We start from the raw sequence: 282,969 nt of genomic DNA on the forward strand, positions 1-282,969 counted from the left end.
CCTTCCGCCTATGGACAACAGAAGTAGTAGAGTTCATCCACCCCAGATGACAAAGGAAAGTGGCATCCTGCCGTGTTCCCGGAGCATGTATGGATCTCCCCTGGGCGGCCTCTTCTCCAGAACCAGCGTCTATGTACACCAAGGGCTCCATTTTTGCTTGTCTGTCTCCACACTGTTTCTCAGAGGAGGTAATGAAACAAGTAAATACCAGTTCCGACTGCATAGTGTGAGAACATATGTTGATGGGCCGGCACAGTAGCATAGCATGTTAATCCTCTGCCCTGTAGCACTGGCATCCCATATAAGTGCGTTTCATGTCCTAGCTGCTTTACTTCTGATCCAGCTCCCTGCGTATAGCCTGAAAAAGTGGAGGATGACCCAAGTCGTTGGGACCTTGCACACACATGGGATATCCAGAAGAAGTTCTTGGTTTTGGATCAATGTAGCCCTGGCCGTATAGCCATTTAGAGAATGAACCAGCAAATGGAAGAACTTCTCTCTGTCTCTCCCTCTCTCTCCATCAAATGTGTCTTTCCAATGACAAATAAATCTTAAAAAAAAAAAAAAAAAAAGCCGCGACACGGTAGTCTAGTGGCTCAAGTCCTCGCCTTGCACCAGGATCCCATATGGCCTTCAGTTTGTGTCCCCGCTGCTCCACTTCCCATCCAGCTCCCTGCTTGTGTCCTGGGAAAGCAGTCGAGAACAGCCCAAAGCCTAGGGACCTGCACCTGTGTGGGAGACCCTGAAAAAGCTCCTGGCTCCTGGCTTTGGATTGGCTCAGCTCTGGCTATTGCAGCCACTTTGAAAGTGAACCAGAGGATGGAGGAGCTTCCTCTCTGTCTCTCCTGTTCTCTGTAAATCTGACTTATCAATTAAAAAAAAAAAGATAACTTGTCTCAATTCTTCCCAGATATGTGTATCTGTGCACTTAATGAACTTAAGCCTTCAGATGGTCTTGATGAGTTGACTCAGGTAAGGCTGTATGGATGGTCGGTCAAGGTTTGCGTCAGGTAGAAAACTACTTTCTGAGTAGAGATAAGTGAGTATTTTCTTGACTTGAAGCATGACTAATCATCTGTATCATACCCACAATCATTGCACCTTATGTGCGTGGTTATGAGGCATCATCCTAAGCACATTGTGGGGACTGACTCACTTAATGTTCACCATAACCTTCCAAGGGAGGAATGATTACCACGGGTACCAACTTTACCGAAGAAAAAGGGGTTTAGCAACTTGACTGAAGTAACTCAGCTAGTTCTCGAACTTATTGAGAATTTTTAAATAAAAAGATTTACTTTTTATTGCAAAGTTGGATATACAGAGAGGAATCTCCCGTCCAATGATTCACTCCCCAAGTGATTGCAATGGCTGGTGCTGTGCCGATCCGAAGCCAGGAGCCAGGAACCTCCTCCAGATCTCCCATGCAGGTGCAGGGTCCCAAGGCAGGGCCGTCCTCAACTGTTTTCCCAGGCCACAGTCAGGGAGCTGGGTGGGAAGTGGAGATGCCGGGATTAGAACCAGCGCCCATATGGGATCCTCAGCATATTGAAGGCGAGGACTTCAGGCCCCTCATTGAGATTTTGTAATAGAATCTTATGATGGCATTTGTGAGTGATGCAAAAACACTTGATATGTACTGAAAATGCCAAGAGAGTAAATTGCAAAAAGAGATCCTGCTAAGTTTCTAGTTCCTTTCTCGGGGCTCCGCTGGCCTCCGGTCTCTTAACACCGTTGCATCATCCTTCAACAATGTCCTCTCCTTTCCAAGCCCTAGTCTCCTCCCTTTTCCAGGCCTCTACTCCGTCTCTCTCAGATGTTTCTAGGGCTCCATAACTAATTGCTTGGCCTTGCGTCACTTCCTTACTCCGATCCAGTAATCCCATCACTGGCAGACTAAGTGAACACAGGACAGCTCTGCCTTAGCCCTGGCCAGTTCAGTGCCCACCAGCATCCATGTGCTAGGTCTTCTCTGGCGGACCACAGTCAGCTTTTGCATTATTCTTTGTTCTTTGATCCTCTCTTTGTTCTTTGTACCTCTCTTGAGCCTATGAACTATTAGTAGGTGATGGAAACTCAAAAGAGAGAAGCCTTGTTCTCACATTGTTTATAAATATGAAACATAAACAGAGGCAAAACAGGAAGCTCATGGTTGCAATGTAGAGCAGACAAGTATAGCCAAAGAAGAATCTGTCTGTCCAAAGGCCTCTGAAGGCATCACATAGCAAGGGAGCCAGTCCCAGGCAGCGCACACAAAGCACAAGAACAAGGGAGAGTGGCATGCATTCATGGAAGAGCAAGTGGCCAAGTCCAGTTGGAGGGTAGCATTGGATTGGACGTATAGGAAATTGAGAAAACAGCATCCAGATAAAGACCCAGCATGAGCTGATTTTTAGGACCCTATACCCATGTAGAAGACCCAGAAGAAGCTCCTGGGTTTGGATCAGCTCAGTTCTGACTAATGTGGCCATTTTAAGAGTGAACAAACAGATGGAAGACCCATTATTCCTTCTCTCTGTAACTGCCTTTTTCAATAAAAATAAACAACTCTTTTTTAAAAAGTTTTTTTAAGATTAATTTTTATTGGAAATGCAGATATACAGAAAGGAAAAGAGACAGAGAGGAAGATCTTCCATCCAATGGTTCACTCCCCAAGTGGCTGCAAAGGCTGGAGCTGAGTCAATCCGAAGCCAGGAGCTCTTCCAGGTCTCCGTACAGGTACAGGGTCCCAAAGCTTTGGGCCATCTTGGACTGCCTTCCCAGGCCACAAGCAAGAAGCTGGATGGGAAGCAGGGCCGTCAGGATTAGAACCAGCACCCATATGGGATCCTGGTGCGTGCAAGGTGAGGACTTTAACCACTACACTATAGCGGTAGGCCCAAGTTTTTTTTTTTTCTTTAGCTTTTTATTACTTTAGTCATTTGAGAAGCAGAACCCAAATACTCCCAGGGGCTGGTCCAGGCCAGACCCAGAACCAGGTATTCAATCCAGGTGTCACACCTGTGATGGAGTTCTAATCACCGGGGCCATCACCCTCTGCCTTGCCCAGGAACAGGAAGCCAGAATTGAGAGTAAAACTGGGGCTGCAACCCAGGCTCTCTGATATGGATGCAGGTGTCCCCAGCCAGATCTGGACCACTACACCCAACACCTACCCTGCCAGTCAATATTTTAAAGATCTTGGTCTCGCCACTAATCACAGAGTTGTGATCAGAGCAGTCATGACACAATTCCTTGGGCTGGTGGGCACTTGGCACTGTAGTGAAGAAGTTGCCCAAGATGCTTGCATGCTGTATCAGAGTGCTTGGATGCCTGAAGGCCTGGCTGCACTCCTAATTCTAGCCTCCTACTGCTGCACATCCTGAAAAGCATCAGGTGCTGCCGCTTGGGTCCCTGTGCATGTGGGAGATCAGGATTGAGTTCCAGGTTCCCAGGGAGTGAGCTAGCCAATAGAGCTCTTCCACTGTCTCTCCTTTCATATAAATAAATATCTGGTAAATGAGACACTGCTTGTGAGGAGTGTGTGTGTGTGTGTGTGTGTGTGTAGGTGTTTTCCTGCATTGTCTGGGCAAGCATAGATCCATGCAAATGTTCTTTAAAGTCATTTAGCAATAAAGAACAAGTTACACATTCTCAGGTCCAATTTATGCTTATTTTTCATGAGGACTCACAAGTGGAAGCTCCTGGATTTAAACTCTAATGACTGCCATCGAGGTCCCATCCCCTCAGTTTATTTGGTGGCTTTCTCTGTGTCCCTAGAATGCAAGAGACTTCTAATCCTTGGCCCTCCCTGAACCCTCGCCAGACTACGTGCCTAGCACGTTGCGGGTAGCATCTCCTTGGATTATTTCCACTGCCTGTGAAACTAGACACTTGCTCTACCCCCCCCACCCCACCCCCGCATTGGTAGTTCTGAGTCCAGAGGAGTCTGGCGCTCTCATCCCGCAGCCGGCAAAGTTTGGGTTTGCAGCCAGGTCTGTGTTCCTAAACCGCATGCCTGTTGCTGGCAAGGATTGTAGGGTCACCAGTAGCACTGAGCGGCACCCCCTCCACACCTTAGGGCCTGAGAGCCTGTGGGTAGTAAGACCCACCCTAAACACAGAAACCGCAGCTCTGGGCCCTGCCAGTTAGTAAGAGCAGTAACCTCAGCAGAGCCACCACGGACCCAGCCATGGCTTTGCTGCTCCCTTCCTGGGACCTGAAGCAAAGCCAGTCAATGCCCGAGCACAGAGCGAGGAATCACATTGTGTGTCAGGGCTGAGACAGGGTAGAGCTCTCAAAAAAGGAATCTGGAGAATTGAGTGTCGGTAGACTTTTCCATCTGCTCCTCAGCAAAGACCTGCCAAGTGATGAGAGAATGGTGTGTGTGTGTGTGTGTGTGTGTGTGTGTGTGTGTGTGTGTGTGTGTGTGAGATCAGCCTCATTGGGGCTTATCAGTCTGCCGCCCACCAGCCCCAGGGCAGGTCCTCCCAGCCCAGGGCGGTGGGGGTAAGCACCCTGAGGGAGGCCAACCTCAGAGGCTGCCAGCTTCCTCCTGCAGCATAGCTAAAGCCTGAGATAGTCTGTGTGCACAGAGGGAGAGGGGCTGGGCCGGAAAGGCCAACAGCATTTGGTCTCCATCAGGGCTTTGAAAGTTTCTTGGGTCAACGTGCCATTAGTAACAGCAGTAAGAGCCATGATAGCTAGGACCCTTTTTCTTCAGGAGCTGGACTTGCCTACAGGAACAGGGCAAGGGCAGGAGAACCTAGGAGAAGGGCACCCACTGGACAGGGAGGGCCGGGGAGGGGCTGCCTTGGGTGGGATGTGTAGAAGAGAACTCAGAGAGCAATTTGCATTTGCACGATTACAAACCTTCCCCTTGGCTCGTGGACGGGAATATTGGGCTGTGGTTTTGTTTTCTAAAGCCATGGGAAGGTAGCTGTGTGGATTTGGACAGTCACATCTGCTTTTTGTTGAATTTCAGTTGCACGATTGGCAGAGAAGGGAGCGAAAAGGCCTGAAGGGTATTCTGGGATAAGGCCAGGGTTACTCCTACTTGCTCCCATATGGGAGTCCCTGGGATGCTTGTTAAAGAGAGAGACAGAGAGAATTACCCATGGACTAGTATATTGGCAAAGCAGGCTAATCCTCTGCCTGAAGTACCAGCATCCCATATGGGTGCTGGTTTGAGTTTTGGCTGTTCCACTTCTGATCTAGCTCCCAGCAAGTGGCCTGGGAAAACAGCTGAGGATGACCCAAAGTTTTTATGCCCCTGTACCCATATGGAAGGCCTGGAAGAAGCTCCTCTTCCCCAGCTTCAGACCAACCCTGTTTGGTTATTACAGTCTGTTGGGGAATGAGCCAATGGATAGCATATCTCCTTCTCCATCTTTCATCTGTCTCTATAACTTTGACTTTCAACTAAAATAAAAGAAATCTTGGCCTGGTGAGGTGGCTGCATGTGCTGGAATTCCATATTGGCATTGGTTCATGTCCCCACTACTCCACTTCCCTTCCAACTCCCTGCTTGTGGCCTGGGAAAGCAGTTGAGGACAGCTCAAAGCCTTAGGACCCTGCACCTGCGTGGGAGACCCAGAAGAAGCTCTTGGCTCCTTGCTTCGGATTGGCTCAGCTCCACCCATTTCAGCCATTTGGGGAGTGAACCATTGGACTATTCACTCTGTCTCTCCTTCTCTGTGTAAATCTGCCTTTCCAAGAAAAATAAATATTTTAAAAATTTTAAAGACCTATATTTAAAAAATAAATCTTTAAAAAAAAATTTTCCCATGGCTACTTAAAATGAATTGCCCAGAGATGGACTGTATATTTTAATCCCGCACTCCATCAGGAAAAGGCAGAAATTGCTGCGAGGTGACAGGACACCTCTCTATTGCCCCTACACTTTTTTTGGATCGGACGGAAGATCTTCCTCTCTGTCTCTCCTCTCTGTATATCCGCCTTTCCAATGAAAAAATAATAAAAATAAATCTTTAAAAAAAAAAAAGAAAGAAAGAAAGAAAGAGGGGAGACTGGGGCTGGGAGCACTGTCCTTAGGAAATTTGAGATTTCTGAGTCCTTCTGTTTCCTCTGGGCTTTTGTTCTGTCTAGGCAACTTAATAGTTCCAGGCCTCTGAGGGTCTTTTGGGGAGCTTGGAGGGGCCCCCAGTGAGCAACAGCAGCGGTGTATGCTTTGGCTGGGGGAGGAGAAACACGGGGTTCAGCCTTGCTTCTACCACTGATCTTGGCAGAGCCACTTTGCAGTGTCTGCTATGAGGGTCCAGTTTCTCTGAGCACCCCCAGCTGCTTCCTCTGTGACAACGAATCAGTTCAGGAGTGGTCCCATCAACAAAGGTTCTTGAGGTCTGACTGTGAGGGGCTGTCTCGGAGTACTTAGGGGAAGTAGCGGCCAAGTGCGAGGAGAAATGTGGTAAGCCACAGGAAGCTCTTTATCTGCGCTTCCCAAGGGGTACCCCTTGTAGAGTGTTCTACAGCAATGAGAAGAACTCTGCATCCAGTGGAGGAAAGGATTGCTTCAGTTGGATGAACCAGTCTTTGCTATAAAACTTCTCTGTTCAGGTGGGTGGGTGTGGAGGTGGGGGTGGGGTCTGTAGAGCAGGCCTCCCCCTGACCCAGGCTTATTCGGTGTAGCTGTTGATTGATGGACCACCTGTTTTCTTGCCGCCTATGTTTTAAATGATGGTAAAATACATAGGACGTGAGTTGGCCATGGAGTAGCATTAAGTCCCTCACCTTGTTAGCCCAACATCACCACCATCTAACTGTAGGACTTTTTCATCCTCCCAAACTTCATTCTGCACCTATTAAGAAACAACTCCCCAAGTTTCTGGCAACCACCACTCTCCCTTTTGTCTCTATGAACCTGTAGCTAGAGCAGACATGATTGATTCTCTTTGGGGGATCAGCTGCTTTCACTTTGCATGCTGTCCCCAAGGTCAACTCTTGCGGCACATGTCAGTATTTTTTTCCTATGATGGCTGAACCTTGTTAAGGCTAAATGCATATGCCACATTGTGTTTGCTGATGAACATTTTTAAACATTTATTTTTATTGAAAAGGCAATTTTACAGAGAGGAGAAACTTGCTGGTTCACTCCCCAAATGGTCCAAAAACAGGAGCCAGGAGCTTCTGAGTCTCCCACATGAGTGCAAGGGCCTAAGCATTTGGACCATTTTCCAATGCTTTCCCAGGCACATTCTCAGGGAGCTGGATGGGAAACGGAGCAGCTAGGACTCGAACCAGCATCCATATGAAATGCCAGTGCCGCAAGAGGAGGTTTAACTGAATACGCCACGGTGCCAGCACCCTGAACAGACGTGGTGGAGGTAGTGGTGGGGAGTGCCGCTGTGAACAGAGGTGAGCATCTGTCTGATCCAGACCCGGCTCTCCATTCCAGAGGTGAAAACGCAGAAGGGCTCTTGGAACACCCTTTGGAAACTGGCTGTGTGTCCCTCTTAGGGAGCATTAGTAAAGTGAGAACATTCCTGATTTTTCCAGGGATCTTCCTGTCCTGGATGATGCAATGAGAAAACATCCCAGGTTAAGAGTTCAGACTCACATTCCTCTCGGGGCCCTTACTGGGTACAGCAGTTACACAAGCGCAATAAACTGAGCGCTCTTTTGAAATCCTAGAGGCTATGGCCCAGTGTGGTCCTCTCCCCACAGAAACCAGGAGGAGGGGCGGGGATGATAGGAGGAGGAGTCTGGGAGGGGTTAACAACGTGCAACAAGAGTAATTGAAGCCTCTCTGGAGCCTCACATTTTCATCATTTATCCTACTTTTTCTTTCCTTAGGGCAAACAGTATGTATCTCTTTCTCCCCTTTATGTTTCAGGATGCAAGCATTTCTTGGGTAATTCTCTCTCATGGTTGTTGCAGATTGCAAAGCTTATACAACAACATCAAGAAGTTCTTGGGAAAAATGTAATTAAAAGTTAGGTTTTCCAGGCAGGCTTCCCATGTGGCTGTTAAAACCACTAATAGGGAAGCCCACATCCCATCTCAGAAGGCCTGGGTGAGAGGCCCTGCCCTGTTACTCACACCCTGGGAAGCCACAGGTGATGGCTCAAGGAGCTTGACTCCCTGCCGCTCACATGAGGAAACCTGAGTTGAATTTCTCTGGGCCAGACCCAGACACTGGCGGCAGGTGGGAGGAGCTTCTTCGTATCTGTCAGTCTGTCTGCCTCTCAAATGTTAGATACATATCAATATATATATAAACATAAGTGCATTGCATATGTGTATATACATGTCTATTTTGGTACATATATAATATTTGTGTATATGAAAGAAAATAGAAGGCCCTGCATGATTTTGTCATGGTTTGCATGTTCCATGAACTTTCTAGAGATGGCTTGTAATTATAGGCCTCCTCTGCTCTCTGCCCCACAAACCCCCCCAACGAGAGTTAGCGGGGGTGGGGCGGGATGGGGCAGAGAGCAGGCCTTGGGCTTGTTTCTTTCTTTCCTTTTTTCTTTTTTATTAAGATTATAATTTTTTTAAAAAATACTTTATTCGTTTATTTAAAGATTTATTTTATTTTTTATTGGAAAGTCAGATATACAGAGAGGAGGAGAGACAGAGATTAAGGTCTTCCATGCAATGATTCACTCCCCAAGCGGCCGCAATGACCAGAGCTGAGCCAGGAGACAGGGGTCTCCCTTCCAGCACCACAAGCAAAAAGCTGAACGGGAAGCATGGCAGCCGGGATTAGAACTGGTGTCCATATGGGATCCTGGCACATGCAAGGTGAGGACTTTAGCTGCTAGGCTACCAGGCTGGGCCCAAAAGATTTTATTTATTTTATTGCAAAGACAGATATGCAGAGAGGAGGAGAGACAGAGAGGAAGATTTTCCATCTGATGGTTCACTCCCCAAGTGGCTGCAACGGCTGGAGCTGAGCCAATCCGAAGCCAGGAGCCAGGAGCTTCTTCCAGGTCTCCCACGCAGGTCCCAATGCTTTGGGCTGTCCTCGACTTCTTTCCCAGGCCGCAAGCAGGGAGCTAGATGAGAAGCAGAGCTTCCAGGACACGAACCAGCGCCCATATGTGATTCTAAGTGCATGTAAGGTGAGGACTTTAGCTGCTAGGCTACTGCGCCAGGCCCTGGTCTTCTGCTTCTGCTTTTCCCTTTCTCCACCTTCCACCTTCAGGAAAACAAAACAAAGAGTAGTCCTCTGTACTTGTGTCTGGGCCACTCAGGATGAACTTCAGGAGTCCCCTTTCCAATGGGAGGCGAGTCCCTCTCCACTTTCCTCTTCAAAGACAGGTGCCCCCCTCTTCCTAGGGGAACCCTCTTGTTGCTCCTTGCATTTTAACTATAATAACCAGGTTTATACATTAAGCTGGCTTTGCCAGGTTCCCTTAGCAACAACTCAAATGTGGAAAGCTTGCCATAGCTCATTGGAAAAGGACTTCTAAGGTTCAGTATTGCTAATACCCTCATGATCCAGGAGAGAAGGCAGCAGAACCTTCGAGAGTGAGGCAAATCTACAAGGAAGCGCTTTGGAGCTCCCAGTACAACCCCTGCAGAACCCTTCAGTACAGTCGTGAGCTTTAGTTGCAAACAGATGCCATGATGCTAATTATTGTGATCTTACTTTTTTTTGTTGTTGTTGCTTTGTTTTAAATGCATGTCCTCAATGGAGACTGAAAAAATGGGGCGGGGGTGCTGGAGACAGAACTGTTCCTGGCAGTGTCAAGCCATCTGGTACCCTGAGGACCAAGAAGGCATGGGAACTAAGAAAAGCAGGCTGGAGTACTGCACGCTGACAATTTTGACACATCCCAGTCAGAAGTGATAAACAGTGTTGATTTTCACAGGGATGGGCTTCAGTTAGCTAGAAAGCTCATTTGATTTTGAAGAATTGGCTGCCTGCCATGCTGAATAATTGAAACATCTTTAAGTTTTGAGCCAGAACATCTAGCGAGGCATTTGAACATTCCAAATTTAGAAATTGAATAAAATCATGCCTTCCCCCCATTCCCGCCACCTCCCTTTGCGGTAAGTAGGGGCTAGGAGAGCAGGTAAGACTGGCTAAGATTGAAGTCTTAGTTTTCTTTTCTTTTTTCTTAAGGATGTATTTATTTACTTGGAAGAGTTAGAGAAAGGGAAAGAGACAGAAAGAGAGATCTTCCATCTGCTGGTCTACTCCCCAAGCAGCCTCAACAATAAAAGCTGAGCCAGACTAAGGCAGGAGCCAGGAGTCTCATCTGGCTTTCCACCTGGGTTCAAGGGCCAATGGTTGGGCCATCTTCTGGTGTTTTCCCAGGTGGATTAGTAGGGAGCTGGATCAGAAATGGCACAGCCAGGTTTCAAGCTGGTGCCCACATGGGATGCTGACAATGTAACAGCATCCTTACCTGCTATATCACATTGCTAGCCCCTGAAGCCTTTGGTTTTAAGAAGGTTTGATGATTCTGTGGAGGAAAAACCAATAGTTTAAATGTGTAAGCAGGGGCTGGAGTTATGGCACAGTATCGTATTTACAATCCCAGCATCCCATGTGTCAAAGGAAAAAACAAAGGAAGAAAGGGAAGGAAAATGGAAGGAAGAAATCAAGTATGTTTGTTCATTTGTTCATTTACTTGAAAGGTGGAGGAACAGAGAGCAGGAAAGGGAGAGACAGAGTTCTCATCCACTGCTTCATTTCCCAAATGGCTAAAACAGCCAAGTCTGAGCTAAGCCAAAGCCATCGAAAACCTCCACACAGATGGCAGGAGTCTAAGCACTTGGGACAGCATCTGGTGCTTTCCCAGGTGCATTAGTAGGGAGCTGGATGGGAAGTGGACCAGCTGGGACTCAAACCGGCACCCATATGGAATACTGGCATTGTAGGCAATGGCTTATTCACGTGTTGCACAACTCTGGCTGCACAGCCCTGCTGTAAGTGCTCCAGGCTGGGGTTCTTCGGGACAGCTGGCAGGAGATGGGGGGTGGTGGGGAAGGTATCCCTCACACAGGTTTGGCAGGAACGGCCATCTCTATGGCCATTAGGGACAACTAAAGGTTCCTTAAAGCCCTGGCAATCTAATCAGCATAGGACCCAGTCAGGCCGGCCCAGCATGTCTGTCCTGAAGATGTGGGTCTGCTTGTTACAGGGATACCTACATTCCGTGGCTGCAGCATCCCTCTGCGGAATAGCCTAGTTGTGGGATCAACCTGGCTGTCCAGCACATGAATGGACATGGCCAACGTGGTTCCCATAAACATGAGCTATGAGTCTACTTTAAAGAAGGTGGCAGCTCTGTTGTTTCAGCCCCACGTGAATGGAGCGGGAGAACAGTATGCTATGTGAAACTGTACAGGCTGAAGACAAACACCACATGTTCTCACTGACGTGTGGAATCTAAAAGAATCCTAGAAGCACACAGTGGAATGGGAGCTTACAGAGGCCTGGGGGTTGGGGAGGAAAGGGAAGGGAGGGAGGGTCCAGGGCATCAAGTCTCAAGAAGAATGCATTTTCTCAGCTCTGTTGCCTAGCGTGCAGAGGTGCAGCAGCAACAAGGTATTGTACGTTTTGGAACTGCTAGCAGAGTATCTTTCAAGTCTGTCTCTACCCAAAAATGATGATGAGGCAATGGCCATGATCATTTATTTCACTTCATTGATCCGTGCTGTATGCATTAGCTGTACAATCCCCTTGTATCCCATACATAGATGCAATTGTAAATGATCCCTGTAGAATCAATGTCCAAATATTTTCCAAGAACCACCTGGCTAGGTAGATCTTGCTGCTTTTCTTCTGCTCCTGTCAGTGTGTGTGTGTGTGTGTGTGTGTGTGTGTGTGTGTGTGTGTGTGTGTGTGTGTGTGTGTGTGTGTTGGGGAGGAGCACAGAGCATGTTCTTGGGAGTGGGGGAGGCAGCTAGTTTCTAAGAAAAATAGGTGTTTCATGATGGGTTTTGCTGGTGCCAGAGGAGACGGGGAGGAGAATTGGATCCTGGAGGGGCAATCTGCTTCCTATTGTTAACACCTTTGGGAATGGAAAGCCTGGGCTGAAGTGAGAGAGGTTTTCTCTAGAAGGCTTTAAAGTTGGATTCTGCCATGGGAGACATACATCAAGAGTCACCGAGAGATACCATGCTGGACTCCCAGTGAAATCCGACTCTCACAAAAACCACAAATAATTGTAAATAGCCTAAGTATGTCCCAGAGAGTGCATGCTTCTGAATATTGCATGGGACACACTTACAGTAATAATAATAATAATAATAATAATAATAATAATCACTAGTGTCTTAATCTGGAATTCAAATTTTATTGAACGTCCCATATATTTTATTTGCTAAATCTGACCACTCTGCAAAGGGGACCTCTCTGAAGACCCTCCATACTGTCTTCTCTCCCCCCAAACATGAGAGTCTGCCTCAGCCTTGGGTAAGGGGGCATAGGTTTGTGCTCATGTTTGGGTTGAAGGGCGGAGCACAACGGGCTATAGAGGGAGGAAGGTTGACAAGGTGGGGCAGAGTGGGCTGGTAGGTCTAGTGAGCATGGCTACTGGAGTCCTAGGAAATCTGGGGCAGAGACCCCCCCCTAAAACTGTGTGAACAAGGAGGGTTGTGGCCCTGGACTACTAGGTTGTAAACATGAAAGGACAGCAGAACCTCCTAAGGTGCTGAAGTTAGGACCCTTGGGCTGCAAGTGCGAGTGGAGGTTAGGGTCGGTCTAAGTGGGCTCCTCCTTCAGTCTCTAAGTGGTTGCAGCGAAGTCTTAGCAAACAATGCTTACTGTTGTCTGCTTCAGCGCAGACCCCCAAGCTGGAAACCTGACATGTGAGGTGACCAGGTACTCCACCAGCCAGGCAGAACTCACTAAAGAGGGACCCAAAAGGAGTGAGCCAGCAGATGAGAGACTTCTCTCTCTGTTTCTGTTACTTGCTTTGCAAATAAATAAGACGAGTGACCCCCAAAAGGGCTCTCAGAGCATCAACAACAAGGAAAGCTGAGGCTTCCCTGGGAGATTGGAAAGGGAAGGCTACCCCAAGTTACGTTGTAAGGTAAACCCCCTTACACAAGGGGACAGAAGGAATTCCTTTTCTGTGCTCAAGCCAAGTGGGTCTGCAGGTGCTTCTAGAGCCCACCTGTGTGGCCTGGGGTAGCCTCTGCTGGAGCCTGCCACACCCAGGGAAATAAAAAGAGCAGTGACTTGGAAACTGGCTGAACTTGCATTGTGCGGCGGGTCACAGATGACTTGCCATGGAAGGTTGCTGGGCCGAAGTGATCATGAAAAATGACTCTATGATTAATCTAAACAGAATGATGTAGAGTGAAAAAAAAAAAAGTCAGAAACCACCCACCTCGACACAGTACCTACCTGATGATGATGCCACCATGTCTGTAAAGTCCAAACCAATTGGTAGCATCAGAGGGCATGTGTGTTGTGCGATGATGGAGCTGGACTGGAGGGACGGGAGGGAGGGGTCGTGGTGGTTAGTCAGACACATTGGCTGAGCCGACAAGTGGTACCACGGCATGTGGCCCACGAGAAACTATGGAAAATCTGCACACCTACCTTACCCAGTGGACACTGAAGGCGAGGCTGAATGTCCTGTTCCCATCCCCCCATTCCAACCCAACCTCCCTCTTTGCAAGAGCTTGAGGCTGTCTAGAGAGTGCAGGAAGTTGGCCGTGACACCCTGCCAGATCTCCAGATCTTTCAAGTGGCTGAGAGACTGGAGTTTGATATTAGACTTAATCGCAGGTTTTCTGTCTCTAATGATGAATAGTTTGTAATTCCTGCAACACTGCGGAGTGGAACATGATGCAGTTGTTTCCTGCTTAGCATACCAATGAAGCCAGCTCCTGTCGGCACTGGGGAGGCTGTTTAGCTAAGTCTGTCCAGCTGGTCTACTCCATCTATTAAGGAGCAAATGAACTGACCAGTTGTCTTCATTAGCCCCATGGGAAATGAAGAGAAACAGCATCCGTGAGGATATTGCTGGCTAAAGGAGTTCTGAAGAACATCAACAAAGATGCTCCCTGAGGCATTGCCATGATAAGGGGGAAGCATATGCATACTGGGGAGCAGGTGTTTGACACATCAATTAAGATGTCATGGGAGGGATGGGTGATGTCAGTGTTGTGGCACAGCACGTTAAGCCACCAGTGTGACACTAGCAGCCCGTATGAAAACATGGGTCCCAGTCCCCACTCTGCTTTGAATCCAACTCCCTGCTAATGTGCCTTGGAAGGCAGCAGAAAATGGGCCAGGTACTTGGAAGCCCCTGCATGCTTTGGCAGACTTGCATGGACTTCCAGCCTTCTGGCTCCGAGCTGGACCCAGCCCTGGCCATTACAGCTATTTGGGAAGTGAATCAGCAGGTGGAACATCAACCTCTCTCTCTCTCTCTTTCTTCGACTCATTCACCTGGCCTGTTAAATAAATAAATAACTTGTTAAATTCAAAAACATACTGCCACTGGGGACTCCTATATTGGAGTGCTGGGTTCAATTCCCAGCGCCCCTGCTTCTGAGCCATCATCCTAGGAGGCAGAGACGATGGCTCAAGTGTCTGAGTCTTTGACACTCACACAAGAAACTCAAATTAAATTCCAGGCTTCTGCCTTGGGCATCGTCCAGCTCCGGCTGTTGCAGGCATTTGGGAAGTGAACAAGTGAATGGATATTTCCTCTCTCTATTGGAAATAAAATGAAAATAGATACATTGTAAAGGTTATTTGAAATATTACTGTTTTTTTTTTTTTAATGCACACGAGAGTATGCCTTCTGGGTTGGAACCCTGGGTCTGCCATTCCTGATTGTATGACCCTGGAACAAATTGCACAATCCCTGGAGACCATGTTCTCTCATTTGAGAAACAGGGATGATGACATTAAGCCAGACCAGGCCAAGTCATTCTGCAATAGCAAACAACTCCACCAACCCCACAGCTTGACAGCTACAAAGGTTTATTACTTGCTTCTTGCACATGGGTATCTCAGGCTGGCTTCAAGTATGTCTTCTGACTACATGGAAGGAGCAGCCCTTATCTGGAACATTTCTGCGGTTGGTCGGGGCAGCAGGGAGCTAGTGGGTGGTGGCAGATCCATGCAATGTCTCTTCAGCCCTCTTGAGCTGACGCATCACGGCTGTTCACATTTCTTTGGCCAAAGCTGGTTACTCAACTGAGCTTGATGTCAACATAAAAGGGACATAGAATTCTCCTGCTGCTGTGATTTAGATGTGTTTTCACACACACACACACGCACGCACGTGCGCGTGCCACCACCACCACCAAGATTCATAGACTGGAAGCAAGGTTTCCAGTATAGGGGTGCTGGTAGGTAGGGACTGGTGGAAGATGGTTAGGTCATAACCAGCTGGGAAGGATTGATGCAGCTCTCCTTGGACCCCACTTAGTTCCCACCATGGTAGGTTGGTATTTTGTTTTTATTTTAAAGGCAGATTTGTACAGAGAGAGGAGAGATGGGGGGGGGCGGTGCTTTCCATCTGCTGATTTATTCCCCAGATGACCACAACAGCCAGAGCTGAGCTGATTTGAAGCCGGGAGCCTAGAACTTCTTCCCAGTCTCCCATGGGTGCAGGATCCCAAGGATATAAGCCATTTTCCGCTACTTTCCCAGGCCCTAAGTAGAGAGCTGGATCTGAAGTACAGCAGCCAGGACTCACCCCTGTGCCCATCTGGGATATTGGCCCCACAGGCAAATGATTAGCTTGGTCCAACATGGTATCCGTCCCATAAACTCTTTTTCTTTTTACATCATTCAGCTTTTGGCATTTTGTCATAGCAAAAGGGGTGTGGAGACCATTTGAAACATGCAGGCTACACAGTGGATACTTGTGCAAAATGTTTCCAATCATACCCGATAAAACCATAGAAATGCAACATAGGGTTAGTCCTAAAGCTTCATATTTTTTTCCCTTCTTGAATTTATTTGGGAGCTTTCCTGGGGAGGCCAGCTGCTCTCAGACTGATTTAGAAACAGTTCCTACAGCAGATTCTGCCCAACTTGGCAAGAACCATCACAACCCTCAGCCAACATGTGGCTGGAACCTGGACCCCCAAAGTCTGATTCAGGGTCCCACTGAAACAGTGTGATGAATGATGCTGTTTTCCTGGCCCAGACACCGGAAGTCTCTCCCTGAAAGACAGGCATCAAGGGAACCGGGCGATTGTGTCTAAGCTATTTCAGGCTGACACGCCTGGGTGAGGCTTGGCCCTGCAGAGTTATTCCTGACTTGCTTGTCTCCAGCACAGACAGCAGTAGCTCCACACAGTTAAGTGCTGAGACTAGAGACAGTGAGCCTGGGCTTGAGGCCAGCCATCCTGACGCCGCCTCTTAGTGCAGGGGACTCAGCAACTTTTCTGCCAAACTTGTTGCAGACCCACATGACCCAATCATGGATGGAATCTGATTCTAAAGGCCTGCCTGCAGGGGGCTTGGTTTGGGGTTTTCAGCCTGGGCAATTGGAGCCTAGGGTAGGAAGGCTGTCCTTCCATAAAGGGAGGGAATTTTCACCAATATTCTGTAGCTAAAGTGTAGATGAGCTGGGACGCTCCCATCCCTGCCAAGTAATACTGTTTCTTTAACCATCAGCTTGGTACGCTCACCTTCCCCAAGATCCACTTGTTGCATCTGTGACTGGAGTGCATGCTCAGAACCCACCCTAATGCATACCTGATGGGGTGCCATTCCTTTCTTAACAAGAAGAGGTGGGAGTCAGGAGAGGGCCTCTCTCTTCCAACCTGTGCCCAGCTGGAAGGTGCTATTCAGAGTGTGCTCAGACATACCACTCTAGATTTCTGGCTTTCTTCGTCTCAGACAAGGCCTCATTCAGAGACATTATTTGAATTTTTTTTCCTTCTCCTTTATTTCTTGGTCACTCTTTGGTCTGCTCATGTTGGGTATTTCTCTGTGTAGACTAACCCACACTCAAGCATGAATGTGTTTAGTCCCTCATAGTAAAAAAAAAAAAAAAAAGATTCTGTTCCTATTTGCACACAATACTAAGCACCACTCAATTTGTCTTTAAAATATTCATTTGTTGGGCCTGATGCTATAGTCTAGTGGCTGAAGTCCTCAACTTACATGTGCTGGGATCCCATATGGACACTAGTTCATGTCCCAGCTGCCCCACTTCCCATCCAGCTTCCTGCTTGTAGCCTGCAAAAGCAGTCAAAGAAGACCCAAGGCCTTGGGACCCTGCCCCCATGTGGGAGACCTGGAAGAAGGTCCTGGAACCTGGCTTCGGATGGCTCAGCTCCGGTAGTTGGGGAGTGAACCAGCGGATGGAAGATCTTTCTCTTTGTCTCTCCTTTCTGTAAATCCGATCTTACAGTAAAAATGAATAAAAGGGAGAATTAGAGAAGTCTTCCACCAACTGATTCACTCCCCAAATGACTCCAACAGCCAATTGCTGTACCAGGCAGAAGCCAAGAGCTTTACCCTAGGCTGCCACATGGGTGGCAGGGTCCGAGCACTTGGGCTATCTTCTACTGCTTTCGCAGGTACATTAGCAGGGAAGTTCTGGAAGCTCCTGAGATCTCTGCACAGCTCCCCACCCTCTGTGCACCTGTAAGACTGAGCCATCAGGAGACTCTGCCTCTTTGGCCCATGTGCCTGTCTCAAGGAGAGGCCTTTCTAAGGGACCAGGATGCTGTCATCCCTAGACTTTGCTCCAAAACCATCTGGGAAGGGAGGCTCCCTGCTTGGCTCGGCCGTTCGGACGGAAGCGTGAGGCTGCCAGGGACCATCTGTGCCACCACATGGGAGATGCTGCTTCAAAAGGAAGGAAACCAGGACAGTAGGCAGAGTGGAGCTGAGGAAGGCAGAAAAAGAACCCGAGGTTGGGCACACACCTTGTGCAAACGAGTCTGGCCAGGCCCCAATGGGGTCTTCCCCCAGGCATTTCCCAGAATTCCTGTGGTCCAGTGGGTTCCCTTCTCAGCCTTGGCAGGCTCAGGAAGGGTGCCCTTCACCTTAGCCAGAGCCCAGATTGCACAGGGCTCTGCTTCCATGTACCCCAGCCTGTGGCTGGGATGGACCTGCAGCATCGTGAGGTGGTCCTGATGTTTCTAACAGACAGTAGCAGTCACAAGTCTCTCTGAGATCCTGGACCCTCATGTACACTCTTTTTGATTCATTGAGTCACAGAGCCCACCCAGCTTCAAGGGGGAGGACATGTGCTCTGTTTCCAGGGGGAACATTGCCAAAGGTTCATGGTCATGTTCATCTACCACAGGAAGGGTAGGCAGGGTGACAGGTAGTGGGAGATGTCACCAGACTCGGCACCTGTTGGAGTCATTCATTGGTGATGTGGAGCATCTGCTATGTGTCAGGCACTGTTGCAGACACTAAGGACGTAGCAGTGAATTACACAGATTTAAAAAATAAAATCGACCCACCTAGACCTCCTGTGCAAATGAGCAGGAAAGCAGGAGATGGGCTTAAGAGTCTCGGTGTCTGTCCCTGGCAACACAGCGGCACCATCAACAGGTGCAGGGGAACCCGGGAAGCCTTGAATCTAGGCTTGATGCTGTAAGCAAGAAACAGCTTTGAGTCCCCCTTGCACTTGGGACTTGAAAGTTGTAACTGACTTGGAGCTATGCAAGAAATCTAGGATGTTGCTTCCAGCCACAGGCAGGGGCTGTAAGACTCCAGAAATAGACAGGCATTTTCTCAGCCTCCTGGATTTCCTTCTTTCTTGGGTAGGCAGTGCATGTGGAGTCCCGTGAACGCACAGCTCTGTTGGGGACTCTCAGTAGTGAAAAGGGTTCTGACGCTGGAATGCATGCATTGCACGGTCAGCTTAGTCCCAATTACAGAGTAATATGTATCGTGAAGATTTGTGGAAAAAATATTGCATGGATCATTGTGTTTATACATGCATAGCAGGAGGTAGGGAAGAAAACTTTATCAGTCATGACTGGGAAGATCATGTCCAATGAACAAGCAATTTAAAATCTCGGTGATGGGGGGGGGGGCGGCCTGTGCAGTAGCCTAGTGGCTCAAGTCCTTGCTTTGCCTTGTGCCAGGATTCCATATGGGCACTGGTTGTGTCCTGACTGTTCCACTTCCCATCCAGCTCCCTGCTTGTGGCCTGGGAAAGCAGTAGAGGCTGGTCCAAAGCTCTGGGACCCTGCACCCATGTGGGAGACCTGGAGGAAGCTCCTGGCTCCTGGCTTTGGATTGGCTTAGCTCCAGCTGTTGTGGCCACTTGGGGAGTGGATCAGCAGACAGAAGAGCTTTCTTTCTGTTTCTCTCCTGCTCTTTGTAAATCTGACTTTCCAATAAAAGTAAATCTTCAAAAAATCTCAGTGATGGGGGCCAGTACTGTGGCAGAGCAGGCTATAAGAGTGCCGGTTTGAGTTTGGCAACTCCGTTTCTGATCCAGCTCCCTGCTTATGGCCTGGGAAAGCAATAAAGGATGACCCAAATTCTTGAGCCCCTACACCCATGAGGGAGACCTGGAAGAAACCCTTGGCTCCTGGCTTCAGATGGGCTCATCTTTGGCCTTTGTGGCCATTTGAGAAGTGAACCAGTGCATACATGGTAGATTGCTCACCATTCTCTCTCTCTCTCCTTCTCTCTTCTCTCTCTGTCTTCCGCCCTCTCTCTCTCTTTAACTCTTACTTTCAAGTTAATTGGCTAAAACCCCAGCCGAAGGAATTTGGGGAGTAAACTAGTGGATGCGTGGTAGATTGCTCTCCCATCTCTCTTTCAATAACAAAGATAAAATAAATAAAACAACAAGAACTTTGCCATCTGCCACAATAAAGGTTCACTTACTCAAAGTACTTGTGTCCATCGTGTGCTGACTGCATTCTGGGACCCAACTGCTTCATGACAAGAGAGAAGAGACAGCTGGGCAAAAGGAAGCCACACAGGGGACCCCCAGTAACTTCTGTCAGTTTATTGGTTAAATGTAATCAGAGACTGAAGTCAGAGACTCACGTGCTTGAGCCAAGGCCTGCTGCCTCCCCACATTGGGTCGCTTCTTAATTCACAGTCTAATTTCTTGGATTGTGTTTCTACCAGAAAACCTAGGTCATGTTGATTTCCTTTTTGTTTCATTAGCATCCAGTGATGATTTCTGTGTAGCTCTCGGATTTTCAGGGTTCACAGGACAGTAATATCCTAATTTTATCATTCTCTTGATGTCTACTAATTATAATATGTCTTTTTAAAGATTGTTAATTTTTATTGGAAAGGTAGATCAGATTTATGGAGAGAAGGAGACCGACAGAAAAATTTTCTGTCTGCTGGTTAGCTCCCAAGCAGCCTTAACAAGCAAGGTTGAGCCAGACCAAAACCAGGAGCCAGGAGCTTCCTTTTGGTCTCCTACACGGATGTAGGGGCCCAAGCCTTTGGCCCGTCCTCTACTGCTCTCCCAGGTCTCAAGCAGGGAGTTGGATGGGAAGTGAAGCAGTCAGGACATTTGTTTTTAATTTTTCGTGTGTTTATTTGGGAAGCAGAGAGATAGGCAGAGTTTTCATCTTCTGATTCAATCCTCAAATGCCCTCAGCATCCAACGCTGGGCTTGGCCAAAGACAATCTGTTAGGATTCAATCCTAGAGTCCCACCATGCTGGTGGGAGCAAACCATTACCTGCTGTTCCGGGATGTGCATTCCCCCAGGAAGCTGGAATCAGGTACTTTGGGAAGTTCTCTCCTATATATACCAACTTTTTCCTTCATTGAAGATTCTTGACAATGTAACAGAATTACTCATTTGCTTTATCCCACAGCCTCAGAATAGCACTACCAGTAGGATTACTGAAAATGGGTCAAGATTTCTGTCTTTCTTTTTGGATTGTTCTATTTATTCTTAAAATATAATCCACTAGGAAGAAATACTCAAGTTTCTAGATTTAAAAGTCCTTTGGAATAATTGCGCTTTGTGTGATTATGCTTCAAGTTGAACAAGATGTTAAGTTCATTTTTTAATTGCTTTGAGCTTTCCTGATGACCTTTTAAAAAATGGAATTGTGTTATGCAGACTACATGGCTCTGAAGTCATACTTAGAACAAAGTAAACTGAGAGAAGTTGAACTTATTTTATTTACTTAGAGAGGCAGGCACAAAGGGCTTCACTTCCCAAATGACTACAAAGCCTGGGACCTGGCTGGGTCCAATGCCAGGGACTGAGAATTCCATCCATATTGTCCTACATGAGTGTTGGGTACCCATTCCTTGAGTCATCACCACTGCTTCTCAGGGTCTGGCTGAGCCAGAAGCTCAAGTCATAGAGCTGGACATGGAACTCAGACACTCCAGCATGGGACACAGGTGTGCCAGCAGCTGAGTAGAGGTTGGTCACCAGCTTCTATGGTTGACTCTCCACACTCCTCCCACTCTTTCCATGTGGACAACTCCCCCCGCCCCGCCCGCCCACCCCCCTCTCTTTTTTTAAAGATTATAGCTTACAGGCTGGCATGGTAACCTAGCACCTAAAGTCCTCACTTTGAATGTACTGGGATCCCAAATGGGAGCCAGTTCGTATCCTGGTGCCCCACTTCCCATCCAGCTCCCTGCTAGTGGCCTGGGAAAACAATAGAGAATGGTCCAAGGCCTTGGGACCCTGAATCTGGGGAGACCCAGGAGAAGTTCCTGGCTCTTGGCTTCAGATCAGTTCAGCTCTGGCCATTGTGGCTTCTTTCTCTCTGTCTCTCCTTCTCTCTGTACACCTGACTTTCCAATAAAAATAAATGAATCGGGCCCGGCGCGGTGGCGCAAGTGGTTAAAGGTCCTCGCCTTGCACGCCCGGGATCCCATATGGGCGCCGGTTCTAATCCCGGCAGCCCCGCTTCCCTTCCAGCTCCCTGCCTGTGGCCTGGGAGGGCAGTCGAGGACGGCCCAAAGCTTTGGGACCCTGCACCCACGTGGGAGACCCGGAAGAGGCTCCTGGCTTCGGATCGGCATAGTATCGGCCCGTTGCGCTCACTTGGGGAGTGAATCATCGGACGGAAGATCTTCCTCTCTGTCTCTCCTCTCTGTATATCCACCTTTCCAATGAAAAAATAATAAAAATAAATCTTTAAAAAAAAAATAAATGAATCATTTTAAAAAATATTACAGTTTACTTTTGGTGTAGACACATATGCATTGCACATTCACGAAGTCTCCTTTTCAATTTTGCAAACATTCTCTTTCTACATTGCTCTTTTCATGAGAGATGATTCCTTTTCATGGTATTGGGTAATTGAGGTTCCTGCCTTGGGTCCCCGCTCTGCACCCTCAGACTTCAGAGTGTCCCATAGAGCAGGAACAGCACACTCATTAAACAGATCATTGAACCCTGAGACACTAACCCAGCAGCCCTCAGCACTGGCACGACGAGATGCAGGGTCCTAAACAGCTGCTCCCCAAACCAACCCTATTCAGGCTCCTGGGTAAATATTTCTCAACTGTTGCCATGTGGCTTTGAAACATGGTGACCGTAGCTAGTGCCACCATTGCAGATGGTCATAGCTTTGACACTTGGGGAGGAGTTGAGTGAGGAAAGTGCGCAAGGAAGAGCAAAATGATTCCCACAGATGTGCTGATTCATGGGTGACAAGATGCAGTCTTCCCTGTCCGTGTCCTGTGCACCTGTTCCCCACAGCCTTGCCCGGAATCTGTTGTCAGCATTTGTTTGGTTCAACATAATATCTGTGTAGTTTATGTTTTTATTGTTCTTAGTTTGAGTGAGATTGAGCATTTGTGTGGGTGTGATTAAGATCATTTGCATGTCTTTTTTCTGTGATTTATCTATTTATATGAAGAAGGTTAAAAAAGTCATAGAAATCTGTACTATAAAAAAAAAAACCTACACGTGATACCAAAATAAGCTTGTCTTTTAATTATATTTCCCACAGCCTTTTTTTTTCTCTAGTCCATTTTTTGTGGTGTTATTGGCTTTTTGGGGTTTTTTTTTTTTCTATTTTTAGAAGCTCCTTATAAACAAACTTATAAACTTTTTGTCTGTAAACACCTAGATGTTTCTTGGACTAAATTCTGAATCAGGACATTTGCTGAATTCAATCAAATATAAGGCATTGCTAAGTTCCCAAAGAGTTTTAAAAATTAAAATACAGGGCTCAGCATGGTGGCCTAGAGGCCAAAATTCTTGCCTTACATGCACCAGGATCTCATATGGGCACCAGTTAGTGTCCTGGGAGCTCCACTTCCCTTCCAGCTACCTGCTTGGGGTCTGGGAAAGAAATAAAGGATGACCTAGGACCTTGGGACCCTGAACCCACGTGGGAGACCCAGAAGAGGATCCTTGCTGTGGATTGGCTTAGCTCTAGCCATTGCAGCCACCTGGGGTGTGAACTAGCAGATGGAACATCTTTCTGTTTCTCTCCTTCTCTCTGTAAATCTGACTTTCCAATAAAAATAAATAAATCTTTAAAAAATTAAAATATACTAAGGGAGATAAGCAGCTTCATGAATCAATAAGAAAATAAAGATCTCAAAACAGTATGCAACTAATTGCCAGATATTTCCATAGAAGCTCAGAGAAGTTTTTTTTAAAGAAATTTATTTATTTTTTCAATATTTACCTATTTGAAAAGCAGAATTACAGGGTCCGGCGGCATGGTCTAGCGGCTAAAGTCCTCGCCTTGAATGCACCAGGATCCCATATGGGCGCTGATTCTAATCCTGGCAGCCCCACTTCCCATCCAGCTCCCTGCTTGTGGCCTGGGAAAGCAGTCGAGGATGGCCCAAAGCTTTGGGACTCTGCACCTGCGTGGGAGACCCGGAAGAGGTTCCTGGTTCTGGCTTTGGATCGGCGCAGCACCGGCTGTTGTGCTCACTTGGGGAGTGAATCATCGGATCGAAGATCTTCCTCTCTGTCTCTCCTCCTCTCTGTATATCTGACTTTGTACTAAAAATAAAATAAATCTTAAAAAAAAAAAGCAGAATTACAGAGAGAGGGGGCCAGGGAGCTTACCCATCCATCTGCTGGTTCATTGCTCAAATAGCCACAACGAGCAAAACTGGGCCAGACAGAAACCAGGAGCTTCTTCCATGTCTCTCACATGAGTGCAGGGACCCAAGCACTTGGGCCATCTTCTGCTGCTTTCCCAGGCAGATTAGCAGGGAACTGGATTGGAACTGGGATGCTGGCGCTTAAACCAGTGCCCATATGGATTGCCAGCACTGAAGACACAGACTTCACTTGCCTTTCCACAGCACCAGCCCCAATTCAGAGAAACTGAGTGATTAAGGTGTGGCACCTCAGAGGTCAGAGGACACCACACCAGTGACTCCTCTGCCGTAGGATGGAGTGAGCAACATGCCCTTCAGCTCCGAGCGAGACAACAAGAGAGGAGCAGATACCAAGAGCTTGAATGTGTTTCTCTGCTTGCCTCTCTCCTCTTTCCTTCCATCCTTCAAAAGGCAGAGCAGGAGGAAAAAAAAGGGACACACACACATACGCATTCCATCCATTGATTTACTCCCCAAATGGCCACAACATCAGGGCTGGGTCAGGTCAGATCCAGGAACCGGGAATTCCATCCAGGTCTCCCATGGGGACGAAGGGTTCGAAGCATTTAAGCTATCCTCCTTCCTTCCCAGACTTATTAGTGAAGCTGGATAGGAAGTGGAGCAGTGGTACAGACCTTACAAGTGGCAGCTTAACTCACTGTGCCACACCATGGGTTTCAGAATGGGTGTATTTCTTAAGAAAAATGAACATTTCCTAAAAGGATGATGTATATGGTTATATCTCACAAAGATTCCAATTGAATTAGCCGTTTAGCTTATCCCATGCCTTCACCTGTCAGTGGAGAGATGGGGGACAGGCACAGAAGGCCAGATGAGCCACAGTACGTGTAAAGTAACACGTTCATACTTCACACATCTCAGTTTCATTTTAAAATTTTTGACCCTCAAGCCAGTGTTGTGGTGCAGTGGGTTAATCCAGTGCTTGTGACACCAGAATCCCACACAGACATCAGTTTGAGTCTCAGATGCTCTACTTCCAATCTAGTTCCCTACTCATGCACCTAGGAAAGAAAGCAGTAGAGGATGGCCCAAGTGCTTGCCATCCCCATGGCACGCCTGGATGGAGTTCCGGGCTGTAAATGTTAACCAAGCCTAGTCCCAGGCATTGTAGCCATGTGGGGAGTGAAGCAGGAGATAAAAGATCTCTCTTTCTCTTTCACTCTCAAAGTTGCAAATAAGAGTTTTGAGCCTATTCTCATGGTAGCAGTTGACCATCCCAAGTTTGAAATGTTCCAGAATCAGATTTGTCCAGAACCAACCAACCTGACGGCACTGCAGGCCTGAACCACGTCACAGTCACAAGCCTGCACGGGGGCACTCGAAATATTGTAGAGAATTCTCTTCAGGCTATGTCTATAAGGAGCCTATGAGACCTAAATGAATTTTGAGTTCAGACTTGGGTCCCATGCCTAAGATATCTCATTATGTTTATACAAACACTGTAAAATCTGGGAGAAAAAAATCCCAAAATGTGAAACACTTCTGGTGCCAAGTATTTCAGATAAGGGATACCTGACACTGTCCTGCTAAGGGCACAGTTGTGCTTTCTCCTCCTCTCACATCCCCCTGCTGAATTCCCAACTCCTGAAGTGATAGTGTTTTGGAGGTGTTGCCTTGAGAGGTGATTAACCTTGTCAGTGGGATTTGTGTCCTTATAAAAGGAACCCCAGAGATCTCTGTCCACTTCTTTCTGCCATGCAAGGATATGAAGAGAAGGGGTCAGTCTGTATCCCAGAAGACGGCCCTCCCCAGAAACCCATTTAGCTGTCAATAGACCTCCAGCCTTTGAAACAAGAGATTAATGTCAATGGCATTCTGTTACAGCAGGCCCGGTGGACTAGGACTACCACGTGTCTCGCAGGGCCATTGGAAAGATGACATGAGACCAGCCAAAGAGGGTGCTCAGCACACTGCCCAGCATGAAAGTACTAAGGCAGAGTGAGCTGGGACTATTAGCTGGCCAACAAATGTTTGCCGCGGGAATGTGTGAATCAGCAGACCAAAGTACAAATGCCTGAGTGATGGGCAATGGTCCTTGGCTAATCAGGAGAAGAGCTGTGAGGCCCACCCAAGCCCAGCCCCCACGCTGTCCTGCCGAGAACTGTGACCATCCTCTGCCTGGGCCCAATCTTGTCCCACAGGAGCCAGGACTGTGGTCTGGCACACAGATGCCTTGGCCATGTTCCTCTGGCAATTACAACTGAGGAATTCGGCTTATTTTGGGTGAAATCCCTGGAAGTCAAGTTCAGATCTCAGTCTGGGCGCTGCAGCCACATTTTCCGATGAGTAACTCCCTCCGCTAGGACTCCTGGCCAACGATGCTATCGGTGGCTTGAGAGAAGGCACTGTCAGACATGGGAAATAGCAGGCCCGCCGCTCAGGGTTGGGCCTGTCTGTCAGAGAGGGGGTATTTTGAAACCTTGACTTCATTTGCAAACATGTGTTTGCACATACCTTTTGTCGGATGTCACTTTTCCGGTCCTGATTTAGCTTCGGCAGCTTCCCCAACCGCCCCCCCTCCTGTAATGAAAAGCCATGTCTCCAAAGAGAAGACAGACACTTTTAATAGGTTCTGACTCCAGGTATGTTCCAAGGAAGCACCGCTGTCCTGGAGCCAAAGTCTTATTGAGTCAGAAACCAGCAGCAGAGAGATGGAGCAGGAAAGTACCAGAAAGATAACAGTCATCTCTATTTCTGCGGGGTGAGCTGAGTGCCAGGCACCACGCGTAACCCTTTTATGGTATGCTAGGATAGCAGCTCCCTCGATCTGGTCCATGGCCCTGGCACACTGGGGAGGCAGATCCCAAGACTGACTTGGAGTAAGGACAGGGATGCCCAGTGTCTGTTGAAGCACAGCAGTGCAGTGGCACCCAGAAAAGCCTGAATCAGGCTTTTTTCTTGGGCACTGTCGGGCACAGCAGGTAGCTGTTGGTCTCCATGGTTTGTCAACAGACGGCCCTTGGGGGAAGACTGGGCAGCATCTCCCTGTTTGAAGCTGCCCCCAGACCCCTATGTCTGACTCCCCACAATCTCGACACCCCCTGTGTGTCCTCCTCTCCACATGCTTGTGAAATAACCACAAGCCTCAGGCCCTCGAGTTCTTTCTTGCCGCACCCCAGCATCTTCTGACTTCAGGGTCCTTCCTGGAGGAGAGTCTCTGCCTGCTAATGCAGACCCTTGGGAGGCAAGCAGGTGATGGATCAAATTATTAGGTGCCTGTTCCCCCCACGAGAGACCTGTGGGTGTCTCATGCCTGTCACCCACATGTGAGAGATGGAATGAGTACTCAGCTCCTCTTTGCTGCCGTAGTGGATGTGTGGATATTTCCAGGGTGAACCATGGAGTGAAAGTTCTTTCAAAAAAAAAAAAAGTCTAACAACTTCCACACCTACCTCTGTCTCACCAATATCAAGATTCTCTGAGGAGCCTGGCACAGTGGCCTAGCAGCTAAAGTCCTCGCCTTGCATGCACTGGGATCCCATATGGTCACCAGTTCTAATCCCAGAAGCTCCACTTCCCATCCAGCTCCCTGCTTGTGGCCTGGGAAAGCAGTCGAGGACGGCCCAAAGCCTTGGGACTCTGCACCCACATGGGAGACCCGGAGGATGTTCCTGGCTCCTGACTTTGGATCAGTGTAGCATCAGCCGTTGTGATCACTTGGGGAGTGAATCATCAGACGGAATATCTTCCTCTCTGTCTCTCCTCCTCTCTGTATATCTGACTTTCCAATAAAAATAAATAAATCTTTAAAAAACAAACAAAAAAAGATTCTCTGAAACCGCCTCGAGTTTGTTCCCTCATAGGAAAGGCTAAACATGTTAGCAAAGCTAATATGAGCCAGGAACAGGTTCTTGAGAGCAAGTGGTTGGTTAACTTTACAATTATGAAACATGAAATTCTTTTTTTTTTTTGACAACTTTTTTTATTATATGTTTGACAATCTTTACATAGTTAATTGGGGTAAAAAGGTTCAAGGGCTATAGGAAAGTGGGTAAGAGTACTATTTCCATATTGAAACATGAGATTCTAACAGTTGCCCTACCTGTTGAAATTGGCTGTGTAACAGATGCTGTCCCACAACCTACACTGGCTGTACCATGATGCTAAGTGCCATAGGGAAGAGTGTTAAGTAAACCAGGCGTTTCTCCTTCAGATGATTATGGTCCAAGAAAGAAAAAGTCTCATGGATGAATGAATATAAGAGAAATTAGAAATAGTGTTGTAAGGGATCAGGGCACATTTTCCATCTGGATCAATGAACCGGATCCTACAGTGTAAGTGAAGAACCTCAGTGCTTTCTACTTTTGTGGTTTCTGCCTTGTGTGGCTGAGGGCTGTGTGAACTCCGGGCCTGACAGTCTACGCAACACTTGGCAGGTCACGTCAGCAGAGCACTCCTCAGGAAGGAGGCCCTGGTGTGCTTTTTATTTATTTGTTTGTTTATTTGATTCATTTATTTATTTATTTTCATTTATTTTTATTGGAAAGGCAGATATACAGAGAAGAGGAGAGGCAGAGGGGAAGATCTTCCGTCCGATGATTCACTCCCCAAGCAGCCACAATAGCTGAAGCTGAACCAATCCGAAGCCAGGAGCCAGGAGCTTCTTCCAGGTTTCCCACCCGGGCGCAGGGTCTCAAGGCTTTGGCCCATCTTCCACTGCTTTCCCAGGCCCCAGGGAGGGAGCTGTATAGGAAGCAGGGCTGATGGATTAGAATTGATACCCATATGGGATCCCTGCACATTCAAGGCGAGGACTTTAACCACTACACTATTGCGCCAGGCCCCATGGTGTGCTTTTTAGATAAGACTTGTTCACTACCCTATAGCCCACCAGTTTGTACGATTTGAAAGTTGCTTGCTTCAAACCCACCAATGAAGCCTGCCAACTTGCTCTTTTTAAAAGTTAACAGTTAAACTGACCAATCATGACTGAAATTCTGTGGAACTGGCCTAAAATGTATAAAAACCCTGTGCCGTCCAACCTTGGCTCTTCTGCTTCTTTTGCTCCTTCTTCTTCTGCTTCTGCTGCAGCTTCTGCTGCTTCTGTTCCCCCAGTCCTGCTGAGCTGGCGTGATGGCTGGGAGCCTAGGTTGGCCTGAATAAACTGTCCTTACATGTTTACATCAACCTCAGACGCCTGATGATTTTCTGGGGATCTCAAAATCTGGGTACAACATAAATATTGGAATAGACTGTACACGCAAGATGGGGAAGGAGGAGGGGATAGTCTCAATGGACAGTGAATTTACCATCATCCCCAAAACATACTATTTCAGAAATTAAAAACTGCAAAACAGTTTTTTTTTTTTGGTAGGGCTACAGGTGGGATGGGCAGAAATCAAGAAAGGGTTTCAGGTGGAAGAAGACTTTTGGGTGGCCAAGCTTCCATGCATGTGTAGGGTTTGAACAGGTGGAGCTGCAAGAAGACCCTGGTGAAGAAAGGATCATGACCAAAATCTGAATGATGGGAAAGCCTGGGTGGGCCACGCTCAGAGGACTGGAGTTCATCCGGGACAGGGATGAGGCGAGGCAGCCAAAAGGCAGATCTGGGATCACAAGGCGAACTGATATTTGCTCAGGGTTAAATATTTGTTCAGTGCCTGTTCTGTGCCCTGTCTTCTGGGCAGGTTGATCCCTGTCCTGATGAAGCATATATTTAAATTTAGAAGACAAAATAGGAGAAGGCAGGAGATGGACTAGCTGGGAGTACAACAGGAATTCACATGCTAATCTGAAGGCAAACTCTGAATCCAGTCACAACAGGTGGAGAAGCGTGGCTCGGGAAATGGTAAAGGAGAGATGATTGCTAGAAAGAGTCCAAAAGGGTAAGACCAGGAAGGGATGAGTCTGCCGCAAGACATGGCTGAGCTGAGGGCTGGAGGCACGGATTCTACGTGGCAGGAGATGCAAATTCTTCCGATTCTGGAAGCTTGTGGAAATCAAGCTGAAAAATTCCTGATTTGCTCCAGAAGCTCCTTAGAATTCAGCCCTCCCAGAAGAAGTCATAACAAGGACAGTTATTTTTAAACTTTCTGTTATGGAGAATTTCCAAGTATTTGCAAAGTAGAACGAGTTGGGGGGGACCACCCATCACCTGACTGTGTCAATTCATGGCCAAACTCTTTTCTATGTCCTCCTTGAGGCAGGAATAATGTTCATCTTAATGTGAAGGTATTATTAGTATGCATCACTGGAATACAATGCAAAAACACCACAATCTTTTGCTAAGATGCCAAGCCTTTCTAAAGGGGAATAAGCATGATAGACAATAATGGTGAACACTTACTGAATGCTTATTTGTGCTAAGACCTGTACCAATGGCATGGTGCAAAGATACTCTCAATTGCGGTCTCACTGTATTTCATTTTTTTAAAAAAAGATTTATTTATTTTTATTACAAAGTCAGATATACAGAGAGGAGGATAGAGAGGAAGATCTTCCATCTGATGATTCACTTCCTAAGTGAGTGCAACAGCCAATGCTGTGCCAATCTGAAGCCAGAAGCCGGGAACTTCCTCCAGGTCTCCCACGTGGGTGCAGGGTCCCAAGGCTTTGGGCCGTCCTCAACTGCTTTCCCAGGCCACAAGCAGGGAGCTGGATGGGAAGTGGGGCTGCCGGGATTAGAACCAATGCCTATATGGGATCCCAGTGCATGCAAAGTGAGGTCTTTAGCTGCTAGGCTACTGCACCAGGCCTGACTGATTTGGATTTTTGCAGCAGCCTCCAATGAGAGGCCCACACATTTAAAAAAATTTTTTTTTTTTTTTGCCTGAAGACTCATATCTATTCCGTATATCTATTTTCAGTAAATCCAGGGCAATTTCTTGATTTTTTTTTTCTGACACATAGTACATTATGTCTAATGCAGAGCAAAGCAAACCAGCTCTGCCCTTGAAAAAGAGACAGCAGCGATGCAGTTGGAGTGCGTGGGACAACATTATTGGTGTCACAATTGGGCCCTCTCCGTCAACATGTGGCTCCTGGGCATTCCATTCCAATCTGCCCAGGTAACAGCAGACTCAGAACAATCCTGTTCTTATTGCTAACTGTCAACATACTGAGCAGATTCTTGACTTCTCAGTTATCTGCCCGGAGCCCTGTCTCTGACCTGCTACTCTTTCTGCCAGCTGCCATCACCAGGATGGCGACAAACTGGCTCCTCACATGAACTTGCCGGGCGTTAGTGATTTGGCAAAGCTGGAGCCAATCACTGCTACCACCTTGCTAACACTTTTTTTGTTTTTCATCAGTTAGTCTTTTGTGCTACCTGTTCCACTCACTTCCCTGTGTGGTTCTCAAATATGGACCAAAGGAGGCTACTCTGCAGTAGTCCCTGATGAACACCGGCTTTGATGTCAGCTTCCAGGAGCCTTCCATACCACATCGCTTCTTTTGTGCATTTATTTTATGTGTTGGCCAAACTCTACTACTTCTCGTTAACTCCTGGTATTGTTTTTTCCTCCCTTGATCCCTTGCACCCTTGCTCTTACAGCTCATCGCCCTTAGCTGTCACCATTCAATTCGCTTTCAGATTTAGTGAACATGATCCCTTCCCTCCAAGACCGGAAAGGATCCCCTCCTCTCCCATCTGTCCACCCACCCATCCTGACATATTTTTAGCTAACACATACTTTGTGAGCCTCTATTTGCCAAGCCTTGACTGGCTCCTAGGGAAATACAGGCTGGTCCTGCCTGCTAGGAGTTTGCAGTGCAATGCGAGGCCACCTGCTACAAGGGTAGAGTTCTTCTCTCAGCTGAGTTGAGTCACATGGTTCCGGTCTAAGAACCAGAAGTCCTTTTCATGTCCTCATGTCATTGGGCGTCAGGGAAAATGTTACCAGAAAAGCTCAGTGGGTTCTTTCCTCGGCTTCATTAAGAAAGAAAAAGCCACAAATCAGTTGCAGACAGAAGTTCTATTTGTGAAGTAATCAGGTGAATGTGGAAGGAAGACAGAAAGACAGAGCAGTTCCTGGGAGAGGGCTGGGTGATGGGGTGCCTCTTGAAAGGAGAGAGGGAGAGAGACCATATGTTTTTAGTTTTTAAATGTGGTTACTAGAACATTTTAAATCATATAGGTGGCTGGGGCTGGCACGATGGTTCAACTAGCTAATCCTCCAACTCCAAGCGTGGCATCCTATATAGGCACTGGTTTGTGCCCTGGCTTCCATTCCCTGGCAGCTCCCTATTTGTGACCTGGGAAAGCAGTTGATGATGACCCACGTCCTTGGGACCCTGCAGCCATATGGAAGGCTAGGAGGAGGCTTCTGGTTTCTGACTTTGAATCAGCTCAGCTCTCACCATTTTGGCGATTTGGGGAGTGAATCAATAGATGAAAGATCTCTCTGTCTCTCCTTCTCTCTCCAAATCTGACTTTCCAATAAAAGTCAATAAATCTTTGAGCCCAGTGCTATAGCCTAGCAGCTAAAGCCCTTGCCTTGCACACGCCAGGATCCCAGCGACCCTACTTCCCAACCAGCTCCCAGTGTGTGGCCCCATCCCAGTCAAGGATGGGCCAAAGTCTTGGGACCCTGTACCCATATGGGAGACCCAGAAAAGGCTCTGAGCTCCTGGCTTCGGATTGACTCATCTCCAGCCATTGAAGCTGTTTGGGGAGTGAATCAGCAGATAGAAAATCTTCCTCTCTGTCTCTCCTCTTCTTTGTATGTCTGACTTTCCAATAAAAACAAATAAATCCTTAAAAAATGAAGACATTTTAAAAAATTGAATTATGTGGCTTGCATTGCTGGATGATGTTCCATTTTTTGTTGGACAGCAGCTGGAGGAGGCAGAGAAAGAAAAGGATATTTTTTCCTCAGATGTTTTTGTGAAGGTGTGTGAGGGGTGGGGTATAGGTTGGGATTGTTTGCTTGCTTTTTTTTATATTGTTTTGCTTTCTTTTTCATACAAGAGGTTGCAAAAAAGAACGAGGGAATCAATATATAATGTTTTGGTCATCGTGCTAGGAACTGTGCACAATGGTCGGCACTTGAACCATCGCACCGCATCCTTGCGTGGTCATTACCATCAGTCCACATCTTTCCCGGCCGCCTCGTCTGAGTCACCATGTTGTCTCTCAGTTGAACTGTTGGCTGTCGTAGTCTGCTAACGGGGAGCCCCATCACCCCCTTCAGTCCACCTGCCACCGCATGGCCAGAAGGAGCCTTCTAATATAAAAGCCTGATCTTGTCACTCCACGCTGCGGAGCTCAGAAAAAGGGAGTTTGCAACTAACTTTGCACGCCATTTCCAAGGTTTCCTCGAATCCCTCAGGTCCTTGAGTGTTCTGTGGATTCCAGATGCAGAGCCTCTACAGTGTTACAATACTATTTTCCACTAGACTACGCACCTGGAGGGTAGGAACCATGTCTGTGTTCCTACAAGCCTTTTCTCAGCACCTGGCATGGTCCCTAGACACAGAAGACACTCAGCAAGCATGTGTCAGGGCAGAGCCTCTCTCTCTTTCCCTCTTGTGTCATTCTGCCTTTCAAATAAATGAAGATATAAATAGATCTATAAGAAGACCAAAGATGTGTCACAGGTATGGTTTGCTCTGACGTACTGGAGTGCAAGGACATCATACCTCCATCTTTCCAAATCCAGTTCAATCTTCCGTGGTTGATGAGAAATGTTCAATCTATAATGTGGGAGAATCTTTGCTCATTTTTTAAAAAGATTGATTTATTTTTATTGTAAAGTCAGATGTACAGAGAGGAGGAGAGACAGAGAAGAAGATCTTCCATCTGTTGATTTACTCACCAAGTGATTGCCACAGCCGGAGCTGAGCAGATCTGAAGCCAGGAGACAGGAACTTTTTCCAAGCTTCCCACACAGGTGCAGGGTCCCAAGGCTTTGGGCCATCCTCGACTGCTTTCCCAGGCCACAGGCAGAGAGCTGGATGGGAAGTGGAGCTGCCTGGATTAGAACTGGCGCCCATATGGGATCCTGGTGTGTTCAAGGCAAGGACTTTAGCTGCTAGGCTACAGCGCTGGGCCTGCTTTTTTTTTTTTAAGCTCCCAAGCTTAAGTGTCTAAAAAAATGCTGGAAGATTCCTCTTTTTCTCAGCTCACTGGAATCTCTTTTTAGCATTTGTTCTTCTGTCTCAAGACATCACAGCTGAGCACGGATTTATCTTGTTGGTCAGGTTGCCCTGGGTGATCTGTAGGATGCCTGAAACAGGGATCCCATCACCTGCAGGGATCATGTTCCAAGGGGCCCCCTGTCTCACAGACACCCCAATCCTCCCACTACTTTGCCACTGTCTGAGATGCAGCTTCTCAACTCAAAACTACTACCCTTTTCCTCATCACTTGGATGGGGGGGGAGGGGTCGATCTTAGACCTCAACAGGTACGGCGGGCATTGACGATTCAAACACCTGTCTTAGAAGCCCAAGGAAGGTAATGACTTCCTTGAGCCAGTCAGGATAGCTTTGAGACACAGTAGGGAGTGGTGGTGACTGGTGGTGACTGGGGCTGCCTGAAGAGCCTTTGAAAATGAGCAGTGGCTAAGGTGTCAAGTGGCTGCCGAATTTCCAGATCTTCCAGCTTTTCAAGAGAAAATGTATCTGCATTTTCTTGTAATCAGTTTTTTTTCCCCCTTTATTTTTTTTAAAATAACTATGGCAGTATAGTTTGCATCTTATATAATTCACAGTGTACGGTTCGGTGATAATTTTAGTTCACGCACCAAGTTGTTCAGTCATCATCATATCAGTTTTAGAACATTCTCATCCATCCCATCCATCCCTTTAAACCCCCATGTTGCTCTTCTCCTGGCCATCCCAGGCCTCACCCCAGGAGACTACCTTTCCTGTACTTTCTGTCTCTGCTGCTTTGGCCTCCATTGGTGCTTCCCATGAAGGGGATGATACAGTCCGTGGTCTCTTGGATTTGCCTTCTCTCACTGAGCACGATGCTGCCAAAGTTGGCATTTGTGTGCGAGTTGGTTCCTTTTTCTTGCCTTTTGGTGTTCCCTTGCATGATGTAACACTTCTGTGCACCCACTTGCTGTGTGTCCATCCACGTTTTTCTTTTCTTTCTTCTTCTTCTTCTTCTTCTTTTTTTTTTTTTTTGGTAGATATCTGAGGGTAATTGAATGCTTTCATGGTGGTCAGGAAACACACAGTGTTTTAAGCTTTTTATGGAACTGCTCAATTGTTTTTTCAAAGCTGCTGCTCCATTTTGCACTCGAGTCAGCAATGACGGAGGGTTCCTGTGTCTCTGCACAAGTTTGCAGCAACATGTCTTACTGTCCCTTTTTTTCTGGCTGTGGACATGCGAGTGGGTGTCAAGTGGGAGTCCCTCATAGTTTTGATTTACATTTCCCTAATGCCTAAAGGCTATTGGAGAGCTGTTGATTTTTTTACATGTTGGAATTCACTCAAATTTTGAAAAAAAGTAGCTGCCTATCAGTCCTCTCCAGATGGAACAAAACAAGTTCATGGGCTGGCACCAGCCCCGAGGGAACCCATTTGGATTTCTGACCTAGACCTTGCAAAACAATGGCCTGTGAACTTCTTTTGCGGGTAAAAACAGCCTAGATTGCCAGCAAAATATGACGGTGAAGAGAAGGATTTCTTACACTGGTTCTGCACTCTAGAATAAAAGACAAGCATCCATCTATTTATGCACATTTCCCCCAGTCAATCACCATGGGACTTGTTCCTCAAGTGAGCCCTTGAATTATATATTACTATCTTCCTTTTTTTTTTTCTTTTGAGATGAGGTTAAGTAATTTGTTTCAAAGGTCAAATACCTAGGAAATGACAGGCTTGGAATCAAAGCCATGTCTATCTGATTGTAAATCTTGGTGTTTTTCTCTTCAAAATGGAAGCACATGCTGGGCTGGAGCCACTCAGGGGATGGGAACAGAGTCCCAGGAGCCTGCCAGGGCAGGAGGATGGAGAGGCCCCGAGGGCGGGGGGCAGGTGAGGAAGGCTGCGGAGAGATTTGTTTCAAGGCCGGTGAGGCTAGCAGATGAAAGGAAGCTGGTGAGGGAGTGCTAGGTGGGATGTAGAGTCAGGAAAGAAGCAGACTTGGCAGATTTCCCTTCCACGGCTAGATGCCCAAGCGCTGGAAGAACTCCAGGTCTAGAAAGCCACTGCGGGACATTCTGTTTTTTTTTTTTAAGATTTGTAAGAAAGGCAGATTTAACATAGAGAAAGATCTTTCGCTTGCTGGTTCACTCTCCACATGGCTGTGATGGCCAGAGGTGAGGTAATCTGAAGCCAGGAGCTTCTTCTGGGTCTCCCATGTGGGTACAGGATCTTAAGGCTTTGGGCTTTCCTCCAGTGCTTTCCCAGGCCACAAGCAGGGGGCTGAAAGGGAAATGGAGCAGCTGGGACGTGAACCGGCGCCCATATGATATCCTGACATTTGCAAATGGAGGGTTGAGCTAGCTCATGGGGCCTAGGACAGTCTAAAGACTGATTTCTCATTAAGACACACGTTTATGTTACATTTAATTCTGGTGAGCTTCTTGGCCTCTTCTCCTGATGGTCCACTGCATTTGTTTTAAAATTATGGGAAACCACCTGCTTCGGGAACCCTCAGGGCTGTTCACGAGTGGGTGCCATCAGTATGGGCTATGTCATAAGAGATAGTGTCGGAGCCCAACAAACCTGAGACTCAGGCCTCCAACACAGAGGCTTTGACCTTCTCTTAAATATATTTAAAAAAATTGAGAGGTACAGGTGACCGCCTGCGATGCCAGTATCCCATGTGGGCACCAGTTAGAATCCTGGCTGTTCCACTTCCACTCCAGCTCCCAATAAGGAGCCTGGGAAAACATCCGAGGATGGCCTCCTGCACCCACATGGAGGACCCAGATGAAGTTCCTGGCTCCTGGCTGCAGCCTGGCCCAGCCCTGGTCTTTGTGGCCATTTGGGCAGTGAACCAGTAAATGGAAGATGCCTTTCTGTCTTGTCTCTCCCTCTCTGTAACTCTGCGCTTCAAATCAATAAAGCTTAAAAAAAATCAGAAGACAAATATCACCTACCTATCTTGAGCCCAGTTAGCTTGCACTCCAGTTGCTGACTGCATAAAGAAAGACATACTGGGACGTGGTGCGGTGGCCTAGCGGCTAAAGTCCTCACCTTGAACACACCAGGATCCCATATGGTCGCCAGTTCTAATCCCAGTGTCCCCACTTCCTATCCAGCTCCTTTTTTGTGGCCTGGGAATGCAGTCGAAGACGGCCCAAAGCCATGGGACCATGCACACATGGGGAAGACCCGGAAGAGCTCCTGTCTCCTGGCTTTGGATTAGCGTAGTACCGGCCAATTGGGGAGTGAATCATTGGACGGAAGATTTTTCTGTCTCTCCTCTCTGTACATCTGACTTTGCAATAAAAATAAATAAATCTTTAAAAAAGAAAGACATAGCCTCTGGTGGAACCAAGTCCTTAGTCACCTGGCTTTGGGGTAGGTACCCAGGTCGGTGTGGGTGGGGGGCCACATGCACCAGGACAAAGGACACGTGAGGCCTTACGCTCAGGGCTTCCTCAGGACTCTGCACTGGCTATCTGCCTTGGGCTGTCCATGAATTCCAACCATTTTTCCTTATCACTCCCTTTTTTCCCTTAAATTCCTTTTTTTTTTTTTTTTTAACCAGATTAGAAGCTTCCTAGGCTTAGGCACTTAGACATCTGAAAGGCTCCCCTGTCTAATACGCAGGAACCTCATCTTGCTGTCAATGCTCCAAACAGATGCTGAGCACTTCCAGCTTCCTAAGAACAAACCCACTGTGTTGTGACCTAGACGCTATCCTATTTATTCAGATGCGATGATGTCAGAGTTGGGTTGCAGTTGGCTTCACTTGCAGACATTTCATTAAATATTAATGAACTTCGATCCACCCTTTCCCCCCAGTTTCCTTCCTTTATTTTTCAGCTATTTCTCCTTTTTCTAGGTCTCAGACGTTTCAGAAGGCCCCAGGAATCCAGGGAATCCCAAACGGTCCCTCTCACGTGGGGAGCTCCGATGGATGGATGAATGAATGAATGAATGAATGAAGCATGATGGCGTCTCTATCCCCCACCCCCCCTTCAAGTCCTATTTCCCTCCAACGCCGGTCCGCTTTTCTTCTTCGGGAATCTTAACCCAGTCGGGAGACTAGGCTCCTAGGAGAGTGCGTCCGCTCGCTAACACCAACACTGCGGCAGCAAGCTCTCTCCTCCGGTGACCCGGCGTCCGACAGTGGCCGGAGCGCTTGAGTGCAGCCCCGGGGTGTCGCTAGCAGCAGCACCCCAGCAGCCTCAGCCGCAGTCCTAACAGCTCCAGCCCTAGCAGCCCCTGCAGCAGCCCCAGCCCTGGAAGCCCCAGCAGCCCCAGCAGCAGCAGAGCCAGGGCGCAGGGGGCGGAGCTGCACCCCTCCCCCACTGCAGGTGAGGCGCAGAGCCGCCCCCACCCCCCGCCCCGCACCCGAGGGTGACGTCAGGCCTCTGGCCCGCGCTCCCGCCCCGCTCCTGCAGGCTGCGCCCCCCGGGCCCGCGACTCCCGCGGTGGAAGCCGGTCCCCACGGCGAGGACACGCCGGCTGCGGCAACCCGGAGGGCGGCCGGGCGCTCGGAACCGGCGGCAGCTGCGGCCCCCACGCTAGGGCGAGGCGCTCCCGGCGGAGCTCGGGCCCCGGCCTCAGCTACACCTGGACCCCTCGCTCCTCCCCGAGCATCCGCAACACCTGGGCCAGGGGCCGCCGGCCGCGGCAGGTTCCGCACCCACAGCCTCGCGGGATCGCGGAGCGCCCTAAGTTAGCCTCAGCTGTCCATCTCCGCCCGAGTCAGCCAATCGCCTGCCGTCGTGCCGGCCGCACCTCCCGGAATCTAGGATGGGCAGGAGGGCCAGCCTATGAGATTGGGACTCGGGTGGCCTGGACGGGGAGCGGGAGCCAATGAGCGCCATCCCAGGTGGGTGGAGGGCGAGGACTCGGGAAGGTAGCTTCGTGCGGGTTGCTAACGTCTTCCCTTGGAGATGGGCGCGCAAACCGACCAGTGGGTCTGGGGGCGGCAGTGATGGGCGTGGGGTTGGCCCAATGAGGGTGGGAGTGGGTGGGGCAGCCCCGAGCAGCAGTGCTAAAGGAGCCCGGCGGAGGCAGCGGTGGGTTTGGGACTGAGGCGCCGGATCTGTGGTCGCGGCTGGGGACGTGCGCCCGCGCCACCATCTTCGGCCGAAGGTGAGGGAGGTGCGGCGGCGGCTCGGGTCCGAGCGCGGCGGCCGCTTTGGGAAGGAGACCGAGCTTGGTGTGTGGGGGCGGGGGGACACGGGCCCGGGTAGCCTCGGTAGGGCAGGGCGAAGCGGGCGCCGAGGGCGCACGGCTGAGAGGGGCTCTCCGGGCTGGAGGATTTGTGCTGCGGAACCCCCAGGTTCGTGGGAGCAGGGACCTGGACTTGGTGTGGGGGGGAAATGGGGGTGGAGATAACGGGACCCCGTTGGGTGGAGACGGGGAGACCCCACCCCCCGGAGGGGCGAGGGATGAGGAGCTTGATTGGAAACCCCTGCGGAGACTAGGGGCCGGGTGGGCGGCTGGGCGACCCCTGAGGGGGTGGGGGTGGGGATGCGGGGACCCAGGGTTCGGCGTGTGGTATCCTTGGCAGCGTGGAGTTGGAGCGAGGAGTGGGGTGATCCTGGGGTGCCCCGCGGTGCTGCGCCTGCCTCCTAGGAAGGGAGGGGTCCTGGGGTACGACCTCGGGTGTGTGGAGCGGGAAGAGGGGGTTGCGTCGGACTGGAAGGGCTACGGGGTGGTGGTGGGTTAGGCCCGGCCGGGTCTCCCCGCCACCCACCCCATGCCGCACACACCCGGGGCGTGGGGAAAGGGCTTCTCCGAGGGCTGGGACGACGGGAGGCGGACCTGTGGGGGGCAGTGGAGGGCAGAGGCTCTGCGCGGCCGGCCGCGGAGCGCGCGCGGCGGGCTCGGGGCTCGGGAGCGGCCGCGGGCGTGGAGGGCAGGGTCGGACTCTGCCGGGCCCTTGGGGCCGGAGAAGGGGAGTCGGGGGGCTGGGGAGGGCCCCTTCGGGGTGTCCCGGGGGGCGCCGGCGAGGCCCGCGCGGCTCCGCGGCGGTGGGGGTGGGGGGCGAGGCGGGAAATGTGGCGGGGGCGCGCTGCAGCCGGGGGTGGGGGGGAGGGCCGGCCGTGGCCTCGGGAGCCCTTCATTGTGTCAGGGAAGCCGGGGAGGGCTCGCCGCAGTCCCTTCCTCCGCCCCGTGCAGTCGGGGGAGTGTGTGTGGGTGTCCGGGAGGTGGGGCGGGGGTCACACCCCAAGCCCCCTTCCAAGCCAAGGAGGATTATCAGGTCGGAGAGGAAGTTGACGCCGCGGAGCCCAGGCTTTGCTGGGGGGCTTTGTGGGCCTGAGTGGGCGGATGCGGCCCTGAGGGGAGCCCGGGACACCCCCTCCCCTTCTCTGCCCAGTCCTGGGCCTGCTTGGGAACCGTTCTGGGCCTTAGGAAGGAGGTTGTCTGCCCGGCGGTGCTGGGGCGGTGGCTTGCTACCGTTATCTCAGTTTCTTGGGGGGCCTCTAACAGCTCGCTCTAAAGCTGCAGTGGCGGTGGCGGCTGGAAGGGGGTGGGCCGGGCCGGGGTGGGGTAGGGGAAGGCAGGCGGGGTAGATCCCGGCTGCGGATGAGACAAAGAACGCAGTTTTCGCCCAATAATATCATACTAAATGTAATAGTCTGGCTTGGCTGAGATTTTTTTTAGGACATTGGACACTGAGGGTTCTTTGAGTCGGGCTTCATGATTCTCCATAGCATCTCGCTCTGGAAAACTTTATCATCTAATTTATGGTTTGATCTGCTCCATTCATCTGTCCTTATTAATGCGGCTGCCGGCTCAGGGCTTTTGATGTGTTAAGAATGCCCTTGTGTCTGTCTGCAAAAGTGGCCATTTTAGGCATCTCTCTCCTTTTGCATCTTAACTTCAGCTCTTTCCCCAGCCTTATCTGCCGAAGGCATATGGTGTAAAAGGCTGGCCAAGGGATGTGACCTTGAGAGCCCCAGGGCTTTTTATTTTTGCTCCTTGGGGGAAACTGTGACAATGGAGACAGTGCAAGTGGAAGGTGAGATGGAGGAAATTTTGAAGGGCACTTTGCAGGCTGGAAGGCTGCCTGCTTGAGTGGGTTAACTACTTGGTTATCACCTAATGGAGAATTCAGTATCTTAGCCCTTGGCTAAGAGGGGTTTTTTTGGGTGGGGGAGGGGGATATATAACACAAGATAGAGATTAATGGGGGGTGATGGTGGCCTCTTGTGTTTGGTTTGTATTGGGGATCATCTGGTTAAGTGAAATCTTGGTGAATTAGCAGAGGCCCCAGCGCCTCTGTGTTACGTTGGTGACTTCACGGGTGGTATTACAGCCACGGGAGGACCCTGTTCTAGTTCATCTGTTTCGGAGGATGCTTTATGGTCATCCCCTCTGCCTACAGATGATGTGATCAAATGTGACACATCGAATTCTGTGTGTCTGGAAGGCGCTCACTGGCAGGTGACAAGTCTGCTGGGTGGTGTTTCCTTAGAAGTGGAAAATAACCCTAGGGGACAGAGCCCCAGGGGTGCGCATACTTCAGACCAAACAAGGAGAGCAGCTAGCTGATTCATACAGTGAGAAATGACATGGTTGTAATTAGAGAATTATTTCAGATGACACTGAGATAAACTCCAGGACTGTGTGTCTTGTTCCCTATTTCTCCCCAACTGGAGGCATCCTTCTCCGTTTTAAGTACAAAGCCTCTGCCAGATTGTGCCAGTGTGTGCACTGGCTCTGCTGTGTGCTGCCTGAGCCGCGCTGGCCAGGGTGTTTGTTCTGGAGGGAGGTGCTGTGTAATGTGCTCTGTGCCCTTCAGAGTTTCCTCCCTGCAGTCCTCTATCGCTGTAGCAGGCGTGCTGGACCTGAACTCTGAGCTGGACCCCCGTTGTGCTGAACTTGCCGTGACCTTGGGCCTGTGATTGGCTTTCTCTACACTTCAGATTCTTCATCTGTACAATGGCGATATTAATAGTACCTACCTCATGCATGATGCTGTTGGAAGGACTGAGAGTTGATCCGTGTAAATAGCTTAGAATAGTGCCCAGTCATAGTCATATATGACAGTTGTATTTGCTGTCTTAAAAATGATGGTCGGAGCTTCTGAGCAGGCAGTGCATTTGGGGAGTGGTGTCCTATGAAATAACCGGTATAGCCAGGTTGGGCACCACATGAGACCACAAACAAAGAGTTTTAAAATAAACAGAGCATCCCCCCATCCCAGCCCTGTGGACTCCCTGATTAAACTGCAGCACGGGTCTCTGCTGTCGGAGAAACCCTGTGGTGCACACGAGGTAGGCCGAGCAGAGTGCCCGGTGAGCAGGGTGAAGTGTGAGGAGGAGGAGGATTAAGTTGCCAGATTGACCTGAAAAGAACTTGAGCAAGGGTGGCATTTGGGTCAGGAGTTGATCCCTGAGCAGATTTTTGGTAGTGGGGAAGTTGCAGTTCACCCCAGGGGTAGGGACGGGTGGGCCTGTGGTGGTCATCCCGAGCCGCAAGAACCTGCAGCTGACTGGACAAGGTTTAGATGCAGAAAAATCTGAAAACATAAAACTGATTTTGTCAGGGTTTTTTTTTTTTTTTTGAATGTGTGTTTGAGGGTACTTAAAAAAATTCGTGGGAAAATAGAGTGAAGGGGTAATTTGCATTTTCCACGGATTTTCTGATGTAGCCTTATGTAGATCTTTTTTCCCCACAAAACTAGGAGTGTGTTGTGATTACACTGTTGTCATCTTGGGGTTTTTATTTATTTATTTATTTTCTAACTTTTATTAATGTATTTGAAAGGCAGAGTTACAGAGAGAGTGAGGGAGGGAGAAGTTTTTCATCTGCTGGTTCTCTCGCCAGCACAGCCAGCACCAAACCAAGTCAAAACCAGGAGCTTCTTTTCTGTCTCAACCTTGGTTGGCAGGGAGCTGGATGGGGAGTGGAGCAGGCTGCTGGTTGGTCAGCTGTGCTATATTTGCCCACTGTGCCACAAAGCTGGTCCATGTGTTTCTTCTTCTTTAAGTTATAAGCATTTCCCCACCTAAAAAAGTACTGACCTGTTGTACATGTCCCAATTTGATAAAAAAGGAGATGATGTTTTAGACATTTATTTTTAGACCTGACCCAGGAATGGCATGGTGACTTATTCTAGTGTGTAGCTCGCCAGTGCATCCAAATGTGCAGGTAGCTGCCCACGGTGAATGGAAGGAATGTGTGCATGCCTGTGGCGGCAGGAGAGCTTCGCAGGTGCTGGGCAGCGTGGACAGCTCACACCTGCTGAGCATAGTCAGTGTAGCCCTCGGTATTTTTGCTATAGTCGGGCATTTTCTTTGCATAGATTCTCCCCTCCTGAAAAGGAGAGAGAGAGAGAGAGAGAGAAGAGAGAGAGAGAGAGAGAGAGAGAGAGTGTGTGTGTGTGTGTGTGTCCCATTGTTGATACTCAGATTCACCTGGGACGATTCCTCTTCAGAACCTGTCTGCAGCACCTCCTAACTTGGAAAGACATGAGACTTGTTAATGAGCTTGTTAGGCCAGTCCCTAGAGTTTTTGAAACCCCTCTTCAGAACTACAGGAGCACTTTGAAAGTTTGTGAAGACATGGGATTTACAAGATGCGCTTATTTGGATGCAACAAAATTTTGCCATCCTCATGTAGTTTTTTTTTGGGGGGGGGGGATTGTTTTAAATGTTTATTTGAAAGGCAGAGTTAGGAGAGACAGATCTTGCTTCTGCTGGTTCAATCCCCAGATGACTGCAGTGCCTGGAACTGGGTGGGTTCAAAGCCAAGAGCTTCTTCTGGGTCTCCTGCTGAGGACTTGGACCATCTTCCTCTGCTTTTCCAGGGACATTAGAAGGGAGCTGGATCAAAAGTGGAGAAGCTGGGACATTATTAACTGGTATCCATATGGGATGCTGGCACTGTAGGCAAAGGCTTAGTTTACTGCACTATGGCACAGACCCCTCCACCTCTCGTTACTCACAGCGTAGCTAGTGTTAACAGTGGCTCACATGGCAGCCAGAGAAATAGGGGGCAGCGGCTGTCAAGTGTGGTCCAGGACCAGCAGCAGTATCATTTAGGTGCTTATAGGAAATGCAGGTTCCTAGGCCCACTTGAGACCTGCTCAATGACAAGCTCTGGGGATGGGCCCTAGCAACCTGTATTTTAATAAGAGAATGCTGTCTAATATATGCCAAAAATTGAGAATTACAAGCATGGATTTGTTGGATTTTGTTCTGAATGCTTGTTGATTTATTTTTATTTGAGAGGCATAGTGTGACAGAGATGAAAAGACACCGGGGAAGTGGGGGTTCACTTCCCAAATGTCTGTAGCTGCTGGAACTGGGCCAGGCTGGAGCCATGAGCTTAGACCTTCATGTGGGTCTCTCACATGGCAGGGACCCAAGCGCTCGAGTCGTCACCTGCTGCGCCCCAGGATGCATTGGGAGAAACGTGGGTGGGAAGCAGAGTAGCTGGGACCTGGACCATTCATATCAGCATTCTGATATGAAATGCAGGTATCCTGAGAGGTGGCTTAACTTGCTGTGCCACAGTAGAAGCCCCCAGAATCTGAGTGTCTGCAATGCAATACTTTGTAATGTAATTTCTGAAGTCTCTTAGCTATTTGATTCTAGTAAATTATTCTTAGGAGTTAAAGGACTATGATCCATACCCACTGTCAGTGATTAAGATTATCATTTATTGGAGAATCTACACAGTGTGGCTCTTCTCCTGCGATTAGCACACCTTTACATGCTGAATGTACAACATTTGAATACCGTTTCAATGGCCTCAGTTTGAAGTTCATCTGTGGAATGAAGGTTAAGGCCCTTTTCTTTGCCTCATATTCTGATTTCCCTCACAACCCACATGTGTTGCTTTGTGCTGACCCCTGGCTAGGGAGAATTCTGAGCCTTTCTGGTATGAGGGGGATTTGATGGAGCAAGAGCAGACATCCAATGGGCTTCTTGAATTGGTCTAGATGAAGTCATAGAAACAAACCAACCTGGCTCTGTGATTTGTCATAACCTGGACTTTGGGGTAATGGCTAAAACGTTTGAGATGTTGGGATTCTGTCAGATTCTTGCAGTGCCGTGCAAAGAATGAGTGGTTGCATCCAAGACTGGGTGGTGACTATCTCACTCTGCCTTGCGATCCAAAGGGCCAGTTGTACTAGGGTAGGAGGGGGCATGGCTTGGTAGCAGGTGTGTGCAGCTTTGGCCAGGATAGTGTTCAATGAGTGCTACATAAATGGATTAGATGTTAAGATCCATTAATAGCAGAAGTCTCAGAACCACCACTTTACTTGGCGTGGTTAAGGGTTCTGTTTGCTTCTGGGTCGCACTCAATGGAAGGTTGAGCACGCTGGAGTTTGTTTAAAGGTTGGAGATTGCAGAAGGAGCCTACTGATTGAAGGTGTACTGAAGAGGAGCTGGGCTGCAGGGCAGACCCATGTAACTATTCTCCTGTAGCCGCAGAAGGATTCTGTTAGCTTATCTTGTGTGGCTCCATGTAGTCCATCAAGCCCACAGGCTACAGGAGAACTGATGTGCTGTGTTTATAAGGAGAGACCTGGAGTCTGTTGTCTGAAGGTGGACTGTGAGCTCCTTAGCCCTCTCTGGACATCATCTGTTTCTGTGGCTGTAGCCTTGTGTTTGCTAATTCTGGTAGCACTCATGGACTATTTGTTAAGCATCTTTTTCTTTTTGATCTGTTACTTCCTTTTCCTTCAAGACTTATTTATTTGACTGGCAGAGTGAGAGAGAGAGAGACAGAATTTTCCATTTGCGGGTTCGTTCCCCAAATGGCTGGAACAGTTGGGGCTGGCCCAGGCCAAAGTCAGGAAGCCGAAACTCCATCTGGGTCTATCCACGTGACACAAGCCTTCCTCTGTTAACCTCCCTGGGTGCATGAGCAGGGAGATGGATTGAAATAGAGCAACCAGAACTTTGACATGGTCTGTGTCGTAAGACCTGTCGGCTCAACTGGCCAACTCACATCAATGGCCCGCTGCTGTTTTCTTCCCCTCTTAGCTCTCTGTTGAATTTGTGGTGAGGGTGAAAGAGGAGAAGGAAGAAAAAGATCACCCTGGTACTTAGCTTTTTTTCCTTCTGCCTGTTCGTCAGCCCTTGGAAGCTGAGGGCAAATCTTGAGTAGTCGTCAGACAACTGGAGTCATAATTAGTGGTCAGCCCTGAGATTCACCTTGTAAACTTGGTTAGTACAGCCGTGCAGAGGAGGAACCAGCGCGTCCGCTCAGGGTTGGTGCCTTCTGTCTGTCCAAGGTTTTGTTTGAAGTTTGTTAGAAGAGTGGAGCTTGCAAATTGCTTGCCCGCCTCACTGTGCCCCTCCTTTTTCCTCTTCCTCCAGAGGCAGTTGCCCAGGGATCCCTCCGTTTACAATGGCTCAGAGAACTGGACTGGAGGATCCAGAGCGGTATCTCTTCGTGGACAGGGCTGTCATCTACAACCCGGCCACCCAAGCTGACTGGACAGCCAAGAAGCTCGTGTGGATTCCCTCCGAACGCCATGGTTTCGAGGCAGCTAGCATCAAAGAGGAGCGGGGGGACGAAGTGGTGGTGGAGCTGGCGGAGAACGGCAAGAAGGCGATGGTCAACAAAGATGACATCCAGAAGATGAACCCGCCCAAGTTCTCCAAGGTGGAGGACATGGCAGAGCTGACATGCTTGAACGAGGCCTCTGTTTTACACAATCTGAAGGATCGTTACTATTCCGGGCTTATCTATGTAAGTACCCACCCCCAAGCCACATCACCCTGGCAAATGGGGACTGAGAATTTGTGCACACTACCTGTCCTATCACAGAAGAATGTGGAACATCCCCACCCCCTGTGATGATGGTAGAAAGATTGGCTCTCTCATCCCCAAGTCTCGCCACCTTTTTGTCTTCAAACTCTGAACTCCAGTGGTGCAGGGGATGGTGATGGTGCCCCAGAGCATGAGGGGCGTCGGGGGCATATGACAGGAAGCCAGGGAAGTTAATCAAGTGAAGGGAGTCATGTTGCTGGGAGAATGCAGGCAGCGCACCGGTTGGCAAGCAAGCACGTGTTGAGGAGGATAGAGCTGAGGAGCTGGGAGCTTCGAGGCTTCAGGGGGCACCAGGGAGTTGGGAGGATGAGCTGCTGAGGTTTCTCAGAGGAAGTAGTTGAGGGTGAAACTGGGGTTGAGTTTGACCTGTGGTTAGCAGCTGACACATAACTGTGGTTGCTGCCCTTGTGGCTGACCCTAGAGAAGCGGCTGGAAATAAGGGATTGGGCAGAAAGAGCAAAGACACAAGCCATAGGCTGAACATGAATCTAGAGCAACAGATAGATGGAAGAGGTACCAGTGACTGGAGGAATGTACAGTAGACGTGGCGTACACGTCTTAGAACGAGGAGTGAAAGAGCTGGCAGAAGAGTAGCCTGAGATTGGGAATCTGTTGAATTGTATGCAAGAAATGTGCTACTGAAGCTGCTGAGTACCTCAAAATTGAAAGCGAAACATGTCTTCCAAAGGGATTCGTTTATCTAGGCACTAGTTACTGAGCACCCTCTGTGTTGTAGGTGCTGGGGACGGTGTGGTGTACTCAACAGGCCAGTCCCTTTGTGATGTGGGGCTGAGGGGGGGGGAGCAGGGAGAATGGCATTTTGCAGCAGGAAGGGGTAAGGGGGTGTCGTTTGAGCTGGAATCCAGCCGATGGGAGAGAGCCAGCCCCCATGGGGAGAGTTGAGAAGTGGACAGCTGACTCCTGACCTTGGCCAGAGTAGTCGTCAGCTCCCTGGTGTTTCTCTGTGAGACAGGCTGCATGGTGCGGGCAGGAGGCTACAGGGTTGGGAAGGTGGTCTGGCCAGTCAGGAGAGCAGCAGCAAGGGGCTGACAGAGACCCAGTCCCAGCCGCATTGGATTTTGCCAGGCCGCGAGGGCCGGAAGCTCAGTGGCTTCATGGCTGGCACGGCCCAATGGGGCAAGCCCAGTGCCTCTTCCTGGAGTCCAGTCTCTGTAGGCAAGGATTCTGGGCAGGAGTGGCACACAGGTCAGGGCTGCAGCTTTGGTGTGTTTTTTTTTTTTTTAAATTAAAAAAATTTTTTTAAAGATTTATTTTTTATTGGAAAGTCAGATACACAGAGAGGAAGATCTTCCGTCCAATGATTCACTCACCAAGTGACCTCAATAGCTGGAGCTAAGCCAATCCAAAGCCAGGAGCCTCCTCAGGGTCTCCCACGTGGGTGCAGGGTCCCAAGGCTTTGGGCCATCCTGGACTGCTTTCCCAGGCCGCCACAAGCAGGGAGCTGGATGGGAAGCGGAGCCACTGGGTTAGAACCGGTGTCTGTATCGGATCCCGGTGCATGCAAGGTGTGCAAGCCACTAGACTACCATGCCAGACCTAGGGTTTTGTTTTTAATCAACATGTTGAAATCATGTATTTATGGGATATAGTATGACATTTTTTAATAGATGTATTCAGTATATAATGATCAGATGAGGACAATTGCCATAGCCATCACCTTTAATGTTTCTTTGTGGACAACAACAAAAGTCCTGTTCTGTCTCCCAGCTTTTTTGAAATCCAGTTTCTCCAGCCAGTGTTCTCTGGTATGTTTCTGTCCAGCTGTGCCCTTGCACCTGTTCACATCTTCTTGCCCTCTGCCATCCCCAAGATGCTGGGAAAGGACTACAGATGATGATGAAGAATGTGTGTTGAATGAGAGCGAGAGAATAATAGGAAAAGGCAGAGAGCGGCAGACTGATGTAGACATGCACAGTGGGAGTGGCAGCTGCATCCGCTTTGGGGGGCAGCGCTGTGCAGTGAAGGATGGTGCATAGCTCCAGGGGTGCTGGGATGAGAGTAAGGCACGAAGGCCATCGTCCTCAGGTCTCCACATGGACTGGGTGGAGGGCCGAAGCCAGAGGCGGAAGGGGGTAAGCAGGAAAGGGAAGAGGGATGGTGGCTGTGAGGGGCAGGAAATGACAGGAAGGACAGTATTTGTAACTACTGATCATTGATTTCACAGTTCTGAGATTTTTCCAGTTTAGATTTCTTTTTCCATCTTAATTCAGTGACAACTTGGAAGCGTTTCCGAGTAGAGTAGCTCCCTCCAAGGTGGGGCCTGGGGAGGACCGGGTCTTCTAGGCACATGGAGGAGAGATGCCAGCCTGATTCTAGCTGGAAGACTTCTGGAGGAGTCTTGGGGAGAATGAGGCTGTGGACAGTACCACCTATGACCATTGGGATACACTGGGATGGGGCTTTGGAGTTGAGATTAATTCTGTTGAAAACTGATTGACGTGCCCTGATACACACAGTAAAATAGTTTGGGTGGGTCCTGTCTGGCCACATTGCTGTAGGTTCATTTTAAATGACAGGTTGCTAACAGCTTTAGATATATTCTTTCTGCATATTTTATTTGCATTTATTCTTCTTGACCTCCAAATTCTGAAGTCATTAATTTTCCTTTTTTTCCTAACACGACTATTTAAGAAAGTTATGTACATCTCCTCTAATACTGTTTCAGATCACCTTACTGAGTTTCACTAGGTGGTTTGTATTACTCAGTTCCAAATATTTTCTCATTTCCATGATGCTTTCGTCTTTAGCTCACAAACCATTCAAAAGTGTACTTTTAAGAATTTCAGATATGACTTTTTTGTTTTTATTTTAAAATAATTGCATTTTAGTGTCATTCATGTATTCATCCTCATTTTGTTGAGGCTTTGTTCGGATAGCATTGCCAGTTTAAAAAAAAAAAAGATTTATTTTTATTGGAAAACAGATTTTACAAAGAGAAAGATCTTCCATTTGCTGGTTCACTCTCAAGTGGCCCCAGTGGCCGGAACTGAGCCAGTTCACCTCCAGGAGCCAGGAGCTTCCTCCGGGTCTCCCACATGGGTGCCGAGTTCCAAGGTATCGGACCGTCCTCAGCTGCTTTCCCAGGTGATGGACATGGAGCAGGACCGGAAGTAAAGTAGCTGGGACACTGGGTACTCATATGGGATCCAGGTAGTTTCAAGGAGAGGATTTAGCTAGTAGGCCATTGTGCTGGGTCCCAAGAATTTATTTTTATTATAAAGGAAGACTTACAGAGAAAAGAAGAGACAGAGAAGAAAGATCTTCTGTTTGCTGGTTTACTGCCCAAGTAGCTACAATGGCTGGAGCTGAGCCCATCTGAAGCCAGGAACCAGGAGGTTTTTATGGGTCTCTCATGTGAATGCAGGATCCCAAGGCTTTGGACCATCGTTTACTGTTTTCACAGAGAGCTGGAAGAGAACTGGAGCAATTAGGACCTAAACTGGCATCCATGTGGGATTCCAGCACATGCAAGGCAAGGATTTAGTTACTAAGCCATCATGCCAGACCCTATTTTTTATTTTTTTAAGATGCATTTATTTGGGCCCGGCAGCACAGTCTCGCGGCTAAAGTGCACACCTTGAACGTGTTGGGATCCCATATGGGTGTGGGTTCTAATCCAGGCAGCTCCACTTCCCATCTAGCTCCCTGCTTGTGGCCTGGGAAAGCAGTCGAGGATGGCCCAAAGCCTTGGGACCCTGCACCTGCGTGGGAGACCTGGAAGAAGTTCCTGGTTCCCGGCTTTGGATCGGCGCAGCATCGGCCGTTGCGGCTCACTTGGGGAGTGAATCATCGGACAGAAGATCTTCCTCTCTCTCTCTCTCTTCCTCTCTGTATATCTGACTTTCCAATAAAAATAAATCTTAAAAAAAATGCATTTATTTCTGTGTTGGGAAGAAAGAGTATCATTCTGTCTGCTGGTTCACTCCCCAAATGGCTTCAATGGGTGTGCCAGGTCCAGCTCCAAGTCAGAGGCCTGGAATGCTATGTGGATGCCCAAGTAGGCCATCTTCCACTGCCTGCCTAGAAACATGAGCAGGGAGCTGCATGGATGCAGATTAGCTAGTGCTGGAACTGGTACCAAATGAGATGCTCACACTGCAGACTGCAGCTTTGCTTATTGGGCCACACCACTAGCTCCTACATTGTTTTTATGAGTGTTTGTAAAGATTGTATATTTTGTTACTGTTGGGCTTAGGGTTTGATAATGTGTCCGTTAGAGTGAGCTCTTTTATTGTGTTGTTTAAATCTTCTACATGGCCTTACTAATTTTTATGTCTGATGTGTCGGTTACTGTTTTAAGTTCCATGTTATTGACGTTCTAAGATGTTGTCTGTGGATCCCTAGGGTTTCCCCAGGACTTTGTTGGTTTTGGAAAATGCAATTTTTCCTTAGTAATGTATGTTATTTTGAAATTAATAACACATTAAAAAAACGCAAATAAAGATTTATTTTATTGGAAAGGCAGATATACAGAGAGGAGGAGAGACAGAGGGGAAGATCTTCTGTCCGATGGTTCACTCTCCAAGCAGCCGCAAAGCCCGGAGCCAGGAACCTCTTCCAGATCTCCCACGCGGGTGCTGGGCCATCCTTGACTGCTTTCTCAGGCCACAGGCAGAAAGCTGTATAGGAAACGGGGCTGCTGGGATTAGAACCAGTGACCATATGGGAGCCCGGCAGGTTCAAGGCGAGAACTTTAACTGCTACACTATCACACTGGGCTCAGGATTCTTAACATTTTGAGTGTAAAAATGGCCCTGAAATGAAGAAAGATTTTAGTTCTTTCCGTTGATTGTAGTATTCTATTGCAAAATCTCTGATCCAGTGTGTTTATCTGCACAGCCGTCTTGGTTGGTTTGGGTTTTTTCTCCATTTTTGTGCTCGTATGAACAGTCCTATTGCTGGTGCAGTTGAGCATGCCTTTCTGTGGGGTGTCCAGAGGGGAGTGGCCTTCGCCTGTCCCTGTGAGTCAGGACTATGCCTGATGTGGCCAGAGTGCCAGCCCCAGAGAGAAGGCTGGCAGTGAGGTGCGTGGGGTTTAGCACAGGCAAGGTTTTAAACCTGTGGATTAAAAGAGCGGACAGGGAATAGTAAGCATTTGCAGCATAACCCTTGCCACCCCTGGTGTCTAAAGGAATGCTAGGCAGGAGGGACGCAGATCCGAAGCCGGCTGTGCGGGGACAGCGGCCTGCCGGACGCTCTGGGTCCTCTAGACAGGCGGAGCCTGGAGGGTAAATGTCCTGATCTTCTCTCCTCAGTCCTTTGTTGCGCCTCAGTGCCAGCCTCGTACTGCATCGGGTGTTCGACTCCCGGTGTGTGTCATGGGTCTGTGGGTGAATAGTATATTGTCTTGACTCTTATGACTTGATACTGTCTTGCTATCCTGTGGGAAGTCCTCATTTTTTAAAAAATAAGATTTATTTATTTATTTTTAAGTAAATAAATAAAAATAAACACAAGTTAAAAATACATATTTTCTTACTGGAAAGGCAGATTTACAGAGGAGAGACAGAGAGAGAGGTCTTCATCTGTTGGTTTATTCCCCAAATGGCCACAGTGGCTGAAGCTCTGAAGCTGAGCTGATGTGAAGCCAGGAACCAGGAGCTGCTTCTGTGTCTCCCACATGGGCGCCTTGGTTCATTTTCCTCTGCTTTCCCAGGCCACTGCCAGGAAGCTAAAGGAAGGTGGAGCAGCCGGGACTCGAACTGGTGCCCACATTGGATCCTGGTGCTTACAGCAAATTAGCCAGTTGTGTCATTGTGCCGGGCCCAGTCCTCTCACTTTTTGTTCTCTAGGATTATTTTGGCCGTCTGTCCTTTGCATTTTTCAGTATAATTTTAGAATCCACTTGACAATTTCTCCTTGCATGCATACATTATCTTGTTGGAATTTTGATGAGATTTTTATTGATGTTGAGGGAGAAATGAAATCTTTGCAGTATTCAGTTTTAAGTCCTGGATTTACCCGTTTATTTAATTCTGACCTTTTTTTTTTTTAACCAATATTTTACATTTTTCTTGGTGGAGGTTGTGTATTTACATCTTTGCTTAGGCTTATTTGGGGGTATTTGAGTTTTTTCAGATGGTGTTTATATACATTTTTTTCCAGATTTATCTTCTTTTTATTAGGAAGGCAAACTTACAAAGAGGAGAGCTAGAAAGATCTTTCATCTGGTGGTTCATTCCCCAAATGGGCCGCAACAGCTGGAGCTGTGCTGATCCGAAGCCAAGAGCCAGAAGCCTCTTCTGGGTCTCCCATGTGGGTGCAGGGTCACAAGGGTTTGGGCCATCCTCTTCTGCTTTCCGAGGGGCCTGGATCAGAATTGGGTCAGCCGGGACTTAGACCAGCACCCGTTCGGGGTGCTGGTGCTTAAAGGTAGAAGATTAGCTTGTGGAGCCATGGCGGCAGCCCCTTAAATAGTGTTTTAAGTTTTACCATTGGATTACATATAAAATAGACAATTTATTTACAGTTGTTGCCATTATATACAAAAAACATGGATTTTTTTGAGAATAATTTCTGTGTGTTGACTTTGGTCTGTGTTTACTTGTTGGCTCTAATAATTTACCTGGAGATTCTTGCAGACTTCCTGTGCACACAGTTGGGTGCTTGGAGTAATGCATTTATCTTTTTCCCTCCCAAGTCTTACTTATCTCTTACACTTGACTCGCTGCACTGACTGCGACCTGCAGCACGGTGCCCGAGTCACAGTGGTGCTCAGGTATGCTCATGTCATCCCTGATCTCAGAGGGGACGCTGCCAGTGTTTGTCTTTTCCCGTGGTACTTGTAGGGCAGGTGTTGGTGCAGCGGTTGACATGTGCTTGGGATGCCAGCATTCCAACTTGGAGGTCCGGTTCCACTCCTGACTCCAGCTTCCTGCTAAATGGGCACCTTGGGGTCACAAGATGATGCCCCAGTGCTTGGGTGTCTGTTACCCACGGTGGGAAAGCCAGACAGTTCTGGGCTTTGGCCTGGCCCAGCCTCAGGTGTGGCAGGCATTTGAGGAGTGAAACAGTGGACAGAAGATCTTGCCTTTCTTTTTTGTCTCTCACCCTGTCACTCTGCTTTTCAAAGAAATAAAAGTAAGTACAAGTTAAAAATACATTTGCGATTTTTTTTTTTTTAAATAGTTTTATCAGGTTAGGGTCATTACTCTCTCACTCTTTTTTTTTTTTAAGATTTATGTATTTATGGCGCAGCAGCGTAGTGGCTCAAGTCCTCACATGCACCGGGATCCCATATGAGCGCTGGTTCTAATCCCGGCAGCTCCACATCCCATCCAGCTCCCTGCCTGTGGCCTGGGAAAGCAGTCCAGGATGGCCCAAAGCCTTGGGACCCTGCACTTGCGTGGGATACCTGGGGGAAGTTCCTGGATCCTGGCTTCAGATCGGCATAGCATTGGCCGTTGTGGTCACTTGGGGAGTGAATCATGGGACGGAAGATCTTCCTCTCTGTCTCTTCTCGTCTCTGTATATCTGACTTTCCAATAAATAAATAAATATACCTTTTGAAAAACCAGATTTATGTATTTATTTTGAAAGGTAGGTGAATAGAGATTAAATAAGAGAGAGGGGAAAGGGAGATCCCATCTTCCGTGTGCTGGTTCATCCCCCATACTTGTGGCTGCATCGCCAGGCCTGGCCCAGGCCAGAGTCTGAAACCCAGAGGCTGAACCACCTGTTCTGTTACATGGGTGGGAGGCACCAAGTACTTTGGCCATCCTGCACTACTTTCTTACGCTCATTAGTACGGCTCTGATGGGAAATGGAACAGCTGTCCACAGACCAGGAATGCTAAGTAGCTGGGTAAAGCTTCCCTTCATATATTCACTGTACAGCCTGTTGAACCTGTGGCTGGATGCCTTTCTTTTCAGTTTTGGAGGTGTCTGAGCTAGCATCTCTCCAGATCTTGGTGCTCCTCCTTTCTCCCTTGTCTCTCCTTGGGCTCAGGGGCCTGGGATGTCAACTCTGTGGCCAGGGACTCTCACGTCTCATCCTTGTTTTCTCTCATGCTTCCCTGATCCAGCTGTTTGCTTCTGTTTAGAATGCCAGGTAGCTAATCTACCTTAAACACATCCATTGAGATTTATGTTTTATTTCAATTACCAGAGTTTCTTTTTTTTCTTTTCTATTTTAGACTTTTTCATTTGGATTTTCTTTTTATAGCTTTCAGTTCTCTGCCAGAATTCGCAATTGTGTCTTTTAATTACTTGAACATGCAGTTGTCCACCATAATAATACCCATCCATGAAAATGGAGTCCGGGGAGCCCAGGATTGTCTTTCATTTCAGCCCCAGCTCTTTGCCTGGCATGCCTTGTTAGAGTAGACAGGGAATTGTGGAGAGAATATGGGGCTCCAGATGGTATTCAGGCTTTTTCTAGAGTTTTGCTGTGAGCAGGCAGCTGTCCTCAGGGGAGCGAGGATGTGGCATTCTCCCTCGCTGTGTTTCAGACTATGTGTGGTCTGGAGGTATAGGCCTAAGTCTTGGGGTGCAGCCATCAATGTCTTACCTGGCTGCCTTGGAAGGCTTTGCCTCCGCCTCCCACCTGCTCTGTTGAACTTGTCTTGCCTCCGACTTGTGTGCTGTGGAACTCTCTGCTGAGCTTCCCACTGTTCATCAACACTGTAGAGGATCTGTGACTATAACCCATCTAGAACAGAAGCAGTGATCGTTCTCTCACCACACACCCAGTCACGTTTCAGCTTTTCTTTATGTCTCACGTCTCATACGGGATTGTTCTCATCAAGCTAGGATCCGAACAAGCCCACTCTGTTGTAACTGGCCGTATGTCTGTTTTAACCTAGATGTTCTCCCTCCCACTATGTTTTATTTGAAGACATGCCATCAGTAATATCAGGGAATTTACCTTGTTCTGGGCCATGCTGATGGTGTCTGTGAGGTGTGCTTCCCATAAACCAGTATTGAGATCCGGCAGCCTTTGCCAAGTTTTTTCACTGTGGTGCTGGGACGGACCAGGGATTCGGTGGAGAGTCTAGGTTTGGCCAGTCACTAAGAGTTGTAGCTGCTGCTGGTGAAGGATGTCCATACCCATTGTCTCCCTGGAGGCTGCCGAATGCTGAGTGTCAGATGGGTTCACTCCTTCTGCGTTTGTGAGCTTGCTGAAGCCGTCAAGTTCATTACAGTTTCAGCCTTTTCCCCTTCCAAGGGAGCAGTAACATTTTTTTTCCTTTGTAAGGCAGAGAATGAGCACTCTGCTGGTTTACCCTTTAGGATGAATGCCCACAACACCCAGGTCTCCCACGATGGGGGCAGGAGTCCAGTTACTGCCTCCCACAGTCTGCCTTAGCAGGAAGCCCACCCTGGCACTGGGCTGTGGAACACAGCATCTTAACCAGCAGACTGAACGTCCACCCCTAATCAGTATTTGAGATGTCCTTCTGTTTACCTTCCCTATTCACTTGCCTAATACAGACTGTTTTGCTATGAGTTTCACCATTGTAACTTGTTTAATTATCTTACTTGGGTCTGACTTTTCTCTGAAGAAAGCTCACCTTCCAGAATAATTGCATCTATTCTTACCACTTAATTTCCTCATGTATCCATTCTGCCCTTTGTTTTCTCCGGTGTAGGTTTCTGTTTTGTTTAGGTGCTGCCTCAAAGTCTTTCCTTGCCTGAGTCACCTTTTCCCTTTCTGCATTTCTGTCACGCTGTGTGGAGTCCAGGTTATACACGGCATCTATTTCCCAGCGCTCTGTTTACTGTAGCTGATTGATTTTTTTTTTTTCCCCTGTATGAATTCTCTATGTGATTTTTTTTTTTTTCCTGATTAGAAAGTTTTCCTTTTCTGTAAATACACATGTGAATTTCTTGGTGCTGTGGTCCTGGCGGTGGTTCCACCTTCCTGCCCTTTCCCTCCTTCCGGATGCTAGCCAGCTGGCTCCCCAAAGCTGTCACAGGCTGCAGGGTCACATGTTCTGGCCCTAGTAGGGGACAGTTGCAGGTCTATTCTGTCACACAGGCACCTGTATCTACACATGCCTGGTTGGCAGATCTCTTGAACACATGAAACTGTTCATCAATGAATGGACTTCTACAAGTGTGTGTGGGAAATGGCATTAAAAGTTTATTGTAGTGCAAAAATATTTGAAAAAGATGTTCAGAAAGTTCATAAAAGCACTGTTTTATATAGCAGTTAAGACATCACTTGGGCTGCCTGCACCTGGTGTTGGAAGGTCTGGGTTGTGAATATCAACTCTACTTTTTAAAAAATTAATTTGTTTTTACTGCAAAGTCAGATATACAGAGAGAAGGAGAGACAGAGAAGATCTTCCATCTGTTGATTCATTCCCCAAGTGACTGCCACAGCTGGAAGGAACTACATCAGCCCAAAGCTAGGAACTTCTCTAGGTCTCCCACGTGGGTGCAGGGTCCCAAGGCTTTAGGCCGTCCTCAACTGCTTTCCCGGGCTGCCAGCATTAGAACTGGCACCCATATCGGATCCTGGTGCGTTCAAGGTGAGGGCTTGAGCCACTAGGCCACCTTGCCAGGCCCCCAACTCCACTTCTGATCACAGCTCTCCTGTACTGTGTACCCTGGAAGCAGCAGTGGTAGCCCAAGTACTTACTTAGGTCCCTGCCACCCATCTGGAAGATTTGGGTTGAGTTCTAGGCTCCTGGTTGACCTGGCTCTAGGATCTGTGGGCATCTGGGGGAGTGAACTAGCAGATGGAAGGAAGATCTCTCTCTCTCTGTTTCAGCATCTCTCTCTACCTTTCAAACAAATAAAAACTAAGGGAAATAAAAGTTCATGAAAAATCTGTATTAAAAAAAACCCACTAATTTTATTTTTCCATGAACTTTTTGAAGATCTCTTGAATCCCTCTGCTTCCTGAAACCAAAGCCTGACGTGTCACAGGGTGAGGTTAGCAGGAGATGGGTGTTCCATAAGCAGAGAAAGGTCAGGCCTGGAAGGTGGCGCGTGCTTGTGGGAGTGCCAGTGTTGTATCCGTCTCTCCTAGGTGAAGTGCATTGTGGTGTTGCTACACACACTTGTCCCTGCAGCCTTTGCTGTTGTCTTCAGAATTGTCCCCAGGCTCTGATATCCCACAAGGCTCACACACATTTTCACATTCTCAGTGTGTAAAAAAGGAATTCATTATCTTTCCCCAGAAGTCACATAACCTTTTTGCTTCTGTCGATACTTTTCCAGTCTTAAGATGCAGAGCCCTGCATTGTGGCATACTGGATAAAACCTGTGATGTCGGAATTCCATCTGGGTGCCAACCTAGCTCCCTGGGCAAAGCATTGCAAGGTGGCCCCATTGTTTGGGCCCATGCCACCCACCTGGGAGACCTGGACAAGGCTCCTGGCTTTGGGCTGGTCAATTGCCGACCATCTGGGGAGTGAACCAGCAGATGCGAGATTGTTTTTATCCCTGTCTGTTCCTCTTTCTTAGTAACTCTTTCAAAATAAATAAGTCTTTAAAGAAGATCGAGATCAGGATCTCCCTCTTATGAATTTTCACCACTAACCCAATGCTCCAGACTCCAACAAGTCACACGGGAGGTCTTTATTCCAGTGGGAGAGGCGGCCTTGGGGGAGAGAAAGCAGGGCAGAAGATGGTCATGGGGAGGGAACTAAGGCAGAGAGAGAGAAAGGACTCCTTTCTTCAATGATAGGAGGGGGCTTGAAGGGAGGCAGGGGAGAGACTGGGAACCACCCACTCCACATAGCAAGGGGTGAGTATTGGGAACAGAGTGGGGTACTGGGAACGTGGGACCCCGAGGGATTGGTGCATCGGTCCATCAGGCACTATGCCATGAAGGCTCTAGCAGACTGGATTGGTGGAGAACAAAATTGAGCAGGAGTTACAGAAATGAAATGGAAACTTTAGGGGAACCGAAGTGAAATCAGTGCCAACTCTATAAACTGACAGGAGTCTCAGCCTCTTCGGGGCCAATATTCAAGTCACTCTTCACACTCCCACTTGCTGGTTAGCTCCCCAAATGCCTGTGATCACCAGGAGACTGAAGCTGGGAGCTGGAAACTCAGTCCAGCCACAGTGGGTGACAAGGACCCCAGCGTCTGCCCTGGCAGGAAGCTAGTGTCAGGAACTAGAGCTCCTAACCTGTGGCCTATCCACGAGGCCTAAAGCCTAATGCCCTTGGCTAGACTTCAAACTGTGGTGTCCTCAGCTTGGGTTCTTGTGTGTCCAGGGTTCGAGTGTGTCTGTCTCCCCATAACCCCCTCCCGGCCTCATCCCTCTCTGCGCTGCTCCATGGCTGCCAAGGCTACGGCAGCCTCTGCTGGTCCTCCTGCCCTTGCCTCTTGCTCTTTCTGTATGTTTTCCGTAGTTACCTGACCTGTGCCGGTTCTGAGATGTTTCTCTTCTTCACGCTGCCTTTCCCTCCGGACCGATTCCTCATCTCCCACAGGGCAAAGAGTTGTTAGGATTGACCTTCTGTGCCCTTTTCCTCTCACATTCCACACCACAAAGGGTGTTCAGCTGGACTGGCCTCTGCCGCTTTGAGTCTCTCCCGCCAGCAGGAGAGCTTCGTGCTATCTGTTTTCCTGGGTTCCCTTACCCCGTCTTTTGACCTAACAGTCTTTACCGAGACCTTGAAGTCCGCCTGGATCTGAGTGGTGTGTGTAGCTTTACCCTGCGCCAGGATGGTGGAGACCTCCCAGGGACTGTGTTAGTTCTGCCCCGGGGTACTCCCTGCTATTTAGGAAACCTGTTCACCCTGGCTGAGGTGGTTTTGGCGCCTTCTGTTGCAGCTTGTTTGTTTGGAGTGTATCTGTTGTGCCTTCAAAGGCGCTCTCTGTCTCCTGTGTACATTCAAATGCTTAATGAAGGCTAATTTGGACTTTATCTGTAGAGAAAGTATTGTAACAACATGTTGTCCTCCTACATATGCCTGGGAAGAGGATGGGGAGGAGAGACGAAAGTATCAGGGCAGTGGCCAGTTTAGGCAGGAGACCAATGTCTGAGCTAATTTTCTAGCTAGTTGGAAGTTAGCTCTTGGGCCCGACGTGATAGCCTAGCAACAAAAGTGCTCTCCTTGCAAGCACCTGGATCCCATATGGGCACTGGTTCTAGTCCCAGCGGCCCCACTCCCCACTTCCCATCCAGTTCCCTGCTTGTGGCCTGAGAAAGCAGTCGACGGCCCAAAGCCTTGGGACCCAGCACCCATGTGGGAGACCCGGAAGAGGCTCCTGGCTCCTGGCTTCGGATTGACGCAGCTCCAGCCATTGCAGCCACGTGGGGAGTGAATCATCACCGGATGGAAGATCTTCCTCTCTGTCTCTCCTCTCTCTATACATCTGACTTTGCAATAAAAATGAATAAATCTTTCAAAAAAATGTTAGCTCTTAAAGCACATGAGGAATATTTCCACCTAAGCATTTGTTATTACAGTTAGAATGGGAAAGTGATGACTTAAACCTTTTCCTTCCCTTTTTTTTTTTTTTTTTTTTGATGACTTACTCATGTTTGTGAGACTTACTCATCTCTGTAATCCTTGTCCTTGGAAAAGGGCCCGACACTTGGTAGACACATGTTAGAAATGTTTCTGATGAAACATGTTGCCATGTCATATACGCTATGTGGGATATTAAGCTGAATAACTGAATATGCGTGCTTTAACTTTCTTTGAGGTTTTTTTTTAAATTTTTTAAATATTTTTTTGCGGGGGGGGGGGAGGAGATGGTGGTACATCCAAGTTGCAATCCCTTCCCTTTTATAAGAAGTGTAGTATAGGATTTGTTTTGTCATGATGGAGACCGTAATCTGGTTTCTGAATAACAAAGTGAGATTGTATGTTTTTAAAAAGTATCTACATACGTGATTTTTAAACTCAATTCAAAGTTGGCTTTTCTGCCTACCTTTGGCAAAGTCCTTTTATCTTCTCTCATGGCCTTTGCCATAGGTCTGGCAGAGTGACCTCCCTGTCCTGGCCAGCCTGGGTCAGCCTAGCCTGGGTCATCTGAGGTGTGTCCTGAGTGGTTGCCAGGGCCAGGGGCCTGGAGACTTGGGAGGAACGGTGCCCAGCTCAGCCTTGGACAGGCAGGCAGCGGAAGCCCCTCAGGGCTGCCCCAGTGCAGAGCATCTCCAGCTGGCGGACTGGGCACCAGTGCCCTCAGCCCTGTGCCCTCTCCTGAACTTGTAGTCCAGAGACCTGTGACCCTGCATTCTAGAATTAGGAGGAACACCAGGAGAGCAGCCTGAGAGGTGGATTCTGGGTCTTGGAGTCACCGTGTTCAACAGAGTGGTCTGTGGGGGACTGGCCGGTGTGCTCGCCCGTGTGCTCGCCCAGGGCGTCAGTCCTTGGGAACACAGCTGTTTGTGTTCTCCTGGGAAGTGGGCCGCACAGCTGCCCCTTGCCAGGCCTCCAGCCTTTGCCAGGGCTTTTAGGTATCCCCAAGTCACCTCAAATGAAAGGTCTGTTTCCCAACACTCAGAGTCCCCTGGAAGGCTGGGGTATCTGGCAGCCTCCCTAATGGCTCTTGTTTTCCCATAGTTCCCAGGGTCTGTTTTGTAGAATCTCCTTGGAAATCATTCTATGTGAATTTTATTTATTTTTTTTTTTTGAAGAGTAATTTTGTCTTTGTGAATTGTTTATTTGAAATGCAGAGAGACAGACAAAGAGAGACTTTTCATCCCCTGGTTAACTGCCCAAATGCTGCAACAGCTGGGCCCTAGGCAGGCCAAAGCTAAGAGCCTGGAGCTCGTTCCAGGTCACCCACGTGGGTGGCAAGTGGGGTTGAGACTCAAACCCGATGGGCATTCCGAATGGCATCTGACCCGCTGTGCCACACCCATCCTCTGCACTGGCTGCATGGAAAAGCTATCAAGAAGCCCCAAGAGCTTCTGTTTTGTGTGCATTACAGAGATTGATATTTGTTGTGCTATAGGAATTAAAATTGAAAATATTTATTTTGTTTAAAAATAACCACACACTGATTGCAAGTTAACCTAAATAAAATGAGAATTTTAGTAAATAGTCATATTTTGGGCCTGGCGCCATGGCCTAGTAGCTAAGTCCTCACCTTGAGCATGCTGGGATCCCGTATGGGTGCTGGTTCTAATCCCGGCAACCCCGCTTCCCATCCAGCTCCCTGCTTGTGGCTTGGGAAAGCAGTCAAGGACAGCCCAAAGCCATCCTTATGCAGAGACTTAATTGAAGACTTAATTGAAAAAGGAGGAATATTTTAAATAGCTTTGTCAGGAAGCTATGAAAATATATGTATATATTTTGGTATTATGCTGAAACTCAGCTTTTCTTTCTTTCGTTTTTTTTTTTTTTTAATTAATTGGAATCTGAAACTGCATTAATAGCCTTTTCATGCCTTGTGCTCAGGAGGAATAGATGTGAAAAGTGTCGTTTGAAGCTCCGGAGTAGCCCTGCAAAGATGGGAGCAAGGCATCTTCCCAGATGCCTGCAGGAGCCACGAGGGGTGGGCTGGATTTAATTTGGGGGTGGGGAGGACAGAGAGAGAATCATCTAAGCTAGGATGGCTTGTTTAAGTCCATCCCCCTCCCGTTTGCTAACACTGTGTTGTGTTGCTGTCTTAGACATACTCTGGACTCTTCTGTGTAGTCATCAACCCTTACAAGAACCTCCCGATTTACTCTGAGAACATCATCGAAATGTACAGAGGGAAGAAACGCCACGAGATGCCCCCGCACATCTATGCCATATCCGAGTCCGCCTACCGCTGCATGCTGCAAGGTAACTGGAGGGGCTGGAGTGCCACGTACTGAGGGTTCCTCAGTGCCCTTCAGCTGTTGAAGGTCTCCATCTGTCCTACAACACCTTCTGATTCTCTTTTTTTCAAGAAAAAAAAGATTGTAAAGAGCAACATTCCTTGTAGAGAACTTGTGAGATCGTTAAGATTAGAATGGACGGTGTGGCCATTTTCTATATGATCTGTAGGAAACTGGGAAGTGTGCTTTATAACAGTATATATAACAGAATTTTAGGCTACACACCATCTTTTTTCTTTCTTTCTTTTTTTTTTTTTTTTAAATATTTATGCATTTGTTAAAAAGAGTGAAAGAGAGGGAGGTAAGAAAAAGCAGAGTGAGATTTTCCATTTGCTGGTACACTCCCCAAATAGTCACAGCGACCAGGATTGTGCGAAGCTGAAGCCGGAAACCTGGAAAGACATCTGGGCCTCCCGTGTGGATGCAGGAGCCATTCCTTTAGGCCGTCTTCCACTGCCTTCCTAGGTCCGTCAGCAGGGAGCTGGATTCAAAGTGGAACAGGTAGAACTCAAGCTGGGATTCTTATGAGATGCCAGCATTGTAGGAGGCAGCTTAACTTGCTGTGCCACAACGCCAGTACAGAAAGCATCTGGTTACACACATGTGATTCCCCACTGTATGCCAGTGTGGTTAGCGCTCCATTCTTTTAGGTTTTATTTATTTATTTATTTTTAAGATTTATTTCTTTGTTTTTATTGGAAAGTCAGATATATAAAGAGGAAGATCTTTGTCTGTTGGTTCACTCCCCAAGCAGCTGCAACGGCCAGAGCTGAGCCTATCTAAAGCCAGGAGCCTTTTCCAGGTGTCCCAGTGTGGGTGCAGGGTCCCAAGGCTTTGGGCTATCCCTACTGCCTTCCCAGCTCACAAGCAGGGTACTGGAAGGGAAGCAGAGCATCTGGGATACAAACCAGCACCTGTATATGAGATTCTGGCACCTATATATGGGATCCTGGCCTATGCAAGATGAGTATTCAGCCACTAGGTCACCACACTGGACCCTCTTTTAGATTTTATTTATTTATTTATTATTTTTTTAAAAGATTTATGTATTTATTATAAAGTCAGATATACAGAGAGGAGGAGAGACAGAGAGGAAGATCTTCCGTCCGATGATTCACTCCCCAAGTGAGCGCAATGGCCGATGCTATGCCGATCCGAAGCCGGGATCCAGGAACTTCTTCCGGGTATCCCACATGGGTGCAGGGTCCCAAAGCTTTGGGTCATCCTTGACTGCTTTCCCAGGCCACAAGCAGGGAGCTAGATGGGAAGTGGAGCTGCTGGGATTAGAACCGGTGCCCATATGGGAACCTAGTGTGTTCAAGGTGAGGATTTTAGCCGCTAGGCCTCACCGCCGGGCCCCCTCTCTTCGATTTTAAAACCAACAGGAAGAATGGTATGGAAGGTGAATGCCTCTTTATAAAGATTATAAAATATTGGTAGAACCTTAAATACATGAAGGGGAAATAAAAGGTAAAAAAAAAAAAAGCCAACTCATTTTCTGGCTCATTGATTTAGACCATGGCTTCAGATGCCATGTTTTACAGAGGAACGCTTTTTGAAAGTGTTTGTATTATGGGATGCTCTGTGTGGAATGAGAAGTGTTACAGCCTAGCCCTCTTTTCTAATTGAGTCCAGGGTTTCTCCTATACACAACCCCGTTCTCACAACTGTGATTGTCGCCACTGGGATCCCTGAAGTCTTGTATAAATGGAGTTTCTAGAATGCTAGGGGGACCGACTCACACAGATCATTGTAATTTTTAGAAGGTGGAGTAAAGTCTCTAGGCCACTGAGATCCATGTACGTGTCAGACATTCTAGAATCTGTAGGTAGGAGGCAGGTCTGAGACCACCACAAATGCACCTGCTGTAGGCTTAGGAACAGAGGGAAATACAGCATGAATAGAGTTCTGCTGTCTGCAGGGCTCTGGCCTGGTGGGTCACCCTGCAGGGGCGGAGGGATGATGGATGTTGGCTAGGTTTGTCAGGATGTTTCCCCAGGGGCGTGCCTGTAGCATTCTTGCTGGTGTGCTTGAAGGTGTGGGCTGCATGCCCATACAGTTTGCGGATGATGTGAAACTGGAAGGAATAATAAATGTATTTGATGAACAGAAACAGAACTTGTAAATGTCTTGACAGTTTGAATGGGGAGTCAAATCATAGAACATAATAGTTAAGAGGGATAAGTGCTATATCCCATTACCAGGTTCCCAAACCAGCTGTATGGGTACAGACTGTGGAGACTGTGAGGAAGATGTGGCTTATCAGCATATCACGGTATTAAATGCTAGAATGAATACTTACTGAAAATTACTATGAGCCAGGCACTGGGCCAAATGCTTTATGTGTTGTATCGTGTAATGCTTGATAATCTTGCAAACAGAATGACTTGTCCCTGTTGTACTGAGGCACAAAGAAGTAACTTAACAAAAATGCCAAAAAAAAGAAAAGGAAAAAAAATATATATATGAGCTGGGATCCAGCAGGGTAATATGTTAGGATGCACTCGTTTATAATGAAGCCCTCCCATGTGAGAGCTAAAAGGAGTTTGTTGATTAAGATCATTTTAGGGATTAGATAAAATAGAAGCAGGAACTCACGCTAAGCTGTTGCCTTTGTGTTGCATTCTCTCAGTAGCACTTTGTGGGTGCAGACCTGGCACCGCTGGGCAGGACACTTGCTGCAGCCATATGACCGTACCAGGAGTACCTGCCAGTAAAGCTGGTACTGGCACCCTAGCTCATCGGTCTGTCTCTTATTACACATGCAAGTGGGTATCCCGTGAGGAGGGCCAGGCTGTAGCTCCAAGAGGGGACTGTGTGGAGGATTCAGCACATGTGACCCCGCTCAGCTGTCCATTCTTTCCAGATTTTTTTAAAATGATTTATTTATTTTACTTGGAAAGTCAGAGTTGGAGGGAGGGAGAGAAAGGGAAATCTTCCATCTGGTTCATTGCCCAGATGGTAGTAATGGCCAGAGTTCGACCAGTCTGAAACTGGGAACCAGGAGCTTCTTTCTGATCTCCCACATGAGTGCAGGGGCCCAAGGCTTTGGACCATTTTTCACTAGTTTCCCAGATCACAAGCAGAGAATTGGATCACAAGTGGAGCAGCCAGGGCTCGAACTGGTGGCCAAATAGGATGTTAGTGCCAGCAGGTGGAGGAGTAGCCTGTTACACCATCATGCCTGCCCCATACATTTTTGTTTCTTTTCATCAGAAGTGTGTATTCTGATCCCCTAGTTTCATGTTATGCACAAGTTTTATAGGCGCACAACCGACATCTTTAAGTCTATTGGAAACATATGCTGAAAAGTTTGTTTTTCATAAAGAAAATCTAATGAACCGCTTTCCCCTCCCTTAAGTTAGGATTGTAGGGAGTGCTGCCTCAGTTAAGATGCAGTGTATGGCTGGAACCTCGTAGCTGCTTAATGCAAGTTTGCTGGGACCAGCACTGTGGCTCAGCCGGTTAAGCTGCCACTTGTAATGACTACTCTGCTTCCAACCCAGTTTCCTTTGCACCTTAGAAAGCAACCAGGTGATGGCCCAGTACTTGCAAGGTGGGAGTTCCTGGTTCTTGGCCATGACCTGGCCCAGGCTTGGCTGTTGGCAGCAGTTGGCATGTGGAAGATCTGTCTTTTCCTGTCTCCTTTCTGTCATATTGCTTTTTAAATAAATGTTTTGAACTTATTTTATAAAAAAATTTATTTGGGTTAGATGAATGAAAACAGAGGTTTTAGACATAAACTTGACTACAAAAAAATCACATACTCAGTAAAAGTATAGGATGGCAGAATCACTACAATTGGAAACTAAAGCAGTGAGACAAGGCTAGAATACTAAAAAAAAATGAAGTAATTTAGGAGAGTAGGGAACATGGGACACGTAGAGGTACGGCCTCCGATGTCACTGAAGAAGTGTTAGTTATGAGCATGTTTATTTGCAAGGCAGAGAGACTGACAAGACCTCCATCTGCTGGTTCTCTCCCTAAATGCCCATAATAGCTGGGACTGGGCCAGACCAAAGCTTTTACCTTACTTGAAAGTCAAGTTACAGAGAAGGAGTGAAAGTCAATGATCTTCCATCTGCTGGTTCTCTCTCCAAATGGCTGTGATGCCCAGAGCTGAGCCCATTTGAAGCTGAGAGCCTGGAGCTTCCTTCAAGTCTCCCATATAGGTGCTGGGGCCCAACGCCTTGGACCGTTTGCGGTCTTTTTCCCAGACCATCAGCAGGGAGTCAGAACAAGAGTGGAACAGCTGGGACTAGGACCAGTGCCCATATTGGATGCTGGTACTGCAGGCGGAGGGTTAGTCTAATATGCCACAACATAGTGCTCCCTCTCCCTCCCCGACCAAAGCTTAATCCAGGTCTCCTGTGGGTGACAGGGACCCAGCTGCTTGCCAACTTGTCAACTGCTGCTTTCCAGGGAACACCTTGGCAGAAAGCTGGAATTGGATGGTGAGCAGGCCACGCGGTGCTGTGGCATGCAGGTGTCCAAACAGTGCCTTGACCTCCATGCCAAGTGACTGCTCTGTCATATTATTTAAATGTTCACCTGAGCGACTGAAAGATTCAGATCTGCAGATTGGACAGATCCAGGCAAGAATATTTAAAAGGGGAAGACCTGGTGCTGTAGCACGTTAAGTCAGCATCTCCTGTGCCTGAATTCCGTATGGGCACCAGTCTGAGTCACAGCTTTTCTGCTTCCAATCCAGCTCCCTGCCAGTGTGCCTGGGAAAAACAGTGGAACATGATCCAAGTGCTTGGGCCCTTGCACCTGCATGGGATACCCCAGTGGGTTCCCAGCTGCTAGCTTCTGCCTGGCGCAGCTCCGGCTGCTGTGGCCACTTGGGGAGTGAGCCAGCTGATGGACTATCTGGCTGTTCATTTTTCTCTATCTTCCTGTTTCTGTAACTCTGTTGTGTTACATATCTTAGTAGATGGATCAAGATTAGATTATCTTCATTTGGGTACTACCTATTAGAAGCAGAATATGATGACCTTGGGACCCCTACCCCATACATAACCATCCTCAGAAGCCTACAGTCATCCAAGACTGCCTCCAGTCCAGGCTCACCCCTGTGTGACACCTCTGCCCTTGATCCTGAGGCCTTGCTACAGCCTTGCACCCCAGCGAGCTTCAAGTCCGGGTCAGACAACCAGCACTGCTGCCAGTCCCAGTAGGCAGACCTAGATGGAATGGGAAGCTTGGCTGCAACCATCATTGCAAGAACAACCCTTTCTGGCCACCTTGAGTTCCAAAGACCTGCCATCTTCCTGGAGCCTCAGAATGAAACCCCCCACATTCCCATTGCTGCTTTCGGATTTGTTTCCCAGTGGTCTTTTCCATTCCCTTAGGCAACTCCCTTCCTTTCTTATGTAAATTTTTTTTTAATTATCTTGAGCATCTTCATTCCCTCTGGGGCTTTACCTGCTGCTTGCCCTTCTGTAGCAGGTGGGCCTGTGCCCTGGGGGATGGGGCTGGGGGTGCTGTTCCAGGTCTGCTAATTCTCTGCTCCTGATCCCCTGGGAAAATCTGCTCCTGCCCCCCCTCCCTTCATCATCATCACTATTAGTCACTTTGTTCTTAGTTGGTCTTGACACGTCATTTTAACTCTGCCCCAAGGTCTGCTCTAACTAGGGAAAAGATTTCCAAGTGGGTTAGTGGAAGTGTGCCTAATGAGTTCTTGCTGTTTCAGCTATTAATCTCATCTGTATGGCTTTCTGGTGAAAGGGAAGATCAAAACATTTATTATAGGTTCTTCAGAAGTTAACCACAACAGAATATCACATATGAAAAATACATGAGTTGTGGCAAAACCACTTTAAGAATTCATAGCTGTAATATTTTTATTAGTAAACAACAATTTGTAGAGGAGTTAAGCCTTTTACTTAGAAGACCAGAAGACTACTTTATAATTTATTGAGCTGTACATTGCCTTGTGAACTTTGATGTGTGTTATTTCCCAGTGAGGGTGCTTTAGAACTACAACAGTGAAATGAATCCAAAAAAAAGAAAAAATGTATAAAGAGATCAACATGTAGGAACAAAGCAGATGCTCTGTTATAGTGTGGTCAACGGAATGGGCAGCAAATGTGACTGGGAAGAGAACCACCAGAAGCAATGAAAGCTGTGTAAAACCTGGAACGGAGACAGACAAAACGGACTTGAAGTAAAGTGGGAAACCCAACCAGAACAGGACCCATGGGGGAAAGCGAAGAGATAATAGAAGGTCCACATGGGAATCCTGAGATGGGCTGTTAGCATAGAGCATCACTGACTGCCACATCCCAGTCCACAGAAAAGCAATGGCTGGGGGCCTGTCTGGCAGGGCTAGGTACCAGTACCAGATAGGGGATGGGTCACACGTGGCAGGGTCAGGACACTAACCAACACGTTGAGAGAACCAGATCCGGGGGTAGATTCTCTGGGGGAAGTGTGGGCCCAACCCTGTGGAAATACAAGTCCCACTGGTTAGCTCGCAAGTTGGGGTGGTGATGGCCTGAGCTAGGTGTGACCATAGACCCTGCCATCACTTACAGGTAAAGGAACCGACAATAGTCTGGACAGATCAAACAGCAGCACCTGAATGTGCATCCTAAAACAGGATGTAGGGTGCGCCAAGCTGCAACTGGAAGGGGGAGGACCGGGCCGGACTAAGCAAACCTTAACTCACCAGGAAAAATAGAAATCAGGATGGAGCACAGATCATCCCAAGCTAGGCTCTTAAACTGACCGGTCTGCAGGAGCCAATGATACTAGGACACAGCAACGAAGGCAAAGGCCAAGACATGTGAGGGGCTATGCCAAGCTGGGTCAGAGCAACCACTGGCATGCACACGATCTATGGTCGGGAACAGGTCCAATTGGGGAGCTAATAAGACACCCTAACTGGGTGGGGTTCCCACTGGTGAGTGCAGGGGCTGGAATGGGGGCTGCGTTCTGGTCTGGACATGGCTGCAGTGTCCCTTGGCACAAGTGTGGACTGGGACTGGATGCACCAAGACAAGCTAGACTCCAACACCATCTGGTGTTCTGGAGGACCAGAGTAGATGTGGGATGGACAAGGCTAGGTCTCAGCCTCCTACTGAGCCATGTGTGAGCCGTGTCTGGGTGTGGACGAGCCATGGCTGGGCTGAAACATCCAACGGTAAAACCGGAATGGGTTGAAGGCAAGTCAGGAAAGTCCACTGTTCCTGCTAGGACAGGAGGTGAACTGTGTAGGGCTGGCTCATGAACCCACCGGAATGCGCGACATCTGGTATTGGGAGAGGTTCTGGTGGCGGTGCCTGGGCAGCTCCTCTGGCAGGACACAGTTCCTGCAGGTGAGCGCAAGAACCACGATAGGGAACACAGCAGACCAGGCCAGGGAAAGGCACCTACCAGCATACAGTTGGCATAGGTCAGGGGCAGACCAAGCTGAATCAGTTCACATCAGCCGCTGGAGAATCCGAGCACCAGAACAAAGTGTGGGTTGGGCAACACATACCAGTGCACATTACAGCTGGAATTGGATGCCTGCCTGGCTAGGCTATAACCCTCACCAGCATCAGCTGGAATTGGGGGTGGGCTGGGCCAGGCTACAACACCCACTGGCAAATGCCAAGGTGAGGTGGGCCATACCAGACTGGGCCACAGCACCCAACCAGCACACGTGAGAACCAGGGAGGGGAGGGGGCAGAGCTGGTAGGGGGAATGTGGAGGGCTCCCACTGGACAGCCATTCCCACTGGAGAGCATTAGCTGGGATTAGGGCAGACCAGACCAGGCAGGGCTACAACACCTTTGGGCCTCATGTGAGCTAGATCAGGAAAAAGCCAGGCTGGGCTGATTGTTCCTACTGGTGTGCACATAAATTAAAGTGGGTGAGGGGTTGATTGGGCTTTGTTGCAGCATCAGCTGGCAGAGACTGGCATGAAGGCTAATTCTGTCAAGTTAAACCACAGAACCACCTGGAGAATGCATAATCTGGGATTGGGAGTGACCTAGGAGGGAAATAGTGGGCACACTCCCACTGGAGAGCATAAAAACCAGGAGTGGAGCAGTGGTGGCTAGACAGAACAGCATTCGCCAGTATATGTGTGGGCTGGATAGTGGAGCTGGTTAGATGGAACTAAGCTCAGTGCCCATTGACATGGAGGAGAGCTGAATGGGTTGTGGGACAAACTGAGTAAGTCTGCAGTACATAACTGGCAAGCATGAGAACCAGGATAGGGAGCAGCCCTGCTGGGAGTTATGGGGAGTCATCCCGGCTAGTCTGCAGCTCGCACTGGTTTGCAGGAGGGCTGAGTTTGAAGTGGGCAGGATTAGGCTGGACTGCAACACCCATTGGTCGTGGAAGACAGGGCTGGAAACAGAACTGACCCAGCAGTTGCAACCACCAGCATATGCATAAGCTGACTGGGTGACAGACTGCCGGACCCTGTATTGGCAAACACACACAAGAATCAGGTCTGGGATCACCTCAGACAACGTTTCTCTGGGGATCCCTCCAACTGAACTGCTGGTCTCAGATCCCCAACCATGAAGAGACTATGTCAGCCAGTGGATTCTGAGGAGATTGCATCGCGCTTAGAGTGGCGAGATTGGTAGCGATTCAGAACTGTTAAACTATCAAAATTGTATGAGCAGGACCCTCAGAGCGTGCCCTACATTGGTTACCGGGCATGGGCTGGAGGCTGGGTGGGGCTTTTTCCTTAATCTTTCCCTTACCCCAGATACAGAAAAAATAATATTAATGTGGAAACAATGGGCTTCCCCACTTTCCTGTAACCCTAATTAAAAATGTAAAGATTACCAAAATAAAAGAATTAAAGTGGAACAGCCAGCCAGGATTGTGAACTTGCACTCATGTGGAATGCCGACACTTCCAGGCAGTTGCTTAACTTGCCGCATCATAACACCAGTCCCTGAGACGTCAGATGTCAATCACTCAAGGGGACATTACTGCGGTTTGCTGTCACACACAGCTGCTTCTACTGAAAGGAAGCAAATCTGAAGTCATATCAACCTAAAGGAAACTTCAGAGCAATAACAGGAACAGAATAACATGTCAGGGACAGGGGCATTTGATGAATAATAGTTGGGTTGAGTCTTATCAATACTGACTCACATGTGAAGCTGTAAGATACAGCAGGGCCCCTCTAGCAGCTCTGGTCCTCTCACTGGGGAGACAGAAAATGTGTGGCTGCCCTGGAGGGAACTGTAGGATAAAGGTGCACAGAATGGGGCCTGCATTGGTGGAGTAGGTGAAGCCTCCACCAATGTCACCTGCATCTCTTATGGGCAACCCATTCAAGTCCCAGCTGCTCCACTTTTGATCCAGCTCTGTGCTAATGTGCCTGGGAAAGATGATGAGCCAAGCACTTGGGTCCCTGCATACACGTGGGATACCCAGAAGATGCTACAGGTCTCTGGTTTCAGACTGGCCCGGCTCTGGGCGTTGCAGCCATTTGGGGAATGAACTAGTTGATGGAAGATCTGTATCTGGAAATTTGTCTTTCAAATAAAAATATATTGCCGGAGTCCAGCTCCAGCTGAGTTCGGAACTCGCAAAGGGTGCATGGATGAGGCGTAAAGAGGAAAGAAAGAGATGGACCACTAGGATTTCATGATCATAATGGACAACACAAAAAAGCTGTCCGCTTTATTTATACAAAATCAGTCAAACTCTGGCCCAGACTTTTTATGTCATGGTCAAGTGGGTGTTTCCAAAGATAACTGCCATAGTATTACCTAGAAGTTCCTGCTGCCAGTACCTAGAAGTTCCTGCTACAATTCTTATCCTACAATTCAATCTTACATCACAAAGAAAAGGAGAACTTACAGATCAAGGAAAGAATGAAAGCCTAAATACAGGTCCCTTGATTAGCATAGGTTCAATGGGGACAGCCAAGACAGTAGGAATGATAAAGGGCCCTTTTTTTGCAAGATATTGACCTCCAAGCTCAGGCTGAGCAAAAGCTTAACCTCGCAGTAGCAAATGCCAGGATGGATTAGAATTCTTCCGCAGGGTGGTCCAGTGTCCATGCAAAAGAAGGTGGAGCTGCACTCAGGTGGTTGTAGAGACATCCGCTGGGCGGGCCATGCCAAACAGCGGGAAATTCCTTGCGGCCCTGCCTGCAATGGAACACTCTTCACCCCCTCATGTCCCCCACATCTACTGCAAGGACCCCAACAATATATCTTAACAAAAAATTTTTTAAAAGGCAGGGGTGCGGGGACAGATTTGAAGATTTAGAGTGGGCCACAGTGCACAAAAATGGCTAGGACTCAACTTCATAGTTTCCCCTTTCCAAGCATGTAAAATTGTCATATGCAGTCCAGTTGTTTGGTTGTGGCTGATTTGCAAAGTGCATTTGAGATTTGGTCCCCAGTGGTGCACTTCTTTATAGAGTGAGTAGTGCTCCATCGTATGCATGGCTCTGCAGTTTATTCATTCTGAATACCATCTCAGGGTCATTCCCTTCAGTTTGGGGCAGTCAGGCCATGATGTCCATTAGTAGTACAGTCTTCATTTCACCTGCGTCAGGCCAATGCCAAAGAATAGGATTGTTCTACATACATATGGTAGATGAATGTTTATAAGCGTTTGCCAACCTGTTTTCCAAAATGCCTGTACCATTTTGCATCATATCAGCAACGGATGACTTCCAGGTCCTTGTCAGCACCTAGTATAGTCAGGTGCTGTTTAGTGGTTCCCTTCTCTAGTTAAGTAGGTGTGTTGTGGTGTCTGATTGGACTTTGTAAATTGCTTTGTTCTGATGCATATTTGGCTATGCTAATTTGGCACCTCTGATATCTTTGATGACATTGGGTGGTTTATTCTCTGTTGAATTTTGACAGTTCTTTGTTTTATAGAATTTTTATCTATTTTGGATAGTTTTTTCCCCTCCGTGTCTGGTATCCATTTTGAGTTTTTGTTTATGACACACAGGGTTAGAGTTGAGGTTCACCTTTTGCCTGTAGATATGCAATTGTTCTAGCATTATTTGTTAAGAGGCACTTGTTTATTTCTCCAGTGAATTTCCTTTGCACCTGTGTTAAAAATCAACAAAGTTTTATTCCAGGGCTCTCCTTTGATCTGTCTGTACTAGTACCGGTATCATGCTGGCTTCATCAACAGCTTCATAGTCAGTCTTCAGAGTGGGCCCTGTGAGTCCTCAGCCACTTTTTAAGTGTTCTGTTGAGGAAGCATACCTCAGGATGTCACATTCCCATTTGGGAGGGTCAGTCTGAGCCCCAGCGCCTTTGCTTCCCCTCTAGCTCCCTGCTAATGCATCCTGGGACTCACCAGCTGGTGGATGGAGTGCTGGACTCTTGGCTCCATCCTGGCCCAGTCCTAGGTTTTACAGGCACCTGGGGAATGATCCAATAGGCAGATGAACTGTCTGACTTTTTTGTTTGTCTTTCAATGCATCAAAACAAACTTTTTAAAAGAAATATTTTGTCTATTCTAGTTACTTCGACTTTCCTCATAGGTCAAGTTTAGAACTTAGCCTGTTCATCTACAAAATAATCCTGCCCCATTTTCAGTTGGCGGCGTTACATCTGCATATCAGTTGGGGGCTGTACAATGGTGTCCTTCAATCCGTGAACACTATTTGTCGGTTTCAAATCTGCTTATTTCTTTTATCAGTATTTCATAGTTTTCAGGCACAGATCTTCCACTCTGTTTGATTTACAGCTAAGTATTAACCAAGTGTTCTTTTTATTTTTTTTTTTAGCTTTTAAGACTTCTGAAATATCAATGTCCAGTTTTCCACTGTAGATATTCAGAAGTAGAATTTATAAAATATATAGGTTGGCATTTTTTGTGACCTTGCTAAAATCCAATATTCTGGAAAGTCTTTGTCTTCCCTTTTTGGGTACGTCCTTTGGGGTATTCCTTCCAGTGGTGTCTTTCACAGGTAGAGATGTTTCCTCCTTTACTGCCTTTTTTGTCCCCTTGCATTGAGACATTGACTTATGAGTGTCAGAATAGGGCGCAGCATGGTAGCCTAGCAGCAAAAATCCTCGCCTTGCATGCGTTGGGATCCCATATGGGCGCAGGCTCAAGTCCTGGCAGCTCCACTTCCCATCCAGCTCCCTGCTTGTGGCCCGGGAAAGCAGTTGAGGATGGCGCAAGGTCTTCGGATCCTGCACCCCATGTGGGAGACCTAGAAGAAGCTCTGGGTTTCAGGTCAGCTCAGCTTCAGCCATTGCGGTCGCTTGGGGAGTGAATCAGCGAATGGAAGGTCTTCCATTCTATTCTGTCTCCTCCTCTCTGTCTATCTGACTTTCCAACAAAAATGAATAGATCTTTAAAAAAAAAAACTGTGTGAGAATAGATCCACTTGTTGCTGAGGTTGGAGGCATAGCATCCAGATTTCACCGTTAAAAGTGACAGTAGTGGTTAAGATTTTTTTTTTTTTTGTAGATACCTTTATCTGGTTGAAGTTCTCTTGTATCTCTTGGTGGATTTTTTTTTTTTTTTAAAGCATTGATTTGAAAGGCTGTTCGACTGGGAGAGGAAGAGGCAGAGAGAGAGAGAGACAGACAAAGGAAGAAAAGAGACCTTCTATCTACTGATTCGCTCCCCAGATGGCTGCAATAGCTGGAGCTGGCCCAGTCTGAAGCCAGGAGCTTCCTGTAGGTTTCCCATGTTGGTGGCAGGAGCCCAAGCACTTGTTCCAGTCCCCTGCTACTTTTCTAGACACGTCATAAGTGGAACAGCCAGGCCTCCGGCCAGCACCCATATGGGGTTTTGGCACTGCAGACAGAAGCCTGATGTGCTGTGCCTCAGCACTGACCCCAGTGAATTTTGTTTTGAATGAATGGATATGGAGTTTTGTCAGATGGTTTTTCTATGTCTCTTCAATGATGTGGTTTCTTTGGTTTATTGAATTAAATCTTTTGCCTTTTGGATGTAAGTTAGCCTTCAGTTCCCAGAATAAACAGCACTTGGTTGTTTGTATCGTTCTTTCTGTGTGTGTATCACTGGATTTCGCTTGCCCAACTATTAAGACTTAAATTGAGTCCTTGAGTCACACATGGAGTGCGCAGGCCTGATGCTGGCTTCCTGCGGATGCACACCCTGAAACACAGCAGTGATGGCTCAGGTAGCTGGGTTCCTGCCACTCACATGGAAAATCTGGATAAAGTTGCTGGGTCCAGCGCTAGCCTAGCAGCTAAAGTCCTCACCTTGTACATGTTGGGATCCCATATGGGCACTAGTTCTAATCCCAGCAGCCTCACTTACATCCTAATTCCCTGCTTGTGGCCTGGGAAACCAGTAGAGGATGGCTCAAGTCCTTGGGCCCCTATACCTGTGTAGGAGACCCAGAAGAATCTCCGGGCTCCTGACTTTGGATCTGCTCAGCTCTGCAAGATCTTCCATCCAATGATTCACCCCCAGGTGACTTCAACAGCTGGAGCTGAGCCAATCCGAAGCCAGGAGCCCTGAGCCTCTTCCGGATCTCCAACCTGGGTGCAGGGTCCCAAGGCTTTGGGCCGTCCTCAACTGCTTTCCCAGGCCACAAGCAGGGAGCTGGATTGGAAGTGGAGCTGCCAGGACTAGAACTAGCGCCTCTAAGGGATCTCAGTGTGTGCAACACGAGGACTTCAGCTGCTAGGCTACCATGTGGGCCTCAAAGCAAACATTTTTTAAAAAGTAAAAAGCAGACTTATTTATTTGAAAGGTAGAGTTAACAGAGAGGGATCTTCGATTCATTGATTCACTTTCCCAGAGAGCCACGATGGCTGGGGCTAGGAAGGACTGAAGTCAGGAGCCAGGAGCTTCGTGTTGGTCTCCTAGCAGGCTCGGGCGCAAGCACTTGGGCCATCTTGTGCTGCTTTTCCAGGCTCCTTTGTAGGGAGCTGGATTGGAAGTGGAGCAGCCGGGTCTTGAGCATTCCTGTGTGGGATGTGGCATCCAGTGTGGTTGCTTAACCTATGCCACAGTGCCAGTCCTGAGTCACCACCGTTTAGAAGGCCAGTTGAATTGTTGAAAGTGATGTGTGTCACTCCTTAAAGGTCACCATAAGGCTGTGTCCAATTACATGTGCATGTATTTGGAGTGCAAACATCGCAGTGAACTGTTGTCCTGCCTCTGTGGCCTTGAAGGGTGGAGAGGGTGTGGGGAAGTGGGAGGAGGGGCTGTGGCACAGAGCTGGGGAGAGTCTTGCAGGATGTCAGGCCTGTGCCCGTTCTGCACCAATAAAGAGACAAAGGCCTGTCCTCAGTGCAGTATCAGACAGATAACACGAGCTGGAGTGTGGCTAGAAGAGCTGTAATTATCCGCAGTGGTGGTAAGGGGATGACGGGGTGCATAGGGTAATGAAGTCCAGAGCAGACTGGAAGACTAATCATGGTGTAGGTCTCCAATTCCAGACAGTGATAATAGAGTGTATAGATGTAGGAAGAAAGCAGTTCTGAATTAATTAGGGGGCAATTTAATTTGGCTTAATTTCATGTGTTTTGATTTCTTTAATGTGCAAACCAGTTCAGAAAAGCCATAAAAAGTTACTGTATCGGAGTTCTATGCAGTTGCTTCAGACCAGTAAAGTTCAGGACTCTGAAGGTTTACATTAAAGTAAGTAAGCAAAGACTTTGTGAAATCATAGTGGTTTCTGGGTTTTAAAAATTGTTTACTTTTGGGACCAGTGCTTTGGCAGGCATAGTGAGTAAAGCTGATGCCTGCAGTGCACGCATCCTATGTGGGCACCAGTTGGAGTACCAGCTGTTTCCTTCCCAATATGGCTTCCTACTAATGGCCTGAGAAAGCAGTAGAGCATGGAGTGAGTGCTTGGGCCGCAACAGTCCTGTGGGAGACCCAGAGCCAACTCCTGGCTCCCAGCTCTATACCGGCCTGACTCTGAGCATTGTTGCTATTTGGGAACTAAACCAGCAGGTGGAGGATCTCTATCTCTCCTTCTGTCTGTAACTGCCTTTCAAATAAATATATATGCATTTTACAGACTTACTTATACAAATTTTAAAAGATTTGTTTTTATTGAAAAGGCAGATTTTCAGAGAGTAGGTGAGGAGAGAGAAAGATATTCCATCTACTGGTTCACTCCCTAAGTGGCCGCAATGGCCGGAGCTGAGCTGACCTGAAACTAGAGGCCAGGAGCTTCTTCTGGGTCTCCCACGTTGGTGCAGGGTCCTGGAGACTTGGACCATCCTTTACTTCCTTCCCAGGCTATAAGCAGGGAGCTGGATAGGAAGCAGACAGAGCAGCCAGCATCTGTTTGTAATGCTAACCTCCCTGCAGGTGGAGCATTAGCCTCCTAAGCTATACCATTAGCCCCGTAACTTATTTATTTGAAAGGTTGAATGACTGAGATCTTCATACTCAGTATAGGATGCCAGCGTCCTAAGCAGTGGCCTACCTCACTGCCCCTTAGCATCTGCCCAGTGTGCATGTTTATTTATGCAAGGAAGAGAGAGACAAAGTGAGCAAGCTAGATGCAGCTGGTTCATTCTACAAATGCCGTTCGTGGCTGGATAAGCATGAAGAGCCAGGAACTCATATATGTGTGTGTGTATATATTTGAAATATATGTACATATATATTTGAAATGTATATATTTGAATATGTATATGAAATATATATATATTTAAAAGGTTTATTTCTTTTGAAAGACAGAACTGTAGAGAAAGAGTGAGATTATCTGCTGGCTTACTATCCAGATGGCCCCAGTGGCTGGGCCTGGTCCGTTCCAAAGCCATGTGCGTGCAGGGGTCTAAGCAGTTGTTGCAGCTTTCACTGCTTTCCCAGTCCATTAGCAGGGAACTGGATTATAAGTGGAGTTGCTGGGACTCAAACCGGCACCCATGTGGAATGCTGACAGCATAGGTAGCAGTTTTAACGGGCTGTGCCATAGCACCAGTACCCACAGTTTATGGTTTTGTAGGTGAGGAGACAGCAAGGAATAAATGACCCGTTTATATATGCATAGTGTGTGGCAGAGCTGGAACTGGCTGGAGCAAGCAATTCTGGTTGCCACCATCTGGCCAGGACCTAGGCTGTTGTACCCAGCCCTGAATTTCTCTCATAAGGACTTTATTACAGGTTAGCTATGGCTGAGACTGGGAATAAAGAAATAAGAGTCTTGGCTCTCCAGCGGTACATCCTAGCAGGCAGTCAGTTAATTGCAGTTTTGTTTAATTGAAAGAAGGAAGCCTGATGAAACCTGAGAGAGTGGGTTTCCGGGAAGGTGTCCTAGCAGAACCCAGCTGCACAGGGTGTGAAGGCGTGGGCAGGAGATGTGGTCACAGTCCTGGACCAAGGAGAGCCTGTCTGAAGAAGGCCAGCTTGGGGCTTCTGGGAAAGTGAAGGGGTAAAGGAGGCTGAAGTCACCTTGCCCACCCAAGGAGTGACAGCACTGTTAAAACATGGATTGGCCTCAGGCAGTCCTAGGCTCCTTGTCCAGCTCGGCTGGTGCATAGCTGTGTGGATGTGTTTGTTTCAGTGATGCTGCAGAAGAGGGTTACTGAAGGAACACGATGTTCTTGTGTTTCTCCTTCCTGAGAATGTTTATGCTTGAGCTGCTGTGAGGCTTTTACTGGGAGTGTTGGTGTCCCCCAGACGGGGAGCAGGCATAGCACAGCTGGCCCAGGAAAGCTCCCGCGGGCCCTGTGACCACTTGACAGCCGAGTTCGTGGGGTGGATCGCTGAGGGTCTCTGGGCACATTGTTTCCTCTGCGAGTGGGGACAGTCATGCTCAGGAGTGTGTACCCTGATTATCATGTCCAGGTTGGGAACTGGGTTCCGGACTCTCCCGGATCATTGAAGTCACTTTAAAACACTTATAAACCATTCCACTGTGTGTGCTCTCATCTCTGATATTCTGACTTGAAACAAGAGTGAAGCTTTAGGTAGATTCACTTGGCGTTTTGGGTGCTTTTTTTTTCCTCCTCTAAGATCACGCTAATAGCGATTCCCTTCTGGGTGTGGGTACTTTTGGAGCCATTCTGAAAGGAGTGTTCCCTAAGCTGGCCAGGTGTCACTGTCACCCAGGGACCTTATTTGCAGGGGACTTATCAAGCCTTGTCCTCCTGAGGGTGGTGTGGCCAGGGCAGGGCACCAGGCAGCAGGAAGCTGCCCAGTGATGTGTGGACCCAGCCTGGGCTGTATCTTGCCCCTGGAATCCAGCCCTAAAGGAGCTCTTGAGCGAACCAGGTTAGGTTACGGTGACATGATAGCTTTGGAGGCTTAGTAATGTTTTATAGACTTTCTGCAATGTAATGATGTCAGATGTTTTACTACCAGGCAAATTGTCACTCTCTTTCTTTGTCTTGTTCTGTTTTGTAGATCGTGAGGACCAGTCAATTCTTTGCACGTAAGTAAATGCGGATTGTTCAGATTTCTTGTCGATTTTATTGGAAAATTGAAAATTACTCTTTTTGTATGGGGAAGGGGAAGCAGTGTAATAATTAAAAAAAAAAAAAGATTTTTTTTTTTATTTGAAAGGGAGGTGGGGAAGAAGAAAGAGAAGAGTCTTCTGTCTGCTGGTTCATTTCCCAAATGGCTGCAATGGCCAGGGCTTGGCCAGGCCGAAACCAGAAGCCGAGAGCTTCTTCCAGGTCTCCCATTTGGGTGCAGGGGCCCAAGCACTTGAGCCATCTTCTGTTGCTGTCCCAGGTGTATTAGCAGGGAGCTTGCTCAGAAGTGGATTAGCTGGGACTCAAACTGCTGACTGTATTGGATGCTGAAGTTGCAGACGATAGCTTAATCTAATACTACACTGCACTGGCCCCAAGCAATCATTTTGTAAGAGTCTGATATTATAAGACTAAGATGACATATGTTCTATTTGATGTTACTGCTTAGTTGTTGAACTGGGATTTTTGCACATTCTGTTATTTCAGCCTTTGAGGTTTACACATTGACTTTGAATGTCCAAGTGTAAACTTTCCTGGACCTTTCATTCTTTCTACTCAACATGTGCTAGGCACTGGAGAGCCACTGCTAAAGAAAACAGTATTCATGGTTAGACAGCATTGAGATTTGCACTATAGGAAGGTCACCATGGCTACTGGGTGAAGAACAGGCAGGGTGGAGAGTTGAAGCAGGAAGAGCAGGCAGGCGGCAGGGCTTGTGTTGGTGACTGCAAGTTGGGAAGTGGTCATTGTGAATTTGGGGGACAGGGCATGGATGTAGATGGTGTTCACTTTAAGAGACAGGTGTAGCAGGACTTGATGATTTCCCTGCCAAAGCGAAAGGAACCCAAGGGATTGTTGATGACGTCGGGACTCTCCTAAGTTGGGAATGTGGGTGGAGGAACAGATTTGAGTGGGGGATGAAGAGTTCAGTTTAGAATGTGCTGTGTGGGCGGTACCTGTGGCTCATCTAACTGGAGCTGTCTGCTTGCCTCTTGGATATGTGCATGTGGAGCCCAGGAGAAGCAGATCTATGCTAGGAGTACAGGCCCTTGGTGTGAGCCACATGGCTGTAACGGAGGCCAAGCTGGTGAGCAACTTTGCATCAGGGAATGTGGCGAGAGAAAGCGTGTTGTGGGATCCCCAGCAAAAGCCACCTTCAGGTTCAGGAAGAGGAAGGAGAGCTGTGAGGAAGGGTCACACAAGGAACAGGTCAGGGGGGTGGGGGGCAAAAGGGTGTGGTAATACAGCAGAGTGGGGTTGGGGAGAACTTTCCAAAAACAGCATGTCAGTTGCCACTGAGATGGAGAAAGGTTCAGAGATGGGTGTTGGAAGTGGAAGCTGGTGGCCTGAGGACATGTGGAGGTGGGGCAGGCCAGGTAGAAGCCGAGGGATGAGGGGGTGGGGAAGGCAAAGATGAGTAATAGACCTGTGACTTTCAAAGAATCTGAAAAAGTCAAAAGAATAACTTGTTGAGTAGTGGTTAAGACATCAACAGGGTTTTTTAAAAATGGTTATTATTTTATGATATAGTTCCATAGGAGCTAGGATTTCCTTTACCCTCCTCCCCAAGTCCCCTCCCCCCCCATTGAATTCCCCTATATTATTACTACAGTTGAGTTCTTGCACAGTCGTATGTCCATCATTGAGAGCGTGGACAATGGCAGAGTCCAGCATCCTATTGTCAAGATTTAACAGTTTCACTGGGAGTCCAGCCTTGATCTGGAAGTACAGATGCATACTGCATTGTATGCTCGCATCTGGATATGATAGTCTCCATTACACAGTTACTATACATCCCCTTAAATGAAAAGCCACAATACAAAATCAACAATAGGAAGAGAAATAGAAATTTACAACACCATGAAGTTAAATAACATGGTACTGAATGACTAATGTGTCACTGAAAATGAGAATCAAGAACTTTCTTGAAGAAAATGATGCTACTCTATGATCTATGAGTTAGTGAAGAATTTAATGAGAAAGTGTTTTAAAGAAATGAAACTAAAAAAGAAAATCAAAATCCGTGAGATACAGTTTCTGCAATCTTTGTTGGTGAAATATATCTCCTGTAGGCAACAAATAGATGGGTTTTGTTTTTTTAATCCAGTGTACTAACCTATGACATTTGATTGATGAGTTTAAGCCATGTACATTCAGGGTTAATATGAATGGGTGGTAATTTGGTTCTGTCATTTTAGCAATGGGTTGTTCATTGATTTAGTCTTCTGTTATTTTACTGGGATGTTCTTCACATTTGCCTTTGGTTTTCGTAGGTGCTATTCCTCTTCTCTGTCAAGAGAACATCTTTACGCATCATTTGTAGGGCAGGTTTGGAAGAGGCCTATTCTTTAAATTTTCTTTACTGTGGAAGAATCTTATTTCATTTTTGAAGATAAGGACAAAGGAAAGCTTTGCTGGATATGTTATCCTGGGCTGACAGTTTTTTTTCTTTCAGAATCTGGAATATGTCACTCCATTCTCTTCTGACCTGTAGTTTCCTGTGAGAGGTCTCCTGTGAGTTTAACTGGCATTCCTTTTATTTCAGTTGATTTTTTTTTTTAACATGCACATTTAAGGATCTTTTCCTTATGTTCAATTGAAGAGAACTTGATTATTTATGTGTCATGGTGAAGATCACTTTTGGTCAACCCTGTTGGAAGTTCTGTGCCCCTGCTGAATGATGTTTCCCAATTCTTTCTCTAGATTAGGGAAATTTTCCCTTATTATTTTATTAAATAAATTTTTAAACTCAGCTTCTCTTTCTGCAACTTCTGGGACTCCCATAACTCTTCTTATTAGGCCTTTTAATAGTGTCTTTCAGTTCTTGAATACTTTTTTTTTTTTTAGCTTAACTCAGCTCTGCTTCCAGCTTTTTGTTTGTTTTCCCCTGGTGACAGGAAATACCTTCCAATTCTGAGATTCTTTCTTCTGCCTGCTTCATTCTGTTTTGGAGACTCTTCACTGTGTTTCTAATTTGCTGCACAGTATTCTTAATTTCTGGTATATCAGCTTTTGTTTGATTCATTTCCTGAGTGATATATTCCTTAAATTCCTTGAATGCCTGCATTACATGCTTCTCATTGTTGATAAGAAGCTTTATAACAAGTGTTTTGAATTCTGTTACCCCAATTTTCTTGATGTCTTCCTCAGTGAACTCTGAGGTTGACAAAGTCTTTTGTTCTTTGCAGGAGAATCTTTAGTAATATTCATTGTGCCTTTGTCTGTTTTGCTCTTGGTCATTGTACTTCTGGTTAGCAGAGTCTTCTTGGGGCAGGTTTCTAAGCTGTGTCACCCACAGGTACACAGCAAATTCCAGGTCTGGGTTCTTATGTTAAACTTCCACCGTGGTATCCATAGTCCCAGCTTCTGGCTCACCACTCTCCACCTCCTGTGATGTCTGCTGAGGCTGCACCTTTGAACAACCATTCTCCCTCTTCTGGTTGGAGCAGGTCCCAGGATTAAGGAGATACCAGGTGTCATATATAACTAGGTTGTTAGTGGTGCTGATCTTGCCAGAACCTGTTGGCCGTTAGGTCTGAGGGCCACACATACCTATTTTGACCTGTATGATGCTGTAGTCGGTATTATTTTCGCTGTGGAACCAGTGCAATTCACTGAGCTCAGTGAGTTCACTTCCAGCTCAGCGCATACTCAGCTCAGTTATCTCTGCTGGCTTAAATCCTTTGCCACAGTGTACAAAATGGTGCTTGATGTGCTACTACTAGAGTTTTTGATATGCTGGCCGTCATGTCTGAGGACTACCCAGACCTATCTTGGGTAGAACCTGTAGGATGCCATGCTGTTGCAGTTCACTGAGCCAGAAATGAGTTCATTCCCGGCTCCTTGCATGCGCAGTTCTGTCCCATAGCCTTTGTCTCCCTATACAATATGGCACCGGATTCGACTCTAGGGGGCAGATGGGCTGTGAAATCCACTCTGTTCCTGCACTGTGTGTCTGGGACCTGCCACTCTGTGTCTGCTCCTGGTCAAATCAAACAGAGCAGCAGGATGGGCAGTTGTTTGTCTGGGTTCACCTCCTGAGCTCCCAGTGAACACCCCTTCCCACTTTGTTGTTGGGGAAGTTCTGGCTGCTGGTGCAGTTCAGATCACCGCTAGCTGAATGCTGCTGGGGTATTGGTCATTGCAATACCACACCATTGTGTCTGCTGCTTTCCCATGTCTGTCAGTCTCCAGGTACCCCCCTGCTGTCATTCTGTCCTCTCCTGTTTCCTGGAATGTGCCCTTTCTGCTTCACACTGGCTAAGTTTCTCCGTCTGTTTAAACGTGTCCTTACCCTATACTGCGATTTTGTGGAACCGCTTTTGGTGCTGTTTTTAATGTGAACAAGATGAGGTGCTGATGAGAAAAAGACCGATAGACCGACAGTAGCCTGGGAGCTCACAGGGAGGAAGGACTGGGAGGGAGGAGGCCCATGAGGCCCAGAGTATAGTGAGCGAATGGATAGGATGTCCGAGCCTGAGAGTGGACGAGCGCCACTGCAGGTACAAGGGGGTGAGAGTTGGGTGCTGCGGAAGCGGGTGGGTTCAGTTACACACATAGGTATGAGCCACTCTGTACAGAGAACTACCTCAGAGAAGAGAGTAAGGGAGGAGGATCACCAACCACAGAGCCCATAAGCCAGAGGCAATAGTGCTGCTGCCACATCCCACAGCCCCCTTCCCAGAGGGGGGCTGTCCCCGATTGAATTTGCAGGCAAGGTGGAGCTTGGGCAGTGTTACTAAACGCAAGGCTTCCTGGGAGTTTAAGGCTCCAACTTGCCTGTGGCCCTCATGGTACCTCCTCCTTCCTGGTCTTCGGTGAGACTCAGGCATGTCAAGGCACTAGGCACATGTGGAGTCACATATACAGTGCAGGACTAGAGGTGGAAGCTGTGGGAAAATCTCCCACTCATCTCCCCAACTTATCCTCCTGCCCGTTAGCCCCATGTGTGAATTTCCTTCGGATGTTTTTAGCCTTGAGGAGTTACATACATTAGCCCTTGCTAAGCAGCACGCCACCCTGAAACTTCGAGCTTCACAAGAGCCTGATTCTGCAGTTTCCCAGCAGTTGGGTTGGTCTCAGCCAAGTAGTTGTATTGTTCTGGGCTGAGCTCAGCTCTCTCACTTGGTACTTGCTACTGCCCCCGCAGTTGACTGAGTGTTGGCTGAGATGCCCTGCAGACTGGACCTGGCTTTTAATGGGGAGGCAGGGTTCTAAGACCTTTGCAAAAGCCACCTCTAGCATGTAAGCATTGCTTGTGTTTCCTGTGTCGCATTTGCTGCTGTCTCGTTCCAAAGCCAGTCACATGGCCAGGGCCAGAGCTGTTGTTGGAGGTCCTGTTAAGTGACGTATAAGACGGGGTAGGGGAAGGGGAAGGGGTAGGGGACAACGTTACTGTAATTGATCCACCATGATGCTGTTTGGCTGCTTTAACTGGAATACCTGACTGGAGTAACTTAGGAGAGGTAAAGATTTACTTGGGTTTATGTTTTAGAGATTCCACAGTCCCAAGACTGGGCATCCCTGTTAATCTGGCATCTGGTGGAGGCTGGCAGTGGTGCAGCAGGTGCAAGGGAGAAGGTAGCTGGAGAGCTCCCGGGTTCTTCTTTGATGAGATGTCTGGGAATGTTTAGAAACCTTGAGGGAGGGGAGGTGATGGCTGCTTTGCCAGGCAAAAGGTGAGTAAGCTCTGATTTTCTGCTCTTACCAAAGTGGACCAGTGGACACAAGCACCTGTAATAAGGTAGTCAATATCACTTCCTTAATTAGCCTGAAGTTTGTCATCAACTAACAGACCCGGCATTAGGAGGTAAGTCTTCTAGCCCGTAGATTGTCTCTTCTTGGGCACCAAGTGTCATCCAGCACCTGTTTTTCTTCCCTTCTACCTTTCATCCTAGTTCCATCCTATTACATACACAGTGCAGAGTCAAAAGGGTTTTATGGTGAGTCTTCACTTGGATCCTACTCCTGCTGTTGCCAGGTTTTCTGTCAGACATCTCTCCTGTCCATTGGTTCGTCTTGTCCAACATGAGTGCCACAGCTGAGAATCTGCTTATTCCTGGACAGTGCACACGTGAACAGAGGAAAAGCTCTAGTTATTTCCACATGATAGTCGGTGTTGAGGAACAGGCGAAATGACCAGGAAGAGAAGGTCTTTAGATGAAACTCAGGGGATTGAGGGCTTCAGTGGGCTTGCTGCTAGATGGCTCTCTGGCACCTCTGCTGCCCAGGGTTGAGGCTCAGTCTCGTTCTCTCAGGCAGCCCCCGGCGAGGGCCAGGGCAGTGTGTAGAGAGGCTCTGCTTCGGGTTAGGTTAGGACAGACTGCTGTTAGGTTCTCTGGCTGCTGATGGTTGAGTTTTATTCTATTTAGTTTGTTACTTCCCCTGTCCCAGTGAATACCCCAGCGGCACACTCTCACTTATTAATTTTTCAAGGCCTTGAGTTGTGATGTTTAGTATCAGCCTTTCACATTCATACTGGTTACAGCGTTTCATTGTGACCTGACAGATAGGAACACTTGAAACAGTGTGTGTGCTGAGGGTGCCTCAGGTTGCACCTAGGGAAGTCCTTCATGAGTGAGTAGCTGGGTCTCCTTCAGCTTGTTCCAGTGCCAAGCTTATCAGGTAAGTATCCATGTTTATATAGTATCATGGAGAGCAGAAGCAATTTCAAAAAAGGTATATAGTTTGGGCTTTTTGTGTTTTACTTTGTAGTCAGGTTCCTCTGAGACTTGTCCTCCATTAGGGTGAATCTCAAGTCTGTGTGTTGGCGTCCTCTGCTACAACTCCCCTGCAGGCCTCGGTCCTGCCCACACAGGCAAGGTGTGTGAGCTCCTTATGCTGAGTCCCCTGCATAGTTATGTTGTCCCTCCTCTCCCATGCTCAGTACTCCTCTCCCATGCTCACTGCCCTCCTCTCCCATGCTCCATGGTCCCTGGTGACTCTTGGACTGCCTTTCATACCTGTGCTCATAGTATCAACTACATCTGTCATGTGGGTGCAGGAACCCAGGTACTTAGGGCATCCTCTGTTGTCTTCCAAGGCACATTAGCAAAAAACTGAATCAGAAACCAAGCAGCTGGCACATGAACCATCACTCCAGAATAGCTTGCAAGCAGCAGCTGAACTTGCTCCACTGCATCCCACTCACATAAGTTTTTTTTTTACATGATTTATTTTTATTTGAAATGCAAATTTACAGAGAAGGAGAGACAGAGATCTTGAATCCGCAGTTCACTCTTCAGATGGCTACAATGGGCAGAGCTGGGCCGGGCTGAGCCAGAAGACTGAAGCTTCTTTTGGGTCTCCCACATGGGTGCAGGGACCCAAGGTCCTAAACCATCCTCTGCCACATCTGGAACTATAACTGGTGCCCATATGGGATGTCAGCACCACCGGCCTCCTCTCAGCCCTGGATATCACATGTGTTAGTGGGTACAGTGGCTGTGCTTGGCATGGTCTGCCTTCAGTGCCAGCCCTGGCATGTGCTGGTGAGTGCTGCAGTCTGGTCCACCCCAGCTTCTACCTAGCCCCAGCTCCCGTGAGTGTCAGGTGGGTTCCTATAAGATGAGTTCTGTGGTTCAGCCTGACTCAGCCCATCACCATCCTTAGCTTTCCGTGCAAACCTGCAGGTGCTACAGTCCCACAGAAGCAAGCGCACAAGTCCCCTACAGAATCTGCCCCCAGATCTGGTTCTCTTTCTGTTGGGTGCTGCAACCCAGCCTGACTTGGTCCACCCCCTGCTCTGACACTGATGGGTTGGTACTACTGCCTAGCCCAGCCAGGCATGCCCCCCGACCCCAGCTTTTGCGTGTGCCAGTGGGCATCAAGCGATGCCAGTAGCCCAGCCCAGGTCTTCCATGTGGGCAAGTGCCTTGGCCTGACCCAGACATGATCTCCGGTTTTCTGTGTCTAAACCACTCCATCTCAGCTCCCTTTCCTACCTGCTAGTGCAGTGGCCTGCTCCATGGAAGACCCTGGAAAGCATTCCTTCCCTGTCAGACATACCCTCAGCTGCTCCTAATCCAACATGTCTTAGACCTCCTTCCCTGGGTAATTTGGAGGCCAGGGTGATGTGTCCTGGCTTTGGAATTCCTGCCTTCCTCACTTATCTTTAATGAAAAGGAGGAAGAAAAAAAAAGCAACTGTGCTGAAATACTAGTACAGTTAACAAAAATTTAATATTAACTAGGCCCAGAATGTCCTCCAGCTACTGGTTGCTTTTCTCCCAGCAGTATAACACTTGCCTAGGTACAGGGCAACCTAGGCAGTTGCCTACAGCTGATGGCAAATGATTTCTTTTTTTTTTTTAAGATGTATTTTTTTTTATTACAAACTCAGATATACAGAGAGGAGGCAAGAGGAAGATCTTCCATCCGATGATTCACTCCCTAAGTGCTTCCATCCGATGATTCACTCCCTAAGTGAGCGCACTGGCTGGTGCTGTGCTGATCTGGAGCGCCGGGATTAGAACCGGCGCCGATATGGGATCCCAGCACTTTCAAGGCAAGGACTATTTAGCCACTAGGCCACCACGCCAGGCCCAAATGATTTCTTGAGTCCAGTGATTGGAACCATGTAGGGCCAGCTGTATTGCTCCATGAATTCAGTGAATGCCTTTTGATAATGTCCAGTCCTCAAGGACGGACAAGGGCACCTGGGCCCAAGGCAGGCAGACCAGAAGCTGGGTCCTACCTATGCATTACACAGGGTTAGGTGTTCCTGTGGCAGCAATACAGTGTAGCTCAATAGCTGCTGTGCATTGGGTCCGGAAGGTAATACTTTAGCAACTACTGGCTGGGTTGTTATAGTGTCTCTTACTTTGAATGAAAAACAGTATTATGGGAGGGAAAGAAATCTGCCAGTTTGTAAATAGAAGTTCTGGGTAAGATACACAAAGGGAACCAGTGTCTTTGCAAGGGTTGTCTCTGTCAATTATTGCAGCATCCCAGTTGTCCCTGTTTATATAATGCATTATCCCAGAACTGATACCTGCTGGTGTGGATGTGGAACTGGGAGACGGGCACGGAGCCCATCTGGATCACACAGTTGCTTGTCTCCCCAGTGAGCTGGTTTCTAAAGGAATGGCTCTGGAACTAGGAAATCATCAAGTGTGTGTGTATACTTTACCTGCGTACCATCACGCGGAGTAGAATACATAATGGTTACGAAAGGGCATTAATGAGGGAACAATATATAAAAAGAACCTAAGGATCATGGCTGCGCTGTTATTGTAACAGGCTAATCCTCTGCCTGCAGTGCCAGCATCCTATATGAGTACAGGTTTGAGTTCTGGCTGCTCCATTTCTGATCCAGCTCCCTGCTAAAGACCTGGGAAAGTCATTGGGCCCCTGCACCCAGATGGGAGACCAGGAAGAAGCTCCTGGATCCTGGCTTCGGATCTGCTCAGCTGCAACTGTGATGGCCATTTGGGGAGTGAAACTAGCAGATGAAAGATCTATGTCTATCTCTATAACTGGTTCAAGTTAAACAAATGTTTTTGTTTTCTTTTAATAAAGAACCTAGGGATCAAGTGGAAAAAGTGTGGGATCTATATTTAATGTTTGTTTAGTAGTGAATATCAAGCAGGTACTATGATTTCAAGGGTACGATAAGATTGTGCTTGAAAAATAAATATTGGGCCCAATGCAATAGCCTAGGGGCTAATTCCTTGTTTTGCATACCCAGGATCCCATTGGGTGCCTGTTCTTGTCCTGGCTGCTCCATTTCCTATCCAGTTCCCTGCTTGTGGCCTGGGAAAGCAGCAGAGGACCCTGCACCCACATGGGAGACCCAGAGGAAGCTCCTGGCTTCGGATTGGCCCAGTTTTAGCCATCACAGCCACAGGGAATGAATCCACAGACGGAAGATCTTCCTTTCTGTCTTTCCTCTTCTCTGTATATCTGACTTTCCAATGGAAATAAATATTTAAAAAATAAAACACAATGAATTTCATGCCCTCCTACAAATGCTCGTGTTTCTTACTTTTATTAATCTTTGTTCCAGTTGATTCCATTGTTGTGACTGTCCGTGCTTCCCTGAAAGCTTTGTGTTACCGTTTCCTTCAGGGGCGAGTCCGGCGCTGGCAAGACGGAGAACACCAAGAAGGTCATTCAGTACCTTGCCCACGTTGCCTCTTCACATAAGGGAAGGAAGGACCATAACATTCCTGTAAGTTCTCGCTCCAGGTGGATAGGTCATTCTCGGTTTCTGTTCTTTATTTTGGAAACAGCAAATACCAGAAGGCAGGTCTGCTCCTGGCCCTGTCCTGACACCTGTCTTGTCCCCACCACATCTCTCCTTGCACTGAAGGAGCTAGGATAATGAAGAAACTGCTTCTGAGTAAGCTTCTTAGCTGGAATTGTGGCTGAGACCCAAAGCTTAATTTTAATTTCTTGCAAAGATTTGGTGTGAGCTGTGAAGCCTGATGGGTAGTGTTTGCCAGGGCTTACTACTGGGCGCCCAGAAGCAGAGAAGATCCTCAGATACCACCAGCGGTTTCTGGTAAACATGCTGGTGCGCCTTGCCGCTGCCCCCCGACCTGCAGCAGGAGGGGAGGGGAGAGGTGGCAGACCTGATGGGAGAACGAGGCTAGGGCTAGCAGTGGCAGGTGCCTGGCCGGACAGAGAAGCCCAGGCGTACCTAAGAAGCCTGTGAGTGTCAGCCAGGCCAGCTCCCGCAGTTCCAGACTGCATGGCGGCCCGGTGCTTTGGATGTGGCTTAGAGCTGGGCAGACCCAGACTTGCTAACATTTGCGTTTATCTGTTTGCAATGAGCAGCAGGAATCGCCCAAACCCGTGAAACACCAGGCAAGTGCTTTTCTTTGTGCTTCTTAGTCGTGTTTGCGCTCATTTCTGTCTTGAGATCAAATCTCTGCTAGAAACAAGTATTAGTAATTCCACGTGAACTCTGTTATTAAAATAAAAATTAATATAGAAAAACTGCTTAGAGCCTTATTCTTTTACAAGAAGCAGCATGCCGCTTTGCTTTTTATCTTTTTTTTCTTGCTTTTATTTTATCGTGGCATTGAATTGCATGTTTATGAAACCTGTAAGCTTACAGTTTCATCTCTCAAATACCAGGTGGAATCATTTTCCTAGTTCTTAAAAAGCAAGGTGACACTTAGCCTCATGTCATACATTAAATATTGAATTTGGGACTGCAACTTTGGGAGTTGTATTCTGAGTTAGCAAAATTCCAATCGGTTTGAAATTTTACAGCATTACTCAGTTCATACCTTCATGTGTTTTATGCTAAAAACTTCTTGATGTTTAATAGAGTTTTCTTCACATTGGGCAGGTAGAAGAAGAGTGTTATTCCTCATAATTATCGTGTGGCTGCCACTTAGGCCCACATGACAGGGTGGTGAAGAGACCAGCAGTAAACCCCATTTCCTGTTGCCTGAGCGGAGAGGAAGGCCAGGGCTGAGGCCGATTCCTTAGACAGAGCGTGGTGTCTGTGGCCCTCATTCTTCCCCTAGCATCAGGAAGGATTTGGTTGGGTTTCTGCAAATGTAATGGAGTAAGGCTAGTAATGCAGCAAGAATGAGCTGTGACATGACATGTTGATGTAGAGAAACAATCCTAAGTGTCTAAAACAATTGTCATAGCTACTGAGATTTTCAAAATATTTTTAAATTCTTAAGAAATTGGCAAACCCCCAAGCTGTACCATCCCTTTGAAAGACCCGTGAAGGTTTTTTGTCTGCTAAATGCAGTCAGACCAGTGATGAGGTCATTTTTATCATATCTGTAGGATATTTCAAGGTAAAAAAGAAGGAATGTCTGTGCTGGAAGCTAGCCTTAGAAACAAATGTGGAGTGACCTTTTCATCTGTATTTGGCTCACAAGTAGAATTGTGCTAAAGCCATGTACAGATTTAGGTTTCCACAGAGGCCGTTGTCTTGTGTCCCTCTAAACCACACAGTTTAGCGTGGCTGCCCCTTGGCACGGCTTGGGCCCCTCAGGTTCTCCCAGAGAAGGCAGCCACCTGTTTGGTCGGTGCTTTGCTGTGCTTGCTGGTTTGCATGTCACTGCATGTGTTTCTCACCGCGCAGACCTGTCACCGCCACCTTCCCCACGGTGCTGATGATAGTTGTCGCATCAAGCAAAGTAGCTCTGCTGACATTTCCGGAAACACTAGCAATCTCAGGTTTTCTTTTCAAGCAGGAGAAAGGGATGTGAGACACTCTGGCATGGTAGTAGGGAGTGGGCACAGGCTGGGCAGTGTCCTGGTAGCAAACCGCATCTCCCTGTGCAGAGGTGTCCCCATCTGTGACTTCTTCCCCCTGAAAGCAATAGTTGCAGTGTGGGCAGTGTGTCTAAGCCACCCTTCTGTGCCTCATATGTGGATGCTCAAGTCGCTTCCAGTAAAGCAGCATAGTACCTGCATGCCCCCGTAGTCAGCTCTGGGTCACGTTACCCAGTGCAGTGTAAATAGTCATTACCCTGGGTTTTTTAAGGTAGCGGCAAGGGGCAAAGTTTGTACAGGCACAGATTGAACCTACAGTGGACTCCATAGATAAGGGGGAACAACAGCATGTTACAAAGTCACTCTGATTAGTTTCACAAAGCTGGTTTGCAAGTTTGCTGTTGAGCTTCACAGGCAAAGAATTCTCAGGCTCCCAGGAACCAGGTGTCATGTCTGCATTTTCCTGTTGGACAGCAGCAAGACTGACAAAAGCATAGAAGAGACACTTCCAGGCTCTTGATTCTGTCAATCAATTTATTGTTTAAAAAAACAGCCTTATGGAAATATTCACATACTATGTAATTTACTCACTTGAGTAGAAAAGTCAGCATGTTTTGAAAGTATTTTCACAGTTAACACAGTTCACTTGTCCTCACAATGACTTGTGGGATATTTTCATCACCACAGAAGAAACTGCATACCGATTAGCAGTCACTCTGAATTTCCCCTCCAGCTCCTGGCCACGACTATCTACCTTCTGTCTATATTTGTCTGTTCTAAACATTTTAGACGATTGCAAATGTAATCATGTAACGTCATCCTTTCTGACTGTCCTTCCACTTAGCATGATGTTTTCAGGGTTTCTCCACATAGGAGCATGTGCAAGCACCCCACTCCTGTTTACGGCCAAACAGTATTCCAGGAGATGAAGTGCTCCCATTTCACTCACTTGTTCATCAGCAGAGAATGTGAGGCTGTGGTTTGCTCTTCCTAGCAGTCACGGTTAATGCTGCCTTGGCTTCTGTGTGGGCCAGTGCTTTCAGCCCTGGTAGGTGTAGACCTGGAGGTGGGATTACAGGGCCACAGGGTAACCCTGTTTGGCACTCGGAGGGCTGCCGCCCTGGCTTCTAGAGAGCTGGCACTGTTTGGTGTTCCAGCCAGCAGCATTTGGGGGTTCTAGTTTTCACACCTCCTTGTCAGCACTTGGTCTTATCTGCCTGTTCATTGTAGGTGCCCCAGAGGTGTGGAATGTGGTCCCTTTTAAAACTTAATATTCATTTTGAAAATATGAGTAAGTAGTAAAGTCAGTTTTAAAATTAAGATTACAACCCAAAAGACATATACCTTAAATGTATTTGCCTGTAACCTTTTTGTGTTAAATTACAGCAAACATCTTGTGTGGCTTTAGCTGCCTAGCCATCTGCAAGTACGGTTTCCGTGCTGTTTGTGCGTGATGGGTCACCTGTGACTTTTAGCCAACACCAACACTGGACAATAGAGTCATACACACGTGCACACAAGAGGAAAGAAAAGAACCGATGATTAACTATGTAAAGATTGCCAAAATATAATTTAAAAAAATGTAAAGTAAAAAAACAAAAACAATGAAAAGTGGACCCAAAGAATCCTTATGGGCATGTCCAGGGAATATTAAAATAATGATTGGCATTGCTTGCTCTACCTGCAAGCTAGAAAAACAATCTAAACCAAGACTGTGGAGGCCAATTTATTATGATTTCCCAGACATCGAGAAGTTTTGAAGAGTGTTAAGGAGAATGCGTTCTGATACCTTGCTCTAACATAGGTGTTCATGTGGAGGTGTGGCCCAGCTTCTCACAAGTGTCTGTGGGTTTCTGACACAGTCTCAACCAAGGCATTTAGAAAGCTGATCTGACGTGAATGGTCGGCTCACTGGCAGCCGTGCTGGTGACCCCAGAGGCAGGGCACTCTAGGCCACCCCGGGGCAGAGCTGACAGTGTTCCGTGAGGACGCTTGGGACGAGTTCAGGATGTCATGTTTGAGAATGCCAACAGTGTGTAATGTTCTAGAAAGACTGACACCACAGATAGCCTTGAAGTTGGTGAAGGGGAACATTGCCCAAGGAGGGAACGCTCTAACACCAGCAAAGCAGAGTGGTCCTGTGTAGCAGAAGTCAGGTCAGGGTTCTCCACAGGACCGGTCCCCGGCTGCCCCTGTTGAGCACAATTTCATTTCAGTGTTGTTTTTAACGACTTTTTGTTTGAAAGACAGAGAGAGGGAGAGAAAGGTCCCATCAACTGGTTTGCTAAGTGCCATACCAGCCAGGCTGGGCCAGGTAAAAGTCAGGAGCCAGAAGCCCAGCCTGAGTCTCCCACGTGGGTGGCAGGGACCCACAGTACTTGAGCCATCCCCTGCTATCTCCTGTGGTGTGCATTATCAGGGATCAGGAGAGGAATCGAGCCACACACCCAGACACCCTGATTTGGGGTATAGGTGTCCTGGTGGTGGCTCAAGTACTAAGACAGGTACCCACTAATAAACATGATTTTAGGTTGCAGGTAAGCCCTGTGGAAGTCTGGGCTACCCAGACATGTGCTGTGAAGCCCATCCCCTGATGTGTGACATGCCCAGCCTCTCAGAGGAGCAGTGGGACCCAGGGCAGGGCACAACGCTGCACGGGATGCATGTTTGGCCTTTGTGTGGAGATGTGGTGGTGGTCAAATGCATCACATGGCAAATGGCTGCCTTTAACATTCTTCTGTGGCGTTCTTCATAGTCATCTTTGTTTAGCTTAGAGAATCCCATTTACTAAAGAATCATCTTATTCTGCTTGGGGAATCAGATTTGTTCTTGTTTTCTTTAGGTCTAGAGTACTGTGGGTCTTTTAAAATATAGGGGTAGGATTTGGGTTTGGAAAAAGATTTATTTGAGTCATAAAATGTAGTTCTGAAATTACATTCCAGAAACAGTACCCGTTTCTAGGGCTTTCTGTGGCCAGAAAAGGCATTAGGCATGCTCCTGCAACTTTGTTACTACTCTAGGATTAAAGCACATCTGAGTCGACTCCTGCTGCTGAGCTCCGTTTTATAGCCTTAATTGTGGAAGAATAAAGACGCCACCTCTGCTGCTAGCACACACCACAGCAGGTGCTCTCCACTTAGCCTTCTGACCCCAAGCCCATCAGCAGCCTTACCATCTTCCTTGTCCTCTGAAAGAGGAGGTGGTGGTGCTCCCCTATCTGCCTCTCTGAGATTTATGCGAAAACCCCTTGGGAACATAGAACATCCTCTGCAAATAGAGTGGTCATTTATTTATTTATTTTTCTTTCTTTCTTATTTTTTTATTGATTACATTGCATTCTGTGACACTGTCTCATAGGCTCTGGGATTCCCCCAGCTCCTCCCCATACCCTTCCCCCCATGCTGGATTCCTCCACCTTGTTGCACTATTACAGTTCCAGTTAAGATTCTTGCACTGCAAGTATAGAGTCCAGCATCTTATTATCCAGATAAATTCAACGGTTTCTTGGGGAGACCATAGAGTGGTCATTTAAAGGCTAGCTGCTGTCAGTCTTCCAAACACAGGAGAAAAAATGTCCCCAGTATATTAGTATTATTTTGATTTATTATTTTTTATTGGAAAAGCAGAATTAGAGAAGGAGAGACAGGGGAAGATCTTCCATCCATTGGTTCACTCCTGAAGTAACCACAGTGTCTAGAGCTGAGCCAATCCAAAGCCAGGAGCCTGGAGCCTGTTCTGGGTCTCCCATGTGGGTGCAGAGTCCCAAAGCTTTGGGCCAACCTCTACTGCTCCCCAAGACGACAAGCAGGGGGCTGGATGACAAGTAGAGCAGCCAGAACATAAACTGGCGCCCATATGGAATCCCAGCGCTTGTAAAGCAAGGATTTAGCCACTGAGCCATCATGCTGGGCCTAGTATGTTCCTAACTGAAGTTGTTCAGTTGAATTTCATTTCATAAAACCCAGTTTATTTTATTTTCAAAGTTCTCTGCCTAATTTATTTCTTTAAAAATTTAAAAAATGTTTTCATTTTTATTTGGAAGGCAGAGAGGCAGAGATCTTTCTTCCATGCTCTGGTCCACTCTCCAGATATTCCCAGTAGCCAAGCCAAACATGCACCACAGCCGACATCTCCCACCTGAGTGGCTTGTTCCCAAGGACTTGCCCCATCATCTGTGAATTAGCAGGAAACTGGATTAGAAATAAACTTGCCAGACCAGGCACCCTGAAGTGGGATGCTAACACCCCGTCGTAACCACTCCACCATGCAACTGCCTTAAACTCTGCCCACATCTAGTGCCCTTTGCCTAAGTTTATCTTCTCTGCTCAATATGACCTTTTCTGTTCCTTGTGATCCCTTTAGAGATGGAAATTTTTTCTTTAGCAGAGCTTACGTTCATAGCCAAGAGTAAGAAGCCAGCACAGGTTGCTGGGTGACAAAGCAGCAGAGTTTTAAAAAAAAAAAAAACTATCAAGAAAGGTGGGTGGTCATTTGGGTTTTTCTGTTTTGTTTGTTTTTGTTTTTTTCTCCCTTTGGACTAGAATGAAGACATTGGATTAACATGTATCTGTCTTTGTGTGTGTGTGTATGTGTTTAATTTTTTTTTCCAGGGAGAACTTGAACGGCAGCTTTTGCAAGCAAATCCAATTCTGGAATCATTTGGAAATGCGAAGACTGTGAAAAATGATAACTCATCTCGTTTTGTAAGTTGGAAACATCGGAACCTTTTAATTTCTCAAATTTCTAGTTAAATGTCTACTATGATGAAGCAAATCAAGTACTTTTCTCCTTAGATTTAAAAATAGTATTGTGCTGTGGAAATATGATTATATCACATGTAATTTGAAGTTTTCTAGTAGCTACATGTTTGGGGGGAAAAAAAAACATGCAGAAGTATTTTTAATGATGTTTTGTTGTTTAGACCTGTGTGGATGTGTATATAATATGTGTATACATGATGACATAACCTCACTGAGCCTGCCTCTTTAACTTTGGGGGTGTTGGTGTGGTGTGGGGGTTAGATGCCATGTATGCCGGGTACTTAGCACAGCACTGGGAGTGGAACATGTTCGTCAAGCAGCGTTGTTCTGAGCTGTGAGAACTGTTACTGTGTGTCTCGTGATGTCACTGGACCGGAGACTCATTTGTCATCACCACCGCATACATTCCTGGCAGCTCCCCTCTCAACCCATGTTCCCCAATAGTCATTGCTTCATTAGGCCTCACCCGGCCTTGTAGCCACGAGGTCCTGTAATACTTTCTGGCATCAGGTTTCCTGTCATTTCAGTCTGATGATTCCCCTGTGGGCAACATTCAGGGCACTGCTGCCCTTTCAGCGTTCCTTTTGAAACTGGGATCAGGAAATACAGGCAGGGTCTATGTGTGAGCTCTCTGTGGTGACAGGCAGAGGAGGGAGCAAGGTCAGCCTACCATGGGGCTCACACAGCAGCTGTCCAGTCTCCAGCCTTCTTTGAAGCTTGAAAAGAGCCAGAATTGGGGCAGGGCTGGTTCCTCGGCATCCCTTTTCCCTCGCTGGTAACGGGTGGCTGCCTGCACCTCCTGTCTATCCATGGTCTTCCCTCTGTGCTTGTCTGTCTCAGGTTCTTTGTCCTAAAGACACCATTCATAGGGGTTGAGGCTGCCATGAGGATGCCCCACTGAAAGCTTCTCCAACTATGGCCCCGTGCTGACGTCCCCAGCGAGAGTGGGACATGGTATGCAGTTGGCCCTGTCACCTGCTCAGAGCAGAGTCCTCCAACGGCACCCGAGAACCAGGGGTCTGTGTGTGTGGCAACCAAGTGAGATGGAACTGAAGGCTCACATGAGCCATGATTTAGTGACCGAGTTGAGCTATTTGTGTGCAAGGTGCAGTTGATGACCGGCATCCCTGTCAGGAGGAAGTGTGCCCATGATGCTTGGGTTCATAAAGGCTGGGGCAGACTGAGGCCTCCCTCCACACATGCCTCAGCAGACTTTTGGTCTGTTTCACTGGCCCACGCCCCGGTACAACCTTGTGTCCTGCCACTAAACAGCCCTGTGTTGAGTGGCTGTGTGTTGGCCAGGAGGCAGCAGTGTGCCCAGCTTTGGTGTGTGATTCCCCATGGAGATGCCCAAGGATGTCTTTGCGGAAAATCCTTTCTCCTACCGCATGAATTATGCTGTCAGCTTGTTCTGCTCCTCCCTACCCTTCACCCAGACCATACTTCAGAATTCAGGAGAGCCACTGTCAAGCCTCTTGTCTGAAGTTTGCCCAGACAAGAGGAGTCACTGCTGAAGCTGTTGCTGTGTTCTTTGGTGAATGGTGGAATGATTCTGTTACTCCCTACTAGGGCTTTATCTGCCTGCCAATGTGTTTTCACTTGTTATTCTATGTGTCAGGGCTGTTGAAGTTCTGGAATAGTTGTCTATTGCCAGGTAACCAATGACCCTGAAGTCTAGTGCTTGAAACCTTTATTTAGTCGCCTTTTCTGCACAGCAGGAATTGAGTAGCTGCCCAGCTCAGAGTGTCTGGCTTGGGGTCTCTCTGAGCCTGCCATTGGGCTGCTGGCCGGAGCTGCAGGCTGGTGGGGGCTGGAGGGCTTCCTCCAAGCATACTCAGAGACTTCCTGGGAAAGACCCGTTCTCTTGGCTATTCTTCCCAACTGCTTGGGTTGTTTGAGTAGCCTTGTGACAGACATGGCAGCCGCCTTTCCCCAGAGTGAGTGACCCAAGCATGAAGCCACACAGTCTGTGACTCTGCCCTGGAAGTCACTTGCCATCTCCCTTTTGTGTTCTGTTGCAAGTTGGCCTCTGTGAATCTTCCAAGGGACCTCAGGTCATCATTAGCCACGGTGGAGTTTTAATCCACCATTGCTCTTGATTAATTGGGTCTAGATGTTGGGAACTGCCTATAGGATGTTGAAGTATCAGGAGACATTTTTGTTTGTAAGCTTGGGAGCTGGGTGGGGGATGCTGTGTGAGCTCTGAAGGACTGAGGCCAGGGGTGCTGGTGAAGGTCCTGACACACGTAGGAGACTCCCCACGACAGTCATCCCATCCAGAATGCCAGTTAGGCCAGGGAATCACTTTCTGAAATTTACTGACAAAGTAATATATGAATTTCCACAGTGCTTGTCATGGACAACTCCTCTTCCCTAAGTCAAAATCAATAATTCTGGCAGGATCCTGTTTTGCATTCTGCTGGTAGGAAGAGTGTCTTAGAATGTTTCCTAGCCACCTGGAAGCATCTCAGGAAAGTTGCAAGAGGCAGCTGTCAAATCTGACCCAGTTTCAGCAGATACCACCTTCCACAGCGCTTATAGTACTAGGTAGCAACCTCTAAGAGGGCTCAGGTTACTGTCAACTGATCTTTTTGTATAGGAAAGAGCTTTAAAAATATTATATTACGTTATGTTATATTATATTATATTATATTATATTATATTATATTATATTATATTATATTATATTATATTGTATTATTTGCAAAGCAGATTTAGAGAGAGATCTTCCATCCACCGGTTTATTCCCCATCAGTGACATCAACCAGGGCTGGGCCAAGCCAGAAGCTGGGAGCCTGGAATTCCATGTAGGTTTTCCACATGGGTGGCAGGGATCTAAGCACTTGGGCCATATCCTGCTGCTTTCCCAGGTACATTACCAGGGAGCTGGATCAGAAGTGGAGTAACCGGGACTCAAACTGGCACCAGTATGTGATGTCGGCGCCCTCTTCTTAGCCAAGCTCCTGGCCCTGCAAGGCTCTGCTTGGCTTTATCTTCCTCTGTTATCAAGGCTGAAGCATGAGGTACAAATGAACTCTGAGAAAGGATTGCATGAGCAGTTGTAGGAATAGGAGTGCTGGGTAAGAGGGACAAGGAGGTGGCTGCAGGAAAGGCCAGGCCTTGGGCTGAGATTGGTGTCAGATGCTCAGAGTAAGATGGAGAAGTGATCTGTGTGTACGGTGAACTTTTTCATAGTCATTATTTACAGACCACAGGTTTGCAGGGCAAATATTTGAAGCTCTAAACTCCATCAGCTTTAGAGTCCATTTGGTTCCAGTGCTTTGATCTGATGGAGACGACTAATTTCCTGGAGAGTATTGTTTCTTTCAAAGATCCTAGCATGTGGTTTAAATCAAAAGGGATTCTTTAGGAGAGCATTACCCTTATGAAAATAATCGTTCACAGTTCGTCCAGTTCTGTTTATGGAGAAGAAAAATGCATTCCAGATGGAGGCGATTTATGTAAAATGGATCTCATAATGAAACTTTGAAAGCAGGGACTTCAGTTACAAAAGTGATCTTCTCAATCAGCAGATACCTCTTCCTTCTAGTTTCCGTAAGAATTGCCTTTTGGATTTGCAGAGATCCTCTTTTTCATCTTCTCAAAGGGACCTAAGCTCATTTCGTGCTCTGCATCTGTAGGGTATGTTCTAGAAGCTACATCACAGCTAGGAAAGGCTCTGGTTCAGCCTCCTTGCAAACTAGCTACCTGTTTGCATTGAAAGACGTTGGAAGCCTGCACCCTCATGCCTGCTTGTTAGCAGGCGAACACTAAAGAAACTGTAATGTCACTTAAAAGCAACCCGTCCCTGTTGGTTGAAGTGCTCTGACCACAGTCTTCCCTGACGATGGAGCCAAGATTGGTGGTGTCACACAGAACACACGCTGCCCCGCCTGCTCCAGCCATGCAACCCTGCAGCGTCGGGTCTCTGGCAGCATTCCCATGCGTCCAGCCCTGGGGCTCCCTGGAGTCCAATTGTTCATCTCAAGGCATTCAGGGCCTGTGGATTTCTAATCGACCCACATCTTTTTAATACCATTTATGGCAACTCCAGTAATTTCCACTATGCATCATTCTAAGTAACCAGGCCATTTAGCTCACATGAAAACTCATTTTACTAATAAGGGAGCTTCTGGTGTCATTTGGAGATTAAGAGAGCTGAAGCATTTACAATAGCCATCTGGCCTTTGGATTAAATGCTAGCTAATTACTCCAAGGCTGGGTTTTCTCATTCTGGGCAAATGACTGTCTCCAGGGTGGAGATTAAAGCAGGCTAACGTGCACACTGTCTGTCTCTGTCAGGGCTAAGGTGTGTGAAGGTAAACCAAAGCTTCTTTAACATATTAGGAAGAGGGAAGAGATTCACAGAACATGAAACAAGCCCATTTCGCCCCGTGTTGATTTGCTGATGACAGTCTAGGTTTGATGACTGTAGATGTAACCGCCCCAGATCAAGTTCAGAAAATTATACTGTTTCAGAAAAATGAAATCTTAGAGCCCAAGTAAGATGATTTTCATCTTGTTTTGAGAGAGCATGCAAAAGCAAGCAAGAGCATAAAAAGGGGGAGAGAGTGAGATCTTCCGCTGGTTCATTCCCCAAATGGCCACAAGAGCTAGGTCTAGGCCAGTCTGAATCCAGGAACTCCATGTGGCTCTCCTAAGTTGATGGCAAGCACGCAGACACTCAGGCCATCTTTCACTGCCTTCCCAAGTGCGTTGACAGGGAGCTGGGTGGCACTCCAAAGTAGGGTATTGATGTTGCAAGCATCAGCTTAACCTGCTGCCCTATAATATGCCCCCTCCCATTTCCTTCATGCTGTCAAAATATCAAATATCTAAGGTGTGCTCTTATACCTATTGGGTGAAATTCCTCACTATATCATAAGAATTATCATTGCCTATGCGATACTTCTGATTTGTAATCTCAATTCTCGGATTGATGCACAGCAAGTATGTGACCTCAAACTGTTAACCACATTTGATATACAGTGTCCTTGTCATAATTTTAGTTGTTTCCCGTTTTCATGTTTGTGAGTGACATTGTGGTTGAATAGTACCAGTGCCATAGTCTGATGTTTCTGGAAATCAAATACGGAGTGGGCATTTTCAGCCCCACATTTTTCACATATGTTCAAAAGCTAGAGGACAATACACCTTCTTGTTGTTTTCCAGTGTTTTCTAGATTCGTATCTCTGAAAGAATATCTTTCTAGATTCGTATCTCTGCATGTATTACCCTCTGTATTTTCCATCCTGCCCTCCCTGCAGTCATCTGTGCTCATGGGGCGACTGTCCAGCACTGGGCTGTGGCATGTAGCCTGCCGTGCACTCCTGCCAGCACGTCCCACAGTAAACCCCAGTGTTTAAACCCCAGGACACTGAGTAAAGTATCTCCCCTGGGCATGACATGTCAACATGTTGTCCAAGTGCTTAGCTTTATCTTGTGAAATATCTGGGCACAGAAGAAGCCACTTTCAAGGGTTCATAGTTTTCAAATTCATGAGGTTTTGGTTTCATTCAAATATTTTCCAAACAATCCATTCTAGAACTTTGGCCCATAACCAAGGTTATCAGTTAAACAGGCTATTGTTAGAGATGCTGGTCTCCAGTGGAATGTGAAGAGAGGAAGTGGGGGGATGTCAGCCTGGACATGCTTTCCCTCCTCCCACCCTATTCCCCCTTGTAGCCGTGCCCTTTTCTCAGGGTGTCCTGCTTGCTGACTCTCTTCCTGGCCTCTTTCATGTAACCAAGAGATGGCTGTGGCTCCAGTGGCTAGAACAAGGATGAACCCCAGCTGCGCAAGGGACAGCTGGCTGGAAACCCACCAGGGAGGCAGAATGTGTGTGTGTTGGTGACTCGGATTATTTATTCCCGTAAGTGACCCCATGTCTACAACATTTGGGGATGTTAGTGAACCGTTGGTTTGTACAGAAGACCAGAACCTTCCTTTGATTCTGTTTCACCTTTGACTCTTGACTTCTTTATCATTGTGATCTCCCATAAAAGTGGGAGGGAAGGGAGGGTTACTAAACAAGAAAGGTTTAACTCTCCACATTGCTGGAATTCTAAGTTTTCTGTACATTAACTTTATCTTCCTGCTCACATGAAGGGAATTTTTTATTTGATAATTTTAAACTTCTAATTTAACTGAAGTGGGAAAGAAAAAGGAATAGGAACAGGGAGTTGAAGCTGAAAGACCCTGTTGATATGTACATCGTAAAGACTTAGTAGACATGTTGATGAAAGCTCCAGGTTTTTATTACTGGATATAGCAGGTTTTTAAAAGTGAAATATTTTCTTAAGCAAGAATTAGGTGATCCCATATGATTTTGATCAACCTTTTTTGTAGTGTTTAAGTGAGACTTTTGAGAAAGCATTTGTTCCAGCAATTATGTTGGCAGTATATCCTTGCAGCTGTGGAGTAATAATGTTGCCTTTTGACTACTGTCTCTTAAAATAGCAATTTTTAATTAATTCAATGAGGTATTGTCTATATAGTACAGCTGTTTAAAATTTATTAAGAATTTTACCCCTCAGTGTAACATCGGGACTCAATTTTAGTGCTGAGTTTCTTTTTTAAATAGTTCTGGTTATCAGAACTATTATATCTTCATTCTTTCTTAGGTTCTCCCAAGGAACAAAGACAAAATATGCTTAGTTTAAAAATAGAATAAAAGTAATTCCCTTTTGGGATTAGAAGATGAACCCAAAATGTGTTTTGGAGTATTCCTGATTTTACTTTTAATCTTAAAACATTTTACTATCGCATCGTTGTAGGAATTAGGTCATCATTACTCAGCACTTATTCCCAATTATGTTTTTAAAAAACACTAGAAGAATACCAATGTAATTGCCCAGGTGCCTGCTACAATAACTTTTTTTTTTCTTTTTTACAATAACTCTTGCATCATCCTTTAGTTTGCTTATTACATCACCTAAAATAATATTAAAAGGAATGCAAAAAAGTCCTGTTAGATTTCAGTGAATATAAAGAACCGAAAGTTTTTGCTTTGTCCAGAAGAAGTCAGACAGAATTGACCATTGCACAGATGAGAAGACAAATTCAGAGGCAAAGAAGGTCGTGAGCTCAACAGACAAGGGCAGAGTTCATTCTCTAAGCAGAGTCTCAGGTGGATTGCCTGAATCGGCCAATAGCCAGATTCAGGAGTAACACACATTCCTAGGGATGGACAGGAAACGCATTAATATCCAGTTAGTCACTCGGTGGGATGAGCTTCCTTGTTCAGTGTGTTGTATGAGGATTTAGATCATCTGTTTGGCCACGAGGACATAGTGTGACAGTATTTCTTCATTTTGTGTGATGTTTCTGGACCAAAATGTTATCTGGCACATTTCATAAGTGAACAGATGCTGAAGGCAGGTGGGGATGCAGAAGTTACTAGGAGGAAACAAGCTCTGTAACTAGGTAGATACAGATTGGCCATCCTAACTGGTGATTATAAATAAGAATGCTTTACAGCCACGAAGTAAAGTTTTCCTTTCTTCCTCAAACTTGTGAGCTGTCTCACATGGGCAACAAATGAGGGTGTGCTGATAGGAAAGATGGAGGTACCTACAGATGTGTGCGGAGGACTGGCTCTTTATCTGCCCATCTGCCTGTCCATCTGAAAGGCAGAGTGACAGAGACCAAGATGGAGTTTGTCCCCCAGTGCACCCAGGCCACCGTGTGTCCCGCTGACCTCAGGACTGCTGGAGAGCCTCAGAGTGAATCACCAGCCCTCCCTCTGGATTACCATTCAGCTCGGAGCAGCTGGGCTCCAGGGTCAGCTCTGAGGCACTTGGTTCTAGTGGCCCCATTTGCCTGAGCCTTCTCATCCTCCCCTTGCACTCCCTGCTGCCTCTGGACCACGCATGCATGCTCGCATCCCATGTGCTCCACTGGTGGAGCCAGTACAGCCTCAGAGCTCGAAGACTGGGAGGAGGAGTGTGAGGTCATCATCTCTTGATGCCTTCATTATGTTGGGGGCATCAGCATACTAAAATAAGGAGCTAGAATGAGGAACAGAGCCGAGACTCAAACCCAGGCACTGTGATACAGGGTGTGGTAGTCCCAAGTGGCCACTTAACTCCCGTACCAGTTGCCTGCTCTGAATAACGTATCCTGTATGGAGAGTTGCTAGAACGCTCCCCTTGGACACCCGTCCCCGGAAGGCGCCGTTGACTGCAGGCGCCGGCGGAGTGCAGATCATTCTCAGTGAGTTGAGTGGCCTGGGAACCGCCTCCAGGCTGGAAGACATTGCAGGTGCCAAGACTTACGTCATCCGGCCTAATACCGCACGGAGGTCCCAGATGTTCTGTCATCCCCACGTTCAGCCATGTGTCAGACCCAAGTCCAGAATATGTCTGGTTCCTTGCGGTAGGATAATTGCTTCTGTGTGTGGCTATGTAAGAGATGATCGGGTCATCTGCTGCAAAATGCCTTTGCAGCTTCTTGCAGTGGTGCCACCCCCGGTGGGGTGCAGTGGCCCCACAGCAACACCTCCGTGGAACTCGCTTTGGTTACTACTGAAGTCCATGTGTTTCCTGGAATGCAGAGAGGTCTTCGCAAAAGGAAGCAAAAGGTGGATGTCTTGTTGGAGGCGAAGGCAGGCACTTTGCAGTGGTGAGGGAGACCCAAGAGGCAGAGGAGTTCCTGGACATGCTGGAGCATGGGAGCTGGAGCTTGTCGCGGAAACCAGCCCCAGCAGCTAGTCAGTACACACAGGGGCTTTCCCAGGTTCCCCACATATGTTCTCTCCTTACCTTGCCTGAGTTTTTTTTTTTTTTCTTAAGATTTATTTACTTTTTATTAGAAAATAGGATATGCTTAGAGGAGGAGAGACAAAGAGGAAGATCTTCTGTCCATTGATTCACTCCCGAAGTGGCCACAATGGCCGGAGCTAAGCCAATCCGAAGCCAGGAGCTTCTTCTGGGTCTCCCATGCGTGTGCAGGGTCCCAAGGCTTTGGGCCATCCTTTCTGCTTTCCCAGGCCACAAGAAGGGAGCTGGATGGGAAGCAGGACCGCTGGGATTAGAACTGGTGCCCATATGGGATCCCGGCACATGCAAGGCAAGGATTTTAGCTGCTAGGCTACCACGCTGGGCCCCTGAGTTGTGTTTTTAACAATGGGAAATCCAGGCGAATTCTTAATGCTTATGATACTAAGTGAAAGTATTGATGGATTGTTGACTTTAGTAAAATAGTCCCGTTTCCTTTTTCTCCTTTTTAAAAAATCAGTTATGGGGCCCGGCGCGGTGGCGCAAGTGGTTAAAGGTCCTCGCCTTGCACGCCCGGGATCCCATATGGGCGCCGGTTCTAATCCCGCCAGCCCCGCTTCCCTTCCAGCTCCCTGCCTGTGGCCTGGGGAAGCAGTTGAGGACGGCCCAAAGCTTTGGGAACCTGCGCCCGCGTGGGAGACCCGGAAGAGGCTCCTGACTTCGGATCGGCATAGTATCGGCCCGTTGCGCTCACTTGGGGAGTGAATCATCGGACGGAAGATCTTCCTCTCTGTCTCTCCTCTCTGTATATCCGCCTTTCCAATGAAAAAATAATAAAAATAAATCTTTAAAAAAAAATCAGTTATGGAAGTATAATTTACATACAATAAAAAGTAATTTATGAGTTTTGGTAGTGTCGTCCCCAAACAGGCTACTGTGTTCCACTTATGTGCTTATACCCTGAAGAAAGCAGCACGCTGGGAAGGGGAGAAGGGTCCTCAGTAGTGGGTGCCAGAGTGGCAGGCTGACCCGGGAAGGAGCATGTTCGGCTTAATGTTCCTGGACACTTTATGTAGACCAGTTCTCTCCTGCTGTGCCTTACTCTAGACCACAGATGAGTGTTCCTTTTTAAATTCTTTGTATTTTAGTTTTATTTAGTTCAAAAACAAAAGACACAGAAATCTCCCAACTGCTGTTTCCTTCTCAAGTGCCTGTGGCAGCCAGAGGTGGGCCCGGAGCTTAACCCTGGTCTCCCCTGTGGTCTCCCCTGTGGGGAGCAGGAGTCTAAGCCATTACCTGCTGCTTCCCAAGGTGCACATTAGAGGGGAGCTAGGATTTGAACCCAAGGACTCCACTGTGCAGGCATCCCACGCAGCAGCTTAACTGCTGTGCCAAACTCCTGCCCTGATCTGTTTTCTGTTGCTCTGAGTTCCTTTTCTGTGGTGTTTCTGGTAAATGGGTCCAACTCTGTGTGATGGTTTATAGCCAGCTTCTTTGATATAGCACAGCACTTTTCCCTCCCGTGCGTGTATTCCAGTGCATTACTAGTTCCTCCTTCCCTCTCTTCCTATTTGAGAGACACCAACAGAGTTCCCCTCTGCTGATTGACTCCTCAAATGCCCAGAATGAGCAGAGCTGGGCCGAGGCTAGAACCAGGGGCCAGGAACGCCAGCCAGGTCTCCCATAGCCATGGCAGGAACACAAGGACTTGAGCCATCATTGCTGCCTCTTGGGGTCTGCGTTAGTGGGAAGCTGGGAGCAGGAGCCAGGACTTGGGGCTTGCACCCAAGCATTCCAGTGTGGGACTCAGCCATCTTAACCCCCTAAGCTAAGCACTCACTTCTGTTCCCTTTTGTTGTCCAGGAGTATTCCATTGTATGACTAGACCCATGATTTCTAGGTTCATTCAGTATTTGTGGACTTCCAGATTGTTTCCAGTTTGGGGCTAATTGTAAAAAGTGGTTATGTATATTTATATGCTCATCTATGTGGACATAAACTCCTGGGCGGTTTTGTAGAAGTGGGATTGCCGAGTCATCCGGTAACTATTTATGTCTAAGAAACTGGCAAGAAGCTTTAAGGTACCGTGAGGTTTTCCATTCTCAGGCTGTGTGACTTCCAGTTGTTCTGTATCCTCACTGTTCACTCTTAAAATTGTAGACACTCCAGATTCCAGCACCATGGCTCTGTGGTTAAATCCTTGCCTTGCACACACTGGGATCCCATATGGGCGTCGGTTTATATCCCGGCTGCTCCACTTCTCTTCAAATCGCTGCTTGTGACCTGGGAAAGCAGTGAAGGATGACCAAGTCCTTGGGACTCTGCACTCGCTTGGGAGACTTGGTATATGTTCCTAGTTCCTGGCTTTGGATTGGCTAAGCTCTGGCCATTGCAACCATCTTAGAAGAACTTGGAAGAACTTTCCTTGCTGGCTCTTCTCTTTGTACATCTGCCTTTCTAATTTAAAAATTTATATATATACATATATAATTATTTTTTTTTAAAGCTGTAAACACTCTAGTGAAGAAACAGTGGTGTCCAGCTATGGTCATCTTAGTATGAATTAACTGACAATGTTTAAGCATCTTTTCCTCTTGGTATTGACCATACTTAACGAACTATCTAGGGGTCAATGTAATGGCCTAACTGGCTAATCTTCCACCTTCAAGTGCCAGCATCCCATATGGGTACTAGTTCGTATCCCAGCTGATTCACTTCCACCCAGCTCCCTGCTTATGGCCTGGGAAACAGCAAATGATGACCCAAGTCCTTGGGCCCCAGTATGTGTGTGGGGAGATCCATAAGAACCTCCTGGCTCCTGGGTTCAGGCTTCAGATCAGCTCAGCTCCAGCTGTTGGGGCCATTTGGGGAGTGAATCAGCAGAGGGATGATCTTTCTCTGTGTCTCTTTCTGTAAATCTGCCTTTCCAATAAAGATTGGTTTCCAATAAAGGCAGAAACCGGGAGCTTCTTCTGGGTCTCCCACTCAGGTACAGGGTCCCAAGGCAAAGAGCTATCTGTTCAAGACTTTTATCTGTTTTTTAAATTATTTGTCTTAATATGGAACTATACATTTTCTATATGTAGTCATCCACCACATCATGTGTTTTACAACTATTCAAGCCACAAGCTGTGACTTTTCATTTTCTTCATGATGTCTTTTGAAAAACAGAAGCTGAAGTTTTTGATGAAATCCAGTTTAGCAGGCCTGGCGCAATGGCTCAATTGGCTGATCCTCCTCCTGCAAGCACCAGGATCCCATATGGCTGCCAATTTGTGTCCAGGCTGCTCCATTTCTCATCAGGCTCCCTTCTTGTGGCCTGGGAAAGCAGTGGAGTGTGACCCAAAGTCCTACACCCACATGAGAGACCTTGCAGAAGCTCCTGGCTACTGGCTTCAGAGCAGTGTGGCTGCAGCCAATGCAGCCTTTTGGGGAAAGATGAAGGATCTTTCAGTATTTCCTTCTCAGTAAATATGCCTTTCTAATTAAAAAGAAAATCTTTTTCAAAAATTCCATCTTATCATTTTTAATTTTATGGTTCATGCTGTTTTAACTCTACCTAAGATATCTTTATCTAACTTCTGAAAGATTTTCTCCTGTTTGAGAAGTTTTGTGTTCTCAACCCAGCCATTTGGATCTGTAATCTACTTGGAGTTAATTTTTATATATGGTGTGAAACCAGGATATAGAGTCACTTTTTAAAATTCTCCCGTCCCTATTAAGTTACTGTGGCACCTTTGTGGAGATTCAGTTGACCATGTGTGTGCTCTATTTCTAAATTCTGTTGTGTCCAGTTGATTTGTACCTGTATCCTTACGTCTGCAACACAGTTTTCCTGTTAGAGACACAGCTTTCTGAAGCCGAATGGTGTGAGTTGTTCCAGCTCTAGATTCCTCTTGGTGTTACCCTGGCTAGTTGAGTGTTGACCATTTCCCAGTAAATCTGAGAACCAACCTGTGGGTGTCCTCCAAGGCCGCCTGTGGCTCCTGACTCTTCATGTGGTGAATGATGGGGGTGTTCCACTCGGCTCAGGCCTCGAGGACAGCATTCCTGACCAGCACTGATGGCTTCGTTTCACAGAATCTTGACTTTGGTCTCTTAATGTCTCTTAGTAAGAAAGGTGAACTGTGTTTGCCTCAACTTCCTTTCCCTTTCCGTGCTGCCAGCTGAGTGCTCAGTGTGGTGACAACTAGCAGATGGTCAATGTTTTCTCCTTCTCTAAAACAGTTATAGGAGCTAGCTCCTAGACATGCATAAAACTGTTTCATAAGATCACATCATTTTATTTCATTATTTTGAATGTTATTGCCATGCTCAGGTTTCCTTTGACTTGAGTGAATTTCTCATTTCCTGCTAAATTGTTCATATTTTCAAATCTTCTCACTAGAGCTGGATGTAGTAAAGTTTCTGGTCACATTCCGAACAGTCGGGGGGCGTGGTGGGTCTCAGTAATTTTATGAATAGTTTTTCGTTTTATCATGTTGTAGTCCAGGAAGGTAGACTGTCCAATTTGTTCTTTTTAAGTTTATTGATGCTTGTCTTTTTCTTTTTTTTAAATGGAGGCAAAGTGTAAGATCAACTTTTATGGCCAATTCACGGATACTTAACAGGGCATGTTGTCTTAATATTGTATTACACAGTGTTCATACCATCCATATCCTAACTTAGTTTTTTTACCTATTTTCAGGGAAAGTTCATTCGCATCAACTTCGACGTAACTGGCTATATCGTTGGGGCCAACATTGAAACCTGTATCCATTTCCACAGTCCCGTAACCCAAGGAGAAGAACGGTTTCCTCTTCCCCAGCCACTGAGCAGCTCCCTGTGGCGTCACCTCTGTTGTCCTGACGGACGGCAGAGCCCAAGCCCAGAGATAACCGTGACATTCACTGAACCAAAATGGTGCTGTTTGTTGCTGGTCCCATGCTGTTCCCATGCCTAGGGAGGTGGAGGGCCCCACCAGTGTTCATGTGTATGGAACCAGGACATTTAGATAGCATAGTGGGCAGCTGCTCATGAGCCATTGTAACATGTATTTGTTTTCTGGCCATCTCCTTGTGATGTGAACAACCTGAGCATGAACTCAGCGATGCAAGCCGTACGAAGCCATTTCTGCTGTGGGCTAGACGTGACGGGTGTCCTCCTGGCTACAGCACGTATAGCTAGTGGGGCATGAAAGAAGTGATTCTGGCCCATGGCATACCAATCAGAGAGGGATGCCAATAGCAGTTCTGAGTTGTTAGAATAGTCTCCAGTGATCAAAGTGCACTGATTCCCTCCCTTGGTGAGGAGGTAAAGCAGTGTTTCCTGTCAATGATGAACACTGGTGGGGTTTTTTTTTTTGTAATCAGCCAACAGTCAGAAATTTCACAAATGTGTACTTCTGATGAACACCCTTTGATGTCTCAGAGCCATTAAAAGGGAGACTAACAGAGAATGACTCTCAGGTTTAACTGTCTTCCCAGTCATCTGTTCTGGCATTCTTAGTCTGAATGTGAATGTCACTCATCACGCAGGGGATGTCAGGGATGGTTGTAAGCAGATTCAGTAGCCGTTCCAGGAGTCCTGGGGCCTGTCCAAAGCCACCTCAGCCCCAGGCACCCCGAAGGGTGTGCAGTTGTTGGGGTGCTCGGCTTGCCTGCCTGGTCCTAGGGAACGTGCTCACAGCAAGTTCTGGGTGCTGGCCATAGCCTTGGGGAAGCCAGTGGTGACTGATGGCAACTGTCACCTCACCACAGCTGATGGCAAGGCATTTGGTAGTTGCCTACCCATCCACAGTGAACACAACAGAGCCACCCCAGCATCCAAGGACTTGGAACCAAGTGGATTCTCTAGGGAGCAGAGTGGCCAGGTTTGGGCTCCTGACTCCACCGGCTGATTGTTCTCTAGGCTGGCTTTGTGTGCCATGGTCTCTCTGTGTGTAACCCTGTGGCTAGGGCTCTGGTATGATAGAGCTTCTCTCGTCTGAGACAACTATTGCACTCACTCCTCTCAGTTCTCTGCAGGGTGCTGTGCTCTTTAAATCTGATGCAAGGTAAGGGGGAGGGAAGTCCCCTGGCAGACCAGTGATTCCAGAAGGCTAATGGGAAAGATTTTACGTATATTATCTCACATACAAAATGGTCTCATTTAGAATAGATCATTGCAGGATATTTAATATATGTCAACGAAAGGAAATGTTTTACCAGTGAAATTGGTGCAGACAGTGAAGGATGGCCTCCTTTTAAATGATTTAATCCTTAACCATCTTTGCCCAGACCTTCTAGAAAAGTCTCGTGCTGTTCGTCAGGCAAAAGACGAGCGGACTTTCCATATCTTCTATCAGCTGTTATCCGGAGCAGGAGAGCACCTCAAGTGTACGTTACAAAGGTTTTCGCTGTTTTGTATTTGTTGCTGTTTGTTTCGGTGTGAGTGTGTGTGTGTGTGTGTGTGTGTGTGTGTGTGTGAGAGAGAGAGAGAGAGAGAGAGAGAGAGAGAGAGAGAGAGCAAGCAGTTTTGGGAAACAGTAGTTTGAAATATGCACACCAAATTTCTTGCTGGTTAAAACAAAATTGAACTTCCAGAGAGATAAGTGCTTTCTCCCAAGTGGCAGGCACATGGATGTCATTGTAGTATCTTTTGAAGTTTTCTTTTTCTTTTTTTTGCATTTTAAAGCATTTGTTTATTTTTGTTTGTTTGCAGCTTGTGTCTAGGTTTTTGCTGCTTTTTTCTTTTTTTTTTAATTTATTTATTTTTATTGCAAAGTCAGATATACAGAGAGGAGGAGAGACAGAGAGAATTATCTTCCATCCAGTGATTCACTCCCCAAGCTGCCGCAATGGCCGGAGCTGTGCCAATCCGAAGCAAGGAGCCAGGAGCCTCTTCCAGGTCTCCCACACGGGTACAGGGTCCCAAGGCTTTGGGCCGTCCTCTACTGCTTTCCCAGGCCACAAGCAGGGAGCTGGATGGGAAGTGGATTAGAACCGGCACCCATATCGGATCCTGGTGCGTTCACGGCAGGGACTTAAGCTGCTAGGCCATGGCGCTGGGCCCTGAAGGTTTTTTCTCTCTCTCTCTTTTTATGGTAATTAGATGACCTGGGATACATTCTTATGTAATTGTTTCAGCATTTTTATAAGCTGCAAAATTGAAGAAACAACAACAGCAGAAAAACTTATATAGTCAAATAACTAGAATATGTGTTTTTATTCCTAGATTTACAACAAGGTCTGTATTTACTTTGCTTGCACTAGCAGTAAAAAGAGCCTTTAGTGGATTTTATTTATTTATTTTTCATGAATCATAAATTCTGGAAGCTCAGGGCTGGGCAGGATCAAAGGGAGGTTTCTGGCCCGGTCAGAATTCTGCAGTCAGGAGTCTGGGGCAGCAGAGAGGAGGCACATTCTTCTGAGCCTCAGGATGGTTGGCGTTTCTGTGCATTATTGTGTTTGTCACCCAGACGTCACAGTAGACACATTTACGGTAAGATTTCCCATGTGGACTCTCAGCTTTGGCTGATCATAGGCATCTCTGAAAGTACTAGGCGCAGAACCAATTAGGGGGGGAAAAAAGAGAAAAAGCCCGTAAGGGGAAAAATGAGCCCTGGGCCCGGCAGTTGAAGGTTGTACAGGGTGCAGGGGGCCTGTGCAGGCTTTCAGGCCCCACCGGCTCTGCAGCGTGCTCAGCATGATGGAGGGAGTAAGAACCTCCTGGGAGCTAACTGATGTCTGCTCAAGGGCACTCTCCCCAGAAGGACACATTCTCATCCCTTCATCTGCCCCTTCAGTCCATGCGCTGCGCGGGAGTGTCCCCTGTGACACTCTGTTAGTATACTGCATCTTGCTGTGACACCCGAGAAAGGGCAACCCCTAAGCAGACAACCTTGGAGGAAACACTTCAGGGCCTTTGTAGCGCCCAGGAGCTGCATGGTCCTTCTCCCGCACCTCCCATTATGCATCTGCCTCACACATCAGCTACTGCTACATTAGGAATACAGAAAATGACTTTTTAAAGGCTTGCTTCAGTAGCTGGTTGAAGCATTTCAATCTGAAAACACAGTTTGAGTCTCTGGAGAACTGACATCATTTCCCAGCTATCCTGTTCCAAATAGAATATATATAAGCCATTCTCCTCAAAACCCCCATGGAAGTTTTACATTTGTCCCCTCGTCATTTTCCATATTTGGTGTAGGCGTGTGTGTGTCTGTCTGTCTGTGTACACATGGACGTCCTGAGAGAGAAAGCAGGGACTGGTGAGATGAGTGGCGAGCCCTTTTCCCTGGGATGTTATCCGTTTTGGGGGGCTGCAGGGTGTATCTCGATATGCATGTGGTAATGTGTTCCCTTATGTCTCCTTTTAGCGGACTTGCTCCTGGAAGGGTTTAATAACTACAGATTTCTCTCCAATGGCTACATTCCCATCCCGGGCCAGCAGGACAAAGATAACTTCCAGGAGACCATGGAAGCGATGCACATCATGGGCTTCTCTCACGAAGAGATTCTGTGTAAGTGACCCCCTCTCCTGTCATGAGACTCAGAGAAAGTCGGGGTAAACAGTCGAAAAGGGTCAGGAAGCCAATCAGAACTGCTTGTGGGGTTATGAAGCCCTGAGATGTTGCCCAACTGGGAGATTTTGCAGAGCTCATCTTTACCACCAAGTTAATTGGAGCATATCTCTGCTGTGCTTTGATAAGCACTTGTATTGACTTTGTTTTTTTCTTTTGGTCACTCCAAAGCAATGCTCAAAGTAGTGTCCTCAGTGCTGCAGTTTGGAAATATTTCTTTCAAAAAGGAGAGAAATACTGATCAAGCTTCCATGCCGGAGAATACAGGTAAACTGAGACACACGGGTTTCGTTTCCCATTTCAGTGGCTTGTTGTGTTATGTGTGGGTGCAAAAGTCCCTCTGCATGTTTTCTAAGAGCCTCAGTAGTGTGGCAGCACCACAGGCTTGCCCAGGGCCTCCCGGGCTCTTGGAGTGGGGTTGGGGAAGGTGGGGCACAGGGAGGAAGTGGTGGCTCTGCTGCCTTCTCCTGCTGGGGGTGGGAATTGGGGAGTAGGGAATTGAACCCCAGGAGGTCTCATGGCCACCTACCTGCAAGGGTGCTGTAGGTGCTGAATTTTTGCCTTACCAGAAATACGGACCTAGCATTTATATATGAGTACAATTGTTTTTCTCAAGGATTGAAATCTAGACTGATTCTCTTGTTATTTTATATTGATTTTCATTTTGTCAGACAGAAAGATAGAGGGAGGCAGAAGTGTCTCTCCAAATGCCTGCTGTGGCTGAGGCTAAGCCCGGGCTGCACACAGGAACCTTGAGCACAATTTGGGTCTCCCCTGGGGGGTGGCAGGGACCCAGGCTGCTCCTCTTCCCCCCCACATCCTGCCCTGGGTGCACCTGAGCAGGAGGCTGGATCCGAAAGGGAAGAGTTGAGAATTCCTCAGGCTCTCAGGGTGCGGCTGTCCCAAGCTGCTGCTGCTTGCTTCATCAAAAGTCCATTACTTCTGGTATTCATGTGTTGCAAATATAATAGATTTGTAAGCCTTTGAACTGTCAGTTTGCAATTGAAGGCTTGGAAACAGTTCAGGAACCTCCATCACAGCCTGGTATGCTGTGTTGTCCCAGCCAGAGGCTGGCATACCCCACTATGGCCAGAAATGGCTGGCATAATATCCGGCCAGCTGCCTTTCTGCCCTTGAAGTCGTGGCTCTGTTGTGTAAGTAGTTTGAGGCTTGTTAACAGTTCAGCACTGGATGACTTTGGGACCTCCTCCTGTGGTCATCCCCAGAGCAAGTCGTGGCACCTCAGGTCACACAGTCACAGTAGACTGGCTGGCACACGTGCTCACACTCTCCATAGCTTTGCCATCACTAAGACCTCAGGTTCAGGTGGGTGTAAGAATCAGAGTAGGGCTTGGATTAGTTAACTCGGCTTCAAAATCTTAACATGTTCCATAGGCAAGATGGAGCCTATCTCATCAGGTCTTGGTGGGTCACTGTGGACTAACAGAGACTGTGCTATATCTTTGAAAGGATGCAAGGTACTCTTCAGCAGACTTAAAGCTTGACTGGATTTAAGATCCACTTAGTTTGCTTCTTAGTGGAATAATGGTCCCCGGAGTCTTTTAGGTGTTGGGTGACTCTGTTCTGATTAGCTCGTGGGTGGAACCATGATTATGACGGGGCTTTCCCTGGTCCAGTTGCACAGAAACTCTGCCATCTGCTGGGGATGAACGTGATGGAGTTCACTCGGGCCATCCTTACCCCCCGGATCAAGGTCGGCCGGGACTACGTGCAGAAAGCCCAGACCAAAGAGCAGGTAAGTCTGAAGGCCAGCTTGTGTCAAACCACAGGCATGTGGCTTTCTGATTAGCCTGTCTTGGCTAAACCAGGACAAATATTAGCATTGATTCAGTATTTTTCACTCTCTATTATATTGACTCTTTCAAACCATTTTAAATAGTGATTTATGCTAAAGTACATCTGGAACGTCATAGGCCTTCTCCCTGGGAGACTTGTCAGTAGACAGATGTGGGTGCCCTTCAGGGGCCATGATTGCAGAGGGCCACTGCCTCCTTGTCCCTGTGCTGGGGCTAGAGCAACCAGAATACAGGAATTCCATGACCCGCTCTACGGAAGTTTGCAAAAAACAGCGTCAGTAACAGGTAGCCAGGAAGTGAAAGGTGATTCTGTGCCCCCAGCAGGCTGCCTGGGCAAGTGGGGTGCTCAGAACCCTGGGGCCCTGGGCAGCAGTTGTCTTCCATGGGTATCTTCACCACCCTGTAAATTGATCCTCCTAGTTTTATTGTGCTATTGATACCCACTGTTGATGTATAAAATGGAGACATGGCTAACCCCCAAACACCATGGGACTGCTATATAACCATTAAATTCCACTGACTAATGGCCCTCCGAACTTGCTGAGACTGTCTCCAGAATGAAATGCTGATGTTGTCTGATTCCAGGCAGACTTTGCGGTGGAGGCTTTGGCAAAGGCTACCTACGAGCGACTCTTCCGCTGGCTTGTTCACCGCATCAACAAAGCTCTGGATCGGACCAAACGCCAGGGAGCATCTTTCATTGGGATCCTGGATATTGCTGGATTTGAAATTTTTGAGGTATCCTTCCCTGCCTCCCTCCAACTCTCCCTTATTTGTGTTAGTTCTTTTGACAAATAGTAAGGCTTACTATACACACACACACACACACACACACACACACACGCGCGCGCGCGCGCACCAGGTCCATGCACCATGAATATAATGGAAAGCTAAGCCACTGCCATTGTCATAGAGCCTCTTAACAGTGAAAGTCAGGCAGTCCCCAAACTCACAGACATGAATGATGCTGTGATGTGTCGGGAACCAAGGCCATCCTGGTCATCTGGGATGTGAACCAGCCAGTGGAAGGTAGATCTGTTTCTCTTGCTCTCACTCTCTCTCTGGCTTTCAAATAAATAAATGAATCAAAAAAAAAAAAAATCACCTGGAAAGGAGGGGAAACTATAGACTGGTGCTCGCTGGACAGGGTCTCTGCAGCAGGTTGCTCAGCATACTGAAAGAATGATTTTTCTGCGAAGGAATGAGAGACAGTCCTGGAGACCTGCACGGGAGAGAATTTTCCCCGTGTAAGAAGCTGACCCAAGAGAGGGGCGTTGGAGATGTGGTCTGTACTGTGGGCCCAAAGCAGATGTAGAGACTGTGAGGGAGACTGCCATGATGGTAGACCAAGGCAGGAGGGTGGTGGCTTGGCAGGGGAGTCAGGACATGGTAGTGTGTGTGGGGACGGAGAGGGGGCACCATGGGAAGGTAACATCTGCTCACAGGGTTTGATACCCAATGTGGACCCAACTGAATTTGTCCAAACACTGATTTAACCGCAGCATCAGAAAGGTTTTTCAGGGAAATAGATAAATTTGAGGCTCCTTAAAGCTTGTATTTTTTTTTTTAAGATTGATTTATTTATTTGGAAGAATTACAGAGAAAGAGAAATAGAGACAAAGGTTTTCTAGCCCGCTGGTTCACTCCCCAGATGATTACAGTAGCTCTGTGGATGGCAGGAGCCCAAGCACTCGGGCCATATGTGACCAACCGACTTCCCAGGCACATTCATAGGAAGCTGGGTTGGAAGTGGAGCAGCCAGGGCTTGAACCCATGTTCACATGGGATTGCAGGCCACACAAACCTGCTGCCTCATAGTGACAGCCCCCCGAATTTGTATCTTTAAAATTTATTGGAGCATTCATCATGATGGCTCAGTGGCTAAATCCTTGCCTTGCAAGTGCTGGGATCCCATTAGGTGCCAATTCGTGTATCTGCTGCTGCACTTCCCATCCAGCTCCCTGCTTGTGGCCTGGAAAAGTAGTAGAGGACAGCACAAAGCCTTGGGACCCTGTACCCTTGTGGGAGACCCGGAAGAGGCTCCTGGCTCCTGGCTTCAGATCTATCTGCTCAGCTCTGGCCACTGGAGGAGTGAATCAGCAGGTTGAAGATCTGTCTCTCCTTCTCTCTGTAAATCTGATCAGCCTTTCCAATTAAAAGAAAAGATTAATAACAAGAAAAAAATCTTGTTCACTGATTAAATCATTGCCAAGATGCCAGCTGGGCTGAGCCACAGCCAGGAACTCCATCTGAATCCTACATGGGTGGCAGGGGCCTGAGCATTGGAACTGTCAGTACTGCCTCCTAGGGTGTGCAATATGAGGAGACTGAGATGGACAGTAGAGCTGGGACTCGAACCCAGGCCCTCTGATAGGAAATTCATGGCATCCCAGGAGGTGTTTTAACTTCTGGGCCAAACACCTGCCTCTGGATCAACATCATCATACCTGTAGCTGTGAACTATCTCTCTAAACGTAGTTTATCTTGCCTGGTAGACCATAAAGTAAGGGCCAAATACTAAATACTACCTACAGTCAGCATGTTATATTAGCTGCTTTTGGACATTAAATTGTCTTGTTTTAAAATGAACTCTTAAAATTACAAGTCAAGGGCCCAGTGCGGTAACCTGCCGGCTGAAGTCCTCACCTTGAACGCACCAGGATCTGATATGGGCGCCGGTTCTAATCCCAGTGGCCCCACTTCCCATCCAGCTCCTTGGTTGTGACCTGGGAAAGCAGTCAAGGACAGCCCAAGGCCTTGGGAACCTACTACCATGTGGGAGACCCGGAGGAGGCTCCTGGCTTCAGATTTTGTAGCTCCAGCCATTGCAGCCACTTGGGGAGTGAGTTAGTGGTTGGAAGATCTTCCTCTCTGTCTCTCCTCCTCTCTCTCTAGCTGACTTTCTGGACTGTGGTGTAGCAGGTAGAGCCACTGCCTGTGATGTGGGCTTCCTATCTATAGGTCCCAGTTCCAGCTGCACCAGAAATAGACTGAATTACCTAAAAGTAAATGTAAGAAAAGAAGGAAAAGAAGCGCATGATTTAGATGAAGACAACCTTGTTCCTCTTGCACGAGAAGCAGGAGACTGAGCAGAAAGGAATAGACATACCGTGCTGTTGATGGGAAAGTTTAACCCCGTAAAGGTAGAAGCCTTCCCCAAATTTATCTGTAAATTGAAATTTTTGTTTAACAACCTATCAACAGGAGTTTTTTTCTCAAAAAATATTTTTATTTTTCTCCAGTTATAAAGGAGTTATGACTTTTGAATCCACTTACTAATAGGAATATTAAAGGAAAGAGAACTAAGCAGTCTTCTAGAACAAATTTAGGAAATACTTAAAAAAAAAAAAACCCATAAGGTTCTGGAAAAGAAGTAAGAGTAGTGTTAACATATGTAAAGCATCAAGTTGGTTTTTAGCTTCTGCGTGTGGAAACAGAGAGGGGTGTGTAGCTGCTGAAGATCTAGAGTTGTTGATGTAGTAGTGTCCCCCATTGGTGGCCTCGTGCTGCGCGCCCATTATAAAGAGTGGACAGGCCATGGCTTGTGCGGTGTGCTTGTTACTAGAAGGAAGGTCGGTGCTGAGCCAGGCGCTGCCCCAGCTCTCCCAGCACGACCTGATTATGAGATAGCAACTCGGGATGTGGGAGACGCAAAATAGCGAGTAGCCTTTTCAGGCTGTAAATCTATTCCTCAGAGAGTGCTTGAATCCTCTCTAATTGAAAATCACTTGTTATAATGAGAAGGTTATTTATGGGCACATGCTAGTCCTGGGAACCATGTGGAAGCAGAGAAAAGATTGAGCACGTCTGCTATGTAGGATGCCTATTTAAGAAAATGGACCCAGTTGTAATTCATCTGTCTAACCACTTAGTCATTCGCACAATAGAAAAAGTAGGCGGGGTTCACGGTGCAGGAACAGCAGTGGGGGTGACGCGGAAGATACCCAGGCCTCTGTGAGTGCCACACAGTCATGAGCAGAGGTTGAATGTTGGGTAAGAGAAGGGGAAGCCCAGTGCCCCCCACGCCTGGGTGCTGTCACGTGTCTGCAGTGCTGGGCTCCCAGAAGTAGCACCTCCAGCTGGGTCTCGGGTCCTGCTTTCCCCACTTATCCCCTTTAGCAGGGAGCTGGGACAGAAACCCCTAGACCTCTCCCACTGCACTTACACCCAAGCCTCTACCTCCCCATGTCTCCTTGGTTTTCTTGTTTTTCTCTGTGTCTCCAGGTATGTTGCTAAAACACTCACTAATAAGACCTGAGTTGCTTTCTTTGAAGATTCATCAGTTAGCATACTAAGCTGTTTATTTCCTCATTTCAGCAGTTCAGCAGTGGCATCCCTAATGGTGTGCTTCCCCACTCTCTGCCCAAAAGACTGTGTCTGTGTGTGTGTGTGAGAGAGAGAGAGAGAGAGAGACACCGAGACCTGAGACCCTGTGAGGTTTAGTCATTGTCCTTGAATGTAATCAGCACTGCTGTTGATGATATCTAACCAATCATTTAGTGACGTTCTTGGCTCCCCAGACAGCTAATCATCCCTGTCTCCCCTCCCCTCTTCCCTGCCTTCTTCCATTGGCAGCTGAACTCCTTTGAGCAGCTGTGCATCAACTACACCAATGAGAAGCTGCAGCAGCTCTTCAACCACACCATGTTCATCCTGGAGCAGGAGGAGTACCAGCGCGAGGGCATCGAGTGGAACTTCATCGACTTCGGCCTCGACCTGCAGCCCTGCATCGACCTCATCGAGAGACCGGTGAGGGCACCAGCTGGCTGGCCAGCCGTCAGCTCCTGGCGGCTTCCACAGCCCTTCCCTCCACACCATGGCCTTTTCTAGATGGCGTAATCCAAGGCAGAAATTGTCCAGTCTCAGTAATCTAATCTCAATCTCCAAAACTAAAATTTAAAAAACATACTTGGGCAAATACATATAAATCAGGAATTGGAACAGTCCGCACCAGGACTTGGCATGATTATCCACCGCGGCATCCGGGCTCCTTGTGCCCACGTGTTTGTGGTGTGCTGGGTGTGCTGCCCTTCCAGGGTGGGTGACTGTGTTGTTGCAGTGCTGACGAGGAGGGAGGAGAGCTCGCAGCAGGCTCGAGGTGGGCCTGTGTAGGAGTAGTCAGAGTGCAGCACTTCCAGACAGAAAGTGACTCCCCCCAGTGCTTTCTTGGGGCCTTTAAGGCAAACAGCTGTGTGGCCCATCAGTGACCCTTCTGAATATTCATTTTCCTTGGAAAAGGGCTCAGCATTTCAACCTAAATGCTTAACTCACAGCAAAAATAGCTGAGGGACCACAGAAGGGGTCTGAGGCATACCTTTTCAGTTATTTTCCACATATTAAGCACAAATACTCTTCAGTTAGAATAAAATAAAAAAGCAAAAAGGTATGAACTCCCTGACTGTTCAGTGCTGGTCTGGAAATGTAGATGGGTTTGCAGTGTGGTCCTAGTCCCCAGGGACCCGAGAGCAGAGTGAGTCCCAGCCCAGGGTTCAGGGAAGGCCAAGGCCATGGTCAGCTCAGGTTGATGCTTTAACAGTTAACTGTGTGACAGTGTAGAGGATGCAGCGCTCACAGGTGTCAGTTACCTGTGACTCCCTTTCCTGTCCCTCCCCACTTGGCATCTCCCTCCGTCCTTGTCCCTTCCTAGCCCTGACACTCCTGGGCTGTTTCCCTGGCACTGGAGTCCCCAGCCTGAGGAGTCGTCACTTGAGGACAGGCAGAGAGGGAGGAAGAGGAGGAATTCAAGATTTAATACGGACTCATCGTTTACTTAACTTTAAGATTAGTCCACCTGGTCATACAAGTATAAAATCTGATGTGAAATATAAAAACAAGCTGTTTAAACCCCTGTGTAAGAATGTGTGGTGGGCGGGAATTTACCTACAGCATAAGGAATGATGCGAGATAATAATTCCATGGATGTTTCTTGCAAAATAGAATGGAGATATTTCTTTTTTCAAAATTTGGTTATTTCACATGAAGGTGTTAGAGATCTTCTGTCCACTGGCATTCCCCCCACTTTGACGGCCAATAATGGCTGTCATTATCAGGCTGTCCCTGCGCCTTGCGGAGAAACTTACACTGGGGTCCTGTATCAGACTTTAGGAATAGTTTTATTTAAAGAGATTAGAAATGTGAAAGTCCTGGTTAAAAAGATGGCCATCTCAATTACCTTAACATTAACACAGAACTTCATTTCCCTGAGCTGCCAGAGGATTGGCATGCATTGCCTGGCCCTCCTCTCTGCACCTTTGCTTGTCTAAGTCTCGTGACTAAAACCTTGTTGTAGCTATTGTTAAGGCCCAAAATAGTGGAAGATTCTTTGATATAGAGGGAGCCGTGGGGGCACGGTGTCGGTTTCAAAGGGGTTTTTTCTACCTGCTGACATTCCAACCAACCAACCATCACTTCTGACCATATTATCCCATTACTTCCTTTTTAATCTAACTTGATAGCCAGTTCTTCCCTATGACAGTGCGTACATGAGAGCCAGCCCTGGAGTTCACCTCCTAAGGCTCAGTGCATGGGCTGCCCTAGAGCTGGAGTGAATTCCTTCTTGTACACACGTTGGCCATGTTCTCAGCGTGGCCGTGTCGAAGCTCCCAGAAGCACTGCAAAGCAGACCCTCCCCATCTGCAGCACTCACCTGGCTTTCACCTCACATTGACCCCCAGGAAGGATGGCCCTGTGAGCACCCGGCCTTCCCCATTCTCATGCCATGAGTCCACTGTTTAAAGTCCAAGTTCAGTGTTTGTATGGTATCCCACAGAGCTCTTCAAACATCACTGCTATCCACCTCTGTGGCTTTCCACTGCTCCAACCCAAGACACCTGGCAGTCTCTTCCACCAGTCAACCTACTTTCTGTCTGTCCAGATCCATCTGGGCCTGTTTTCAATTACCTGACAACTGGGTAGCATAAAGTAGGTTTTAAAATATTTGTTAAAACAAATATTTAAAGCAACTGATGAGATATTTTGTCACTTTTTGAAAAAACTATACCAGACTAGTCTTAAATACTTCAGGTGTGAAGAATGATAGCTTTTACTTAGTTTTCACTAAGAACAGAAGCTTAACTTAAGTAAGGTACTAACTGTATTTTCTTTTTTTAAATCTGGGCCCAGCATGGTAGCCTAACAACTTAAGTCCTCACCTTCCTGCGCCGGGATCCCATATTGGTACCAGTTTGTGTCCCAACAGCCCCAATTCCCATCCAGCTCCCTGCTTGTGGCCTGGGAAAGCAGTGGAAGATGGCCAAAAGCCTTGGGACCCTGCACCCACGTGGGAGACCTGGAGGAAGTACCCGGCTCCTGGCTTCTGTTTGGCTCTACTCCGGCCATTGCGGGCACTTGGGGAGTGAGCCATCAGACGGAAGGTCTTCCTCTCTGTCTCTCTTCCTCTCTGTATATCTCATTTTCTAATAAAAATAAATGCATCTTTAAAAAACAAAAAACCTGTGGAATATTCCACTGATATGAGTTTTATAACAATTGCTCTAGCCAGTTACTGAAGACAAACAATTCCATTTCATTTCTCCACTCCCTTGCCAACTATCTCTGATTCTTCATCTGCTGCTTTAATGGAGCCATGTGCTTGGAATTATTTTACCTACAGTTTGCCTTGTTATACACTTAAGAAATAACTCAGTCACTACTCCATTTTCCTGCTGGTTGTTTGCATGGTGGCAGAGATCCCAGTGGTCTGGGTCTTTGTAGATCTTCATAAACCTTCGCCCCTTAGTTTGGGAGGTAAGGATGCCAAGAACAGTAGGGCTTTTGGATGGGACATGCCAGTCTTATCAGTTGTCACTATTTGTGTTGTCAGGCTAACCCTCCAGGGGTGCTGGCCCTTCTGGATGAAGAGTGCTGGTTCCCCAAAGCCACAGATAAAACCTTTGTGGAGAAGCTGGTCCAAGAACAGGGTTCACACTCCAAGTTCCAGAAGCCTCGGCAGCTGAAAGACAAAGCCGACTTCTGCATCATCCACTACGCAGGGAAGGTGAGTAGCATGTGGAGCAGCTTCCAGTTAGCAAGGGCGCTGACGGGCATCATGTACATGGGTCCTTCAGAAACTTAGAGGAGATGGGAATGAAGAAATGGTGCAAAAAAGATGTTGGGAACCCATGCGTGGTTTTTTCATAAACCATGCTTCCAGCACCTCATGAATTTCTTACAAGTGCATTATTGCCTTTGAGATAGGCCTTTAATTGCCCCCTTTTCCCCCTGATTGTTCAGTGAAAGTTTTTGGTTCAGACTTAAACCAGCTTTTGATTTTGTGTGCTCCGTTCCCCCACATCCGGCTGTGTGGACAGGTGGACTACAAGGCAGACGAGTGGCTGATGAAGAACATGGACCCACTGAACGACAACGTGGCCACCCTCCTGCACCAGTCATCAGACCGATTCGTGGCAGAGCTCTGGAAAGACGGTAAGCTTGTGCTGCCTGTGTTGGTGTCTGGAGCCGAGCTTGCCCAGGAGCTCACGGTCAAGATCATGTGATTCCTGTGCCTGTGAAAAACATCAGAAAGTTCATGGGCAAAAAAAAAAAAAGAAGAAACAATCAAAACGTATTTATTATGGTGCAGAAATTTTGAAATCTGCACATAAGTTTTTCAGTGTACATTCTCCATGAACTTTCTGAAGACTCCACAAATATAAACACAAGCATGTATATATATATTTTAAAAACTTTTTTTTTTAACTTAAAAATCTCTAGAGCAGGGCTGCCATTATGTCAAAATGCATTTATTTCGAGGAAACTTGGGTTGAGAAATGAACAAGACATCTGCCATGGTGGTCAGATGCTATGGGGGGACTATGCAGCCGTTCTGGTCCCAGCACCACGAAGAGCCACATGGATGCCTCAGGCCTCCCCAGCCCCAAGTCAGTCAGAATCCGAGGCCTCGGCAGCTGTTCACATGCCATCTTTCAGTGTCGTGGGCAAGCCTGCCAAGTGCCCCCACACCAGCACAGACACACATGTGTGCACTCACGCACAGCCATGGCTGGTTACCGAACTCTGGAATTCCCTACAAGGAGGCCAGTTGCTTTTATGTTCATCAATCTTCATAAATTTTTTTGTTTAGAGGAAGTTCAGATGAAGATTTGGGGTGTTTTTTCTGTGCTAGTGTAGAGGGCTTGGCTTGTCTGAGCAGAATAAAATATCTGTGTTTTCACATATAGGAAGAGGTTCCTTCTCACCGAGCTCAACTCTCGCTGCTCAGTATCACACCGGTTCTGTTCCACTGCTTGGCTTGCCTGCAGACCATGGAGGACCTCAGCCTTGACCCTGAGTCCAGGCCTCTTGGGAATCCCCTCCTTTTCTGTAGCATCTTACCTGTCTTTGCAGAGGTAGAGGGAGAAAGACACAGGAAGCAGAAAGTAAAGAGTTAGAGCAGCTTGGGCGACAGGAAGGAGCAGGTGAGCAAGGGAAAGCAGGTGACAGAGAGGACAGTGTCCTCCAGGACGGGTGTATGCCTCAGCTCCCAAGGAGCCTGGCGCTGCAGAGCAGGTACCTGCATGCCTGCCTGCGTGCCATGTCCAGCAAGAGCCTGGGCCCGGGACTGTGACGGGAACCTTTGCAGCGAGCCAGGTGGAAGCTGTTTGCCTTTGCCCTTTAGAGACAAGTTTTTCTTGGCTGCCAAGTGTCACTCGCAGCAGTACAGTCTGTTGAGTGGTGCTGCCTGTGTACCAGGTGGAAGAGGCAGGGCTTCTGTTTGAGTTTATTGCCTTCACATTACTGCGAGATATCACATCAGGACCAGGCCATGAGACCCTGGAGTTAGACTGGCAAGAAAGGCAGGTTGGTGCCCACAATGGTAAGACTGATGCTGGGGAGCTGGCAGTGCGGGTGGACATTGCTCCAGACATGGCAGAGTGCTGTCAGTCACAGGCGTTTGCCCTCCCCTGGCACCATGCTGGGCACCACATAGGTCATGGGGTTGCTGTCCTCCTCAGTCCCTCCTGCCACGCCTCCCAGCTCTGTGATAGGAGAGGCCCTAAGGAGCTCCTTAGGGGTGTGCAGAGGATGGGACCTCCTGTCTCCCAGGCGCCAAAGCAAAATGTCACGGAGGAGGAGGCAGTTCTTCCTGTCCTCACTAGTCGTAACTTGTAGATGAGGCAAGGTTGTTAGTCCTGAGCGCCCACCAGGTGCGTTCGAGTCCTGATGCCACGTCGGACATCAGCAAATAGGAATCTTAGTAGGTGCCGGCTCCTCCAGGGCTGAGGGTCTAGGACACCTTCATAGACGACAAGAGGGCATGGGGAAAAAAGAGTGATCCCAAGACAGAAGGGGACAGAGTGACAGAAGGGCTGAAAGTGAAGAGTTGTGTTCCCCTGCTAAGAGGGCAGGCACAAAGCATGGACGGGCAGTGAGATGGCGGGTTAGGTCAAGGCCACGCTGGTGCAGTTGGGCTTTGGACTCGAGGTACAAAGCACAAGAGCACACTCCATCCCTAGAGAAGCAGAATGGGCAAGTGCGCCTGGCCAGTCGTGCCAGGGCTGAGAACGTAGATGTGGGGAGAGCACTGAGCACATGCCGAGGGACAAGGAAGCCTGAGACCTGCTTTGCTCAGTTTGGACAGAGGCAGATAGCTAGGGAAGTGGAGTCCTGGGTTTGCATCCTCACTGTAACATGACAAATCCCTTTTTGAATCTTTTCATAATATCCATTCCCCAAAACCCTGTCCCTCACCATGTGCTTCCCAGAAACACCTGTGAACAGATGGGAAGTGGCTACTGTGGCTGGCGAAGATGAGGGCTAAAGGTCACTACTAGTTGCAGATCACAGAGGGGGTATTAAGAGACACGTCAGAGCCCCTTACCTGCACCAGGTTTCCCGGTTAGCTGTGATGGGAAAGTTGCTTATTTGCCGATAAAGCACTTAGGCCCGTTTGCGTAATCTGAGCCCTGGCCCCACAGCCCATGCACAAACCTCGTCTGTGTAAGGATTCACAGCTTTGGTGTGCTTTGGTCCCTCGTGTTGGACTAGGCTAAGGGCACTCTTACCCAGCCCTCATTTGATGCGACTTGGCTCACCCCTTCCCTGCTAGAATCTTCTGCTTGTGTGACTGTTGGCAGCTAATCTGACCCAGTGGCACTCAGCAGTCACTCCCCATGGTGGGGTTGGTGCAGGCAGGCAGTCAGTCCTGTGTTTGTCTTATGGTAATGACCATGTTGTACACACAGAAGCTGTCAAGAGGGCTCTAGGATGACAATTCCCTCCGTTCACGCTGGATGTGGAGGACTCTTGGCATGAGGGGATCTTTTCCTTAGGAAAAGAAAGTCCTGCAAAAACATGTTATCATATTTCACTCAAATACCAAAGGAGAAACCCCCGAGTTGGCCAGGAATGGATAGCTGGATAGCTGGATAGCAGGAGACAATATTTGCCTAGGAAGGTGCCAGCACCTTGAGTCCAGGATGCTTAGCGTTGGTACCAGTTTGCCATTAGGGTCTTCCTGAGTTCCTCCAGGCCAAGCCAGGGGACTCCGACATAGCGGTGGCAGCCCTGCCCTAGAGGTTCCCATTGCCCTCCTTCCCACTAAAAGATGTCGTTTTGGGATCTCCACCAGCTGGCCACTTCCTAAGGCCTATGTACAGAAACAAACTGCAGAATGCATTTGCCATGTCTCCTGGGGTGTTTTCCCGAGTGACGGTATGATCACCAAGCATCATCCTTCTTACAGCTGGTAGTTATTTTAACCTTGGCTACAGCAGAATTTGAATTTTGTTTTCCTTAATGGCACTTACCTGTCTTGGTAATATGTGTTTGAAGTAAATGGTCTCCAGAATCTGTGTCCGAGGTAAAATTGCACAGCAGTGTGCATTTGGGACCATAAGAGCCGCCAGTGCTTCTTTACCCGAGTACTGTAATATCCTAATCACAAGACATTGCCAAGCCACCCAACTCCACTAGCGCCTTGTTGCCCTTCCACAGCACCCTGCGTTTATGTGAAGTGCCCCACTCAACACGGATGTGACGCCTTGCTCACGCCTGGGGTTGGGACTGATTTAATCAAGAACTCGTGTCTATAAACAGGAATGCTTGCATGGCGCCTGCCCCGGTAGGCCAGTTGCAAAGTTTACTTGTGATGTCAAATGTCTCACACTAACTGAAGTGTTTGTGTATTTGCTCTTCTGTCCTCCTGTTTTCCGCTGTTTCTCTGCTGTAGAGATTCAGAATATTCAGAGAGCTTCTTTCTATGACAGTGTTTCTGGTCTTCATGAGCCACCAGGTGAATGGATAAAGCCTGTGGAGTCTTCCCAAACACGGGTTTTGAGCCCACCTGGAAAAACTCGTGGTGCAGCGGGGTGCGGGGAGGGCAGGGCCATGGGGCGGGGTGTGGCGGGGGCTGGTTTCTGTTCTGTTTTGCTCACAGGCCTGCATGAACCTCTCATTTCATGCTCTGTTTTATTACACTTCAAGGCCACTGTTTGCATCAACAACCTAGTCGCTGCTGCCTCCACATTGCTTCTTAGTTTACGCCTAGCCCTGACAGCACTGCATGGTGAAAGGTGGGCCACTACCTTTTCCAGCGGTGCCATGGTGATGCCCGGTCCTCCCAGAGAGCCGTCAGGAGTCACCTGCTGTGTGCCGCGTCCTGTGTCTCAGAGTCACCTTTAAATCCTTAGTGTCAGGGAATTCTAGGGAGTCAAGTGTGTCTTAAGCCCCAGCAATTTTTGACCAAGTTATTTTCTGTGAATCTCGGGTGTGTGGTCCTTGGTTGGAGTCGGTGTGTCTCTCTGATTACTCAGGCTTGTCTTCGGGACCATCGGCAGTGGACTCACCCATGAGGTTTGGTCCACAGGTCAATGTGAGGGCAGGGAGTGGTGTCCGATTTACGCTCTGAGCGAGAAGTTTAGCTTCGTGATCTGAATCCTTAGCCCCATGCTCAGGTAGTTGTGGCTCAAAGGCCTGCAAAAGCCCCCATGTAAGATGGAAAACCCTCAGTATTCCAGCTGTTGTGTGAAACTGGCAAGCGGCAAGGCTCAACTGAACAAGTCAAGTTTGTCTTCACAAAATTTCCTCTCTGGTTTTTAAGGCATGAGAATGCTGAGAATCTGAATCCAGAGTTAAGGATCCCTGCCAGCCCCAGCCCATATCCTGTGAAAGAGAAAGTAGGAGCAAGGTGCAAGGGGCAACGAGGTGATTGGGCCAGAGACATCATGAGCTGGGGTGAAAATTACACGGCAGTTCTGAGGAGGAACCTCAGAGCTATCTGAAGGCTATCTGGGTATGGCCCTGGGGAGCTGGATGCTGAACGCCACAGGCCCCAGCGCTTCATCTTGGAGACTCTGCCCAAAAGCAGAGCGCTCCCTTGAGTCTGGCTCCCTACAGGGCTTTTGGACTCATTTCCTGAGAGTGCCTCAGCACCTGATGGTGGACTGAGCGGATGGTGTTGGGGGTGGTGTGAGTGTGTGTGTGTGTGTGTATACATACCTGCACACATGTGAAGATGTTATTTAGAGAACGGAGAGGTGCCCACACCTGGTTTTCAGACACAAAGATTTCCTGAACGTCCCTCCATTCCCTCACCTGAGCCACAGCTCACTCTCCCGTGGGACCACAGGCTTAGGAGTATGACCTGGCAGAGCCACTGGCACATGGCTGAGTTGGGAGTGAGCCAAGAGTGGCTCCTTCGCCTCCCATGTGCTTACCTCAATGCTATAGATGTTCCTGGTTCTGTGTCCCAGTGGGGAGCGATGTGGTTGAGTGATTCAGTGCCCAGGTCCTAGCTGCTGCTCCTCCTAGGAGGCTAATCCATCAACACAGACGGACGTCTCCAAAAGGGGTACAGGATTTCAGGATGAAGATGTGGAACATTCATTTTCTCTGATCTCTCAGAGGAAGGTGTAAGAAAACATTTATGGGGATCCAGATTGTGACTGCCTGTGACATGCCAGCAGGCCCTGCAGAGCTGGCAGGCACCCCGTGCTTCCCTGGATCCAGCCACAGAGTTGGAAGCGAAGAGTGGGAGGGCTTTGGAGGATAAAAGCTCAGAGACTGGGGCCAAGAGCCATTTCTGAAGCCACCCACAGGCCCAAGTGCAGAAGAGAAAGGAGCAGGAGGCAGGGTCCAGGAGCCAGACAGGCATCTGCGCCCACGCCAGCACTCCTCTTCCCAACACAAAGGCCTTCAGATAGCTCGGGAAACGTGGATTACGGGAAAACCGCGGAGTCCAGTGATTTTTGTGCCAAAATTAAAAAAAAAAAAAAAAAAAACTTTTGCTTCTCAGTTTCCATGAATGTTTTGAGACAGCTTCATTTTGCTTTGGAAGCCTAGGCTCCTGAGAGAAGCCACCAGTCACAGCAACAAGCAGAATGAGGCAGCCAAGAACTGATGCTATGTCTGAGGGACCAGGGCTGTGAGCATCCTCCAATGCCCACTGAACTCTTTGCCTTTTGCTGTGACACAGGGAAAACACTTCTAAGCTAGCCGCACTGGAAACATAGATGCGAGGGTGTCCTGAGTTCAGAGACAGGGAGCCAGATGTCTTTAGGGCATCCAGCTTCATGTAGAATCCACTTCTGAGACAGGGTAGGTCCAACTGCCCTAGCCTCCACCTGCAGCACCACTGGAGGATTGGTGCTTCAGGTCAGATGCAGGGCATATGCTGGGCTGAATCATCACTGCTTGGAAGTGAGGGTTTCTGCCATTGTCACGGTCCCCCTGGCCCCTTGGTGCTTGTCTCTGGTGTTTGGGCAGTAGTTGTCACTTCGTGGAGAAGCAACATTTGGGTCCCACAGCCGAGCTCCTCGGGACTAGTGGGGAAGGGATGCTCAGTGCCCAGGGTTCCTTTGTACCAAGGCAGAGTGAACCTGTACCTGGCGCTTGGAATGTGCGAGTACCTGTGTCCCCGAGGCTGTGCCTGCAGCTGCTGTCCCTGCAGGCTTGTGGCCCCTGCCGCAACAAGGAGGACAGAGGCCTGAGCTTGTCCAACTGTGTTTTGGCTTCATGTAAATCCACTAGGTTCCTGGTCGGCCAAGGCCTGCTTATGGGCAGTCAGGCTGCCCTGTTCCCTGTCAGAGTTAAGGCACAGGGAGAAGCAAAGGCAATGGAGCTTCCTGGAGGCGGAGAGGAGCAGAGCATGTGCAGGCTTCCCTTAGCCCTGGTGCTTGCTGCAGGCTTCCTCTCCACCTCTGGTCTTCCCACAATTTCCCCAGATACTCTAAAGCAGGAGCGGATTGGTCCTGCCAATCCAGCATCGTGTAAGCATCGGTGTGGAGGGGATGTGATTGGGGCTCTGACATGAGGATGCATTCTGTGTTTCCTTCTGCTTCTACTCTGAGTGTTGGGGTCCTGCTCTGTGCCTCACCAGTGCTGCGCACCAGAAGGCAGCTGTAGACGCTGTAGATCAGCCCAGCTGGCTGTTCCCCTTTCTGGTTCTATCACTATCACCGTGAGTGACTTTCTGGAGTTCTGCAAGTTAAATTTAGTGATGCTGTTGCTTCTCAGCGTATTTTAGCCAAGATCAGGTGTGACTCTCATGGCGCTGGTCTTCTGGCCCTTTAGTGATTTCATGTTGGGGTGGAATACATGGAAATCTCAGACCTGCCTCCCAGATTGTTCCTATGGGAAGCTCAGCTAAGGATCCTGGCTACTGTCCCCAGGGCTTTGTGTACTTTTCTGTGTTGCCCCTCATGCAAATAAGAGATGACACATTGTGTCTTTGTTCTGAACCTGTGAATATGGAGCTCATCTAATGTTTATTTAAATAAATGCTTATAGATTAAGAAATAATGTAAAACGCATTCAATTCCTTGCACACTGCTGGGAAACTAAACAGTAAGAGTGGACACCCACCAGCACCTGGCCAGGCTGCCCTGGCTGCAGGAAGGTGAGCAGGACGGGGCTTCACCCACCCCGCCCCACCCCGCCCCTGCCCTGTATTCCACGCTGTGGCCATTGCCACACAGCACCCTTTGTAAGTGAGGGTTATTCTAGCTAGGCCTTTATGCTTGAGAGAAGTCATATGTGATTTCCAAATCATAAATCATCAAATGAATTTCAGTGTTTTTGTTCATTGATGGACACTAGTCCTGAATCTAAGTTCTTGATTTTTAAAAAAGGTGAAAAACTTTACGTTTTATTTAAGATTTATTTACCTGGAAGGCAGGATTAACAGAGAGGGCGGCTCAGAGGCAGAGACAGATTCTTCACCCACTGTTCTGTTGACTTTCCAAGTCGCTGCAAGCAGCCAGGGCTGGAGCCCAAGCTGAAGCCAGGAACCAGGAGCTGTTCCAGGTCTCCATGCGGGTACAGTTACCTGAGCACTTAGGCCTTCCTCCATTGCTTTCCCAGGCTCGTTAACAGGATCAGAATTAAAGCCATCAGGACTGAATTGGCACCCATATGGGATACCACACTGCAGATAGCAGCTTTACTTTCAATACCACAACACCGGCCCCAGCATTGTGATTTTTGGAAAACCTATGACCGTTACTGAGCACATTCAGACATTAGATTGGTTATGGTTGTATACTTTTGGTGACTGTGTTTCTAGGACCATCTGGACCCACAGTGTCCAACACCGTTGGGCTGAGGTGCCGACTGGATGTCTCCTGTGTGCCAGCTGAGATTGGCTCTGTTGGTAAACTGTTCATTCATTTATTGAGCAGCCGCCATGTGTCAGGGCCCTGGCACAGGGCAGGGAACACGGTAGAATTGTTGGGGGTACAGCTGAGAGTGCAAAGTGTCACAGCCCTGGGGGAATGGGGGTTTCCTTAGCTCCATTTCACAGAGAACACCGAAGCTGTTATTCGAGAGCAGTATGTTTCATCTCGCCCTGCAGCCACATTCACCCTGAGCCTCAATCCCAGTACTGCTGAATTGTCTGGGCCCCATCTGAGGGGATGTGGAGGGCATTAGAGGACATTGATGCTTCGTTTGGTCTTTTAGCTATGACTGCTAAAGACTGGGAGAACAGTGACGGGACGGGAAGGAAGCAATCAGGGCAGCTGCTGGCTCAAGGTCAGATATGGATGGAGCAGACATTGGAGATTTGACGAGATCCATGGGGTCGATGTCACAGCGGGAAAGGGGGGCAAAGAGTCCTCTGACTGCCCCCATTCTGCATGTTGGAGGCCAGCCCCTGCTTCTCTGTGCTCTTAGGTGACCCATGTGGTACCCTTACGGTAACACTGCCGCTAGGACCACAGTGCCCCCAATCGCCTTCCCAGTCCCCACCTCTCTCACTGGCAGCAGGCTGGGCTCCACAGGTTGTCCCCACGTCTCGCCTACACCCAGGTGTCCTCTCTTTGGAGCATCTCTTACTCATTATCTTCCTCCCCCTGCCCAGCCACCCCCATCATTCAAACTGGAGTCCTAGGAGCTACCCTGAAAGCCTCCCTCTGCCTTTCTCTTCCTACCAAGCTCAGTTGTTCTACCACCAAGATGTCTTCTGAGCCGCCTTTGTCCCCAGCCAGCTCCAGTTGCCTGCCCTGTGACACTGGGCCCCTGGATCGTCCTGCCCTGCACCTGACTCTGGGACTCCTGCCTTCCAGGGACAGGAAGGAGCCTACCATTACTTCTACTCCACATCTTCCTGGCCCAGTCTCTGACACACTGTGTGCCAGCTGCAACAATCCACCACTACCACCTCGGTCTTCACTTTCAGCTACTTGGTGGCATTTTTGTAGATCACTAATCACTCCCCTGCCTTTAATGCATATTTCATGTTTATTCCATTCTTTCATTATTGTGCAGATTCCAGGCTTGTTGGGAGCAGAGATTCAAGGATAGGCATTTGACGAGAGTTTGGGAGACTTGGAGGGAAGTGGAGTGGTCTCTTAAAAGCACTGTGGCTTAGAAAAGCAGCGCACCAGCACTGATGCCTGTGTGTTGTCTTACTGCAGACGGATGGAGCTGTTTGAGTCCCCAGTCAGGAGAGGCAGAAGGGAGCTGGCCGAAACACAGGGAGGACAGACGGGCGAAGGGGTTCCCTCAGAGAATAGAGTGGAATCTTTTCCCCCCTCAAAGAGGTATTTTATCTACTTGAAATGCAAAGGTATAGAAAGTATGAGGGAGATCAGTCTTTCATTCATTGGTTCACTCCCATAACTGCCAGGGCTGAGCCAGGCCAAAGCCAGGAGCTTCCTCCTGGTCCCCCACATGGGTACTGGAGCCCACACACTTGCACCATCTTCCACTGCTTTCTCAGGTGCATTAGCAGGGAGCTGGGGAAGTGGAGCACTCAGGACCATTTCCCATATGGGATGCTGGCATCAGAGATATAGGCTTTATCTACCGTGTCCAAGTACCAGCTCTGAGTGGAATCAAGAATGCCATCAGGGTGGGGAGCAGACCAGGACTGAGAAGCACACTGGTCACTAGCTGAGTGATCCAGGCAGGGGTGAGAGACATTGGGATCAATGCCGGTTGGCTGCATGTTGGGAAGTGAACAGAAAGCACGTAGAAAGACAAGGGTGTGAACCACTCAGAAAGGAAGCCAAGCACAGGGCCGAGGGAAGGTTGTGGAGGAGATCAGGCTCGGCAGGTGAGGAAGACAAGACTACAGACTCAGGAAGATGGAGGGTGGGTTCTGGCACGGGAGCACAAGGAACCGTCACAAGCAAGCCCTGGGCCTTGCTGGGAACAGAGTAGAGCAGTGTGTGTGCACCTGGGCCTGCAGGTTTGTCCACCCTCTCTCAGCTCCCACCCAGTCCTTGCAGACCTGGGGTGGTTACCCCTACAATCTGACCTGAACGTGAGGTGATCACGGTGCTAGGTCCCCACATGTGTCAGTCATAGAAAACAAGTCAAAGGGCCTTCGGTCAGTCCAGCTGACGTTCTGACGGCCAGGGCAGTATTTCAGCCACGCATTTCGTTCACTGGCTGCTTTGTTTTCCACAAGAAGACTGCAGCAACAGGTGCCCTGTGGAGAATCACGCACCAGAAGTTGTAGGTGTGCGTGGGTATGAGGTGGAAAGGGGCGGAGCGGTGACCAGTGTGCATGGAGGAGTCCTCCTGCTCCGTGTTCTAGCTGTTTCCTGGGTGCTCTTCATGCTTTGAGGCAAGAGCCACGGCTCACACAGGGCCCCACGCCTGCTCCTGCTATGCTGTAGTCCCTCTGCATCAGTGCCTGCAGCCAGAGTGATTTTCATGACCCCCAATCTCATGGCTAATGCGAGATGACGCGGTCCCTGTCCCCTGGGCGTGCTTATCAGGAGCATCTGTGCCATTGGATGTTGCCACCAGTGTCCCGTGAGCCTTTTCCTGAGACTTGTCTCGCAGGGTCAGTGTGGGTACCATTGATGCCAGCCCCGCCCTCCGTTTTTCTGAAGAACCGCGGTGCAGCAGGCAGGAGGCATGGTCCCAGACAGCGAGCTCCTGGCACTGGCGCAGCAGAAGGCAGCTGCTGGGGGCGTGGCTGGCAGTGGCCAGAGCACTGTGGTCCCCTGCCATATAAGTGTGTGGCTGTTGGCTCCACGGCTTGCGCGGTGTTGCCCTGTGCTGACCGCCTTACTATATGGCAGCTCTTCCCATCCGTCGCACTAAGCTTGTGCTGCTGCACCGTTCCTGTGTGGTCCCTGCCCCACGAGGGCGGCCAGCCCACCTCATCACCCCGTCACCCCCTCTCCCTCCACAGTGGACCGCATCGTGGGTCTGGATCAAGTCACTGGGATGACGGAGACGGCCTTTGGCTCCGCATACAAGACCAAGAAGGGCATGTTCCGCACCGTGGGGCAGCTCTACAAGGAGTCCCTCACCAAGCTAATGGCCACTCTCCGGAACACCAACCCCAACTTTGTACGCTGCATCATCCCCAATCACGAGAAGCGGGTACGTGCCAAGACAGGCCCATGTGGGCGTCCCAGGCTGCTTCCAGGCACGACGTAGGGATTGAACTCAGAGCTTGCCCTTTGCTTGTGTAGGCCGGGAAGCTGGACCCCCACCTGGTGCTTGACCAGCTCCGCTGCAACGGCGTCCTGGAGGGGATCCGCATCTGTCGCCAGGGCTTCCCCAACCGCATTGTCTTCCAGGAGTTCCGGCAAAGGTACCCACTCGTCCCCTCCTCCCTGTGCCGCCCCAGTGTGAATGCAGTGTGAGGTTCAGGTCAGATGAGGCCACGTCTGTCCTTGTCGCCCTCACCCCTGGCAACCCACACAGGGGTTGGAGCTGCTGTAGGTGTGGTACACACATCCCGCGTGGTGTGTGGTGAGGACCTAGAGCCAGCCGGGGGTGGAGAAGGCTGTTAGCCTTGAATCTCCTCCGTCCAGCTGGCTGACCTGGGACTCACTGCTGGTTTCTAAAGGCAGTTATTTTTAATAGATGAGTGATCTTCAGATGCTCCTTCTTGGAAGGACAGAGCATATGGGAGAAGTAGCAAGTCAGGGAGGTGATGGGGGAGTGGTACCGACAGCCCTGGGGAAATCTGTGTTCACACCTCCTCGGCAGTGTGTGTGCACGTGGGTGCTGTCAGTCCTTTGAAACGCAGAAGGGAAAAGGATGGATCAGGAAGGGCCTGACAGAAGAGGAAGGGGGGAAAGTTTAATCAGTCCACAACAGAAGTGTGAACATTCGCTGAGAAATTGTATCAGAACTTTGTTCTGTAATTTTGATTAGCAATTGATTGTGCTGGCTTCTTAGATTGTCAAGTGCAGCAGCACCTGTTGGTCTGAAATTAGTAAGGCTGTCGGACCAGGAAACAGTAGTCTTGGGCCACCCGTTTTCATAGTAGTAAAACTGCCTGACCCGGTTGGGACGTACAGGCAGTGAGGCATGCAAACCCTGAGCTACAGTAAGATGTGTGCTCTCTTGCGTGTCCTCCCCACCACCCGCTTTTCCCAATCTAACAATTCCTGCTCCCTGAGGAACGGCCCCCACTTACAGGACCAGAATGCTCCCGGGGCCAGTCTCCTGTGTCTTAGGATGTGACTATTCTGTGGGGACAAAAGGGTTCCCAGTGCCCTGTTTTTGGTTTCTTCGCTGCGGCCTCTTCAAACACCGCCTGTGACCTGGAGCCTGAACCTTACTTTGACTCTGCTTCTCGTAAGAAGCAGAAACTGGGTCTGTGGAGAACCCTCCGACGGTGGCCTACCTGTGCACCACGCTGACCTGAACACACACAGCCTATCGTTTGATCGTGTCTGAGAACAAAACTTACAGTGAGCAGATGAGCAGGGTCACGGGTTTCTACAGAAACTCTGCTTCTCTTCCAGATATGAGATCCTCACTCCAAATGCTATTCCCAAGGGCTTCATGGATGGCAAGCAGGCCTGTGAGCGGATGGTAAGCTTGTCTGGGCTTTTTCTTTCTCTGGGTTCTAGAATATCAACGCCGTCCTCCCCCCAGCAGGAAACTAAAGAGACATTCTTCTCTCTTAGATCCGGGCTTTGGAACTGGACCCAAACTTATATCGAATTGGACAGAGCAAGATATTTTTCAGAGCTGGTGTGCTGGCTCACTTAGAGGAAGAAAGGGATTTAAAAATCACCGACATCATCATCTTCTTCCAGGCTGTGTGCAGAGGTTACCTCGCCCGGAAGTAAGTGGGTGGGGCTGCAAGTCGCTGTCCTTAGGGAAACTATATTCTCATGGGAGGGACAGCAAACAAGCAGGCAAACATTCTAAAGTGCAATGACACGTTGCAACACGGCAACACACAAGACCTGACCCCGAGGGGTTTGGAATCCCCAGAGAAGGCACATGGTGGAGCTGCAAGAAGGGCAGGAGAGGCCCGGCAGCAGACACACAGCAGCCTTGGGAACCACAGCAGAGCAACTCCACAGGGTCGTTTCGACCTCACTGGCTGCCCCATGCCCAGTGGAGGGTGGGATCAGCGGGAGTCTGTAGCAGGTTGGCACAGAGGAGGACAGTGATGGTGCCCAGCAAATCGCACAGGAGAGTGGTCGGCTGAGGGTGGGGCTGGTGTGGATTGCAAGGATTATTCTTGGAGTTTTCCATACTTCTTCCCACCAGAGTTAGGAATTGGGAAGGAGAGATCTGAAGTGGAGGGAGGGGACAATGGGCTGGCCTTGCAGACACTCCCAGTGAACGCTAGAAACCCCTGCCCTGGCAGCTATTCCCTCACAATGGAGGTTGGAGAACTGCTGTCTGCTTGCCCAGACTCTGGAGGCCCCAGGGTTTCCACGTGCGTGAGGTGGAATGGCAAGGTCAGGCTGGAAAACTGAAGCCGAGTGGCTGTTGTCCTCAGCGGTGGGCAGAAGGAGCCACAGGCCTTGGGTTTGTGTTCCTGGGTGCTAAAGCATGCTTGGATAGTAAAGGGGGCCCCTGGTGGCAAGGCGGGTCTCGCTGTGATCGCCCAGCCTGGCCTAGGGAGAGAGGATGGCAGATGCCTCTCAGCTTCCCAGAGTCCAGGGAAAGTTTACAATAGGCAGAAACTGACGACAGCTGTCAGGTTCAAGGAATGAAGTATGTAAACAACTTGTGCAAACTTGTTGCTGATATCTAGACTTCCTTGCAAGGTTTCCGCATGATCTCATTTTTCAGAACATAGAGCTAATGGGACCATCACCTAAACGTGTAGGCCAGCACTCCTGTTTCATGTGCAGCCCTTGTCCCTAAATGGTTGAGGCTCCTGTATGGTGGGATGGGACATAAAGCTGAGAGACCTCAATGAAGGGAAGTAACAAGGTCATAAAGTTCTCAGCCATGGCCCTCACCACATGGTACTGAGAAGAGAGAAGTTAGGCATCTTCTAGGGGTGGCGGGCTTGGGCCCCAGGGCTTGCTTATGTCAGCAGAAGCACAGGAGCTGTTCCTGAAAGAGAGTAGCAGGTTGCAGCCCCAGGCCCAAGGAATGGGCCATGTGGGGTCTGCAGTCCAAGGAGTTCCTAAAGTGGGCACCTGTGGGTAGTCAGTGTCACTGCCACCCTCCCAGTGCAACTCCCAGTGGCAGTGTGCAGGGAGGGAGCAGTCAGTTTTCAGGTGGGGGTGGGACACTCCCTCTGAGATGCAGGAGTAGCTGAGAGCAAAGACAGGAGGGTGGGTGTTTGTATATGCACGTGAGTGAGTGAGTGGCAGGAGAGCGTGGGCGCACTGGGGAAGAAGCGAGGGACGGCAACAGGTTTTGGTACAGGCCAAGAGAGTGGACAGTTGCATCTCCTAGTTCATTTTACCCTGGGACATGTTCCTGGGTCCCGAGCTAGCCAGAAAGGACGTTGGCCTTGGCCATAGCCGTTGCCCTTCACACAGCTCCCCTCTCAGTTCTCTTGCTGTCCCACAGGGCCTTTGCCAAAAAGCAGCAGCAGCTGAGTGCCCTGAAGGTGCTGCAGCGGAACTGCGCCGCGTACCTGAAGCTGCGCCACTGGCAGTGGTGGCGTGTCTTCACCAAGGTGGGCCACAGCCACTCCTCACCATGGTCCCTTCCACACCTGACAGGGAGCATCCGGGGTGGGGGGAGTTGGGAGGACGGGCTGAGGGATGCTCTTGTTTTGTTCCGGCAGGTGAAGCCTCTGCTCCAGGTCACTCGCCAGGAGGAGGAGCTTCAGGCCAAAGACGAGGAGCTCCTGAAGGTGAAGGAGAAGCAGACGAAGGTGGAGGGCGAGCTGGAGGAGATGGAGCGCAAGCACCAGCAGGTGAGTGCTGGCCCGCCGCTGTTCCTGCCAGCCGCCCCCGGGCCTCAGCACACAGCCCTCATCTTTGAGCGCCTTGGCTGAATCCCTCCTGGGACACAGAGACAGGTGCTTGCCCTCCAGCAGGTATCTGACACCTGCTTCTGATGGGGCTCCCGTGCTGTCACCTCATCACCTCTGCCTCTCTGCAACGGGTAGGCAGAGGAGATGATGGCCAGGTGCAAGGCCACCACCTTCCTCTTCTCCAGCCACAGTGGCCTTGAGCCCATGAGCCTGTAGCCTTGCGGACAAAGCAGAGGCTCGGCAGATGGTCTGTGGATCATGATGGTTCAAGGAACCGGAGGCCTCAAAGCTAAGAGTCTCACTGGGTATCACGCACACCCTGGTTGTCACCATGATGCCTGTAATATCTGAATGTTTTCCCTCTTCTGCACATGCGTCCTGTTGTAATTTAACCGAATAACTGTAGTTCTCAAAATAGCATGAATTTAGGATGTGTTATTGAGGAGAACTTGAGAGGATAGAAACAGCCACAAAGTGTTCCCACCCAGCTTGCTGTGCTTCGGCTGAGAGTAACCTTGAAAGTCCACCCCATGGCAGCGCCTGGCTATGGGGGTGCTGTGTGTGGCCTGTGGTGAACGTGGAGTTCTGGCGAACATGCCCCACGTGTGCACGCGGCCGTCACAGCCACTGTGTCGTGATCGCAGCTCCTGGAGGAGAAGAACATCCTGGCGGAGCAGCTGCAGGCGGAGACTGAGCTGTTCGCCGAGGCTGAGGAGATGCGGGCACGGCTGGCTGCCAAGAAGCAGGAGCTGGAGGAGATCCTGCACGACCTGGAGTCCAGAGTGGAGGAGGAAGAAGAGAGAAACCAGATCCTCCAGAACGAGAAGAAGAAAATGCAAGCGCACATCCAGGTAGGCAGCTCTTGCTTCGCTGTGGGGTCTCCGGGGAGTCCATGGCGTGACTGGAAGCTGCACGCATGGAGTAAGTCATGCTCCCTGAAAAGTGAGCGGTCGCAGGGACTCGCCCTGGGGAGGCATGAATGTGGCCTTTTGCCATGGCACCTGCGGGATGCTGAGCTTCCTGGGCAAGCCGACTAGCACTCAAGCTGGGTCCCCTGGGAGTTCGACTGTTAGGTGTCAGCATCTGCCAAGTGCGCGGGTTCATTCGCACTGCTAGGTGCTCGGTTGCTCACTTGCTGGAACAGCAGCTGCACTCACAGGAAGCACAACTCACTGAGGGAGTCTTCAAAATCTCTATGGGACATGCATATCACAAGGAAGCTGTGCAAGACTTTCAGGGGGAAAAAAACCTACAGTAAGATGAAATGATCTTGTAATGGCATCTTCCACAGCTTTTTGAAGCACTCTCATAGTTGTGGTTGAACTCTCAGGCCAGTGGCACACCCCTGTTCCACCCCCTCCCCTGTCTGCTCTCACCCCTAGACCAGCTCAGCCCAGGCCCCTCCATGCTCATGGTCCAGCAACAAGCCTTTCTTTCTCTTGGCTCTCCTTTGCTGCGTCCTTACCTGCTGCTGAACTTTCTAGAGCAGACAGTTCACTGTTTGTCCAAGCCATACAACACGTGTGACTTCCTTGGCAAGCAACCCTAGGATGAATCCTCCACATGTGTAGCCTTTCTTCCGATCTTGAGCATGCATGGATCTCAGGGAGCCCACATCGGGCATAACATCACCGAAGCTGCCAAACCTCCAACTCCTGCATCTAGTGGTTCCAGCCCTATCACCTGCTGGGAAGATCCACTTTCCACGTTCACACGTTCCCAGGCACTGCTCACATCTGGTGCAGTCTCCTGGAGGCAGAGGGGACACGGTCCGGGCCCTGGGGGGTGGATGCTGACCAGGTGCTGTTCTACCCAGGACCTGGAGGAGCAGCTGGATGAAGAGGAAGGGGCCCGGCAGAAGCTGCAGCTGGAGAAGGTGACAGCCGAGGCCAAAATCAAGAAGATGGAAGAGGAGATTCTGCTGCTTGAGGACCAGAATTCCAAATTCATCAAAGTAAGAGGCCGTCTGCACGAAAGCGTGGTGTGGGAGTACAGGTGGGGAGTGAGGAGGTGCTTCACCGGAAAGGGTCTGCCCTTCAGGCTCATTGTTGGGTTTTTTCTCCTAACCCTCTGAGGAACAGGAGCCTTAGAAGCTTCTGGATCTTGAGCCCGTGCATGCCGCCTGCGTCCTTGTGTGTGGGTGTCAGCCAGGGCCCTGGGAGCGGTTCCCTCCACGAGCCACCTTCGGGGCCAGCAGTCAGAGGGGGCTCTCGGGTGGGCCGTAGCCTGCAGTGCAGGTCCCAGGCCTCCTCTGAAGCGGTCACTTGGCCCCTGTTCAGGAGAAGAAGCTCATGGAGGACCGCATCGCCGAGTGCTCCTCTCAGCTGGCTGAGGAGGAGGAGAAGGCCAAGAACCTGGCCAAGATCCGCAACAAGCAGGAGGTGATGATCTCAGACCTGGAAGGTCAGTGTCGGCGGCTGGGACGTGCACGCTCAGGCCCGGCCACCCGGCCATGAGGGCCCTCCGTCAGGTCCAACCGTGACCACCTGCTCTCTTCGCCCCATTGGGACACAGGTCAACATGCCATGGGATGTGAGCCATGGAGTGCTCTAGGGTGGATGTGTCTGGACGCCACCCCCTGAGGGCCTCAGTAACATGTCTGAATGTCACATCACACAGCTGCTGGCCACTGCTGTCAGACCTGGACAAGAGTGTGTCTCTGACAGCAGTGACACCAACAAGCTCTAGACATCAGGATAGCCACAGCAGAAATAGAGGGTGGGAGCTGGGGTGTCAAGTGTGAGCCATTTTTGCTGTGTGAAAGCCACAACCACAGAGCCCTTTGGGCCTGTGGTCACGCACCCCTGGGCAGTGTTAGCTCAGGGATCCCTGTGATGCTGAAGGAGTGCGAGGAGCAAGGTAGAACCCTATCCCCCACCCCCGGCCAAGGGTTCCCACTGGGCCAGGCCTAGCTCTAACAGCTGCCCAGCTGCTTTCCAACCACGGGGAGGAGCCGAGAGGATTCCAGTGCTGTTCCCTGAGAGCACCTGCTGGGTGAGGTGCTGCCCCCTGCACTGCTCTCCTCAGCCTAGCCTGGTCCCCACCATCTGACATGTGGGTCTCGTTGCCAGAGCAGCTGCTAACATTCCTGGGGTCTGGGGCATGTCACTCGGGGTGCTAATGAGCCGTGACTCTCCCACTGTCTAGAGCGTCTGAAGAAGGAGGAGAAAACGCGGCAGGAGCTGGAAAAGGCCAAGCGGAAGCTGGACGGTGAGACCACGGACCTGCAGGACCAGATCGCCGAGCTGCAGGCGCAGATTGACGAGCTCAAGGTGCAGCTGGCCAAGAAGGAGGAGGAGCTGCAGGGCGCGCTGGCCAGGTCCGTGGCAGCCTGGGACTCCTCAGGGGAGGGCAGCACGGTGGGAGAGAACAGAGGCGCGCGGGGTCGGCCTCACTCGCCCCAGGACGCACTGAGACCTCTCGGGCATCTGCCTGGGCCCTGGAGGAGGTGGTACAGATGACACGCATGTACTCACACACGCTTCACATACAGATCTGGTGCGGTGTTTCTCCCTGGGGAATCCCGTCGGTCCGTGTGGCCATGGTGTCTGGAATTTCATTTATTACTTGTAAAGCAGCAGGGTTTTTTTTGTTTTGTTTTGTTTTTAAGAAAGTCAGATGTACAGAGAGGATGAAAGAGAGGAAGATGGGCCTGGTGGCGTGGCCTAGTAAAGTTCTCACTTTGAACGCACTGGGATCCCATATGAGCGCCGGTTCTAATCCCGCCAGCTCCACTTACCATCCAGCTCCCTGCCTGTGGTCTGGGAAAGCAGGATGGCCCAAAGCCTTGGGACCCTGTACCTGCAGTGGAGACCTGGAAGAGGTTCCTGGTTCCCGGCTTCAGATCAGCGCAGCCTCGGCCGTTAGGCTCACTTGGGGAGTGAATCACTGGACGGAAGATCTTCCTCTCTGTCTCTCCTCCTCTCTGTATATCTGACTTTGTAGTGAAAATAAATAAATCTTTAGAGAGGAAGATATTTCGTCCAATGAATCACTCCCCAAGCAGCCACATTGGTCAGAACTGACCCAATTCGAAGCCAGGAACCTCTTCTGGGTCTCCCACACGGGTGCAGGGTCCCAAAGCTTTGGGCCGTCCTCGGCTGCTTTTCCAGGCCATGAGCGAGCAGGGAGCTGGATGGGAAGTGAAACAGACAGCATTAGAACTGGCAGCCACATGGGATCCCGGAGCATGCAACACAAGGACCCCAGCCACTAGGCTACCGTGTTGGGCCCTGGAGTTTCATTTATAATTCCTTGTAAGCAAGGAAACCCCATAAAAAATATGTCCCGGACAAGTGTCCCCAGCATGCCAGCCACTGGGTCACTCGGACAGTGAGTTCTCCATCAGCCTCCCCCGTACCCACCTCCTGCTTGCTAGCAGTGTCAGCCCTGCATGGGAGCAGAAGCAGGTGCGGGGTGCTGAGTGGAGGCGTGAAGAGGGCACGGCTCCTGTGCGTGCTGACTGGCTGTGGCCTGGGCACTGTCCCTGCGGGGACCCCAGTGCCTTCAGCAGCCCTGAGTCTCCTGCCTCTTTTAGGATAGTTGGAGCCACTGCCAGCTTTGGGGCCTCAGGCCCTCCTCCCGGCCCAGCAGCTCAGCCTGGGGCAGAGGAGGTGTCGCTGGTGTGCCATGGCCCGGGCACTGTCTCAAGGCTGATGTTTCCACAGAGGCGATGACGAGACGCTGCACAAGAACAATGCACTCAAGGTGGTGCGGGAGCTGCAGGCGCAGATCGCCGAGCTGCAGGAAGACTTGGAGTCCGAAAAGGCGTCGCGGAACAAGGCGGAGAAGCAGAAGCGGGACCTGAGCGAGGAGCTGGAGGCACTGAAAACAGAGCTGGAGGACACGCTGGACACCACCGCGGCGCAGCAGGAACTGCGGTGAGTGTAGGCGGCTGCCCCGGCCCGCGCCCAGCTCCTCAGGGGCCCGCCCCACTGACCCTGTCCTGGGCAGCCTGGCAGGGAGAACAGGTGAAACACGGATGGAGACGGGCCTGCCTGTGGCGCAGGTGCCTGGGCAGCCTCAAAGGCAACAACCCAGGGCAGGGTGGGGAGAGGGGGAGGATCCATGCATGGAGCTGAGAGGGCAGCTGCTGTGACACAAGTGATGGGCAGCAGTGAGTGCAGCGGCCACGGCGGGTCACAGGACAGTGTCCAGGCGGGGGCTGGCAGGTGGCTCTGTGAACACATGTAGTTCTCACCTCAGGCACTGGCTCCCAGACCCTCTGCCGACTCCTGCAGACTGAAAGTAGAGGGAGGCAGCAGCCCTCTTGGGTACATGGGTAACACACCCCACCAGTTCCTCTGGGGTGAGGGACAGGAATAGCAAGGCCATCTCTGGCGAGGCGGCTGAGGCCTGACGTAAAGCCAGACAGGCAGGAGGACCCCTGGTGTGCAGACCTCAGGTGGTCTGAATGGGAGTAACCCAGCTCTGCAGAAGGCCAAGGTGTGCTGGGGAAGCGGGTCCTGTCCCCTGCGGGCTGAGCCTGTCATGGCACAGGTGCACCCATGACAGAACCCTGGAGAGATTGGCCGGAGGCCCGTCCCGCAGCACATAGGCCGGCTGGCTTTGTCCCCAGCTCATGTTCACCATCTGCCAGAGCTCGTCAGAGCCGCCTAGCTGGGCACTTCCTACTCTTGGCAGTGGAGCTTGGCTTCTCACAGTCCCGTGGCCTGCAAATCGGGAGCAGTGAATCCAGGCTTTGTCGAAAACTCCACTCTCAGCTGGGACTTCAGCCACAATATTTTGAAAGGCTCTCACTTTTTTTCCTATTTGGCTCTTATCAGAAAAAAGTATAAATGTGTATATTTAATGAAGCACTGCAGGTGTTCAGCTATAGCTTCTTGATTCTGTTTTGTGAACCATTTATTTCTTTTCATTTTACTTGATTGACAAAGACAGACAGAAGTCTTCCATCTACAGGTTCACTTCCCAAATGTCTCCCAGCTGCCAGCACTGGGCCAAGAAGCCACGAGCCTGGAGCTCCATCTGGGCCACCTGTGCGACTGGCAGAACGGCTATTTGGGCGCCACCTGCTGCTGCTCGGTCTGAGCCTGAGCAAGCAGCTGGAGTCCAGGGCATGGCCAGACAGTCCAGTGTGGGCTGTTCCCACTGTCCTGAGTAGCTTGTTACCCCTTGCACCAGGTGCCCACCCCTGGGTGGAGCAGAATGCAGGTTGCCTGCAGCTGAGCCACTTGCCCATCCTGGCTGAGGACTGTCACAGAAGTCAGGCCATGCCTAACCAGCCACTGGCTCTGGAGTTGAGCTCACACCGTTAGCCCTCAACAAATCAGATCCTCCCCTTCCCCTGGTGAAGTCTGGATGAGAGACTGAAGGGGTGGGGTTACTTAGCCTAGAGAGAAGGGAGCAGTTCCGTGACTGCTGGGGTCGAGCAGGGCTTCAGTACAAGCTGTATTCCCAGAGGAGGACAGGCCGAAGGCAGGAGACACTGCTGGAGCCTGAGGAGTGAAAGTGCTGCCACTCTGGGAGCTGAGCCGGGCTCAGCGGGAGAGCCCCTGGGGACGGGACACAGCCCAGACCTCGGGGCTCGGGCCTCTGGTGAGCCAAGCTGGGCCGGGGTGCTGGGGGACCTTTGTGACTCCCCCCACACAGCCAGCCCTGTCCTGACGCAGCCTCTCAGTTCCAGGCTCCGCGTTCAGGGCATGTTTGCCCCAGGTGCCCCAGGGTGGCTCTGAGGTGCTCACAGCTGCAGGTCACCTTGTTGGCAAGGAGGGAGGCTGCCGGGCAGGTTTGAGTCTGGGGCAGGCTGTGTGCTCCCACATGGTGACCTAAAGGAACACCCCAAGCAAATGAACTTGCTTCATTTAGCGAAGTAGTCTGAGTTCGACTTCTCCTCTATGTGTTAGAGCCAGTGCTAAAGCTCTCAGAGTCACGGCAAGGTGTCTGACACCGATTTGATCCTTGTTAAATGTAGCTAGGGAAAACCTCGTTTCATCTCAGAACATTCGAAGCTGTGCCCACACCCCCACCTCCCGTGGCGTGTGTCATCAAGCGCCAGGGACCGCAGGAGACAGGGATGCCACCCTTGACCCCTGCAGGGACAGCAGCCTCTTGCCCACGCATGCTGAGCCTGGGAGGGCGGGAGGGGGGGCTGGGATGCTGCTTGCAGGAGAGCTGCTATGAAACCAGACTGCCCAGGGCACGACATTCCCACCACGCTTGCCTGTCGGGCAGATGGGAAGTGGCATTGGTTCTGGAAGGACCCCTCATGGCGCAGTCATGGACAGGCCAGCTCCCTGTAGTGGTGTGTCAGATGCTCCCCGGAGGAACCATCATGCTGTGTGAAAACAGCCGGTTCCCAAGGAAAAGACACGGGCGTTCCCAGCGCCGGGCAGCCGGTGCTCATCTTGCCGCCCTCCACCCCGTTGTCTAGCACTAAGCGTGAACAGGAAGTGGCGGAACTGAAGAAGGCGCTCGAGGAAGAGACGAAGAACCATGAAGCTCAGATCCAGGACATGCGGCAGCGACACGCCACTGCCCTGGAGGAGCTCTCGGAGCAGCTGGAGCAGGCCAAGAGGGTGAGGACCCGCGCCCTCCTGCCCCGTCCCGCCCCATCCCGCCCCACTAAGCGACACACGTTACCTGTGACTGTGCTGATCTTCATGTACACGGATGAGGGGCCCGAGGCCAGGGCTGCCCAGCGGTAACCACCCCGCCACCCTCACCGGGAGTACTTCTTTGTGTTAGAGAAAGGTTGAAGAGAGTGATTTTCACTAGTGCTGGAAACAGTGTTACACAGAGGACAGTGTGCTGTGTGCTGTGGAGGGAGTGACTGCCTGCGCTCCAGAGACAGCGGGGTGGTGCAGGGAGCGGCTGCCCTGGGAACCGGGTGCCTGGAGGGCCTCACGCAGCCGGCGGCGTGTGCCTGCATGCGTCCAGTCACCAGACAACGGCTGCAGGTTCCCCATCCACACTGCCGGGTTCCAGTCTACACTGCCGGCTCCCCGTCTGCACTGAGGGCTCCCTGTGGGCCCGGTGGTAGCCCCACAGGACAGCATTGTCATAGGATGACTTGTGAGCGAGTTTCCCACCCCTCTCGTAGTTCAAAGCGAACCTGGAGAAGAACAAGCAGGGCCTGGAGACTGATAACAAGGAGCTGGCCTGCGAGGTGAAGGTGCTGCAGCAGGTCAAGGCCGAGTCCGAGCACAAGAGGAAGAAGCTGGACGCACAGGTGCAGGAGCTGCATGCCAAGGTCTCTGAGGGAGACCGGCTGAGGGTGGAGCTGGCCGAGAAGGCGAACAAGCTCCAGGTAAGCTGGGCCACACAGACCTGGGTGGGCCCCCTGCGCTCGGCCCTCGGGGCCACAAAACACCTGTACAGTAAAATGGTGTTTGTTGTAAGGACTGAAAAACAAGTGCTCCAGTGCGAGTGTCAGGAACTCTGGCTGCCACGCCACGTGCAGGAACACAGTAGTACAGTCTTCTGGAGGATGGTGTGACCATTTGCTATCCCCGCCTCCCTTTAGACCCATGGAGGCACGTGGAACTGCTTAGGGGGCCCTATGGATGTATGCCCAGGTGGCGCTGGGAGTGCCCGCTTCAGAGCTGTGTGCTGTGGGCATCAGCACCCACATCCACTGAGGCACTGCCCATGCTGCCACCTGTGAGCGGCCCAGGAGTATGTGGACGTGACATATTCCTGGCTTCAGCTCTCGGTCCTCTCGGCCAAGAGACACCGCTGCTTGGGCTCTGTTTAAGTGGTGTGATTTTGAATTCTCTCTCTTTCTTCTTTTTTTTTCTTTTTTGGACTTACTAAATTTTTCGTTTTATTGGAAAGACAAGGAGGTAGGAGAGCTTCCACCTATGGCTCACTCCCCAGATGTCCTCAACAGGCAGAGTGGGACTGGGGGAGCCGGGAACCAGGAACTGCGTGGGGGTCTCCCACACGGGGTGGGAACCCAGCTCTGCGCCCTTACCTCTGCTCTGCAGGGGAGTCCTTCCCACATGGGCAGGCATCTGGCATGAGAAGCGGAGCCAGGACGCGAACCCTTTTCATTGCTTACTGGGGAACTGAATCTGACCCTCTCCTTCTCACAGAATGAGTTGGATAACGTCTCAACCCTGTTGGAGGAAGCAGAGAAGAAAGGGATTAAATTTGCCAAGGATGCAGCTAGTCTTGAATCCCAGCTGCAGGACACACAGGTATGCCAAGGGGTACAGAGATGTGGGCACAGCAGTGGCGAGGTTACATCACGTGGCTGTAAGCTACAAGCAGGTACAGGGCCCCAGCCCCGACATCACCTGGGCGCCTGTCCTAATGCTGAGGCTTCCCCCTCCGAGCTGGGGCCCCGTGGGCATCCTGGTGTGCAAACTGCAGTCACACTCAGTAAAGTGACCTTGTTGCAGTTTTGGTTGTGCGTTTGTGTGGGTATAGGGGACAAAAATCTCACAGAAAGTGCAGGAATCGACACTGGGGACCAGTTCAGTAGGTGACAGCATGTCAGGGCCAGTGACCCTCGGGACGAGCTGGGGGCCATCACAGAAGGCTTGTCCTTGGAAGGAACTGCAAGTCAGGTTTGCACTCAGGCATAAGGAGAGCGTGAGTGTCGGGTGATGAGGGGCCCGGCGCTGGAGGTGCCTGAGCTGCCGCAGAGCCGGGAGGAGGCAACAGAGGACCCAGGGCGGCAGTCCTCAAGCCCAAGCTGGATGTGTGGGGTTGGTGTCAAGAGCTTTGACTCAAGGAGCTATGCATCCCAGCCATGCCAGCGCTGGGTGCCCCATGTGCAGGGCTTGAGGCCTGCCTGTGGTGGGATGGATGTGGCTGTGGTGGGTGAATGTGGAGTGGCGCTGACCTTGGCCATCGTCCTGCAGGAGCTCCTGCAGGAGGAGACGCGACAGAAGCTGAACCTGAGCAGCCGCATCCGGCAGCTGGAGGAGGAGAAGAACAGTCTGCAGGAGCAGCAGGAGGAGGAGGAGGAAGCCCGGAAGAACCTGGAGAAGCAGGTGTTGGCCCTGCAGTCCCAGGTGCGTGTCCCCATCAGGAGCTGCAGTGGCCGAGCTGTCCGTGTGTAGCAGCAAGCGGCCCCGCTGTGCCACGCTGGCCCCACTCCACCCGGGATGCTTGACCAGGTCACACTAAGTTGAACCCATCATTGCTTTGACCCAGCCACATGCTGACAGGTGGTGGGGGTGGAGGTGCTGCGCCCTGGACACAGGGACGCATGATCGTGTCAGCTGTGGAAGGCAGCAGCGCCATCGTTACTGTACAGATGATTAGCAAAGAGAATCCATGGCAGCATTCAGTCACTAGCTTGGAAACCCTGTAGTGTTGATTGAAAACCAAAACTGTTGTCTTTACTCGGGCAAATGAAAAAGCCAGTGGAGGTGCTGAAGGGTGAACTCACTGTCTTTTGCTTACACAAAACCCAGCTGGCCGATAGCAAGAAGAAAGTAGATGATGACCTGGGGACCATCGAGGCACTGGAGGAAGCCAAGAAGAAGCTTCTGAAGGACGCAGAGGCCCTGGGCCAGCGCCTGGAGGAGAAGGCCCTGGCCTATGACAAGCTGGAAAAGACCAAGAATCGCCTGCAGCAGGAACTCGACGACCTCACCGTGGACCTGGACCACCAGCGCCAGATTGTGTCCAACCTGGAGAAGAAGCAGAAGAAATTCGACCAGGTGGGTCAGCGCCCCACCCCCTACCCACCCTCCTCTTGTGTGGGTTCACAGCACAGGGAGGCATTGTGGCACTGTAGGCCAAGCTGCCACTTGGTGCACCTGTGGCCCACATCAGAGTACCTGTTTGCATCTCGGCTGCTCTTTGCTTGTGATCCAGCTTCCTGCTAAGTCAGTCATGAGAGGCAGCAGAGGATGGCTCAAGTACTTGGGTCCCTGCCACCCTCATGGGAGACCGGAGTGGAGCTCAGACTACAGCCTGGCCCAGCCCTGGCTGGGGAGTGAACCAGCACATGGAAGTCTGTCTCTTTACCTTTTAAATGGTTAAGTGACACACAAAAATAAGTAGACTGAGTATCCCTTTTCCAAAACGCTTGGGGCCAAAAGAATTTCATTAGGTGATTTCAGATTTCAGAATGTTTGCATACACAATGTATACAAATTACAAGACAGGCCTAAGTGTAAACACGGGATTCCCGTGGATGCTGCGGCGGGCGCCGTCTCGCTGGACTCCTCTCAGGAGGGCAGGTGGGACGGCTTCTGCTTGTGGCATGATCCATGATGCTGGGCGGCAGGCAGCCGTCTCAGCACAGCGTTAGGTCCGAGGCAGGGAAAGTGCGGGCCTGGCCGCTCAGCTGCCCCGTGCCTTTCCACACAGCTGCTAGCAGAAGAGAAGAACATCTCGGCTCGCTATGCAGAGGAGCGAGACCGGGCCGAAGCAGAGGCCCGAGAGAAGGAGACCAAAGCCCTGTCGCTGTCACGGGCGCTGGAGGAAGCCCTGGAGGCCAAGGAAGAATTTGAGCGGCAGAACAAGCAGCTCCGGGCGGATATGGAGGACCTGATGAGCTCCAAAGACGACGTGGGCAAGAACGTAAGTTGCCCATGGCCCTTTGCAAAAGGAGTCCCAGAAAGACCCAGAAGTGCAAGGCCCACGGGAGGGTCGTGTGGCGGCTGCTGGGCCGGTGTGCGCGAAGCTGAGGCTGGGGTGTGAGTGCAGGGGTGAGGCTGGGGCCTGTGTGTGTGCCAGGGCTGCATGGGGCCCAGCACTCTGAGGGCAGCCCTGTTGTGGCACCCACTGCTGTAGTGCAGCCTGGCAGAGGGAACCAATCCAGGACTGGTGTTCTGTGTCCCCGGTAGTCTCAGTCCCCTGTCAACCCAGAGTTCTCCTCAAGACCACGGTAGTGTCTGTCTCTGACCTGAAGGGGCCCGAGAGGAGCAGGACGGGGCAGTGGGGCGGAGCTGCAGCCTTTCTGTGAACCTGGCGTTGGCTTTGACAATCAGGCGGCTTTGGGCTCATTTGTAGCTAGGAGCCTATGTGGTTTTCTTGCTCTGTGTCCACTGTTTGCATTTTCCACAAGCACCACTGTGACCTGCAGTTAGCCTGGCTCCCTGTCTTCATTCAGAGATGCAGCTCTGGGCCTGACTCTTCTCTGGGCTTCCGTTCTGACCATGGAAACCACCCGAACTTCAAGCCTGGGCTTCCACGTCCCATGGATGCAGCCCCCTGCCCTGAGGCGTGAGCCCTCTGCCTGCTCTGGCAAGCGTGTCCTCTGTACGGCTGAGGTCTTGACCTCCTGGGCCACAAGCCATCTGGCCACTCTCTGGGGCAAAACTGTCCAGACCCCTCCTGGGTGCTGTGCTTGGGGTGCCGAGGACTGGCCTGGGGACAAGAATAAGCCATCCGGAATGGATGTGACACATGGCCTGGTGCAGTGTAGAGCAGGCTGCGGGCTGACTCCACATGAGCTGAAGTGTTTCTGTGGAACCATCCACCCTAGGGGAGCTTCATGGGCACAGACCCCAGAGGGGCCGTGTCACAGCTTCTAGGCCATCCTGAAAGGTGACACGGGCATCACGTGAGAACCGAGGCGAAGGTACTCAGCACAGGGCCCAGTTATCCACTGATGGTGGGAGGAAGGCCGGCCTCCAGTGCCGTGCCCGCTCGGTGGAGCGAGCTCTGAGCAGTACAAAGCTGCCCCATCGAGGCTGTGACACCCACGGCAGCCAGGTGTCAGGTGTGACCCGCTCGGGCATCCTCAGCTTCGGGGTCCACACTGAATGACAGAGAACACTGCAGAGTCCAAGACTCAGCCCTGGAGCTTGAACTGCAAATTCCGGAGAGCAGGAGGGGGTGTGAGCACATGTTCTGTGCCAGGAGCCACTGAAGGACCCCGAGAGGGGACCCCGCTATCCATCACGCGTGGCTCTGCCGAGGTCAGCTCTTCCTGATGTTTCCTTTGGCTTAGGTGCACGAACTTGAAAAGTCCAAGCGGGCCCTGGAGCAGCAAGTGGAAGAAATGAGGACGCAGCTGGAGGAGCTGGAGGATGAGCTGCAGGCCACGGAGGACGCCAAGCTGCGGCTGGAGGTCAACATGCAGGCCATGAAGGCCCAGCTGGAGCGGGACCTGCAGGCGCGGGACGAGCAGAACGAGGAGAAGAAGCGGCTGCTCATCAAGCAGGTGGGTCCCGGAAGCCCCCGGACCAGGGCCGCGCGGCCAGTGTTGGTGCTCGTATGCGCTGCCCGTGCTCAGGCCCTGCTCTCCCGGGGCTGCTGCCTGCGCTTTGCCCCCCGACCCCTGCCAGCCTTCGGGGACCCCAAGGGACACGCACTGCAGGTAGACGCGGCTTCAATGTGTCATGCAGGTTTGTGTAGCTCACGTTATTCGTGGCCCTGTTCCATGACCCTTCACAGCAGAACAAGCGGGTGTCGACACTTTTATTTTAAAAGGCTGCTCGGCATTTTATGTGCTTTCCTGGACAGTAAAGTGGCAGTCCTTTAGCGCTCATGGTGACCGGTCTTGGATCTGGCTGTTCATGATGAGTTTCGTTGTTCTGTTTGTTCTGCTAGCCATCTATTTCCGGGTGAGGACCCACCCCACACTCAGTGGCTGAGACAGTACTTGTGAGATCAGGATTTCACTGAGCAGGGCATTCCGAGGGGCTCAGCGGGTGGCTCTGGTTAGGGCTGGCACAGCCCCCAGGACTGGGCCGTCACATGCTGCACACCAGGTACGTTGGCAGAGGTGGAGCAGCAAGGACTAGAACTGTGTTGGCACCACAGGCAGAGACTCAGCTGCAGTGTGGGGCGCCGCATCCACAGCCTAACTGCCTGTGCAGCCCCCCTGGCCCCGTTCTGCCCCTTAGATGCCCCCCCAGTCCAGCCCAGACACAAGAGAACATGCAGCCGTGCTTTCAGGCAGGAGGGGGTGGCGGCTGCCCAAGACCCTGCCGAGCTGTTTGAAAGGCAGCACGTCAGGAAGGCCCTGTGTGACCAGGCTCAGGAGCTGGCCTCTGCTCTCCTGCAGCACTGCCCCTGCTGCTCACCTCCCGCTGCCACCCCCTTGGAGGCCTCCTGGCTCTTTACCGTCTCCCCGGAGCACTTCCCTTCCAGGAAGGGGTGGCTTTCTCTGCAGCCCCACGCCAGCTGCCATTCTGCGGAAAGTGCTGGTCTCTGAGCCTGCCGCCACGGGACCACTCCACTGGAAGACGGTCACAGTGGGTCCATAGGCTGGTGGGCCTGGTCCTCCCCTTCCATTCTTCACGCGTGGCTTCCTCCCTGGGCTCTGCCGGAAGGATGGGCACGTGTGATGGCTGGCAGGATCGTTTAGCCTGGCCCTGCCCCGGCTGTACACAGAGGCAGGCTGATCTTTAAGTTGATTGTTACACATGCGCCATCGGTCCCTGGCCCTGAGAAACCCTGAGCTTGGAGCTGGGCCCACCTTCTGTCGGTGGGGATGGTGTGTGCTGGCTGGCAGTGTCAGAGTTGGCCGCGCCTGGGGCTGGGTTAGTAACTCTCCGAGACACAGCGCACCTGAGTGAGCAGAGCCCTTCCAGTCGCTGCTGTTAACCACCTGCAAACCCTGTGTCCATCAGGTACGGGAGCTGGAGGCTGAGCTGGAGGACGAGCGGAAACAGCGGGCACTGGCTGTTGCCGCCAAGAAGAAAATGGAGATAGACCTGAAGGATCTGGAAGCTCAGATCGAGGCCGCGAACAAAGCCCGGGATGAAGTGATTAAGCAGCTTCGCAAGCTGCAGGTACGTGCAGCTCAGACCCCATGCCGAACCGTGCACCCAGGGAGACAGGCACTGCATCAGCCCCGCCTCTCGCTGTGTGCCACACTGCAGGCAGAGGGCAGCTAGAAGGGTGACACGTCCCTGCTGGCACACAGTCACCTGTGTGATAATTCAGAGTAGGCAGTGTGCCTTGGCCCTCACAGGCACCTGTGGTGGACGCAGTCAGCCACAGCTTCTTGGAGGACAGAAGCCTTAGCAAATGTCCCGTGCTTTGATCTGGCTGATTCCACGCCTTACCAATTTAGTCTGACAAAACACAGAAAGAAGAAATTCTATACAAAGACCCTAGCTGCAGTGTTGTTTATAATAGTAGAAATGCCGCCCGTGTGAATGCAGCCGCCTGCTGACTGGCCGTGGGGGTGGCAGCAGGACGGCCCGGCTAGCGTCTGAGCACACGTGTGTGTGGGCACATGGCTGTTGGGTGTGCAGGGCTTTTCAGGCAGGCACACCAAGAGCGCGTGAGGGACAGCAGGTTTCTGAGTGACCTGACCAGTGACGAGAGTTACAAGCTGCTGGTAAAGGGCACGTTGCGTCCCTGTGCCTGCTCCGCAGTCTTCCTGTTTGAAGTGTTCAGGTTTCTGCGCTAACCTCGGACCCTGGACCCGCTCGCTCACCCCCTGTCCCGGATCTGCTGCATCTCCCCGACTGGCTGGTCATCTGCTTTGTCCCGTGGGTCCCACACCTGGGACACGTGCAGCGTGTGGCCTTTTCTGACTTGCTGGCCACTGTACATGTCTCCGGGGTTCTGTGACAGCGTGAGTGCTGTATTCCTTTGAATGCAGCTGTTTAGCAGTCCCCTTTTAGCCGTGACACTGCTGTGTGTTGGTGTGTGTGCGTGTGTGCTTCCGTGTGCTCAGGCCTGTCACTGAGAGCGCCCGGCTGCACAGCGGGTCCCAGTGCGGGCAGGTCCAGGCTCCGCCCCTCCCCGCACCGCGGCCTGCGGGCAGCCCGTGAGGACACTGAGCATCCTCTGTCCTGTGGACCGTTTTCATTATTGAAACATTTGCACATTTTGGATGTGTTTTATAAGACAGTTTATTGCCAGATTATTTCCTCCCATCCTCCACAATATTTTATTTTTAGATTTTTTTTGTTATAGATAGAAACTCCATCTTGAGTCAACAGTGTACACCTGTTTTGCACTTACAGCTCTTACTCTCAAGCTCTTGATGGATTGGGGCTGTGGATGTGCAGCTGTCCGAGCCCCGCTGCTCTGTGTGCACTGCGCTGTGCGGGCAGCGCTGGGCGGTCGGGGGCCCTGGACTGCTGGCGTGTTCACCTCTGCGCGCCGCGGGCTCCTTGCAGCTGCCAAGGGTCGGGAAGCTGGAGTGTGACTTACCCAGCACGTCTCTGCTGCTTTCAGTTCTTGGAAATTCTATATGGATTTACAGATTAACTTGTCAGTTTCTTAGACACAAGCACACACACACACACAAAGCAAACCTGGAGGTTTAGTTTTGTTTTGTTAGGTATTTTTGAGAAGTAGTTACAGAAATCTTCCAACTCCTTCACTCCCCGAACAGCCCCAGCGGCTGGGCGAGCCAGAGCAGAGGCGCAGCCGCCCCGTCGGCACAGGCAGGGCCTGCTCCTCGGCTGCTGCTTTCCCAGGCCCGTGGGCAGGGAGCTGGATCTGAAGAGGAGCAGGCGGGACTTGAACAGGCCCCCTAAGGGATGCCAGCGTCACAGACAACGGCTTTGTCCTTTACCTGCGACACCACGGTGCCGGCCCTGCCGCTTGGGTTCTGACAGTGTTGATTCTGATCATTTGGAAAATGTGATGTCTTAACAGCCGTGGGTATCTTTCCATTTATTTAGATTTTCAATAATGTCTTAGAGCTTTTGATGGTTTCAGATGTTTCACTGCTTTTATTGAGTTTATATTTTGTTTTTCTGATGCCAGGAAAGACAGATCTTCCTTCCAATGATTCACTCCCCAGGTGGCCACAACGGCCAGAGCTGAGCCAGTCTGAAGCCAGAGGTCTCAAGCCTCTTCCGGGTCTCCCACGTGGGTGCAGGGTCCCACGGCTTTGGGCCGTCCTCGACTGCTTTCCCAGGCCACAGGCAGGGAGCTGGATGGGAAATGAAACAGCCAGGATGCAAAGCTGTACCTAAATGGTATCCCAGTGTGTGGAAGGCGAGGACTTTAACCACTAGGCTACTGTACTGGGCCCACAATTAACTTTTGTATAACTTGTATCCTGCAACCTTATTGAACTCATATTCGCTTTAGTGGGTTTTTTGGAGTTGATTATCTGATTTGTTTTTTATAAACAAGATCATTTCATGTACAAATGAAGATAGTTCTATTTCTTCCTTTCCAGTCTAGATGTCTTTGTCTTGTCTACTTACCCTGGCAGGAAATAACATGACGTTGCCAGTAACGTGTGGCAACACTCGGCCTGCTGCTGTGTTGCTGATCTTTTCTGGAAAGCGCCGTCTTGAGTCGTTACTTATGATAGTTGCTATGAGGTTCCCATTAATCCTCAGTCAGCTGAGAAAGCTTCAGCGAGATGTTTTTGTAACAAAGGGGTGCTGGGTTCTGTCGGATGCCTGCTGCACCACTGAGGTCAGCCTGGGGTTGTAGTAACTGAGTAACTATGCTAATTACTCAGATAAATCCCACTTAGGATGTATAATCCTTCTTAAGTATCACCAGATTCAGTTTTTTGGGCACCCGTTTTCCTAAGGCACAGGCATGTAGTGTCTTGGCCACTTCTCTCTCATATTTACAACAAATGTGTGTGACTCTTGTAATCTGAGAAAAATCTCATGTGTTTAAAAACTAAGGATGAGAACAACCCTGACACCTGCCTCCCCCCGCAGGCCCAGATGAAGGATTATCAGCGGGAACTGGAAGAAGCCCGTGCGTCCCGAGATGAGATTTTTGCTCAGTCCAAGGAGAGTGAGAAGAAACTGAAGAGTCTAGAAGCAGAAATCCTGCAGTTACAGGAGGTTTGTTTACCTGTTCACCCATTTGTTCAACAATTGAGCCTTTCAGCGTCTCCCGGAGCGGCTGGGGTCTCGGGGGACTTGGGCCTCCCCGCTGTGGACAGGGCGCGGCCCCGCTCATGCTGCAGGCCAGCAGGCAGCAGCCGCACTGCACCCGGCTCGGACCCCACCTGGCTGAAGGCGGCAGAGCCGATTCACTCTCTAAGGATTCACGTATCAGGAAGACAGTGACAGAGAGAAGACGGAACTTCCAACCCACGGTTCCTTCCCCAAGTGGCCACAACACTTGGGGAACAACACTTGGGCCACAACACTTGTGGCTGGGCCAGGCCAAGGAGCCTAGAACCCCATCCTGGTCTCCTTCAAAGGCGACAGGGCCCCATAGTTGGGCCATCTTCCCCTGCCTTCCCCCGCGTTAGCATGAGACGCCGGCGTCCTGGTGGTGGCAGCTTTAACACTGCACTGCGACACCAGCTCTGACCCTGAGCCCCGAGAAGGGCTGCTGGTCTCAGGGTGAAGATTTAGCATCATTTGCTGACGTAGCTTTTACATACAAGCCCTGATCGTGTGATAGAAGAATCATTGTCAGTGGCTTGGAGGGACCACCGAGGCGCTGCCCGTGGGAGGGGTTACCACCGCGTGGGGCGTCCTTGTACACATGAAGGATGATCGCGCAGCCAAGCCCGGGAGGTAGTGTCAGACTTGGTGGTATCAGCTAACAGGAAGTCCCTCCCACTGCAAGCACGCTGGGTGCTGCGTCGCCACTGGCACAGTGAGGCTTGCGGGACACACAGCAGGCCGGAGGTAGACCCCCATCCCCAGACCCCGGCCCGCCAGGCCCGCTGTCTGCTCCTGCCTTTGTCCCTCAGGGCCCTTTCCTCCTCTTTAGTTGGACACTTCCAGGTTTTCTTCCCAATACTTCTGTGAGACTCCAGGTTCCCTCTACCTTTTGCTTTCGCTTTATTCCATGCATTTCCCTATAGAGTGATTTCACTATCATTTCTTTTTTATCCATGGGACATCAGTAATTCCAAGGAGTGTTTTTAGTTTCCCCCAAAATATGGTTTTTGCCTTTTAGCTTTATTTCCCGCTTTATCGCGTTGTCCGAGACTTTGGTGAGCTCTGGGCCTTGGGCGTGGTCAGCTTTGACAGCATCCTAACGTGCTCACTGCGGTGCCGCCTCGCCAGGAGTGGCATGTCAGAGCTGGCCGGTCCCGGGGCGGTGGGGCCTCCCGGAGGGGTCCTGGCTGGCCCGCTCTGCATCAGACCTTCCGGGAAAGGATCACATTGCCCTGCCTGCCTCTTGTTCAGGCAAGCGAGTGCTTCCAGAGCCCTCATCCCACATGAGAGCTGGGTGTCCTCCCCATTCCAGCTCCCTGCTCACGTGCACACCAGGTGGTGGCAGGTGTTACTCCAGGACCTGCCGCATGGCAGCAGAGCAGGATTGACCCCTGGCCCAGCCACCAGGGTCACTTGGGAACCAGCAGAGGGCAGCAGACGCCCCCTCGCAAGCATTTTTGCAAAAGCCATCCCCGATCTTGTGACCTACAGGCCCAAAGTCCTTTCCATTCTCCTGCTGATCCCCTACCCTAAAACACACCCAGCCTGGGGCCAGGAGCCCAGGGGTGTCACTAGGGTCCAAGGCCTGATGGTGGGCTGTCCCAAGCAGCAGTTCCGAGTCGGCCCGGAGCTGCTGCCTGTGCTACCCTGGCATGCCGCGGCATGCAGGGCGTCCTGTCGCGCTCCTGCCCTGGCGAGGGTAGCGGAACCTGCCTTTCTGCTGCTTGCCAGCCTTGTTAGCCTTCTCTGGTCTTTATTGCCTAGTGTCTTTGACCTCTAAACTGTGTGTGTGGAAAATACTTGTGGACCGGGAGTTGTAGCTCATGGTGCATTGGGACCAGTTTGTACTCAGCTCACAGTGAAATGGCTGCTTTCCACTCTGGACATCACTGTGCAGAACGCTGACCCCCGCACTACTGGCTGGCTTGCCCCAGGCAGGCTGCCCTCATCTCTCCCGTCTGCTGCTGCAGCGCTGGTACTGTCACCCTGCACACAAAACACCTGTAACAGCCAGAAATAAATCGTGGTCTCTACTTCCTTAGGAACTTGCCTCATCTGAGCGCGCGCGCCGCCACGCTGAGCAGGAGAGAGATGAACTGGCTGATGAGATCGCCAACAGCGCTTCTGGCAAGTGAGTTTCCTGGTGGAGAAGGGAGGGCTCTCAGCTGAGGCACACTTATTGCGGGGACGGGGGCCACCTAGCAGTTAAAGATTTGGAAAGCTGAGTGCAAGGCGCTAGCCCTGACCACCACCACGGCCGGGTGCATGGGTGTGGGGTGGAAGGGACTTCCTGGGGAGGCTGGCACTGAGCGGCCCCTCTTCCTTGCACCCACCAGGTCGGCACTGCTGGACGAGAAGCGGCGCCTCGAGGCGCGGATTGCACAGCTGGAGGAGGAGTTGGAGGAGGAGCAGAGCAACATGGAGCTGCTCAACGACCGCTTCCGCAAGACCACGCTGCAGGTGACCGCACGGCTGTCCCCCTCCTGGGGAGGGCCATGCCGCCCCAGGACACGAGTGACCATGCCCCTCCCCTCTAGGTGGACACGCTAAACGCCGAGCTGGCGGCCGAGCGTAGTGCCGCACAGAAGAGTGACAATGCACGCCAGCAGCTGGAGCGGCAAAACAAGGAGCTGAAGGCCAAGCTGCAGGAGCTGGAGGGCGCTGTCAAGTCCAAGTTCAAGGCCACCATCTCAGCCCTGGAGGCCAAGATTGGGCAGCTGGAGGAGCAGCTAGAACAAGAAGCCAAGTAAGAGGTCCTTGACACCATAAACTGAAACCAAAAGGCGAATCTGTTATGAGCAGGCTCGGGGCTCTGGCTGAGTCACACGGGGAGGGCCTGTAGGTGCTCAGTGGTCCAGAGAGGTGGCCTCTGAGCTCTGCCCAGCAGCTCCTCCGGTCCCCACCCAGGACCTGCTTCCCAGGTGAGTGGCATCTGGAGTGTCTCACTCTGGCCGCACCAAAGCATTCCGCGCTGTCTGGTCCAATTCAGGGCTGGCCTTTGGAGATGGGGCCTGTGCTGAGGGCAAAGAATCGGTCACTTCTGAAGGAAAAATGAAAGCACTGTCCCCTGGGGTGGGACACATCTGAGCTGGAGAGACACTGCTGGTAGGACACAGGCGTCCCCCAAGGGTGTCCGGGACTCTTGTCACCTACATGGGACCCTTGGATCGAGTTCCTTTCCTGGCCCAACCCAGCTGCTGCTGCAGGCACCTAGGAAATAAACCAGCAGATGGAGATTCTCTCAAATTTTTTATAATACCGTTAAAAGTATGCATTTCCCCCTTGAAAATATCAAGAATTTCAAAGACTGCGGTCACTTTTGCAGGGAACGAGCAGCTGCCAACAAGCTGGTGCGCCGCACCGAGAAGAAGCTGAAGGAGATCTTCATGCAGGTGGAAGATGAGCGGCGACACGCGGACCAGTACAAGGAGCAGGTAGCTCGCCACGCGGGGGCGCTGCAGCCCGGGAACAGGAGCGAGTGAAGGGAAGTGCCCTCTGGAGCGCCTCACTCTGCTGTTTCCATGGCATACGGGCTCTCAGGGGCTGTAAGGTGTTCAAACAGTGGGCATTCACAGGGCACACCATAGAGATGGGGGTGGGCAAAAGCCAGCAGGTGGGAAAAGCTTTCCAGTATGAAGCCTCAACCATCTTCCCCCACCAGTGCCCAGACTGCAGGGATGCCGTGTGCTTGTGGGCTGTCAGTCATGAAACAGTGACAGGGTGGAGGCGTGGGCCTGGGCAGGTTACACCGCGGGACCCTCGGGGCGCACCAGGACCCGGCGCTCCCCACCAGCATGGGGCTGCGCCTCCTCCCGCTGTCGGGAGCGTCACTGCTGAGATAAGCAGGGGCGATGCACTTGAGTGCATGGCTGCCTCAGGCCTAGCAGTACCAAGGGCACTTCCCACTTGGCATGGGCCTGCCCGTGCCAGGCTCAGGAAGGCCTCAGGTGCTCACAGCACATCCTCCCAGAGTGCCATGTGCTGGAGTGCCATGTAATCCTACCGCCCGAGTCGGGGGTGTCCGCATGATGTGCTCTGCAGTCAGTCATGGGAAGGTCGAAAACTCAGGACGAGTGGATTCTGCCTTTGCTCAGAATGGCAGGCCAAGAAATCCCAGGGCAGGGCCTAGCACGGTAGCTTAACAGCTAAAGTCCTCACCTTGAACACGCTGGGATCCCATATGGGCGCAGGATCTAATCCTGGCATCCCCAGTTCCCATCCAGCTCCCTGCCTGTGGCCTGGGAAAGCAGTCGAGGACGGCCCAAAGCCTTGGTGCAGGGTGGAGATCTGGAAGAGGCTCAGGGCTCCTGATTCGGATTGGCTCAGCTCCGGCTGTTGCAGCCACTTGGGGAGTGAGTCATCGGATGGAAGATCTTCCTCTGTCTCCTCCATATATCTGACTTTGCAATAAAAAAACCTTGGAGCTGCCTGGTGAGTTCCCCGTCACCCAGGCATGTGTATGTGCTCACAGCCTACCAGGCAAGGGCCATACTGCTGCCCAGGGGCACAGGGCTGGCACTAGACTCACTGTGGTCTTGTCTTGGCTCCTGTAACTCCCCCAAGATGGAGAAGGCCAATGCCAGGATGAAGCAGCTCAAGCGGCAGCTGGAGGAAGCAGAGGAAGAAGCTACACGTGCCAACGCCTCCCGGCGTAAACTCCAGCGGGAACTGGACGATGCCACCGAGGCCAACGAGGGTCTAAGCCGCGAGGTCAGCACACTGAAGAACCGGCTGAGGTGAGTGCCAGGGCCCCCAAGCTGGCAGGCAGCTGCCCAAACTTCCCCAGCCTTAATGATAGCCCACAGGAAAAGGAACAAACTCGCTCTCTTTACCATTCACTGGCAGAAATGCTCAGGGCTGGAAAGTTGGGGCTGTGGGGTCCGAGCCCAGGTGTCCATCCTGTGTTAGAGGGCTTCCATCTGCTGCTACCCCAGTGGCCAGAGCTAGGCAGGCTGAGTCAGGGGATCAAGTACTTACGCCTTCCCAGGCACATCAGCAAGAAGCTGGGTCAGAAACGGAGCAGCTCGGACTCCAACTGGCACTCATTTGGGGTATGCCAACAGCATACCAGGCATTTGCTTCCCACAATGCAGGCCTCCAATAGCCTTGAGTGTGGAGTTTCCAGCCTTGGTGGAGCCAGTGCAGTGGCTCAACAAGCTGATCATCCATCTGCAAGCGCCAGCATCCCACATGGGCGCCGGTTTGTATCCCGGCTGCTCCACTTCCCATCCAGCTCCCTGCCTGTGGCCTGGGAAAGCAGTTAAGGACAGACTTGGGCCCCTGCACTCGCATGGGAGACCCAGAAGAGGAGTGAACCAGGATATGGAAGATCTCTTCCTTCTTTCTGAAAATCTGCATTTCAAATACAATTTTTTTTAAAAGGCAGCAGGATGTTGAGAGCAGCATGCAGCGTGGGGAGAAGCACTGTGCAGCTCCTGATGCCAGCTACCTGCCAAGGCACATCCTGGAAGCTGCCTGCCGCTCACTCACACCTCTTTTGTGATCCAGTGATCCTGGCTCCCAGCTTTGGCCCCAGCTGTTAGACACCTAGGGAGCCAGCCAGATCCAAATGCTTAACGGTAAAATCAAATAGACTGGGCAGAGGCTGCTGGCAGAAAGGCCCCCTGGACTGCAACTGCCTCTCCACACTGACTGTGCTCTGAGGGCGCAACAGCAGCCTGGCCATTGGGCACGCGTGGTCCACATCCTGCTGCCGTACAGCCAGCGAGCCAAGGGTAGTTTGTACATGAGGAGGGGTTGTAAGACAACACAGACGCAAGAGCAAAAAGCCTGTGTGGTCTGAGAGCCGCACTCACACCTTTGCTGGCTGAGCCCAGGGAAGCAGCGTGTTGCCTGGCATGACCCAGGTCGGGACAGTTCCTTCCCCAGTTCGGGACAGTTCCCACCCTACAGCCAAGTGTTCCGAGGAAGGGGTGAGACCGATGGCTCAGTTGCTAGGGGTCAAGCAGCCCGAGTGCCACCCGCCCCTGCAGGTTTACCCACACGCGTCTGCTCTCTGCTCTCTCCAGGCGTGGGGGCCCCATTAGCTTCTCTTCAAGCCGATCTGGCCGACGCCAGCTGCACATCGAGGGAGCTTCCCTGGAGCTGTCAGATGACGACACAGAAAGTAAGACCAGCGATGTCAACGAGACACAGCCACCACAGTCGGAGTGAAGTCGCAGGCAGCAGAGGGGGCAGTGTAGTGGGACAGAGGGACTTACCCCGGTGCCAGCCCGCCCGGGGGCCTCTTCCAACACGGTTAGGCACTTGGCAAGCGACGGGATTCCTTGCGCAAGATCAACTGTGTCTTAAGACTCTGCAGCCTACGCGTACTGTACCCTGCTTCAGGTTAGGTACACCTGCTCCCTTTTTATATATATATATACATAACACCAAACATGCGTATTAAACAGATTGTCTCCTCATCGCATCTATTTTCCACATAGTCATCAAGAGACATTTTATAACACATGTTAAGAAGAGAACCCTTTTTAAAACACAAATTCTGGACCCTTGGAGGCCAGTAGCCGGGTTGGGGCAGCCCTGTGGTCGCTCTGCATGCTCTGTCACAGACAGACGACTTAGTTCTGTGTCCGTGTGGCCCGACTCCTCGGCCACAGCAGTCACTTTGTGAACATTGTGGAACCCAAACTGCACTTGTGTCTTTCATTTCCTTCCGATAATGATACGCTATTTCAATGAGCAAACTGTGAAAGGGGTTTTGGGACAATTAGAGGGGTGGGTTGGATTGGGGGGAGCGGCATCCATTTGGGGCTACCATGCCCATCTCCCAAGAGATCGCTCTGCCCCTCAAGTTGATAGTGTCCCCACAACTACTCTTGTGAACTGTCCCTGGCCAGGGCTGCTGTGGGCATTACAAGGGTAGAGGCCACGAGGTGGCCAGGGCCCCAGGTGGCAGCCAGCCCAGGGACCCCAGAAATGGGGCCCGGGGTCCCAGCAGGAGCTGGGAGATCCCCGCCCCACTCCCATCGCCAGCCAGGCCCTCCCGCCGACCCTGCACATTCAGCCACTGCTTTGAGCCCAAAACGGGAATCTTGGTTTTGTGTCCAAGGCCTGTCCCGGGTGTGTCAGGGAGGCCCAGAGGCCACCGCCTGAATGTTGACATGCCAGGGGGGAGTCCTTTTCCCCTCCCTTGGGACAGCGTTCCAGTGACCACGTAGCGTTCTGTTTCTGGTTGATCGCTGAGCAAGCTGACATTACAGAAAGTGCCTTAGACACTACAGTACTAAGACAATGTTAAATATATTATTTGCCTCTAACGATTTCATGTATTAAGTTTTGACTGTGCTTCATATCATGTACCTCTCTAGTCAAAGTGGTATTATAAACATTCAGTGACAATGAATCAGTGTTAATGAGAAATCCTTGACCCTCTGCAATGTGCTTGAAGACAAACCTTTTGGGTTAAAAGCTTTAACATCTGTTAGGCAGAACTCGTCGTGTGGGTTTGGAATCTTAAGTTTCCCCTTTATGAACTGTCCTGGCTGTTGACCACCAGACACCTGACTGCAAATATCTTTTCTTGTATTCCCATATTTCTAGACAATGATTTTTGTAAGACAATAAATTTATTCATTATAGATACTTACGCCTGCTCTGTTTACTTGGAGAGAAAAGCACCCGCTGCAAATGGACAGACCTCAATAAACAATGATCATCACGTCAACATGCAGTTTTGTCTTCTCACCTTCTGTTCTCCACGTCCGTCTGAGCTGACTGGAGGGAGCAGCCCGCAGCCCCGGGCCGGCTGCTGCCAAGGGAGCGTTCCTGCTCGCAACTCAGTGACTCACCGCCACGTCAGAGCGTGAGAAGTGGCAGGACACGCTGCCCAGGAGGACTCGGGCGGTACCCGCCAGGAGAGCACAGAACCCCATGTGGAATTCTGGCTTCCAATTCTAGAACCTTCTTAATTTAGGCTGGTTCTGGTAGTAAGAAATATAACTTCAAAAAGTTGGTAGAAAAGTAGGGATCAGTGCTGGGGCCCTGGGAATTAAGTCACCACTTGCACAGCCTGCAACCGCTCTTGGTACCACTCGGCCTGGCTGCCAGGCTGCCCGGGGAGGCAGTGGGCGGTGGCCAGCACAGAGACTGTAGCGGAGTTACTGGCTCTTGGTTATCACCAGCATCTGCAGGGTGAGCCAGAGGATGGAAGATCTCTTGTCTCCCTCACTTTTTCAACTAAATCTTTCATTTAAAAAAAAAAAAAAAACTTATTTTGGAACTAAAACAAGTTGAAATCCATGTACAGATTTTTTGCAACATTTTCTATGAACATTTTGCAAATCCCTCATGCAGATTTCAAAAACCAATGTATACTGCTGTCCCCAGCAACAGGGAAGGCCAGGGATGGAAGTGGCAATGGGCTCTAGTGTCTGCCTCATGTCCCAGCACCCCCAGGGAGTCCTGAGTGCCTGCGACCGCACAACTTGAGCACGCCCTCAGCTGAGCCTCACCTCGGCAACGGCTGCTCAGCCTGGGGGACGCACACAGCCCACGCCGGACTGCTGTCAGCAGTCTTCCTGGTGCTCTGAGCACCCAGCCAAGGCTGTACAAACAGTGAAGAAGGTTCCTTCTAGTTGGCCACTGGAGTCCATCCAGACTGTTCCTCCTGGGAAGCCAAGAAGCTGGGGAGGAACACCCAGAGGGCAAAGTCCAAGGTGTTCCCCAAGAGTTTATGTGGCTCACCACACCCCTACAGCACGACACTGGGGAGGCAGAAGCACCTTCACCTCCCTAAGTTCCGAGCACCGAAGCATGGGGGGCCACCTTGTCACTGTTCTCTAGCTCAGTCACTTATTTTGAACCAGGACCCAAGCTTACCTGGAGGTGCCAGAACACCAGCTCCCAGACCTGGCAGCCCACACCCTCTTGCCAGGCCTCTCCCCATCAATCAAGGTCCAAGCAGCTCTCCACACTATCAGCAGTCAGACTCTGGTAAACAAAAATGCTCCCCGGAAGTGCCACCAGGACTCAGGGGCAGCAGGACAAGGTCGGACCCCACCTCCTGACCCTGCACAGCAGCCCCCACCAGCACCATCAGCTGGCTGTTTACCTACCACGAGCCTGGTCATGCTACTCCATTGGGTTTGCTCATAACATTCACAAATTTCCATATTTCTTAACACAGGCAGCACCTTTCCGATAACAGGCTTCAAATCACAGGAAGAAAAGTGATTTACAAACAGGATTCCTCACATTTTTAGGAAAGAAACAAGTAACAAGCTTGTGGTTTCAATTTGCTTTAACCTTTGGGGAAAATGTGTAAACACCAGAGACAATGCAGCCAAGGAGTATCTTGGCCCCCGCCAAGCCAACAGGGAGCCAGCGCTTCGGACCGCCCGTCTCTGGAGGGAAGATCTGGTGACAGGGGCCTCCCCATCCCAATGCGTGGGCTCCCAGGAGGCAGCAGAGCGGGCACACCCCAGCTCACACAAGATGTGGGGTGCAGGCTGGATTAATCCCCCACTGCCACGGCAGCACCAGCCACTGCTCGCCTTTCTGCAATTTCAAACAAGCTTATCCAGACACAGACTGAGCAAGGGAGAAAGGCCCTGAGGCCTCGTGGAAAGGCTCAGCAGCCCAACTGGACTCACTTCCGGTCCGCTTCCCTGTCCCTTCCGTTGCCTGAGGCAGCAGCACACCTTGCTCACGGGCCTCTGGGTGCGTTCTCCATCCCAGCTCTGGCTCTTGGCAGAGCTGCAGAGGGAGGGGCTGCGATGGTAGACATCTGGCTGCAGGCAAGTAGCGTGCTGGCTCCTGCTCCCACCCGGGGAGATGTCTAGGGAGCAAGGGGTGAGAAGTGAGATGAAACTGCTGCCCACAGACACTGTGTCAACCCCTGGAGCAGCAGCCCCTCTTGCAGGGAAGACCACCCCATGAGGGGACCCAGCATGGAGGACAACGCTGGAAGGCGGGCAGCCCTAGGGAAAGGAGCCCCTCGGGAGCCATCTTCAGCTAGACAGGACACCATCGAGGAGCCAGAGGATGCCCTGAAAAGCCGACATCAAGGCCTGCTGCATCATGAGGTTCCCTTGTGGAGTCTGAACGTAAAGACCAAACTGGATCTCCACAAGCCCAGCCCGCACAGGGTGGCCTGCTCCCGCTCCCCTGGACCCAAGGGTGGTGTCCCACCAAGTCACAGAGGGTAGACTGGATGAGCCCCAAGGCACCCAAGGCAAAGACACTGAAACCCCAAGGGCCAGGGATTGAACACAGGGTGCCAACCTCCTCCTCGTTTCAACTGGCTAGTTCATGTTCCTGTTTGGGGTTGCTGCAGAAGACACCTGTTAGATGCCAATACCTCTCTTCCAAATGGGGGGACAAGCAACCAGGAGCCCCAGCACCTCTTGAAGACAAAAGCCCCTCTTGGAGTGAGCCACAAGCTCCCAGAGTGGCAGGCGGGCGGGTCTCCTACCCGAGAGACACTATTCCAACGATGCTGCTGTGTGAGCAAGCGCACGGTTCACAGCTCCTCCTGCCATGGGCAACCACCAGTGGGAACCAGCCACATTCAGATGCCACCTACGCACACCTCAACGTGTCACCTGGGATCTTACTACCCAACACCTGACACCCTCTCTGCTCACGGGCATATACAGGCCCTCCGGCCACTGAATCCTCGACAGCATCCATCCCACAGGCATGTGGCTCCAGAGCTGCCCGGTGGCCCCCGCCAGCCCCTGCCACTCCGAGGTTGCTCCTATAAGCAGCACAAGAGCTCATGTGGTCCCAACGACGACCCCCAGAGGCCAGCTGCATCCTCTGGGTGCCATGCCAGGATCGCAGTCTGGCCGACGCCCCCTTCAGCACACAAGCACTCGAGTTCTTCTCACAGACGGCAGGAACCAAGAAGACAACCACAATCCTCTTTTTCTGTGAAATTTATTGTTTCCACATTAAAAGATTTTTGGGGAGGGAAGTGTTGTTTTTTAACCTCATGATGATCCTATACAGCTGCCCAGAGCAGGACACCATCGGAAGTCAGTAACATGCCATGTGAGTTCTGAATAAATAAAAGCTACAAAGCCCAAGTTATATACAAATATCTTAGGCAATAATGTTTACAAACCTATGTACAATAAAACAAATGTAAACAGTAAATGCAGCATGAGTAATCAAAGGATGCACAGGACAGCCACGGGTAGTCAGCCAGCCCCCATCTTCCTGACACACCTGCCACGGCCCCCAGGAAGGGGACGGACCACGCTCTAGATGTCACCGCACTGCCAAAGGACCAAAAAGCTGGCATGGGGAGGTGGCTGCCCCCACCCCACCCCCATCTGAGGCACGCAGAGGAGGAGGCCTGGTGGCCCAGCCTCCCACACACTCTGGGCCCTGGCCCTCTGCTGCTCCAGGAGGCTGGCTGGATAATGGCGGCTGCTACTTAAAACCGGAAGATTCAGGAAACGTTTCCTCACTCACTGACCTTCCTGACTCCAGGCAGGAACAGGCCCCGCCACAGGGGACTGGGACTGGGGGACACATGATCGTGAGCTCTGCCGACGCCCAGGGGCACTCAGGAGGAGGGCACGGGTCAACCTGATTCAGGGAAGAACTTCGAGAAGATTGGCAATGTCCTAAGCACAACTAAATCCTATCAGTACAGCAGGGCGGGGCTATGAGGCAGGTGTGACGAATGGGTACGTCTGCATCCAGTGACCAAGTAATACAAGTACGTATCACCTCGTGACCCACAAAAGTGCAATCATGTGAAACCAACGGCACTACGGCAAGAAGAGAAGACAGCCAGTATTGAGATCGCGCAGAGTCCTGGGTCTGGGCGGGGCCCAGCAGCCACCGCTGCACGCAGCCTGCCCTCGGCCAGCCGTGTAGGGAGCAGGAGGCGGCGCACAGGGCAGGGCCCAGGCACCGAGGAGCAAGGCGGGGGGAGGGATTCTGGGTTGCTGGAGGAGGGCAGGTGCCCCCAGGGGCCGGGCACTCACACACTGAGCGGCAGCATCCCGGGTGCCGATGAGGGGCGCGAGGAGCCCAGGGCAGGAGGAGGAGGAGCTGGGTCAAAGCCGTTTACTGCCCTGCAGGGGTGAGCAGAGCAGAGGAGAGAGAAGGGCAGAGTCATTTACAGTCACTCCACACACCCCAAAAACTCAACCTGCTTCCTACAGCTATTCCTTTTTGGGGCCTGGGGGGAGAACCCTGATGGCTCCTGAGGGCTAAGCTATCTAGCAAGCCCCTCTCAGCCAGCTGGTACACAAATTCCCTGCCCAGCACAGGGCCCACTATAGCCAGGGGGCTGGCCGCTTTCTGGGTAGAGAAGGGGAAAGGCAGCAGGCAGAACACGGTCTGGGCCGCGGAGTACAGACACCACAAGCTGGGATGCTAAACCTAGGCCGTGTGTCTTACCAAGTGCATAACTGAGAAGACTCCAAAAAGTCCCTGTCAAAACTGTGCATCCATTTCCAAAGTTTCCTGCTCCAAAATAAGCTCTTGTAATTCTATTTCCCCACAAACCTTTTAAACTAGCCTCATATATATAATATACTCACACTCAACCCTCATGAATACACGATATGTGGATAATATACTTTAAATAACATACACATTTTATATAGAGACATGTATACATATATGCACATAAATCATATTGCTACAGATCAGAGAAGGAAAACTGAACAAGTTACTTTTTTCCCTCTGGGTTGTAGGTAAATTTTGTTTGTGACTTTACTGTTTATTATTTTCTAAAGAGCTGACACTGTACACCGAGGATTTTAACAAGAGGGAGAAAAACAACTTCAGCAAGCAAAGCCAGACGAGTAGGTTTCCTCTGCAGAGCCCCGCGCAGGCGGCCCAGGCCAGCGAAGCACCTGCAGCACGGCCCGCCCCCAGGTCCCGGCCCCAGCCACCAAGCAGGGCAGCGGCGGGCAGCAAGGAGTGCAGGCCTGGAGCTCGCTCGGGTGGAGGCCACCTCAACCTTGTGTCCTGAAAACCTCCCAAGGAAACGTATGCCAACACCACCACAGAGGCCCAGCCACCAGCACACGCCTTCTTCAGCAGAGGGTCCCAACAACTGGATACAGACTCGTGCAGGAAAAAAAAAAAAAAAAGACAGGGGCTGGCATTGTGGTGCAGCAAGTTAAGCCACAGCTTCCAACACTAGCATCCCACCTGGGTACCATTTTGTGTCCCAGCTGCTCCACTTCCAATCTAGCTCCCTACCAATGACATAAGAAAAAAAAAAAAAAAAAAAACAGAAGACCTAAGCACTGGCTCCTGCCAGTCTGTGGAAGACCTGGAAGAATGTCCTGGCTCCAGCCCTGGCCACTGTAGCCAGCTCGCTTCCCCACCCCCCCCCCAAACTCTTTCAAAGAAATAAAAATAAATATTTTGTTAAAAAGAAAGAAAAAGACTCACATTTCCTGCAGTCATTTTGTACCCTGAAGTGTAAGGAAAGTACAGAGAAGCAGGTGCAGAAAGAGACTTGATACCCCAAGCAGGAGTTCACATCGAAAAAACTAAACTCGGGGACCCCGACTCAATGGCTCAATTGGCAAATCCTTGCCCTTCAAGCACCAGGACCCCATATGGGCATGGGTTCATGGCCCGGCTACTCCACTTGCCACCCAGCTCCCTGGCTTGTGGTTTGGGAAAGCCCAAAGCCATTGTGGCCACCTGGAGAGTGAACCCATGTTTGGAAAATCTTTGTCTCTTCTCTGCAAATCTGCCAAGAAAAATAAATAAATCTTAAACAAAAACAAACAAACAAACAAAAAAAGATATGGGCCAACCGGGCGTGGCCAAGTGGCTAAAGTCCTCGCCTTGAATGTGCCGGGATCCCATATGAGCACCGGTTCTAATCCCAGCAGCTCCACTTCGCATCCAGCTCCCTGGCTTGTGGCCTGGGAAAGCAGCTGAGGACGGCACAAAGCCTAGGGACCCTGCACCCATGTAGGATACCCGGAAGAAGTTCCTGGTTCCCGGCTTCAGGATCGGGCGTTGCGCTCACTTGGGGAGTGAATCATCGGACAGAAGATCTTCCTCTCTGTCTCTCCTCCTCTCTGTAGATCTGACTTTCCAATAAAAAATAAATACATCTTTAAAAAAAAAAGATGACTAAGCTAAATTCGGAAGACCTGTTTAGGGTTTAAACTACAGCCACGCCCACCCAGAGCAGAGGGAAGCCGCTCTGGCAAACCCAACTGCTCCGCAGCAGCTGTGGTCCCACTCCCATGCACACAGCCGGCATGCTCCCTTCTCTCTTTGGACTAAGGGAGGGACTGTCTGAGGCTCATCCTTTTTGAAAGCTTCCAAGCTACGTGTCCAGGCCTCTTCTGGGGAGAAGCACAGCTCCTGTTTACCACCGTAGCCCTTACCCAACAAGCCCCAGCTATCACCATCTGGCTGGGCACAGGCGCAGAGTGCCCAGGGGACCGTCGACCTAGACCACCTCATCAACAGCCTGGTGACAGCACTCAGGGTGACCCACAGCCTGCAGCCCACAGGTCATGGAGGATGCTGAGCTACACAGCACAGTCTCCCCACCTCATGGGGGCCTGGCAGCAGCCAAGAACCTGACCAGCAGGCCACAGGGGCCTGCAAAGCAGCAGCCACAGGGATGGGTGCCTGGGCAACCCTCATGCTGGGATCCAAGCCTTTGAGGACGTGGACCTTTAAGGAACATCAAGTTCATCTCCGAGGGAAGATCCAGGCAGTGCCCTGAGCTCTCCAGGGAGCTGGTCCAGGGAAGGGGGGCCCACAACCTGCCTGCAGATGCCTAAGTCACGCTCCCTTCCCAAATGGCAGCTTCAGCAAGCAGTGCCCAGGGCCCCCAAAGCAGGACCGACTAATGGGGCAAAGAACCAGTATACAGACAAGGAACTTCTCTGTGCGGGAGGAAGTGAACTCAACCTGTGCAGGTGAGAGGGGGATGGCCTGCCAGCCTCACCCTGCACCACTCTCTTCTGAGTCTAGAAGCAGGAAATCAAAGGCCCCTCCAAGGAGACACACACCAGCCACTCAAGTAGGTCTGGGGAGGCCCGTGGCTAGGGACTCCAAGCTGGGTGAAGGTGAAAGCTGTGCAGAGTACCACCTCTGGACACCTAATCTGTGGTTGCAGGGAGTAGCTACCACGCCGAAAGAAACACCCAGGCACAGTGACAGGCACATCAGGGAGATACGGGGGGGACAGAGCCAAGCGTTCGCTATGCCAAACAGGCTCCGAAGCGCTGCAACGTCACAATCTGCCCCCAGAGGTAAATTACAGAACTTGAAACCCCTGCCAAGACAAGGTACATTAAGGTCGGCAGCTGTCAAGCAGCAGCGGAAGAATCCAAGAAATGGGATGGGCCAGGGCACCTTCAGAAACTCGTCCGGGAGAGTCTGAGCTAACATAGCAGCGACAAAGGGCGGAAGCTAAACCTGACAGGACACAAGGCCAGGACAGCTGAGAGGACACCACAGGAAACAGGGAGTGGCTCCCAGGATCGAGTCACCCCATCTCCCCACGTAGGTCAGGAGGAGCTCACAGCAGCTCAGCAGCCCCAGGCCTCGGCCCTGGCTGATATAAGCTAACCACACGTGTCTCCATTTGACACGCCAAGTGAATTTGGGAACACAAAAACACTCAGAGACAAGGGGGCACCACTTAGAGACCTCCGTGGCAGGTGACAGGGAGAGTCATGGCCTCCACATGGGACCTGTGGACCCCCACCCCTGGACTCAAGACACCACTGCAGCAGACTAAGCTGAGAGCCACAGCCACCCCGAGGCCACCCCCCCTTGCTGCCTTCCTCACGCATGATGTGCGCAGTCAGCTCAAACGGGACCCTGAGAACTACTTCATGGGCTCTAAGTTGGTTAAAGCTCAGTCAGCCCCATGCAGTTAGCAAAAACCAATTTGTTAACATCTGTTCCAACCCACACCGTGATTCAGAAAAGAAGAGCACAGCAAACAAATTCAGTTACCCATGAATAACGTGGGAAATATGACTTTTTCTTGCCTAATAAAAAAAGGAAAAAAATATTAACTGTAAATACAAATACTATTTTCAAACCATGCCCTAAAATTAGCCCAAGTCCACCTACAACACACAACCCCAAAGAAATTTTGTTTGACAAAATAGGGAAGCAGCACTAAACTAAATAAAAATCATGGAGAAGAATAGAATTGGAGAGAATTCAAGTGACTAACTGCACATGGGAAGGACCCCCATCTGGGTGTCATGAAGGCCACCAGTGCTGGGAGGAATAGTGGTTCACCTTGCTGCAGGGGTGGGGGATATGTGGGGAGGCACCACAGGCCCTGGCAGAAGTGATCCCAGACTAGACGGGGAGGTCCTCGGGCTGACAGAGCAACACCCCTCCTTAAAGGATCCTGTTCTCGGGGGGCAGGGTCTCACTGCGCCTGCAGGGCCTGAGGGGGGGTGAACCCCTGCGCACCCCCACACCACAAAGCCACAAGGCTGAGCTCCTTCCCCAGGCAGTCCTGCAGGAGGTTTCTCCAGCAGCGCCAGTCAGGGACAGTGCTGCACCCAGACTCAGCGGGGAGAGGCAGGCCAGGCCAAGGACACTTCCAACGGACTAGGTTTTGTTGTCTTCCCAATCTGCCACATCCAGTCGGGTCTGGGATGGGCCCTATCCTCCTTCAGTGGCTGGCACACACCAGCTCGGGCTCTATCCAGTCAGCAGAAAGGAAGGCCAGAGGGAAAGGTTGGAAAGCCAAAAGGAAACAAAAATCAAGGCCAAGCAGCAAGGAAGCACAACCCCAAGAGGCCTCTGCGAGCGACGAGGTGACTCGGGCAACAGGGGGTTAATACTTCAGCATGCACAGAAAGCCGGCTCAGCACATAAGCCAAGCCCCTGCGCAAAGGCTTGTTATAACACATGTTATTTTTAAATAGAAAGGGCATGATATAAAATTTGTACAGATTAAAATGAAAATGAAGCATAGTCTGACTGTTCTGGGTGCCCCATTCCTTGTGCAGTTCAGGAAATACATAAGGTTGGGGACACTCCTCAGGAGGCGGGGAACCAACAGACTGAACAGGGCCCAGGCCTGCGTGGGGGACACTCCTCGGGGTGCGGGGGCCCGACAGGCTGCACAGGATCCAGGCCCGCGATCAGCTGCCCCCTAGCCCTGCATACCCCTACCTAGTAATTCCCCTCTGGGCAACGCCTGCCCCGTTGTCCCACAACAGGAGCCACCGGGACGGCCACCTGGAGCAGTGAGCCTGAACGACAGGGCTAGCCCCCTTCAGCAGGGCTGTCCGGAGGCCTTTCCGACACACAGGCGGCTGTCCCAGCAGCCCTGGGACAAGCCTCACCTGCTCACCCACCTGAAGGTGCCCGAGGCCCAACAAGAACCAAGATCCCCGAGAGAGACTAATAACTACCCTGTCGGAGGCAATCACAAGTTGCTGGGGGAAAAAAACACATGATTTTCCACATTTATGAAGACTACACAAACTTTCCCCATGTCATTTGGAGGAAATGAGTACTGTAATGTACAAATTATCTACACACTCCCTTATCATTAGGGCACAAATGCCGGGGCACACCTGGCTGAAACATCTACACCAGAGGAAAGCCAACTATAGACTTACCCCGCCTGAGGAACCCCAAATCTTAGGGCTCAGCTCTAGTCTCCCAGCATTTTAGAATGTGCCTTTCCCAAAGTGACTGGGGAATGCACACACTGCAGCAGAGAACACTCCTTGGGGACAGAGGCCAGCCAGAGCGTGCCACTGTGAAGACAAAAGCTAGTCCCTCTGTAAATTATGTGTCACATCACTCTCCAGGACAAAGAAAACACAAGCTACTCTTAAAAAAAAAAAAAAATGAAAATTTCCAGAGTTGAACCTACACTGTTTTCACAGAAAAACAAGAAAGAATTTCTGGAGCAAGCAATTTGGAGTAGCAAGTGAAGCTGCTCCTGTGACACCAGCATTCTATATGGGCACCACTTCATACCCCAGCTGCTCCACTTCTAACCCTCTTAATGGCTGCGGAAAAACAATGAAAGACGGCCAAGTGTCTGGACCCCCACCACCTCTACGGGAGATATGGAAGAAGCTCCTTGCTCCTGCCTTGCCCAGCACTGGCCGCTAAGCCATCTGGTGAATGAATCAATGGCTGGAAGAATATCGCCCCGCCCCGCCCCCCCAGCCTTCATCTTCACTTGCCTCTCCCTCACTCTGTCTTTCAAATGAATAAATAAATATTAAAAGAAAGAAAGAAACAGAACTAATTGCCTCTGCAATGCAAGGCAGGCAGCGGCAAAGGGCCGGGTACCTTGGCTGTGTCCCAGTAGTCACCATGGCCACACGCTAACTAGCCCCTACACTAAGGCTTGTCTGAAGGCAGCAGGATCATGCTGCCCTGGGGAACAAGAACACTGGGGTGGAACCACGGGCACTGACACGGAGCAACACTGAGTGGCAGCCTCCGTCACAGCGGGCAGGCTGCAGCGTGACAGTCAAGTGGGACCCTGTCAGGGTGCTGGCAACAGACTGACGGCAGATGCAGGAGGTAGGATTTTACATGCCTACGAGTAACTGCATGGGATGCAAAAATAAAATGAAGGGAGTTATTTTTTACTGTGTATATTTCTATGCCAATGGAATTTTTTTGCATTAAGAATGTGCTACTGTTTTAATCTTAAGAAATTTTTAATTCCAGTTCCCACAACCAAAATCTTCACTTTATGCAAAAGTTTTATCTCCTAAACTCTATTCAATCCACAGTCTAAACACTTCAGCGTTTCATGCTTTTCCGAGATCTTTAAAGGGAGACTTGCTGCCGAGTTGGTCGCACGTGGGAGACTCCACCCTTACAGACCGAGCGTGCTGCCAGCCCAGGAGCTCCCTGGGCACTGCGACCACCCCCAGGCCTAGGGCTGGTCCCGCCCCCCCGGAGTCTGCTTCCCAGGATGGAAACTGCAGGCTTGGGCTCCCCCAGCAAGACGAGACAGGGACCAGAAGACAGACTTCCTGCGTCCCTAAGACTGGAAGAGCAACAGGCTCTCGAGCTCAGAGCCCCTTTCCAAGGGTCCAGGTGAGCTCACCAAGTAATCTCACGTTACCAGGTAACACATCCGGGACTTACCCTTTGTCGAAGAAAGACGTATGCCCTGATCGAGAGAACTTTGTGCCGTTGCTGTTCATCACCCCACAGTTAACATTCCCTGAAATATAGGATTTCCGTGATGCTTGGTCCTTTGCAAAATTCCTGCAAGCTGCTAATTTGGATTCTAAAGCCTGTGGGAAGGAGGAGAATGACATCACTGTCAAAACGATAACTGCACATACAAATCTGCCCTGCAAACCTCTTCTTGTGGGCCTGGCTCTGGGAGACCGGGAAGAGCTCCGGGCTCCGGATTAGTTCAGCTCTGGCCATTGCGGCCACCTGGAGAGTGAACCAGCAGATGAAAGATCTTTCTCTGTTTTTCCTTCTCTCAGTAAACCTAACTTTCCAATAATAAAAAAAATGCTTTTTTTTTTTAAAAAAACCTTTTCTGTTCCAAGTCCCAGCCCTCTCTGCCTTAACCAGTTATAGTTCAAAAGGAAGGAAGGAGATGCCGACTCCCACTCTAATGAGCTCAGGATATTCATTCCTCTCAGTACCACTGCAGGACAGACAGCCTCACCTACAACTGAAAAGGGGAGGTACAGGCTGGTACAGATCCCAGGTCAGTAGGCCCCATCCCACTATTTCACATCTTAGACAGTTTGTTGAATAAGCACTATAAAGAAGCCAAAAATGTGACTTGAGAACTTTCTTAATGCAGCCAATCATAGGCTCCTCATTTTAATTTTTTCTACTGCAGTGAAACAAATAAGAGTACTTAACACACCTCCACAAAATGACACTATTTCTAAGAACATACTGCAAGCTGTATAACTGATACCCTTCATCTACGATTAAATAATTCACCTGCAAATGATACCAGCCCTTTACCACTGACCTCTGAACTAGGTACCCTTAACATGCACCTGGCCAGTGAGCCAGGCTCTGCCAAGAGACGAATGGAGAGAACCAATTTCTCACCTATTCACACACTCATACACAGATATTATCCTTTCCCCACAAACACTCCAACCCTGAATAAGATTTAATCTATAGCAAAAAGGGAAAAAAAAAGAATGCATAATATGCTACAGGTACAACAGGGAATCCACTCAAAGCTGCTCCCCTGTGCATTCAATGGGTACTGCTTAAAAAGAAAAAAAAAAAAGGCCCAGCATGGCAGCCTAGTGGCTAAGCTCCTCGCCTTGCACATGCTGGGATCCCATATAGGTGCCAGTTCATATCCCGGCTGCTCCACTTCCCATCCAGCTCCCTGCTTGTGGCCTGGGAAAGCAGTAGGGAACAGCCCAAAGCCTTGGGACCCTGCACCTGCACACAGGATTCAGAAGAGGCTCCTGGCTCCGGATCAGCTTAGCTCTGGCCATTGTGGCCACCTGGAGAGTGAACCAGCAGATGGAAGATCTTTTTCTCTCTCTCCTTCTCTGTAAATCTGACTTTCCAATAAAAATAGTCTTAAGAAAAAAAACAGATGGACATTTTCTCATCAGGAAAGCACAATAAGCTTGTGAAAACAGACAGAAAGGAGGGAGGGGGTGACGTCTGCGTAAGCATCATACACGTTAAACACGCAGACACGGGTGTCAGTATCACTACTTCTCTGTACCCAAGACACATGCTCAAGTCTTCAAACATTAGCTAAGGGTCCAACACACAGCAGGCAAAAAGAAGAAGCTCCTGGGTCCTGGCTTCGGATCTGCATAGCATCGGCCGTTGCGCTCACTTGGGGAGTGATTCAACAGATGGAAGATCTTCCTCTCTATCTCTCCTCCTCTCTGTATATCTGACTTTCCAATAAATAAATAAATCTTAAAAAAAGAAAAAGACAAGTTAAAGTATTTCAGGAGTATTGCTGTAACACAAGGTCAGAAGCCAAGAAGGCACTGAAGCGGAGACAGTCCAAGAACAAATGGGAAAGACCAAAAACAGAAAGCAAGATAAGCAGGATGTGAACATCCCACACAAGGCCCAACAAGGGCATGACCAAAGGGTGTCAGCCAGCAGCCAGCGGACTGCAGAGAGCAGGCCTTTCAGACAGGGACACAGGCATCCTGCTGCTGCACCAGCCACAGGGCATGGTCCCTCAGCAGGCCGCAGCACACCTGCAAGTATCTGGGTCCCCTAGGCCTGTCCCTCAAGACTTTCACTTCCCCATTCATCACAGCCATACCATACAAAAACAGCCTTTATTCTTCCCACACTTTCAAACTAACAGTGTTACCTGGCAGGGTAAACATCTAGTGAGTAAATAATTGACCACTTACCCCTACTTTCCGTAAGAGATCCCCCACAATGTTTAGTGCTGATATCCTAGCCGAAGGAGTTAGTGGACTGGTACCAAAACCATTTGGTATAGCTAGAGAAAAACAAAAGGTCGAGTTGAGTTTCACTATTGCTGCTATAAAGCAGTATACCCACCAAGCAATACCAACACAGTACTTCAAGCTTCGGCTCCAATACAGAGTGGAGAACACAGACAGGGTTTACCGCCCTCCAACTGGTGACTATCAAGAGGCTATCCAATCTTTCACTACTACAAAAACAACACAAGGGCATACATCCTTAAATATTCAAACTACTTAAACACCCAGACAAGCACTTCTATTTTTAGGAATGCCAAAAGTAGAGCTACTAGGTCAGCAGACGTGCCCCACGGTTCTCACCTTAATAGAGACTGCCAAAATGTTCCTCAAAGAAAGGGTACCGCTATCTGCCAATATCAGCAATACGTAACTCTAGATCAACTTTCTTTTTTTGGTGGAAGAGCATGTGCATGGTGGTAGCGTAACTCTCATCTCTGTACGGTCACTGCAATGCCCTTGGAACTAACTCACCTGTCTACTCCACTCGCTTCCTCCGGCCTGTCCTTCCTGAATCAATGGGCAAGGACTTCATACATACATACTCTCCACTCTTCTTGTATGCCTGTTCGCCATTTCTAGTGTGACACCTCTATTCCTCCATGCCAACATCATCAAAATGTTCCCCATACATCAAGTGTTTTTAAACATTTAGCTTGTTTAAGTCACCAAGAATTTATAATTATCTGCATACATTAGCTCAGCTTCTTTCCACCCAAATGGACAGCCTATTGTCCTGGTATCATTTTAGTGAAGACTCACCAGAAACAGCACGAGAACCCCGAATTCCCTTGAACACATGGATCACGTCAATGCCATTGAATGATGAGTCCATGCCACCAGAATCACACAATTTTCATTACTACAGTGCTAAGAAACCCTGTGACATCTCAAAAACAAAGACCCTTCTTATAATTACCCTAGTCCAAACTATTCCTGGTTATTCTTGTATGTTTGCTGTTCCAGAATAACTTTATTTTTTTTTAAAGATTTATTTTTATTACAAAGTCAGATATACAGAGAGGAGGAGAAACAGAGAGGGATATCTTCTGTCCAAAGATTCACTCCCCAAATGAGCACAACGGCCGATGCTATGCCGATCCGAAGCTGGGAACCAGGAACCTCTTCCAGGTCTCCCAGGCTGGTGCAGGGTCCCAAGGCTTTTGGCCATCCTCGACTGCTTTCCCAGGCCACAAGCAGGGAGCTGGATGCGAAGTGGAGCTGCTGGGATTAGAACCGGCGTCCAAATGGGATCCTGGCATTCAAGGTGAGGACTTTAGCCACTAGGCCACGCTGCCAGGCCCTCCAGAATAACTTTAACATCAATTTTTTAACTTTAAAAGTCCTGATGGGATTTCTTAGAAGCTGGAAGTAGACTGATTTGGAGAGAAGGGCTATTACAAAATGTTAAGTCTCCCCATTAGGAATCACTGTCGTCACCTAACTTATTGACATTGCTTTTTCTTACGTTCCTCAGTGAAGGTCTTCATCAGTGTACATTTATCTTTTAAAACAACATGGTATAATGGCTAACAGCTCTTGAGCTGAACAGCTGCATCCAAATTCAGTTCTCCCATCTAATAATCATGTGCCTTCAGCAAGTTACTGAGTTGTAAACAGAGGCAAATAGCACTAACTTCATGAAATGAGATTAACTCACTGTGAGGTTGAACTCTAAGCACTGTAACGTGGGGAGGGTGGAGCACACAGCCATCACTCAGGAAGCACTGGCACAGTTGTTCTATCCTGTTCTCAGTGTCCATCAGCAGCTGGGTGCTTGCCGTAGGGGCACCGTGACTCCCAGCATCCCACACCAGGCACAGCCAACAGCAGGTGCTCAGCAGGACAGAAATCAACTGCTGCATTTTTCTCAGCAGGTATTTCCATATTTCATCTTTCCACAGTCTCCTCAAATTCTGCACTTTGGGTGTACTTAAATCTGTGCTTTTAAGATAAACTGCTCTGAATGTTTTGGATTTTGATTTATAAAACTGGGGCTTTGGGCCCGGTGGCATGGCCTAACTAAAGTGCTCACCTTGAACGTGCCAGGATCCCATATGGGCATCGGTTCTAACCCTGGCAGCTCCACTTCGCATCCAGCTCCCTGCTTGTGGCCTGGGAAAGCAGTCGAGGACGGTACAAAGCCTCGGGACCCTGCACCCATGTGGGATACCCAGTAGACGTTCCTAGTTCCTGGCTTCAGATCGGCATAGCATCGGCCGTTGCACTCACTTGGGGAGTGAATCATCGACGGAAGATCTTTCTGTCTTTCCTCCTCTCTGTATATCTGACTTTCCAGTAAAAATAAATCTTTATAAACAACAAAACCAACTGGGGCTTTACAAATCGAATATATTAAAGACCACTCCATAGAAATCAGCTCTTTACTCTTCCCACTGATCTTACTTTGTGGCTAGCGAAACCTTTGCCATCAGCTCCAGTCTACAAATGTTCTCTAATAGGAGAAATAGCACTGCCTTGGCATTAATGTAACGAAGTCTAGGGCCTGAGGATTCCCTAAGGACTCCCAGTGTGCATTGCCTCTGAGCACCCATATGTACTATTTACATATTAGTAATTCCAATATCTCTCTTCACACAGGCAGCTATTCAAAAGCTAGGGAGATGGGGAGAGCGAACAACAACTTTACCCTGCCTGTTGCAGCCCTGTACTCTCATACAGTCACACCCTCACATGCTTCATCTAATTTAACCTCTTAACAAGGCAAAGACGAGCTGAATTATCCAGTCAGGAAAATATTGAGCACTTGGAATATGGCTAGTCTGAGAAACTGAATTGTACATTTTATTTTATTTAATCTAAACTGAAATAGTCCTCTGAGACCAGTGGCCACCGCATGCAGCAACACATACAGACAAGCCTGCTTTTCTAACTGCCCAAACAGCAAACCTCACACCACTCTGAAAGACAAAACACAGTATTTAAAAACGAGTGCTATAGGACAAATCCCTTCAGTTTGGGACAGAAAAAGGCACGGGACAGTGGGAGCAGCTGAAACTTGACCTGTATGCTGAGTAAACAAGTCTGAAAATGGAGAACTTCAGGATTCTAACATAAGGTTTTACCTAGCGGCTCCTGGTTTTTCTAGATACTGTTTTCTGCTTATCTGGATTCAAAAAACAAAATTAACAGCAAAACACACAATGGCTGATGGCAAAAAGAATATTCTCAATGTACTACTCATCAGTTATCTGAATGCCACACTGGAAAATGGCAGCTCGGGAAGCATGTACCAGGGGCACACCCACCCAGCCCCAAGCCAATCGTGCTAACTCCGACCCCTGCTGAAACCTCAGCAAGCCCCACCTTGCCCACCGGCCCCTCAGCTCATCTGATGTGGCCTCAGAAAGCAGAGACAACAAACCTTTCGGCGATGGAAAGCTGTTTTCTGTCCCTTTGCCAACAGGGGTAGCTGGCAAGGAAAGGGATGCCTGGACAGCAGAATCCATCTTCTCACAGTCCAGGGTAGGAGAACTGGGAGCCGACTTCCGGGTCACTTCCTGTTGCCTTTCTCGAACTGCTAGTTCTTGCCTCAAATCTAAAGTGTTGCCAAGACAGTAATGCACATTAGAAGGAGCAGAAACCTTAAACGCAATTCTCTAAAATGTCAGAAAGGCATGGTTCCTAAACAACATTTCTCAAAAATGCATTTAAGAACTTTCATTTCTAGAAGAATAAACATGAAAACTGGATCAGAAGTGGAGCAGGCCAGGACTTGAACCAGCCCCATATGGGATGCCAGTCTGTAAGAAGGGGGATTAGCACGCTGAGCCACCATACTACCCCCTCAAACACTGACTTAAATACCAAAATACGCCAAATACCTGTTCCCCAACAAGAAAACTCATCAAACCTTTCATTTTGAAATGACACTGTAAAGTCAACAGGGTACATTTTCATAATTTTACATGAATTAGGATTTAACTACCACTATGAAATAGCTGTTTAAAAACAAAACAAGGTGGGCTCAGACCAGTAGCCTAGCAGCTAAAGTCCTTGCCTTGCACATGCCAGGGTACAGGTTCTAATCTCAGAAGCTCCACTTCCCATCCAGCTCCTGCTTGTAGCCTGGGAAAGCAGTCCAGAACGGCCCAAAGATTTGGGACCCTGCACCCGTGTGAGAGACCCAGAAGAAGCTCCTGGCTTCACATCAGCTCAGCTCTAGCCATTGCGGCTGCTTGTGGAATGAATCATCAGATGGAAGATCTTCCTCTCTGTCTCTCCTCCAGCGCAGTAGCCTAGTGGCTAAAGTGCTAGCCATGAATGTGCCTGGATCCCATACAGGCGCAAGTTGTCTCCCAGCTGCTCTACTTCCCTTCCAGCTCCTTGCCTGTGGTCTGGGAAAGCAGCGGAGGATGGCCCAAAGTCTTGCACCCTGCACCCATGTGGGAGACCCAGAAGCAGCTTCTGGCTCCTGGCTTCAAATCTACTCAGCTCCAGTCATTATGGCCCCTTGGGGAATGAACCAGAGGACAGAATATCTTTCTGTCTCTCCTTCTCTGTATATCTGCCTTTCCAATAAAAATAAATAAATCTTTTTTTTAAATTAGATCAGTGTAGTATCATTTTCTCACTTTCAGATATTTTCTCAGCTAAAATTTTTTCCAGTCATGCAGCTCACCTCTGAATACGCACTTATGTTAGAAAGGGACATGGACTCTTCCAAGTCCATGGACCACGTGAATTCAAGTACGCCCCAAGGATATGTTCATAGCTGAATAATTAACCATGGCAAGAAATGTATCCAAACATTCATCCACAGATGAGTGACAAAGAAATGGATGCAAACACTAGAATTTTCTCATATAAGTGATAAATAATACATAAACAATAAAGCAGGGAATCCTGTCACATGCTGTAACATGAACAAGCCATGAGGACATCATGCTAAGTGAAACAAACCAACACAGAAGGATAAACACTGCTTGATTCTACTCATAAGGATCTCAGGCCAGCAGAGTGGCACAGTATGTTCAACCATTGCTTGCAGCGCCAGCAGTCCTGGCTGCTCCTCTTTCAGTCCAACTCCTTGGAGGATGGCAGAAAATGGCATAGGTCCTCAGGCCCTATACCCACGTGGGAGACCCACATGAAATTTCTGGCTTTAGCTAGGCTTACCCTCCAGCGGATATAGCCATTTGGGCAATGAACCAGCAGATGGAAGCTCTCTCTCTCTTTCTCCCTAACATTGCTTTCAAATAATTAAGAAGTATCTACAGTAGTCTAATTCATAGAAACAGGAAGAACTGTGGTTAACAACCCCTGGGAGGAGGCAGAAGTAGGAAGTTCTTCTTCAGAGACAGTTTCAGGTTTGTAAGGTACAAAAGATCTAGACCCGTTACACAATGTAACACAGTACATTAACCACAGTACTAAAATAAAAGAGAGTTTCATACATCATGTAAATTACAAGAAGCTCTTCAGATAAATACACCACTTCCTCAGGAGAAAAGAAAAAGGTGGCCCCAGGTCCCACCCACTGCCATCATTGCGTGGTGGAGGGGATTGGGAAGGGGGCAACCTTGGGGTCTGGGGGTTAAAACTGCTCCTGGTGGGTGCCAGGCCGGGGCCATCTCCATGCTCGGAGCCCTGATTCCAGCCACCGCATACACGTGGTGAGCTGTACCCAGGCTCCGCCTCCTGGCCACCCAGTGGAGAACTCTGGGGTTTTGGTTCTTTGAATCGCTGCTTAGGTAGTCTCATGTTGAGCCCGTTGAGCCCGTCGTGCTTCTGGGAAATCAATCAACCCTAAAGACTCCTAATGACAGAGTAACTTATCCTTTGAAGTCAAGTGAAGGTAATGAGACCTGGAAGGTTTGAGGAGAGGGATCAGATGATCTTTATGGACAAGTCTGATATACCAACCTATGAATCCTGTGTAAAGCTTGCTATCACTGAACAAAACTGACCACCGAACAGCAGTCTATGCAAAAGCTCAAGCTCAGCATTTGTCGAGCAGATCATATCCTATTACCTGACATGATGATGGATCAGGAGACTGGTCTCACTAGCACAAGAGAGAACCATATCCAGGGGTAGATTCTGTGGGGGATGTGTGGGCCAAACCCTGTGGAAATACTAGTCCCACTGGTTAGCTCAAGAGTTGGAGTGGTGTTGGACTAAGCTAGGTGTGACCAAGGAGCCTGCCACAAGTAAAGGAAGCGATAACAGTCTGGACTGCTCAAGGCAGCAGCACCTAAATGTGCATCGTGAATAGGATGTGGAGTGGGCACGGCTGCAATGTTCACCAGCTCATACAAGGCCAAATGGAAGGCCAGACCATGCCTGACACTGGCCTAAAACCCAAAGGCATGTATGAGAACTGAGTCTGGAATGGGTCAAGTGGAGAAGCTTGGGAAACTCCCCTGGTGGGTCATAACTCCCACTGGTGAACACATGGTCCAGACCTGGGAGTTGGACAAGCTAGGCAAAGGAGCTCCAATGGCTGGCTAATGTGTGAGTTGGTAATTAAAGGGGGAAGATCGGGCAGGACTGAGCAAACCTTACCCCACAAGCAAAATCAGAAATCAGGATGGAGCACAGGTCATGCCAAGCTAGGCGCCTGCACCTACTGGTCTGTGTGAACCAGGAACACTAAGCCACTGCATCTAAGGCAGGGGCCAAGACAGGAGAGAGGCTGTGCCAGACTGAGTCAGAGCAACCACTGGCATGCATGCGATCTATGGCTGGGAACAGGCCCAGTTGGGGAGCTAAGGGGACACCCTACCTGGGTTGAGGTTCCCACCAAGGAGCACAAGGGCTGGAATGGGGGCTGTGTTCTGATCAGGATACAGTTGTAGTCTCACTTAGCCCAAGTGTGGACTAGGACAGGACACACCAAGCCAGGCTAGCACACCATCTGGTGCTCTAGAGGACCAGGGTAGATGTGGGACGGACTAGGCTAGGTCTCAGCCCCTACTGAGCCATGTGAGCTGTATGTGGGTATGGACAGGCCACGGCTGGGCTGAAGGCCAGTCAGGAAAAGCCACTGTTCCTGCTAGGACAGGAGGTGAACTGAGTAGGGCTGGCTCATGGACTCCCTGTATGTGTGAAATCTGGCATTGGGAGAGGTTCTGATCGAGAAGCCTGGGCAACTCCTCTGGCAGGACACAGACTCTGCAGGTAAGTGCAAGAAGCATTATAGGAAACAGCCCAGAACAGGCCATGGAAAGTTTCCCACTGGCATACATTTGGCATGGGTAGGGAGCAAACCAGGCTGAACCAGCTCACATCACCCACTAGCGAATCCGAGCATCAGAACAGAGTGTGGGTCGAACCAGGTTCAGTTGCCACAAAACACCAGTGCACAATCCAGAATGCCAAGGTGAGGTGACCTGTACCAGATGTGATCGCAGCACCCAACCTGCACATGAGAGCCAGGAAGGGAGGGGGCAGAGCTTGCAGGCGGAATATGGAGGGGTTCCCCTACTGGACAGCTACTCCCACTGGAGAGCGTGAGCTGGGATGGGGGCAGACCAGACTAAGCAGGGCTATAATACCTGTGCGCCTCATGTGGACTAGATCAGGGAAAAGCCAAACTGGGCTGATTGTTCCTACTAGTGCAAACAAAAATTGGAGTGGGTGAGGGTTGTCTGGGCTTAGTCGCAGCATCAGCTGGCAGAAGCTGGCTCTGGGGGCTACTCTGTCAACTTAAACCGCAGAACCACCTTAAGAGTGCATAATCCAGGAGTTGGAGTGGCCTAGAAGGGAAATAGTGGGCTCCTCCCTCTTGGGTTACCGCTCCCACTGGAGGGCATGAAAACTAGGACAGGGGCTGGAGTGGCTAGACAGAAGAGCGCCCAACAGCATGTGTGTGGGCTGGATAATGGAGCTGGTTAGATGGAACTAGGCTTCAATGACCACTCACATGTATGAGAGCCGAATGGGATATGGGACAGACAGGACTAGTCTGCTGCACATACTGGCAAAACAGGATAGGGGGTGGGCCTGGTAGGGGTTATTATGGGTCACTCCAACTAGGCTGCAGTTCCCACTGGTTTTTGTGAGGGCCGAGTGTGTGCTGGGCAGAATCAGGCTGGACTGTAACACCCATTGGTTCCAGTGGAAGACAGGGCTGGAAACAGAACTGACCTAGCAATTTCAACCACCAGCTGATTGGGGCGATGGACTGTGCCAGGCCCTGTACTTTCTAGTATACACAAGAATCTAGTCTGGGAACACCTAAGACAAAGTTTCTTTGAGGATCTCATCAACTGAACTGCCAGACTCAGAACCCTAACCATGAAAACACAAATGAGGACAGAACATGTCAATCAACCAACTCAGCTATATGTTGGCAGTAAAAAACTGGGCAAACGAAGACTCTATGATGGACTATGTCAATCAGTGGATTCTTCAACGACCTCATCGTGCTTGGAATAGTGAGACTGGCAGCAATTCAGAACTGTTGTACTATCAAAACCACTTGAGCAAGACCCTCAGAGCATACCCCACATCAGGGACTTGAAGTGGGTGGGAGACTGGGTGGGGCTTCTCCCTTAATATCCCCCTTTACCCCAAATACATGAAGGAAACAATGTGGAAATAATAGTCTTACCCACTTCCCTGTAGCCCTTGAACCTTTTTACCCCAATTAACTATGTAATGATTGTCAAAAACATAATTTAAAAATGGGGGGGAAAAAAAGGCATGAGAAAAAACAAACAGGGTCTGGCACTGTGGCCCATCAGGTTAAGCAACCACCTGCAATGTTGGAATTCATAGTGTCAGGGTCTCACTGTTCCACTTCTGATCCAGCTGCTTGCTACTGTGCCCGGCAGAGGATGGCTCAAGTGGCTGGGTCCTCCCTCCCATGTGGGAGGTCAGGCTGGAGTTCAGAACCCCAGCTTCTGTCCGGCCCAGTAGTGTCAGCCACCACAGCCATTTCAGGAGTGAGTCAACAGAGGGAAGACCTCTGTGTGCCTCTCCTTGCATCTCTGCCTTTCAAGTAAGCCAATTTTTTTTAATTTTTTTTTTTTTTATTAGAAAGTCAGATATAGAGAGAGGAGGAGAAAGAGCAAGCTTCTGTCCGCTGATTCACTCCCCAAGTGACCACAATGGCCAGAGCTGAGCCAATCTAAAGCCAGGAGTCTGGAGCTTCTTCTAGGTCTCCCATGCGGGTACAGGGTCCCAAGACTCAGGGTTGTCCTCCACTGCCCTCCCAGGACACAATCAGGGTGCTGGACGGGAAGTGGGGCCACTGAGACCAGAACCAGTGCCCATATGGGATCTGGAGGATGCAAGGACCCCAGCTGCTAGGCTACCACACTGGGTCCTCAAGTAAATAAATCTTTAAAAAGAAAAAAGAAGGAAGTGGATCCTGAAGCTTACCCCAACTAGGGTCAGATAATGGACAAATATTCTTTAAATTTTAATGTTACCTCTTGCTTCATCCTTTAACCGCTGTACAGAAACCAACAAAGATTCCTTTTCGTCAAGTTCACTTTCTAAAAATGCGTTTCGTTCTATGGCCTGATTTAGCCTCTGTTCAAAGTCTTCCAATGAAACTATCGTTGCCCTGGGAAAAAAAAAAATCAGAGTCCATGAAGTGAGTGAGTACAAGCAAAAAAAGTTAATACAAAAGGAAACTGCTGGTTGATTTCATGACGTTCCTCAGCTAGCCAACTTTACAAGTTCAAAGAGAATAGGCTCGCCTTCTTCCCAACCTCCTGTGCCACTTAGTGTCTCTACTTCCACTGGGGCCATCGGTACAGTCTCTAGAATTCTTACCTAAACCCCTAAACTTCCTTCAAGAAGGGTTACCTGTTACACTACATTTCCATTGGATTTTAAACATGATACCATCTCATTTACACAGTCTGACAAAGAAAATGTTTTAATATTAAAAAAAACTATATGGAGAATCAAGATGGTGGAATCGGGTAAGGACAAGTTTAAATGGATGGAAGAAAACTATGTAAGAATGTGTTTCTAACATCAAGCCCCAGGGCCCACACCCACTTACGTCCTGACTTCTATCCATCCTGTATTTCTCAATCCTTCAGCCTGTTCCTGTGTCCCTCCCATTATGTGCCACCTGGCACAGAAAACAATTCCCTAATTGCGAGTTAGGACTCTTACAGCCATGTCAAATTTTATCAACTCCTGTCAACTGCCACAATGTTTCTCCAATCATTTCTCTTCAGCCTTCACCCCCACCCTTCTGCCCTACTTCTTTGCTCATCACCTGGATTACTCCTAAAAGTCTTCACATCTCCAATACTCCCAATACCTCAGCACTCCTTTCCTCATAACAAAATGGTAATGAGCTTCCCCTCCCACAGAGTGCCTTTCAAAGGCAGACCAACAGCTCTTAACAGCCCAAGCCTGACTGTCTTCTGCTCTCACAACACTCGGCCACCGTCTGTACACCTCAAGCAATGTGACTCACTGACCCCTTCTGCTCTACTGCCTCTCCACCTGGTTAATGTCTACGACTCCTGGCGACTCCTGGCGGTCACAGCTCCAGAGTCTGTAAAGGCTTTCCCAGCTCCCCGAGAGGCACCAGCACCTTTCTCACTGCTAGCAGCCGCCAGCCCACTCCAGCATTTGTCATGAACACCCACACCCACCGCCCCCAAGAGCAGTGACTGGCTTAGCACTGTGTCCTCCACCCTAGCATCTATCAGTCACTTAAGAGTCACACAATAAATATTACAGACAGAAATACTTGGTGGCAAGCATAACGTAATAGGAATTAGGCCTGCAAATATGGTTAAGAAACAACTCGTTACAGATGAATGGAAGCTAGGCAACAGTAAATAATATGCCACTAAAGGCAGGTTAGGAAATTCTAATGACATTATTTCCAGAAAATTCAACAGTGACTATTTTAACAGAAGAGACTGAAGAGACACAACACATCAGAGTAGAAGACACCTTTCAGGACCCAAGTGTAAAGTGTGAGGCCCTACACAAAGGGTGCTGGGTGCCAACAGAGGCAGAGGCATGCAGGACACTCACCTTCAAGACTAACAGCTGCACACAACAGGAGGAAGAAACAGAGAAGACTGAAAGCACAAAGCTTGGAAGGGCATTACATTTAGGATGATAGCATCCTGTTTCTTTTCAATACAATGAGTGGCACAAACTGAAAGGAAATATTCTAGAACTAACACCTGAGAGACAGGCTGCGGCTACTCATGGATGGCCAGCTCCAGTTATTCCACACAACATCACGTCCCTCCTTTACCTCTTGGCTCGCTCCAGGTCATCATTGGCCTGCTCCAGTTCTCTCACATACTTGTGCAGCTGCTCCTTAATGGCCCGAGTCTGGCTTAAATCATCTTCTAACACCGAGACCTGCTTGTAGCTCTGTGCGTACTGATGCTCCAGTTTCTCCTGAAGGCATGCGGGGAGAGGAAAGTGTCAACATTAACACGCAGTGTTTCTCCTTTCTTCTGGGAGAAACGGGGCCGCGGCAAGCCCTGATGGCACAGGACGGCACTCACACACCCTGCCCCAACCCTCACGCATCAGGCGGGTTCCTCCCACCTCACAACACAGACAGTATTTAATAAAAAGAAATAACAACTGATTCAAAATCCCCAACTGTAATAGAACAACTTTGGGGTCCTCAGGCTGAACACAAGCCTGGGTCCGCCAACAGGCAGACTGCCATGCATGAGTTCAGTTCCCACCCCGTCCCAAAGCCACAGCTCTCCAACACAGCAACCACACTCCTCTCACTTGGCTAAGGCAGGCGGAGGAGAACAAAGGGACTAGTCCTTTCTAGTCTTTATTCTCCAAACATTCCTTTCTAGAAGACAAATTTTTAATCCAAATTAAACTCCCAAACTGGAGGAATTATCAGCAATAATAAAATAAATGCATATTTCAGATGCCCTTGAGGACTACAGAACAAGGCAAATCATGTATCAAATCAGGTGGCTCCTGAAACCTTTAGGAATATAATACAACTGCTAGGGACATCACTGCTGGAAAGGTGCCAAGATGAGGTTTCCAAGTGAACCTAAACTCTGAACCACCTGTCTCTTGCTTCTGTGAAAGAATTTCATTCAAACGTATACTAAAAGATTTTGAAAATATTTCTTGTTGCGTGGTGCTCTCACGTATCCTTCCCAGAAACCACACCTCTGATAAACATCCAGCATGCTACACCCCCTCCAGGACGGCCGCAGTTACCTTTAACGCCTCCACCTCATATTTCAATCTTTGGTTATCAGCTTGCAAGTCTCGATTTCTTTGTTCAGCCTGCACTAATTGTGCCTCCAACTCTGCTTCTAATTCTCTGCTTCCTTCCTGGAATTCAACTAGCTCATCCCGAGCTTCCTGAAAGCTAATCAGGAACAAAGGGGGAGACATGAGTTACAGCAGAAACCCCTACAGTAAGGATAATCCCAAAGATTTATAATTCATTCTTTTACATGCATGTTAATGCTCTCATTAAATGCATTAACAAGAAAAACAATCAGTTTACATCTTGAACTCTACACACTGTGTCCAGTGCAGTAAGCTACAGGTCCCCAAGGACGAGGGTCAACGCCATCAACGTCTTCCTCTTCACAGACAGGAGCGGATAAATGCATCTTTTTTCACTACAGCAATTTACAGTTGGCATTTCCTCCAACTGTCTTCAACTGAGATTACAGATGTTCTCACTCCACAATGGAGCTGCTGTCACCATTTCAGATCCAGACAGCTAGTATACCCATGCCTACATCTTTCACCCATTCGGAAGTACATGTGATATTATCACAAATAGCTGGGCAATGTTTCCCAGTGTAACTGGTCGTCTTTACAATTTTTTTTTAAGATTTACTTTTATTTTCATTGGAAAATTAGATATACAGAAAGGAGGAAGAGACAGAGAGGAAGATCTTCCATCCACTGATTCACTCCCCAAGTGCCCACATCAGCCAGAGCTGAGCTGTTGCCAGGGTCTAGGAGCCCTCTTTTCCAGGTCTCCCACACAGGTGCAGGGTCCTAGAGTTTTGGGTTATCCCCAACTGCTTTCCCAGGTTACAGCTGGGAGCTGGATGGGAAGCGGGACTGCTGGGATTAGTTATTATCCAGAAGTTTCCCCAAGTAAATGTGTGAGATTTTACGAAGAGCTGCATGCCTCTCAGGGAGGTGCATTCCTGCTCCCCCAAAGCTTGACTAGCTCCAGGCATGGATCACGCCTGGTAATCGGAGAGTCCGATTACCACCTCCCAACAACCGAACGGGAAGGCAGAATCAGGGCACACAAAGCAAACCACAACAACCCAGCCTAACACTAAGACAAAGCAGGTACCATCAAAAGAAATCATGATTAGCACTAAGTTTTCCTACCATTTTCATCATTTAAACCATATCAAGATTTGTGGTACTTTTATACTACTTAAATACAAGTTATGCTGTGATTATTTCTATAATCTCCACTGTAAATCTAAAACTATAAATATAGCTTTATGTCAAAAAAAAAAAAAAAAAAGAATATACACAAGCCAGACCCAGTATATTCCGAATGCCCAGTGCCCTTTCAACATTACCTTTGCTTATACTTCAAGGAAAGTTCCTTCCAATAAGCAGTTTCCTCCTTTAAACTTGAAAAATCTGGTATATCTTCACCATCCATGATCAAGAAAGCCTGGGAAAGAATCAAGACAAACTGTTACAAATTAGAGAACCTCCCATCTAAGTATAAAATCTGGGGCAACACCAAATCAGCAGCATATCTGAGGAGCTAAATATGAAACAGCCACAGAGTGGTTAACTCCTTCCTGCCCCTCAAGCACAGCAACCAGGAACAACCAAGACTGCAGCCCTGCTCATACCAGGAGACGAGACCAACAAAGTCCTCTGGGGCAAAGCCACATGAGGCACTTCCGGCTGCGGCACTAGATGCTGGGTGACTGGAATCCATGGAACCATCTTGGACACAGCGCACCCACAGCTAGCTTACAGGCCACTGGCCTTGGCGTCAGCAGACATGCACAAGCCCACCGTGAGGAAGGCTGCTCCTGCAGGCCCTTCTCTTCTGTAAGCTATTTCAAAGCATCTGCTTGCAGCATTTTATGCCAGATGACCTTGCTAGCAGGTCAGGCTTCATATTCCCAATAATTTACTACTATCACACTTGAAAAAAAGGTAGTCTTTTTTTTTTTTTCCTCTCATTTATATGAGAAGTAAAAAAAAGACTTTCCAAACCTGGAGCTGAATAGAAGCCACAGGCTCAGTCCAGGTCTCCCATGAGGATTGCAGGAACCCAGTCACTCAGTAACTCCTCCCTTTCGGGGACTGCTGGGGTCAGGAACCAGACGGGGGACAGAATCCAGGTCCTGTGATGTGGAGGCAAGCAACTACACTCCAGGTTGCAATGCCAGCACCAAGGGATCTCTCCAGTCTGAAGCTTCCCCAACGAGTCCACCAACTCTATCTTAAAAATACTTCACCTTGGCTCTTCTCCCAAGGCACTCGGAGAGCAGGGGGTGGGTGTATCTACTTACCTTACATTTGACTGGTCACCTAAAACCCTAGTGACACCATTGTTCCTTACACTTCTCTACCCCAGCCCAAGCAGCCCACTTTTTTTTTTTTAAGATTTATTTATGGGCCCGGCGCGGTGGCACAAGTGGTTAAGGTCCTCGCCTTGCACGCCCGGGATCACCTATGGGCGCCGGTACTAATCGTGGCGGCCCGCTTCCCATCCAGCTCCCTGCCTGTGGCCCGGGAAAGTAGTCCAATAAAAATAATAAAATAAATCTTTTTAAAAAAGATTTATTTATGTATTGCAAAGTCAGATATACAGAGAGGAGGAGAGACAGAGAGGAAGATCTTCTGTCCGATGATTCACTCCCCAAGTGAGCCCAACGGCCAATGCTATGCCGATCCGAAGCCAGGAGCCTCTTCCGGGTCTCCCACGTGGGTGCAGGGTCCCAAAGCTTTGGGCCGTCCTCAACTGCTTTCCCAGGCCACAAGCAGGGAGCTGGATGGGAAGTGGAGCTTCCGAGATTAGAACCGGTGCCCATATAGGATCCCAGCGCGTTCAAGGCGAGGACTTTAGCCACTGGCCACGCCGCCGGGCCCCAAGCAGCCCACTTTTGTATTTCAGCAATACTGTTCAAAATTGTCTTTTAATAAAGCATGCTATTTCAATCTCATATTTTCTCAACCTGAACTGGCACTCCCTTCCTTGCATTTGGAAGTTATTTAGCTTTAAAATCCAGCTGTCACTTTTCCCAGAAATCTCCTCTCACCAAGACAATCTCTTGCATTCTTTACCCCTCCCTCACACAGGCTTTTATAGCTATGCCTATACCACATAGCAATAACTCACTTTCATCTTTGTGTTCCTTATTAGACTGAATTCTTTTTGTCTGCTCATTATTTTCACCTATTAGAAAGGTAGAGCAATAGAAACAGTGGAGAAGGCATCTATCCACTGATTCACTCCCCCAAATGTCCACACTGGCCAGAGCCAGGAGCCCCATCACGGTTTCCCACATGGATGGTAGGAGCCCAAAAGCTTGAACCACCATCTGCTGCTTTACTGTCCATCTACCAGTTTGCTCCCCAAATGCCCACAACAGACAGGACCAAACGAGGCTGAAGCCAGGAACCAAGAGCTCCATCTGGGGCTGGCAGGAGCCAAAGCCCCTGAAACCTCATCTGCTGCTTTCCTGGAGAACATCAGCAAGAAGCTGGGTCGAAGGGCTCTCCAGTTGAGACACAGGCATCCCAAGCAGCAGTCTGACTGACTGCACCTACCTCAGTTTCTCCTTGTTTTCTGCTCTAACACAATGTTTGCACACAGTATTCAATAAAGTCTATGTAACTGAATCATATTTATTCCTATCTATACTAAAGAGCAAGAACTCAATACCCAGGCCCAGCATAATGGCTCAATGGCTAAATCTTCACCTTGCAAGCACCAGAATCCCATAAGAGCACCGGTCTGTGTCCCAGTGCTCCACCTCCCATCCAGTTCCCTGCTTCTGGCCTGGGAAAGCAGAGAATAGCCCAAAGCCTTGCATCCATGTAGGAATGCTCCTGGCTCCAGATCAACTCAGCTCCAGCTGCTGTGGCCACTTGGGGAGTGAACCAGTGGATGAGAGATCTGTCTCTCCTCTCTGTAAATCTAATCTACCTTTCCAATTAAAAACAAATCCTGGGCGAGCATGGTAGCCTAGTGGCTAAAGTTCTCACCTTGCACACCCCGGGATCCCATACGGGCACTGGGGTTCTAATTCCAGAAGCCCCACTTTCCATCCAGCTCCCTGCCTGTGGCCTGGGAAAGCAGTCGAGGACAGCCCAAAGCCTTGGGATCCTGTACTTGCATGGGAGACCCAAGAGGCTCCTGGCTCCGGATTGGCTCAGCTCAAGCCACTGTGACCACTTCTAGTGGATGGAAGATCTTCCTCTGTCTATCCTCCTCTATATATATCTGACTTTACAATAAAATTAAATAAATATTAAAAAAAAAAAGACTAAGATGAAGACAGAATTACAGGACATATGCAAGAAGTATCTATAGGTAAGGCCATAATTCCTTCATCTCCCTGAATGCTCAATGAGATCTTTCTCAAAAATCCCTTAACACGATGGCTCAATGGGCTAATCCTTCACCTACAAGCATTAGCATCCTATACGGGCACCGGTTCTAATCCCAGCTGCTCCACTTCCCATCCAGTTCCATGTTGTTGCCTGGGAAAGCAGTAGAGGACAGCCCAAAGCCTTGGGACCCTGCACCTGTGTGGGAGACCTGAAGGAAGCTTCTGGCTCCTTGGTTTAGACTGGCTCAGCTCCAGTCATTGTGGCCACTTTGGGAGTGAACCAATGGATGGATGACCTTTCTGCCTCTCCTCTCTGTAAATCTGCCTTTACAGTTAGATTAATAATTTTTTAATGCCTTTAAAACTGCTATGATCACATTGGAATTCTCTTTGCCCAGCCTGAAGGAAGCTGATTAGGCGCTTGCGGGCAATGGCACTCCAATGGGAACAGATGAGTATCATCAGAACACCGCCAACCATGTATCAGTATGCACCCCAAATATTTACTTTCTGATCCACCACCCAATCGTGGTTTAATGAAACAGCAGTTTAAGTGACAGAGCAAGCAAACTTCTGTTGCTACGTACTCTGAACAGCAACCATTCTAAGAGGAATGAAATATCAAGTCTCCAGCTGAAGGGCAAGACCTGAGTCTTAATTATATGTCTTAATTCTGGTTGCTGGTGCTCTCAATGGAGAGCTGATTTGACTTTCAATCTCTTTTATTCACTCTTTACCAACTCCTTCACTAACACCTGAACTCCTATTTCAAGGATGAAGAAAGCCAAAGGCAGGTAATTTTTTCTACCTCCCGAAGCACCTCATGTATTAAATCCAGATTATAAAAGCAATCACTTCCAGGTGTAAGAAAAGATGCATGCCCAGCTACAGTCAGTTACCTGGACAAGATTCACACGAAAAACTGCGAGACAATGAGACTCCTGGGGACAACTTTAGAGCTACAGCTCCGACCAGCTACCTCAGCGAGTCCTTCTCCAGCCCTTCGACCTTACATACCAAGGGGTAAGAACCTTCTAACAAATGAGAAAACCCAGCCAGCAGTTTACGTCAGAAAATCCTAAGAGCTACTCAACTGAGAGCAAACAGATAATCCAGAAAGTTGTCTTCCGCCAAGAACTCTGGAGGGAGCTACTCCCAAGTGCTTCCCAGGATGTTCTAAAAGGACAGTGCCATGACCTGGCTCCAGCTCAAGCCACAGTACACAACAGGCTCAGGGTGAAGTCTAGTGCATCAATCCCAGAGAAACGCAGACACAAGGACAGCTCCAGGAAAAACAAGGAGTCCCACACAACAGCTAGCACAGGGCGGGCGCTGGGCAGTGGTTAAGGTGTCATCTGGGACACCTGTGCGCCATTATCAGAGTGCCCAATTCCAGTCCCAGTTCTTGGATAATGTACACCATGAGAGACAGTGGGGATGGCACATGCCAATCCAGAAGATCTAGACTGCATTCTGGCCTCTCACTGCAGCCTGGCCCAGCTCCTGTGGTTGTGGGCACTTGGAGAGTGAATCAGCAGATGAAAGATCTTTGTGCCAATATTTAAAACATTTTTTTAGGTATGACAGAGAAGCTGGATAAACACTGAGGTTGTGAGGAAGGCACAATAACGAGCAATTAGAACTTCAAGAATAAAAACAAAAACCTCAATAAAAATCCAACATAAAACAGCTCTGATGGCTAAATAAAACGACTTTTAAACAAATTATTTCAAGTCTAGCAATTTTAACTTACTGATTTCAGAGGAGGGTACTGGAAAATGCAAGCAAAAATTTTTAATACAAAGTAATTTTTTAAATCCATACCCATAATATACCACATATTTTCCACCACACCAACTTTTTGAAGTCTTTTTATATTATCCTAAGGAAAAGGGATAAGTTCCCTAGCTATAGTCAGCAATAAACTTCCCACCTGGGGTTGTAAATTTGCTGTAAACTTCACACATCACTTTCCTGGCAATGTCAGGACTTGGTAAGCAGAAGCAGTCCCCTTATTTCCATCCTTTAAGATGATACAGATTTTGATGACACCTCTAGTCTGTGGCCTTCCCAAAACACGTGCTGGCTGTCTCCCTAACCTTCAGTCCTCAGGCAGCATCCAAGAGACAGACAGGGATGGCACCTGCCAATCCAGAAGATGGTCCCTTAACCATCGTTCTGCTGCCCCTGGCTTCCACACACGCCTCTCTGGAGCCCAGTGACTAGTGCCACTTCAGTGTGAGACACTTTACCCACTGCAGGATTGTTCAAGTCTTTGGTACCCTCCCCACTACTACGAAGCCTTTAGCAAGGCTGCAGCAGGTGCAGACCCCGGACCAGTGTCCAGATGAGAGTTCCTCTCATTGCAAGACATGTGCCTTTGCCTCTAACCCCCCAACTTCTACAAGTGAATGCTGCATTCCAATGTGAAGCCCACCCTTCTACAAACAGGGTCAGAACTCTTTGCCTGTAACTGTTATTCCCATGTCCACCTTGCAGCCTTCTGCTTGTTTTGACCTGTTACCACAGGATCAGTGGCCCTCCAGGTCAGTTCCTGCTTGAAGAGCAGTTAGCTCAGTCAGCAGTGACCTCGGGTGTTGTCTGGGACATTAGGTCTGGAACACAGACACAGCCTTAAGATAACTACCGACTTCCCCATCAGTGGCCCCTGAGGACCCAGGGTTTAAATGGCCTTTCACAAGAAACTTGCTGAGAATCTATTTCGAACTTCTGCATCCTCTTAGTCCAACTACCTACTTCAGTGATAATTCCCACAAAACTGTTTTCATGTTTTTACTTCATACAAACTATTTCTTGCTGAATCTGTGAGGCCTGAATGTTGTCCACAATCTACCTAGTCAACAAGCTGCCTTCCCAACTTGCTACTGGCCTTCCAACAGTACTGTTACCTATGCCAGAAGCCTTTCACCTAATTGGCCAACATCTTTTCCAGAAGAAACCAATTACACACATTTAACCAATTGCAGTAGAAGATTCTAGTGGCCAAGATTCAGTAACCTGCACTGAAGCCAACTGGCTGGGTATCAAGCCAGACTCTTTCCTCACTAGCTGGGTGCCTGTGAACAAATTATTTAACTACTCAGGACCCCATTTCCTCACCTATAAAATGAAACTAATCCTTACAACAGCCTTGTTTTGAAGCAAGACATTGTATCACAGTACTTGGAGCAAAGCACAGTACACAGTAAACATAGCTTAAATGTTTATCACATTTTTTTAAAATAATCAACAGCAGATTCTTCAAATATGAGAAACTAAACAGACCTGCAGAATTTAAAATATGCAATATTTCCTTAAAAGTACTTCTCTCAGGAAACCTTATATACATATTCCAACAATACTACCGTCACTTAACACATTTATAAAACTTTTTGGGATAGTCTTTAAGAGCCAAATAAGAACTCAGAAAAAATAACCAGAAATCCACATGGGCATACATCCCTCTCAACTATGTGAGCAATGTTTGAAATAGAATTTAAAATTAAAAAAATTTTTTCAGAAAAATATTCTTATGTAATCAGCCCTCATTTAATTGGTATTAGCCAGCTTTAATACTTAGGTTTTACTCATCAAAATCATTCTTAAACATTACAAACGGTGCAATGCATTGAGCCATTTGCAACTTCTGTATCCCATGCCAAAGTGCCCATCCGAATCACTGTTACTGTGCTTTCAATCCAGCTTCCTGATCAACCTGGCAAGGCAGAAACACCTGGGTCCCTGCCACCCATGAGGGAGAACAGGATGGAGGTCCTAACTTGGATCTGACCCACAGATCTGTTGTAGCCACTGAGTATGAACCAGATATCAATCAATTCTCTCGCTCTCTCATCTTCTGTGTCACTGTCTATCAAATCTTTAAAATAAAAATCAGGGGACTGGGCCTGGCAAGATAGTGTAGCAGATAAAAGTTCTTGCCTTGAACGTGCCGGGATCCAGGTCTAATCCCGGAAGCTCTACCTCCCATCCAGCTCCCTACCTGTGACCCGGGAAAGCAGTTGAGGACAGCCCAAAGCCTTGGGACTCTGCACCTGCATGGGAGACCAGGAAGAGGTTCCTGGCTCCTGGCTTCAGATTTAGCCGTTGCAGTCGCTTGGGTAGTGAACCATCGAATAGAAGATCTTCCTCTCTGTCTCTTCCTCCTCTCTGTATATCTGCCTTTCCAATAAAAATAAATAATTTTTAAAAAATCAGGGGACTGGTGCAGTAGCTCAACAGGCTAATCCTTCAAAGTGCTCTGGAGGCTTTGAAAAGCAGTGTCTGTTTGCTTCAAGTTACATCGGGAGGATGTGTTCACTTGCGTTATTTGAAACTATGTAACTGGAGCGATACTAAGGCTGTAGAAAGTTAGCCAACAGCAAAAAATATACTGCCAAAAAAAATATATTCTCCTATTACATAACTCTCAAAGGCATTATATTATACTGCATGTGACCTTCAGATAGCTAACAACTTAAGTCAACTCATGTGAGTTTAAAAGAACCTGTCCAGGCCGCCTCGTTTATGAGGGAACTTCGCTTCCTACAACGGCAAGGCCCATCTATCTGGAGTATCCTTTTCACCATGGCCAGCCGAGCTCTTCCAGGAGTCCCTGCAGGGAGCGCCCGCAGGTTCACAGAAATTCTCCCATTGGTGACATGCCTTTTTTTTTTTATTATTAACGGCTCAAGGTCAATCATAAATACAATCTCCCTGGACCCTGACAGACTTCTTTTTCTACTTTATCAGATGCTCAGAAACTTACATCAGAAGTAATTGCAGGCTTTAGTAACCGGATTTACTTCACATGGTTAAAAAGGGAAGGAGGAGGGGGTGAAAGCCTGGCAGATGAAAGCCATTCCTAAGTTTCTACTGAGGTTTCCACTTCGTTTAAACGCTGCCTGTCCAACTCCACTCTACCTAACAGGCCGAAACACAGAGCTCAGCTACAGATGATTTAGCAAAACTTCATCAAGTCAACCACCTCCAGAGCTGGCCCCAGGTTTTCTTCATTCCTCTTGCACTTCTATTTTAAACAACAATTCTCGTTCAGAGGAGACGGCTTACTTCACTTCCCTTTCTGTCTCTTCAATCCATGACTCAAGGCAGCTTCTGCCCCTGACATCTCACAATTTAACAAAAATCATCCCTCATCTCCTAGGTACCCAGAACAACAAGATGAGACAAAGCAATTAACCGGCAACTTGCAAAGACGCTTCCAAATTCAGGGTTGGTTTTTGGGTTTTTTTTTTTTTTTTTTCTCCTAACGAGTTCTCCTCGATGAGTCTGCCCACAGAATAATTTTAAGTCAGCTACTGCCTTCCGGTAGACCTCTAGCAAGTCAAACCTCCTTGTCTTGCTTTCGGAAAAGCGGGGGGAGGGGGGGAATAATCCCTCTTTGGAACCACTAGTTCCAGTCGGGAAATGTAAACAACCTGATCCAAGTTTGGAAGGAGAGCGAAGGGGGACTCACTTTACCAGCCGCACCTGGGCCCCCTCGCCCCACCCCACCTCTTTGTAAAGAAGATAACGAAATCTGCCACAACTGTGGGGTGAGCAGGTAAGCCGGAGACTGCAAGAAGTGTTCGGAAACGCGTACCAAGGGGGGGGGGGGGGAAGGGCGCTGCAGAAACGCAATGGTGGCATGCACGGCACACTTCCTGGGCAAAACTTAACAGGGTAAATAAGTTACCAACTCGTTCCCCACAGGCAAAACACGAGGGCCAGCAACAAGCCAACCCCTACCACGCAGGCTGGGTGACACCTTTCTGACCTCCACGCCGGGTGACCAGCAGGCCCTTGGGTGGGCAGGAAGGTGGGGGGTCGCGGGCTGCTCCCCCTCCCACGCCAACCCGGCGTCCGGCAGCCGAGGGGACGCGGGTGGACAGCGAGGCGGACCGGGCGCCCCGCACCCCTCGCCCGGGGCCGCCGAGCAATCCTGCCGAGGCCGCCGCGCTCGCTCCCCCGCCTCGGAAGGGGGTCCGTTGAAGCGGTTGGGACAGGCGTCCCCTGGACCTGAGCCGGCTCCGGCCCGGCGGCGGGACCTCGGGCTCCGCCCGGAGAGGGTGGAGGGGAGCCGGGGAGCCGGGGAGCCGCCGTGCCCAGGGCCGTGGGCAGGCCTCGGCGCCGCCGGACCCGGCTCCGGCCTCCCGCGCTCGGGCCGCGCACGGCAGGCTCACCTCCACAGTGTCAAAAGCGCATGTTCGCCGCCGCTCGAGCGCCGTCTCCGCTCCACCGGCCTGGCCAGGCCCGCCCAGCCGCTCGGCTCCGCCGCCCTCCGCAGCCCCCGGCTCAGCTCGGCGCAGCTCGGCGCCCGGCTCCTCCCCGACACGTCAGGAGCCGCCTGGCTGGCCGAGGCCATTCTGTGACGCACACGGCGGGGCGGAGCTCGGAGCATGCGCACGCGAGCGCGCGGAGGCGGGGCGGGGCGTGCCGGCAGGCTCTCGCGCGCTGACGTCAGACGGGCACGTTCTTCTGCGCAGGCGCCGACAGACGCCCCGAGACCTGCTTCGTCCTCTCCTGTTCCCGGAAGTGCTGCGTCCCTCGGGGGTCTTGGAGAGGGAAGGTAGCTGGAGGCAGTACCGGGTCCAGGAGCGGGAGTGGAAACTTGAAAGAGCCGTTTTTAAGAACAGTATTAGGTCTCTGCTTTGTACGATGTGATCCTAATTGCAGTGCTTTCAGGATTGGGTGGTGGGTTTTAGGGGTTCCAAGGTGATGAATTAAGACACGCCTCTGGGTGTAGAGCAACACGAGCCTCAGAAACCCTTTGAGTGTGATAGGCTGCAAGTAAACTAGATCCACGGGATTCATGGGCTCTTGGAAATCTGGCAACTTGAGCCAAACTCTGAAAGGATGCCGGGTTGGGGAGGGGAAGGAAATGATGAGTAATGTCCTTGTGTTGTGCAATTTCTGCACACTGGTAATTGTGCCAATCACTTGGCCTGCATCACTTCATCTTTAAACCGACCGCATTAGACCGTCACATTTAGGTCCATCTTAGAAATGAGGAAGTGAACCCTGGCATGACGAAGATGCCAGGGGTCACTAAACTATAAAGAGGAAGACTCAAGATTCAAACAGGTTTGTCTTCAGCCACCACGCGCTTAGCTAGTTCAACCTTCTGCTCAAGCAGTGAGGCGACCGGTGGGGGGGTGGGGTGGGAAGTGGTGAGCTGCTCTCTCCCTCCTCACTAGGAACCTGTATGTGTTGTCAACAGAGACCCAGGGGTCTCTCTTGGGGTTAAAACTCCAAGAGGTCAGTGGGCTGGGACTTCCTGGAGTAGCATCCAGGCTCCCAGAGAAGATGTTCCTGGGGTGATGGTTCCAAGACAGAAAAGTCCCCTCCCCAAGAGGAACAAATACTGGCTGCAACACTTCGGCTGAGATGCTTGCTGGGAAAGGCAGGGTGACTCTGATTTCAGGCTGGCCTGGCAGTGAGGGTAGGCGTCACCTTGCTGTTGATCCCTGCAGGCGTGCTGACCGCATGCAAGTGAACCGGCTTGGCCTGGTGGGACTCTGAGAGGCGGCACAGGCTCTGCAGTGTCATCCCAAGTCCCTCTTCTTGGTGGAGCTTCTGCCCTGGGTGGTGGGCTCTCGAGCAGAGTAAGATTCAGTGACGTGTGCCCAACCCTCTACTTCTGATATGCCAAACCCAAGAACTGTAATGTGGAAGACAACTCGAAAAGAGACCAGAAGTTGTGAAAAATCAGCCTTATGAAAGTACAAGAGGATGGTGGGGACCACACTGTCCTCCCGCCTTCATAAACCTGTTAGGAAGGGGTTTGCTGAGGCGTGGTCTCCGCCCCCATACAAAGTCTTTGCTTAGCCAAGGTCCTGGTGGGGGGTAGGACAGGAATGTCAACGTGGGGGTGGGAGGTGCGATGCAGTGGGTTATGCAGCTGTTGACAGTGCTGGCATCTCATATCAGGGCACTGGTTAGTGCTGGCACTTCTATCCAGCTCTCTGCTGATGCACTTAGGGAAGCCGTGGGGGTTAATGGCTCAAGTACTTTGGTCCATGTTACCCAAATAGGAAGCTAAGATGGAGCTCCAAGCTCGTGACTTTGTCTTGGCCCAGCCCCTGGCCCATTTGGCTATTTAAGGGTGGACCAGAAAATACACACTTATCTCTTCCTCTCTCTCCATTTCAACCTCTCTTTCAAATAAATTTCTTGAATCATTTTTTAAAAATCACCATTCCTGGGCCCGGCGGCGTGCCTAGCGGCTAAAGTCCTCACCTTGAACGCGCTGGGATCCCATATGGACGCCGGTTCTAATCCTAGCAGCCCCACTTCCCATCCAGCTCCCTGCCTGTGGCCTGGGAAAGCAGCTGAGGACGGCCCAAAGCTTTGGGACCCTGCACCCATGTGGGATGCCTGGAAGAAGTTCCTGGCTCCTGGCTTCAGATCGGCATAGCATCAGCCACTGCGCTCACCTGGGGAGTGAATCATCGGGCGGAAGATCTTCCTCTCTGTCTCTCCTCCTCTATGTATATCTGACTTTCCAATAAATAAATAAAATTTCAAAAAAAAAAATCACCATTCCTGAAAACATGCCACAAGCATCCTAACAGATTGAAAAGATGAATCAATGGTCCAGTGGCTGTAACTCAAAAGCAACTGAATTTGCTGAAAAATGCCCCAAATCAGGAACAAACAACAAAACCCACAGATACAAGAAATTTTCAGTTATGAAACACCAAATTTAGGCGTTGCCAGGATACAAAGGAACTAGAATTGACGCCATAGGCAATTATGCCTTTTCTTTAACCTTCTCTATAACACCTACCATTCGCAATGCAAAATCTCTTGCTTTTGTAATTTAGTCAACAGTTCTGGGGGCTAGAGTTGTGGTGCAGCACTTTCAGCACAAACCACCATTTGTAATGCCAGCATTGCAAATCACAGTGTCAGATCAAGTCCTGACTACTCATTTCCTTGTGGTTAATGTACCTGAGAAAAGAGCAGATGATGACGCAGGTGCTTGGGCCCCTTCTCCTATGTGGGAGACCCAGATGGAGACCCTGGCTCCTGCCTTCAGCCGGGCCCACCTTGGCTGTTGCACGTACTTGGGGGAGTGAACTAGTAGGTAGAAGACTCATCAGTAAACATTTTTGAAATAATCATCACTTAGGGCCCTGTGGGGAGACACATTTTTCCTTGCTCAGGGGCCATGCTAATCTTCGCTGTATCATTCCAATTTTAGTATATGTGCTGCTGAAGCGAGCACAGGGAAGACACATTTTTACAGAGAAATAAAAAGCCTGTCATTCATCAGCTCTGAGTTTCATGCTTGCTGGGTACAAAACTCTGTTCCAAGCCTAGCAGGTTTGTCCTACAAAGCTTGTATGCTAATGGCAACAACAGACAAAAAGCTAATAGACGGGGCCATGCCTTGAACGCGCCCAGATCCCATTTGGACGCCGGTTCTAATCCCGGCAGCCCTGCTTCCCATCTAGCTCCCTGCTTGTGGCCTGGGAAAGCAGTCAAGGATATCCCAAAGCCTTGGAACACTGCACCCATATGGAGACCCGGAAGAAGTTCCTAGCTGCTGGCTTTGGATCTGCATAGCATCGGCCGTTGTGCTCACTTGGGGAATAAATCATCGGACGGAAGATCTTCCTCTCTATCTCTCCTCCTCTCTGTATATCTGACTTTATAATAAAAATAAATAAATCTTTAAAAAAAAAGCTAAGACACAAACATTTCTGTCAGCTCGTGACAATACTATTTTAAAAAACTCATGACCTGGGTCAGAGGCTCAGGTGTGGGGAGGGAGCCCAGACAGGTACAGGGTTCAGTGCTCACGGCAATTTTTTTTTCATGCAGGAAGTTATCAAGGCCCTTCAGGTAAAGCACACCAGGTAGGGTAGGCTCCAGGCCTGGCAGCAGGGTGGGCCCCAGGCCTGGCAGTGTTGGGCACTAGGCCTGACAGTGGGTGAGGCCCAGGCATGGCAATATGGTAGGCACCAGGCCTGGCAGTGGGGTGGACTCCAGGCTTGGCACCAGGCCTGACAGTGAAGATGCCCACAGCAGAGACCCATGGTTTAATTCCCAGTTCTAGCTCCAGACTGCAGATTCCTGCTGATGCAAACCCTGGGAATCCTAGACTGAGATCCTGGCTCTTGATTCCTGGGCTCAGGCCCCACCCCCTCACCCCTGGCCTTTGCAGGCATTTAAGGAATACATTTAAGGATACATTGGATGCAATCTCTTTCCCTCTCTCTCTTTCTCTCTCTCTTCCCATTTCTCCCTCTCTCTCTAATAAATAAAGCAGGGGGAGGAGCGGCACCATGGCATAGGCAAACTAAGCCTCTGCCTGCGGTGCCAGCATCCCATGTGAGTGTTGGTTCAAGTCCCAGCTGCTCCACTTGTGATCCAACTCCTTGCTTATAACTTGGGAAAGTAGTGGAGGATGGCTGAAGTCCTTGGGAATGTGCACCCACATGGGAGACCTGGAAGAAGCTCTTGGTTCCTGGCTTCAACTGCCTTTCACTTCTAGCTGTTATGGCCATTTGGGGAGTGAACCAGTGGATGAAAGATCTTTCTCTTTGTCTCTTCTTGTCTTTGTAACTCTATCTTCCAAATAATTTTTTTTTTAAGAATAAGGGGTTGTTATATAAAATACAACCAACATGTGAAATTAAGAACACACATACATACAAACACAGATGCCTTGAGTAGAGAACTGTGTCCTGGCCAGCTTAGAATGGCCACCCAATAACTGTTGGTATCATAAATTATTTGCTGACTGTTCTACAGAATACCAGAACCTGGTAAATTTGCCATTTTTAATGGCAACCAGTACATGTTTCATTCAAAAAATACCCTCTTCTGATTTTGGGCACAGCAGGTTAAACAGCCCTTTGTAACTCCAGCATCCCATATCAGTGTGCCAGTTCCAGTTCGAGCTGCTCCACTTCCAATCCAGCTTCCTATTCACGCACCTGGGAAGGCAGTGGATGATAACCCAAGGATTGGTGCCCCTGCCACCCAAGTGAGAGATCAAGGTAGAATTCCTGGCTCATGCCTTTGGCATAGCCCGGCTTTAGTTATTGTAGTCATTTGGGGAATAAATTGTGGCTGGAAAATAGATTCTCTCTCTTGCTCTGCATTTCAAAAAAATACATAGGGGCTGGTGAGGTGGCAAAAAAGGCTAATCCTCCACCCTGTGGTACTGGCGTCCTACACAGGCCCCAGTTCTGCTGGTCCTGCTGAGGCTACTGCACTTCGCATCCAATACCCTGCTTGTGGAAAGCAGTGGAGTGGAGAATAGCCCAAAGTCTTGGGAATCTGCACTCTCTTGGCAGACGCAGAAGAAGCTCCTGGCTCTTGACTTCAGATGAGCTCAGCTCTGGCCATTGTAGTCATTTAGAGAGTGAATCAGCAGATGGAAAATCTGTCTCTTCTCTGTGACTCTGCCTTTCAAATATGAAGAAGGAGAAGAACCAGGACTAGATTTTTAATTTACTTGAGAGGAAGAGAGATGCAGAGGAGAGAGAGGAGTCCCACTCACTGGTTTACACTCTTCAAATGGCCAGGACTAGGCCAGGCCAAAGCCAGGAGCTAGGCATTCAACCTAAATTTCCCATAGTGGTAGCTGGAACCCAACCAATGGAGCCACCACCTGCTGTGCCCTGAAGGTGGATGTTATCAGGAAGCTGGAATCAGAAGTGGAGCCAAGACTTTACCTCAGGCATTCCAGCATGGGAGGCAGCACCCCAAGTGATGTGTTAACTGAAAAGACAAGCACCCCTCCCCGGAAGTAATTTCTGCAGCAAACAGCACTCACCAATGGCCCAGGACAACTCCCAGACCTCCCCACTCTTCCACCAGAATTCATCCCTGACTCTCACACTGCAGTTGGCTAGGAATGCACAGGAAGGCTGGCGCTGATGGAGATGGATTTCCTTCATTCAGTTTTAGATTCCCAGACGACCTCTGCTGCCTTCCCTCCCAAGTGCCTGGCTGAGGATGCACCTACTCTGGTACCTTCTCCCAGGAGGCTGCTTCACCCCCTACAGGCCTCCAGGTATAACTTGGCTAGACACAGGCTCGCCAAAGTAAGAAAAAATAAGGACCATTTTAGGATGGGGCTGCAAAAAGCCTTCCTCTGCTGGTCCTGCCTATTACCAATCCCCAGGAGGGAAGAAACCTCATCCTTATCCAGCAGATAAACTGGGGTTTTCGCCACTAATCCATAACTTTTTTTTAATCCCAGAGTTGCTTCCCAGCCTTTTGTCCACAATCAAAGGAAGCTGCTGCGCTGCCATGCCACCCAGGAATCTCCCGGAGTTCGTCCTCATTTCTTCCCAGCAACCTACCTGAAGGGCCAATGGATTCCTTCCCAATTCAGAACCTCAGAGTTTCCACTCGCCTGAGCTTCAGTCTTCATCAGCAGCCTTGGCTTTCACTCCAACCCCTTGACAGTCACCGCCTACACCCCAGAGTGGCAGCACCTGCCTCCCCAGAAAAGGATGGCATGACACTACCGATTGCTAAGATGGTTAACACCTGGCAACCCCAAGGGCTGTTGACATCACACCTACATAAACAGCGTGATTGTCCCTGGAGAGAGAAAAAAAAAAGATAATCTGCTCACACACCCCTGTGTAGGGAGGCAGCGCCAAGCTTACTTGCTCCCAAGCCAGGCTAAGGAAATGACAGGGCTGGAAGGAACACGGTGTTTCCTACCAGTCTCAGATGGCTGCATCAGGCAGCTATAGCCACGTCTCAAGGACGAGGGAAACCAGCAGAATCAGCCAGTACTGAAAGATCATGCAGTCAGGTGCTCAACAAATATTTGTCAAGTTCCTGGCACTGTGCTACACCCTGGGGGTAGGGCCATTAAAAAAAAGTCATGGAGCCAGGGCTGTGGATTAGTGGCAAAAACTGCTGCCTGTAACACAGGCAACACATGTGTGTGCTAGTTCGAGTACTGGCTGCTCCATTTGCTATCCAGCTTCCTGCTGGTATGTGTGGCAAGGCAGTGAAAGATGGTCCAAGTGCTTGGACTCCTGCACCCAAACGGGAGATCCAAAGCTCATGGCTTCAGCCTGGCCCAACCCTGGCTGTTGCAGTTACTGGAGGAGTGAACCAACAAGTAGAAGACAGTCTCTCTCTCTCTCTCTCTCTCTGTCTCTTTCTGTCTTTCTCCTTCTAAAACTGATTGCACTTCTCAAATAAATAAAATTTAAAAAGAGCTAAGTACCTTTCTTCCAGGAGGTTCTCAAAAGATAAAAAAAAAAAAAAGGAAGGAAACAGAATATGGACAAACAATACATGACATACACTGATGAAGGGAAGGTCACTGAGAGTTCCATCTCCCAGCAGCCTTTGTTGTAGTACAGTGGATGAAGTCACCAACACCAGCATCCCATATAAACACTAATTGAAGCCCCAGCTGCTCCACTTCCAATCCAGCTCCCTGTTCAAGTGCCTGGGAAAGCAGTGAAGGATGGTCCATGTTCATGACACCCTGCCAAGTGTCTGGGAGACCAGAATGGAGTCCCAGGCTCTGGGCTTCAGCCTGGCCCAGCCCCAGTCACTATGATCATCAGAGAAATGAAGCTACAGATGGAAGATCTCGCTCTGTGTCTGTCTCTCCCGTTCTCTGCCTCTTTCTGTGTAACTCTGTCTTTCAAATATATAAATAATTTTAAAAAGCGATTTCCATTTCCTCCCCTTTAAGTTGGGACATTTTGAGCTAGTGTCTTCCAACTGTCCATAAAACTTAAAATAGGTTATTGGGAGCTTGGGTCCCTGTGAATCATTTTCATTGCCCTTCTCTGATGCTCTTTCTTGCTCCTTTATTTTTCTTTATTTTCATTTTATTTGAAAGAGAAACTAACATTTTCTATCCACTGGTTCACTCCCCTAATGTCTGCAACAGCCAGGGCTGAGCCAGGTCACAACCAGGAACCAGGAATTCCAACTGGGTCTCCCCAGTGGGTGACAGGGATCCAAGTTCTCGACTGCTTTCCTAGGCCACAAGCATGGAGTTAGATGGGATGCAGGGCTGCCGGGATTAGAACCGGTGCCCATATGGGATCCCAACGGTGTAAGATGAGGACTTTAGCCACTGGGCTATAGCACCAGCCCTCAATTATAATCTCTTTTAAGTTTTTTGGGTTTATTTGTTTGTTTGTTTGTTTTAATAATAAGGTGGACCTGGCATGATAGCCCGATGGGCAAATCCTCACCTTACATGTGCTGGGATCCCATATGGGCACCTATTTATGTTCCTACTGCTCCATTTCCCTTCCAACTCCCTTTTGTGGGCTGGGAAAGCAGTCGAGGATGGCCAAAAGCCTTGGGACCCTGCATCCATATTAGAGACCTAGAAGAAGCTCCTGGCTCCTGGCTCTGGATTGGCTCAGCTCAGGCCACTGTAGTCTTTTGAGGAGTGAACCAGCAGATGAAAGATCTCTGTCTCTCCTTTTCTCTGTAATTCTTTCAAGTAAAAACAAATACATCTTTAAAAAAAAAAATCTCTGCAAGTGATCTATTTATTACAGTTATGAATCTGAGGCATATTTTAAAAAAATAATAACACACAAGAACAAGCCTACTAGCCAAGCAATTCCAAAAAACACACAAGCAGCCTGGTACACATGTCCATAAATGCTTCAGAAGGGGCTCCCAGTTTTGTGGCATGGGTTATTTGGAAGGTGTCCCTTCTGCTGTTAGCCCAGCCTGCTGTGATGGGACAGCTCCCTGATAGGAACAAATATGCTGGTACCCATGTCAGGTTCCCACCCTGCAAGGCTTTCAACTCCAGGTCTTCCAAGGGCTGGGGAGCTCAGGTTTTCTGGGGCTTTGGATGGTAGAGCTGCTCAGATGGCAGCCAGCAAAAGTTAAACTGGAGCGGAAGGGCCCCTTCCCTGCTGTCCACGGTCAGAGTAAAAGGAAAACCCCCCCACTCTGGGATCTCAGAGGGACTTGGCCTCCAGCTTTTGGCCACTGCTCAGAATTAGGGAGCCTGGTTTCCCTCCAGCTGAAGTGCTGGATCATACACCCTAGGCATCAGGTTCATCGGAGCAGAAATCTTTCAGAAAAAGGTGTTTTCTTCTGGAGGGGATTGGGGTCAAGCAGAAGACTTCCACTGAAATGCTGAGGCCAGGATAATGGGGGTGGGACAGGTGCAGGGGAGCCCCTCTGCCAGCTCCTGCTGTTTCAACAACTTTCTACAGAGCATGGGCTAGCAGGAAGGTTATTAAAACCCTGATAAAAAAGAGAGCTAGGGGAAAAGCCCTGTGAAAGAAAGAGGTCCAGATACAGACAAGGGGATCAAAGGAAGATGGAGCTCCACCCTCCACCCCCAGGCTGCACCCCTTCTTGAGGCTCTCCACCCTGGGTGTGAGACAGGCTGCTCTCTGCTCCCAGCGCCTTAGGAGTTCCCCTGCTTATTCATCTTGGCCACCATCACAGGCGGTTTTGCTCTAGCTACTTCCTGTCGGCGAGCTTCAGTTTTTGCACCTGTAAAATGAGCTGGTCAAACCAGATGACACCCTGAGTCAGTCGCCTTCTGTCTCCTGGCCCGTCAACCTCCCATGGGGCTCCCTGGTCAGCATCCTCCCAGGTGCCCGAGGTTGGTCCTATCTGTGCACATGCTCCTCTCTCTGCCTGGGAAGCTTGCTGAATCCTCTGAAGTCCCAACACTCTGTTCTCCGTGGCTGCTTTCACAAAGCACCAGCAGCCCTGAGATGTCCTAAAGCAGCACTCCGGTATCCTCTGCCGGCTCCCAAACTCAAAAGTCCAGCCTGAGAAGGAGGCGGCCAACATGAAGGTCTTGGCACGGCCGGCGCCTTCTGAGGGCTCCAGGCGAGAATGGGTGCCCTGCTTCTTTCCATTCCTAGAAGCCACCCCCTTCCTAGAAGCCACCCATGTACCTTGGCCCAGACGTCATGCTGCTTCCACCCCCACTTTACCTTTCCTGCCTCTAAGCCCCCATCTTCTCTCTTACAGAATTCTGTATATTAATTCAGAAAACTTTCCTTGACTTAATCTTATGTGCAGAACCCCTTATGCCACAAAAGTTTGGGGCAGACCTGTTCTATCACTGCCAATATTCCAGCTTTTTTTTCAAGTTTTATTTATTTGAAAGGCAGAGTCTCTCTCTCTCTCTCTCTCTCTCTCTCTCTCTCACACACACACACACACACACATACACACACACACACACACACACACAGATTTTCTATGCATTGGTTCAATCTCCAAATGGCTATTATGGACAGAGTTGGACTAGTCCAAAACCAGGAGCTTCTTCCAGGTCTCCCACATGGGTGCAGGGACCCAAGTACTTGGGCCATCTTCCACTGCTTTTCTAGGTGCATTAGCAGGCAGCTGGATTGAAAGTGAAAAAGTCAGGACTCAAACTTGTGCCCACATGAGATGCTGGCGCCGTAGTCAGCGGCTTTCCTGGCTTCGCCACAGCACAGGCTCCCATGTTTCATTTTACCACCCGCCCACTCACTGCCATTTCTACCTACCATTTTTGAATTTTCCTTCAAACGGACTCCTCTTTTTAGAGATGAACTTAGGGGATATGCTGTGTCACAGTGGCTAACCTGCCCCTTGGAGCACCAGCTCCCCGTATTGGAATCCCGGGCACTGCGTTCTAGCTCAGCATCCAATCCTGCTAAGGTGCATGCTGGGAGGTGGCAGGTGATGGCTCCAGTGCTTGGTTCCTACCACCCATGTGGGAGAGCTGGATGGAATCCAGGCTCCTGATTCTGGCCCAGCCTACCCCTGGATGTGGTGGACATTTGGGAAGCGAGTCAGCAGGTACAAGAATTATCTGCCTCCCTCCCTCCCTCTCTGTCTCTGTCACTCTGCTTTCAAATAAATAAACTTTTCAAAAACATGAACTTGACTTCTGCATTAGCCACCCCCTCAACAATCACATGTATGAAACCATAGCATTACTCCCCAGTCATATTTCCCCCTAATACATTCCATAAAATAAATGCATACTGATGAAAACCCCCAGTGTTCCTCTCTGTTCCATCTCACATCCCCCTCCATGCCACGCTACCCAAATGCTCTTTTAGGGAAACTCAAGTAGCACTCTGATTCGTCCAAGAAGGGACATCCTAGCAAAGTGCGACACTCTGGCCACACCCAGCAAAGGGCAACGCTCTGGCCACACCCACCTCCTCCCACCGCCAGCTCAGGAGTCACCATCTGACCACAGGCTACCCTCTTCTAAGGAGCAGCCCCACACGGTGACTCACATAGCCCAGGACTCAGTGTCCCCTCCTGTCACCCTCGTCCTCTATCTGGATACGGGCTGTCCTACTGCGTCCACTGCAAGCCCCTATCTGTGCCCCCAACTGAACCCTGTAAAACAGTAGCCTCTTCATCTGAAACCCCTGTCTGGACAGCGTTCAGACCCCAGGGGAGAAGAAGTGGCCAGCAGTGACTTTGTCCTTTCCTTTGGCATTTGTCCCAGCCACAGCTTGAACTTTGAAACCACTTTTGAGAAGACAGAGTTCCCTTCTGCTGACAGAGTGTGTGGGGACACAATGATCTGCCCCTTACGCAACCACTGCTGTGCCAATTAAAAAAAAAAAAAAACTGCTGTTGCTTATTGGCTGCTTAGTGTGAGACACGCTCTGGGATAAGTGTGTCAGAAACATCCATTCAGGCCACGCCCAGGAAGCAGCTGTTAGTGTACAGTTGAGGAAACTGGACTCAGAGAGGTTAAGCGACTTGCCCAGGATCACAAAACTCCTGGGACAAAGTTAATGCTGGAGGAAACTCAGAGGCAAGGCTGAGGCTCAGGACAAACCACCCAAGCGCGCCTCGTGGCTGTCTTGGGGACACACTGGGCTGTTACTTCTGGCTTTCTCAGATGACTCAGCTGCCTGCCTGTTTTTGTTCTGTTTTCTCCTTCCTTCCTTGATGTCTGCCTTTCATCATTTCACCTTGAAGGCTCAGCTGTGCAGGTCCTCAGTGAGAGTCCCTGAACGAGACCCTCCTCCGTCAGCAGACCGCCAAGTGTTGGTATTCATTAATCAGGAGTTAGTGATAACTAGAAAAGGATTAAAGTTTATTTTTTATCCTGCCTCTTCACCACCGAACAACAGCAACAAAAAAGATTGTTAAGCAGGTATGTGGGGGAAAGAAGATTCAAAGGTGTCATGACCAAAACAGGCACTTGTTGGAGGTGGGCATTAGCCTAAGAGTTAAGATGCCAGCTGCAATGCTCACATTCCATATTGCAGTGCCCGGGGTTCAAGCCTTGACTTTGCTCCCCACTCCAGCTTCCTACTTAGGGGTACCTGAGAGGTAGGAGGGATGTTCAAGGGATTGAATCATTGATCTCTTGCACCTTCGTGGGAGACCCAGACTGTGTTCCGGGCTCCTGGCTTCAGCCTGGACCAGCCCAGCCCTGAATATTGGAGGCATTTAGAACAGAGAACCAGCACGTGGAAGTGCTCTCAAAATGATGTGATTTCTCAAGATGATGTTTAGGGATATTCCAGGCCACCAGTCCAGACTGGTACAGTAGGGAGATGTTTCTGAGGAATACAAGAGAGAAGCTGAGGGTTTCTCTGATGTGTCAGATAAAATTGGCAGGAATGTAATAGCTCTTTGGGAGACGAGTCAGTGACATTTGTTTTAAGAGCTAAGGCAACTATCAACTCCAGGAAAAACAAATAGACAGAAGAAGGATAACATCATCATATCATCATTTACATAGCTCAGAGGACAACACAGCTTAACAAATGTGGGTAACATAAACATGAATACTGACATAAGCAAAATTTGTGGTAGGTCATTTTAGGAGGGTGGAAGGAGATAGGAATGTGGGTAGGGTGAGCAAAGAGGTTAATATCCTTGTCTTCCCTAGTAAGGAACCAGAAGATTATTATTAACTCAGAAAAATAATAGGCACTTTATTTGGGAATTAAAAACAACGAAAAAATTCAGAGTGTTTGCTGTTGGCAGGGAGAATTTGGAAGTTAGAGGAGTGGGACATGGAATTGCTATTTTTCACTGCAAGCTTCGTGTCACTTTCATAAAAGCAGATGTTAAGTTTAAAATAAATAAAATGATGGGGTGTTTTCATACAGGAATTTGAATAAATGAGTCAAAAAACCGTATCCACATGCCATAACCTTTCACCCAGTAACCTGTCTCCTTGGGGAATAATAGAACCAGCATGTAAAGAAGTATGTTCCATGGAGCCTACTGCCACACCCCTTGTGATCAGAGAAATAAAGTGGAGACACCCCCAAACACTCACCCCTGGGAGATTGCCTTAATAAATCACAGCACATCCAAACAACAGATGCTACACAGTTCTTCAAGGTCATGAACTAATGTAAGATGACACTTATGACATTATTAAGGGACCAAAGATTGCCCCAATAGCAAGTGGCATATCACATAAAAACCATCCTGTTAAAGCTAGAAGTCCGTACCCCAAAGTGTTCATCTTTAGGGTACAGACTCCCACCACCCATACTGTTATTATTTGCGTTTTTATCAACTATTAGGGAGAAATATCTTCTGGTTCCATTTTTAAAATAAAATAAAGGGCCAGCACTGTAGCACTGCAAATTAAGCCTCTGCCTGGGGTGCCTGCGTCCCACATAGGTGCTGGTTCAAGTCCCGAATGTTTGATTTCCAGCTCCCTGCTAATGGCCTGGGAGGAGGGTCCTAGCGACTGGACTCCTGCACCCATTTAGAAGACCCAGAGCAGGCTCCTGGCTTCAGACTGGCCCAGTTCCAACTATTGAGGCCACTTGAAAAGTGAACCCAACAGAAAGAAAATTTCTCTCTCTCCTCTTGCTGTTGTAACTTTGCCTTTCAAATAAAAATAAATAATTCCTTTTAAAAACAGAAAGGAAATTAGGTGAAAGTAAGCACAAACCCTGAAAAATGTGTTCTTACAGTTTACAAAATGCTTTCATGGGCCTGGCTCAGTGGCCTAGTGGCTAAAGGCCTCGTCTTGAATGTGCCAGGATCCCATATGGGCAACGGTTCTAACCCAGACAGCTCCACTTCATATCCAGCTCCGTGCTTGCGGCCTGGGAAAGAGGTCGAGGATGGCCCAAAGCCTTGGGACCCTGCACCCACATGGGAGACCCAGAGGAAGCTCCTGGCTTTGGATCGGCTCAACTCTGGCTGTTGCAGCCACTTGGAGAGTGAACCGGCCGACAGATGGAAATCTTTCCCTCGCCTCTCTGTAGATCTGACTTTCCAACAAAGATCAATAAATCCTAAAAACAAACAACAGCAATGACAAAATGCCTTCATCTTTCCCCCTTTAAGGGCCACAAAATCCCAGTGAAATGACGGGTGTTCTACTTTGCAGATGTGAGCACAGGTAAGCAGGAAACGATGGTCCATAAGCCCTAAAGCCAGCCAAGCATCCAGGTCAGGTCTCCAGCCCTTCGCTGGGCCAGCTGCTCCCAGTCATCCCATCCGACCCAAGGTACCCCCGCACACACAGACACACACACACACCAATGAAATGCCACCTGGGTAGTCCGGAAAGTAGAAAAACAACTCAAGTGAGTCAGAAGCGAACTAGGTGGTCTCAGGAAACCACGAAAGCAAACCCCTGTGCCATCATCCACGGGAACACAACCCACTTCACAAATGACCCCCACCTCTGACCACCCCATCCCCACCCCAGCCCAGAAAGGCCCAGAGACCCCTACTCTGATGTCTCTCACCTGCCACACCCCAGGCTACCTTGGCCAGTGTCCCAGGGTCCCAGGGCTCCAGGGTCCCAAGTCCTGGCCACTCACCTCTGTAACTCCATACAGGGTCTTTGGTGCTGTGCCCGCTGCAACAAAGAAGTTGGCAGTCCCCGTTCCACAGAGAACCTGAGGGACAGGAAGTTGTTGAGAGTCCAGGAAGTCTCCAGGCAGGAGCTGAGCAAGGCTGCAGCACAGTGACAAATACCAATCCTGGCTCCTCAGCTAGGTGTATGGGGACGCGCCCAGTGCCACAGCAAGCAGGGGAGTCACTGGTCTCCCAAACAAATGGCCACCGCTCTTCCCCTCATTTCCTGCTTCCATCCTTAAGTTTGGAGGGCATAAGTAAGGAGGGCAAGAAGGGGATGGCACCGGGTTCTCTATCCCCATAGGGGGCCCCAGCACAGTAGCAGGTGCAGCCGGGAGCACGGAGCATCAGGAAACAGTCTTCAAGGCAGAGAGCTGCAACCCACCTCCTGCAGCCGAGACCCAAAGCAAGCTGCTTCGCTTCTTGGCCTCTCACCTGCCTCGGTTATGACAAGGATAATTCCAGCACTGAACTCAACTGCCTCATTGGGGGGCTTGTGGGAGAGGACATGAGTAATTAGCTTCAGATGAGATCAATGAGTCCCCTCGCTGACCAGTGATGGGCCCCTTCCCACCCTTTCAAATCCAGCACCCTCCTTAGGTCTTTATCTCAAGAGTTCCCTCCATTCCCTCTTGCCTCCACAATGGCTAAAGCTCTCCTGCGTCCTCCTCGCCCTCTAGCAGCAGTGCTGTGTGTGAGAACTGGTCCTGCAAGCGAATGTGGAAGCAACTGGCTGACGACTATTACTCAACCATGCCTACAGAGGGGCAGGCCTCATGGCCACTTCCTGTAGTGCCAGCATCCCACACAGGCCTTGGCTGGAATCCCAGCTGCTCCATGTCCCATCAAGCTCCCTACAAATGCACCTGAGAAAGCAGCAGAAGACGGCCCAGGTGCCTGGACCCCTCCTGCCCATGTGACAACTCAGATGGTGTTCCAGGCTCCTGGCTCCAACCTGACCTAGCCCCAGCCACTGTGGCCATTTCATCAGTGCACCCGTGGATGAAAGCTCTCTCTTTCCCTCCATTTTCCTCCCTCTCTCTCTCTGTTCATCAATCTGTCCTCTAAATAACAAATATATATTTTTTGAAAAGTCTATTCAGTGAGCCTGGCACAGTAGCTTAATGGCTAAAGTCTTCACCTTTCATGGGCTAGGATACCTATTTAGGTAATGTTTTGTTTGCCGGCTGACCCACTTCCCATCCAGCTCCCTGCTTGATGCCTGGGAAAGCAGTTAAGGACGACCCAAAACCTTGGGACCCTGCACCCATGTGGGAGACTTGGAAGAAGCTCCTGCTTCAGATTGGCTTAGCTCTGGCCATTGCAGCAATCTGGACAGTGAACTATAGAGTGAAAGATATTTTTCTGTCTCTCCTTTTTGCTGTAGATCTGTCCCTCCAATAAAAGGAAGGAAGGAAGGAAGGAAGGAAGGAAGGAAGGAAGGAAGGAAGGAAGGAAGGAAGGAAGGAAGGAAGGAAGGAAGGAAGGGAAAAGAGAGAGAAAGAAAGGAAAGAAGGCAGGCCGGCCGAATGTGGGAAGCCTGCCTGCCTCCTGCTGTGGATCTGTAGCTGGAGGTTTCCCTCCCTGTGGCTGGGGCAGAAAGGCCCTCAGCTCCTCCCAGAGCCTGGGAAGCTGCAGAGTAGGGAGAGGTATGCTGAAAGTGGGGTATCTGCCGAAGGCTCTGCTCCCATGCACCCCCTCATCAGTCCACCCAAAAGCACGCTCCTTGGAAGCAGCCCTGGGGGTGGCCACTTGCTGGCCTGGAAGCCTGTTCCCACCCCCACCGTCATGGCAGTCTGTCCTCACTTCCCTGACCCGTGCTGAGAGCTGAGATGGCTCCTTCCAGTGTGCCACCCTACCAACCTAACCCCACGCCTCTGAGAGTACACCACCCCATGTGCTCAGGGCCACCCCATGTGTCAGGGCTACCCCATATGCTCAGGGCCACCCCACGTGCTCAGGGCTACGCCAACAACATTTTGCTTTATTTTCTTGGCTTGGCCTTTTTTTCTTTTTTTAAGATAACTTAATTATTTCAAAAGCAGAGAGACACAGAGACAAGGAGACACACACACACACCCAGATCGTCAATCCTCTGCTTTACTCCACAGCTGGCCCCAATGGCGAGACTGGGCTCAGCTCAAACCAGAAGCCCAAATTCCATTCAAGTCTCCCACACTTGAAGTGCAGGGCCCCAAGCACTTGGCCCATCATTCTCTGCCTCTCTCCCAGGAGCACCTTAGCAAGGAACTGGATAGGAAGTGGAGCAGTCAGGACTGGAAACAGTGTTCCAATGCGATTTCAGCACCGTAGGCAGCCGCTTAGCACCACCCCCTACCAGATCCAGCCTCAACCCTCCAATAGCTCTCTGAAGCTGAGGCTCCTGCTGGTCCCATTTCTCAGGCGAGTAGACTCAGAATCCAGGAGGCAGGGCGACTTGCCCGAGGTCACACAGGAGCTCACCGTCCACCCGCTGTTACAGATGTTGCTTACTTAGGAAATGCCCTCCCTTGCTGAGGACAAAGGCTGAGCTGACTCTGTCGCTCACTCAGAGACAATTACCTTACACAGTCAGCACGTTCTAGACTTCAGAACTACCGGGTATGAATCATCACGAGAGAGCTTGTTACAAATGCAGCTTCTCAGGCCCCTCCTCGGTCCTTGAAAAGTCACCAGAGAACAGGGCAAGGAGTGTGTCATCAGGGCTGGAGACCACACTGGCCTAAGCTGGACTGAATGGATGATGAGAAAGGCAGGTGTGGGAGTCCAGCAGGCATAGGAGACTGGAAACACTAGAAGGGGGACTGGACCTCTGGGAAAAGCCCAGAGTCCAGGTTAATGCAAAAAGAAATTTTTAAAAAGTTAGGACTGGGAGGTGCCCCATGCCTTATCACCTCTCCGTCCGCTGGGTCCTCAGACAAAATCTTGGCTTTGGGATATGTGTTTGGAACAGAGCCTGAGACAAACTTGGGGACACCTGTATTTCATATGAGTAATTGTGTTACTATCTGAGCTTGGTGTCCAAGGCCAGCTTCCTGCTAACATAGACCCTGGGAGACAGCAGGGGATGGGCCAAGTACTGGGTCCCTGCCACCTATGGAGGAGACCTACAGGAAGCTCCAGACTCCCAGCTTTGATCTGGCCCAGACTTGGCTGCTGGAGTCATTTAGGGAGTAAACCAGAAGACAGAAGATTCTTTCTCTCTCTCTCTCTCTCTCTCTCTCTCTCTCTTTCTCTCTCTCTCTCTCTCCCTGTCCTTTCTGTCTTTCAAATTAAAAAAGAGTGGGGGGAAGGGGGCGGTGGGAGGAGTCGGGAAAAACCAGGGAGTCTGGAGAACAATGGGACGTCTCTGGGGCACCACCTGCTGGTGCTAACTGGGATCGCACTACACCTTTCCGTTCTGTGCATCCTGACCCATCTGCAGGTGCCCTGCAGGAGTCTGAGCCTCCTGGAGGGGAACCCTCGTTGCTCTCTATTCAACGATGCACATGACCCTTTACTCTGCAAATGAAAATAATACAGCATCTATTGCCTTCCTAGCCCATTGCCCGTCTTGCTTGGGTTCAAAATATATCAGGTATTTATTTATTTATTTTTAAGATTTATTTTTATTGGAAAGACAGATGTACAAAGAGAAAGATCTTCCGTCTTCTGGTTCACTCTCCAAGCATCCACAATGGCCAGAATTGAGCCAATCTGAAGCCAGGAGCCCCTTCCAGGTCTCCCACTGGTGCAGGGTCCCAAGGTTTTGGGTGGTCCTTCACTGCTTTCCCAAGCCAAAGGCAGGGAGCTGGATGGCAAGTGGAGCAACCGGGATACAAAGTGGTGCCCGGGATCCTGGCATGCTTAAGGCAAGGACTTTAGCCACTAGGCTACCACACTTGGCCCTATCAGGCATTTCTTAAGCTCCCAGTGCACGCCAAGCACGCAGACTTTGAAGAAGCTCCTGGCTCCTGGCTTCGGATCAGCTCAGCTCCAGCCTTTGTGGATGCTTGCAGAGTGAACCAGAAGATAGAAGATCTTTTTCTCTATCTCTCCTCTCTACCTCTCCAATAAAAAATAAATAAATCTTTAAAAAGAAAATCGTCCAAATAGAAAACTGAGTAAACGTTACACATAAGTTCAGAAGGAATGCACACAAATATTTTAGGGAAATGTCCCTATTGTATATTATTCTTCGCTCGCTTGAAATATTTAGAAATTTAAAATTATTTCATTTCCCTATTAGCCTCTTAATTATTCTTTACAATATAACATGTAGGGCCCGGCATGATAGCATAGTGGTTAAAGTCCTCACCTTGCACACGCCGGGATCCCATATGGGTGCCAGTTTGTATCCCGGCAGCTCTGCTTCCCATCCAGCTCCCTGCTTGTGGCCTGGGAAAGCAGTCGAGGACGGCCCAAGGCCTGAGGACCCTGCACCCGCGTGGGAGACCCAGAAGAGCTCCTGGCTCCTGGCTTTGGATCGGCTCAGCTCCAGTCATTGTGGCTGCTTGGGGAGTGAGTGAACCATCAGACAGAAGATCTTCCTCTCTGTCTCTCCTCCTCTCTGTATATCTGCCTTTCCAATAAAAATAAAATCTTTAAAAAAAAATACAACACTTATGTTTAAATTTTCAGACTTTTATCACACCCCAGATAATGCAAGAATCTTACAACAAATTAATTCTAATTGCTTCCCTTACTGTTTTTGTCTACTGTTGTAGAGTAACTTTTCATATATATATTTTTTGAAGACGTATTTTTTATTGGAAAGGCAGATTTACAGAGAGAAGAAGAGACAGAAAGATCTTCTATCCGCTGGTTCATGCCCCAAGTGGTCCCAACAGCCAGAACCAAACAATTTCAAAGCAGAAATCAGAACTCTCTTCTGGGTCTCCCACGCAGATGCAGGATCCCAACACTTTGGTCCATTCTCAACTGCTTTCCCAGGCCACAAGCAGGGGGCTGGATGGGACATGGAGCAGCCGGGACATGAACCTATGCCCCTATGGGATCCTGGCGCGTGCAAGGGGAGGATTTAGCCACTGAATCATTGCACTGGGCCTCTCTCTCTCTCTCTAAGTATATATATACCAGAAACAAAACATTTATTTTAGGAGGTCGTAGAAATCTCATTCAGGCTCCTACCATTGTGTACGCACAGCAGTAACTGTGCAGGGCTTCACAATAAAGTATGGAAGAAGTCAAACAAACAAAAAGTGCTTTGTTTGAGCATTGCTTTAGTGTAACTGTTAACAGATGTTTTCCAATCATCCACAGTAGAGGGAAAAAAAATCTCATTCTATAATTAAATTCATTTTTAGCTGACCTCTTCATATATTTTTTAAAAGATTTATTTGTATTATTTTTTTTTTATTGGAAAGGCAGATATACAGAGAGGAGAGACAGAGAGGAAGATCCTCCGTCCGATGATTCACTCCCCAAGTGAGCACAACGGCCGATGCTATGCCGCCACCGTGCCGGGCCCGACCCTCATATATATATATATTTTTTTATTATTATTATTATTTTATTACATTGCATCATGAGACACAGTTTTACAGGCACTGGGATTCCCCCCTCCCCTCCCCAAAACCCGCTCCCCCCCCATGGTGGATTCTTCCATCTTGTTTAGAGCCTTACAATTTTACAATTCTTTGATGTAGATCAGAAGCAGTCTACTCATACTGATTATTGATTCCTTGATTACTTCACAATATCTTATTGCATGAGATACAGGTTGTTTGGGGTTGAAATAATATTACTGTTTCAGATTGACATCAATTCATAACAACCACATCAACAACAACACCAACAACATCGACAACAAAGTATATCACCCTGAAAAAAAGTAACACCACTGAATAGCCAACACATGCATGACAAAAAGGAAACACAGAAGTCTCTCGGGAAAAATGGTGCCATCATATACTTCATAAGCACATGATGAATTCTACTAGAGAATAGACCCTCATATATTTTTAAACTCAAGATTTTATTGCCTTGTGTGGCCAGTGTTCAGGTATTTCTGTGGAGGATTTACTTCTTTTCTTTCATTCCCTCCTGCATCTCTGTGGTTCCATTTGGGATGGTGTTCTCTCCATCTGAAGTGTTTCCTTTGCTAGCTCTTTTAGCATGCTTGTCTTAAGTGACAGCTAATCCTGTCCTCATTTGCAATCCTCTGCATTCCACCTCCATTCCTGACGACTGCTTCTCTGTATAGAAGATTGGCAGCTGTTTCCCTTCTACCCTTAAAAGCCACAGTGTGCATCCTTGGATGCTGTCACAAGGATTTCCATCATTTATCCTGCAGGTGCACTTCTATTGCTCTTCTAAAGGAACAGTATGGCTCCTCAGCCTATTTCATCTTATTTTTCTTTAAATAACTTAAGATTTATTTATGTTTATTGGAAAGAAATTTACAGAGAGAAGAAGAGACCGAAAGATCTTTGAACTGCTGGTTCACTCCCTAAGTGACCGCAATGACCAGTGCTGCACCAATCCGACGCCAAGAGCCAGGAGCTTCTTCCAGGTCTCCCATACAGGTGCAGGGTCCCAAGACACTGGACCATCGTTGACTATTTTCCCAAGCCACAGGCAGGGAGCTGGATGGGAAGTGGGGCTGCCGGGATGAGAACCGGCCCCATATGGGATCCGGGCATGCTCAAGGCGAGGACTTTAGCTGCTAGCCCACCGCACCAGGCCCTAGTTGTATTTTTTTAAGATGACAATTCTGCCCATGCTATGCACCGTGCTATGCAGGATGAGGGAAACGTTGTGGGACAGGAAAGAAAGAGAAAGGTGAGTATTGCAGAATTCCAATCAAGTCGCTAATGGCATTTGCAGTGAATACACAGGCCGTGATGACAGAGGAGTGGAAGATTTTAAGAATTTTCTTGTTGTTGTCACTTGATAAAGTTATAATAATATGCAGGCAAGTGGGTGGAAGTGACAAAGGGCAACTTCGTATACTGCTGGAGGGAAGCGAAATTAGCATGCCTTTTCTGAAGGCAAAATTGACAACACTTATCAGACACCTTAAAATATCTTTAGAGTTCTCACTTCCATTTCTAGTCACTTCGTTAAGGACATAGCACTGACATTGAAAAAAAAAAAAACACTGCAGAAATATTTATAATAAGAAAAAATTGGAACAACATAAATATAGAACTTAACTAAATACATTACTACATTCATTAAATGAGGTTGTCACAGAATGTTTATTGGGATCACCAAGACAAAAAAAAAAAAAACAAAAAACCCAGATCCTAAAAGAACTTATGTACAATGATCTCATCTGTCTTAAAAATAATTACATATTATGCTTACATATATCACATATAATTATTTTTAAGATAACTATATGTTCTATATGGTTATATATTACATATTATGCAGATACACACTGGAAGAATAAACAGTAAAATATTAAAGCTCGTTATCCATAGAAGTAGCATAAGGCTGATGTCTTCTTGTTAATGTGCTGTTATGAATTTTTCATATTTTTTTCAGCAGATAAATAAATGTACTGATGTATTTGAAACACAGAATTACAGAGAGAGAGAAAAGACTTTCCAGCTGCTGGTTCACTCTCCAAATGCCAACAATGATTTGGAACTGAGCAGGGCCAAAGCTGGGAACCTGGAACTCCATCCGGGTCTCCCATGAGGGTGACAGGGGCCCTAGCAATTGAGCCATCTTCTGCCACTTTCCCAGGTGCCATTAGCAGGAAGCTAGATGGAGAGTGGAGCAGCCGGGACTTGAACCGAGTTCTTACGGATGCCCCTAGCAAGTGGCAGCCTCCCTTGCTGCACCTGCTGCTATTTTTAACACTGGTTCCACTCCTGCCTCTGTGTTTGATCCTGGCCTTACCTCTTGTCAGGAAGGAGCACCTCCCAGATGTCTGGGTACGTTGAAGCTGTGGAATGCAGGGCGGAGGCTTTCCTAACTCCTCTTACACCAACAGAAGCACCACTTCCTCGCCCAGGAAGTCGCTTTCCACTCCTCTGGCTTTCTTTCCTGCTCTGCCTGTCCCCAGCCTCTGAGCCTGTGTGTTTAACCACAGGGAGAGGGAATCCCGGGGCAGGGCAGCCACCGGGTCAGGGTGAATGACAGCAGCCAGGCCGGCTGGACAGGGGCTTGGAGTGTTACCCAGCCCATTCCTGCTCGCCTGGTGCCACTCCCCTTCTCGGCTCTGCCTCCTCCCTGGGCCCGTGCCCTCACCACTCTGACTCTCCTGGCTGGTTTCATCCTTGACTCCGAGCTGTTTGCTGGAACTTCCCTGACTTGCACCCACCAAACACTAAAATCAGACTCTGGGCTCAGCCACCCCAAGCCCTGAAACTGCTTGCCACGTTCCAGGTCTGGGCTGTCTTTGGTAGTTTTCATCCATGCGTCCAAGTCGGAATGTGACCAAGTCCAGGAGCACTTTCAGTGGTCCACAAGTGAGCTGGTTTCCACTAAAAAGTGTGTCCTAATGTTACCATTAAATACAGCTATATTCAGAGGAGCCAGAGATGTGGTGCAGTAGGTTAAGCTGCCACCTGCAACACATACATCCCCTATTGGAGTGCTGGCTGGGGTCCCCCTGGCTAGCTCCACTTCCCATCCGGCTCCCTGCTTGTGGCCTGGGAAAGCAGTCGAAGATGGACCAAAACCTTGAACCCCTACACCCACATGGGATACCGAGGAGAAGCTCCTGGCTCTTGGCTTCGGGTTGGCTCAGCTCTTGTTCCTGTAGCCATTTGGGGAGTGAATCAGCTGACGCAAAATCTTCCTCTCTGTCTCTTCTCCTTTCTGCATATCTGCCTTTCCTATATATATATATAGATAGATAGATAGATATAGATATAGATATATTTAATGACTCTCTTGGTTGTGCCCCTCGGCTACCTTACCTGGAGGAAAGGGTTCCCGCACAGGCTGCTCCGTGGACTTCCTACGGGGAAGCTGCTGCGAATGAGCTCTGCTATGATGAAGCAATCATATGCTGGTCATGGAGAAAGACCAGGAAGCCACGTGAGATTAGCAAAACCCTGTGTGTGCTGCACTGACTTTAAGCAAAAGAAAGGGACTACAAACATATTGGTCTCTTACTCGCCTGCGAAGACCTAAGCATAAATTAAGATGCCAACACTAACTGCTCCTGACAATGACTACTTTTTAAAAATGGTGGCAAAATACCTTCCATGTAAAATGTTCTGTCTTCACCATTTTTTTAAAGATTAATTTGTTTTGAAAGACAGAGTGACAGAGAGAGAGAATCTTCCATCTGCTATTCTCCAAATAGCTGCAATGAGCAGGGCTGATTCAGGGTAAACCAGGAGCCAGGAACTCCATGGGAGTCTCCCGCGAGGCGGCAGGGGCCCAAGGAGCTGAGTCACCCTCTGCTGCTTTCTCAGGTGCAATAGCAGGGAGCTGACTCAGAAAAAGAGTAGCAGGAACTTGAACCAACGCTCTCGTAGAAGATGCCGGCCCTGCTGCAGGGGGCAGCTTTGCCCACTGCACCACAACGCTGGCCCATCATCCTACAGAAGGTAGTTTTTCGGACCCCTCCTGAGATCTGCTCAAGCCTGAACAGTGCCTGCAAATCTGCTTTTTAATCGAATCTCCAGGTGATTCTGGCATTTTGGAAATTGTGCCAGCTGCCTGTTCCCTATAAAAGCCCTATCCACCATGGCTCAGCGATCAGCCAGGTCCTCCCCTGGTCAGGAAGACCTCCCATCCTCATAGAAATGTCCCTCCAAGGAAAGTCTTATCTCAGTGGGACCAGAACGGTCGCCGGAACCATCCCTGTCCTGCCGGCCTCCTCAGGACACACTGTGGTGCCTCAGGCCTTCTCTCTCCCTCTTGGTGGTCCCAAACCTGGACACAACTCTCCAGCCACATCCCATTCAGGGACCCACCTCTCCCCCCAGAAACTGTACATGTCCTTCTTGCAGAGAAGGTCAGGACACTGGAAGTGGTACAGTGGTATCTGTCATGGACGTCCAACTCACTAAGCCGGGACCAAGTGGGCCAGGCATAGAGTTAGCTGTCACTCCTCTCACCCCTCCTTGACACTCAGCCCTCGATCTTTGCTGTCCTGGTAGCAGAGACGATAACACGGGTGGCAATGATGATGACTCGGGACACTGACAGAGCCCCTGTTGCATACCTGATATTGGTCCGGATGTGTCCTTTGCATCCATTCATGGCACCGTCACAGCATCCTACAGAATAGAAACCATCACACTTAGGCTTTAACTGATGGAGCACCAGGGACTCAGAAGGAGGAGTAACTTCCCTAAAGGGACACAATTTTTTTTCTTCTATCATCACTGCCTGTAAACCCCTGTGGAGTCTCCTGTGTGCTAGCCCGATGTCCCAGCATTCTCTGTTACCACAGCCTGGGATGCAGATCCTCCCGCTAACCCACCTGTGCACTCGGCCTTGCCTGATAACGCCTCTGCCTGCCAAAACATGGCGTCCCCTGCCCTGCCCCACTCCCTCAGCTGGAGCTGACCTGAAGAAGCAATGCAAGCTGACGTGTCTTTGGCTGAAGCAATTGCTCCCTTAGGTAAGTGTGTGTGCATGCACATAATTTTTAAGTAGACTTCTCTTTTTAAATACATATTTAGTTGACAAAGAAAGAGTTCCCACCCATTGGTACACTCTCCAAATACCTGCAGTTGCTGGGGTTGGGTCAGGCCAGAACCCAGAGCTAGGAACTGAATCGGAGCCTCCCGTGTAGGTACTTGAGCCAGGGCTCACATGAATAGACAATAGGAATAGTACGTGAGCCATGATTCTAACTCAGGTAGTCTCATAGGGAACACAGGTCTTCTACCTGGAATCCTAATCCCCAGGTCAAACACCCACCCCAGAATCCTTATTTTAGATGCTAGTCGTAAATATACATTACAAGTCATCTTCAAAGGCCGGCACTGTGGCACAGTAGGTTAAGCTGCTGCCTACAGTGCTGGCATCCCACATAGGTGGTCGTTTGAGTCCTGACTGCTATGCTTCTGATTCAGCTCCCTGCTGATGTGCCTGGGAATGCAGCAGAGGATGGCTCAAACGCTTGGGCCTACATAGGAGACATGGAAGAAAATCCTAGCTCCTGGCTTCAGCCTGACCCAGCCTTAGTCATTGTGGCTATTTGAGGAGTGAACCAACAGATAGAAGTCACTTCTCTCTTTCTCTCTCTTTGTAACCTTGCTTTTCAAATAAATAAATTTGGGAAAAAAAGGGGGGGGGGAGTAATCTTCAAAGTCAGGCTTCATGAAATAGGCCTTGGAAAAGATAATAAAAGTTTTTTCTTTTTTAAGATTTATTTATTTTGGGGGCCCGGTGGCATGGCCTAGCAGCTAAAGTCCTCGCCTTGAACGCCCCGGGATCCCATATGAGCACCGGTTCTAATCTTGGCAGCTCCACTTCCCATCCAGCTCCCTGCTTGTGGCCTGGGAAAGCGGTAGAGGACGGCCCAAAGCCTTGGAACCCTGTACCCACATGGGAGACCCGGAAGAGGTTCCTGGTTCCCGGCTTCGGATCGGCACAGCACCGGCCGTTGCAGTCACTTGGGGAGTGAATCAACAGATGGAAGATCTTTCTCTCTGTCTCTCCTCCTCTCTGACTTTGTACTAAACGGCCGTTGCGGTCACTTAGGGAGTGCCAGTCTGTGCCCACAGTGCTTGGTCTTTCAGGCTCAGAGCCTCTTGGCATGTTTGATGTGTATGACACACGTGCACAGGGCCACCTCACATGGGTTAAGACATGGCCTTGGGTGTCACACCCTTCCTGGCTCCTGCACCTGTACTCAGAGTGGAAATACAGGGATTTGGGGGAGAAGAAGATGGGACCGGGCGTGAGAAGGACCACCGGTGTGCATCTTGTCTAATGTGGGGATGGGGAGACCCAGTCTGGGGAACCTCGTGGGGCATTGCCTGGGGGCACTCCCTCCGTTGTGAGACCCTTGGGATCTCTCAGGCACCCCCTCGCACCCACAACCACCACTACAAATGCCCTGAGTATTCCTCCAACCAGGGGTTCCCAGCTCCTAGCATCCTCATCAAGGTCACATGACTAAAGCAGCTGCCAAACCCCTGGGCAACGCCAAGAGCCTCCTGGCCTAAAACGGGTTGGGCAGCATTCACTTCCCGGCGCTGTCCGGCACCACAGCTCAGTCATTAGGAAATGCCAGGGCAGCCGGGGCACTGACAGCAGTGGGAGGAGGTCGAGCTGCCTGCGCAGCACCTCTGGCTGCGTCTGATCAGCAACCCAGCAGCCCTCCTCGCGGTGGAGAAGAAGGCAGACTCTGCTCTCCAGCAACGGGGGGATCCCGGCCCCAGGTGAGTTCAGGGGCCTGGCTAGGGTTGTACAGAGGGAGGGGAGAGAGGCGGGAGCTTGGCAATGTTCCGAACTGAAGTGGAGATGATGCAGGTGTGTGTGTGTGTGAGAGAGAGAGAGAGAGAGAGAGAGAGAGAGAGAGAGAGAGAATATGAGTAGTGTCTATGGGCGGGGAAGTAATCCAAGCTGAAGTTACAGGGCTTTGCGCTGGCGTTCTGGGAGGGAACTCTAGCTCCTAGAAGTGTCTTTTGTGTTCCATAAGGCTCACTGTCCCCGAGAGGCTGGTGGCATCCCCTGCACCAGCACCACCCCTATTCTTGAAATGCACTGCTGTCACGGGCAAGGCTGGCCACTTGGGCTCCGCGAGGTCTGCTCCCTTGGGCCAGCCGTGGTCTTGCCCCTGCCCTGCAGGCAGTCAGAGGGATAGCCCTGCTTAGTTAGGGTCACTCCAAGAAGAGAAGCCTATGGTCACACTTTTCCATCCAGTTTCTTCCTAACTTGTTTGAGCCCCGCCTGTGGAGGTGAAGGATAGTGAGCCTGGGCTGTGTGGACAGGCTGACCAGGGTTCGAACCCCGGGTCTATTCCTTAGCCGTGTGATTTTAATTTAGAAGCCCCATGCCTCAGCTCCCTCACCTGCCACAGGGAGATAATATCTACCTCCCCAGGGTGTTGTCAGGAGTCACCAAGGAAGGGATGCGAAATGCCAAGCACGTAATTAGTGTTCAATAAATGGCCGCTGTGGTAATTATTTATGATTAGCACAGCCCTGGTCATGGCTCACCCAGGACGTTCCCATCCCCCTCCACCACTTCCCCCCCCCGACCCTCCCCAGGCTCCTCGGGTACCATACCTGGCATCGTTCTTGGACCAGTCTGCACCCAAACTGCTGCCCTCTCCCACACACCAGTGCCCAAGACAGAGATAAGCCCAACTGAGGAACACGAGGATGGAGAAATGAATGCCAGGCACTAAGAGAAAAAAGAGAGGTTGGAGGACCAGTGAGTGCAGAGGACAAGAGGAAGGAGGGGGAGGCAGGTTGCACTGCCCGGTATGGCTGACGCATCACCCAGAGTGGCCCTCTCAGCAGGGACCAAGGATGTCTCCTGCACTCTCTGGATTCCCTTTCCTTTCTCTTGAACTTGGATGAGCAGCAAATCATACCCTCTGTGTTCATCTGCACACCTGGGGGGGAGTTGAAAAAGCACCACGACACTCCTCTTTTTCCCTCTCGTCCTCCTGCCTACCTTCAGTCCTACTTGTCTGCTATCCACACAATCTAAGCTATTGATCTATCATTCTTTTTAAAAGACCTCTTTTCCAGGAAAACTTAGACCCTCCAGGGCTCTAAAAATCTCATGCAGGACTTGCTCAAGCACTGCTTAGTCCCAATGCATCGATTAGCTCAGAGCCTAGCATGTAGCTTGTAGCAGGTTCCTGTTAAGTAATTGGATGGATGAGGGATGGTTGTGGGGGAGGGACAGATTTGCCACCACACACCTGCAGAAGTTACAAACTGCAGAAGGACAGATTGGTAACTGATTGAAGAAAATCGTGGCCATCCTGATGGTAACAGTTGCAGTTGCACGTGTGAGCTGTGAAAACTGCCGAGAACCCCTGAAACAACCTTTCATTTTTGATCCACTGACTAAGTGATCTGAACTTTTTAGTCGTCCAGGAAGTCAAAAACATCTGAGGGCAACAAGGGAGGAGAGCAAGGCGGGGGTATGGCTGCCTCAAGAGACAGGGCAGGGGTTGCCAAGCCCCCTCTGGGAGATGAGAGGGGACTGCCTGTCCTCACAGTGACACCTTGTATTCACTGAGTACTTAGGGGCAAGGCAGATTCCTGGCTGGCTTTGGCTCACCTACACTGTCCCCCCTGTCCTCCTCCCTGCAGCTCAGAGAGGAAGTAGGTCTACTCTTATCAGTCTCATGTAATAGACAGAGGTCAAACAACCAGGTGGAGGTCACAGACGGTTGATGGGTGTAGCAAGGATGAGACACCCAGGTCCAAAGCATGAGCACCTGCTTCTCCTCCAGACCTGGGGACCACACTGACAACCTCAGAGACTTAAACCAGCACCCACTGCCTCCAGGGTCTCCTACCTCCTTTACCTCTATGGATATTTTGCTCTTTTTGTTGTTGTTGTTGTTGTTGTTATAGGGTATTTTCAACCTGGAGAGAGAAAAAAAAAGGATCTGGAAGGAAGCAGATATTCCAAAAAAAGATGTATTATCTTTGTAGTCTGTTCTTCCTATGAACTGCTTTTCTTTTCTCCCTAAAGATTGATGTATTTACTGGAAAGGCAGAGTTCCAGTAAGAGAGAGACAAAGATGTGGCAGCTGCTGGATCACTCCCCTCCATGGTCCCAACAACCAGGACAGAAGAGTTTCTGCCAGGTCTCACACATGGGTGGCAGAGGCCCAAGCACTTGGGCCATCCTCTGCTGCTTTCTCAGGCACATTAGCAGGGAACTGGAGCAGAAGTGGACCAGCTGGGACCCGAACTAGCAGTCATGTGAGAAGCCAGCATTGCAGGAGGCGTTTAACCTGCTTTGCTCGCCCCCTATAAGTAAGCTTGTTTGCATAGCATCATTTCTCAGTTCTGGAGTTGCCATACAATTCTATAGGGACAGTCCAAAACATTAATAAAATACAGAATAAAAAACATTAATAAAATACAGGTTGGTTTATTTTGGTACAAGAAGATTCTGAAGTTCATGCATACTAGGGATATTTGAAAATTTGAGAAAGACTGTAAAGATCTCCTTTTTTAAAAAAAAAATATAGACTTTTCTCTTAACTCAATTTTCAATATAATTTTTAAGGATTTCTTTCTTTATTTGAAAGTCAGAGTTACAGAGATCTTTCATCATTGGTTCACTCCCCAAAGCTGACCCAAACTGAAGCCAGAAGCCCGGAGCTTCATCTGGGTCTCCCATGTGAGTTGCAGAGGCCCAAACACCTGGGCCATCTACTACTGCTTTTTCCAGGATGTTAGCAGGGAGCCGGACTAGAAATGGAGTAGCTGGGACAGGAACCTGCGTCCGTATGGGATGCTGGTATCATAGGCTGCAGCTTTAACCACTTACACCACAATCCTGGCCCCTTAATTCTATTTTCTCACAAACTTTTTGACATACTCTTGCATGTTTGTCGGTGCATCCTGCAGCCTTTTGCCTCTGGTGTTGATGGAAGAATATATCATTAAGGTAGCCTGCCTCTTTAGGAAAGTTCTGTGTAAATTAGATTCTACAGGGAACTTCTACATGAAGACTTTACTACATAGCCAAGCAGGTGTTTCCCCTTAAAGCCAGGCACTTCACTCCACAGCTCTGCTGAGAACATCTTCGGGGCCACTCCTTTTTGTTCCTTTCGAGTCAAACTGTGTCTTTGATTTCAAACAGCCTCATGCCACACAATCACTCCTTTATCTAACTCCCCAGACTTGGCTCTCCCGGTGACTTCTGACCATTTCCAATGGATCAGACCTATCCCCCAAGGTTAACCAGAAGGTTCTCTCACTGCCCCAGGCAGCCCCATAAGAAGAATCTGAGGAATGACTGAGCTGCGGTGGGTGGAGGAATGAGCCCACAGCTTCCTGACTTCACCACCCGGAGGGCCAGCAGGCACTTGGATGTGTAAGTTCTGAGCTTTAATTTTCAAAACAGTCACTGCTTTATAGCCACACTTAGTACAGAGGCACGCAGTCCAACAGCTGGACAAGACCCAGTGGGTTAGCCAGTCCCTACTGAGGCTGGGACTGAAGCAGCAGCTAGCTGGGGCTTTTCTGGGGGAATGCTCACTCTGGCTGGAGACTTGGCCAAAGCTGAGCACGGGTCTTCTCAGGCACCTGCTTGCCCTGGGAACTGGGGTTTCCTGTCTTCATTTCCAGGATGGAACTGGGAAAAGGTGAAGTGATGACCTCACCCTGGAGGGCCAGTCATAGCTGAGGTGAGGCATCAGGTCCTGCAGGAATCCTCCTGCACCGCCCACGCCTCTTTCTCAGTCCATTGGCCAGGGTCTCTTGGTATGCGCCTCCTAGAAGCACCTGCTCAGCTCCTCTTTAAAGGCCTTGCTTGGGCTCTGGGTCTTGGGTCTTGGTTTTTGTTCAGCCACTGAAGAGGGGCAGCAGAAAAGCAAAGAGCATGAGGCAAACGAGACTGTGACCAAGAGAAGGGATAAAAGAGGCGGAGATGGGAGATAGGAAGGGGGTGGGATGGCTGGGAAAAGCCAGAGGTTCATGACCCTTCCCCACCCTGCCCTGCCCCTCCCCCAGCTAAGTCCTGCCTTCTCCGAGCAGCCATGTCAGAAGGGGAGAGCAAGGACAGCTCGGGCAGCGAGTGCCCCGTGTGCTACGAGAAGTTCCGGGACCTGGACGGCGCCAGCCGGACCCTGAGTTGTGGCCACGTGTTCTGTCATGACTGCCTTGTCAAGTACCTGCTGTCCACCCGGGTGGACGGGCAGGTGCAGAGGACCATCGTCTGCCCCATCTGCCGCTACGTTACCTTCCTCAGCAAGAAGAGCTCGCGCTGGCCCTCCATGCTGGACAAGAGTTCACAGACCCTGGCTGTGCCCATGGGCCTGCCCGCCGTGCTCCCACCTGACAGCCTGGGCCACACGAACCCCCTCGCTATCTCCCAGCCGGTCTGGAGACAAAACCCTAGCCAAGGGAGGCTGCCGGGCAGCCCGGCTCAGGGTACCCAGCTTCCGTTGGACCTGCTTCCCAGCCTGCCTCGGGAGTCACAGATCTTTGTCATCAGTCGCCACGGGATGCCTCTGGGAGAGCAGGACAGTGTACTGCCACGGCGCAGCCTGGCTGAGCTCTCCGAGGCCTCCCCTGCACCCAGCTCTACCCGCTCTTTCTGCTGCCGCTCGCGGGCCCTCCTACTCATCACCCTCATCGCTGTGGTGGCTGTGGTGGCAGCCATCCTGCCCTGGGTACTGCTGGTAAGGAAGCAGGCATGAGCGGTGGCACCTGCAAGGGGCAGCCGAGCCAGACCAACCTGAGAGCTTCCCTGGAAAATGCTGGTTCTGAGGCTGGGCTGGATGCTGCTGGGGAGGGGAGCTGAGGGGTTCTCCAGCAGACCCAGCACAAGAAAGTTCTGAGGGGGTGGACAGGAGTGCACAGAGAAGGCAGAGTGGGCAGAGAAGGCATGGAGGTGGGACTGCCATGGAGGTGTGCCTGCTTGCTCTCAGGGATAATCTGAGAAGGAGACAAGCAGAGTGGCAGTGCAGGGGTCCAAGCACATGGTTCTCCGTGTCCCCATCTTGCCAGCCCTGAAGGCCTTTACTGGAGAAAAGCCAGGGCGAGGCTGTGGTTGGGGGTCTCTGGGGAAGGGCAGTGGGAAAGTGTGTTGGTGAAGAGCCAAGGCCACACCGGGGCACATTAGCAGAGGCCGGGAGGCGGCAGAGACGGCCCACAGACAGAACCAGTGCTCCTCCTAGACTTTCCCAGGCCCAAGGCGAGATCCAGATGTGGAGTTGTGGATTCTTCGCGACAGACAGGAGGAGAGGGGAGGGGACACCACCCATCTGACAGGTGAGACTTGAGTCAGCTGAGAGCTATGTAGGCAAATGAATCCCTGGGGGCTCTGCCTCCCTCCCTGTGACCCAACCACTCATTAGAGGCCACACCAGCTGGGCCAGTTTCTTGAGTGGATTCTCCAGCTGGGCTGGGTGAGGCAGGTGAGAAAGAAAAGAAAAGCTGTCAGGGATGCTGCTGCTTCCACAAAACACAACCCCAACACTGTCAGCTGCAGGCCAGGGCCTCATTCACAGCAAGAGTGGGTCATTTGAGAATAGTTACAGAGCCAGTCCCCGAAGGCCTGCAAGTGGAGAGCAGTGACATCTTCCAGCTTGCACATAGCTGGTGGTCCGTCTCCCAGGCATGCAAGCACCTGTTGTCCCCTCTGCCGAGGGAACTACCCCCTCTGCTAAATATTCCCTGGTTCCCCTGTGCCTCTGCTGGTGGCGGCCATGAGGTCCACGTTCCTGGGGATATTTGGGTCCCGGGAAAGGCTCTTAGGCTCTTTTCCAGTCTTGGAGAACAGCACAGGTACTAGGGAAGACAAGGGGACAGAGCTGGGCTCCACGAGGGGGTGGGGGATATTTGTTAGAGGAATAAAAACATTAACCTTACAAAGACTTGAGCGAGTCTGTCTTAACCTTAGCCAAGCTGTTTCAGGCAGTGCTGTGAACTGCCGGGGTCCTGATTCTAGTCTTTTCCGATTTGGTTATGTTTGCTGCAGTATTTTCATATTGTTCAACAATGACTTAAAGATGGGTACTTCTTGTATTTTCAAAGAATGTCAAGAATGAATTTTTTAAATAAACATCTCTATTTTCTCAAAGATTCCAGAAACTTAGCAATGCATGTCGGGAGGTTCTGAGTTTTTCATTCTTTAGGATAATTCACTGCAGATGAAAAAGGCCGGTTTGGGAACAGAAATGGCCTAACCTTCCTTATGCCGCATGTAAGAGGGAAATACAAATTAAGAATCTGACAAAAAAAAAATGTCAGCCACCTTGGAGTTTGAAATTTTGAAACCCACACTGCAGGAAGATGGAAGGAGGTAAGTCAGCTGTCGGCAGGAATGTACAGGGCAGATTCTCCATCAAGGAATTCCACGTTGGCCCCACAATTCCTTTACCAGAAACGCTCCTTGCAGACCCTTGCAGGTGAACAGTGATGTTTGTACACTGTTAAGAGAACTTGAGTGATTCTGGCAGTGACAAAGCACAGAGAAGCCCCTACCTGTCCACTGGTAGGGAGTGGGGCATTTAAAGTCTAGGGACTGTTATGAAGCTCTAAAACAAAGCAAAACAAAACAAAACAAAAGAAAAAAGAAAATAAGAATAAAAAGGGAAGACTTCCAGGACCCAGCACAATCGCTAAATCCTCACTTGCCACCACTGGGATCCCAAATGAGTATCACTTTCAAGAACCTCTTCCAGGTCTCCCATGCAGGTGCAGGATCCCAAGGCTTTGGGCCATCCTCAACTGCTTTCCCAGACCACAGGCAGGGAGCTGGATGGGAAGCAGGGCCACCAGGATCAGAACCTACGCTCATATGGGATCTCGGCGCATTCAAGATGAGGACTTTAAGCGCTACGCTATTTCACCGAGCCCATCAATGTATTATTTTTTTAAGATGTATTTTTATTACTTATTTATTGGAAAGGCAGATATACAGATAGGAGAGACAGAGAGGAAGATCTTCTGTCCGATGATTCACTCCCCAAGTGAGTGCGCGCAACGGGCCGATACTATGCCGATCCGAAGCCAGGCCGAAGCCTTGGGCCGTCCTCAACTGCTTTTCCCGGGCCACAGGCAGGGAGCTGGAAGGGAAGCGGGGCTGCCGGGATTAGAACCGGCGCCCATATGGGATCCCGGGCGTGCAAGGCGAGGACTTAACCACTTGCGCCACCGCGCCGGGCCCCATATTATTATTTTTTTAAAGGAACTTTTTCTACATGCCATAAGAGGAATGTGGAGACAGAGGGAGTGAGAGGGCAGCCAGGTTGTGCAGCAGAGGAACCTGCAGGGTATATAGCTTAGGCAACCAGTAGACACTGGTCAGGACAAGTAGGCTTCAACCCACTGCATAAAGTAGGCGTAAGGGTTCATTCTAACACTTCTGTGGGCCGGAGAGGACAAGCTGTGACAGGGAGCCGGCCAGGGCAAGGTGACTGCAGAGGAAGATGGCAGCTGAGGACAGAGAGGCCTTGTGGGAAAAGACGAGGTGATGGAAACTACACAAGTTCAGGTGTGGGAGAAGTGGGCGGGACCATGAGGACCCGAGGGGAAAGGTAGAGTAAGTTGGAGGGTGGGAGCCTAGAGCGTCCAGCAGGCAGGATTAGCTCAGCCCAGCTGTCTCTGCCCTCCAGCTATTCTCACCACCTCACCTGGACACTCTTCCAAGGGCAGTGACCCTGCCCTGCCCAGGGAACCCAGCCCTCACCCCAGAGCCCTCTCCAGAAGCAACACCCAGGGGAGCAGCCCAGAGCAACTCTCCTGGGGGCCCTGGATGGCAGGCTTTTCTTTTATTTATTAGGGAGAAGCAGGAAAAGAGAGAGCTGTCCTCCGTTGGCTCACTCTCCAAATAGCCAGGGGTGGGACAGGAGGAGTCTGGAACCCCACCCAGGCCTCCCATGAGGGTGGCAGGGGCCCAAGCACTTGGGCCATCTTCTGCTGCTCTCTCAGGTGCTTTTAGCAGGAAGCTGGGTCAGAAATGGAGTAATCAGGGGCCCCACACCAAGGGGCCCTATGGGATGCCAGCGTCACTTGCGGTGGTTTAACGTGCAGTACCACATGGCCGGCCTCTATTCGGTCATCTCTCTCCCTCCTCTAGGACAGCGCCTCCAGCAAACACGACCTGGGACTTAGCTAGTTAGCAGCTACCTAGCTCAGGGCTGGAATGTGGAAGCCCTCCACCAAACGCTTTGCAAGCAGATGAACTGAGGGTTTTTGTTTTTGTTTTCTTCCAATGATGAAAAAGCACCAGCATCCGTGGGGTGGTGGATCTTTGTTCCCAGCTCACCGCGTCTAAGTGTCTACACCCGGGTCATTCGTTCTACACAAACCGACGCCCGTCGCTGCACCGCAGCCCATCGCAGCACCCCCATCTGCCTTCTGCAAGGGGTGGCCCTCTTTTCCTTGCAACCATCAGATTCCCAGCTGAACAACAACCGGCGAGAATACCCCCTCTCCACGCCGGCCAGGCCAGGGCGTCACCGAGGCGTCGCATAGCAACGTCGCTCCAGATCCATTCCTACCAAGTGCACTGGGGGAGACAGGTGATGCCCGGCCCCGAGAATCTCGGGTGGACTCCAGGGCGCAGGGGCGGAGGCTGGGGCGTGTGAAAAGGACCCGCACGTTTGCAGCCGCCCCGAAGGGCAGGTGGGATGCAGGGTAACCCCTGGGACCAGGCAGTCGGGGTCACAGTGCCACCTGGAGGCAAAGCTGTGGCTCCCGGCTGAGGGGCTGCCAGCCGCGGGGCACCCACGAGTGGAAGGACGGAAGCGGCAGTGGCTCGGCGACGATCCTTCCCAGAGGTCCCAAAGGGCAGCAGCACCCCAGCACCCACAGCTCCGGGGAGGGAAAAGACTGGCTGGCGGCAGTCGCTTGCAATCCCTCCTCCGGGCCATGCGATGGCAGCAGTAGATTTTCCACCCTGCGCCTCTGACGCGCCGCAGGAGAAGACGTGGATCTCGCGAGAACGCTCGTTGACTTACGGAGCCGGAAGTGGCGAGCGGCCCTCTCCCATTTTGCCTTGGTCGGCGGCTCGGCAGGCGGGTGAGTGTGTCCCCGGGAGGCGATGGTCAATCCGCGGTCATCCGTGCGAGCGCGCGGCCCCGGCCCGATCCGGGTGGCCCGAGAGCCTCGCGGCGGCCGGAGAGCAGCCGGGGACGGGGTTTCGGCAGGGTTTCTGCCCTGTCGTTAGTGCGGGGCTCGGGGACCTGTGCAGGGGGAGGCTCCGCGGACGCGTTTCCCTCTGCGTTCTCTGATCGCGGAGACCTGGGCAGGGCTTTTCAGGTGGGGGACGGGAGGGAACGTTGATCCTTCCAGAACCTCATGTCCCGGAGCCCGGCTTGAGGGCCCAGTTAGCTAAATGCTCCATCCCGTTGTGGGCGCCTGTTCGAATCCCGGCGGCCCCACTTCCCATCCAGCTCCCTGCTTGAGGCCCGGGAAAGCAGTCGAGGACGGCCCAAAGCCTCGGGATCCTGCGCCCGCGTGGGAGGGGGTGCCTCCTGGCTCTTCTTTCCTCTAAATCTGCCTTCTGAAAACATAAGTACGTTTCAAGCTAAGTTGATGGGCTGGAGTTCTCGAGTTCCTAGGGGAAGTCACCGCTGTTGTCTGCCTGGAAAACTTGTGAGATTTTGCCCCTTTTGAGGGTTGATTTTTTTCGTTTAGCCAAGATGAAGTTCAATCCCTTCGTGACCTCCGACCGGAGCAAGAACCGGAAAAGGCATTTCAATGCCCCCTCGCACGTGCGCAGGAAGATCATGTCCTCGCCTCTTTCCAAAGAGCTGCGGCAGAAGTACAACGTGCGCTCCATGCCCATCCGCAAGGACGACGAGGTGCAGGTGCGTGAGCGTTACTGTTCAGGCCCCTGGCAGAGGGTGGGTTGCTTTGCCTAAAAGGATGTCCCAGCTGACCAATGTCCTGGCTGACTCTCCTCAGGTCGTGCGAGGACACTACAAAGGGCAGCAGATCGGCAAGGTGGTCCAGGTGTACCGGAAGAAGTACGTCATCTACATCGAGCGGGTGCAGCGCGAGAAGGCCAACGGCACCACCGTCCATGTGGGCATCCACCCCAGCAAGGTGCGCGGGCTGGGCGTGCGGCTGGCAAGAGTCCCTGCTCTTACATGTGCTGGTACCCGTGTGGGGAAGGCCAGCTCTGGCTTTGCAAGTTCTGGTAGCACCTGACAGGTCTCTGGAAGCAGGGTGGTATAGCCGTCCTTGTATTAAGACGGTGTGTACTTCAGGTAGCTCTCAAAACTATCAGAAGGCTGATGGATTGACGGTCTGATATCTCACAGATCCTAGAGTTAGGAGGACGTAGACAGAAATATAAAATGAAAGTGAGTTTCTGTACTCAGTCTTGACCTCTGTTGGTGTTGACCTTGTGCTGGTGAAGGGTAGTGACACTGGGCTCCAGTCCTTGCGGCCCCTCCGTCATTAGCTGTCAGCAGTGTTCCCAGTCTACCCGTCTGGGTTGGCCAAGTAGTCCTCATTTCTCATTGCAGTCTTGGGACTGTAGGCAGGTGGCCTCTAAGACTTCACTGGTCCCTTCACCAGCCACTGGCTGACGTCTGTTTTCCACTGTTGTGTTCTCTTCTGTTGGTCTCTGTTGTTCTGCATCGTGCTACTCCGTATCTAATCCTGCTTTGTAACATCACCTGGCAACTTTAAAATTGCAGATTCAAGTTTCCAGGCTTAATGAGGCAGAATTGAGGATTGGGACACGGGGGTTATTTTAACGGGCATTCTGATTGATTCTCAGATACTCTAGGATAAAGGGCCACTCGCTCCTGCCTGTGGCTCTTTGACGTGGGGACACTTGTACTTTGTAGTCTTAGTTGCCTCCCTCCATCTGCCACTGTTTTTTGAACAACAGCTCCCATCCCTTTCGTTACCAGAGTTGCCCACAATGGTAGTGGCTGACCAGGCTGAAGCCAAGAGCTCTGACACAATCCAGCTCTCCCGTGAGGGTGGCAGAACCTAGTAATTTGAGCCGATGCCACCACCTCCCAGGGTCTGTATTGGCAGGCCGCAGCAGAGGCCAGAGCTGGGAAGCAAACCCAGGCACCCCGGAGTGAGATCATCCTCACCTCCCTCTGGGCCGACTGCCTGCCCCCCTTACCCTGTCAAAGCAAAATACCATGTACTTTCTCCCAGGACTAAGACATAAGCCATGGGCTGTAGGGGGTTGGGGCTTGCATTTTGTATTTCTAGTGCCTCTTCGCCTCTCTTCACCTTCCTCTGTCTGGTTCTTTAGGTATATAGCTCTGTTGTGAGATCTGTGCTGTAACTTCCATATAGGCTTGGGGGCTTCATTGCTCATGGTAGAAGTGACTTGAGCCCAAGGAGAGGCAGTGAGAAGACTCCCTGAGAGGCCACCTGGCCTTTGCTTTTCACGTTGCCCAGAGCTTTGAAACGAGCTTGAACAGTGGTCTTTATGTTTTGTTTCCCTGCAGGTGGTCATCACTAGGCTAAAACTGGACAAAGACCGGAAGAAGATCCTGGAGCGAAAAGCCAAGTCCCGGCAAGTAGGAAAGGAGAAGGGCAAATACAAGGAAGAAACGATCGAGAAGATGCAGGAGTAAAGTGGCCATATGCACAACTTTGATTAAAAACTGCGAAAATGAAGAGCTTTAGTTTTCTGTCTGTGCTTTGGGTCCCTCCGGGGTGTCTGGGACATCCATCTTTGACCTCCCGTCGGTCGTAGGGTCTGGAAGGGGAAGTTCAGCTGGTGCTGCTAGGTTTGGCTGAATTCCATTCATGAAAAATACTGTTTGAGTGGAATTGGTCTTTTCCATTTTGAGCATTGGTTCTTCAAAGGTAGAGGTGGGAGGTATTTTGGGATTTTTGGTTTTAAGAAGTTGGCATTGTCCCCATTGTCACGGGGAGCCTTGCTCTGGGACTACCCTCCAGCTGCTCTCAAGTGGAGGACATCTTGGGTTCTCTGAACTGCCCCTGGCCTCTCGCTGAGGGCAGTGGCTGGGAGGCAGCAAGGAAGGGAACATCTGTCAGGACTTGCAGGATGGAAGCCCCTGTTGGTGTCCACAGTGCAGACCAGTCTGGGCACTATTTCCAGAATCCATACTAAATTACCTCAGGCCAGTGGATGGGAGTCTCCAAACCTGGCACCCACATAGTCCCTTTATTTCATCACCTCCAAGATGGCTCAACCCTGAGCCAGGCACCACTACTACCCAGGTGGGTGCTGCCAACCAGTGGTGGGTGGGACTAGGAACGTAGCAACAGTTGCTCAATAGTGTGGGATGCTGAAGTGCCCTGTCTGCTTTATCATTGGGTCTCTGTGACACCCTGTTTTGATGGACACTGGCTGCACTAGCCATTGTAAAGGAAAGATTCACATATCCAGTCCCATTGTAGACTCAGTGGAGCTCCAATGCCACCTGGCTTCTACCACTGACTGCTGGCCGCGTGTTTGGAAAGGCAGATTTACAGAGGAGAGATTTCCATCCAGCTTCTTTCAGGTCTCCTGTGGGTGCAGGGACCCAATGGTTTTAAGCTATCCTCTGCTGCTTTCCCAGACCACAGGCAGGGTGCTGGGAAGTGAAGCAGCCAGGACATGAACTTGCACCCACGTGGGATCTCAGCACTTAACTAAGGTTGAGGATTAATCAACTAAGCCAGTGCGCTGGGCTGGGCCCCATAGGAGTCCTTTAAGCCTCTGCTATGCTCAGCTCTGCGTTGGTCAGACCAGGGAACTACGAGTTGTGGACCCCTCAGTCCACCTTCTGTGTTGTATGCCTTTGAGCCAGTGGACAACATGACAAACCCAAGCGCTGCAGGGAATATTCAGAACCAGGGAGATGGAACCAGTTGGGGTTACTGTATACCTCCCGAGGGAGGCTGGTTGGTTACAGCCCCATTTCTTTAATGTTAGGGCCTGGTGCAGTGGCCTAGTGGCTAAAGTCCTTGCCTTGCACATGCTGGGATCCCATATGGGTGCCAGTTCTAATCCTGGCTGCCCCATTTGCCATCCAGCCCCCTGTTTGTGGCCTGGGAAAGCAGTGGAAGCCATGGGACCCTGCACCTGTATAGGAGACCCAGAAGAGATTCCAACATCTTAGCTTTGCTTTGGCTCAGGCCCCGGCCATCGTGTTCAGGGGGAATGAGTCAGTGATGGATGCTGTTCCTCTCTCCTCTCTGTATATCTGCTTTTCCAATAAAAATAAAATATTAAAAGAAGAAATCATGTTATGATCCTGGCACGGACCACTCCATTCCAGGAGGTGGCCAAAGACTGCAGAAACCACTCAAGTCACTGGAGTAAGACACAAAAGTTGACCGGAGGTCACTGCTCCAGGAGTAAGAAGGACAGACTCAGACGAAGGGCAGGTGCCCGGGCTCTGTGCTGCTTTCCCAGGGCTCAGAGAAAAGTGCCCAGCACTTTGGAGGGTTCCATGAGTTAAATGAGTAAGTGACTTAGCAGAGGGGGGCACAGGAAGGGAGAGGGGGGCTGCTGGCCCCTGATGCCGCCTCCCCACTGCTCACCCCAGCTGTTGCAGGCCGTGGAGGAGCAAAGCAGCAGATGGAAGATCTGCCTCTGCCTTTCAGATTAAAAAAAAAAAAAAAAAGGTAGCAAAGCAAGGTATCCAGGGAAGCTGTGTATTATTTGAAGCAGGATGTGACATCATTTTCTTCCTTGCTTGAGGAGGCCAAACTCTTGCTCTATTCTTGGCTAGTACATCACTTTCCATTCTTCTAACCCATTGTCCTCCGAAACGCAGCCTGCAAAGACGTGGGAGGCCTAACTTGACTTGATGTCACCATCCCCTCTCCCAAGATAACCTTCCACCTCCTGGCTGTGTGGCCAAACAGGAGTCGCATCGTCACCCCATGTGGGTGAGGGGTGAGTTGACACAAGTGCTGGCTGTCTTACAGGGCAACTATGAATAGCCCAGGTTTCCAGCAGCTTCCTCCAGGTTCCGTGTGGGAGGTGGAGTGCCGTGTGGGAGGTGAGGTCCAGGACCAGGTCTGGCTCCCCTCTGCCCTGCCCTAACATCTGTAATAGTCATCACCAACGGGTGCACCAGAGGTAGCCTGCAGCTTGCAAAACCATTTTTTCCACATTTCTTGTCTGTTTAAGGATTTATGTATTTTTATCGCAAAGTCAGATATATAGAGAGGAGGAGAGACAGGAAGATCTTCCGTCCAATGGTTCACTCCCCAAGTGACTGAAACGGCTGGTGCTATGCCAATCCGAAGCCAGGAGCCAGGAGCTCTTCCAGGTTTCCCACACAGGTGCAGGATCTCAAGGCTTTGAGCCGTCCTCCACTGCGTTCTCAGGCCACAAGCGTGGAGCTGGATGGGAAGCAGGGCTGTTGGGATTAGAACCAGCGACCATACGGGATCCTAGCGTATGTACGTTGAGCACTTTAGCCACTAGGTTACCATACAGGGCCTGCCAACAACCATATTATATGAAAGCTTTAGTTGTTAAAGCGGTTAATAATAATTTTAAAGTGTGGGGCCTGGCACTGTGGCCTAGTGGCTAAAGTCCTTGCCTTGAATGCACCAGGATCCCATATGGGTGCTGGTTCTAATCCCGGCGGCCCCATTTCCCATCCAGCTCTCTGATTGTGACCTGGGAAAGCAGTCAAGGACAGCCCAAAGCCTTGGGATTTTACACCTGCATGAGAGACCCAGAAGAGGCTGCAGGCTCCTAGCTTCAGATCGGCCCAGGAGCGACCAATTGAGAAGTGAATCAACAGACAGAAGATCTTCCTCTCTGTCTCTCCTCCTCTCTGTATATCTGGCTTTCCAATAAAAATAAACAAACCTAAAAAATTTATATATTATATATATATGTGTTGGGTCTGGTGCAGTAGCCTAGTGGTTAATCCTCCTTTTCATTCACCAGAATCCCATGTGGGCCCAGCTGTTCCATTTCCCTTTCAGCTCTCTGCTTGCACCTGTGTGCAAGGCCCAGAAGAGCCAGAAGTCTTGGCTCCTGGCTTCGGGTCAGCTCAGCTCAGGCTCAGCTTACTTAGACAAAAGTGGCCCTTAAGGGGGCCTAGACCTATGGGGTTTACGGTAGTGCTGGGCAAACAGCCATTTGAGGCACAGAGTCCAGGATGTTGGGGTCAGGAGTCAGTTTTCGCGGCCTCTGTTCCTTACACTACCACTCCACATTATCAAACTAGGTTGCATAATCTAGTTGGACAAGGTTTAAATTACAGTCCTAGTTGGGAGTTTTGCTTCTCTTATGCAAGATGGAGCATTGCTTGTATGTTTGTAACTGGTATCAACTCATTTTTTGTTTTGTTTCCAAAAACTTGTCTCTGCCGAGTGTTACTTCAACAGAGGGATCAGCATCTTTCAAGGCTTTACAGATTGTTGCTACACTTCATAAAAATGATCTCCCACATCTGTGTGGGAGACCCAGAAGAAGCTCCTGGCTCCTGGCTTCGGATTGGCTCAGCTCCAGCCATTGTAGCCACGTGGGAAGTGAACCAGTGGATGGAAAATCTTTATGTTTGTCCCTCCTCTCTGTAGATCTGCCTTTTGAATTAAAATTAAAAAAATATTTTTAAAAGAAAAAAATCTTTATCACACTACAAAGTGGATTTGAGCTAGAGAAGGGAGTTCTGTTTGTTTTTAAACAGATGACTTAATGGTGTTTACAGAGAGGGAATCAAATGCCCGGGGGAAAAAAATGAATCTAGCCTGAAATTCAATCTCAACTCCAAGTCCAAGGGCAGTGCTTGCAACCACTTCCCTTGCTTTGGGGTCTGCAGCCACTCCCTATGGCTCCCAGGATGAAGAATTCGGCCTGGTATCTAACCTAGGACACGATGGGGTCCCTGTGCAGCTTCTGGAGTGTGTTATTAATTAGGTTGAGGCACATAAATATTTCGGTTGCACTCGCTCGGTGTGGGGTGATGGGAAGCAGCCTAGCCGGTCTCGGCGCTGTCACAGTCCGCGTATTTCCGGAAGCTGGCCTTCTCATGGACCAGGAGAGATGACTGAATCAGCTCCTATTGAGGTTCTCTTTTCAGCTCGACTGTGCATGACACGGGAAGTGTCACCTTTCTTAGCGTACTTCCTGCCTCTCCTGGAACCCCGCGGCGAAGGCGCACATCTGTCCCCTCCCAGGGGACTGCTCCCCAAGCTATTGGTTTCTCAGGTCAGGTCGAAACCTGAGAAGCCTGTGTGTTCTGGAGCTGATATGTAACCTAGGACAGGATGGGGGAAAGAGTTTTTTACCCCAGAGTTTCTGCCACCAGAAGTGTGATGAGTTAGCAGTGAAATAGGAGAGAAGGACCTGGCTGGAGGGGTGCTAGAGAAAGTCTCCAGGGCGACACCCTTCCTTCCACACCAGCTGACACGCCTATGGGACAATCATGCGACAAGAGCAGTCAACCTCAGCTTGCCAAGGTCTGGGCCGAGCACTAGTGAGCCATTTACTCGCATGCAATTTAACTTTTTTAGATTTAGTGGTTTTCAACTTGGATAATTTTCAAAGTAAAAGATTTGCTTTGAAATGCATGGTTTACAGATCTTCCCGTCGGGTTTTGCAAAAGTTTTACAGAAATTAAGCTGCAACCTGAGATGCTTTTTAACTTAGAGAGAGAGAGAGAGAGAGAGAGAGAGAGAGAGAGAGAGAGAAAGAGAGAGAGAGGGCAGAGCCTTTCCCGACTCTCATTCAGAAAGTTAACTGAGGGCAGGAGTTTGTCCCTGGAATCTGGCTGGTGTCCAGGAATACTATCCTTTCACATGTAGAAGGGTTTCTTGGTTTCCGGTTTAGCTCTGGTTCCTCTTTTTGTTATCTCAGTGCTAATCTTTGTTTCCCCAGGTTCTGACATTCCGGCCATGGAATTAATTATCCCACATGGCCTGTGTTTTCCAAGCAAACAAAGCGAGCAGGAAATACGAGCTTCCTGAGCAAACTGGCTTTCCATTTCCATGTGAGAGGATGCCTTTAGAAGCTATTTATCTGTGCTCTCTTCAGCAGCACATATACTAAAATTGGAAACTTATTTATCTTACATCCGTGCCTCTGGATTATAATTGGATTATGGTTTGTGGGATTAGATCTGGACTCCCCACCCCTTTTCCATTTACAATGCCATCCTGCTGTTTCACATTTTGTTTCCACTCTCCTCTGTGACTGCTCCATCCTGTGTGTTGACTAGCTTCTCGCTGGCTGAGAAGAACGACCCTGCACCTCCACGGTCTCTTTTTTCACTTTCTGTCACTTCCCGACTCGACTGGGTGAGTGCTTCGCAGGGCGCCGACTGTCCCTTTCCTGACTTGGGTGAGTCATCCAGTGACCAGATAAATGCCCATCTCTTCCTCTTCTCTGTCTCTTCCTTTGTTCGCCCTGCCACTGGGTGCTGTTCTTTAAATGACTCAGTGCCTAAATCCCCACCTTGTATCTGCAGGGATCCCATGTAGGTGCTGGTTCATGTCCCAGCTGCTCCACTTCCCTTCAAGCGCCCTACCAGGCCTTGTGGCTTAGGAAAGCAGTAGAGGATGACCCAAAGCCTTGGGACCCTGCACCCACATGCGAGACCTGGAAGAAGCTCCTGGCTTCAAATTGACTCAGCTCCAGCCATTGTGCGCACTTGGGTAGTGAACCAACAGATGGAAGGTCTTTCTCTCTGTCTCTCCTTTTCCCTGTATGTCTACCTTTCCAATAAAAATAAATTTAAAAAAAAAAAAAAAAAAAAAAGGACATCACCTCCCTCGTTAACTTTCTTTCCTGATACAGGAGGTTGATTTCAATGTAGGACCCACTAAGATCACCTGTCATGACACAGCTGGTCTCCAGTCCTGCCTTTCTGCTCCAAAACGGATGAGGAGACTGTCCAGACGCCACCCTCTGATTCATTCCCCAAAAGGCTGTTCTGGGTCTCCCTTGTGGGTGCAAGGAGCCAAGGACTTAGGACATCCTCCATTGCTCTCCCAGGCCATAAGCAAGAAGATGGATGGGAACTGGAACAGCTGGGACACGAACCAGAGCCATTATGGGATGTCAGCACTTGAAGGTGGAGAATTAGTCTATTGAGCTATGATGCTAGCACAGCTGCTCACCCTGATGTCTGTGACTTGAAGCTTCCTAATAGGTGCAGTGCAATGTCATTATTTTAACCTATCAGGACATATGGCATTAAATATTTGAATGTTTACTTGCCATCTGCCCTCATAGATCATCTTAGATGAGGCATCTGTTTTGATCTTTTGTATATTTTCCAGTTCAATTATGACTGTTGAGTTCCAGGAGTTCTTATATTTCAGAAAATACTCTGTTATCAGATATGTTATGGAAAATATTTTCTCCCAGTGTGTATTTCATATTTACAGGTTCTTAAAGTACTTGGTCTTTCTCATCCCATTTCAGTTTGTTGGCTGGATAATACTGGCCAGAGCCAGATACTACAAATTGTATTAGCCTGGGGCAAGCAGGGTTCTGGGAAAGAAAGCTTTTTTTTGTTTTGCTTTATTTTCAACATAGAAGCCTATTTATTCAGGTGCTGTGAAAAACAGCATGCTGAGGAGTGAATCAAGTTAGAAAACAGAGTGTTCTTTCACGTACAAGATCAGAGACAGGGCCCGGTACAGTAGCTCAGCGGCTAAAGTCTTCGTCTTGCACACACCGGGATCCCATATGGGTACTGGTTCTAATCCTGGCGGAACCACTTCCCATCCAGCTCCCTGCTTGTGACCTAGGAAAGCAGTTGAGGACGGCCCAAAGCTTTGGGAACCTGCACCCATGCGGGAGACCCGGAAGAGGCTCCTGGCTTTGGATTAGCACAGCTCCAGCCGTTGTGGCTCCTTGGGAAGTGAACCTCAGACAGTAGATCTTCTTCTCTGTCTCCCCTCCTGTCTGTATATTTGACTTTCCAAGTCCCAGGTCACAAACAGGGAGCTGGAAGGGAATTGGAGCAGCTGGGACACGAACTGGCACCCAAAAGGGGTCCTGGTACATGCAAGGAGAGAACCTTAGCCACTAGGCTACCTTGCTGGGCCCTTTGTTTGCTTAGTTATTCAGATCTGATCAAAAGTATTGTTATCTTTTAGGGATATCCATAGCCTGTTCAAGCATTACTATCTGATTGTCATTCAGACCAAGAGCTCTAAGTTCTAACTAGGTAAAGTTATTACCTTTATCTGCAGATCAACTCTGGGTTACTTGTTTTTTGTTTTTGTTTTTAAGATGTATTTATTTGTTTGAATGGCAGAACAAGAAGCACAGATCTTGCCTCCACTTGTTCTCTCTCTAAACGGCCACAACAGCCACTGAAGCCAGGAGCTTGAAACTGCAGCCAGATCTCCCACAGAGGTGGCAGGAACAGGAACTCAAGTGCTTGAGCCATCATCCACTGCGGACACACCCCACTACAGCACCTGCCCCTTGGCTGCCAGTTCATTGCTTTTTTTTGTCTCTTCCTCTTGAGGCGGAGGCATGACAATGAAGACCATCTGGGCTATAAGGTAATAACTAACTGTAAAGTCGCAGTAGCTTGTCACAACCAGGTCAAAACCTCACTGCGTGTCAGGCAGCGGGGGGCGGGGAGGCTTAGCCAACAGAGTGTGTCTGTTCTGGAACTGAGAAATGCAAGATCAAGGTCCCAGCCCCAGTCTTGGTCCTGGGGAGGGCTCTGGCTTGAAAACATCTGCCATGGATCAGCTCAGCTCCAGCTACTGTGGGCACTTGGGGAGTGAGCCAGCGGATGGAAGATCTTTCTGTCTCTCCTTCTCTTTCTGTAAAATTCTGCCTTTCAAATAAAAAGAAATATGTTTTAAATGTTCAGAAGCGAAGGGAAAAGATAAATTTACAGTCATCCTTATAGACTTTAACATCCATAACAACTGACAAGAACAAGTAATCCTGAAAAGATGAGTAAAGCTGAATAGAAATGGGAAGTGCAGCAGCTGTCATGGCAGCAGCTCGGGATGCCTGTGCCCTATACTAGGGTGCCTGGAACTAAGTTCTCTACCCCCGCCTCCAATCCCACTTCCAACTGATGTACATCCTGGGAGGCCACACAGGAAGCCTTAAGTACCTGAGGCCTGCCCTCCACCGGGAGACCCAAATGCAGTTCCTGACTCCAGGTCCAATGGATGGATCACTATAAATCTGTTGTGGGCCTTTGGGAAATCAGCTGTGCATGGATTTTCTTTTTTTTTTTTTTTTAAGATTTATTTATTTTTATTGGAAAAGATCTTCCATCCGATGGTTCACTCCCCAAGTGGCCGCAACAGCTGGAGCTGAGCCAATCTAAAACCCAGAGCCAGGAGCTCTTCCAGGTCTCCCATGCAGGTGCAGGGTCCCAAGGCTTTGGGCCGTCCTCAACTGCTTTCCCAGGACACAAGCAGGGAGCTGGATGGGAAATGGGTCCATGGGGATTAGAACTGGCACCCATGGGCCCGGCGCGGTGGCACAAGTGGTTAAAGGTCCTCGCCTAGCACGCCCGGGATCCCATATGGGCGCCGGTTCTAATCCCGGCAGCCCCGCTTCCCTTCCAGCTCCCTGCCTGTGGCCTGGGAAAGCAGTTGAGGACGGCCCAAAGCTTTGGGAACCTGCACCTGTGTGGGAGACATGGAAGAGGCTCCTGGCTTTGGATCGGCATAGTATCGGCCCGTTGCGCTCACTTGGGGAGTAAATCATCGGACGGAAGATCTTCCTCTCTGTCTCTCCTCTCTGTATATCCGCCTTTCCAATGAAAAAATAATAAAAATAAATCTTAAAAAAAAAAAAAAGAACTGGCACCCATATGGGATCCTGCTGTGTTCAAGGTGAGGACTTTAACCACTATACTATCGCGCCGGACCCTGTGCATGGATTTAAAAACTTATCCTGTGCCAAAATAAGTTTAATCTGTCGATTCCATTTTTTTTTTAATGAACTTTTTGTAATGGGCTCATTCTTTCTAAATTTACATGGAAACATACATCAAGACAAACTACTTGGGGAGCAGAAGATGGGTCTACGGGTCTGGATGGGTCCCTTGGAATGCTTGCATCCCATACAGGAGTGCCTGAGGTCAAGTGCTGGCTGCACTTCTGACTGCGCTGCTAATGCAGAGCCCAGGAGGCAGCAGGTGCCTCAGGTGCTTGGGTCTCAAAGATCCACAGGCGTTCCTGACTGAATTCTGGGTACCTGGCTTCATCACTGAGTGTTTGCATTCACACAGTAAGCCAATGGATGGACGCTTTCTCCCTAACTGCCTTTCAAATAAAATATTTTAAAATACATAAACTATATTATGGGCCATAAGGCAAGTCTTAATAACTTCCAAAGAACTAACACAAACTCATCCAGATTGACCATATGGTGGGCCATAAGACAAATATCATTATAATAAATTCAGAAGAATTAATATACCAATATTTTTATAGCAACAGTATTAAATTAGAAATCAATAGCATTGATTTCCTACAGCATTCTCCTAAATAAATTATGGCTTCAAACTAGATAAGAAAATGGGAATGCCTATTACCACATTTAATCAATGTCTGCTGTATACATGTGCTGAAATATGGCAATGTACCCCATAAAAAGATATGGATATTAGTTAATTAAAAATTAAAATCAGGGCCCAGCACGGTAGCCCAGTGGCTCAAGTTCTCACCTTGAATGTGCTGGGATCCCATTTGGGCACCAATTTGTGTCCTTGCTGCTCTACTTCCTGTCTAGTTCAGCTCCCTGCGTGTGGTCTGGGAAAGCAGTCGAGAACAGCCACAAGTCTTGGGACCCTGCACCCACATGGGAGACCCAGAAAAATCTCCTGGCTTCTGGCTTCAGATCGGTGCAGCACCGGACGTTGCGGTCACTTGGAGAGTGAATCAATGGATGGAAGATCTTTCTCTCTATCTCTTCTCCTCTCTGTATGTCTGCCTTTCCAATAAAAACAAATAAATCATTTTTTAAAAATTGAAATCAACCATAAAATAGAAAAAACCTTTTTTTTTTTAAGATTTATTTGATTCACTCCCCAAGTGACCGCAACAGCTAGTGCTTTGCTGATCCGAAGCCAGGATCCAGGAACTTCCTCTAGGTCTCCAACAGGGATGCAGGGTCCCAAGGCTTTGGGCTGTCATCCACTGCTTTCCCAGGGCACAAGCAGGGAGCTGGATGGGATGTGGAGCTTCCGGGATTAGAACCAGCAACTATATGGGATCCTAGTGCGTTCAAGGCGAGGACTTTGGCCGCTAGACCACGCCGCTGGGCCCCAAAAAACATTTTCAAACTGATCATGCAGGGGTGAGGAAGCTTTTCATCCTCCAAGGGCCATTTGGATGTTTAGAATGTCATTCACAGGACATACAACAAACATACCAACTTAACCATCCCCCCGGCTCTGCATGTGTTGCATTCTGAGTCCCATCTGTAACTGGTTTGGCCCTGCCAGACCATATGGTTTTTCAGCTCTTATACAACCCATGGGCTGGCCATTGCCCACCCTGACTGTAAACACAGCATATTAAATGTGTAAGACACAGTAAAATCAGTACTTACAATGGATTTATAGACAGATGTATATATGTATGCGCATATATATATCTTTTTAAAAAGAAAGATCAATAATCTAAACTTGAAAAAAAGAATAAATATGGGTTGGGGAGACAACGAGATGGCTCAATAGACTAATTTTCCACATCCAAGTGCCGGGACCCTATATAGGCTTCCAGTTCATGCTCCGACTGCTCCACTTCCCATCCAGCTCCCTGCTTGTGGCCTGGGAAAGCAGTCAAGAATGGCCCAAAGCCTTAGGACTCTGTACCCATGTGGGAGACCTGGTGAAAGATCCTGGCTTTGGATCGGCGCTGTACCAGCCGTTGCGATCACTTGGGGAGTGAACCATTGGATGGAAGATCTTCCTCTCTGTCTCTCCTCTCTTCTCTGTATGTTTGACTTTTCAATAAAAATAAATCTTAAAAAAAAAAAAAGATGGAATGGAAAGACTTCTCCCTGCCAAGTACAAGCACATGTTGCTCATGACAGGGACATGTTCTGAGAAGTGCAACATTGGGTGATGCAACATCACAGTACACACCTGCACAGCCGCGATGCTGCAGCTGATTGGGCCTGTGGCTGCCCGGCACACCTGGATACACAGGATCAGGCCTATTGCTCCTAGGACTGTGACAGGCAAAAAAATGTGAGAGGAAATGATGTGTAGGAGAAAATGCTGCATTCGGGAGATGAGGCAGACACAAGATGAATGAAGCTACTGCCAACCTAACATGAGGTATAGCTCATAGATACTTATCTTTTTTTAAAAGATTTATTTTTTAGTTTTATTACAAAGTGAGATATATATAGAAAGAGGAGGAGAGACAAAGATCTTCTGTCCGATGGTTCACTCCCCAAGTGAGCAAAATGGCCAGTGCTGTGCTGGTCCAAAGCCAGGAGTCCTTCCGGGTCTCCCACGTGGGTGCAGGGTCCCAAGACTTTGGGTCATCCTCAACTGTTTTCCCGGGGTACAAGCAGGGAGCTGGATGGGAAGTGGGGCTGCTGGGATTAGAACCAGCGCCCATATGAGATCCTGGTGCATTCAAGGCAAGGACTTTAGCTGCTAGGCCCTGCTTTTATAATTTTTTTTTAACTAGAAGAATTATAGAGTATTTTATTAATATCATAGAAATATGCTTTTTATAATTGTTTGTTTATGGGGACATAGAGCCTTTAACTGTAGGGGGATTTAATATTTGAAACTTTTGTCTTGGATTTTTGAGTTTTTTCCCTTGTAACGTATTTCTCCCATTAAATGATGGAGAAGTTGTGGAAATAGAAATGTAGTAGGAATGTATTACTGATTAGTAGGTAACTGCATGTGCCTTGGCCTTGGAGTCTTAGCTGTCACCTAACGACTACTACTGAAGATTTATAATGGCTTGCTTTGAAGAAAATGATTATGGTAACTTACAGAATTATCTTTAAGAGCACCTGGTTGACCAGGAGGTAAAAAAATAAAATAGTCAAACATCTGTGCTTCCCTACTTAGTATGAAGTAAAAATAGAACAATTAAGCAACTGCGCAGAGGCATGTGATGTGTCTGAGTAAATAAAAAGGACAGCTTCTTCTTGAGCTATTACAGGAGTGCACCAAGTTTCAGTGTCCATGTCTTTTCTTTTCACCGACGCCACACACCAAGGGTTCTGAACTTGGCTGGAGCTGGTCTCCGGCAGTATTCATCCAATGATAGCACAGTTGGTTTATTTATCCCAGCATCACCACAAACACACAAGTAATGCCCTGTGTAGCTCTGAGCCACAGGAATTTTCCAGCTCCATTATAACCTTGTGGAGCTACAGTCATGCATTGTGGTTCATTGTTGAGCCAGTGTCATCATGTGGCAGGTGACTGGCTAAGACCCTGGTCGTCACATATACGTAAGAGGGCTTTGAGAGGTAGCAAAAAGGATTTGGCCACTAGCGATCTTAAGATCTGAAGAAGGACAAGGCAGTGAGTTCCCTGGGTTTTCTCTTTGCCCTTCACTCCTAGAGTAGGTACTAGAAAAACAAAAACAAGTTGAAAATGCCAATGGGAGCGCGCGCACACACACACACACACACACACACACACACACACACACACACACACACCAGGATGAGCCTGCTGTCTTTAACCAGGGAAGAGATAATCTAACAAGACAGAAAACCTGTAGAAAACATATGCCCTTTCCCAGCCAAACATCTGTAGAGAAAATGATAGCTCTGCTTTCCTTGATAGCACAAGCTGAGTAGGAAGTCTCCGACCTGTTGTTAACAAGATGTTTATCCTCCCACCCAAGCCCAACCTTCCTCCACCCCCTGCTGGACTTCACCCCTTCACCGGTACTAAGGAATCCCACACATACACAGCAGCGATCACATGGGGATCCTGGATTTTACCCCACCCAGTGGCAGTGGGGTACCATCTATCCTCAGCTGCATACTGTTGGGGGAGACAGGGTTGCAAGCTGTGACTTTATCATCCATAGGAAACAAGACTGACCCCCGCCTCTCACTCTCCCCCAGTAAAGACCACTGGAACAATAACGAAGTGTCCCTCCCCTCCCATCCAGGGAGCTAGCTGTCCCTCCAATAAAAGAAGTGTGTGCCTTCCATAATGGATTTTTTTTTTAAAGATTTATTTATTTTAATTGGAAAGACAGATATACAGAGAGGAGGAGAGACAGAGAGGAAGACCTTCCATCCGATAATTCACTCCCCAAGCAGCCACAATGACTGGAGCTGAGCCAATCTGAAGCCAGGAGCCAGGAGCTTCTTCCAGGTCTCCCACACGGGTACAGGGTCCCAAGGCTTTGGGCTGTCCTCGACGGCTTTCCCAGGCCACAAGCAGGGAGCTGGATGGGAAGCAGGGCCGCTGGGATTAGAACCGACGACTATATGGGATCCTGGTGCTTGCAGGGTGAGGACTTTAACCACTATGCTATCACGCCAGGCCCCCATAATGGATTTGAACATTAACTTTTTGTACAAGTACTGAAGAAGTTGAGTGAGGATCTGGCTATTGCTGAAGGAATTGCCAAGCTACCTAGGTAAGCCAGCAAATCAATGATAAGGTGAAATAGTTGAACCCATGTCTTGCCCTTACTCCAAACTTTCCAGGAAACTAGCTGCTATTACATATCCACTTGTTTTGAAAAACTGTTTTTGCAATTTCTCAAGAAGTTAATCACAGAGGCACCATGTAGCCCAACAACTCCATTTCACGATATATACCTTAGAGAACAGAAACCATACTCGTGTGTGTTTGAAAACTCACACATAAGTGTGATTGGTAGCATTACCTGTAGCTGCTGTAGTTAACGGCACCATTTGAAGGGATATGCATGGCAAAGCTGAGTACTGGATGCTCCCCGGGCTGGCCACTCTGGCCCAGCTGTCCACCCTGCGTCTTGCATAACCAGCACTGTCCATGCTGGCTGCTGCAGGGCTTTGTGAAGTTGCATTTGTAACTCTCACGCACGATATTTTCCCAGGCTGTTCGGTGTGGATGGTATAGGGGAGGCTTGAACAGGAGCTTTAGCAGCCCTTGAGGTTGGGGAGGGAACTTGGTGGGAGTGTTGGATGGGGCTGGTGGTGACAATGGAGGTAGTATCCAAGGCATGGCTCTGAGCTGGACACAGAGAGTGGGACTGCTACCCAGGGCACAGCCCTGGGCTGATCACCTGTGCACATTCCCTATTACACTTCCCTATTTTAATCCACTGCTTCCCCAGGGGCCATTTCACTTTTGGTCCTTTTGCTCTGAACTAGATAGTAAGTTCTTAGTTGGTCTCTCTCCTCACCAGCCATATACATGCTGTTAACATCCCCAGCCAGCAAAGGTTAGGGGGTGGGGAGTGTAAGGTAACCAAGAATCAAGAGGATTAGCTCTCAAGAAAGAGGTTTGCCTGGGGACAGGTCTGCTGCAATGCAGAGTGGGAACATTGGGGATCAAGAGGATGCCAGAAGCTCCTAGACAGGAAGAACTGGGAGATGGACTTGTTCATTCTCCCTAAATGTCTCTCCTGCTGCCGTTCAGTTCATCTCCACCACGGCCACACATGAGCAAGGAGAGGAACAATTTATTCCACAGCACCCAGGCTGTGGGCAAGGATAGGACAAGGAAGAGGAGGGCAAAGTTGGCGCAGTCCTCCTCTTCTCACTCCTTCCGAAGCCCATGCCGGGGAGGCCCATCTCCACAAGGCCCAGGGTGGATGGGAAGAAGAGGAAGTCAGGTTAAGGGGGTGCAGTTTCATGCCAGATGTGTATTCCTTTACTGAGAATTCAGGAATTTTTTGTGGTTGTTAGTGGTGTTTGAGATGTTCGAGTCACTCAGGGATTCCTGTACGGAGTTGGGATCGTTGCCGCAGGACACGGTGGTGGTAGGGTGGATCCGAATCACTCTCCAGAAACTCTTATGGTTGAAGTAACAAAGTACCGCTGGGAAGGGGCAGAAGGAAGAGAGAGGAGAGGCCAGAGTGACAGGGAGACTGAGTAAGGCCAAAGGGAAGACCATTCCGAAGAACCTACACTTGAGGCTTGCCAGCCCTCCCCTCCAACCCACACACACACACCCCTGCCGGACCCACCCACATCTCATCCTTCTCCCAGAGTCCTCCTGGCCACTCACCACAGGTGATGTACAGAATGAACACCAGCCAACCCAGGAGATAGCTGCAGCCAACGGGGATGGATAAATTCTTGTCCAACTCGAAGAGCCAGAGGTTGATGGGGAACAACAGGAGGGTGAAGAAAAGGAAGGCAACTGGTGACAGGAAGCAGAAAGGTCTCATTCTCATCCTAGAAACCCACAGAGGACTTTTTTTTCCCACCTGCTCAACTACAGCCACAAACCACAAGCCAGATACAATCACAAACCGTGACTTCCAGAGTCCACGGCCCCAGAGGCTCACAGCAAGCAACTCCTCCGGTCTCCCCGCCCCATCCCAGTGCTGGCCTGGAAGTGGTGGAACTCCACTCTCAGTTCTGACCTGGCATTGCCCACGAAACTCCCACGCCACCACCAAGATAAGAGGGGGAAGTGCCCAGGAAGACCTGGGTCAGACTAAGGACCTTTTTTCAGAGCTGGTGGGCACCTTCGCAGAAGCTCAAGATGATCCCAATCAAGCCAAAGGCGGGCACTTTGTGGAGACGGGGCAGGTAGGGCAGGTGCAACCAGATGGTGAGGAGGAAGCCCACCCCCACGGCCATGCTGAAGATGATTCTGGCAGCCACAAAGAGTGGCTGACTTGTCCACAGCTTGGAACTCTCTGGAGAAAAGAAAAAATGATAACCAGCTAAGTAGTCACAAAAGACCAAGTAGGAAATCAGAAGGGCACATATGAGATCTTCAGGCCCACTGGAGGCAAGGGCGCAATGAGTCAGTGCCTAAATCCTCCCCCTTGAAACGCCAGTATCCCACATGGGCACTAGTTTATGTCCCAACTGCTCCACTTCCCATTCAGCTCCTTGCTTGTGGCCTGGGAAAGCAGTGGACGACAGCCCAAGTCCTTGGGACCCTGCACTCATGTGGGAGACCCTGGAAGAAGTTCCTGGCTCCTAGCTTCAGATTGGCTTAGCTCAGACAGTTGAAGCCATTGGAGAGTGAAGCAGCAAACTAAAGATCTGTCTCTCCTTCTCTCTATAAATTTGATCTACCTTTCCAATAAAATAAGTAAATCTTTTATTTTAGTATAAGAAGGAGAGAGAGAAAGAAGATGTTTTGTCCACTGGTTCACTTCCTAAGTGGCAACAACAGTTGAAGCTGAGCTGATCCAAAGTCAGGAGCCAGGAGCCTTTTCTGGATCTTGCATACAGGTGCAGGGCCCCAAGGCTTTGGGCCATCCACAACCGCTTTCCCAGGCCACAAGCAGGGAACTGGATGGGAAGTGGAGCAGCAGGGACATGAACTTGCACACATATGGGATCCTGGCGGTTACAAGACAAGGATTTAGTCACTAGACCATTGCGCTAGGCCCAGAAATTCATACTTTTAATTGCCATTTTCCATGAGTTTGTTTATTTAACATTTATTATTTATTTGAAGGGCAGAGTTACAGAGAGACAATGAGATAGATTTTCCTTATACTAGTTAATTCCTCAAATGGCTGTAACAGCTAGAACCAGACCAGACTGAAGTCAGGAGCTTCATCTGGGTCTCCCACAAGAGTGCAGGGGCCCAGGGATTTGGACCATCCTCTGCTGCCTTCCCAGGCTTGTAGAGCTGGATTGGAAACGGAGCAGCCAAAAGCCAGCCTGGGGGGGTGGTGCAGGAGCAGGGGGAGCTTTTCCTGTTTTGCCACAGCGCCAGTGCTTTTGCATGAGCCTTTGAAACCAAACAAATGCGCATTTCAGGTAACAGTGAAATATTGATTTCCCTTATTACATAAGCCCAGGTGCTTGATATGGAGATTTTTGGTAATCCAAACCATGTGAAAGGGAACACCTCAATTAAAAAACAAAACAAAACAAAAAACAAAGAGACCAAAGACTTGAACTGCAGCTCTGCTAAGAAGCTCTACACAGGAACTGCACGTTAAATGTGATTTTTTTAAAGCCATCAAAGTATAAAGATCAAAATAAAATTGCTAACATCAGGTTAGGAGAGCTTAGAGAAAGGAGGCCAGTGTTATGGCACAAAAGGCTAAACTGCTACTTGGGATGCCAATATCTCCTATTTCCTTGATACTACTCCTGGGAAAGCAATGAATGATGGCCCAAGTACTTGGGTCCCTGCCATCCATGTGGGAGACCAATGGAATTCCAGGCTCCCAGTTTCTGCCTAGTCCAGCCCTATCCATGGAAGTCACTTAGAAAGTGAACCAATAAATGACCAATTTTTCTATCTCTTCTCTCTGTCACTCTGCCTTCTGCCTTCCACTTAAACAAATATTTTTTAGAAGAAAGTTTATTAGAAAGTTACTTTTAAAAAGAAAGTTCATTTTTTTAAAAAAAAAGGTTATTAAAGACAATATCCTAGAATAAATAAATAATATAAAATTGCTTATGAAGAATGAGTAGAAATGTCATTCAAAATGTGTTTAACTGGAGGCCAGTGTGTGCCATAGTAGACTAAACCTCTGATGACAGCCTCGGCATCCACTATGGACACCAGTTTGAGTTCCAGCTGCTGTGCTGTTGATCCAGTTCCCTGCTTGTGGCCTGGGAAAGCAGCAGAGGACAGCCTAAGTCCCTGGATCCCTTCCCACATGGAAGACCTGAAAGAAGCTCCTGGCTCTTGATCTTGGGTCAGTTCAGCTCCAGCTGATAGAGCCATTTGGGAAGTGAAACACACTTCTCTCTCACTCTCTCCCTCCTTCTGTGTCTCTGCCTTTCAAATAAATAATAATAATAATAAATCTTTAAAATTTTTTTTGTTGTTGTTCAACTGAAAATAGGCCTTGTTGTCTTTGAGTAACACCAGAGGGTAAACTACTTAGGGGTGTTTGAGAGACAAACATCTGGTAGACTCTGGACCTGTTATAACCATAGTACATCAAATGCTCCTTTTGTGGGCTGGTGCCATGGCACAGTGGCTTGGGCTGTCGCTTTTAGTACTAGCTTCCCGTATGGACAGCCAGTTTGAGTCTCAATTGCTCTACTTCTGATCCAGCTTCCAGAATCTTGGAAAGCAGGGGAAGATGGCCTAAGTATTTTGGCTCTTATACTCATGTGGGAGGCCTGGAAGAAGCTCCCAGCTTTGTTGCAGCCATGGGGGCAGAGTGGGGTGTGAGGGGAGGGAGTGAACTACTGTACCAGCGAATGAATTAGCTCTCTCTCCCTCCTCTTGTATGATCAGTCAAATGTAGGCATTTCACTGGTTCAGCCTAAACACCTATGACCCAAACAAGGTACTAATAATCTCACCAAGTACCAATCTTCTTGTATGTAAAACGGAGAAAATTAGCTCCATCTCTCAGGGTTGACTGAGGAGCCAGCTGAACACCTAGACTTAAGTATGCCGTAAAGGGTGGTTTTTGCTTCTCCAAATGTGTTGTAATAAAGCTTTATTATTTTCATAGTGGAAAGAAGCAACAGTTATGGCACATTTTATTAAGTTAAAGAGAGTGAAGAAATGGAAATGAGAGCCTAAAATTATGATTTTCTCCAAGAGCTGAGACCAGGGGGCCCATGTCCTGAGAGATGAAGGGGATGATATGTCACAAGAGTAAGAAGTCAAAGGAGAGAAAGGAAGGAAGCCAGGCATGGAAAAAAGGAAAGTTCTTGGTACCCAGAGTTGGCCCAAAGAAGCAGGGGTTGGGCTAAGGCAGGAGGAAAGGAAATGGCTGGGAGCAGGATCTGGGAGAGAATATTCCAGGGACTCCCTCTTTAAGCTTTGCCTATGCAAGCCTTGAGGAAGGAAACCCCCTCTCTCCCCTGTGGACTAAATGATTAATAACAAATTTACATGTGTCAAGAGCCTATGGCCCTCACAATGTTTTTATAACCACAGATTTGACCTTGGGGATTATACGCAGCTGTGACATTTTCCATGGGGTCTGCCCAATGGATTTGTCCAAATTTAGAGAAGGAAAAAAAGATTCTTGGATTATTGTTCTTTGGCCTGCGTGACCAAAGAGATGACCTCAGGAAGGGACCAGGACACCTGGGCAGGGGTGCAGCCTGAGGCTAGGACGGGTGGGGAAGAGATGGGGCCCCCCCGGCTCACCTTTCTCATGGTCTGAGGTGGAACAGCTCCAGGGCTTGCAGGCCTGCAGAAGCCCCCTGGACATGATGTGGATTGAAGTGTGGATTCTATGGCTGACATTCGTGGGCCAGCGCTGGTGGAAGCGGCTCCCGGAAGGGCTCAGCCATCTCTTGGAGAAGATGATGGCTAGGAGCAAAAGGAAAGCCACGAGGCTGAGCTCCGAGGCCAAGACCTGGGCCATCCAGCGGGAGCTGTGTGTGATTCTCCATTGAAAGGGCAGCCGAGAGTTCCGGCGGATTGGCTGGGCCAACTGACCATTACTTCTGGTCAAAGGGGCCTCAGTCTGCACACTGGCTTTTTGCCCCAGGCTCGCCTCCATCACATCCCGATTCCCACCCCACTCTGCCTTCCCAGATTTCAGATAGTGTTCTCTTCCTTCTCCTGACTGCCTGAGTTCCCTCTCCCTGTCTGGAACCCTCCATCTTGCCTCCTCTGCCCTAGTTTCCCCTTCCCTCGCTGTGGGAGAGTGGCCCATCCTCTGAACGCTTGCATCAGGCGAAGTTGCCACCACAGGACTTGGGGCCCCAGAAAGAACAGGGGGCCTTTTATGAGGCCCCTGAGTTCCTGATCCATAGAAGGCCTCCGCCCCATCCATCTGGGCAAGGTCCTTAACTGCCATGGAACATCCTAGGGAGCTGTGAGAGGGGGGAGGGGCCCTGGCTTCAGTTCCCAGCCTTGTGGTCCAGCACAGAACTGTGTACCTGATGCCTGCTGCCGGCTGCTACCTCTCTTTGCCTAAGAGCAGTGATCTCTGAGATTCCCCCTTTCTCTTCCTCCATCTGAACCCTAACAGCCTGATGTTCATTGACCAATTAGCCTAGGGGGAGAAGCATAATATCCTCCCTCCTCACGAAGGTCTCCGAACAATGTCATTAATCTCCCTTTTCTGGTGGTTGCCACCAAGCCCTGTTCTGATCTTCCTTTTTTTTTTTTTTAAAGATATATTTATTTTTACTGGAAAGACAGATCTACACAGAGAAGAAGATACAGAGAGAAAGATCTTCTGTCCGATGGTTCACACCCCAGGTGGCTGCAATGGCCAGAGCTCAGTTCAGAAGCCCAGAGCCAGGAGCTTCTTCTGGGTCTCCCATGTGGGTGCAGGGTCCCAAGGCTTTGGGCCGTCCTCAACTGCTTTCTTAGGCCACAAGCATGGAGCTGGATGGGAAGCAGGGCCGCTTAGATTAGAACCAGTGCCAATACGGGCCATGGTGCCAGCTTCTTTCCTTCCTTCCTTCTTTCCTTAGTTTCTTTCTTCCCCTTTCTTCACTTCCTTCTCTTTCAGGACTAGAACTGGGAGGATGAGGCGGAGTCAGGAGATGTCACACAATCCAAGATTATTCTAACCTCCCTTTTCGGTGACAGAAAATTGAGTCTGAGCTCTAGTGGCTCAGTTCCTGGGAGAAGAGAGTCTTTCAAACGAGATATGAATGGAAGGCGAAGGCCACTGGAAGTGCTTTTGTTGTGGGTAAGGATGCAGGCCTTGGTGCCCGACACACAGACACACAGACTTGGACCTCCCTCTTAATTACTTCTTTATGCCTCAGTTGACTCATCTATACCACAGGGAAATGCTAGTAATGGGTAAGTCATCATTTATATTGTGTAAATGATGAATGTAAGTCATCATTTAAATTATATTTATATTTTTGTGGCCTTTCACTAAGCAAAAAAAGGAGCTCAAACATGCAAGACATCCTCACCTCTTAATGGCATCAAGGGATGGGACAAAACCAAGCAAATGGCCAAAAGGAGAGGTCACCTTGAATTTCAAGGTCAAATGTATAGCCCAACTTCCGGATGGTTGGACTGGAAAGCAGGGATGCAAAGGTTCTTCTCCAACTCTGCTCTCTGCCCCTTCCAGAGGCTTATTCCTCTGCACACGACAGACTTACTGGTCTAAACCACACATGGCCCACACACCCCTAGCTGTCTGTCTTCCATCTGCTACCACCAGCATGGAGACCTCTTAGAGCCAAGTCCACATACTCTCTGGCTCCGCCAGGTGCAAGTGCCATCCTTAAAACAATGAGTCACAGCCAGGGCACCACGTCAGGAAGATGGAAGGAGGAGGGGACAGTAACTGAAAGGGCCTCTTGACAACGCCATCCAAGGAAAGTCAGGAATCCTAGGATTAAATTTCCTTCCTTGAATCCTTTTCTGGTTTTTCCTGCAGTTCATAAGTGTTTCTAATAATAACCCACAGTTCCCACAGCAACATACCAAACACAGAAGAATCTTGGAAATGAAATGAAATGTTTCCTGAAAAATTCAGCTCCCGGAAGATGACACTTTAAATATACCATTTTCACAGGGCTCATCCACAACTACAATTAATCAAATCGCGCAGTAAGCACACATGTTTATGACTGTATGGTATTTTCTTCAAAAGCAGAATGAGTGGGATGGGCATTTGGTGCAATGGTTAAGAAGTTGCTTGGGAGGGCCTTAGCACAATGACTCAGTGACTAAATCCTCACCTTACATGCACTGGGATCCCATATAGGCGCTAGTATATGTCCTGACTGCTCCACTTCCCACCCAGCTCCCTGCTTGTGGCCTGGAAATGCAGAAGAGGATGGCCCAAAGCCTTGGGACCCTGTACCCACATGGGTGACTCAGAAGAAGCTCCTAGCTCCTAGTTTCAAATCAACTGAGTGGCCATTGCAGCCACTTAGGGAATAAACCAGTGGACAGAGTTCTTTCTATGTCTCCTTCTGTCTGTAGCTCTGCCTTCCTAATGAAAATAAATCTTTTTTTTTTTAAAGTTATTTCTTGGAAAGGCAGAGTTACAGAGAGAGAAAGAGAAAAGCACAGATATCTTCTATCCACTGGGTTACCCCCTAAATGGCTGAGACAGCTGGGGCTGGGCCAGGCTAAAGCTAGGAGCCTGGAACTCACAAGTGTGGCAGGTACTAAGTACCAAGGTCATCGTCCACTGCTTTCCCAGGTACATTAACAGAAGGGGAGCCTCTGGAACATGAACAGGTATTCATGTGGGATGCCAGGACTTAACTTGATGCAGCACAACACTGTTCCATGCATAGCTTTTCATACTGCACTCTTCCCATAACCTTATTTTTTTAAAGATTTATTTTTATTGGAAAGGCAGATTATAGAGAGAGGAGGAGAGACGACAAGATCTTCCATCCAATGGCTCACTCCCCAAGCTGCCACGACAGCTGGAGCTGCACCAATCCAAAGCCAGGAGCCTGGAACTTCCTCCGGGTCTCCCACGCAGGTGCAGAGTCCCAAGGCTTTGGGCCATCTTCAACTGCATTCCCAGGCCACAGAGAGCTGGATGGGATGTGGGGCTGCTGGGATTAGAACCGGCACCCATATGGGATCCTGGCACGTTCAAGGCGAGGACTTTAGCCGCTAGGCCACTGCATCAGGCCCTCCCATAACCTTTTTAAAGACCCCCAGTCATATACATGGATTTTGAAATGTTTTGTTTGCAGTAGCATAAACTTGTCATTTCATTCCATTTTCTTCAAGCTTTTGGAAGTACCTTCCTTTCGATTACTTCCAGTTTCTGGGTTGAGTGAAAAGTACCCAGGTATTCATTACATTAGATTTCATATAATCCTAGAAACGCATCAAATGTTGTTTTTCCAAAGGCAATTAAAAATAGTTCAAGACAGGAAATATAATCTTAGTAGTTAGTAGCTCTCAATGACAGGTATTTACATAATCACAGGGTATAAGATAAACACACCACATAGCTTCTCTACCCCTAGAATCAACAACCGAACAAAGCAAGGAAGACTTCATCATAGCTCCACAGGTCAACAGAACTCTTATCAGACCTCAGGTGACCCAACCAACAGCCCTGAAAAGGTCAACCCCAAGGTGCAAGGAGAGAGCTGAAGGGCACGTGGCAGCCGTCTTGCTAAGGATAGACGAGGAGTTGGTGGAGAAACAGCATCTGTGCCCCTGCAGTGTTAATAGCAATGATTCCTGTTCGGCAGTAGCAGAGGGCAAACATTTTCTTTAACATCCCCAGGTAGCTCCTGCTTTTGGCTTTGCAAGCCAGACAGGGTCTCTCACTAAGACTCAATTTGAGAGCTGACACAGACTATGGGTAATTGAATAGGCCTGGCTGTTCCAGAAAAGCTTGGTTTTACAGCCCAGGTCATGGCTTGTCTGGGGCTGCCCTGTGTCATCTCCCAGAGTTCCCCTGCAGGAATGCTCTGTACCACCTCCCAGTCTCCCATGGTAGTAACAGGTGTGATGCCCTTTATATATCTTCTTCCCTTCTTTTTCTTATTTCTTCCTACTTTTTAAAAAAGACTTATCTTCATGAATTTGAAAGGTACAGCTGAGGCAGATGAAGTCAAAAGAGAGATCTTCCATATTGGTTCACTCCCCAAATGATCACAACAGCCAGGGCCAGGCCAGGAGCCAGGATCTACATCTGGATCTCCCAATGGGTTGTAGGGGAGCAAGCCCTTTGCCATCCTCTGCTGCTTTCCCTGCATTAGCAGGGAGCTGGATTGGAAATGGAGCAACTAGGACTTGAACCAGTGCTCATACGGGACTGCAGGCAGCAGCTAACACACCAGAGATACAATACATCAGAGACGCAGCTCTAAAATACTTCTCTTTTTTTCAGGCTTAATGCCCAGTTTTTAGGTGCCCATGTCACTTGAGACTTCCAGACCTCATCAGGACTACACATGTCAACTAGGACCAGAAGCCTTCCTATTTGTGGAGACCCATAAAACCTTGAACTTGGCTATTTATCATCTCATTTCAGATCCACTCCCTGCAGACACAGGAATCCTGATAAATGCTCATTATATATCTGGAATCAGATATAGGTACACATGCACACACACTATATGTGTTTGTATAGTGCATTTTCAGTTAAAAAGATCAAATTGTGTAAGATAATACTAGTAGGGGAGAACGTCAGTTTTGACATGAACGGAAGCCTCTGGTTTGTCATTTCTTTCTTTCTTTTTTTTTTTTTATTTTAAATTTTATGTTTATAGGAGCCCAGATCCAATTCCAAGTCTCCTTCGCGGGTGCAGGGTCCCAAAGCTTTGGGCCGTCCTCCACTGCTTTCCCAGGCCACAGGCAGGGAGCAGATGGGAAGCAGGACTGCTGGGATTAGAACCGGATTAGAACCGGCACCCATATGGTACATTACTATCATGGTACAAATGGCCTAAGTCACCACTAGCATCTCATATTGAAGTGCTGGTGGAAGTCTTGACTGCTCTGGTTCTGATCCAGCTCCCTGCTAATGCCTGGGAAGGCAGCAGAAGACAAGCCATGTGCCAGGGCCCCTTACCACCACCCACATGGAAGACCAGAATGGAGTTCCTGAGTCCTGGCTGGGCCCGTCTGAGGAGTGAACCAGTGGATGGAGTCTGCCCCCTCACCCTCCAACTCTGCCTTACACATAAATCATCTTCATAAAAGAAAAAAACAAAAAAGATCTCATGGCTCCTACGAATCAGGGATTCAGGTATGGCCTAGCTGGGTCTACTGTTTCACGCTCTCTCATGAGGACATAATTGAGGGGCTGTCCTGGGATGTGGGGATCCCACCTGAAAGCTCAAGAGGGTCAGAATCACCTGTCACACCCACTCAGCAGTTAGCAGGGGCTACCCCAGCCTTTCATCAGAACCAACTGTGCTACCTTCAGCCCTCAAAGGCAAAAGCATTACCGAAAGGCATGAACACTAGGCCCTGAGAACCACAGGGCCACCCTGGAAGACTATCTGGCACACCTAACATTTGCAAAGTAAATGTCTCCCCAGGTTCCCCTTGTGAGGTCAAGTCCTTGCTGCTCCACTTCCAATCCAGCCCCCTGCCAATGCACCTGGAAAAGCTGCAAGGCCCAGCCAGGGTGGGTGAAGGGCAGTCCAGGAGGAGGCTGAGAAAGGTGGCTGGTAAAGCCACACCTGAAGAACGCAGCTCCCTTCTCAGCAATGTATGAATTCACCAAGGTCAAAAGGAATCTACAGCACTCTGTCGTACCATATTAGACGCATTTCTTTGTCCCCCTCGCAAGCCCACCTTTCCAGCCCCTGATAAAAAGGATTCCTCACGTTCGTGAGGTGTGACTTACCTGGCCCGATGTCTGTACCGGACCAGTGAACCTCACCCAGGAGTGCTCCCAGTAAAGCTTGTTTTAAGCTTAACTTTATTCTGTGTGGGTTTCTGGTTCTGAACATGAACTTGAACCTTACAAAAGCAACTGAAGACGACTCAAGTGCATGGGCCCCTGCACCCACGTGGGAGTCCTGGAGGAAAATTCTAGTTCCTGGTTTCAGCTTGGCCCAGCCCCGGCCACTGAGGCCATTTTGGGGAAACCAGAGGATGTTACGTCTATTGTCCTCCACTGTAACTCTACAGTCCTACAGTCTCAAATAATAAATAAATGTAAAAAAAAAAAAAAAAAAAAAAGACAAAAGTAGGGACAGGAAGCAGCGGGTGCGGCTCGGGAAGGGGGTGCGGCGGTGGAAGCCCCGAGGCATGGTCAAACGCCCAGTGGCAGAGGTGCGTGCGGGGACCGGTGGAAAACGCCAGCCCCTGCAGCTGGGTCAGTAAGCGAATCCTGACTGGATTAGCCAACCAGCTCCATTCAGAACCCCGGACTTCTTCTACACTGCCGGTGCCACGACGAGAGTCGGGCGCGCCCCTGGAGACGCAAGGGAGGCCTGAGAAAAGGCGTGGGCGCGCAGCCGCCCGGAGAGAAAGAGCTGGAGTCTGAGCTCGTCACGGACGCTTCCCCGGGGCCGGCCGCCCTCACGTGGGGAGGTGTGAGTGCTGAGGACCGGCCGGAAGACGTGCGAAGCCCGGACAGCCGGGCGCCAGGCCGCGGCGCGCGCCCCGCGCGCTCTCCCTCAGGGAACCGCCGGGCAGCCTGGCGCGGGGCGGGGTCCGGCCTGGGAGGCGTGGCCAGCGCCGGAGGCGGGGCCGTGGGTGGCCAGGAGGAGGGAGAACATTGAGGATGAGCCACCCGCCACAGCCGCGGCCTCATCATCCCCCACGTCTTTCTTCCTTTCCCCTCTTGCATTCCCACCTTTCATGCACACCTGTGGTCCTCACCCCGCCAGGTTCTCCCTTGTCCCATGTATCCATGCTTCCTGCCCTCAGCCCTTTTGAGACGGTCCTGCAGACTGCAGATCCCTCCAGGCTTGCACAGTGAACACCCAAGTGCGGAAGGATCTCTAAGATAAAAACACCAGTGCTCGGGAATCAGAAAGCATGGCTACTCCCTCCTCTCCCTGTTTTATCAGTTCCTTGTCTTTCATGTGCCTTCGTAACTCTACATACCTCAAATCTGGTCACTGTCTCGCCCCATTCTGCCACTATCAGAACATCTGGACTGGAAATGGGGGTGAGGAGCTTGTGGCATGCGTGTGTATGTAGCTGGGTGTCCGCCCCTGGGTGTGAGTCTGTCCACTGCAGTATCCTGACATGTCTCTGCCCTCAGTGGGGAGGAGGGTACCCCACCAGGAAGTTGCAAGGATTGCAGGGTAACCCCTTCCATCCCCACCCCATCACCACCTTCACTTCCTGTCCTCTTAGCCTGTTGCTACTTCCCAGGCTGCTTCCTTCTTTGTCTTCTAGGTCTCAGCTGAAATGTCATGTCCTCCAGGATTTTCTCTACAGCCACCCTCCCACCATACACACACACACACACACACACACACACTCACACATACACACAGTGTCCCAGTCTTTGGCTGTTTTCTCATCATGGCACTCACTGCTACCTGGTTTCATCTTACTCATCCATCTGCTGGTCTGTTAATCACAGCTCTTTTCTGCCTTCCCATTCCCATAAGGAAAGCTTCCCAAGGACAAGGCCCATGTCTTCTTTCTTTCTTTGCAAGACAGTTCCCCTCTAGTCAGCTCACTCCCCCAAATGCTCTCAATGTCCAGCTCCCAGCTGTCCGATGGCAAATGGCAGGGACCCACCTACTTGGAGCCATCATCTGCTGCCTCCCAAGGTCTGTATCTCAGGATGCTGGATCTGGGAGCTGAATCCAGGTGGGGACTGGGGCACCATCCCCCTAAGCCAAATGCTCAGCCAGAACCCGATCTCTTTCCTCTGCGTATCTCCAGCCTGGAGATCAGAGGCTGGCTCACGGAAGGCACTCAGTGGAAAAGTGTAGAGTTGAACACCAAGATGCTGGGCTGCTCACAAAAGGGCGGGCCTTCCTTGCTGCCCTTTTTGTCCTGCTCACTGCTTCTTCATCCCCTACCAGAGTTTCAACCAAATCTTCTCTGATGTTTTATTCTCTAGCCTGCAACAGCCCCTGATCATCCACAGCAGCTACAAACACACCATCCCCTCTGGTCTCCCCGAGAGAGGCCAGCTATGCACCAGGTCTGTAAGTCCCCTGTTGTCAAGCAGAACTGACCTCTGCTCTTGACAGTCTGTCCCTCCAGCCTGTGATCCATGCAAATCACATTTGTACACTGCTGCTCCTGTAAGGCACATAGTTAAGTTCACCAACATTTATTGAGAATTTTCCACGTCAGGCTCCGTGGCAGGTGAGCTCTTCAAAGTCACATACAGCCCACATGCCCTTGCCTTTGTGTCCTGGGGCTGGATGCCAAGAATGAACCAGAGGAGAAGTGTCACAGCCAGGCTCTGGGAAGGCCATGCCCCATGCTCCATGCCCCACTTGCAAGCAACAGTCTGCTGTCACCTCCTCCTGGCCTTGTGCAGGGCACTTTGTCATCTGAAAGCATACATGGACGTGGCAGGGCAGCAACACTGGCTCTGTTCTCTCAGCACCAAAGAGTTTCTGAAAGTCCAGTGGGCTCGCCAACTGACCTCTGGAACACAGCTCCCATTTCTTTACCCAAACCTGGGACTCAAGTGCAATTCTGAAATCTGAGGCTGAGGTTGGCTGATAATGATGACAGTTCAAGATGGAAGGTTCAAAGACCAACAAAAGAGCTGTAAAGAGCTCCTAGGAGGCCATGGACTCCAGCTGCTGGCTAACTTCAGTCCTTCGTGTGGCTCTGCTGGCTGCTTGGCCATTCCTCCAACACTCTTTCCAACTGTCCCAGAGCCCTGGCCACCAGGAGACCCAGAACCCAGGGCTCTCCTCCCTAGCTCTGGCCTCCAACTGCCAAGCCACACCCAGAACAGTGTCCTCCTTGGAGAGAATTAGGAATATGAGGGTTAAGAGAAGACGTGGAAGGCGGGACAACAGGGAGACACCACCACACACACTGTGTTCAGTAGCTAGTTTCCCATATGCACACACATGCACCTACACTGACACACACACTCCGCCTCCCTCTGGAGGAAGAACAGGCTTGGGAGGACAAGGGAGACTGCCAGGAATGCAATTTAATATTCCCAGACTCAGATGCAAGCACCAGTAGTTGTCATAGAAACATGCATGCATGACTTGGGTGGGGAGTGGCAGTTCTTGCTCGCCCCCTCTGAGCTATTGCATTCTTGAACTTTACCTCCAGGGGAGCCTTTTTTTGGACTGCATTGACCTAGTTTTCACTCCCTGGGCTAGGGGCATAGCAGGGATACCCATCGGCTGGGAGCCAGACTAGCTCAGTACCCACTGGGTAGTAAACCTCTATCTCGCTAAGTGGCAGGTTGACACCATTCTTCCTTATTGCAGCGGCCTTAGACAGGGTTTGTCCATGAAATCGGAGTTCGATTTTATTGGCTACCCCATCCTTCAGCTGTGTCCTACTGACTGCTACCAGAGGCAGCGTTTCTGAGGACAGTGCATCCAATGAATGAATGTGTGGGCTTGGTCATCTGCTGGCTGTGCTGTCATTTTGTCCTGGCCTCTGCCCCTCCCCTAGCCTGACTTAGGGTGGGGGAGTACTAGAGGTGCCTGGAGAGGGCTCAGTGGCCTCCAGAAGCCCCTGGTGCTGGCGAAGGTGCTTCCGCCTTTCGTGTTCCCCAGTAACTTCACACACCAACTGGGCAGGGAAGGCCCCAGGAAGTCCTCTCAGCCAACCTAAAGGAAAGAAAGGGGCCCACATGGGGAGGGGGCAGAGGTCAGAGGAGGAAAAAGAAGCTACCCCTACCCTGGGGTCTCTGGTCTTGGGGATCAGGGTAGGGGTAGGACTTAGTGGAGAAGCCCAAACTGTTTTCTGAGAACGACATGGCAGGTGCAGGGGACCACACCTTCAGAGAGGATCTGGGTGGCCCTGCCAAGCAACAGCAATGGCTAAGGTCGGAGGTGGAGTTCCCACCTGAACCTGCAAGGGCCCCCATGATTTGATCCCTGTTTGCTCTTTGACCTTGCTCACGTCTTCCCCTTTCTTGCTCCTGTGACTTACACTGGCCCCCTTAGAAATTCCCAATCATCTTCTATGCCCTGGCATCTTTCCGCTGCCTTTACTGGGACCCTTTTGCTCAGTGTCACATGGTGTACCTCCATCAGGCTCATATGTCCCTTCTCTAGGAGGTCCACCTCAGCTTCCCTATGCAACACTGTAACTCAAGTGTGGATATCTGGCCGACAGTCGAGTGCCTGGGGTTCCTTAACCAACTCTTACTCCAGCTTCCTACTAATGCAGACCCAAGGAGGCAACAATGATGCTTCAAGTAATTGAGTTCCTGATACCCATATACTAGGAGACCTGGACTGAGCTCCTCCTCCATCCTAGCTCTGCTCTGGCCTAGCCTAGCCTTGGCCTTTGTGGATACTTGGGAAGGATTCAGCGGATGAGGGAATATGTTTTCTCTCTCTCTCATTCTATCATTCAAATCAATTAATTTTGGACTGGTACTGTGACGTAGCACACAAAGCCATCACTTGTAGTGCTAGCATCCAATATAGGTGCCAATTCAAGTCCCAGCAGCTCCATTTCTGTCCATCCAAAACCTTGCTCATGCATCTGGGAAAGCAACAAAAGATGGCCATAGCTTGGGCTCCTGGCTCCCTGCTTTGGAATGGTCTTGCTCTAGCCATTGCACCTAGTTAGGGAGTGAACCAGCATATAGATTTTTCTCTCTTTCTAACTCTACCTTTGAAATAAATAAATAAATGTTTTATTTTATTTTAAGGTCTTATTTATTTTTATTGGAAAGTGAGATACACAGAGAGAAGGAGAGACAGAGAAGAAGAACCATCTGTTGATTCACTCCCCAAGTGGCCACAATGGCCAGAGCTGAGCTGATCCTAGGAGCCAAGAGGCAGGAACCTCCCCCAGGTCTCCCACACAGGTGCAGGGTCCCAAGGTTTTGGGCCATCCTCGACTGCCTTCCCAGGATACAAGCAGGGAGCTGGATGGGAAGCAGGGCAACCAGGATTGGAACCAGTGCCCATATGGAATCCTGGCATGTGCAAAGTGAGGACTGTAGCCGTAGGGCTACCATGCCAGGCTATGTTTTACTGTATTTTTAATATTTTATATTTATTTTTCTTGTGAAAGTCAGATCTACAGAGAGGAGGGGAAAGAGAGAGACAGATCTTCTGTCTGCCAATTCATTTCCCAAGTAACCACAACGGCCAGAGCTGAGCTGATCCAAAGCGCCGGGAGCTTCTTCCGGGTCTCCCACATGGGTATAGAGTCCAAGGCATTGGGCCATCCTCAACTGCTTTCCCAGAACACAAGCAGGGAGCTAGATGGGAAGTGGGGTCACCGGAACACAAACAAGTGTCCATATGGGATCCTGGAGCATACAAGGCGAGGACTTCAGCCACTAGGTTACCATGCTGGGCCCAATAAATATTGTTTTAAAAATAAATTAATTCTGGATCCAGCTCAATGGTTCAATTGGTTACTCTTTCCATTGCAAGGTCTAGGATCTCATATGGGTACCAGTTTGTCTCCCAGCTGCTCCACTTCCCATCTAGCCCCCTGCTTGTGGCCTGGGAAAGCAGCAGAGGATGACCTATGGTTTTGGGACCCTGCACTCACGTGGGAGACCCGGAAGAAGCGCTGGACTCCTGGCTTCGTATTGGCTCAGCTCTAGCCATTTCATCCACTAGGGGAATGAACCATGGATGGAAGATCTTTCTCTCTGACTCTCCTTCTCTCTGTAGATCTGCTTTTCCAGTCAAAATAAATACATCTTTTAAATTTTTTAATTTTGTTTTTTAAAAAACAGAATGGTGGCTGCCCAACCCAGGAACTCTTGCCCCCTCTACTCTGCCCACTTTTGCCTTCTCCAAGGCCCACTCACAGATGCCACATCGCCCACTCACTTTGGAAGCTCACTCTTTAGTGTCTACCTCCCCTGCTAGCCTGTGTGTGTCAGCTTCACGGCACCTACCACAGCCAGAGGCACATCACTTCATAGACAGTCACTGAGTGAGCACGCCAGCATCTCTCTCACCTTCTGGGCTCTTGTGCAGGGGCTTGGGGGCAGCCTTGGACTCCAGTCGCTGTCCCTCGACCTTAGTAGGTGTAGCTGGCTCTGAGCACAGTTCCTGTGAGCACTCTGGTTGGGGAGGAGTGACATTGCAGTGACAGCCCATTGCATCTCCTGCTCTCCTCCCCTCACTCCCCCCCAGGAGAATACTCACCACAGTCCTCATAGATGGTGTCTGGGGAGCAGGGAAGCGGGCCAGGGGTCGGGAAGGCTCCCAACCAGCGCTGCATGTCTGACCTACGTTGGGGGATGGACACAGGAAGGGGCACAGCTGGTCCATGGAAGAAAGAGATTGGGAAGACAGGGAAAGATGGGGCCCAAGAGGTCAAGTCCAGGAACCAAGAGTGTTCTGAGGGAGTCGCTACTCACAGGGATGAAGCTTGGAGTAGCCGGTGTGTAGGACGGCCCTGGTGGTTACTGAGAAGGGAGAGGCGGAAGGTAGGGGGTCCAGATGGATCTGGAACCTGTTGAGCTTGGACCAGGGAGCGGTGGGCATAGTCCAGCACCTGTAGCCGTTGACCGCTACCCAGGGAAGAGGATGTTCAGAGGAGAGCTGGGACGGAGTGGAGCAAGGAATTGTCCCATTACATGTCCCCTCTCTCAACCCCATCTTGGTCTGGCTCCCATCTGGGACCCACCTCTTGGGCCGAGTGATGAGCAGCAGGTCACTAAAGAGCAGCAGGCAGAGGGAGGTGATGCGGGGGCGCGAGGTGAAGAGCACGCCCCCCCGGCGGCACCCCAGCTCTGTCAGCTCGCCCTGCAACTCCAGGCGTCTCGACCAGGAGACCAGGGGCAAAGCCTGTAGGGGGAAGCACATATGGTGGCTGGCAGGCTTACCCTGTGGCGCAGCCGCTGGTGGGGGGGGGGTGCGTAGGCAAGGACTGACCTTGACTTTGTGGAAGCGCAGCCTCTGGGTGAGCCGAATGAGCTCCTCTGTCTGCTTCATGCGGCCCACCTCCGCGCTGCAGCGCTCAATGATCTGAGCAAAGGGCACAGAGTCACCCACCCTGGCACCAGCACACCCCCAGCCCATCCCACGTCCCAACCCAGCTCCCTTGCCACCTTGCACACGCCCACCTTGCTGACTGCACTCAGGGCTTTCTGTGCATTTTCGTGGCGGCTGGACCCCTCCTCTGTCTGGCGCAAAATATTCTGTGGACAAAAGAGGAAGCATGACGGAGACCCCTGTCTCTGTGGCCCTGGAATTCAGAGGGGGTCCCTGTTCAAAGGGTGATGCCTGGCTTGGTAAGAAAGCTCAGTCTGAGGTTCATAGGTTTGGGAGACCAGCACCCATAAGGCAGAGACAGCTCAGCATGCATTATCTGCCTGACCTCAGTAAATCCTGGTGCTTCTGCAAGCCTCAGTTTTTCCCATCTGGAAAAGGAGGATAACATCTCCCATCCCCAGGGCCCCAGCACAGCAATAGCATCATGAGAATTCAAGGAGGTGGTACTCGGCTTAGTTGTTGGCACAACATAAATATAATAATTATTAATGATACAAATGTTATAAATGATTATTGGTCACAAAGGTGTGCAAAAACTATGCTGGAAGAGTTAACAGCGCCTGGACTTTGAGGCGAGTGTTGTGCTGCAGGAGGCTAAGCTGCTGTTTCCGTCCTTCCTTTTTTTAAGATCGATTTATTTTTGGCCCGGCGCGGTGGCCTAGCGTCTAAAGTCCTCACCCTAAATGTGCCAGGATCCCACATGGGCACCATTTATAATTTCGGCAGCTCCCTGCTTGTGGCCTGGGAAAGCAGTCAAGGATGGCCCAAAGCCTTGGGACCCTGTACCCACATGGAAGACCTGGAGGAAGTTCCTGGCTCCTGGATCCAGATTGGTGCAGCATCGGCCGTTGGGCTCACTTGGGGAGTGAATCATCGGACGGAAGATCTTCCTCTCTGTCTCTCCTCCTCTCTGTATATCTGACTTTCCAATAAAAAATAAATCAATCTATTTTTGTTTTTTAAAGTGGCCACAACAGGGCCCGGTGGCATGGCCTAGCGGCTGAAGTCCTCGCCTTGAATGTGTCGGGGTTCCATATGGGCGCTGGTTCTAGTCCCGGCAACTCCACTTCCCATCCAGCTCCCTGCTTGTGCCCTGGGAAAGCAGTTGAGAACGGCCCAAGGCTTTGGGACTCTGCACCCGTGTGGGAGACCTGGAGACAGTTCCTGGATCCTGGCTTCGGATCAGCATAGCATCAGCCGTTGGGCTCACTTGGCGGGGAGTGGATCATCGGATGGAAGATCTTTCTCACTGTCTCTCCTCCTCTCTGTATATCTGACTTTCCAATGAAAATAAATAAATCTTTAAAAAAAATAAAAATAAAAAATAAAGTGGCCACAACGGTCAGAGCTGAGCCAATCCGAAGACTGAATCCAGGAACTTCCTCCAGGTCTCCCAAGCTTTGGGCTGCCCTCAACCACTTTCCTAGGCCACAAGCAGGGAGCTGGATGGAAGCGGGGCTTCCAGGATACAAACCAGCACCCATATAGGATCCTGGCACGTGCAAGGCGAGGACTTTAGCCACTAGGCCACTGCGCCAGGCCCTAAGTGCAGATGGAAGCTCTCTCTCATCCTCTATTGCTTTACCTTTCATATGAACCACTTGCTTTTTTTTTTTTTTTAAGAATGCTTAGGTTTCAATTTTATCTCCATCAGCTATTTCTGTAGGACCTGAAGTGTCATTCAGACCTTGCCTCAGTTTACTCATCCATAAAGTAAGGTGGACAATAGATGCCCTTCACACAGCTGTCAGAGAAGCTAGCCAGGTATCCATCCCTTGGAACTGTACCTGGCTCCGCATGCTCAGTGGCTGCTGACCTATTAGGATTGGCGTTGTGCTTCCTGTGCTGTCTGTACTGAGAACAGATAAAACTGAATAAGAAGCTGATAATCTAGTTTGGGAACATTAAGATCCCCACAGTTGGTGACCCAGTTAGGGAGGAGACAGTACTGTGCAATCACAGAAGAATCTGTCTCAAACACTTTTTTTCTTTCAGTGCCATCTCTCCAGGAAGCTTCTTGGACTTTTTTTTCCTCCTGGACCATGAAATTTCAGTTCTATAGGGCCTGGCGCGATTGCATAGCAGTTAAAGTCCTTGTCTTGAATGTGCCAGGATCCCATATGGTTCTTTAAAAAAAAAAAAAAAAAAAAGATTTATTTATTGGAAAGTCAGAGATACAGAGAGGAGGATTCACTCCCTAAGTGAGCGCAATGGCCGATGCTATGATGATCCAAAGCCAGGATCCAGGAACTTCTTCTGGGTATCCCACACGGGTACAGGGTCCCAAGGCTTTGGGCCGTCCTGGACTGCTTTCCCAGGGCACAAGCAGGGAGCTGGATGGGAAGTGGAGCTGCCGGGATTAGAACCGGCGCCCATGTGGGATCCTGGTGCGTTCAAGGCGAGGACTTTAGCCGCTAGGCCATGCCACCGGGCCCCCATATGGTTCTAATCCCAGTGGCCCTGCTTCCTTTCCAGTTCCTTTCCATATGGGATCCCGGGCGCGCAAGGTGAGGACCTTAACCACTGCGCCACCTTGCTGGGCCCATAAAATAAATAAATCTTAAAAAAAAAATTCAGTTCTATAGACCTACAGTTTGGGATGTCACCTTGGAGGTGATGGCACTCTTAATGGTGGGGGGGGGGAGCCGGATGCAGATGTGGGAGAGGGAGTCCTTAGGACCACCCCCTACCCTGCTACAACTCCTCAGAGCTAAGTCAAGATCACACAGGACCAGAGGACCTTTGGGGGGAGGAGCTGTTGCAGAGCTGGCGGGCAGAAAGGGCTCCCAAGGTGAGAGGGTGGGGAAAGGGCGGGATGGGGTGGGGAAAGGGCGGGATGGGAGGGGTACCTGCAGTAGCATGCGAAGCCGAGTGATTCGCTGGAAGGGCAGAAGCAGGAAGGACGGCAGTGGGAGCCGCTCACACTTGGGGAGGCTCTGTAGTCGCCGAAGCTCTGCTGAGAAGCGCACGTTCGTGTCCCTGTGGAGACAGACCTGACAGTGAGCTGCCCCATGCCATGCTCTGCCCTGCCTGGATCACCAAGCCAGCTCTGCTCTCAGCCCCATCCCTGCTCCCAAGATTTCCTTTTGCACATCTCGGCTACAAATAGCTGCCCCTTCTCTGTGGTTTTGCTTTGCACAGTTTCAATGGTAGAATCAATAGATTAAATAGAACATTGTACAAACACATGGTGAGTTTTAAGTTGCACAACATCATAAGCAGCTGAGGAAATCTGACACCACCCAGCCATATTCCAACGGATGTTAAGTTATCCTTAGTCCAGCGTGTCCACGCTGTATACATTATGCTCTGTTAGTCCCTGGGTATCCAGCTTGGTTATCAGATCAGCGGTCGAGGGGGGCGTCTCACAGGGTTTGTGTCCAAGTACCTTAATCTTACTTAATAATCGAAGCAACCAGCAGTTTTTTGTTTGTTTTGTTTTGTTTTAGTGGTATACCATCATCACTGTTTTGTTACTAATGATTGCTATTGATCTCTGTGCCCAATTTACAAGCAAGACATCATCATAAGTGTGCACACCAATAGGAGAAAAGTTGGTGTCTGAAGGGTCAGGTGCTCTCCAAGTCAGCCCCTGGTGGTCTCCGGGGGACAAAGGCACTCACATGAGGCGGCTGTAGGTCTCCTCCTGGTACTGCTGGTTCCGCACATAATCCACATAGACAGAGAAAGGCCCCACAGCGTGGGTATGCACCACGTCACACAGGTCACTGATGTGGGGAGAGGAGCGCACCCGGGACAGCAACGTTCCCAGGAACCTGCAGGAGCGAACAGAGCAACTGTGAAGGAGGGTGCGGTGGGGGAGAGAGCTAGAGCCTCCCTAAGGTGGTGGTTGGGAGGGAAGGCCCTGGCCGGCCTGAGGAGGCTAGGGGAGACCCCACTGACCTCTCGCTGACGCCCTGGACCCGCTGCACGTTAGAGAAGAGGGTGTGATGGTCCCGGGGGGTGAGCGTGTCCCGGAGCGCCTGGCTCAGCACGAAGGTGTCTGTCAGCAGCCGCAGGGAGCGCAGGTAGGAGGCCTCGGACGTGACCACCTCAAACAGGCTCTAGGAAGCCAGAGAGCCCAGCATGCTGCTGGCCTCTGACCTGGACCACTTGCTCCCTGCCCCTGTGCTGACCCTGCCCAGCTCCTCCCTCCACCATGCCCACCTCCTGCATGCGCCTCTCCTGGGGGCTCAATGTGTCCAGGAGGCCACTGGCTTGCACAGCTGGAAGCTCCTGCCACAGGGTGTTCCGGGGCCCAGGGGGGCGAGCCAAGGTGGCTGTTTCTCCAGGGTTGGTGGGAGGAGGACCCCCATCCTCACCAACTCCCCACAACTCTTCTGACAGCACAGCTGCTCGGTAGGTCTGGTAGAGAGGTTCTAGGGGGTAGAGGGTATGGTGCACACAGAGCCCATCAGTCAAGTTCAGGGCCCTGGAACACTTCCCTCACTGCTTGATGGGCATTAGCAGGGACCACCACCATCCAGAAGCCCTCACCGTCCTGCAGGGGTAGCTCCCAGTTCTGTTCCTTCAGTCCCTCCAGCCCTTCCTCATCCCTGTGGAGAAAGAAAGAGAAGAGGGAGTCCCCAAGGACCACTGGGGGTGCACTCCAGGGAGTGCCAGTCACATGACATGGGAAGGGACTATAAAACCTGCAGATTGCCTGGAGGGACCCTGACAGCTCCCCAAGCCAAACCCCAGATTCTTAGATGTGCCTCTTCTGGGGGAGGCCCCCAACGAAGCAGGCCCCATCCAGTCCTATTGTCTCAACTACCATGCACCAGAGACTTACAAGTCTCAGTTCAGCGGTTTGTGACTCAGTGAAACTCTATATGAGTGAGCCTAAACTCTTTAAAAAAATTAACAAACTTTAAAAAATCATGTATTTATTTGAGAATTAAAAAGACAGACCAAAGATGGCAAGGACTGGGTCTAAGCTGAAGCTGAGAGCTGGGAACTCAATCCAGGTCTCCCACATAGATGTCAGGAACCCAACTTCTTGAGTTCTCACTTATTTTCAGCAGGAAGCTAGAGTTCAGGGTAGAATCAGGCAAATTCAAACTCCCACATCTCACTACCACCTGACGCTGTGCCTCCCCTGCTGACCAAGCCTGGATAACATGGTAAGGGTGAGTGGTGAGTGCCAAATGGACTTGCAGGCACCTGCAGTGGAGGCTGAAGAAGAGGAGCACATGCTATATGCAGGTCCAGCTCCTGAGCAACACGACAGCCCAGCAACTTCAGGAAGAGTTTGGGATGATTATTCCCATTTCGCAGATGAGGATCCTGAGATCCAGGAAGGTTGAGGATTTGTACAAGGTCACATAACCAGGAAGGGATAGAATTGGGTTAGAAACCAGGAGTGGATGAACAATGATGGGGTGTCACAACACCTGCGATGCTAGCATCCCCTGTCAAGGCACCTGCTCCAGTCCCAGCTGCTTCCTGCACCTAGGAAAGCAGCAGAAGATGGCCCAAGTGCCTGAGTGCCTGCAACCATGTGGGAGTGCCAGACCAGGACCAACGCACTCATTTGGGGAATAAGCCTGCGGACACACAATCTCTATGTCTCCCTCTTTCTCTGTAACTCAAATAAACAAGCAAGATTTCCAATAAAGAAGAAACTAGGGGTGATTATGTCTAGCAGTTCAGTCCTGCTTCCTTGCACTTACGTGGAGATGGGAGTTACCTAGGCCTGCAAGTTAACCTGCCATCAGGTAGTGGCAAAGGAAGGGGAGAAAGGGTTGGGGCATCCGGTACCTTCCTTCCACGGCTGCTGGAGGGGTGCTGTGAGAAAGAACTCCATCAGGACTGTCCCCTGGAGACAGAAGCCCGAGTGAGATCAGAGACCTGGACCACAGTCCCAACAGAGTCCATTGCTCTAAAACCCTCTACTCCCATCTGAGCCAGAGCAACAGGTGGTAGCAGAATGGAGTCCAGGGCTACAGGCTGCTGTTTGTCTCTACCCTGCTCTCCTTCACACAACCCAGAGGTTCCGCACCTGTTTGGATTCCGTCTTCAGAAAGCAGGTGCACATCTGGCTGTGGGGAGTCCTCAGGCACCGTGGTTTGGTCCTGCCTGGCCCGAGCTGGCTTGGGAGGCTTCAGGGGCGGCAGATGCTTGCGCTCCGCAGTGGAGCGGTAGGAGGTGAGAACCACAGGGGGATGATTGATGCCGGGAGGGTTGGGACGAGAGCGTGAGGCCCGCAGAGGGGAGGCCCGGCAGGGGGCTTTGGGGCCATCCCCAGAGGCCCCCACTGGCACCCATCGGAGTTCTAGGCCTGGCCGGGAGGCATGACAGATACAGGGGCAATGAGGTGGGCAGGCCAGAGCAGTATCTGTAAAAGAGACAGGGGGATCCTGTGGCGACACTCCTCAGTGACCTGGTCCCACTTTGCCCAGGGAGTCTTAACCTGGTCCAGGAACTAAAATGGCCACCCAGTGCCAGAAGCCTGTAGACCTCCTCCCTTCAATCCCCAGAAGAATGGAGATCAAATTTCTCAGATGTGGGATCCAGATTTGATAAGGTAGCCCCTGAGGGTTCCCGTTGCCAAGTGTTACAGCAGGAACGGGATGGAAGTCAGGCCACCTGCTCATGTGCTTACCTGAAGCACCGTTCTCCTGGGGCCCACCTCCAGTGGGGGCACCCTGGGGAGCCTCTCTCTCCCCATTCACATCAGCTCCTCCTGGGGAACCCCGCTCTGTAGCATCCACAGTCTGGGTCCTGCCTTCAGTGCCCCATTCAAACCTGCCAGCCAGTCTCCGCACGGTGCCAGGCACCGACGAGGCTGGGCTGTCCTGGGCCAAGCCCTCAGCTGTGGGGAGGAGTGGGAGCAAAGGCGTGCGGGGCAATGTGGAGGGCTTGGGTGGGGGGACAGGGGAGCGGGGAGCAGGTTCCGGGGAAATGGAGCGCCTGGATACGGGGCTGGGGGTGCGGGAAGGTGAGTCTGGAGAAGTCTGGGAGTCAAGGCTGCTTCTAGAAGCAGAGGGGGGCAGGAGGGCGGGAGGCTTGAGGGACACGGCTGGGGGTTCCCAGAAGAGAGGGGTGCACATGAGACCTGGGGCATCTTTGGAGGTTCTTGGAGGGGGTGTTTGTGGAGAGGAGCCATTCTGGGGAGGAGGTCCTGGGGAATGGGCAGTCCGGGCACGAGAAGGGGGCCGGGGGCGGATAATTCGAGGGGGCTTCTGGGTAGGGGGTGTCGCTGTAGGAAGGGACTGGGCCGACATCGTCCTCTGAGCTCTTCAAAGGGTTGGGGTACTCTGCTGGAGTCATCCCCTGAGGAGGAGAAAGAGGGAAAAAGACACCCCCCCACCTTAGTGCCACCCCCAGCAGGGAAGTCTGGTGGTGGCTCCACCTTCCTGTTGCCTTCTCCACCCCACTCCTCCTCCTCATTCTGTTGCATGTCTGCCTGATGTATCAGTGGTACGTGTGTGTGCGAGCCACAGTCAGTACTGTACCAGAGTTCATGAATGGTGTGTTGTGAGCACATACTCCTTTGGTGTTTAGGGTAGGTATGCAGTAGCTATGTAGGGTGTGGCCTGCCAATGAGCAGTGGGTTCAAGTCCCAGCTGTTCCACTTCCAATCCAGCTCCTTCCTAATGTGCCTGGGAAAGCAGTGAAAGATGCTTGGGCCCCTGCCACCTATGTGGGAGACCCAGATGGAGTTTCAGGCTTCTGGCTTCGTAGTGACTAGCTGCGGAGTGTATCAGTAGATGGAGAAACTTTCTCTCTCTCTCTCTCTCTCTGGCATTCTGCCTTTCAAATTAAAAAAAAAAAAAAAGACAAATCTTAACAACAAAAAAGGAAGTATAGAAGGTAATTGGTGGCTTTTGACCTGGCAGTTAAATCACCTGTAAGGATATTCACATGGCATGCATCTCCCTTGATTATGTAAATACTAAGAAAAACTATTTACTAAGGATAGTCATGCTCCACATCAGAGTGCCTGGGTTGGACTCCTGGCTCTGACTCCAGCTTCCTGCCAATGCGCGCAAGGCAGCAGGGAGGGCTCAGACGACTTGATTCCAATCACCCTCATGGGAGACCTGGATTAAGTTTGCAGCTCTTGGCTTGGGTCTGGCCCAGTCTGGGTCATTGCATGCCTGAACCAGCAGATAGTAACTGTCATGTTTTCTGCTCCTCAAGTAAATAAAAATTTAAAACAGAAAGATAGTACAAGGCACTTCATTAAAAAAAAATATGGAATACAAAATTAAAAGAAAAGCTTATCTGCTAGGCATGTGTTTGCAAGCAATGAATCTCAACTGAACTTGAACTATGGTTATGCAGCAAGGTGGAGGAATCCACCATGGGGGGAGGGGTATGGGGAGGGGTGGGGGGAATCCCCAGCGCCTATAAAACTGTACTACACAATACAGTGTAAGCAACAATAAAAAAAAAAAAAAAAAAAAAAAAAAAAAAAGAAAAGCTTATCTTGGTACAAAAAAAATTTTTTTTGAAAGCCATACATACAAGCATTCTTCAAAAGCTAGGAAAAAGTTTATGGAATACAAAATTAAAAGAAAAGTTTATCTTGGTACAAAAAAAAAATTTTAAAGCCATGCATACAAGCATTCTTCAAAAGCTAGTGGCTAAAGTCCTTGCCTTGCCTTGCATAGGGATCCCATATAGGTGCGGAATCGTGTTCAGGATACTCCACTTTTCACCCAGCTCCCTACACCTATGTGAGAGACCTAGAAGAAGCTCCTGGCTTCAGACCAGCCCAGTTCCAGCTGTTGTGGCCATTTGGGGAGTAAAGCAGCAGATGGAAAATGTCTCTATTTCTCTTTCATTCTAAATCTGCCTTTCCAATACAAATAAATAAATCTTAAAAAAAAAAAATCCCAGGTGACTGAATAGCATAAAAAATTCGCATGGCTTTCTATTATACTTTTGCTCCAAAAAAACAAATGTATATTTTTAATTTCATTGTCCATGAATTTCATGAAGTCCTGCAATGTGCAAGACAGGAGGCAGTGTGTTTGTGTGTGTGCTGTTGCAGGGACAGGGAAGTGTGTGCGCGCAAGCCCGGCCCCCGGCGGGGCTGCGAGGGATGCCTCACTGTTTCCCTGCTCCACCGCGTCCTCCGCCCCCCATTTCCCAGTTCCTCTCTCCGGACTCTCCCTTTCCGGATTATTTTTAGTCTCCTTTTCCTGCCGTGAAGATTCCTGGAGCCTCTGACCCCAGGAGATCAGGAGGCTCCCAGGCACAGTCTCTCTTGCCCTTAATCCTCTTATCCCTGCCCAGCTCTGGGGCCTGGTCATCTATCAAGAGACAGAGAGAGACCCCAGTGAAGGTCTGGGAAAGTGAACAGAAAGCCAAGCTGGGAGAAAGCCATAGAAGGCCAAGACTAGAGGATCCAAGCTTCCCTTCCTCCTGCAGGCAGGAGGCTGATGTCTCCTGAAGGCAGGAGGGTCAGGACCTGTGGGCAGGGCCGCCTCAGATGCCCTCCAGGAGTGGGCAAGAGAGACAGAGCCACAGACAGGGTCCCGGAAAAAGCTGTGCGTTCAGGGTGCGGGACTGGGATCCGGGCAGCTACAGGTCCCCTGCACTCTGGCAGGAAGCCATTCAGAGAGGTGGCCCGCGTAGTAGCTTGGCTAGCTGGCCTAACTCCTTCCCAACAACTGCCCCGACTCCCAGGGAGCCAGCACCCCCCCACGCCCCACCACACCCCCATATCCAGGTACCTGGATCTATTTCCTCCCTCACCCCCCACACTCCAACCTCTTGAAGGGACCCAGGTCCTCAGGCCCCAAGCACTCACCCCGAAGTCCCCTCCACGCTCAGTCACCTCCCAGGGCTGAGTGAGGAGGGCAGGAAACAGGAATCGGATCCGCCTCCAGACCGGACACCCACCCCTCCCACTTCCCCCCTCCCCACGTTGCTCTCCACATGCGCACACTGGGGACCAGCGCCCAGGGCATGGGGCAAAGCTAGACCCTGGGGTACAGGTTCTCACTGTGGGG

The 282,969-nt window shown here is 49.7% G+C and overlaps 6 protein-coding genes and 1 pseudogene across 15 annotated transcripts; 3 read left to right on the top strand and 4 right to left on the bottom strand.

Annotated features, from left to right (window-relative positions):
- Positions 1–39,017: 39,017 nt before the first annotated feature.
- Positions 39,018–164,815, top strand: MYH10 (myosin heavy chain 10). 3 transcript variants are annotated; one of them, XM_041001310.1, is made up of 43 exons: positions 39,018–39,116; positions 46,310–46,685; positions 62,321–62,477; positions 79,805–79,832; positions 89,943–90,045; positions 90,654–90,683; positions 96,674–96,766; positions 110,228–110,291; positions 111,798–111,896; positions 113,879–114,022; positions 114,254–114,349; positions 115,720–115,838; positions 116,485–116,637; positions 120,475–120,648; positions 123,722–123,895; positions 124,209–124,323; positions 128,069–128,131; positions 135,485–135,678; positions 135,771–135,892; positions 137,058–137,127; positions 137,223–137,383; positions 139,084–139,192; positions 139,304–139,435; positions 140,140–140,346; positions 141,312–141,449; positions 141,775–141,898; positions 142,643–142,814; positions 144,163–144,375; positions 146,889–147,033; positions 147,558–147,764; positions 148,552–148,656; positions 149,326–149,478; positions 149,884–150,132; positions 150,788–151,000; positions 152,376–152,588; positions 154,003–154,164; positions 157,027–157,155; positions 159,255–159,343; positions 159,549–159,672; positions 159,750–159,958; positions 160,538–160,646; positions 161,776–161,948; positions 163,242–164,815. In XM_041001310.1, exons 2-43 carry the CDS (start codon positions 46,341–46,343, stop codon positions 163,384–163,386), a joined length of 6,024 nt encoding a protein of 2,007 aa, XP_040857244.1. In that variant the 5' UTR covers positions 39,018–39,116; positions 46,310–46,340; the 3' UTR covers positions 163,387–164,815. The 3 variants fall into 3 exon arrangements, with proteins under 3 accessions (XP_040857244.1, XP_040857246.1, XP_040857247.1); XM_041001312.1 differs by lacking the exon at positions 128,069–128,131 and having other exon boundaries at positions 90,657–90,683; positions 163,242–163,938; XM_041001313.1 differs by lacking the exons at positions 90,654–90,683; positions 128,069–128,131 and having other exon boundaries at positions 39,058–39,116; positions 163,242–163,407.
- Positions 155,489–201,518, bottom strand: NDEL1 (nudE neurodevelopment protein 1 like 1). 6 transcript variants are annotated; one of them, XM_041001315.1, is made up of 11 exons: positions 201,325–201,453; positions 192,143–192,240; positions 190,794–190,947; positions 189,841–189,989; positions 188,030–188,166; positions 182,014–182,187; positions 178,533–178,624; positions 176,290–176,441; positions 166,990–167,011; positions 166,827–166,920; positions 165,681–166,382 (listed from the first exon to the last, which is right to left on the bottom strand). In XM_041001315.1, the coding sequence occupies exons 2-11, from the start codon at positions 192,226–192,228 to the stop codon at positions 166,333–166,335; spliced, it is 1,110 nt and encodes a 369-aa protein (XP_040857249.1). In that variant the 5' UTR covers positions 192,229–192,240; positions 201,325–201,453; the 3' UTR covers positions 165,681–166,332. The 6 variants fall into 6 exon arrangements, with proteins under 6 accessions (XP_040857252.1, XP_040857249.1, XP_040857248.1 ...); XM_041001314.1 differs by having other exon boundaries at positions 165,681–166,920; XM_041001318.1 differs by lacking the exons at positions 165,681–166,382; positions 166,827–166,920; positions 166,990–167,011 and adding an exon at positions 155,489–155,578.
- A 2,740-nt stretch (positions 201,519–204,258) lies between these two features.
- On the bottom strand, positions 204,259–204,371 carry LOC121170546 (annotated as a pseudogene).
- Positions 204,372–232,559: 28,188 nt separating this feature from the next.
- On the top strand, positions 232,560–233,222 carry RNF222 (ring finger protein 222). The gene has a single exon (XM_041000378.1). The coding sequence runs from the start codon at positions 232,560–232,562 to the stop codon at positions 233,220–233,222; it is 663 nt and encodes a 220-aa protein (XP_040856312.1).
- A 4,240-nt stretch (positions 233,223–237,462) lies between these two features.
- Positions 237,463–240,129, top strand: RPL26 (ribosomal protein L26). Of its 2 annotated transcripts, none has more exons than XM_041001079.1 (4): positions 237,463–237,552; positions 238,171–238,343; positions 238,441–238,581; positions 239,958–240,129. In XM_041001079.1, exons 2-4 carry the CDS (start codon positions 238,176–238,178, stop codon positions 240,084–240,086), a joined length of 438 nt encoding a protein of 145 aa, XP_040857013.1. In that variant the 5' UTR covers positions 237,463–237,552; positions 238,171–238,175; the 3' UTR covers positions 240,087–240,129. The 2 variants fall into 2 exon arrangements, with proteins under 2 accessions (XP_040857013.1, XP_040857014.1); XM_041001080.1 differs by lacking the exon at positions 237,463–237,552 and adding an exon at positions 237,774–237,792.
- A 14,671-nt stretch (positions 240,130–254,800) lies between these two features.
- Positions 254,801–259,986, bottom strand: ODF4 (outer dense fiber of sperm tails 4). Its single transcript, XM_041000798.1, has 4 exons — positions 259,629–259,986; positions 256,057–256,230; positions 255,591–255,725; positions 254,801–255,400 (listed from the first exon to the last, which is right to left on the bottom strand). Exons 1-4 carry the CDS (start codon positions 259,984–259,986, stop codon positions 255,234–255,236), a joined length of 834 nt encoding a protein of 277 aa, XP_040856732.1. The 3' UTR covers positions 254,801–255,233.
- Positions 259,987–269,364: 9,378 nt separating this feature from the next.
- Positions 269,365–280,230, bottom strand: ARHGEF15 (Rho guanine nucleotide exchange factor 15). Of its 2 annotated transcripts, XM_041001276.1 has the most exons (16): positions 279,609–280,230; positions 278,991–279,341; positions 278,893–278,895; positions 278,765–278,822; positions 277,502–277,560; positions 277,172–277,383; positions 276,908–277,068; positions 276,628–276,780; positions 275,854–275,983; positions 273,076–273,150; positions 272,885–272,977; positions 272,637–272,797; positions 272,368–272,520; positions 272,153–272,235; positions 271,963–272,067; positions 269,365–269,632 (listed from the first exon to the last, which is right to left on the bottom strand). In XM_041001276.1, exons 1-16 carry the CDS (start codon positions 280,228–280,230, stop codon positions 269,481–269,483), a joined length of 2,571 nt encoding a protein of 856 aa, XP_040857210.1. In that variant the 3' UTR covers positions 269,365–269,480. The 2 variants fall into 2 exon arrangements, with proteins under 2 accessions (XP_040857210.1, XP_040857209.1); XM_041001275.1 differs by lacking the exon at positions 278,893–278,895 and having other exon boundaries at positions 279,006–279,341.
- Positions 280,231–282,969: the final 2,739 nt, after the last annotated feature.

This window comes from Ochotona curzoniae, unplaced genomic scaffold, assembly GCF_017591425.1.
Source record: "Ochotona curzoniae isolate NIBS_2020 unplaced genomic scaffold, NIBS_Ocur_1.0 scaffold_2453, whole genome shotgun sequence".
Taxonomy (NCBI): domain Eukaryota; kingdom Metazoa; phylum Chordata; class Mammalia; order Lagomorpha; family Ochotonidae; genus Ochotona; species Ochotona curzoniae.

Excerpts from the sequence above, each read along its gene's own strand:
- MYH10 (XM_041001310.1), top strand. The coding sequence starts at position 46,341 with ATGGCTCAGAGAACTGGACTGGAGGATCCAGAGCGGTATCTCTTCGTG. Across the intron at positions 96,767-110,227 it reads ATGATAACTCATCTCGTTTT|GGAAAGTTCATTCGCATCAA; the intron begins GTAAGTTGGAAA and ends ACCTATTTTCAG. Across the intron at positions 135,679-135,770 it reads TCCCCAATCACGAGAAGCGG|GCCGGGAAGCTGGACCCCCA; the intron begins GTACGTGCCAAG and ends TTGCTTGTGTAG.
- NDEL1 (XM_041001314.1), bottom strand. The coding sequence starts at position 192,228 with ATGGATGGTGAAGATATACCAGATTTTTCAAGTTTAAAGGAGGAAACT. Across the intron at positions 188,167-189,840 it reads GACCTGGAGCGAGCCAAGAG|GGCAACGATAGTTTCATTGG; the intron begins GTAAAGGAGGGA and ends TTTTTTTCCCAG. Across the intron at positions 167,012-176,289 it reads ACGTCTTTCTTCGACAAAGG|ACATCTCCCCGGGTGGGAGC; the intron begins GTAAGTCCCGGA and ends CTTGCTCCCTAG.
- RNF222 (XM_041000378.1), top strand. The coding sequence starts at position 232,560 with ATGTCAGAAGGGGAGAGCAAGGACAGCTCGGGCAGCGAGTGCCCCGTG.
- RPL26 (XM_041001079.1), top strand. The coding sequence starts at position 238,176 with ATGAAGTTCAATCCCTTCGTGACCTCCGACCGGAGCAAGAACCGGAAA. Across the intron at positions 238,344-238,440 it reads GCAAGGACGACGAGGTGCAG|GTCGTGCGAGGACACTACAA; the intron begins GTGCGTGAGCGT and ends GACTCTCCTCAG. Across the intron at positions 238,582-239,957 it reads TGGGCATCCACCCCAGCAAG|GTGGTCATCACTAGGCTAAA; the intron begins GTGCGCGGGCTG and ends GTTTCCCTGCAG.
- ODF4 (XM_041000798.1), bottom strand. The coding sequence starts at position 259,986 with ATGGAGGCGAGCCTGGGGCAAAAAGCCAGTGTGCAGACTGAGGCCCCT. Across the intron at positions 256,231-259,628 it reads CACCTCAGACCATGAGAAAG|AGAGTTCCAAGCTGTGGACA; the intron begins GTGAGCCGGGGG and ends TCTTTTCTCCAG. Across the intron at positions 255,401-255,590 it reads CATTCTGTACATCACCTGTG|CGGTACTTTGTTACTTCAAC; the intron begins GTGAGTGGCCAG and ends GCCCCTTCCCAG.
- ARHGEF15 (XM_041001276.1), bottom strand. The coding sequence starts at position 280,230 with ATGTCGGCCCAGTCCCTTCCTACAGCGACACCCCCTACCCAGAAGCCC. Across the intron at positions 277,561-278,764 it reads CCAGCAGCCGTGGAAGGAAG|GGATGAGGAAGGGCTGGAGG; the intron begins GTACCGGATGCC and ends CTTTCTCCACAG. Across the intron at positions 272,798-272,884 it reads TGCGCTTCCACAAAGTCAAG|GCTTTGCCCCTGGTCTCCTG; the intron begins GTCAGTCCTTGC and ends TTCCCCCTACAG.